Raw genomic sequence first — 288,358 nt, 5'->3', positions numbered from 1 at the left:
CTGGGACCTGGAATGATTTGATGTCCTGAGCAACCTTCCAGATCTCCACTGGGTGGGCTCTTCAGCTGATGCTGACTTTCTGTGCTTTCTTACTAGCTCAACACCCATACAGCAAACCCCCATCACCTTGGGCAACTGAGTAAATATTTGTTCTTAACAGTTTAGAAGAATCTCCCATAGTACACCAGACGTGAAATAGTTCTCGGTGCCTCTGTTTCCTTTTTGGAGACAGATTTAGTTCTCTCTGTCTTGCCACGTAACACATTAGTGAAATGCATAAATGCTTCTGGCTTTTCAGACTGTTTGGACAGTAAATGTCTTATGTTTCTTAGACCTGATTGCTTTCATCCTGGCCTTGGCATCTCATTACTTGATACCATCTTGTTTGAAAATTCTGGCTCAGCCCTTTCTTTCCTAATGGCCATATGTGAGCTTCTTAACCCAATAAGACTCCTTAAGACCATTATTTGAACTTTATAGATGAGGTAGCTGGGGCATAGATGATTGAAGTCTGGCAAGGGTGCTGTGGTTTAGAAGCAAGAATATAATTTATAATTCCTGAAATGCCTTAGCTATTATTCTCCCCTAGTCCCTATGTGATTAGACTGAAATGAATGAACATGAATTTTTTTAAAAAAAGGAAAAGAGAAGAAAAAAAAAACATCTAACATCTTCAAAAGTGGATAGTGACTGAAGCAGCAATTTAACAAAATGATTGACTTCCTCCTGGGAGACTTTCAAAACCTCCAGAAAAAATGATAGATTTCAACACTTACCTGAAGCATCAAGCTCTGTGGGCACAAGCAAAGATTTAATCTGATAATGCATGGATCTGAAGCCATTTGGCTGCCCTGCATTTTTCACCTCTGAATTTTACTTCATCAACAAATTTTCTCTTGCCAAATGCTTCTCTGTGTACTGTCAATAATGTAAGAGCCAAATTGGCAGAGACAGGTTTGTGCCCAAATAACTGAAAGCCCAGAATGGAACCAACTGTCAGGAAAGAGAATCCTCAGAACAAGCATAAGAGGTCAATCCTATCATCCTGATTTTTAAACTGAGTCTCAAAGACACTAAATAAGTTGTCACGACCACCCAAAAAATAGAAGACCAGAGCTTCGAATCCACATTATCTAACTCCTTATACCAAGGGTCCCCAAACCCCAGGCCTCAGACCAGTGCCGGTCTGCAGCCTGTTAGGAAGCGGGCCACACAGCAGGAGGTGAGTGGCAGGCAAGAGCGAAGCTTTATCGGCCTCTCCCCATCACTCTCATGACCACTTGAACCATCCCCACCCTACCCCCGTCCATGGAAAACTGCCTTCCACGAAACCGGTCCCTGGAGCCAAAAAGGTTGGGGACCGCTGCCTTATACCACCCTTTGTCTACCACTGCAAGATTCTGCCTTTTACATCCTGCTGTTTGGAGAAATTTGGATGTTGCCTACATTTCAGTTTTCAACCAGACATTTAAACTCTGAATATATAGCCTTGGCTAAAATTAATTAAAATAAAATAAAGAATTATTCAGAGTTCACATAGGCATTGTGATGTGCTGAGCTTGGTATAGTAATTTTTAAAATAATCAATTAGCCTCCAAATCAGACACTAGAGCTGCACATTACCCTTCAAATAAATATAACATCACACACCCAGAAGCAATCAAGACTGCATACTGAGATACTTAATTTGCCTGGAATGAGCAGCAATTGTTTTTTTGTTATCTCCCAGGCTCCCTTTTTTTCTCTTCTAGGTAATAAAACCAATCTTTCTTGACAGAAATCCATTCTGTTGTTGACCTTGAGCCTTCTCATCTGGCTAATCAAATCACTGCCTTCCTCTAGACACAATGACTGGTTCAGGCATAAACTTTGACTCAAGCAAAGCCAGTCAGAACTGTCTCTGAAATTTGTTATGTGGATATATTTATGGACTATTAGCCAGAAGGATGCAAGCTCCAGCCTTCCAGCAGCCATATTTTCAGAGCACAAATGGCCCATTTAAACAGATTATTATAGATAAGCAGGGCCAAGAGATGGAGAGAAAGAGAGAGCCAATAAATTACCCTCATTAAGTCAAATTTTGGCTACAAGCAATCAAAATGATCCTTCCAGATACAATACCAGATCCAGGATTTTTGTAAGAGCTGGCAAGTGGCTCAACTGTTTCTGACAGTGAAGAGAGTGACAATAAAAATGTGGGTTTTGCAGGTTCATATAGGGTGATGTCTAGAGTAACTTCATTCATTTCATGCAGAGCTTTTTTTTTTTGAGAAGGATTTAGTAATCAAATGAGAGAAACATAAAAAGACAGTAAAATTTTCTGAGGTAGTCATCATTAATATTTTGGTATGCATTTGAATTAATAGGATATAGCAGGGGCCTTCAAGCTTTTGCTATAAAGATCCAGACAGTGAATATTTTAAGTTTTGAGAGCCATATGGTCCCTATTGCACCCTGCCATTGTAGCCACAGACAACACCAAAATGAATGGGGATGGCTTTGTCCCAATAAAACTTTATTTATAAAAACAAGTGATGGGCCATATTTGACCTGCAAGCCATGGTTTCCTGACCCCTGAGATATAGGATCAGCTGCTCTAGCAAAATTCCAAAATTACAATAATAAAAATAAACTACAAATTCATTCTTCTCTCAGGAACAGTTTGGACATAAACAGTTCAGGGGCACAATGGCAACTGCAATGTGTCAGAGACCCAGACTCTTTCTGTCTTGTTGCTCTGCCACCACTAGGATGTTGCCCTCATATACATTGTCTGAGATGACCTACTATCATGTCCATGACCCAGCCAGTAGGAAAGGGAGAAGGGAAGAAAGGAAAAGGGAAAAGGAGAAGCACATTCTTTCCTTTTAAGGGTGCCAGGCAGAAATTGCATATATAACTCCCACTCATATCCCATTGGCCAGAACTTAGTCATATGACCACATCTAACTGCAAAGGAGGCTGGGAAATGTAGGCTATATTCTGGGCTGCATGTAGGTACCTAAACACTAGGGTTTGTTTGTTTGTCCTATAGAAAAGAAAGAGAACAGATATTAGGAGAAAAATAGCTGCCTCTGCCACAGTTTTCCTCCTTTCTCTTTAATGCACATACACATGTTAGGACAGTCTTCTCACCCCCCTGCCCCCATCCCACAGCCTGGGAAGAAACCCAGAAAAAAGGAGTGACTGGAACAGGTGGCTTCATTGTCAAATTAGTAAAATAGGTTTGTGATATAACCCAGAGTCGGAAGGTGGATAAATGCCCTTTAAGGATAGTAAATTAAAGTTATATTACCAGGAGTGACATGACTATCTTGTCTAAACTTGAGGTTTTTCAGCAAGAGACTAGTTTTAGTGGTGAAAGATATATATGTTTTTTATTTTGATGCTTGGAACAAAGTCAAGTGTCATTAGGATGGGAAACACTCCCAACCCTTCTTCTTGGGACTCTAAGTTCAAGTTTTTCCACCAGCACCAGAAATGATAACCTAGACTATGCCTTTGAATTGCAAGCAGGTTTTAGAAGCTAGACAACTACAAGACACAAAAGAGGATATGGGACTTGGTAAATAATACTGAGAGAAGCACAGAATGTCCCAGAAAATGGGGTTGGATAAGTAAGCCAGGACTTAGTTTGAGAGGGAAGAGTTAAGTAGAGAGAGAATAAAGGAAGATAGAAAAAGGACCATTAGGACAAGACAGAGCATCTGTAGGGTGGCACAATCTGGAGCCCCATGTGAGGAATCCTGAGATCTTGGCAATCAATGCCCCTCACCCACTTTGGTGGGAAGGGGATGGAGCCAGCCCGGGGGCACAGTGGTTGATTTTTCTACACCCACGGCTCAGGAAAGTTTTAATGTATCCCTGCAATCTCTGAATAAAATGCTATTTAAACTTTCCCTGGAAGACAGGTTTTCATGCGATTGTTTTGAAGAGGGCAGCCAAAGTTGTAACTGGAACAGAGAGAAAAATAATCCCTCTTCCTTCCTTACCAGCAAGCACCCTGTTGGTGGATTAAAGGGTGATTGAAGATTCCACCCAACACAACAACACAACTAGAGGAGCAAAATGACAGAAGTCCATGTGCCCTCGCCCAGTGCAAGGATAGAGAGATACCTGTTTGCTATGGTATGTCTCACACAGTATGTGTGTATATAGATAGATCACTGCCTGTAAGCTCCAATCCCGCTTCTAGGTTTTAAAGCCTGTAAAGAATCAGTGTTTTGTGTATCCATCTTTACATTCCCGAAGAAGCAAGCACCAGCCTTTCCATATGTGTTGGCTCTTTGAACAAAAGAGATCATCTAATGTGCAATTTCTTAAAAAACACCTATTAAACACCTATGAAGAGCCAGTCACTGGACATCTGAGATACAAAGATGGAAATTCAAAGTCCCTGTCATAAACACTTTTAGCCTAGGGAGGAGATGGATGCTGAAATGGACATCTGTTGTTTTTTGGCTTCCAGCCCCAGACCCCAACTTCCTCTTAGCATATCACTCCCTCTTTTGGGAAATCCCCAAAACTGTGTGTTTGGGATGGGCCGTACTTTCACACCACAGAAGCCAAAGTTGCTAGATGCTCTTTTCCTTCTCCCCTTTCCATTCTTGGTGCAGCCACGGGGTGGGCACATGAATTGGCCCAGCCAATCAGATGCTCTCCCAGGACATGGAATCTCGATAGTGTTGTAAGAACCTTGGTTATGGCAGGAGGTCATAGTGAACATGATGTTGGTGGCAGATTTTCTAGTTCTTGCCCATTTTCCAACCCTGGTCTTAGAGTCTTTCTTTGACTTTGAGAACCTCCAGTACCATTACAGTAAGTTTATTTCTTTCCCTTAAGATTTCCAGAGTTGGTTTCATGACCAAGAGTCAAACCCCTTGCTGATGTAGAAACGTTGATCTTTTGAATACAAAGATGAGAAACCTACCCAAACCATCTCAAAAAAGTGAAGAGTTTATTGTAAGAACACAGTGAGCAATATGGGAAATGGAGATGCTGAAATGTAAAGCCAGACATCATTACGGGAGAGTCTTCATGAAGCCTGAGTTTAAAGGATACTTCTGGGTTTAATCAATCATCAATCACCCTGGTCCAAGCTCTTAAGAAACTTATAGTCCAGTGAAAGAAATATATGATAGTAAACTGATAAGCAAAATATTGCAGTTTATGATAAAATTTATGAAAGAATGAAGAAGATGTATTTACTAGAGACTCAAGATGATTCTAGGACCCTCGGCCCAAGAGCTGCTACTGACATGACTACTATCTCCAGTATGTCAGCCTCTTTCAGCCACACCATCAAGTGAATTCTCGAGTCCCTATAACAACACATCATTTCTCTACCTTATAGCTTCTGCTCTTTCCGAGTTTCTGATGCCTCAAAATTTAAGGTTTTACATCATAGCTTCTCCAGTATCACAGGTTGGGTTCCCTGGGAAGCAGGCCGTGAGATGGAGATCAGCAGACCAGAGGTTTATTCAGGAGTGCTCCTGGCGTGCCCACCTGCGGAAGGGAAAAGAAGTGAATGGAACTGGATGAAGAGAGAAGTTGAACTGCAGTGCAGTCTTGACTTGTATGACCAACGTGTCCCAGTTTGCCAGGGACTTCCCAAGTTTTAGCCCTGAGAGGTCCATGTCCCTAGAACTCTCTCTATCCCAGGCAAACTAGCACAGTTGGTCACCCTAGTATTGACGAAGGCCTCAGCCAACTACACAGGTCACTCTGAAACTGAGATGGTACTTCAAAATTTTCCCAAGAGGTGGACCCTGATTCTGTGTCAACTAGACATCGGATATGGGCTTCCCTGGGAAGGGTGCAGGACCTTGGGTGGGGGACTCTACAAGAGAGACAATTCCCAAGAGAGCTGACACTTGAGAGCTGTCTGCTGGCAGGAATCCCAGCAACAGGAGGAATAAACCCCTCATTTCCGAATGGGATCTGAGCAGCACATCACAGCACCCACTCCATGAGGCTCTCTGTATGTCATGACCTTTCAGCTTCAGTTCCTACTTCTCATTGCTGGAATCTCTCCCAATTCAAATCCCTGGCAGAATGTGATCCCACCTGGCCCACATCACAGGTCACTAACCATCTGGAGACTGGCTCCCCTTGTCTACTTCACTATGATTGGAAGCAGGATCGTAAGGTAGAAATGTGCCCTTCTAGACTTGCCCCCCCCCTTTTTTTTTTTGCGGTACGTGGGCCTCTCACTGTTGTGGCCTCTCCCGTTGCAGAGCACAGGCTCCAGATGCGCAGCCTCAGCGGCCATGGCTCACGGGCCCAGCCGCTCCGCGGCATGTGGGATCTTCCCAGTCCGGGGCACGAACCTGTGTCCCCTGCATCGGCAGGCGGACTCTCAACCACTGCGCCACCAGGGAAGCCCTAGACTTGCCCCTTTGACAGGGTCTGTGGGCAGGACTGGAGTAAAGGCTGTTGGTGGCCATCCCAATGGCATGACCCTATACCAGCAGACAGTTGTAATGTGCTATAGTGGATGGAGCATGTAAATATATAAGATAAAGTATTTAAGTATCTAGTGGGTGGAAGATTATATATATATAAGTACAGTTCGTGTACTGCCCAAACACCGAGGTCTGCCTAGTGGAGGCCAGAAAGGTTCCCCACAGTTGAATTAGGACTTGAAGGATGAGCTAGGAGCAGGGTTTTGCCCAGCAGGTAGGTAGAGGAAGACATTCCAAGCAGAGAGAACCATAGGTACACAGGCACAGAAGTGTGAGAGAAATTTGAGTGGCCCTGAGGGGTTGCCTTTCATCAACCCCTGTACTCACAGCCTTTTAACCAGGTGACTGTGAGGCATTTGGGGCAGCTGCTGCCAGGGAAACATGCCACTCACTGAATCATCTGGGGCACCCCTTGCTCCCACCTTTCATGAGCTGGTGCCAGTGAGTTCCTGGGCCAAGTCATGCCCCACCCTGATCCTGTCTGACTTGTGTGCTCTGCCAGCATCCCCGCAAGGGGTGGCCTGGCCTGGGGCCCCTGCTGTCCTTTAGACAATGGCAGCAACCAGGTCGATGCAAATACCGGTCGACACAAATCTGCATACCGTGAGGCTTCCACTGATGGCAGCTGGGCCTTGGGAAGGGGGCCAACAGGTGGATTTAGTTGCCAGTTTGGCTCTGGAAGGCATCTGCTGCTCTTATTTCAGCACTAAGAATGGAAGGATTCCCAGGAGAGGTGTAAAGGTTCCATCTATGGTTTTCAGAAGCGCTAAGGTTTGATGATTTCTAATGCATCACACAAGTACAACAGTGAAGAAGACATTTACAACAATGAAAAAGATATCACCCTCAGCAAGTTGGCAAGATAATAATAATAGCTAACATTTATTGAGCACTTAAGTACCAAACAGTAGTTTATAGGAATTAATCCATATAGTCCCCGTAAAAACCCTATAAGCGGGGCTTCCCTGGTGGCACAGTGGTTGAGAGTCCACCTGCCGATGCAGGGGACACGGGTTCGTGCCCCGGTCTGGGAGGATCCCACATGCCGCAGGGTGGCTGGGCCCATGAGCCATGGCCACTGAGCCTGCGCATCCGGAGTCTGTGCTCCTCAACGGGAGAGGCCACAGCAGTGAGAGGCCCGCGTACCGCAAAAAAAAAAAAAAAAAAAAAAAAAACAACAACAAAAAACCTATAAGCTATATGCTACCATTGTCCCTATTTCTCATGAGGAAATAGAGGCACAGAAGGGATTAAGTAGCTCTGCCTGAAATTACCCATCTTGTAAGTGGATTAGAGCCCAAGTACACCCTCCATCTCAATCATACTGTTAGGCAGTGTTCTGGTGATTTAACTGGCATCTTATGGAGTGATGTCTGAAAATGCTCTACGATTTATTAACACAAAGTTCTCTCATGTGTATTGTCTCAATTCATCTTCATATTAGTCCAATGAGGGAGTCATCCCATTTTATAGATGAAGAAAGGGGGGCTCAGAGAAAATAAAGTGAATGCAAAACCAATGAGTGGCTGCATCAGGACCTCAAATAAGTGTCTTCCTTCCCAGTTTACCACGTTGTGAGTCATTTCAAAGGGGCCTAGGAATATTTGTATCCAAATATACATAATGAATGTATGTACCCTAAATGTACTTAGAATGACTACACATTGGTTTTGTGCTTGTATTTTACATAGTGGACATTTCCTAAAGGATAAGCATTAAGTAACATGGGAGTAAAGATTACATGCAAAGAGATCTGAGTTTGGGGTCAGAACTCCTGGGTTCTAGTCTTCTCCATAATGAATGCTGGTGACCTTGATTAACTTACCTTCTGGGGCTTCATTTTTCTCTTCTGAAAAACCAGCAGGTTGGGTTTTATGACCTCATGTTTCCTTCCATCTATTTCAGATATGCTGATGGCCTTGTAAGACTGGATTACCTAGAAATACTCAAATCAGCATAGTCTCGAAATGGAGCTGATGAGGAAACCAGCCTCTGTGTAGTGGCAACCTCCCCATTCACTCCCAGGTGTTCCCTACCTGGCCACAAGATGGTCTAATTGACATGGAGTGTTTCTACTTGGGCATCCCATGAATTTTTTTTTTCTTTAACAGCAGAGTCAGAAGAGCTCTTTTAAAAGAATCAAAGCAAATCTACAGGTTTAAAAGAATCAAAGTAAATCTACACTTCCACCTTCTTGAACAGGTAAGTTAGCCCCACGTATCTCACCTCATTAGATGAAAACAGGTGTTGTGTACTTGCTTCCTATCCTTCTTCCTAGGGAGTGGTTAAATCTTCTAACTATGAGTAATTGGAGGCAACATCTCCCTGTTGGTCTGTTCTTGTGTCATCCTCCTATTTGGACGACATACTTGTCCACCTAGATTTGTCATCTTCTGTTGGTAGGGTCATCTCTAGAGATTCTAGAAGGGTGCTGGCTGAAGCTGTTCCTCAAGTTTTCCCTGCCTTGATTCAATCCTGATTTTTCAAGCTTAAGGTCCTGCTGCTGTCCCTTTTCTTTTTTTCACCGTTTTTATCTCTGTACTTTCACATTCATGTCTCTCATTACATTTCCTGTAGTAGACTAGTATTTCTTAAACGTGTATGATGTGCTACTCAATTTATCAGAAGAAAAAAATTCCTGTGGCTTTCCCCACCACCACCACTCTCCTAAAATTGACTTAAATTGTGTTTCTTTTTATATCACCTGGACATGTGCAAATCTAAAAATGGGTTTTTTAAAATCCTTAGGTTTACAGCCTTCATATGATATATAAGACCAAAACAACCTTACAAATGAAGTACAGATAACACTACAGAATCTTAACTAACGGTATTAATTTACTGTGGCAGACAATGCTGTTTTCAACTGCTGAAATGAAATGTCTGCACAGGATGTGACTGTGGAATGGGCTGTCACAGCGTGGGCTCTTCAGCGTTTGGCGTGCCTGTGCCATTATGGGCCACTCAATCCTGCCATCTTTTTCTGCCATCCAGACTACTGGCAAGTCTTCATTTGTTCAACACACCAACTGGCCTTTGCTTATCATAAATGCATCATTTCCATACTTTTAAATAAAGCTGTAAGGTGTACAACACCTCATTCTGGAAGTCTCTGCTGGGGTTGGGGGGGGTGCCTTGCCCATGCCCCTGTGTGGGGGCCACAGGGAGCCGTGTGTAATGCGAACTGTGAAGAAGCCAGGACCCAACCTGGGCCGCCACTTCTACGTGTGTGCCAGGCCCCAGGGTCCTCCCACTGACTCTTCCTCCCGCTGCAGCTTCTTCCTCTGGAGCAGGCCCAGCTGAACCAACCCAGGCCCAGGGATGTCTGGCATGGTTAACCTTGTACATAGTCTGAGGCCAGCTTCCCCCTAAGTACCTCCTCCTTCCTCAAGACCTCCTTCCCACCTCCTCTTCCTCCTCCACCTTCCTCAGGGACCCTTCCCTTTCCTCTTTTTCTTCTTCCTCCAAGGCCTCCCTTTCTCTCTCTTCTTCCTGCCTAGCTCCTCCTCACTGGTGAGCTTCTTTTGCTTTAATACTGTGACCCAGTCCTCCACCCCATTTCCCACCTTCTTCTCAGAATTACAGAGGAACCAGTTGCCCCAGGAAGTTGTGATTTTAAACCCCGTCCTTCCTTGCTGGGAAATGTATCTGTGCCTAAATAAATTCCATGTCTTTGTTGTAGTGCAAAAAAAAAAAAAAAAAAAAAGGTGTTGTACACCTTAAGGTGTACAACATAGTGGTTTGATACACACACAGTGAAATGATTAAGTCAAGCTACTTAACATATCTTCTCACATAGTTACCTTGCTGTGTGTGTGATGAAAGTATCTGAAATCTACTGTCAGCAAATTTCCGGTATTCAATACAGTATTTTAGCGACAGTCATCACGCTGTACCTTAGACCTCTAGGCCTATTGATCCTACTTAACTCTAACCTTGTATCTTTAACCAGCACATCCTTATTTCCCACACCTGCCCACCCTTGGTAACCACCATTCTCCTCTCTGCTTCTATACATCCAACTTTTGTAAATTCCACATATAAGTGAGATCATGCCATTTTTTCTTCCTGTGTATGGCCTACCTGGCTTAGCATAATGTCTTCCAGGTTCATCCATGTTGTTGCAAATGGCAGGATCTCCTTTTTCAAGGCTGAATAATGTTCCATTGTGTATATATACACCATAATTTCTTTATTCATTCATCCATCAATGGATACTTAGGTTGTTTCCATATCTCGGCTATTGTGAATAATGATGCAATGAGTACAGGAGCACAGACATCTCTTTGAGGAGTACTGATTTTACTTCCTTTCAGTATATACTCAGAACACGAATTGTTGGATCATATGATAGTTCCATTCTGTTTTTCTGAGAACACTTCATCCTATTTTCCCTAATGTCAGTACCAATTTATATTCCTGTTAACAGTGTTCAAGGGCTCCCTTTTCTTCACATCCTCACCAATACTTATCTTTTTTTTTTTTAATAATAGCAATCCTAGGGCTTCCCTGGTGGCGCAGTGGTTGGGAGTCCGCCTGCCGATGCAGGGGACGTGGGTTTGTGCCCCGGTCCGGGAGGATCCCACATGACGCGGAGCAGCTGGGCCAGTGGGCCATGGCCGCTGGGCCTGCGCGTCCGGAGCCTGTGCTCCGTAACGGGAGAGGCCGTGGCGGTGAGAGGCCCGAGTACCGCAAAAAAATAAATAAATAAATAATAACAATCCTAACAGGTGAGGTGATACCTCACTGTAGTTTTAATTTGCATTTCTCTGATGATTAGTAATATTGAGCATCTTTTCATATAACTGCTGGCCATTTGTATGTCTTCTTTGGAAAAATATCAAGTCCTTTGCCCATTTCTTCATCACGTTACTTTGTTGTCTTTTGTTTGTTTGTTTGTTTTTGTGTTTGTTCTTGTTTTTGCTATTGAGCTGCATGAGTTCCTTATATATTTTGGATATTAACCCTTTTTCAGATATACAGTGTAAAAATATTTTCTCCCAATCCATAAGTTGCCTATTCATTTTGTTGATTCCTTCCTTTGCTGGGCAGAAGCTTTTTAGCTTGATGTAGTCCCACTTATTTATTTTTGCTTTTGTTGTCTGAACTTTTGGTGTCATATCCAAAAAATTATTGTGAAAGCCAATGTCAAGGAGATTTTACCCTATGTTTTCTTCTATCAGCTTTACAGTTTCAAGCCCAGTCTTTTTTAAAAATCTTTTTTAAAATTAATTTATTTTACTTTATTTTTGTCTGCATTGGGTCTTCGCTGCTGCACGTGGGCTTTCTCTAGTTGCAGCAAGCGGGGGCTACTCTTTGTTGTGGTGCTCAGGCAGCTCATTGTGGTGGCTTCTCTTGTTTCGGGGAACAGGCCCTAGGTACATGGGCTCAGTAGTTGTGGCTTGCGGGCTCTAGAGCACAGGCTCAGTAGTTGTGGCACGTGGGCTTAGTTGCTCTGTGGCATGTGGGATCTTCCTGGACCAGGGATCTAATCTGTGTCCCCTGCATTGGCAGGCAATTCTTAACCACTGTGCCACCAGGGAAGTCCCAAGTCCAGTCTTTAATCCCTTGTGAGTTGAGTTTTTGTGCCTGAAATCAAGCATTTGATTTTATTATTTTACATGTGGATATCCAGTTGTCCCAGCACAATTTATTAAATGATACTCTATCCAAGATTATCCTTTCCTTATTATGTATTCTTGGCACTCTTGTCAAAAATTCTACATCATTTACATATTAAAGTTCTCTCTATTCATTTCTCATTAGCCTACAAAAACTTGGGTTTAGTGCCATTGTCATAAAGACACAATTACAGGCAGTGGAAACCATGGCACTGTTAGGTTACTAGGTTATAAGATGGTTGCGATGCTTTTTAAACTAAATCACAACCTAATGGTCGTGAAATCAGTATAGTGGGTGCAACAAGCATTTTTTAAAAAATAATGTAGACAAAACCATAATGAGATATCACCTCACACATACCAGAATGGCTATTATCAAAAACACAATAAAAAACAAGTGTTGGTAAGGATGTGGAGAAAAGGAAACCCTCGTGCACTGTTGGTGGGAATGTAAATTGGTGCCACCACAGTCTGGAGTTTCCTCATAAAATTAAAAATAGGACTACAATATGATCCAGTAATTCTGATTCTGGGTATTTATCCAAAGAAAATGAAAACCCTAGCTCAAAAAGATATTTGCACCCCAGTGCTCAGTGCAGCATTATTTACAATAGCCAAAATATAAAAGCAACCTAAGTGCCCATCAATAGATTAATGGATAAAGAAGATGTATTTTACATGAATATTACTCAGCCATAAAAAAGAATGAAATCTTTATTTTTTTTTTTTTTTTTCAGTATGTGGGTCTCTCACTGTTGTGGCCTCTCCCATTGAGGATCACAGGCTCCGGACGCGCAGGCCCAGTGACCATGGCTCACGGGCCCAGCCGCTCCGCGGCACGCGGGATCCTCCCAGACCGGGGCACGAACCCGCGTCCCCTGCATTGGCAGGCGGACTCCCAAGCACTGCGCCACCAGGGAAGCCCCTAAAAGAATGAAATCTTGCCATTTGCATGACAACATGGATGAATCTAGAGGGTATTATGCTAAGTGAAATAAGTCAGACAGATAAAGACAAATACTGTATTATTTCACTGATTTGTAGAATCTAAAAACAAAGCAAATGAACAAGCAGAACTAGACACAGACTCCTAGATACAGAGAACCAACAGCTGGTGGCCGCAAGGGAGAGGGGTGCAGGGAAGAGAGAAATAGGTGAGGGCTATTAAGAGGTACAAACTTTCAGTTACAAAATAAATGAGTCACAGGTATGAAATGTACAGTGTGGGAAATATAGTGAATAATTACATAATATCTTGGTATGGTGACAGAAGATGACTAGATTTATCATGGTTATCATTTTGAAACATATAGAAATATTGAATCACTATTCTGTGTAACGTGAACTAACATAGTATTGTAGGTCAATTATACTTCAAAAACAAACAAACGGGGCTTCCCTGGTGGCACAGTGGTTAAGAATCCGGCTGCCAATGCAGGGGACACAGATTAGATCCCTGGTCCAGGAAGATCCCACATGCCACAGAGCAACTAAGCCCGTGCGCCACAACTACTGAGCCTGCGCTCTAGAGCCCACGAGCCACAACTACTGAAGCCCGTGTGCCTAGAGCCCGTGCTCCGCAACAAGAGAAGCCACCGCAATGAGAAGCCTACGCACCGCAACACCCGCGCACGGCAACAGAGTAGCGCCTGCTCACAGCAAATAGAGAAAGCCCACGCACAGCAACGAAGACCCAACACAGCCAAAAATAATAAGTAAATAAAAATAAAACAAACAAACTCCTAGATAGAGAGATCAGATTTGTGGTTGCTATAGGCAGGGGGTTCAGGGAGGTTACGAAGGCAGTCAAAAGATACAAACTTCCAGGCAGAAATAAATAAGTACTCGGAAGATAATGTACAACATGATAAATATAATGAACACCACTGTACGTTATATATGAAAGAGAGTAAATCCTCTCATGTGTGAGCTCTCATCACAAGGAAAATAATTTTTTCTGTTTCTTTAATTTTGCATCTATATGAGATGATGGACGTTCACTAAACTTACTGTGGTCATCATTTCATGATGTATGTAAGTCAGAGCATCGTGCTGTACAACGTAAACTTACACGGTGCTATATGTCAATTATATATCAATAAAACTGGAAGAAAATTAAATAAGTCAATAAAATTAGATTGATTAAAAACAGACTATTTTTTTAAATGATAGAAAAGAAAAAACATCAAAGTATATCACATGGTGTCAGAATAAGTATTGTATACAGGAAATTGTTTCAAACACACACACAAACAGGGGTTATTTGTTACAGCAGTAAGTAACAGGAAGCTACTACACTTGCCCTCTGCCCTCATCTCTGCTGGTTCCTGCATCCTGGGGTGGTTCGGGGCGATCCCAGAGGAGGCACCAAGACTATCAGGGAGGTGGGGATGGTGACACTTAGGAGACTCAGAGCTGTTTACCAATTGGCTTGCAGTATGTTCATATTTTTCACAAGTGGTGCAGCTGCCCTGGTCTGGATGGGCTGCTTGTCAGCCCTACTTATATGTGCGTGAATATCAGTGTATGCGAAACTGGGTCACCAGTAAAATGGATTCCTTCTGTGGGTGGATGTCAAAAAAAAAAAAGATTGAAGGCCAGTAATCCAGATGACCCAGAATATGCTTAGACTGAGTAACTTTTTTTTTCAGGTCGCCATCAATATGAAAATATGAAATTTATTTATTTAAAATCACTGAGATTTTAAAAAATATTTATGTATTCCTTTGGTTGCACTGGGTCTTAGTTGCGGCAGGCAGGCTCCTTAGTTGAGGCTCACCGGCTCCTTAGCTGAGGCACGTGGGCTCCCTAGTTGCAGCTCACAGGCTCCTTAGTTGTGGCATGCGAACTCTTAGTTGCAGTAGCATGTGGGATCTAGTTCCCTGACCAGGGATCGAACTCAAGGCCCCCGCATTGGGAGTGTGGAGTCCTATCCACTGCGCCACCAGGGAAGTTCCCAAAATACAAAATTTAAATATCCTCATAGAGAATCTGTGGACTCCCAAGATTCATCTGCAGGCTCTGAAAGACCCTCGGACCCCAGTTTGAGAAACTCAGTAAAATCAACTTCCCTGTAGCATCAGGCAAGCATTTACCTTTTTACCTCTCTTGAACCTTAAGCCTAATTTGTGTGGGCTCATCCACCCACAGGCTGTACCCACCTGCTCTCCCTTCTTAATCTGCTCCTGGCACCTGCACCTCAATGTGGCACTTTTACATGGACCAGCTGTCCACTAGGGCAGGTCTCAGGCCTCAGTGGACCTGCCCTTGGCTGTGCAGGCTGGGAACCACTCTGACCTTCTGACCTCACCTGTCCTCCACCTGCCTCAGCCTCAGGACCTCAGAGTCTTTTTGTTCCCATGAGCCCTGGGCTCTTTGCTGTCTGTAGTCTCAGAGCACTGACTTATCTTAGCCCCATGGTCTTAGAAGCAAAGATTTTAATAAATTCCTGCTTTAAAAGCAAAACAAAATAAAAACACTACCTCTGAGGTATAACAAACTTCTTTTTCTGGGGCTTGTTTTCTGCTTCTCCTTGACTCTCAAACCGCTATCCCTCATGCCTGGCTCTGACACAAGATTGGGGTCCTTACTAATCTTGGGAAGAGGTGGGGTCCTTACCTAACAAGCAAAAACTCTGCTTGCACCCCAAACACCCCCCAAACACCCCTATCTCAACTGAAGAGCCTGTTTCTGCACTCCTGAGTCCTCTCTGTCCTGCTCCATGATAGGGGGTTTTACTATTAGTAGTAGCAGTAGTAGTAGTAGTATTGGTAGTTCTGCTTTCCTTTGTAGCAGAAAAGTTTTGAGCAACCAGTATATGGAGTTCCCATCCCTGTGGCACCCGACCATCCCCCTCCCACCTCTTTCCCACCCCAGGTCACCTCAGACTCCAGTTCCACCTTAGGGACACCAGAGGTCCTGCCCTGAGGTGAAACCTCCCTCTGCATGACCCAGCTCTCCTTCTCTCTTGCCAAGCCCTTTCCTTATTCATGCACCAACCAACCCTATGAGTCTTGAATGTTACTAGAGCTTGTATCGACCTTAACATACTATTTTCATGTACATTTGGCCATCCGACCCTCACCACAAACTTGGATATTGGTTGTGTTTGCATCACTTCATTTTACAAATGAAAAAACTGGGACTTAAGTTCAAGAAACCCATTACTGTATGCTATTCATCTAGTAAGTGGCAGAGCTGGCCCATCTTTTGGCTCTTGCTCCTGTCTACTGCCCACTGCACCTCTTTGCCTTATCCTCTGTGTATAGTAAAGCTAAAATTAGGGAAAGGGAAGAGAGGAATTCTTCACCCTCTCCCTCCAACAGGGGCTGCCAGCCTGGAATTACACTGAATCTTCCCTACCTTGAAGTTGAATGAGTTTAAACATTGGTCTTACCCTTATAAGTCGTAGCACAGATGAAAACCTACCTGGTATAGTGTGAGATGCCTGGGGAAGGCCCTCCCCTCACCCTGAAACTTGACAACGTGGCTGAAATCGGAACTCCATTATTAGAGTCCACTCTTTTTGAGTCTCAAAGTCATGGGGTAGCAGAACTTTGGGGTCAGACACACTAGGATTCCAAACCCATTTCCACTCCTTAGTTGTGTGGCCTTGGGCAAGTCTATCCTTTCTGCAGTTCTCATCTGCATAGTGGACAGGACCCACTACATAATTTGTGAAGCCCAATGCAAATGAAAATTCAGGGCCTCCTCAGATTACAACAACAAGAGCATTAAACCAAAGGTGGGGCCCTTATAAGCATGGGAGTTTCCATCCATGAAGCCAGCCCTGAGAGTGGAGGATTGTTTTTTGGGAAGAGTGTTAGGAGAATTTAGTTCTTAATGAAGTGTTCCATTCCTTTCCGATCAGTCTATGGTTATCCAGCTATGGATGGAGCCCAACTGGGGGTGGGGGGTCCTCTGCAAATGCAGGTTCCCAGTGCTTTCCTAGTCTATTCTGATTCTGGGGTAGGGCCCAGACATGTGTGTTTTAACAAGGATCTCCAGAGATTCTAATGAAAATGCCAACCTCTCTCTGAAGAACTTAGACAGTTAGTGCTTTAACCAGCAGTTAACTCCCTGAAAATGTTGCTTTTATAAACCCCAGTATATAGCTGACCCAGTGGCCCTGGTCCCCTATGTGTACCCTGGAGGAAAGAGCCACTGGTCTGTGAACTGAAAGAGCCAGCCACCAGGAGATTTAACATTTGGGATCCCTGGTGTGCTATGGCGTGAAACATCCTCAGCTGAACAAAACTCCCTGTGAGGAACAGCAACCCAAACAGTGGCTGGCCTTGGGACAGCCTTTGTCTGCCTCGTTCCTCGCTGCCTTTCCACCTGAGATCCTCAGGCACTCCTCCTGCTTCTTGAATTCTGCCCCCAGGAGCCACACGGGTGCTGAAGAAGTGGCTGCTCTCCCCTCAGTACCCTCATTGTGTCCCACAGGTAGACCCCAGTTTACATCTAAGCCCCTCTCAATTCCCAAAGGAAAATGGGGCTTCTTCCCTAACATGGGGTATGAAAGCACCTTGGAGTTTAGACATCCTGATAGCCTCCTTGAGGTGAGGAATGTGTATCCCTCACTTCATTTAAGCCTTACCACAACCCTCTGAGGGAGGTCTGTAACCCCATTTTACAGATGAGGAAGCTGAGGACAATTTGTGGCCTTCCTTCATAGGAAGTGGTGGACATGGGATTTAAACACAACAACCCTGCAAGACAGATAACACATATATTAGCAATTCTTATTTTAGAGCTAAGGAAACCAAGGCCCAAATGGGTTAGGCAGTTCTCCAAACATAAATGCTATAAGCAGAAGAGCTGAGATTTGAATCCAGTTGACCTGACCTCAGGGCCCAGGCTCTTCCCAGCTCACTTTCTCTATGCTTTTCCAAATTTTCTTCCTTCCATCCTTGTCTTAGTCTGTTTGGACTGTTAGAATACCACAGATTGGGTGGATATGAGATGAGAAAGTTATTTCTCATTGTTCTGGAGTCTGGGAAGTCCAAGATCAAGGCGCCAACAGATATAGTGTCTAGTGAAGGCCTACTTTCTGGTTCATAGAGCCTTTCCCTGTGTCCTCACATGGCAGAAAGGGCAAGAGCGATCTCTAGGGTCTCTTTTAAAAGCGCACTAATCCAATTTGTGAGGGCTGCACCCTCATGCCCTAGTCACCTCTCAAAGGCCTCACCTCCAAACCATCACATTGGTGATTAGGTTTCAAGGTATGAATTTGGGGAAGGGGACACATTGAGTTAATAGCAGTCCTCTTTGTCAGAAACTTAAGAGGACCTGCTGCTTACTTAAGAAGGAGGCACTGAATTCAGCTGGAAGGAGGGAGCCTCAGCCTAGTGAGGGTCATGGCATCCTGACCTTGGCGGCCCACACACAAAGGTTGCATCAGCCTCTGTTGGAGAAGCACCTCTGGCAACAAATGGGACCTAAGGAGGTTGATCCCAGGTGTGGTGGGTGTCTGGCTTCCAGGGCCATACCTGTCAGCTCCATTTGGGGAGCAAGGTCAGATGTGGATCCAGCTTCACAATCTAGGAAGCTGAAAGGATCCCTTCTTTCCCAAGACACCATAACCAGGCCTCCTGCTCCTCCTCTCACCTCTACTCCTTCAGACCAACCACACTCCCTGCCACACAGGCTGTCCCACAAGTCCTTCCTTGTTGACTCCCATACCCCCAGCCTCCACGCCTGCTGCCATGGATAGGAAATTGGAGGGAAGTTCCCCTCGAGTGACCGAGAAGCAAAGAGCTGCAGGGGTAGTAATGGACCCAGATGGTGGCAGACATTGCAGGAAAACAGCCTGCTGTTGGAACCCCAGAGCACGCTTCCACCCTAGATTGCCACTGGCAGCATTCTGCGGTACTCAGGCCTGTTAAAAATTTAGATGACATAGACGGGGAAAAAAAAAATCCATCATAACGGGCACTTAGAAACATCATAATCATTGCCCTCATCATCATTATTGATAACTTTATTTTTATCCCCTATTTTTTGTGCCAGGCATTACTCTTTGCATAGTAATCTATTCACTGAGCATTTAGCATGTCTAATTTCTTCACTTGTCTTGTCCTAGTGACCCTAAGGGGCTGGGACTATTATTCACTCATTTTATAGATGAGAAAGTTCAAGCTTGGAAATCTAAAGTCATTTGCTCAGGGTCACACAGTAAGTGGTGGACCTCAAACTCAAATCCAAGTACTCCTGGTCCTGAAGCCAGTATTCATGATCTCCGTATTATGTAAATATCTTCCAGAGTCACTTCTAGAACTAGACAAAACAGATGAAACATGGCTTAAGCATACTGAAACTCTTAGAAGTAGTATAGCTTCCAAAAAAGGTAGCAGCGATTCAGTATAGGGGTCACCAAAAGAGGGATGCAGAGGTAATAAAGGGAAACAACAAGGTGGATGCAACTGCCAAAAGGGTGGCCCTAGAATCAGTAACTTGGCAGCTACCTCTCATACCTCGAAGGCCAAATCCATCCAATTTTTCCCTAATCTACACAAAGGTAGAATTAGACAAAACCCGAAAATGTGTCTTCAGTGGGGATTTGGGAGGCCATGGGTGGCTAATTAATGAACATGGATGACAGTTCTTTCCCCAAACTGTAGCTTGTCAAACCTTCAAGCAGACCCACCAAGGGACTAACTATGGGAGGGAAGCCCTATATAATTGGCTGGTTGAAAACATGGTGACCCTGGGAATGAAAAACATAAGTGGTTGGGTAGTTGAGACCTGCCCCGTATGCACAACAAATAACCCCAACACCAGACCCCCCAGAGGTCCCCAGATAAGGCCCATTCAGACCAGGGGACATATCCTGGAGAAAATTGGAAGACTGATTTCACCGTCATGCCAAGAGTACCAAGCAATTTTAGGGATCTCTTGGTGCTAATAGACACATTTTCTGGGTAGATAGAAGCATTCTCCACTAGAACTATAAGGGCAGCTGAAGTGGTTAAGGCACTACTAAAAGAAATAATCCCCAGGTTTGGGCCCCCAGGATCCTTACAAAACGATAACGGTCCAGCATTCACATCTCAAGTGACAGAAGGAATAACGAGTGCCCTGGGCATAAAACAGACCTTGCACTCAGCCTGGAGACCCCAAGGGGGGAAAGTAGAGAGATCCAATCAGACCTTGAAACAGCCTTAGCTAAGCTATGTCAGTCAACTCCAGTTGCCCTGCTCCGCAGGCAGTTAGCCCCAAGGGATAAGTTCAAGTTAAGTGCATTTGAATGCTTGTATGGTAGACCCATTCCCCAAGCCCCAGAGGAGGGACGCTTTAACCTCCTTGAAATGGAACAACTCAAGCGTGTCCTCCAGGTAGGAGAAACGATGGAAGCTCTCAGGAAATACGGTAACCACATGCTACCCCCGCCCAGCGACTGGCTCTCCACCCACTGCCGGTAAAGAAACCGGTGCGCCTAAAAACCTGGAGAATCGGCAGCTCACAAGATCAGCTCCCTCCTAAGTGGAACACACTCCGCCTGGTGATCCTAACCACTCATTCAGCCCAGAAGTTGCAGGGCATCACTCCATGGGCACATGGGCACACTCCAGTGAAAGACCCCCAGCCCAAACCTCTGGAGAGAAAACCTGGGGCAACAGACCCCCCTGACTACTCTTGTGAACCTCTCCCTAGATTACCAGGGAGGGCTCTGTGCTCTGGCCAATCCATTGTGTTGTTTTTATGTCATTGCAAGTGGCCCCATTGCAGAAGTGCAGACAGGCTACTGGAAAAAGCAGCTTGACTAACAGGAGGCCTTCAGCCTCATTGGGCCGAACAAATGCGGAGTGGGGTAAAACAGGCCTCCCCAGCATCTCTTGGTTTCTCCTTTCCTGGGCCCTTTCACAACCATTGTTCTCTTGCTGATATGTGGGCCACATATCTTAAATTGTCTGATGTCCTTTGCCTTCAAAGGTTAGAATCTATAAAACGTCAAATGCTGGTTGCTTAGAGCTACAAACAGTTAGGGCTGAGGCCTGGGGACAGCAAACAGATCTAAAGGCAGCAGTGAAGAAGTTCTGCTACGCTACGCTCCCTGGGCTTATGACAGTGATACCCAAACTCAGCAGGCCATCAGCATCCGTCAAAAATGAGAAGCAAACACCAGTCAGAATGGCCATCATCAAAAACTCTAGAAACAATCAATGCTGGAGAGGGTGTGGAGAAAAGGGAAACCTCTTGCCCCGTTGATGGGAACGTAAATTGATACAGCCACTATGGAGAACAATATGGAGGTTCCTTAAAAAACTAAAGATAGAATTACCATAGGACCCAGCAATCCCTCTACTGGGCATATACCCGGAGAAAACCATAATTCAAAAAGAGCCATGTACCATCATGTTCATTGCAGCTCTATTTACAATAACCAGGACATGGAAGCAACCTAAGGGTCCATCAACAGATGAATGGATAAAGAAGATGTGGCACATATATAAAATGGAATATTACTCAGCCATAAAAAGAAACGAAATTGAGTTATTTGTAGTGAGGTGGATGGACTTAGAGTCTGTCATACAGAGTGAAGTAAGTCAGAAAGAGAAAAACAAATACCATATGCTAACACATATATATGGAATCTAAAAAAAAAAAAAAAAAAAAAAGGTCATGAAGAACCTAGGGGCAGGACAGGAGTAAAGACGCAGACCTACTAGAGAATGGACTTGAGGACACAGGGAGGGGGAAGGGTAAGCTGGGACAAAGTGAGAGAGTGGCATGGACATATACACTACCAAATGTGAAATAGCTAGTGGGAAGCAGCCGCAGAGCACAGGGAGATCAGCTTGGTGCTTTGTGACCACCTAGAGGGGTGGGATAGGAAGGGTGGGAGGGAGAGAGGTGCAAGAGGGAAGAGATATGGGAACATATGTATATGTATAGCTGATTCACTTTGTTGTAAAGCAGCAACTAACACACCATTGTAAAGCAATTATACTCCAATAAAGATGTTAAAAAAATGAGAAGCAAGAAGAAAGACAGAGGAGGGATTTGTCACCAGCAAAACCCCCTGGGGTCCCCAGGGAAAAATAAGAGGGAATCCAGGTGATAAGATAAGGTCTAACCTCTTCCTTTGTGCTTAGTCTAGTTTCGTTTGCCTGCAGGGGGACGTGTGCCGAGGCGTTTCATTGGGTTAGATTTCCCAGTGCCGCGCTGACACACTGCAGCTCAGCCGGCCGTGTGCAGAAGCTCTGCACATGCACCTCAACCCAAGATGGCAGCAGCAGTAGGCTGCATGCAGAGAGGCTGTGCCCGCACTTAACTCTGGCCCCTCACCCCCAGCCCAGACCCCTATAAAGCGGGCCCGTCCACCGCCTGTCAGGGAAAGTGTGTCCTATAGAGTGTGAGCTCACAACTTTCCATTATCTGATCCAAGAATGAAGCTTTCCTTTGCTTCTGAACCAAACTGTGCTTCATTCTATTGGTGCAAGCAATACCGGGCAGGAGGACCCTTATTGGGGCCCAACTCAAAAGGGTCAGTAACAGGAACTAAAGAAGACATGATATCTTCCTTCAGAGAGTGTGAGGTCTGACACTTCATAGCTATTGCCTAGCATGAAGCAAGAGCCTGGAATGGCCAGGGGACCCCCAGGTGAAATCTAAGGATAGACTCCATGCTGTGGGATGCAGAAGGAGAGAAATGGAGTCCTGGTGCCCTCCATTGCTGGAGCAAACCTTACCTGATATCATCCAAACCACCAGACTTTTTATTCTTCTAACTAAATGAATGTCTTCCACTATTTAAGCCAGTTGGAGTTGGATTTTCTGTTAATTACATCAGAGTACTCTGCTATATTAGTCCTCTTGCTGTTCTCGTTCCTTGTCCATTGCTGGAGGCCTTTTTCTCACAGGGGAAAAGAGAGGAGAGAAGAAAAGAAGAAAGGATTTGAAAGCCAAGTCTGGAAATTTGACTTCTTGGTAGCTGCTCTGGAAAGAGGACCGACAGGGGACACTCAGAGCTGTTGGCCAGAATAAGTTCCAAAATTATTTGGAAATGTCAATGTCCATCCTCTCCCTTCTCCCACAGATAATCAAGAGTTGGCTAAGAGTGATAATCCCCACCAAGTACAGCCAAGGAAATATCACTGCTCTGGAATCCTGAGTCTTTCCAGAGGTACAAACTATCATGTTCAGAGTGAGTTCCAGGGCTGGGGGCAGAGGCCACCTCGTGTTAGTGACCCATCTGGGACACCTCAAGCCATTTCATAGACCCTGGCAGGGCTGCCTGTAAGCAGTCCTGCTGGCTCCTCCTCCTCTGCACTTCTATCCTGACCCAGAGGACAAGATGAGATGAGGCCTGAGGGCCAATCTCACGACCAGTTGAGAGTCAGTACAAGAACTCAAGGTCGCAACACAGCCCCTCCTGGTAGCAGGATTTGAGACAAGGCATGAGGCTTAGTGGTTCCCTGACGTGCCAAGCAAGAAGCTGGAGACAACTAGGACCACCTGAGATTGCTCTGCACGCAAGATGGGGGAGAGAGGTGGGCCTGGGGGACAACAGAGTAACAGTCCACAAGCCAGGACATCCGATGGGCTGGGCCAGCTCAGGGGCAAATCAGGTGACTGCCAGCACCTGAAGTTTCAAGAGAAGGGAACACATAACAGCAGCAGGGTTTTAGGGAGATGGTCCCTCCCCAAGGGGTGAGTCCACGAGGGGTAGAGTCCCAACCCCCAGTCTCTAGCTCCAACACATACTAGCTGTGTTCCCTCAAAGAATCTCTTAGAGGTTCACTTTCCTCACCTGGAAAACAGGAATAACAATAATTCCTCCCTTATAAGATTGTTGTGATGAACAAATGTATGTTAAATGCTTAGGACAATGCCTGGCACACAGTTGAACGCAACACAAGGCAGTTCCTTGGCTACTGGGGTGACGGGGAGCTAAGATCCAATGGGGAAGAGGCAGTGAGCAAACCAGGAGCCCAACGCTCACCCGTCTCTAATCACTCAACACTTTGCATCTATAGTGGGCCAGGCTCCCAGCTGCAGATGCAGAGGTGGACGAGAGCCAGAGCTCACCCTCCAGCTCCGAGAGCCCCAGGGAAGCCGAGTCCCCACAGGGGCTAGACCAAGGCCTTCCCTCCAGCCCTAAGTGAGGCCCCTCTGAAATGGGGATGGGCAGGCCTCACTGGGGAGCACTCAGTGGGCTGCCTCTGGGGTCTAGGAAGGGCAAAGCCTGGAGAAACAGTCAGGAACAGACAGAGGTAAATGGGGCCTGGAGAGCAGGGGCACTGCACAGAGCTGGCCACGTGGGTGCCTGTCCACGGCCCCCTGTTTCCTGTTCTCCTTGGTGTCATGGGTCGATCAGCAAGTCCGAGGGAAAACCAAAGGGATGAGAGTCTTTGTCTCTACTTGTGTGGTTCAGAATTTCCTTAACTAATGCCCTTGAATTTTCACCCATGTTTCTGTATTTCATTGTTAAAAGTTAAAGAAAATAATTCTTTTTTATTTTATTTATTTATTTTAATCTATTTATTTATTTTTGGCTGTGTTGGGTCTTTGTTTCTGTGCGAGGGCTTTCTCCAATTGCGGAGAGCCGGGGCCACTCTTCATCGCGGCCTCTCACCGTCGCGACCTCTCCCGTTGTGGAGCGCAGGCTCAGTAGTTGTGGCTCACGGGCTTAGTTGCTCCGCGGCATGTGGGATCCTCCCACACCAGGGCTCGAACCCGTGTCCCCTGCATTAGCAGGCAGATTCTCAACCACTGCGCCACCAGGGAGGCCCAATAATTCTTTTTTAAAAAGGCTATTCCACAAGGATATTCCTGTGTCCCGTGAATGCACTTGGAGCCGCCGCTCCCTCAGTGGAGGTCAGGAGAGGTGGTGGGGCAGAATGCAGAGGACACGCCCAGAGCAAGGTGGCTGCATTTGGAACCCAGCACCACTACACTCCCAATTTGAGAGCTGTGTGATCTTGGACATGTTCTCTAACCTCTGTGCCTTTGGTTTCCATCTTTTTAAAAAATGGTGATAATGGTAACTTAAATCGGTTAATATGTATAAAAGCACTCAAACACTACTTGGCACTTGGTAAAGTATTTGCTAATACTGCTCCCATGGCCCTAATCCATATTTCCGCCAAGCCCTACAGCTCTCCCCAAGCCTCTGAGCTCCCAGCTGAGACCCAGGGGCCTCTTTATTATTTTTGTAAATATTTTATTTATTTGGTTGCACTGGGTCTTAGTTGCTGCAGGTGGGCTCCTTAGTTGTGGCATGCAAACTCCCAGCTGCGGCATGCATGTGGGATCTAGATCCCTGACTAGGGATAGAACCCGGGCCCCCTGCATTGGGAATGTGCCACTGTGCCACCAGGGAAGTCTCCAAGGGCCTTTTTAATTGCCCAGTTACAGCCCAGAGTGTGGCACCAACCACACATTTACAAGGTTTAATGTAGCCACTGGGATTCCTTTGGTTACAAGTAGCAGTAAACCTGCCCCAAACTCAGATTTGGAGCACCAAATCTCACCAAAAATGAGATTTTATGAGTGCATATAACTGAAGAGTGCATGGCTTGGTTCAGATGCGCAAAGAGTGAGGTCAGGCCCTAGCATCACTCTGTCAACTTTCTCTGCTTGATGTGTTAACTCCATTCTCAGACTGATCTCTACTCATGCTCACAAAATGGCTGCCTATAGCAGCAGGAGCTGCCTCCTCCCTGGCTCAAAATTAGTGAGAAAAGAATGGAACTACTTCCCTACCAGCTCAAACAAAAGCCCTCAATCCAATCTCCTTGCTATGTACTAGTCACCAGTGTTTTGATTAGCAAGGTCTGGGTCAAGGGCCACCCCCAGAGGCAGAAATAGAGCCATGCAGAGAAATGGATGTCCAAACAGTTGTCCACTACTCCTCTCCACAAAAAAAAAAAAAAAGTTTGCAATATTTGAGGATGGCAGAAGAGGATGATCCTATAGGAAGGAAAATTTCTGCTTTCTTTTTCCTTAACATCTCTAAGCAGTTCATCGCCTTTTTCCATTCCATAAATGAGAGTCAGGGCAAGTTGTAGCTTGACAGCCAAGAATCCATGCTTGGGAATACAACTGCCTGAAGCAAATTCCGACTTTGTGCCTGACCGCCTCTGTGACCCAGGACAACTGACTGTTCCGCCTTGGGCCTCAGTCTGCTTGTCTATAAAACAAGAGCAATAATCCTACCGACGTCACAGGGTTGTTGTAGGAATTAAATAAAAGAATAATGCCTGTCTGGCCCACGGTAAATAATGAATTTGTACTTGTAGTTGTTATTAGTGCATGGGTGTTCCTACCCAACTCTGCTCTGTCTCACTCAGTGCTGGGCTCTGGGCCGACAGCCTTCAGGAGAGAGAAGGGTACAGGGAGGGCCCTCCTTGAGTGACCGGCTCCCCTCCGAGGGCAAGAAGTATAGGACCCAGGAAGGCCAGGCTGGAGCACAGGCCCGAGGGTGGGAACCGGCCAGCACCGAGGAATTCCTAGGGAGTGCTCCCTACCCCTGAGTTCAGAAGAAAAACACAGCATCTCTTTTTGCCTTCCTAGCCCTCTCTACTGAGGGAAGCAGTGAAAAACTCGATCCAAATAAGACCCAAAGCTATGCCAGCATTTGCATACAGAGTGTTTATATAGATTAGGACCTCTCTGTTGACTCTCAGCTTAAACCTTCCAGGCTTTGTAGTTCAGGAAAGTTTAATGTTCTGTTTCATGAAGTTCCTTGTCATCCTAAGTGGCTCTGTCAGCTCTTAGAAGGGAAACTTCCCCCTTCAGGGTACATTTCCCCTGCCCTGAGCCGGAGAGCCCCGTCGCTAAGGGCATCTGTTCTGTTTGCTTATGAGAAGTACAGATGTGAATAGTCTCCAAGTTGCATCTTTTGTTCTGCTCATTTGGCAGCGGGGGCAGCCGGCTGATGTAACAGCTGCAGAACACTGGGGGTCCCCGAAGGGGAAAAGAGAGGAAAGAAAAAAGGCCAACGTAGCCCAGGAGAATATGCCAGCGCTCAGAGGCTTCCAAGAATTGGATCTATTCTTAGGAATCTCACTCCACATCACTCCAACCTTCATGCAGGCTGATGGGAGGCAATTTTGTTCAACCCATTTCTGCTGAGCCCTCACGGGGCAGCTGTGAGGGGAAGACAGTGGCTCAAAAGGATCATGTAGATGTAGTTTCTGCCCACTGTGGGCATACACTCCTGGCTGGGGAAGAGCTGGCTTTACTGTGAAAGGGGTGAAATTACAAAGTGTTGATTAGTGTCACATCCCTACCAGAGGAGAGGACCAGTGGATTTATGAGCAGGTGCTCAAATATTATCAGAGCTAAGCTAATTGTCAAAACGACAGATACTTCTTGAGTAGCCAGTGGGTTTCCCACACTGTGAAAGCACAAGATGAAGACTAGACGGTCGAGAAATATTTGTCTAGTTGATGACTACCTCAAACTTCACCCAAATTAACTTCACATAGCGCAATAATTCCATGAAATAGGTAGGAGAAAGCATAGGTGATACTAATCCAAATCCAATCACATCTGATCACCTCCCCTTGCTGCCTCATTTGTCCAAGCCACCATGGTCTCTCACCTGGGTTATGGCAACTGCTTCCTAACTGGTCCCCCTTCTTCCACCTTTGCTAGCCCGCCCCTTTTTGAGTTTATTCTCAACACAGCAGCCAAGGTAATCCTGCGAACACTAAGTTATATCTTGTCACTCTTGTGCTCAAAAGGCTCCAGTTTTGGACTTCCCTGGTGGCACAGTGGTTAAGAAGCCGCCTGCCAATGCAGGGGACACGGGTTCGAGCCCCGGTCCAGGAAGATCCCACGTGCCGCGGAGCAACTAAGCCCGTGCACCACAACTACGGAAGCCCGCGCACCTAGAGCCCGTGCTCTGCAGCAAGAGAAGCCACTGCAATGACAAGCCCGCGCACCGCAACAAAGACCTAACGTGGACAAAAATAAACAAACAAATAAATAAATAAAATAATTGGAAACAGGACGTATGGTTCCCAGAGGTTAACTAGGGGATGGTTTAAAAAAAAAAAAAAAAGCCTCCAGTTTTTTCCCATCTCACAAAGGGCAAAAGCCAAAGTTCTTCCAATGAATGGCTTTCAGGGCCCTAGGTGGTGGGTGTCCCCACGTGAGTGGAGCCACCTTGAAAGTGGCTGCCAGAGACTCCATATCTGACATCACGTGCAGCAGAGACGAGTTTTTCCTTGCAGAGCCTCTAAAATGTGCAGAATCATGAAGGATAAACAATCGTAACTTTTGTGAGCCACTAAGTTTAAAATGCTTTGTTACGCAGCAATAGATAGTCATTAAGATTTCATGTTTTTTTTAAAGTTCACTGCTAAAAAGATTCAAAAACCAATATTATAGAAAAATATTTAATGAAAAGATAAACGCTTCATTATGCATTAAATTTCAAAAGGTTACAAAATAGTATGCGTAAAATTAAAAAACATTTTTAGTATACAAAGTATCTATAAAGTTCTCATGTAGCTTGAATTTTTAATAAATTCACTTCTATAATCAGTATAAACAACTTGCAAAATGCAACTCAAGATTTTAACAAAACTGCCAGTGATTCGTTTGCTCTAATTGCTTTATAGAGGGAAAGTGAGCAAGAGGGAAAGAAAACAAATTTTCATTTATTTCTAAACCCCTTACTGTCTAAACTAGACATTGTCCTCAAAATCCCAGGAAGGGAAAGGCAAAAAGAAATAGAATAAGTTAATTCTTAGGATGAACTACCAAGAACCCAGTTTCTGATGACTTGGCAAATTTGGACACGTTTTGGGTGTTTTTATTTTTTAAATGTATTTATTTATTTTTGGCTGCGTTGGGTCTTCGTTGCTGAGCGCGGGCTTTCTCTAGTTGCGGTGAGCGGGGGCTACTCTTCGTTGCGGTGCGTGAGCTTCTCGTTGAGATGGCTTCTCTTGTTGCGGAGCACGGGCTCTAGGCACACGAGCTTCAGTAGTTGTGGCTCGCAGGCTCTAGAACGCAGGCTCAGTAGTTGTGGTGCACGGGCTTAGTTGCTCCATGGCATGTGGGATCTTCCCGGACCAGGGTTCGAACCTGTGTCCCCTGCATTGGCAGGCGGGTTCTTAACCACTGTGCCACCAGGAAAGCCATCCCCGGGTGTTTTTAAATATGTTTTGTTTCATGTAGTTGTTGGCAGCAGCGGTAGCGGTGGTGCCTTTGACGCAGCGCCGAGCTAGATGCAATTCCATTGTATTGCTGGAGAGACTAGCCTGGCTACAGGGCAGGTGAAATTGATTCCCTGTGTTCCTTCCCTGTGATTCCTTAAGTCTTCCCTAATGTCTCTACTCCAGTGTGTGTCACTGCTCCTTGCAAATAGAATAGGCCTACAATAGGTCAATACAACCACACTGAGTTTTCAGGCGGCTAAAATTTTATTCTTTTTATGAAGCCTCCCTCACCCTGGCATTGATTTTTTTTTTTTTTTTTTTGAAACAAAGTACAGTCGTTTACATTTTTCAGAGTTTCATTTTATCTTCTTGTTTTCAACAGTGCTTCCAGCCTGTCAAGTCCAATTGAACCTTAGTTGGATCAATGCTTATACAAGCTGCTCCTCCCTGGGACTTCCCTGGTGGCGCAGTGGTTAAGAACCCGCCTGCCAATGCAGGGGACACGGGTTCGAGCCCTGGCTTGGGAAGATCCCACATGCCATGGAGCAACAAAGCCCGTGCACCACAACTACTGAGCCTGTGCTCTAGAGCCTGAGAGCCACAACTACTGAAGCCGTGCGCCTAGAGCCCGTGCTCCACAAGAGAAGCCACTGCAATGAGAAGCCCGCGCACCACAACGAAGAGTAGTCCCCCCTCGCCGCAACTAGAGGAAGACTGCACGCAGCAACGAAGACCCAACACTGCCAAAAATAAATAAATAAATTTATAAAACAAACAAACTGCTCCTCTCTGCCTTTGGTCTTTTGGAAATTTTACAAATGTGTTTTGGGTGTCTTCATTGAGAAAAATGAACTTTTAAACTTTGTTGGAGTGGGTGGAGTCTTCCTGCACAATTTCATAGTCATTTAGTGTTTAAAAATCTCACAAACACCACCAGAAGATTAAAATAGTGTCAGACACCATGTTTATCTCTAAACTGTGTTGTTTTTGAGGTCGTGCTGCTGTGCACAGAAGTGTGTCCAGCAAGGTCCTGCATATGATCCAGATGAAAAGCACGGTAGCCTTGCGAGTTAACTACTGCTCTGATTTACTGTCTACACAGGAAGTTTTTTTCTCCCCATGCAATGTAAGTCAAACAGTGTTTGTCACCAATAAATGGTAATACTAAAACAAAACAAAACAGAACAAAACCAGTGTCAGACAAAAAGGCGGGAACTATCCAAGCAGGGATTAGGTGACTTTAAGATGAAGAGTCCACAGCCCCAACCAAAGTAAACATGAAACTCCCCTGAGAATCCTTCATTTCAGTGGCTGTTCCACAAATATACTAACCTTTTTGAGGTCCAGTGCAAATATCTGTTCTGTGTTTATTATTCTAATATGTCAACGTCCTCTTCCTATTTGCCGATGTAAGTTCTTTTGAGGCAGGGACAATTGTTGTTATTTGGTTATACAGGATCAGGGGCTTCTCAAATGCTGGATGGGGAAAAAATGGGATGAGTCACAGTAACATGCAGGGTGTTTCTATAAAAATGCCTTTTAAACATTTAATAAACATAACAAATCAATGGAGAAGGAAAGGATTATTCAATAAACAATGGCAGGATATTCATTAGACATATTGAAGAGGAAGAAAAATTCTATTTCAGGCTTAAATTCATGCCATGAATCAAAATAAATTCTAGAAAGATTAAAGAGACATATGATGCAAAAGCAGATCACTAAATAGACATGTAAGATTGAGGGTCCAGAAATAAATTTTTATATTTATTGTTACATTTATGGTCAATTGATTTTCAACAAAGGTTCCAACACAATTCACTGGTGAAAGGATAGCCTTTGTAACAATTAGTGCTGGGACAACTGGATAATCAGAGGCAAAAAGACCTTTACCGCCATGTTATACACAAACTTTAACTCAAATTGGATTGTAGACTTACATATAAGAGCTAAAACAATAACACATTTAGAAGATAACATAGGAGAAAAATTTTCAAGACCTTGTGTTAGGCAAAGATTTCATCAATATGACACCATAAGTATGACCCATAAAAGAACAAATTGATAAATTGGACTTCATCAAACTTAACTTTTGTGCTTCACAAGACACCAATAAGAAAATGAAAAGACAAGCAGCAGTCTGGGAGAAAATCTTTGCAAACAGGACTCGTGCTCTGACAGAGTTTATCTTCTTTAGAGGGTACACAGAAACAAATTAACAAATAACAAAATATCAAATCATGAAATGCTCTGCAGAAGACAAAACGCCTGTTGATATGTTGGATATTGGCCATGTTAGATTGTCTACTTAGGAACTTGTTCTCTGCTGGGAAGTCATTTATACTGAGCAGTCTGAGCTCTGAGTAACAAGCAAAAAGTCAATCATGAGAAGAGCCAAAGGGAGTACGAGCAGGCAGAAGCCGCAACATGTGCAAAGGCCCTACGGTGGATACAAGATTGGCATGTCTGAGTCAGTGAATGATGGTAGGCGAGGCTCTGTCAATGTGGGCAAGGAGGAGAGTGATACCAGATGGGGTGGGAGACTTAGGAGGATGCCTGGTCCCAGAGGGCTTTGTGAACTAAGGTGAGAAGTGTGTGTGGGGGTGGGGGTCTGTCCTCAAATGTGATTGAATCAGATTAGAGTATGATCTCTACTCAACAGAGAATGGATTCCAAAAGTGTGTATCACTCAGAGTTCTTAGTTCCAAATAACAAAGCTGACTCTGGCTGGCTTAGCAAAAAGAAACTTATTTTAATTTTTTTTTTAAGGATTTTATTTTAAAAGAATATTGGGCAACTCAGATTTTTTTTGGAGGACCTGAAAAACAAGACTCAGGATCGAGCAACCAGGGACAATTCCTAAAGCCACAAGGGGGGAGCCCCCACTGCTGATGCCCCATTGGTGATACTTCTGTGTGTGGAACTTAACTTTGGCATCCTTGCTGCCCCCAAAGCTATCGCCTTTGCTGTTTCAAAAAAAACCAAAAAAAAGTTCTGCACAGACTTTCCTTTTTCAAGCTGCTCACTGCTGAATCAAAGTCTCTTATGCATGCTGATTGGCAGAGCCTGGTCACCATGTTACATCCTGGTGGGAAGCTAGGAATTTGAGGTTTCTAGGTTCTAAATTCAGGGATTAAAACTTGCAAGGTGGGAATTTTGCTAAATATAAGAAGGATGCTTTTAAAATTACTAGGAGGGGGCTTCTCTAGTGGCACAGTGGTTAAGAATCCGCCTGCCAATGCAGGGGACACGGTTCAAACCCTGGCCCAGGAAGACCCCACATGCCATGGAGCAACTAAGCCTGTGAGCCACAACTACAGAGCCTGAACACTAGACCCCGCGAGCCACAACTACTGAGCCCACGTGCCACAACTACTGAAGCCCATGCACCTAGAGTCCAAAACAAGAGAAGCCACCGCAATGAGAAGCCCACGCACCGCAACAAAGAGTAGCCCCCGCTCACTGCAACTAGAGAAAGCCCGCACACAGCAACGAAGACCAGCCAAAGATATAAATAAATGAATGTATTTTTAAAAAATTACTAGGAAGTCAGAAAACCATAAAATCCATTAAATGGACTGAGAATAAAAATATGCATCCAAATGAGGGGGCTGGTGCAGTATTTCCAGTGAGGAATAATGGGAGATGGGATTGGCTGATACTATATTATAGGACAGTGGTTCTCAAAGCAGGGCCCACGACCCGCCGTATCAGCATCTTCTGAAAACTTTGTTAGAAATGCACATTTCAGGCCCCACCCCAAACTTACTAAATCCGAAACTCTGAGGGTGAGTGAGGCTCAGCAATTTGGTTTTAAGAAGCCACCCAGATGATTATGATGCCTGCTAAAGTCTGAGAACCAAAAATTCCCATTGCGTTGGGGTTAGAGCTTCAGTGCATGAATTGGGGAGGGGGACATGATTCAGTCCACAGTAGCCATGTAATATTAAGAAGATACTTTTCTTTGCTCATGTGAGTGTAGGGTACATGAATCTGTGACCTTGCTACATTAGTACTTTCAAACCCCTCTCCTCAACTCCCATGCCTTCCACCCCTCCCCTCATCAGAGTCTCATCAAACAGACAAAGAGCACCCTCACCTGTCCCCAGACCTCCGATTTTGCCACCCTGCCTCCAATGTGCTTCCCACGCACCAGACTGATTTTATGAAAAGGCAATTCTCGCCTTGCCACTCCTTTGCCCCAAACCCCACAGCTCGGCACTGTTTCCAAAATGTTCCTGGTTCTAAGAATCATCAGGGTGCTTGTTAAATCAAGACCCTCCTTACAGTTCTGGAGTGAGTCTGGGGCATCCAAAATTTTATCGTGTCAATCAAGTGATACGTATCACCCAGTTTGAGAAACACTGCCCCTCACGATAAATGTCAAGATCCTTAGCAAGGGCTTCCCTGGTGGCGCAGTGGTTGAGAATCCTCCTGCCGATGCAGGGGACACGAGTTCGTGCCCCGGTCCGGGAAGATCCCACATGCCGCGGAGCGACTGAGCCCGTGAGCTATGGCCGCTGGGCCTGTGCGTCCGGAGCCTGTGCTCCGCAACGGGAGAGGCCACAACAGTGAGAGGCCCGCATACCGAAAAAAAAAAAAAAAAAGATCCTTAGCAAAACACAAATATGACTTGATAAACTGGCCCTGTCTTTTCTCTCCAGCTTCCTCCCACTCCCTCTCCTCCTGTGCCCCATTCCCCGCCCCCCCCCAGCACTCCAACTCCAGCCGTGGGGAATTATTTATGGCTCCTGAGTCCCCCATTCTCTCTTGTGCCCCCCTGACTTGGCATATGCCTCTCCATATGAAAGGATGCCCTCTCTTTTCCTGGGTCACCTGACCAACTCCGCATCTTTCACCTCCCAGCTCAAACCTCCTTCTTCCACGAAGGCCTCCCACCTCCTCACACCTGTCGACACTCTACGCTTCTGCTGCACGCTGTGTGTTTCCACGGCAATAACCATTTCAGTTTTATATTTGCTTATGTGCATGTTCGCCTCCCCACCAGATCCCCTTATGTCTGGCAGTGAGGCTGGAAAATGTGGAGCTTTCTATCTAAGACGTGGTTGGGTTTCTGGACATCTTCCCCTGACTGCGATCTTGGGGCAAACCATCTTCCAGAAGATGGGATGGAGCCTTAACCCCTGGTCTGCTTCCATAGGGAATTCGAGGAGGCCTGCTTCCAGAGGCCAGGCTGCTCTGAGGGAGAGTGGTGAGAAGACCCTTCCCCAATCTCACCAGCCAGAGAAAGTCACTTCTATTTCTAGGGGGGAGGAAAGAAGAGTGAAGAGAGGCAGATGGGCTTCCCCCTCGTACTTCTCTCCTGGGAGTGGAGGGAAAGTGGAAGCATGGGGAGTGGGGGACACACTCCCCTCACTGACCCCCATGAGGAAGTGGTTCAAGAAGGGCTGATATTTGTAGAGTCGGGTTTAAGAAGGAAGTGAGAAGCAGTTTTTCCAAAGTCAGAAGGGAAATGGAAAAGTTCATATCGCATGAATCTGTGGAAGGCTGAGAAGGATCCTGTATGAGACTCAGAATCCAAAGTTCAAATACTCCCCAACTTCGGCAAGGTTGTGAGAAGATGGGGAAGTGCTTAATCTCTCTAGACCTCCCTTCAGCCATCCATCAAACATCTGTCATGACCCTGGTAGCTTGAGAAGATGGCAGAAGGGCTGGGTGGACTCAATATTACCTATTGCCTTGCGTAACACTAATAACCACTGTCGCACTCAAAACATGGGTGACTGGGGAATCCACACCTCTGCCATCTGGTGGCTGGTCCTCCCTCATTGACTCCCTTCCCCACTTTCCTGCCACGTCTACCCACCTCACCAAATTCCTCCAGCATCAACGCTGCCCCAGGACCCCAAGAGACTGAACTTACGTTTCCTGGCCCCTCAAATGCCATTGCAGTTAACACTTAAGAATTCTCCCACACTAACCGTATGCTCTACGCCCTTCAATCATGCTTCTGATGCTATCACCGCCTCTGATTCTGAGGTTCTAGGAATTCGCATGTCTCAGAAATGAGCCCCCCCCTTTTAAAATTTTTATTGGAGTAGAGTTGATTTACAATGTTGTGTTAGTTTCAAGTGTACAACAGAGTGAATCAGTTATACATATACATAAAGCCACTCTTTTTTAGATTCTTTTCTCATATAGGTCATTACAGGGTATTGAGTACAGTTCCCTATGCTATACAGTAGGTCCTTATCAGTTATCTATTTTCTATATAGTACTGTGTATATGAGCCCCCTTTTTATCAGCTGTAGCTCTGAATTCAGCAGAGAAAAATCTCCCACAGCACAAGCAAGCCTGCAACCCCAGAGCTCTTCCTAAAAGTTAGATGTTGATGACAAATTCTCTAGCCATATTTTCTACAACCGCACTTACTGTCATGTGTTATGCAACCTGGACAAGGTCTGCCCAATCATCAGATGAATCCTACAGATGAGGACCACAAGTCCTGGAGGGGCTCACATGGCCAAGATCCCACTACAAGAGAGAGGCTAAGGAGGCGGCATCCTAGGAAGTTTCTTCCCACCTGCTGAGACTAGGGTAGGGAAAGCATGCCTCTGGCCCCCAGCTGGTGCAGATGTGTCAAGCCCCCTGAAGTCCGGCTCGGTCTCAGACTCTGCATATTTGCTTATAAACACTTGTAGAGCACCTTCTATGCACCAGGTACAGCATGAAACACTTTACAGACATTCCCTTATTTACTCTTCATAACAGCCTGAGGTGTGCAACCTGAGGGAATCTACTTAAACTCTCTGTGTCTCAATTTCTCCATTTGAAAAGGGGGATTCCAAAAATAGGGTTTGGTGTGACAGCCTCCTGAGTTAACACACTTCAAGCACTTAGAACAGTACCTGGCACAGAGCAATTGCTACTTGATTAAGTATTTGTGGTGTAAATAATGGTGGGACAAGGACAGTGATAGATGCAGGAACACAGAGGAGGAAGACGGACCCCTACCCCAGTCTTAGCAGGTGAGAGAAAATTTCCTAGGAAGCCACCTACTTGGCAAAGAGCTAAGACACCTTCATGCTAGGAGACTAGAGGGACATTTGCTCTAGTCCCCTCCAACGGTCAAATACGAAACGCAGCTTCGTATGAGAGTAAGTACTCCTTCCAAGACATAAAGATGATTTTGCTAGTCCTTATTTACAGGCGTACTAACACTGGACAACTCATGTGCCATCTGACCAACCCTGAGAACAATGCCAAAGGGTTCCTGTAATGAAAGGGACTAAAAATACTTTTTGATGATGGAGAGAGTGGAAGTTGAGCAACACCAACTGGGTGAAATACGGAAACGATACCAAATGGCCCAAAAGCAGCCAAGCAAGCAGCCCACCTGGCCTTTGATCTCTCAGTCTTGCCCCAAGACTTGGGATATCTTGCTTTGTTCCAGGAGGCCATGCTGTGTCTCTGTGTTTGCAAGCTCCACCTAATTTTCTAGAGAAAAAGTTAGTCAGCCGGGACTAATGCTGAATTAGAGAGTCAGATGATTGTCAGCAATTGAACACCTAAATAATATAACTTTCTCTTCTTTGCAACCCTTTGCAAGAGCTTTAAGAACTGGGAATTTGTTCGGTGCTTTTGCAACTCAACAACCACCTTCACGTTTATTACCAAATTATTGTTATAATCAGATATATTTCATACACGACCGTATTTGTTAAATTTAACTTTTTTGTTAAATTTAACGATTTTGTTAAACCATGGTGGAATGGTTTTTATAGTTTGTAAAACTCGTCATATATATTATTTCCTTTTCTTCTCATCCCCTCTCATCTCAATGAGAGATAGTCAGTATCCCCACCATAACCACCCCTTTTTACAGATGAAGAAACTGAGGCGCAAAGGAGTGAGGAGCTTGTCTGAGATCACACTGCTGGCAGATGACAGCCCTTCCTTCCACTCCTCCCTGCCGATCCCCTGGAATTCCATTTTACTCTCTGTTTGGGACGTCTTCATTGTTATAAATCTTCTCTGTTTATTATGGCCGAGCTCCAAAGCAGGCCTCAGCCCAGCCAAGAGGAACCTTCTCTTTCTCTTTGCAAGTCAATTTTTCCTCTTCTGTCTGGAAAAGGTGGCTCGGCGGCCAATTCAGTGAGCAATTCAGTGATTTAGGAACAAATATGTGGTACGGCTGAGTCTCTCCAGATGTTGAGCTAAATAAGGCACAACTGGACTTTTTGGGTCTGACACCTCTTTAAGCCAAACAGGGGGGAAAGGGAGCCCCAAGTGCACTTGGGAGAGTAGTGATAATATTCTTATTCAAGACTGCTTACTATGTGCAGACACTCGACAGAGAGCTGGGACTCAGGATGACTAGCTGGTAAACTACATGATTATATGATAAACAATTACAATTTTCTTCCTTTCAGTTTCCCCCCTTGCAGGAGAATTTTCCACCCTTGCACTGCTGAACTCAGGAGTGGCTATATGACTTGTGTTAGCCAACAAAAAAGAACACAGAGGCGACACACGTCTCCTAACTTGTGTTGGGCTTCTCCCTTCCACGTGCCACATAGACAGGCAATGTTCCAGATAGGGGCTGCCCTGGGTCCTAGAGAGAGGTGGAGAAGCCAAGCTTCAGCCCATCCATAACAGCCACGTAGTGTGACTAAGCCCTGTTTCTCTGCTGTGTGGTAAACCACTGATGTTTCCAGATTGTTGTTACAGCAGCAGGATCTAGTCTCTCCCAACTGGTAAATTTGCATGAGATCCCATAGCTAGTACATGATTGAGCCCAAATTATTCTCCAGCATTGAATGAATGCTTACTAAGTTGGATTAACCATGCTAAGTGCTTGCCATATATTATCGTAATTAATTCTTGCAATGACCCCATAACCTCTCTATATAGTTCTTATCCCAATATTTCAATCAGGACATTTTGGCTCACACAGCTTGTAAGGACTATATCTGGGACTTGAACCCAGATTGCTCTGAATTCATATTCCAGTTTCATAATTACTAATTCATGCTTTATCCTTGTTCACTTCTTCAGGACACAGAGCTTGAGAAATTGAAAAGAGTAGACTGAATGTGCTGACCACCGTCAGACCGTCAGATTGGTACTCGTGAACTTATTAAGTCAAGAGAGTAATGTGAACTGCCCCAACTTATGAACAATTACCGAAGAAACACCTTGTGGGTGAACAAAGGAGGTGGAAGTATTCAGCGCTTCCTTGACACTCCTCCATTCCTGCTTAACTCCTTCCTCAGTTCAGAAATCCTGCTCAGCTACTGACCCAGAATTCATACCTTCTCTCTTTTTAGTGCACAAAAAATATAAGAGCTACCTTCCACTCTGACAATAGATCAACCATGCATGGGGAACAGAAACAACAAAGACTTTGGAAGGAAACAGATCAGAGTTCAAGTTCTGACTTTGCTGCTTACCATATTTGGGACCTTAGGCAAGTTGTTTGGGTAAGTCTACACCTGTAAAATGAAATAAATGCGATAATTATGCCTACCTCACTGGACTATTGGGAGGAGAAAATGGGGTCACTTGACAAATACCTTGGGCGGGACCTGGCATATCACAGGTACTTGATGGATGTTAGTACCCTTAGGAATTTACCCAAAAAGCATTATAGTTCCCTTAGGAATTTACCCAAAAAGCATTGTGTGGACCCCCTGTTTTCCTGTCTGCCCTTTGCTCTTTGCCCCTAACCACACCCACAACACACCCCTTCCAGCTGAAGCCAAAGAAACTTCTGGTTCCCAGATGGGTATGTTTCCTGATTTGATTTGGACCTGAACACACGTCTTTGCCCTGAGAATGTGGTTTGGAAATGGAGCCTGGATGTCTTGAAAAGGGGGCTGAGCTTAAAGAACATTGAGATAAACCACAGAGAGGTTTAGAAACTAATTATTTTGTGGAATATCATTTACAGGGGAAAATACAAACCATGTTCCAAATACCTCCCAGCAAACATATGGATCATAATCCATTGGAAATGAGAGATAAATACATACGTGTGTATGTATTTGTACCAATCCTTTCCTCAAATGTATTTATTCCAATCATTAAACAAAAATTATACATTTTGACCATTTTCAACTAACTCCTACAGTTACCAAACAGTGACCAATAAAATGCCATTTCCAGGGCTTCCCTGGTGGCGCAGTGGTTGAGAATCCGCCTGCCGATGTAGGGGACACGGGTTCGTGCCTCGGTCTGGGAGGGTCCCACATGCCGCGGAGCGGCTGGGCCCATGAGCCATGGACGCTGAGCCTGCGCGTCCGGAGCCTGTGCCCCGCAATGGGAGAGTCCGCAGTGGTGAGAGGCCCGCGTACCACAAAAAATAAATAAATAAAATAAAATACCATTTCCATTTTTTCCTCAGCCCTTCAGCCCTCAAGGTGAGATGTGGAGCAGGAGACCCAAAAGTCAACCTGAGGCCCATGCCCTCTGAGTCATTGAGCTCCTCACCATTTTTTTAAGAGGGTCAGAGTAAGGAACACTTTTTAAGCATATAACTCTTTCCATAGTGAAAGTTGAAGGTCAGGGCTGGAAAGCCCAGAGGTTTCTTCAATGAAGGTGCAGAGGAAAGAAGTTCCACTTGACCTTTGGCACACTGACATTTTCTCTCCATTCACAAAATTTACCAAATTGAAAAGACAGCATGGTGGGTGTTTCTTCACCATGTCATCCATGTAATTCAGAGTCTCTCCTGGACACAGACAAATATTAATGAGAGGCCAAGAAGGGCAGAGACAGGTTCCAAGGATTCAGATAGACCTGAGTTCAAATCCCGTTTCTGATATGAACAACTTCTGTAATGGAAGCAGGAGGTAAGCCTGTGGGCTGCAGTTCCTCAGCCATAAAATGGGAATAAGAATTCCTACTTCACAGAGCATTGAGAGAATTAAAGATATTGTACAAAAGCATCTGTGCACAATAAGTATTCAAGGAATGACTACTGTCGTCTTTAATAGAATCTAAGGTCAAGTTGGAAATCTGGTGTTAGGAATATCAGGTGAAAAAGAATTGCTTTTCAAAACCGCATGAGAATGAGTTGCAAACATCAGACTAAGGATTTATCCAGTCTCTTTTACTATTCTCACATTTCAGATTTACTCAGAAAATTATGGAGCTGGGATTTCTGATCAAAACTAAATCTTCCTATAGATCAAATGTATTACTTTAAGAAGCCTATTTTACTTAAGTTAAAAAAATGAAAAGATTTTCTAACTTAATTATGCTGCTTTAGGGAATACATAGAGGTCAATATAAAGTGGAGTGGAGTACAAAAAGTGGCCATAAATGTCTGTAATCCCTGTATGCATTCTTCATTGTAATATGATTTTGCTCCTCCTCCCATCATGAGATAAGAATTTATTTCTTGACTCCTTTGCCTCTAGACTTAGCTGTGTGATTCACTTTGACCAATAGGTCAATAGCAAATGTGATGTAGACAGAGGCATACTGGGGTCTGCCCTCTCTTGCTTCCCTGAGACCACCAGGTGAAGCAGCTCAGAGTAGCCTACTAGACGATGAGAAGTCACATGGAATAACAGTAGGCTTTACCTGCTGGTAACAAACACTAACTTCCAGACATGTGAGTGAAGCCATTTTGGACCATCCAGCCTCAAGTAAGCTACCAGATACCTGCAGCCATGAGATTGACCGCAAGTGAAACCAACAGATGAACCACCCAGCTGAGCCCAGTCCAAATTGCTGACCCACGGAATGAAGGGCAAGTAAAATAGTTGTTGTTTTAAACAGTTTTGAGACAGTTTGTTATGCACAAAAGATAACGCACGCACAAAGTCTTTCAGAGGCAGTTCTGTGGGCAGCTGCAAGGTTCACAGTAAATCCTCAATCTCTAGGAACTATCCCCTAAGTCACATTGCCTTGGTCATAGTTTCTTGATCAAGAGTAAATCCTGTCTGAGATTGGACCTATCACATTCCCTCTCACATCACAGCAGTGCTTTAGATGGCTAGCCCCCCAGCTGTCACTGCTGAGGGTCTGGGGTTGCCTTGGTTCTGCTCTTTTCAAGGCCTGGTTGTTCTAGTTCCTTAGATTTGATGAGCTTCCCTTGTATCCTTCAGATAAATTCCATTTCTCCTCAACATAGCTAGCTTTGGTTTCTGTTGCCTGTACACCCTCCCCCAAATTCTTTTTTTTTTTTAAATAAATTTAATTATTTATTTTTGGCTGCATTTGGTCTTCGTTGCTCGGCACGGGCTTTCTCTAGCTGAGCGGGGGCTACTGTTTGTTGCGGTGCATGGGCTTCTCATTGTGGTGGCTTCTCTTGTTGAGGAGCACGGGCTCTAGGCTCGTGGGCTTCAGTGGTTGTGGCACACGGGCTCAGTAGCTGTGGCTCGCGGGCTCTAGAGCGCAGGCTCAGTAGTTGTGGCGAATGGGCTTAGTTGCTCCATGGCAAAGTGAGATCTTCCCAGACCAGGGCTCAAACTCCTGTCCCCTGCATTGGCAGGTGGCTTCTTAACCACTGTGCCACCAGGGAAGTCCCCTCCCCCAAATTAAAAAAAAAAAATTTATTGAAATATAGTTGATTTACAATAGCATATTAGTTTCAGGTATACAGCATAGTGATTCAATATTTTTACAGATTATAATCCATTAAAAGTTATTACAAGATAATGGGCATAATTCCCTGTGCTATACAGTATATCCTTGTTGCTTGTCTATTTTATACATAGTAGTTTGTATCTCTTAATCCCACAACCCCAAAATTCTTAAAATAAAAGTCCCCTTTGAAGAGTTTGACCCTCCATATTCCTGAGGAAAAGGTAGTCTGTGAGGATGTTTGAATGTTCCTTGTACACAGAACACTATGCTGACCTCTGCAGAGGAGGAAAGAGTGAGGGGAAGGCACCAACCTCACCCTCATGGAGTTTCCAATGTAAGAGTCCTCCTGGCTCAATTTGCTGCCTCCATTTTCCCTTGATTTGTAGACTGGTAACTAAAGAGAATTCTGCCAAGTCAATACACTTTGAATTATTCCTAATTAACTTGAATTCTAAGACCATGTGTCATCCTTGGCTTTACCCGGAAAACCCACGAGCAGATCTGATTCTTCACTACTTGCCTAAGGTCATTCATATCCTTGAAAGATAAGGACCTAAAAGTCACTTCTCTTTCTGAGTATCCTACAGCCCAAAAGGGATCTAATGCTTTTCCTTGTGACTTTTAAGACTTACTTATTCATTCTCTTTCTCTCTCTCTCTCTCTCTTTAACCCCTTTTAGAATTCAGGTAATATAAGAAAAAACATTCATCTTACAGATCGTGTCTTTCACTTTCACTTTTACTTTTACTTGGGAGGGGAGGGTTTACAGGAGACCTGAGAGTGAACTTCTTTTTTAGAAGGATTATGAGACCCTGAGATAAATTTCATGGTAAAGCAGAGGGGAATAGGAAGAGGGATAGAGACACTTGCATGTTAGGTGCTTTTAAATTCAAGATTCAAACAACCCTGTGAAGTAGACATAGGTATTCTCATTTTACAAATGAGGACACAGAGGCCTGGAGAGGTGAAGGAGGATGCCCAGGGTCACAGAGCCTTAATTCCAGTCCAGGCTTGTTGTCATTCACTCTCCTGCTTCTTCTACTACATGCCTGCTTTTCCAAGAAGAAAGCAATGGAAGCTGAGTTGAGGGGTTGGGGGTGGTTGGTGTCATGCCCCTTATTTACAGTCATTAGAAATGATAACTCCACGGTCTTCCATGGCTACCAAGATGAGCCAATTTCAACACTTCCCCCAAAGCAAATTTACTTTAAAGTTGTCTGTGTGATATTAATAAATGTTCCACAAAGAAAGAGGCATTCCCTCAATAAATAAGACTTGAACTAGTTTCTTTACTACTGGACATCTCTGAAGCTTTCATATATTTAAAATGAATCTCCAAGGGGAAGATATAGTGTGATATTAGTTATGGTCCACTGTAGGCTGCCATAACAAAGAGACTCTAAAATACAAGGGCCAAAATAGAAGTTAATTTCTCTTTGATTTATCAATACAGAGAGTGGCCCAAGTCTCTTCCAGTCTCAACACACGGCTTCCAAGATGGCACCAGTGGTTACCATTTCTCAGGCAGGGGAAATTGAAATAGAGAGTTTAGGGCAAGAGGTTTTCCCTTTAAGGAGATAACATGGAATTACACCATCATTTGTGTTTACATCCCACTGGCCCGAACTCAGCCATACAGACACAGAAATAAAGGAAGCTAAGAGATGCAGTCTCTGGTTAGGTACTCAAACATCAGGCCAAAACTCAGAGTGTTCTATCACCAAAATGCAGAAAGAGAATAAACACCAAAGGAAAATTAACAGTTTCTCATTGTCCCCAAATATATTTACTCACAAAACTCTTCTTTTATGCAATGTTCCTCAGGACTGGTACTTCATTAAATACTTCGTCTGTCAGGATAGGATAGTTAATGATGAGGGAAAAACCAACCTCAAACCTCAGGAGTTTCAAAGAACATCAGTGTATTTCTCACTCGACTATGTGTCCGTAGTGGGTTTAAGGATAGGAAGAGAGGGTCTATTCTTCTCTGTGAGAAGGTTCCTGGAGGAGCTGTCATCTAGAACAGTCCTGATTGCCAGGGCTGAAGGGCAAAGAGTGTGGATGAATCATACAACACCACATCTAAACCTGAGGAAATCGACGTAGCGCCTGATGGTATTTCATAGCGTTCCTCACATGCATCTCTCTCAAGCCAGGCCTTTACTCCTAGAATCGAGGAGGCTTAGACAGATCCACCTGGTTCCCCCTCAGTGTTCCTGAGTCTATGGAGGAGAAAGGGGTCCCCCTCTGTCTCCTTTGCCCTGATCTACCACCGTGCTGTGCCAGTTGGAGCACCAAATACAAGCTCTGGATGACTGTGGTAATTGGCAAAAGTGTCTCCATATCCTACTCTTCCTATATCTATACTCACACTCTCAAGAGGCAGAGACTATTTCTCCAGCCCTTGAATCTTGTCTGGGCTTGTGACTTGCTTTGACCAATGGAAGGAGGCAGAAGTGACACCATGCCAGTTCTGGGCCTCAGGAGCCCTTGTACACTTCCACTCCCTTTCCCTCAGAAGGCTGCCCTCACTACGGGATCCGTATGTGATCATTGTGTGATCAAGTCCCTGGAGGAGCCATCTGCTGGAGGATGACAGGTCCTATGGAGTAGAAACGAGCCATCCCAGCTGAGGTCACTCAAGATAGGCCCATTCCAGCCACCCCAGCAGCTGTCTGCAGATACATGGCTGAGCCCAGCTGAGCCAAGTCCAGATTGATGACCCACAGCTAGATAAATGGTTATTGTTTTACATCACTAAGTTTGGGGTAGCGTGGGGCATATGAAAGCTAACTGGCATAGTGATTTAAGCAGAAAAGGAATTGATCAAAAGGTTGGATCCCCTGAAAAACCAGGGCACTGTGAGGCTTAAAGGCTGTGCCCAGAATGACACAGTAGAACTGGGCTGGCACAGAACCACTGTACCTGCTGCTGTGGACACCAGCACTGAGACCATACCATGACCCAGGACTGGGGACCCTGGTAGCGGCCACTGAGACCACTGTCCTCGGGAAAGTGGATGGAGCTCTTATTGCTGCCACCCGTGCCCAGAATTAGCTCACATACAGGCGAGATATTCTATAAAATGTATAACACACAAAGGAAAGGGCAGTGAACCAACAAAGCAAGAGACCTGGAGCTAGAGTCCAGGAAGCCCTCAGTGCTGCTAGACATTAACCCTTTAGTAGCTGAAAGGGAGAGGTTTAGCACAGAAATCCTGGGACAGGAGCCAGGGCACTTGGGCAACATCTCTTTACCAACCATTACAAAGCATTTGAAGTTTTAACAACTAGTAATACCATACCAGTGCATACCATGTTCCCCTGCTAACTCAGTCTCTGACAAGGAGACTAGAATTGCATGCTTGCATTAGATTAATCAAGATCCACCCCCATCTTGGAGAACTGGGGTTATGGTCACCTTTTCTGGGCCACTCAGTAGGTGAACAAAAGAATAAAATCAGGACTCTGCCAACAAGGAAGGAGGTGAGAAGGGAAGATGAATTGGCAAAAACGATTATTAGCGTCTGTGACACGCCACAGTCCATTCCTCATTGATAAGGTGGAGTGATAGATGCAGGACAGGGGGCAGCTCAAGGCCCAAGAGTTGGATCATTAGTGTACCCTGGAACATAGCAAGGGTCACAGGGGCCCAGGGTAACCACTGTCCCAGTCTACCTGTATCAGGGGTTTCCCAAGATGCGGGACTGTCCGTGCTAAAGCCAACAAAGCCTGGGACAGGTTGGTCACCCTATGGCAAGGGCCATCGGTCCAAGATCTATCTGCATGATGTTACTCAAGCAGAGTTAGAAAGGACCAGAGAGTCGAGTGTCTTGACCAAGATCACACTGCTAATTCATTCATTCTTTTTCTTCAGTTAGTCACATATTCAATGTCAATTACGTTTTACAATTTTGTGATTGTTTTTCTTACAATTCTATGGTTAAGGCTCTGTCTAGGATTGGGGAATCCAATTCACCCAATGATTTCAATTCAACAGAAGGAACTGAGGTCAGGAATACCAAGGCAGCTCTGAAACATGAAAGAACATCAAATTAACCTAAAGCAGCTGTAGCATCACTTCTCTCCTTTTTCCCTTTGGTAATTTGTTTTGCAGGTTGCTTTTATATATAAAAATCAGGTTTCAGATTTCAGGATAAGCCCAGGAAAAACAAGAACTAAGAAAGATTATTTCTTGTTTGCCTTTACAGCGATCCTCTATAATCAAAGCACTTCCAAACCCTCCATCCCATCAAAAAAAAAAAAAAAAAAAAAAAAAGCTTGCGTCTGCATTTTTCCCCTCAGACAGAATGTTGACTCTTTTCTTTTTGTTTTGACACTTTCACTTCCTTTGCTGCAAGGTGAAGCGGGCACCAGATTCAGGGTGCACAAGGCTCTCTCTGCAGTGTTTCATTTCACTCAAGCCTCCAAGAAGAACCCTTATTAAGAGTTTCTCTTTAACATGATTGGTCTGCTCTATCCAGCGCTGTTGAGGTGAGTGAATCCTCTAATTAATTCTGATGTCACATTGGCCATAAAAATATGTAATATGGTTTAGTTCGTGATTTATGAATCAGTAAATTGCTTTTTGCCACTGCCACTTCAAGACGTGATAAACTAACCATCTCTTCTGCCAGTTCAGTCTCCACCCAGGAGTGTTCTAATCATATTGCCTCCTCTCTGATGCGGCCTTAAATTACTCAGCAGAGACTGAGGCAGGCTTCAAAGGATGAGGTTTCTATGCTTTTCCTGCCTTCAAGCCAACGGCACTGCTTCGTAGGCCCTGTCCCATCTCCTCGTGATTTTCTAACTCCATACTTTCTTTCACTTTCCTAGCAGAGAAACACAAGTTTTCTGGAATCAAAGACATCTCTATTGTCTCTAGGTAGTTTAAATTTTAGATGTGTCCTTTTTAATAAGGTCCTTCAGAAATGCATCTGTTGGTAGGTGATACTAATCAAGTTCCTGGTTTATTTGAAAGCAGGCAGCTTTCTCTCAGTACAATGTTGGGTTATGCTGACGATACAGAAGGGCCTGCAATGTACTTGCTATCCTCAAATTGTAATCTAATTAAGAGACAAGAGTAGCATTCATTCATACATACATTCAGGACACAACAATTGAGTGCCTACTGTATACTGGGTATTTGGGAAACCATTCAAGGGGTTTCCAAGCTCTGAGCTCTCCCCACAGGGCAGGGGTTGGGGGTAGAGTTATGACAAAAGAGTTACAAATCCACAGTTACCACAAGCATTGCCTGCACATTTTCATTCTCTTCTTATCTATGGCTTTATTTGACAAATATCTACTGAGTGCTCATATACATGCCTGGTGGAATAATGACTCAAATATGTCTGTGTATTTTCCAAAAGCATTTGGATGCAGTTGTAATCGATTAAATATAAACCCGTTTAAAGGGTTTTCTGAATTTGTAATATCCTTTTGTCATTGAGTATTTTCTCAGTCAATGGTTGCCAGGAGTTCATTATTATCGTGGAACTGCACAGAAAGAGTTAACATTTAAAAAATGTTTCCGTATATGAAAAAAGGTGGGGACTTCTGAAAGAGAAGGCTAACACAGGGTACATAGTAATACCAGGTGTGGGGTTTGTAGGAGATCAGCCAAGAGTCTACAGGCAAAAAACCAGGGAGATGTGGGGAGAAGCAGAGAAAACATCAATCCTCTGTTTAAGCAACCCTGAACCATGTCAGTGTATGGCCTAAAAAGGACAGTACTCTAAATAATGTATATAAAGTCTTTTTAAAATGATTTAATGACATACCAAATTATTTTATATAATTAGCATATATTACACATAACTAATAAATAAACCCAGAACATCCAAATCTTTGCCTCAGTGAACAGTCCTGATTATTTAGCTCCATTTCTATAGTTTGTTTTTCAAAAGCAAAATATACTGTAATTCTCTATGCCCATGGTTCTTTATACTTTTCCAAGTGCTTTCCCTACATATTGTTTGATGGAACATCATCAAGTCTATGAAATGTGGACAGGACCGAAATCATTATTCTCATTCCTTTGTTTTTCCTTCCAATTTTATTGAGATATAACTGACATGTAGCACTGTATGAGTTTACACTTTACAGCATGATAATTTGACTCACATACGTCATGAAATGATTATAACAATAAGTTTAGTGAACATCCGTCTTCTCATTCGGATGCCACGTTAAAGAAATAGAAAAAAATGCTTCTCCTTGTGATGAGATGTCTGAGGGTCTACTCTCTTAACAACTTTCATACCTCATGTACAGCAGTGTTGACTGTATTTATCATGTTGTACGTTACATCCCTAAGACTCATTTATCTTCTCACTGGAAGTTTGCAGCTTTTGACTGCCTTCATCCAGTTCCCCCTCCCCACCCCACTTCCCACCTTTAGTAACCACAAACCTAATCTCTTTTTCTATGAGCTTGCTCGTTTGTTTGTTTTTGAAGTTTAACTGACCTACAGCACTATGTTCGTTCCTACTGCACAACATAGTGATTCGATAATTCTATACATTTCAAAATGATCACCATAATTAGTCTAGTTACCATCTGTCACCATACAAGTATGTAACATAATTATTGGCCATATTCCCCACACTGTACACATTATCCCCATTTCATAGATGAAGTTAGAGTGTTTAAGAATAGGCAATGAGTTACGTAGATACAAAATGGGCAAGGGTTAGCTAGGTAAAATGTCAGGAAAATAGATTACGAATAAACTTAAAATGATCTTGGGACAAGGACTTCCCTGGTGGCGCAGTGGTTGAGAATCCACCTGCCAATGCAGGGGACACGGGTTCGAGCCCTGGTCCGGGAAGATCCCACGTGCCGCAGAGCAACTAAGACCGTGCACCACAACTACTGAGCCTGCGCTCTAGAGCCCGCGAGCCACAACTACTAAGCTCGTGTGCCACAACTACTGAAGCCCGCGAGCCTAGAGTCCGAGCTCTGCGACAAGAGAAAGCACAGCAATGAGAAGCCTGCACACTGCAGTGAAGAGCAGTCCCCCGTTGCCGCAACTAGAGAAAGCCCATGTGCAGCAACGAAGACCCAATGCAGCCAAAAATAAATAAATAAATGTATAAAAGACAAAAAAATGATCTTGGGACTTGTAATCCAGAATTTGGGAAGGAGGGAGTGAACTAAAATCTCATTCTTCTACTGGTCATCATCCAAGTTCTAACTAAGAATGCCACGCTCACTTTAAATGCCAATCTCTTAATATTAGAGACACTTTAAGAGGATGCAGAAAAAAAAGTAACAAAAACTATTTTTGAGGGCTTCCCTGGTGGCACAGTGGTTGAGAATCCGCCTGCTGATGCAGGGGACACGGGTTCGTGCCCCGGTCCGGGAAGATCCCACGTGCCGCGGAGCGACTGGGCCCGTGAGCCATGGCCGCTGAGCCTGCGCGTCCGGAGCCTGTGCTCCGCAACGGGAGAGTCCACAACAGTGAGAGGCCCGCGTACCGCAAAAAAAAAAAATTTGAAAAAATGGGAAAAACATCTAGAAAAGAAAGTCCAAGAAGCAGAGTGATGTACGACAGGAAAAATCAAGGGCAACTGAGTGAGATTCCAGCTGGTTGAATGGGATTCAATCAGTTTGTCATTTCTGTTAACTGTACTTTCAGGGAACCATAATTCATGTGGCCTTAAAAGAATCCTAAAGATTATGCTACATTGGGTCTCATTTTAGGCAACGCGTATTTAAGTGAAAGGAAACACTGTCAAAAGAATGAGTTTAGGCTTGAATTTTGCTTTCAGCGCACATTAGCCAGCAGGCAGTTACTTAATACTTAATATCTCTGCACTTCAATTTTTTTCATCTTTCGATGAGTGTGATAATACTTCAATTGCATAGCTGTTTCAAGGATTCGAGATGTTGTATGCAAAGCACCTAGTAGTGTAACCAGGACACAGCAGAAACTCAAGCAGGGGGAGCTGGTGTGTCGGCTGGTGGTGCTGCCTTAAATTAATATTAGTTCTCGTGGCCTGAGTACTAGACTCTGAGTAAAGACCTGTGTTTGGGTCCTGACTCTTTCACTTAGTAATTGTAAGATGAAATATTGTTCAAGGAATTTAGGTTTATTCATCCTGAATCTCTTCACTTATATTTAAATTTTTTTTTCCTTTTTAATATTTATTTATTTATTTGGCTGCTCCGGGTTTTAGTTGCAGCCCGCAGGACCTAGTTCCCTGACCAGGGATCGAACCCAGTCCCTCTGCATTGGGAGCACGCAGTCTTAACCACTGGACCACCAGGGAAGTCCCTCTTATAAACATGAGTAAAATTTCTCTTCTTATTTTTAGTTTGAGGTTCAAATGAAATGATACATGTGAAATAGTTTTTAAATATAAATGTCATATAAAAATGGAATTTCATTGCTATCAAGTCTTCGAAAACTCATCATCTAGGTTAAAACAGACATGTCACTGTAGGTATAACAAAGGTATCACCATAAAATAGGAATACAGGTAGAATTCTACCTATGTTTTTAGAAGTCCGAATAACAACGACAGCCAAAAAAAAAAAAAGAAAATGCTCAAATCACAAGAAATTTTTATTAGCATAAAGGGAAATTTCTCAGTTTTAAGGATAAGGAAACATTTGAACAGGCGTACATGGGTCCATGGACTGTCCACCCCTGGGGTGGCATCACAAAGGGTGAACAGCCATCTGTCCTGGGTAATTTATCAGAGAATCAGAGTCCTAAAGCTCAAGAGAGACCAGAGATAGCTCAGCCCACCCTCCTTATTTGACTGAAGAGGAAACTGAGACCCAGCGAAGTGAAGTTACTCAATCAACAGGACATCACTGAGGGGGCCCGAGGGGGTGAGCCTGCCACCTGCCTCTGACCTTAGCTTCTGCTCAGTGCTTTCCAGGACTGCTCTGTGGCTTCTGTTCAGATGCCTACCCCATTGGCTTTAAAATCTCTGCATCTGGTAAATGGGAAGGACCGGGAAGCAAATTTCAAGCTGTCTCCTAAGCTAGAGGAGAAAATCGCCCTAGGATGTCCCCATGTAGGGCAATGAGGGGCTGGAAATCAACATCTTGAAGTTCCTCCCATCCGTATGCATTCATGATATCATCCAGGAAACATCTAAACAACATAGATGGAACGAAATATCTTGCCAGGTGGTAGCTTGTGATATATACAGACAGCCCCTGACTCACAAAGAAAGACTACAGAGATCCCATACATACAAACAGCTGCTGCCACCCGCCTGGTCCCCACCACCTTGCAGCTGCCACGGGTTGTGTGAAAAAATTAAAAAAGAAAGAAAGGGGATAGAAAAAAACTTGGACCACTTGCAGATTCGGCACATTCAGAGGCAGAGGAAGGGAAGAAGCTGTGGATACAGGAACCACGTAAGGGAATGGACTCTCAGGATAAATTTTCAGCCATGGGTGATTTAGCAGCAGTCCCTGCTCCCTTTGCCTTGAAAAAAATCTCCTCCCGGGAATGACTGTCCTTTCCCATCCATGCTGTCAGAAATTTTATCAATGTAGCATTTTACCTCAAAGCCTTTTTGGAAGAAAGAAGGCAGGTAATAAATAATAATTAATTTACCATTAAATTCTCTTTCAAGAATCACTTGCCTTTATAACAGTTAATAATAAAAATATCTACCTCATGGGATTGCTGCAAAGATAAAGCCAATCAAGTCCTTAGCACTGTGACATAACACTAAATGTTTTTAAAGTATTAGGTCTCAGGAATTCCCTGGTGGTCCAGTGATTAGGACTCCACACTTTCACTGCGGAGGGCGCTGGTTCAATTCCTGGTTAGGGAGCTAAGAGTCCCACAAGCCACCTGGCCCGGCCAAAAAAAACAAAAGAAAACCAAACAAACAAAAAAAAACAGGGACTTCCCTGGTGGCCCAATGGTTAAGAATCCGCCTGCCAATGCAGGGGACACGGGTTCAAGCCCTGGTCCGGGAAGATTCCATGTGCCGAGGAGCAACTGATCCTGCGCGCCACAACTACTGAGCCTGTGCTCTAGAGCCCGCGAGCCACAACTACTGAAGCCCGTGCACCACAACTACTGAAGGCCGCACACCTAGAGCCTGTGCTCTGCAACAAGAGAAGCCACAGCAATGAGAAGCCTGCACACGGCAACGAAGAGTAGCCCCCTGCTCGCCACAACTAGAGAAGGCCTGTGCTCAGCAACGAAGACCCAACACACCAAAAATAAATAAATAAATAAATTCTTTTAAAATGTTTAAAAACAAAAAACAAGGTGTTAGCTCTCTTTTTTTTTTTTTTTTTTTTTTTTTTTTTGTGGTACGCGGGCCTCTCACCGTTGTGGCCTCTCCCGCTGCGGAGCACAGGCTCCGGACGCACAGGCCCAGCGGCCATGGCTCACGGGCCCAGCCGCTCCGCGGCACGTGGGATCTTCCCAGACCGGGGCACGAACCCGTGTCCCCTGCATTGGCAGGCGTACTCTCAACCACTGCGCCACCAGGGAAGCCCTAGCTCTCTTTATAACTACAGTTTTTCCCATTTTGCAGATGAGACAACTGAGGTTTAGAGAAGTTAAATTACTTTCCCTAGGCCACATAACTTAGAATTAGAATCAGTATTCAAACCTAGATCTGTCTCCAAATCCTACAATTTTAACTACTGTGCTATAAACTGTCACGTGCTTAGCACTGGGAGTGGGGGTGAGGTGGCGGTGGAGGAATATTAGAGGCTATCATTCACAGATTAGCAATAATTGAGTTAATTCTTGCTAATCTGTGAATTTCCTCCTGGACATCAACTGTGCTCTCCTGCTTTCAGGAAACACGAATTTTGATCAGCAAGGGGGTCAAGTAGGTTATTTGGGGAAAGAACAGGGAAGACTTGGGCAAGGGACCACATCTTGATATTGAGTAGGAAACCTGGAGACACTGATGACCATAGATGCGAGATATAGAAAAAAAGACCAGTTTGTGGGGAGTCAAAAAATAGCAGTTTCACATGTGACCCATGTGAAATTTCATCTGGGTCTGACCCAGGAAAGAGAGAGAAAGATTTCTATCTCTGCATCCACCTCTCGCCCCACCCACGGCCACGCATAAATTTTTAGTACTCTTGGTAGACTAGGAGAAAGGTTAAATAAACTCATGTGGGCTGGTTGGAAACACAAGGCTTCCACTCCCATTTGTAATGCATTTCTTTAGGGAAATGTGTGCTGAGTTCCAAACAAATGACTTGTAATTTAATACAACACGTGTACACTTCGGGTCTTCCCGGCTGGGCGCTGTGCTGGGTGCTGGGAGTACCAAAGGAAATACAAGGCAAGGCCCCTGGCTTTGAGTAGCCTGGAGCCCTGCAGGGGAGAGACATGTAAGCAACTAAGGGACAATGTGCTGAGTGTAATAGGAGAGGTGTGTACAAAGCGCCTTGGAGCACAGAGAAAGGCGATGGCGAAATTGCTTTTAAATCAACTTTTAGAATCCAACCCCTCTGCAAGTTGGGAACTGCATGCAATGCATTAGAAGTTATGGGAAGGACGCTCTTACCATTTCATTCTGAACGAACTCTTTCTTCAACAGAATTGTTGCCTGCTGTTTTCCTGGCAAGGGGTGGTATCAATACCTGTTGTCTTGTTTTGTTTTGTTTTTCCTAAGAGGTTAGAAAGGGGTATGGAGGGGGGGAGCTGCATGGACTCTGAACTCAGACTGCTCTGTTTTAAATCTGACTTTCACTTACCAGCGATATGACCTTGACTTTACCTCTCTCAGTCTCAGTTTCCTTATCTGTAAAACGGGGCCAATAATAACACCCTCGTTATAGAGTTCCTGGGAGGACTAATGAGCTAATACGTGCAAAGTGCGTGTCCCAGAATGGAGTAAACGTCTCACTAAATCTGCCTATTGTTAACTGGGTGAGAGATAGGAATTTGTGGCTTCAAATAACTTCATGAAGTTATTCAAGAACTGTGTTTCTGAAAGAGTTTTAAATGATACACAGATGAGCATTTTAAATTTTTAATAGCGTATGTTTATCTTCATATGTTAAGGGGGAGAAATATATAGCACATCAAATCCTACATTTAAAGATATTCTTTCTTAGGATGAATTTAAAATTTTAGAAAGTATATTAAATTAAAGAAAACTATTTAGTAAGTAATAGTCAATCGTTACATCGCCTCTTCCAAAATAAAAATAACAAGCTGACTGTGATCCTTAAGTAGAGACTGGAGATAGAGGTCTCCCTTCAAACTTTTTGTTTTCTTTTCCTTTTTTTTTTTTTTTCTTTTTGCACTGGGCATGGCTTGAATTAATTTTATTTTCCTTAACTTTAAATAATATATGTTAAAGTGTTGTCTAAATTTTAAAAGGAGGGATGGGGAAAATGTGGCAGAGATTAGGACCTCTCTTTGTGTGTTTTTTCACCATAATGAAATTCAAAACTTTCATCTGGGACTCTGGGTAAAGGCAGCCTTTTCTAGTGCCCAAACTAAAGAGAAAGCACATCTGAATAGTAGGAAGAAGGCCTTCTGCATGCCCACACTTTCTTGGCCCCGATTTCAATCCTGGTGGAAAAATTCCCTGAAGCCGACGACAGCTGAGCTCCTCACCCGGAATTCGGATGAGCAGAAAAGGAAAATGACACCCTGAGGTTCTGGGGGCACTGGAGCAGCACACAAAGGCCAGAGTGTGACCTGCCACCTGTCCATCTCCACCCAACGAGCAGGGGGGAGCTGAAGTCAGAGGGGATTCGAGTTTGGGGGAGGAGCCACAGAAAGGAGCAGAAAGGCGGGCCACTGTCAGCTCTACCCCGGGTTTCCCCCGAGTCACAGTAAGGCCCCTGGGGCACCCAGTCCCCTTTACCCCTTCTTTGTAAAAATCACCTCCAGGAAAGTCCCTCTGTCTAACACAACAGCTGGCCTTTGAAGCCTATGAATGGTCATGCCTAGCTGGGGTTTCCCTGGGGTCAGCATCCCCATCTGGGCGCCTCATGGCCCCAAGGTGTCACCTCCTCTGACAGGCTTGCAGAGAGCAAGCTGAGTGTGTTAAAGGCACACAGGACCAAGGGACACTATTTGCTAGAGGTTTAGCTCACGCCAGCCTTCGTGTCTTCCCTCTTCTCTTACTCTTCCCGTGGAGATGTCCCCCTCTGACTGAGCATCCTCACCTTGCTTCCACCAACCTGGTCACAGAGTCTTTATTTCCCCTGCCATGAAAATGGGAAGCAACTAATGCAGCCCTCCCTGGGAGAGGAAGGTACAGAGGAAAGAGTACTCACTGAGCCATGGTCAGGGGCTTTCAGATAAATCCCTCTATTTCGGCCTCAAGAATAGGGTTGGGGCTTCCCTGGTGGCACAGTGGTTGCGAGTCCGCCTGCCGATGCAGGGGACACGAGTTCGTTCCCCGGTCCGGGAAGATCCCACGTGCCACGGAGCGGCTGGGCCCGTGGGCCATGGCTGCTGAGACTGTGCTTCCGGAGCCTGTGCTCCGCAATGGGAGAGGCCGCAACAGTGAGAGGCCCGCGTAATGCAAAAAAAAAAAAAAAAAAAAAAAAAAAAAAAAAGAATAGGGTTGTCAAGTACAATGCAGGACACCCAGTTAATTGGAAGGTCAGATAATAAACAAATAATTTTTTAGCAATTAGTATGTCCTGTGCAATATTTAGGACATACTAATAATACTAAGAAAATATTTGTTGTTTGTCTGACGTTCCGATTTAACTGGGTGTCTATAGTTTCATTTGCTAAATTTAGCAACCCTACTCAAAAACAACCCCATGAGGCTGGCATTATTATTCTTATTTTAAATGTGGGGAAAATAAGCTTTCGAGAGACTAAGCAGCTTGCCCAAAGCCACAGCGCTTGCAAGGTGACAAGAGTAGAGATGAGATTTCAACCCAGACCCACCAATTTCAGGACCCTTACTGGTTGCACACCATGCAGGGATCCAGGCCTTAAACGAAAGGGATAGATGGGATGCTAATGGAGGAAACTGAGGCTTCTCTAAGGAGTCTGGGGGATTCTTGGATGCCTGGCTCAAAATGTAGACAATCACTCAATAAACAGTGGGTGGATATAATGAACTGAATTATTGCCACGCTTGGTAGCTAAAAGACTTGGCTCCTTTCCTAAAAATCCTCCTAAGACTTGTTCCTGAGTCCCAGCTCAAGTCCTTCAACATTACCCTTCAGCGCCTGGAGGGAGCACTTCTCCCCATGTGCACAGGCAGTGGTAGATGAGGTCATGGCACACAGCTCCAAGAGAAGCTCTGAGTCGTGTTACATCCATTTCACACATGGAGGAAACCCACAGGCCTGAAGGAATTGCCTGGCCCAAGGAATAAACCAGTCCCCTCTTGGCCGGACAACCTTGAAAGCTCAGCATGTGCAGTCCAGTAGCCTTGCTTGAACCCAGCTGCCTCACCCGAACTTGAAAATATCTGTCTGCGTGTCCCTCAGGGTTGTTTTAAGGAAGCAGAGGCTGTGGGGCTAAGAAGAGGGAAGGGGGGTCCTGCTAGAACTCTTTCTCACCCAAAGATGAGATCGATCAGCCTATTCAAAGTTCCTTCAGCCTCGTTTCTTTCTTAAATTAGTAAAGCTCTATGAATCTGCAGACAGGAATCCAGACAGAATGTATGTAGCTCATAGGTGCCCACAAACCTCTGGGTCGCCAGGGAAATTGCTGTGGCTCTGCGCACGGGGGCACGTCTCACCCTCCTCATCTTAAACCCTAGCCTTTTCCTCCAGATCCTCACTGGAGGAGCCTTAGGAGGACAGAGGGTAGTAAGGGCCAAAAAAAAAAAAAAAATGGTATTGAAAGAAAACTTGGACCCGAATCTGCAGCCACCAGGGAAGTTGACTACCTTATAAACATTTTATTTTCTGACAATCAAAGCAATAAATGCTCATCATGGAAACATTTGAAGATGCTGTAAAGGATAAATAAACAATAAAAACTACCCATAGGGCTTCCCTGGTGGTGCAGTGGTTGAGAATCCGCCTGCCAATGCAGGGGCCACGGGTTCGTGCCCCGGTCCGGGAAGATCCCACATGCCGTGGAGCGGCTAGGCCCGTGAGCCGTGGCCACTGAGCCTGCGCATCCGGAGCCTGTGCTCCGCAACGGGAGAGGCCACGGCAGTGAGAGGCCCGCGTACCACACACACACACACACACACACACACACACACACACACACACAAAAAAAAAAAAAAAAAAAAAAAAACTACCCATAATTCCATCATGCAGAGCTATAACCTGTCCTAAAATTATGGTGTATTTCCTAAGGATCTCTGTCCATATAATAAATGTAATTGGTCTCATACTTCATATATGACTTTATTTCCACTTTTTTTAACCTGACAAATCATAGACACTTCTCTCAACATTGTTAAAGGCTCTCCAAGGAATCTTTGTAACTTTTGATGAATCCTTAATGGACACATTGAAAATGGCCATAGGTAATTTAATTACTCTCCTCTTGCTAAACATTTAGAGTGTTTCTAGTGTTGTCCCTAATAGAAATAGCATAGCAGTCAACAACTTCACATACTTATTTTTTAAAATTTTTATTGGAGTATAGTTAATTTACAATGTTGTGTTAGTTTCTGGTGTACAGCAAAGCAATTCAGTTATATAGATATATGTATATATATATACTCTTTTTCAGATTCTTTTCCATTATAGGTTATTACACGATATTGAGTATAGTTCTCTGTTCTAGACAGTAGGTCCCTGTTGGTTTCACATACATTTTTATCAGACTCTTTGCACCTGTTCCCTCTTGTCTAGAATCTACTGTAAAATGGCATCCGATCTGACCCGAAGATGTGTGTCTTATCATGTTTTCTGCTTTACCATGCTCTACAAAGAGCACTATGTCTTCCAGAGGCCCCACCAGCTGAACTCGTTGGAGATCCACTGTGGTCAATTACAGAATAAGAATGACCTGGTCCCTTGTCAAATGAAAGGGGTTCCTACACAGCAGGGAGGCTCAGCTCTCCCCACCCCCGCCTCCCTTAAACTCAGGCCATGGTTTACAAGAGAGAGACAGAGAGACAGAAAGGGAGCAAGAGACAGACAGAGGAAGAGACAGAGAGAGAGAGGGAAAGAATCCCAAGGACAATTTTCAGACAAACTACCACACGATGTAATTCCACCAGGAACATGACGATAAAAGTCCTCAGAACTGTGCCACTTGGTGTTTTTACAGAACCGTTGCTTGCTGATTCAGTTAATGATAATGTTGTGTTCCAAATTTCCTCTAAAAGGGAGTCTTAAGTGTTCTCAACTTGGACAGGGCTGGCTTAAAAATAAACAAATAAGTTATATAAGTCCAAATGTTGGAGGATCAGGTTTTAGAAGTCAAGACTCTGGTGTAGGATTAAAGGGGCCCGCCTCACATCTTGTGGTTGGGCTTCACGTGCAGCCTGCAGGGTGGAGCAGCGAGGAAGCATTCCAGCTGTCCCCGAAATCCAGCTTCTAATCTGAGCACCAACACCCACAGAAACTCATGCAGAATGCGCCCTATGGCTCCTAAGAGACACTCACGGTGTTTAAAAGACAGTGAAGAGAGACAAAAAAGCAAGCACAACCGCTGGTAGATGACGACAAACTTCCTTTCCTTTACTCTCTTCCAGTGTTAGATGTTTTGAAAGGCTTCTTTGTGCTATTCAGGAGCTGTCATCTTCCGCTTGACAGTTGGCTGCTTATGGGCGGGAAGTGAAGTGGTTACCATGTATTGCCTTTTGAAAGTTTTTAAGGCTCCTCCTGGAGGAAAGATGTCAGATTCCCCGAAGTTACCAGTGTGGATGGAGCCCCGCTTTGAGTCCAGCTATGCGAGCCACTGCAAGGGACAAAAGAAACCCAATGCTCTGATGGGGTCCAGAATCCTCCTTGCACTCCTAGAGTGATGTGAATATGTGAGATGTCACAACTGAGTTCATTCATTCACATATTTATGTCACATAATTATTAAGAGCTAAGTAAGTGAGAGGCACTGAGAGTCTAAGGGTTAAAAGATAAAGTAGAATAGGTCCTACCCTCAAATTTCCTATTCTAGTTGAGGAGAACAAATGTGTTCACAAATAGCCAGAAAATGCTACATACCCATAACCAGTAATGATGGAGACCAGGGATCTAAGTGGGCCAGGAATACAATGTAAAAGCACTACTCAGTTCTAGCCAGTAACTGGCTTCCTGGAGCCCAGTCCCAGTGTGGCTGGAACTTCAGATTTTTCCAGAGCAGGAGAATGTGACTTTTCTGGAAAATATCCTGATTTTTTTTAAGTTGGCTAAATTTTTTAAACTATGCAAACTAAACAAAACATACCTATAAGCTAGATCAGGACAAGCCACCAAGGTGAACCTCTGATGCAGACTACATTTGCTAATATGGACATATACCTACCTTTATAGAAAAAAGTACTTTATGCAAGTAATATATTTAATATGAGCACATTTTTTGTTTTAAAACCATGCATTTACACATAGAAAAAAGATGGAAGGTGATATATTAAATGTTAAGAGTAGATATTCTGGATGGCAAGATTATAAGTGATTTTTCCCTTTGTTTTTCTGTGTTTAGTGAAATTTTTGCAATGAGCATGCCTGACTTCAATAATCAGAATTTTCAACAAAATTTTTAAAAATTTTTAAAGGCCCAAGCACTTTTAGATTCGTACAGATAAAATATTATGAAAGCTTTAAAAACTAAGAAAAAGAATTAAATAAGAATAAGAATTAATGAAAAATATTAAGAATAATAAAACCTGTGTAATAAAGTAATAAATTATGTACATTGGACATTTACAGTGCTGCAGGAGGAGGGATACTCACAATGGGCTTTACAGGCATTATCTTATTCTTCACAATTTCTATGGTACTATTGGTGTTCCCATGCACAGGGGAAAGGATGAGGCTTAGAGAGGTTACGTAACTTGCCCAAGGTCACAAAGCATCAGTAGCAGAGGGAGAATTCAAAACCCAGGTCATCTGCCTCCAGAGGCTGGGTTCACCGAACCTTAAGTAAGAGATCCCTAGAAGCAAGGTGGATGAGGAAGGCCAGGAAAATAGTATTATTTGGTCTGGGCTTTGAAGACCCAGAAATAGTTCAACCCCTAGGTATAGAAAGGAAACAAAATCACCAAAAAAGGAGAGATGATACCAGGGTGTAAAAGCTTTTAGTCCGGGCTTCCCTGGTGGCGCAGTGGTTGAGAGTCCACCTGCCAATGCAGGGGACACGGGTTCGTGCCCCGGTCCCGGATGATCCCACGTGTGGCGGAGCGGCTGGGCCCGTGAGTCATGGCCGCTGAGCCTGCGCATCCGGAGCCTGTGCTCCGCAACGGAAGAGGCCACAACAGTGAAAGGCCCGTGTACAAAAAGCTTTTAGTCCTAATCAAATGAGTTTAGTAGGCTAGAGACAGTCAGGAGAGTCCTAAGTATTATTCTAAATGCTGGGCTAAGGAATGAGGCCTTATTTATAGTCAGTGGGATCCACTGACATTTCTAGTACAGGAATAAGATAGGTGCCATGCTAGGGCTGCCATTAACAAAATTGCCACAGACTGGGTGGTTTATGCAACAGAAATTAAATTTCTCACAGTTCTGGAGGCTGAAGTCCAAGATCAAGATGTCAGCAGGTTTGGTTTCTCCTGAGGCCTCTCGCCTTGGTTTGCAGGTGGCCACCTTCTCACTGTGTCCTCATATGATCTTTCCTCTGGTGTCTCACCTTCCTCTTCTTACAAGGGCATCAGTCAGATTGGATTAGAGCCCACCCTAACAGCCTCATTTAAACTTATTTCCTCTGTAGAGGCCCTGTCTCCAAACAAAGTCACATTCTGAGGCACCAGAGGTTGGAACTTGAATTTGGCGAGGGTTGGGGGGCAGTGGGGGGTAGGACCCAATTCAGCCCATAACAGATGGTGTTGCAGAAAAAAGCACTGGACCTGGAGAGTCAGAAGCCCTGAGTCTGAATGCTGCCAACACCACTTATTAGGTGTGGGACCTTAGACAACACATTAAAGCACTTTGCCCCTCCTTCACCAAAAAAGCAGCTGATGTAGCTTATCTTCTCTACAGGGTTTTGGTAAGGTTCAAATGAAATAGTTAATGTATTTTTCATGTTTTCCACTGACCATTTTAAACATATAGGGCCCCTACTGAAACAAAAACGCATTTACATTTGAATTTTAATCTGTAATTCTGAATTAATGAACATTTGTTGAATATCTATAATGTGGAACATGCTGGAATGGATGTGTTTCCCAGATCTCATTTAATTCTCAAAACTCCACTGGTCTGGAAACAGACCACCTCCTAATACAATCACCCTGAGGGTTAGGTTGTAACATATGAATTGGAGCGGGGTGGGGCACAGGGGGGCTACATATTCAGATCATAGCAATGATGTCATCTATTTTCCCCCCATTTTCTTCAGAACAAAAACAGCCCAACATAAGCAGTAAACATCTCTGCTCTGGAACCCTAAAAACTTATCAGTGGAAAATGTGTTATTAATTGTTGCTGATTCCTCTCCTGATTTTCCTGCAGCTCTAACTCCATGTGGCCAATACAATATCAGCATAAGGACATATCCAAAGAAGCACAGTCAAAATAGCCATAGGACATTTTTTAAGTATATTTTTAGCCTCTGATTTGCATCTTTCAAAACGAAATTAAAGAGGATCCAATTCCTAACCCCCTAGCAACTCTGATAATTCCTAAATTCTCCCAAACCCAATGCTGCTGCTTCCATGTTTTTCTTTATACTCTTAGGCCACAAAGATGATCTTCTCTTCCGACACTTCTCCTCAGTCTCCCAATTTTTTTATTATTTAATTCCTTTTTACAGGACAGTGGACAAGGCAGAATGAGGGCACGGGGTCATATTAATAATGGTCTATCTCATCACACACAGATGTCTCTACAGCACTGCATATAGAGCCTGACCCTGGTATAGCTCTTTTTAAAGCAAAGCTAATTTTTCACTTCAGTTCTATCTCCTGATGCTCCCAACAACTCAGACAACTAGAAGGCAATTTAATCTTTGCAGGGAAAAAGTAAATGAGGTTTTGGGAAATTTTTCTAACAGATTTAAGGCCGGTCGGTGACGGTAGGCACTGGCTGATCCTGGCATCCTTCTTACCAGGACTCATAGCCCATGATGTTTTATCCCCATAACAAGCTGGAGTGGGGATTGGCTCACAGCTCTGCTGTGCCCTATATAATATTAAGGATATTAAAATGTCCCCGAGTTGCCCCAAAGTAATTTTTGCTTGCTGGGTATCTATTAGTAATAGATACCAATCTATCTCCAAATGCAGGACTTTTTTTTTTAAGATAGTTATATTGTCTGGGGGAGAGGAGGGATTGTTTTTTTTTTTCAGGAGAGGGTTGTATTTTTAAAGTGTGTTTTCCTTTTGCAAAGTGGCAAACTTCCTAAGGTGTTTTTCACCCTCAAAGTTCTGGCAATCTTTTTTGACCCCTCTGCCTATGTCAAGTGACAAGCCCAATGGAAGTCATTTGGAAGGCACAGGGAGATGGCAGAAAAGCGATTTCTCCCCTCAACTGCTCTGCCAGGGTAATTTTTTTTCCCCACTGATGTAAAGGAAACTGTAAGAGGGCTTTGCCCACTCCAAACCTCTGAAACTGGAGTTATGAGGTCATATGGAGGAGGTGAGGAAAAATAGTTTTGGGGGATGGTTTGATACTTTCTGAGGCCTTTTACTAGTGACCTGCAATACTAATTACCCAGCCTTTCTGTCTGAATAAGACATTTATGTGATGATTCACAGTTGTGGAAGCCAGCGTCATGAAGAGGCCATTGAAATGCAACTCTGTTGCATCTCAAAACTGGATTCTTTGGATCCTCACAGGCAAATCGAGCGTACCTGTAATCCAGACAAGTGTTGGGTATAGAAAAAAGAGCATGAAGTACCAGCCACGTTGGGGAGAAAGGAGTCTGACGGTAGTCCACCCTGGTACAGAGGATAGAATCATTTCTTTCTGCTCCCTTAAAAAAAAATCAATGTATAAGAAGTCCTGGCTCCACCATTCACTGGCTGTGTGACCTTTAGCAAGTTATTTAATCTCTCTGTGCCTCAGTTTCCTCATCAATAATATGGGGATAATCACAATACCTACCTAATAGGGTTTTTACAAGGCTGAAATGAGTTAGGCAATTAGACTAGTGCCTGGTACATAGTGAGTACTATCTATGTTTCATAAATACACTTGGAGAAAATTGTCGTATTTAACCAAATCAGGTGAAGTAATCTGAAGGGCGATGCCGGTTGACTGTGCCCTGCAGATCTGACCCTCTCTTTCCTGCTGAATGAGTCTGAGAGGGACACACTGAGGTCAGGGCTGAACAGCCCTTCCAAAGCAAACCAAGAAGTGGGCCATTGGGACACATGGGTCCAAGCATGGCCATTTGCTTTCACAGAGCTGCTAACGTCCACTCAGAAACTGTCAGCAGACTTCAATTTTTTTCACTCTAATACTCCCAAAAAATGAACTTTGAAAACTACACCTCTGCACACATTCTTAACTTACCTAATTTTAATTTATCATTTCAGTTTAAGATTAAATGATTGCCAAAAATCCCTATAGTATATTATAAAAATGGATGTCGGAAAAGAAAATAGTTGTATCACTTTGTTAAACGAATCCCTTGGAGTTATCACCCCAGTAATACCCTAGCAATTTGCTGTGCTATCACCCACTTAAAAAGGCACAAACAAGCTTTTCTTTCACACTCAGAAATTCTACATTGTTCTTTTACCTCCTTGAACTGCTATTTCTATTTCTCTTCCTTCTCATAATTTTATCTTAATGTATTTTTTATAAGTTATGCTGTGCATCTACAACACATATATGAATATTTTTTCCTCTAGCCACCAAGCTCTAAAAAAATTTTTTTAATCCTTCCAGATTTAAGCATTACAAGTTATTAGTAGTATACAATTGATCAAAACATCAGTAGATTTTAACTTTTGGTATATAATTATAATATTAAAAGTAATTTTTAATGCATCTCAGTGAGATGGGTGGAGATATTTTCCCCCACTAGCTCATATATTCAGGAATGATGATTACTTACAATTAGAGAGAGACAGAGTTTAGAATCATTTCTATTCCTGTTTTTCCGTTTCATAGATGTGACCACTGAGAACTTTTATTCACATAAAAAAGGAGATGGGAAGGGAAGGAAGTCTTCCCAAAGCACTGACATTCAGCTCTTTGAACTCCCTCTGAATTGCACACCCAAAACACCATATAATAATTCTTAAGCATCTATCACTTTGATTAGGTCCTCCTTCAATTTCATCGAAAGTAAATAATTGGAAACCATCTGACTTGAGAAAGGATTTATTATTCAGTCATTGGTGTTGTATACCAAAAAGGGCAAGACTTTTAAATTACTATTATTTTACCCGTTATCCTTTCCCTCAGAGGTACTTTGTTAAATTTGTCTCAGTAAGAGTTGAGAAAAGTAAAATATTTATTTCCATACACCTTTCAGAATAGAACCACTTTAATGCTTTTATCTTGCTGTGTGCCTGAGATAAAAGTTTGTCAAAATCTTGGAGCTCCAGATTTGGCTCATTCAATTGATGAAAAATGTTCCATCATAAAGCCTAATTGTCAAACCAATCAGCCAGATTAGATGTATTTCTTGTCTTTAAAAATGTGACTTTATTTTTCAACTAAACTGTCTTAATTTTCATTTTAGAGAATATTATAAAAACTACTGAGAAATAAATTATGGAATGCATCATATAAAATAGATTCCTGAAAAGCAGCCAAGTTTACATTGATGTAGGTTAGATATACTTAATTTTACAACAAGTGTAAAACAGGATAATAATGCTGTTTCTCATTACTTTATTTGCAATAAAATGACATACTATTTTGCTAAAATTATGTTATTTATGGAGCTAGAAATATGATAGAAGGTATAATATCCTTTCCTGAAGCAGTGTGAATGTGTACATCTGACTCTGATGTGTGGTTTGGGGAATAATTAAATAATAATTATGTTTAAAACTCAGAAGTAATTTCATTAATTTAATTAGCCCTCATGCTCAAACTTTTCTGTTTAATGAAGTTATTTAATAGGAAAACTATACATATCTGTATATTACTAAAACTAATCAGGTCAGCATGTATCACAATCCTAAGTATTCATATGAGGTAGGAAATTCATATATGATTTTATAAAATCAGTTCTATTTACCTCATGAAATAGCACACACAATATCTGAAAAACACAACCTAAAATTTCTATCTGCAGGTTTTATGCAATATATCATGGAAATCTTAGTAGTTCCAGAAAATATTCCAGTTACATCTATTAAGAGTTAAAATCATTAACTGGCCTGGACTGCTCAACTGTTGTGAGGCACTTTCTTTTCTTTTCCAGCTAATGACAAATCCTAGGGATGAGAAATCAGACTTTTCTTAAACATACGAATTCTCCCAACACACACACACACACACACACACACAGAGATGTTGACAATAATAATTAAATTCAACCACAGTAAAAAAAAAAAAAAAAAGGTTATAGAATACCCATCTGTCAGATAGTAATGGCCACTATTTTAATGAGCACTAACTATGTGCCAGTCACTATTCAAAGTTATTGACATACACTAGCACTTAATTGGTCCTTACAACAACTTTGTGAGTTGGGTCTGATTAACACTCCCATTACCAGATGAGGAAATGGACACTCAGAGCCCACAGGACTGGCAGTGGGGGGAGGCAGCGTGCAAACTCAGGATGCCTGTCCCTAGAGCTCAGGTTATCCATCACACACACACACTGCCTCTCTGGCACATGAGTCCATTTCTCACTACTTCCATTCCATAACTAACCGCAGTGGTAGGCAGAATAACAGCTCCCCAAAGATGTCCACGCCCTAGGCGCCAGAAGCCATGAATAAATGGCAGAAGGGACTCTGCAGATGTGATTAAGTGAAGGATCCTGAGATGACAAGAATACCCCAGATTATCCAGGTGGGCAAAACATCATCACAAGGGGCCTTATAAGTGAAAAGGAGAGACAGAAGAGAGTCAGAGGAGATGTGACGGTGGAATCAGAGGTCAGGGTGGTGTGACAGCTGGCTTTGAAAATGGAGGAGAGGGCCATGAGCCAAGGCATGCAGGTACTCCTTAGAAACTGGAAAAGGCAAGAAAGCATTCTCCCCTAGAGCGCTCAGAGAAGAGCACAGCCCTGGCAACATTTTGATTTTACCTACATGAGACCCAGCAGACTTCTGAACTCTTGAAAGGTAAAATTAAAACTTTGTGTTGTTCTAAGCCTCTAAGTTTGTGGTAAGTTATTACAGTAGCAATAGGAGACTGATACAGTCACCAATCCACTATTAAAAGGCACTGATAAGAGGAGAGTGTGAACATTCAAAAACCATTTTATACAAGCTGATTGCAGCAACATGCTTGCTGCCCAGATAAAACCAGGAAATACATTTGAGCAGCTAAGAAGCAACAAACAAGTTCTTGCTTCCGTACTGAAAATGAAGGTGCCCCTTACCTCAGTTTTGGAATAAGTGAAGATTATCCACGGAGAGGCTTTCTCATTTTTACTTTTACAAAATTGACTCGGGTAGTTCTTTGAAATTTTCCCCCTTTTCTTTGTTTCAGTGTCAATTTTTCACTTGAAGGTTTTTTTTTTAAACTTTCCCTTCCTGAGCATTTTTCCACTGGGTTTGAGCCCTAACTCTGCTATTTAAATCGCTCCAGAACACTGGCATTATTATAATTGCTAGTACAATCAATCATGTAACTATTACCCTGTGTTCAAAGTAAGCACCTTTTTAGCTCTTACATAATTGTTCTTTCTGCCGTCAGATGGTCCTCCTGGAGCTCGGCTCCACACAGCAGCCAAAGGGAGCTTTTTACTCCAGAAATCTGACAGTGTCATTCCTGTCCTCAAATTCTTTCCCTGATCCCTATAACGCTCAGAATGGAGAGCAGATTGCTAAGTCTGATACCCAGAGCCCCTTGCGATACACCCACCCCTCCCCGCCCCATTGCCCCACGACCTCACCTGGCATCTCTCTCCTAACACTCTCCTGTGCTCCAGCCCTACCAAGCTGTTCAGTGCTCTGAAACCTGGCAGGTTCTCTCAAGCCTCTGTACCCTGCACCTTCTGCTTCCTTTACCTATGTCGATAGTCACTCCCTTTTCCATCGGACTAATTCTGTCCTCTCCTTCTCCAGCTCAATGATACCTCCAATTGTCCCCACGTCACCTGCAAAGACACGGGTAGCAGCACTTGATAGACACACAGGTGTGGGTCCAGAACATCTTTCCTGCTTATTTTTGAGCTGTGGTTTCCTACGTCATCTATCTCGAATTTCCTGGCTGTGTACTGACCTACTAACCTGCTTTCTGGTTTTCTGAGCTTGGCCTTCCCCACTGGATAGCTGACACTATAATACTCACTCCCATGAACCAGCTACCATTTGCAGCCCCAGGTAAGAGATGCTCCCAGAGGTTTCAGCCTCAGCTTATAACCGTCCCCCACTATACACACACGCGCGCGCGCACACACACACACGTTTACTCCAGATGAGGAAACACTAAGGGAGACTGATATAATGACAATAAATGATACTACTGAGTACATCCAGCATACCTGGCATTATGCTAAGCACTTCGTTTCTTTAATTAACAAAAAAAAAAAAAATCAGGCTTCCCTGGTGGCGCAGTGGTTGCGAGTCCGCCTGCCGATGCAGGGGGCACGGGTTCGTGCCCCAGTCCGGGAAGATCCCACATGCCGCCGAGCAGCTGGGCCCGTGAGCCATGGCCACTGAGCCTGTGCGTCTGGAGCCTGTGCTCCGCAACGGGAGAGGCCACAACAGTGAGAGGCCCACGTACCGCAAAAAAAAAAAAAAAAAAAAAAAAAAAAAATCACCTGTAAAGCAGGTACTATTTTATCCCCATTGACAGATGAGGAAACTAAGTCCACTAAGATGAAACGACTTATCCAAAGCCAGACAGCCTTTTGGTGATGGAGCTGCTAGGGCACATGACTTCAAAGAACTCAGTCGACCCCAGGACATTTTTTCTGATCCTTCTGGACTCCCAGTCACCACTACCACACTTTAGAATACTTCTCTGAGTAACCAGATTTATCTTTGCACTTAGTTCACTGGATTCTAACTGTGTGGACCTATGTGTTTCCCTAAGAGACGTGAGGTCCTCAGAGTTGGGCGCATGTCTTTCAAACTTGAGAACACAAAGGAAGCACAACAAAAGGCCTAATGCTGCACTTCCTCCAAACCACATTTATGCATGCACCTACCAGGGAGCAAGGTACACTAAATTTCAGTCTCCTACTGACCTGCTCAATCCCGGTTCCTGTACAATTATCAGCTCTCTTTCTTTCTTTCTTTTTTAAAAATTTTTTTAACATCTTTATTGGAGTATAATTGCTTTACAGTCGTGTGTTAGTTTCTGCTTTATAACAAAGTGAATCAGTTATATGTATACATATATCCCCATATCACCTCCCTCTTGCGTCTCCCTCCCACCCTCCCCATCCCACACCTCTAGGTGGTCACAAAGCACCAAGCTGCTCTCCCTGTGCTATGCAGCTGCTTCCCACTAGCTATCCATTTTCCATTTGGTAGGGTATATATGTCCATGCCACTCTCTCACTTCGTCCCAGCTTACCCTTCCCCCTTCCAGTGTCCTCAAGTCCTTTCTCTACATCTGCGTCTTTATTCCTGTCCTGCCCCTATGTTCTTCAGAACCATTTTTTTTTAGATTCCATATATATGTGTTAGCATATGGTATTTGTTTTTCTCTTTCTGACTTCACTCTGTATGACAGACTCTAGGTCCATTGACCTCACTACAAATAACTCAATTTCATTTATTTCCATGGCTGAGTAATATTCCATTGTATATATGTACCACATCTTTTTCCATTCATCAGTCAATGGACACTTAGGTTGCTTCCATGTCCTGGCTATTGTAAATAAAGCTGCAATGAACATTGTGGTACATGACTCTTTTTGAATTATGGTTTTCTCAGGGTATAGGCCTAATAGTGCGATTGTGAGGTCGTATGGTAGTTCTATTTGTAGTTTTTTAAGGAACCTCCATACTGTTCTCCATAGTGGCTGTATCAATTTACATTCCCACCAGCAGTGCAAGAGGATTCCCTTTTCTCCACACCCTCTCCAGAATTTATTGTTTGTAGATTTTTTGATGATGGCCATTCTGACTGGTGTGAGATGATACCTCATTGTAGTTTTGATTTGCATTTCTCTAATGATTAGTTATGTTGAGCATCCTTTCATGTGTTTGTTGGCAATCTGTATATCTTCTTTGGAGAAATGTCTATTTAGGTCTTCTGCCCATTTTTGGATTGGGTTGTTTGTTTTTTTGATATTGAGCTGCACAAGCTGCTTGTAAATTTTGGAGATTAATCCTTTGTCGGTTGCTTCATTCGCAAATATTTTCTCCCACTCTGAGGGCTGTCTTTTCATCTTGTTTATGGTTTCCTTTGTTGTGCAAAAGCTCTTAAGTTTCATTAGGTCCCATTTGTTTACTTTTGTTTTTAGTTCCATTTCTCTAGGAGGTGGTTCAAAAAGGATCTTGCTGTGATTTATGTCATAGTGTGTTCTGCCTATGTTTTCCACTAAGAGTTTGATAGTGTCTGGCCTTACATTTAGGTCTTTAATCCATTTTGAGTTTATTTTTGTGTATGGTGTTAGGGAGTGTTCTAATTTCATTCTTTTACATGTAGCTGTCCAGTTTTCACAACACCACTTATTAAAGAGGTTGTCTTTTCTCCATTGTGTATTCTTGCCTCCGTTATCCAGGATAAGGTGACCATATGTGCGTGGGTTTATCTCTGGGCTTACTATCCTGTTCCATTGATCTATATTTCTGTTTTTGTCGCAGTACCATACTGTCTTGATTACTGTAGCTTTGTAGTATAGTCTGAAGTCTGGGAGCCTGATTCCTCCAGCTCCGTTTTTCTTTCTCAAGATTGCTTTGGCTATTCGGGGTCTTTTGTGTTTCCATACAAATTGTGAAATTTTTTGTTCTAGTTCTGTGAAAAATGCCATTGGCAGTTTGATAGGGATTGCATTGAATCTGTAGATGGCTTTGGGTAGTATAGTCATATTCACAAGGTTGACTCTTCCAATCCAAGAACATGGTATATCTCTCCATCTGTTTGTATCATCTTTAATTTCTTTCATCAGTGTCTTATAGTTTTCTGCATACACGTCTTTTGTCTCCTTAGGTAGGTTTTTATTCCTAGGTATTTTATTCTTTTTGTTGCAATGGTAAATGGGAGTGTTTCCTTAATTTCTCTTTCAGATTTTTCATCATTAGTGTATAGGAATACAAGAGATTTCTGTGCCTTAATTTTGTATCCTGCTACTTTACCAAATTCATTGACTAGCTCTAGTAGTTTTCTGGTAGCATCTTTAGGATCCTCTATGTATAGTATCATGTCATCTGCAAACAGTGGCAGTTTTACTTCTTTTCCAATTTGTATTCCTTTTATTTCTTTTTCTTCTCTGATTGCTCGGCTAAAACTTCCAAAACTATGTTGAATAATAGTGGTGAGAGTGGACAACCTTGTCTTGTTCCTGATCTTAGAGGAAATGGTTTGTTTCAGTTTTTCACCATTGAGAACAATACTGTCTGTGGGTTTGTCGTATATGGCCTTTATTATGTTGAGGTAAGTTCTCTCTATGCCTACTTTGTGGAGGGTTTTTATCATAAATGGGTGTTGAATTTTGCCAAAAATGAGCTCCTTCTGAACTGATTAACTGTCCTATCAGGTCAATATTGTAAGTCACCTCAAAATCTCTTTGAAATAGAAGTGGGTTTTATTTATAAATGAATGCATGTGTAGGTGAGAGTTTAACAAAATCCCAGAAAAGTAAAGTTTTCAAGCTAAAGGAGCTCATGGAGGTCAGCTGGTTCTCTTCTCCCTTTTTGCAGATAAAAGAAATAAGGTCTAACCAATCTTGAAACCTGGTCCCTTAATATGTTCTGTGTTTGGCCCACATTATTTTTTTAAGTTGAGTCAATATTTTTAAATTGTATGCTTACACACACACACACAGAGACACACAGAAAGGGTTCTGTTGGTTCTAGTTCTGTTGAAGTACTGAAATATCTGGCAGCCTCTAGGTACATACCAAGAGAAATGAAAACATCTGTCTATAGAAAAACTTGTACACAAATGGTCAGTAACGTTATTCATAATAGCCCCAAAGTAGAAACAGTCCAAAATTCCATCAACTAATGAATGAATAAATGAAATGTGGTAGATCTACACAATGGAATATTATTCAGCAATAAAAAGGAATGAAGTACTGATACAAGCTGCAACGTGGATGAACGTTGAAACATTATACTAAGTGAAAGAAGCAGGTCACGACAGACCCAATATTGTATGATTCTATTCATATGAAATGTCCAGAATAGGCAAATCTATAGAGACAGAAAGTAGATCAGTAGCTTCATAGGACAGGCGGAAAGCAGTAACGGGGAGTGGCTGCTAATGGGTATAAGGTTTCTTTTTAGAGTGATGAAAATGTTCTAGAACTGAGTGTGGCAATGGTTGGCACAACTCTGTGTAAAAACTATACTAAAAAACAACTCACAGAATTATTTAAAATATATGTAGACATATATGCACGTGTTGATAGAGATATAGATCTATAGCAATAGTGGATTTTATTGGCTTGCTCTAAGTAACAGATGCCCCTTTAATGAATCATGATTCCTCCAGTTCTCCACAATCTCCACCTCTCCCCATCTCCAACTCCAAGCTTGCCCAATTCCCTCAACGATGTTTTCTGCCTGGCCTGGGAATTTGAGTTTTCAGCTTCTGGTCAAGACCGTCATGGAATCTCCAAGTTGGAAAAGATGTCACCAGTCTGACCTCCCCACAAAACAGGACAAAAGGAGTCCTCATTCACACCCCAGGGGTCCTCTTCTTGACTGTCACCCTCCATTTGAACTCTTTCAGTGAGGAGCATTCACTACCTAGTAAGGCAACTCACTATTGTTGTTGCTATTGTCATGACCACTAATGACATTTATGACATGATTCAGAATTTACAAAATGCTTTATCTTGCCAAACCTAAGAATTACTTACTGTCATCCACATTTTACAGGTAAGCACATTGAGAAATTGGGGGACCTGTCCAAGGACATGGAATTTGAGCTCAGATTTTCTGACTTCAAATTCCATGCCTTTTTAGTATGAAATATTTCAAAATACATAAAAGTACTAAATCAAACAGCAGACATCCAGGTACCCACCCCTGAGATTCTGCACTGGCGTCAGAGCTCCCCATCTTTCTCCACTGTGTCACTGATGTCACAGTGTTCTCTATCCTGTACAAGGATCTACTATCCTGGAGAGGACAAGATCACCCCACTGAGGTGTGTAGAATTAAGTACAATCCCTCTATCATGGACAGCCCTTTTTCCTTCATTTTACATTAATGTTTATGGGGATTTCCTTGGTTCAAATTAATTGCTTGGAAGAGAAAGAGGACCCCAAGGGAAGAATGATATAGAAATATTTGATGAATGTTCTTACCTTAACATCTGCCATCAGTAACAGTCTCTCCCTCTCTCTGTTTTTCTAACAATTGGTAATCCTCCTTTCAAAAACTCCACGAAATTGATCCAATTGTTTAGCTACACTGCAGTACAGCTGTGTCAAATAAGGGGACTTAACCAAGGTGGGTATGGGCAAGGTTGTGATGAAACCAATGGTTTGGATGTGCTGGATTCTACTAACAGTTTGGGGAACAGCATGATGGGGGGGGCGAAGAATCAGGGGAAGCTTTCCTGACTCCACCGTCCATCAGCTGTCGCACATACAAGGGGTTGGCAACTCCGGGCCTCCTTTCCATCATCTGTAAAATGGAGACAGGAACACAGGCTGGACCGCTTTTACTCCTGCCCCAGCCTGGTCCGGGTGTGCTCCACCAGCCAAAACAGTTAAGGAAGAATCACCCCATGCCTGGAAATTCAACTCATTACGTGAGTTGAAAGCAATCAGAGGGCTAAGAAGCCAGCTCAAGATGAGTCATTTGGCTCAAGAGATGATCGTCAGTGGTCCTAGCAACACACTCCACTGCCAATAGCCGTTTCATTTGATCTCCGTGTTGATGCTCAAGCCACAGATTTCCTGGGCCTGCAGCCTCTGAGGAAATGGAAGCCAAACAGCAGATGATTCATATTTCCTCTGACGTAGCAAGAGAGAAACTACCTGGTGCAGAAATTGCTACCAACCTTTCAAGGCCCTGGCCTAAGCTGCTCCCTCCACTTTCTCGGCTGATGGGTCCAGAGGCTGCCTGGCTTTAAATGGCTTCTCTCCAAAGAGAAAGAGAGAGAAAGATGAGAGGAGAAGAGAGAGGAGTTAACATTTATTAAGTTCCCATCATAAGCCAGATCTTGCCCCATCAGCCACCTTACACATACAGTCTCATGTAATTGCACTCATACTGTGAGGCAGACATTAGATGCTCCCTGCTATACTATACATTTACTTATTCATTGTCTGTTTCCCTCACTAAATAATAAACTCCAGGAAGGCAAAGACTTGATTTGGTTCATGGCTATATGTCCAGTTTCAAGAACTAGGCCATAATAACATATAATAATTATAGGTAACACTTATACCAGATACTGTTCTAAGTGCTTTCACACAACTGAAGCAAATAGTAATAATAATAATAATAGTAATAACTACCACTTATCTTGTGCCAGACACTTCTATATTCCTACATTAACTCAATTATTTCTCATAACAACCCTGTGATGGAAAAACTACTCTCTCCACTTTCCAGATGATGAAACTGACAGAGGGAAAAAAAAATTGTCTTGCCTGTTTCCCTACAGCTAAAGAGCTATGGAACCAGAAATACATAAATAAATACATTTTTTAAATTAAAAACAAAAAGAGCTATGGAACCAGGATTCAAATCCAGGGCACCAGCCTTTGATTTCAACCATGATGCTATTCTGCCTCTCTCCTGATGGATATTCAATAAATATTTGTTGAATGAATGATCATACCCATTTTACAGATGCATGAACTCAGCTTCTTACTAAAGTCCCACATCTTGTAGGACCAGTTAGGTTTCAAACCGAGAACTGTCTGATCAGAAACTACTATAACCATAGCCTGTAAAATTCTTTTTTAAAAAAGTTATGGTAAAATATACATAACATAAACTTGCATTGTATTGTAATCACTTTTAAGTTATGGTTCTGTGGCATTAAGTATATTCACACTGTAGTGTGACCATCATCACTATCCATCTCCAGAACTTTTGCATCCTCCCCAACTGAAACTCTGTATCCATTAAACACGAACTCCCCTTTCCTATAAAATTCTTCACAAGGGAGGAATTCGGCCAGGATTAGACACTGGACTGGGAAATCAGCTGTGTGGAATGATTAGAGAGGAACAGAGAAGAATTCCTACCCTGGTGGCGCAGTGGTTGAGAGTCCGCCTGCCGATGCAGGGGACACGGGTTCGTGCCCCAGTCCGGGAAGATCCCACGTGCCGCGGAGCGGCTACGCCCGTGAGCCATGGCCGCTGAGCCTGCGTGTCCGGAGCCTGTGTTCCACAATGGGAGAGGCCACAACAGTGAGAGCCCCGCGTACCAAAAAAAAACCACAAAAACCCAAGAATTCCTACCCTTGAAATTTGCTTTCCTGTTAGCAATTATAAATTTGAACATTCTACCACTGAGGAGTCATTCGTTCTTACAGTTTTTAAAGATTTTGAGGCCTTTGAGAGCACAAAGAGGGGGTTAGGCCATCGAGCTGCTTTCAACAGAATAATGTGCAGGGATCCAGGGAAGGCTCAAAGGGAAGATTGGAAGACTGGCACCAAGAAACTGTCTTCCCCCCTAGCTTCTCCGGGCCTGGGAGCTGCCTTCTTTCATTCACTCATCAAGTATGGAGGAGTGCCCACCAGGTTCCAAGCACGCTGAAGCCCTGGGGATACGCCGGTGAGCATTATCGTGGGGGCCACTGAAGAGTAAGCAGTGTGACCCCCCCCCATGCTCTGGAAGAAGCGGTGCTCGAACTCTGGGAACACACAGGAGGCATTCAAGTCTTTCTAGGAGAAGCAACATCCAAGCAGAGACCTCAAGTCTGAGTAAGGCTTAGCTGGATGAAAGAGGCTGGGGAAAAGTGGAGAGAGGGCAGGGGGAGTGTTCCAGGGAAAAGGGAACAGTATGTGTAAGACCAGAATGCCAGATACCTATGTGAGGAAGTGCCCAGTGACGAAGGAGGGGGGGTGAGGTATGATGTGGGCAGAGCATAGAGAGAAAGAAGCTTCAGGTGGTGGGCAGGGCCTTGTAATCCCAATGAAGGAACATGGACTTTGTCTTGACAGCAACTTGGAGCTGCGGAAGGATTTTAAGCTGGAAGGTGTTGGCATAATCAGGTTTGCGTATCAGAAAATGTGGAAGATGGAAATGAAGGAGGGACAGAACTGAGAACAGGGAGACCCAGGTAGGAGGTGATTGTGTCAATCAGGCCAGAGATGAGTGTTCTCTGAACCAGGAGAGTAACCGTGGCAGAGATGCAGATGGTGGACAGGTTCAAGAGTAACTGTGGGGGCAGAATTATCAGGACTCAGCGATTGCAGAGAGATGGGGGGAGAGAGAGGTGTCACAAATGATGCCTGGGTTTCTAGTGTGGATAACTGAATGGGTGGTGGTTACATGCAGCCATTCACTGAGGTAAAGGGGCTGGTTTGGGGGGGAAGTTCATCAGTTCCATTTTGGACAAGTTCAACTGAGAGTCTTGTGAAACACTCAAGGGAAGATGTCAAGGAGTACCGGGGAAAGGAACCAAGAGGTCCTGCTGGTGTGATTTGCTCCTCCCATGTACACCAGGGTCAGACAGGGTGAGGAAGGATGCTAAAAGCACAGGTCAGCTGCTAACTAACAGGTAGCCACTCACACACACACACACACACACACACACACACACACACACACACATACACACACACATACACACACACACATACATACACGCATGCACACACTCCCTATATATATACATGTATATATAATATACACACAGTCAGAATGGAACCCCAGACAGTGTTGTTGTGAGACAATTCATCTAGGTCAGTTTGGAGGCCTAGACTGAATCTTCAGGGGATGAGGAGGCAGGATGCAAAAAATCCCTGGAATGAGCTCTATAGTTCCAATCTGCTGCTGTTTATACACTTGTTGATCACAGATACTTTATTTCTGCATCAGCAACTCTGGCACAGATTCGAACCATTCAAAAACCCAGCAAGTGGTTTCTCTTTGGGGTGATGAAAATGTTCTGGAATAAGATAGTGGTGATGATCACACAACCTTGGGAACATACTAAAAACCACTGAAATGTACACTTTTAGAGGTGTATTTTATGGCATATGAATGATATCTCAATAAAAAGAATTCTTCATATTAAAAAAAAAAAAAACAGGACTTCCCTGGTGGCGCAGTGGTTGAGAGTCCGCCTGCCGGGTTCGTGCCCTGGTCCGGGAAGATCCCACATGCCATGGAGCGGCTGGGCCTGTGAGCCATGGCCCCTGCGTCCGGAGCCTGTGCTCCGCAATGGGAGAGGCCACAACAGTGAGAGGCACGCGTACCGCAAAAAAAAAAAAAATCACAAATCCTGGCCAGTATCATTCAGTCACAGCGGCCGTGCTCTTTTCTTTTGTAAGTGTCTCTGGTCGGACTTGTGCCCTGTGATTTATTCTTTCAGTGACCGAGGGCGGTGCCAGCCACCCTCCAATAGCCTTTCCCCCTCAAGTCCTGATGGTTCTTATTTCCCCTCCTCCGCCTCGAGGACAGAGCCTGGAGACCTGGCAGTAGATGCATTTGCTACTGAGGAATTTAAAACATTGTAAGGAAACTAGGGTGTTGAACGAAGTTAGTAAAGCCCTTACAAATATATTTTTACATTCAAAGCTATGAAACAAGATTTCAAATGAAGAAGATATTTCTGACATTTTACTCAACTTATCTCCCTAGCTATTTTTAGGTGCTATACTTAACGCTTTACAGATGTACTGGAATCATCAAAGCAACTCCTTGAAATAGGTAGTATGGGGACTTCCCTGGCGGTCCAGTGGTTAGGACTCCGCGCTTCCACTGTAGGGGACACAGGTTCAATCCCTGGGTGGGGAACTAAGATCCTGCATGCTGCATGGCATGGCCAAAAGAAGTAAAATAAAATGTTTAAAAATAGGGCTTCCGGGCTTCCCTGGTGGCGCAGTGGTTGAGAGTCCGCCTGCCGATGCAGGGGACACGGGTTCGTGCCCTGGTCCGGGAAGATCCCACATGCCGCCGAGCGGCTGGGCCCGTGAGCCATGGCCGCTGAGCCTGCGCGTCCGGAGCCTGTGCTCCACAACGGGAGAGGCCACAACAGTAAGAGGCCCGTGTACCAAAAAAAAAAAAAAAAAAAAAAAAAAAAAGTTTAAAAATAAAGTTAAATTAAAAGAAAAAGGTAGTATATCATACCATGAGGAAACTGAGGCATAGACAAATGACTAGCTTCACCAAGCTCCACAGCTAATGGCAGAGCCCAGATTTGAACCTAAGCAATGGATTCCAGTGCCCACTGTACTGTTTCCTTTCATATGATAGGCACCCAGAAATCACTTCATTCTCCTCATCTTCGGGTCTCAGCTTAGACCTTGTTTCATCTCAGAAGGCTCCTTGACCCCTTGATTATGTGCCCCCCTCTATGGCTCTCTAGTGCCTGTATTTCTCCACTTGCATTACTGATCAGCCTAGGCCATAATTGCCTATTTCAGCTGTACCAATTGTATGTGGTGTGAGGACAGGAATCACATCCACCTTGTTCTCTGATCTATCCCCAGGACTTGGCATATGGATGGTTTTCCATAGTGAAATTGAATGAGTGAATGAATTCCATTTACCATCTTTTCCTCTTAAGAGACTTTTCAGGATCTCCCTACTCTGTAATTTCCAAAAACTTTGGAAATTCATTTTTATTTGTTATGGATAATGCACATAATGTAAAGTTCCTCTCCCCCAATGGGTTCTCTTTCCAAATGTTCGATGCTTTTTATATTTTATAACTCAGACTTGTTGACTATTTTTTGCCTCTGGGGTCTGTCCTCCTGGTTTTCATTGTGATCCCAAACTAGTGGTATAATTGGGATGTTGGAGGTGGAAAAAGGATGGTGTAACTTTTACTTAGCTGGGCGACATAGCTGAGTAGGTATTTCTTAATTCCTTCTTTGGTACTCAAGGTTAAAGAGCTTTAGCTCTGTTATGACAGCTTTGTGCCAAAAAACATGTCATGGACCCCCTCATTACAGGTGCCTCCATCCCCCTCCCCAAGACGGCATCAGTGTGACTCCAAGGACCACGTGGGCTTTGCCCTCATTTTCCATGTATCACTCCCACAGCTTCATTGCAGAAACCTCCACCCTTCCCTGCCTTTACGTCTGCCTCGCATTTCCACCCCCAACAGGCATGACTCACAATTCATGGTCTCTGGGAACAAAATGGACATTGAAGTAAATCTTAAAGCAACAGGTGTAGATGGTTCTGTGACAACCTGGAGTACAAAAAAATGCCACATTTCTTTAATGGTCTCAACCAAATTAAACCTTTATCATGCCCTGCATTCAAAAGGATCAAGAGGTGCCAAATCCCAGAAATTTTCCCTAATTTATCCTTGCCCCCTACACCACACAAGAAACTCGGAGCTTACTCAGAACAGAAATTGAGGGAAGGTCCCTGGTCCTCCATCCATCTCCTCAATGATAACAAGGAGCTGCTAGTACAAAATGTCATGGTAATTTTTTCAGTCTTCATCTAACAGCATTTGACGTGGTTTATTTCTGCCTCTTCCCAAAAAACTTTCTCTTTCCCCTTCTCTGGCAGTGACTTTGTTGGTTCCTCCTCCTCTCTCCTAACTCTAAAATTGGGGTACCAGCTTTAGACTCCTTCTGTCTCTTCACTCCTTTTCTAAATGAGCTCCTCTAGCCCTGTGGTTCTAAATATCATCAATCTGCACTGATCATTTCCAAAGTGACCTTCAACTCCAACTTGTCCCATCAACTCTAGACCCCTATAGCTGACTGCCTACTTGACATCTCCACTTAGTAGCCAATGGCCAAATTTAACATGGCCAAAACCTGATCATCCCCTCCCTGGCAATTCAGCTCCATCCTCATTCTTTCCTACCTCGGTAAAGATAACTTCATCATACTGTTTGCTCAGGCTAAAAACCTTGCAGTCATTCTTGACTCCCTCACCTCTAGATGATAGATAGATAGATGATAGATAGATAGATATAGATAGATAGATAGATAGACTGATTCAATCCCATCAGCAAATGTGATTGTCATATAGTTTCTCACCTCCTCCACTTCTACCATCCTAGTCTAAGTCACCAGCATACTTTTGCCTGGATTATTGCCATAAAGTGTCTACCTGCTTCACGCCCATCCTTATCGCCTAAATCTGTTCTTCACAGAGCAGCCAAAGTAATCTTTTAAAACAGGGGTCCCCAACCTTTTTGGCCCCAGGGACTGGTTTTGTGGAAGACAATTTTTCCACAGACTGGGGGTGGGGGGTGGATGGTTTCAGGATGATTCAAGCTTGTTACATTTATTGTGCACTTTATTTCTATTATTATTACATTGTAATATATAATGAAATAATTATACAACTCACCATAATGCAGAATCAGTGGGAGCCCTGATCTTGTTTTCACTTGCCACTCACTGATAGGGTTTTTTTGTGATTTTTTATTTTTATTTTTATTTTTTGCAGTAAGCGGGCCTCTCACTGTTGTGGCCTCTCCCGTTGCGGAGCACAGGCTCCGGACGCGCAGGCTCAGCAGCCATGGCTCACGGGCCCAGCCGCTCCGCGGCATGTGGGATCTTCCTGGACCGGGGCACCCCTGCATCGGCAGGTGGACTCTCAACCACTGCGCCACCAGGGAAGCCCACTGATAGGGTTTTGATATGAGTCTGCAAGCAATTGATTTATTATGGTCTCTATGCAGTCAAACCTCTCTGCTAATGATAATCTGTATTTGCAGCCACTCCCCAGCGCTAGCATCACTGCCTCAGCTCCACCACAGATCATCAGGCATTAGATTCTCATAAGGAATGCACAGTCTAGATCCCTCCCATGTGCAGTTCACAGTAGGGTTCGTGCTCCTATAAGAATCCAATGCCACCACTGATCTGACAGGAGGCGGAGCTTGGGCGGTAATGCGAGCCATGGGGAGCAATGCGAAGCAGAAGATGAAGCTTTGCTCGCCCGCCCGCCACTCACCTCCTGCTCTGCTGCCCGGTTCCTAAATGGCCACATACCGGTACCGGTCCATGGTCCAGGGGTTGGGGACCCCTGCTTTAAAGTTAAAAGTCAGATTATATCACTTCTATCCTCAAAACTTTCCAATAGTTTCTCATCACTATCAAAGGAAAATCCAAAGACTTTACAATGATCCTCAAATTCTTACATGATGTGGTTCTCTCTGCTGGGAATACCTTTTCCCAAATACTCACCCAGCTCATTCCCTCACCTCCTTTATGTCTGTATTCAAAAGCAACCTTCTAAGAGGAGCCTTCCCTGACCAGCCTGTATATGCATCCCCTACCCCTGTCTCTCTTTGTCCCCTTACCAGCTTTATTCTTCTTCATAGCCCTTAGCATGATTTGTCACAGATGTATTTAGCTCTGAATTGTCTTCCTCCGTCCTCTAAAATGTAAGCTCATTGAGAGAAAGGACTTTTGTCTGTTTTCTTCACCCCTCTGTGCTCCACTCTTGCACAGGATCTGGCTCAGACTAAAGGCTCAGTGTGTTGAGTAAATGATTGGCCACTGCTGTGGCCACCTGTGGAACCCTTGTGAAGATGGCTGCCAGCAGCTTCTCCCTCTCTGATCTTTGCCAAGGCTCCCACACTCACTGCCCTTCGTGCTCAGCCCTCAGAGCTCTCCAGACAGCCATATTCAGGTAACCTTGTGCCTTAGGGGTTCTGCATTGGTACAGGGCATAGTTCTCTGCCCCTCCACACCTCCTCCCTGTTTTGCAGACTCTAACTTCACCACCACCTTTCAAATACACACACAAACTGCTTACTTTTCTCTTGGAGAAAAGGAGAACCCCGAGAGGCAGTACATATCACATAATACTTAATAGACTTTGGAGACCAACTTCTTTTATCCAAATCCTGGTCACTTAACAGTTGTGTGGCTTGGGGCAAGTTTCTTAACCTCTCTGTGACTTACTTCCTTATCTGCAAAATCGAGATAATAATGAGTCTCTCCCTTGTAAGTTTGTTGTATGGATTAAATTAGTTAACTCATGTTAAGTGCTTGGAGTCATGATACGTGTTCACTACTATATTTGTAAAATGTTGGTCCCTTTCATAAGAGAGGTGAGCTATGGAGGAAGAGATGGATTTTTTCTTCCTTAGGGATTTTTTTGGCAGAAGAGGGGGGTAGAGGGAGGAAGGGGAAGAGAGCCCCTGTTATGCAGGTGGAGTAAAATGTCACATCAGAGGAATTCATGATTGGAGAGAGGTGGGCTGTACAAATCTTAGAGCTTCCGTCAGTTGCAGATGAGATAACGGTAGGATTGCTATGAGGAATAAATTCATTCCTTCATCAAACATTCACTAATGCTTGCCATGTGCCAGGACAGTAAACACGAAATAACACAAAGTTCACATGAGCAAGCACAATTTCAAGCTAGAAGTCCATGCTTAATGAGTGTTATCTATTACTCTTGATGTAAAGTCATTTTAGCCTGGGAAGGGTAGGGAGGGGACTAAAATCAATAGTATTCATTGAATTATTTCCCAAATACATGCCCATTCTAACCTGTCAAGATTTCTGCACACAATCCTACTTCTTCCAGCGACCTGCCCTACCAGAGGTTGGCTGGGTCCAGGCCTGAGGACGGTGGAGAAGCTGGCCCAGCCAGGCCAAGGGCTGCCTGATCCCTGTGGCCGAGGTGACTTTGAGAGCGCGCAGCCATCACTGGGGCTCCGCGGCACAGCTCCCTGGGGACTCCTGCTTGCCTTCGCCGCTAGCGCATCGCCCTGAGGGCCGCTGTGGCCTCCTGGAGGGCGCACAAAGCATCCGGGGCTCCAGCAGGGCGCGGGGCCAGACGGGCAAGGAGCCCTGCGGGGAGCGCTCCCGGGCTACGGCGAAAGGTTCCCCCCCGCCCCCCCCCGGGCGTGTTTGCGGACCGGCTAGTCTGGAGAGGCCACACGAGGGGGGCTCGGAGAGGGGCTGCGGGAGACCTGCGCCCAGATCAGGCCCGCGGCTGTGTGTCCGCGGGGTCCTGTGGGAAGACGCTTCACCCGACGGGGAAGACGCTTCACCCGACGGGGAAGACGCTTTGATGTATTATTACTCCTCTAAGGCACAGCCCGGGGTTATCTCTCCATCACAAGCATCGCTGACCGCGCGCCTGAGGAGTAGGTTGGAGTGAGGGAGGTGACATGCACCAGGGATGAGACCACTGAGGTTGACCTGCTGGTGATTGCTTCACGGCCCCTCTTCTCTTCCCCACGGTAGCTGAATAGGTCAATTCAGGTCAACCAGAGGACTTCTTGCGCGTGACAGTCAGGAACCAGAGGTTCTTCTGGTCCTGAGGTCGCCTCTCCTGCTGCGGGACCTCAGCCATGTTGTCGAACCTCACTGGGCCTCCATCCAGCTCCCTAAAATGACAGAACTGGGCAGGTGATTTCTCAGGATCCTTTCTAATCCTAAGAGTCAGTGATTTTTTTTTTTTTTTTTTTAATTTGGAAGAAATAGAAGACACGGTTCTTGCACTCAGGGAATACTGAATCTAGCTGAGCAAATTGTTCTCATGCCAGTGAAAGAAGCGATAATCTTTGAAGACAGGACAGAAGGAAGGGTTCCCTGAGTGCTCTGTTCAGTAAGGTTGTGAGTGTTCTGGAAATGCTTCACAGGCTGGCCGGGTCCTTGGGGCAAGTAGGTGCAGCTCCGCCATCGCCATCTGTGTGGTCACCCAATGTATTTATGAGTGAGGGCAACTGGTGGGGACCCTCAAAGATGTGGCTTTGCAAAGAGGTAACACAGGCAAAATGACCTGTGTGTTAGTCCAAGTTAGAAGTGCCATGGCTCCGCAAGGAGACAGCCCCAGCGGAAATCCCAGCACTGTTGCCAGCTGTGAGATGCCCAGCCTCAATCTTCTCATCTGGAAAATAGTGCTACTCTCATAAAATGGTTGTTACCGCTCAATAAAATAAAGTGTGCAAAGTGCTTAGCACAGTGTGTGGTAGACAGTGAGGGCTCCATAAACATTCACAGTAGCCTTGTTTTATGATTGTTAGTCTATGGCCAGCACAGCCTCCCTGAGTTGGGCTGAAAATAATCCCACCCACCCCCCCGCACTCATTTCAGCTGAGACACGGGTCAGAAAACTGTGAGAATCTGGCAAGTGCAGAGCTGGCCACCTTTCCAAAGGGACATGCCAAGGTCCCGGCCTTGGTGCCAGGGGCCACGTGGCTGAAAGGAGATGTCTCTGGTAGCAGAGTTACGTGGGGGGTGGGGCTTAGGAGGACCAAGGGTGCCCATTGGCCACTAGGAGCACAGGGCGGGCTCAGCCAGCAGGTCCTCAAGAGGGGGCACGCAGCTGCTCTTGGCTCAGTCTTTCCCAGGCAGTGGCAGGCTTGCACTCATCTTTCACTAGGAGCAGGGACACGGTGGCAGCTCCAGCCTTGTGCCATTTTTCATTGCCAACTTTTAGTGTAAAGGATACTGCCCCACGCTCTTCAGAGCGCAGGAGAACCAGAGCAGACCACGCAGGGCAAAAGAGGCTGGCAGACTCAGGAGTGATATGCAGGATTTCTTTTTAACTTTTCTTATTGCTCCCCCTTTCACAGTCAGGCATTGCTCTACTTATTACACTTAAAGTGAAAATCCAGACCAAAGTTACAAAGAATAAGGATAAATAACCCAAACCAGTCTGCTGAGTTGAGTAAAATCAATATATGCGTAATTTCTTTGTAAATATGTGCATAAGTAAACATGTGGCATAAAGTCTTATGCCCAAAATAAATTGATAATACAATAGTCTAAAATAAAACACTAAAACCTCTACTACTTCCCTCCTTAAACATCTCAGCCACCACCACTCTCCCCCTCAACCCAAAATGGAAAGATTTAAGACATTCTAAAGTAGACAGCTCCATCGTGTCTGCAATATGATTATTTTCTTTCAAAGCAATGGTTTTCACTTACCAACACTGATTTATTTTTGTTTAGTTTGGGGTTTTTCCCTTCTCAATGTGATGAGTCTAAGTGAAAAATTTAGCAGTGAGAGAGAATGAGGCCATCCTCTGGGAATTCAAAGCTGCCCTAGGTTATCTTCTTTCTCCAAAAGTTGAGATTTCTTCCTCTGTCCCTCCCAGAAGCTCACCGTGGTGGCTGCTTTCTGAGAGTTTATGTGTAACTTCCTTCACTGCTGAGGCCAGGCTCTAGGTTAACTTCTGGAAGTATCTTTGGAAACTAATGCTCAGGCAAACTCCAAGAAAAAGAGGCACATGGTGAGGAACTGACATAATTTTTTAACACCACAACCAGCATATTTCTGGAGGCAACTGCAGCCAAAAGGGGTTGCCAAGACCAATATTGATCTAGTCCTTCATCCAATCAACAAATGCCATTGTTTATAAGATATAATTTTTCTTGGCTACAGTTCAAAGTTAAACTCCAAGGATTTTCAAATCCATAAAAATGAGAGGCTTTCATACCCTCAAAAAAAAAATTCCTGGCCAGTTTTCCTCCTTCATGGGTTTTCACAGTCACTAAAAGAAAGATAGCCAAGAAAACATTTTTGGGTCTTTTTTTCTCTGAACTCTGGTAGCTTTTAAAAGGACAATAGTGCTAAATATCTACATAAAATCCCTTAAACCTTTGTACCTCTCCTGAAAATCATGGCATGTCAGCTGCACAGGTGACTAAGGTTTGCTTTTCTGCTCCAGGGCTACCCACCTGCAGAATTCCATAAATCAATTCAGCTTTTTCCAGGTTTAGATTCAAGCAGCCCTCTCCCTTCCCACCCATCTTTTTTAATGTGGAAATGACAGAGTCTTTTCTAAGCCCCTTGGAGAAGGCAAAGGGTTCTGTGGCTCACGTCTGATTCTGAAATGGAAAACCTTAGCGAGTAAATGGTAAGCAGATGGTGCTTTAGAAACCAGTTCCTCATGGTTATTCTAGATCCAGACGAGTGTCCATTTTTGGGAGCTGGTGTCAGCAACAAGCAGGTCAGCTTTAGGATGTGTAACTAGGGTGGGGTAATAGATCTGTGAGATCTCAAGTTGGGCATCTTCTTCATCTGAAAAAAGAGTTTTAACAGAGGCTGTACCTTCCCCTCCATGCCTGCCTTCCCCCAAAGGACGCAGCAGAGAGGCTTGTACACACATACAGCTGAAAATTAGCTGACTGATGGACTGAGTGATTCCTTTGTGGATGCCTACAGGATACTGATTCCTTTCTATGGAGACGCCTCTCAGTTCACTTTTCTGGTTTGGAGAAACGTGAGCTGAGAACAATGAACATCCATTCCTGCCACAAACGTGTATTGAGTGCCTATCACGTACCCAGACTCTTGTCCAGACTGTTGGGGTCCAGCCAGGAATAAAACAGACAAGAAAGCCCTGCCCTCAGGGAGCTGATGCTCTAATGGGAGGGGAGCATGTAGGTTATGAACAATGAACTAATCTTTTAGGGCAGACACTTTGTGTATATTTACATGATACTTTGACAAAACACAGGAAGAGGAAACAATTGAAAGCCAGCAAGCCATGACTCTGTGCTCTGGGACATGGCGATGGGATTCTGGAAACCTTGACAGCACACCAAACACACCAAGCCATCACGAGGCCGAGAACGCAGGGGCTAATTTTGAGCACAGATATCTCCCACCAGCCCCAACAGCTCATATTTATCTAGAACGTTCCAGTCTGCCAAGAGCTTATACATATACTACTTACTATAGTCCTCACAATACCCCTGCAGGGTGGACAGAAATGATCATTCCCGTCCTATAGATGAGGAAACCCCAGTTTCAAGACCAAGAGTGACTTGCACAAGGCACGAAACCCACATAGCAGGGCTGGGCTTCAAGCTCAGAAGAATAATATCGATAATAATAAATATAATGCTTACTACATGCTCAGCACTGTTCTAAGTTCTTTATATGAGTTAACCCATTTTGATTCTTAAATCACCTCAGTGAGATAAACGTGTGTGTGTATTTTCCCCATCTTACAGATGAGATCATTGAGGCACAGAGAGGTTGAATCATTTGCCTAAGGTCACACAGCTAAAAAGTGACAGAGGTTGGATTCAAACTCTGGTCATTCAAACTTAAGCAGCCTCCTCAAACGGTAGCTACAGCTCTGGGCCTAAGGACAGTGTACTCTCTCAAGTGCAGAAAAGAAGGTTGGCCCATTGACCAACTGACCAGGAATACATGAACAGCCATACACCAGAGATGTCACCATCTATTACAAAGCACAATAGTCTCTGTGTTAATAATATATTTCAAGAATGATCATTATATTAAGTAAGAGGAAAAAAAAAAAGTAAGAGGGAGAGAAACTCAAAGGATTTTTAAAAATTGTCTGAAGATCCCTTTGCTGCAAGGCAAACATCCCATTAGGATGAAGCTGGTTTATCTGTTACTGCTTTGAATTAACAGAGGACCATGATTTGCATGGTTTTTTTGCTTATTTTAACCACCCTGTGATCTTTCTCTTCTCTGAACTCTTGCAGCACCCAGTTTTTACAAGACAATATTACATGTAATTATACTTTGTGCTCTTACACAATTATTCCATGTATGTCTATCTTGTCTCCCCAAACAATTTAGAAGATACCCAGAGACTGAGATCTATACTGGATGCTTTCATTGTCCCTTCAGGATTAACCTAGGTACTCAATGTTTGCTGACTGCTTGAATGACTATCTTTAAGATGAATTCTAAGTTGCCTCTTCAGAAGTATTTGTGCTTGTTCCAAATGGTTGGCTAGAGGTATTTGTTTTTCTTTGTTTTCTTGCAGTTAAAATGGTAACTATTCAAGTATAAAGACAGTGTGCTGGTAAATGTTTAGCAGCCAGCTCTCCAAGAAAAAAAAGGCCTTGGTCTCTAACATTTCCCGTGACATAAATACTCTCACCGTGGCCTATTTCATGTTACCAGCATGATGTCAACTAGCTTGCAAAATTCCTGAATATTTAACAAGGGATTCTATTAAGCTGGTACAAGTGGCTCTCCCCGAAAATATGATCTTTGATGGATATGGTGACTTCGGTTTTCCATCCCAACAAAGGCTTTTGGTTCGAATATATGCTAATTTGAAATACCAGCCTTAGCAATGTAGCAATCACTCACCTAGTCATTCCAGAGTCAGGTTGTGGAAAAGGTTCTGTATTTAAATTGATGGACCTAAAAAATGAAAATCTGTTCTCTTAAGCCAACCAAACAACCAAGCTCCATTCTGTCTCCTGCCATCTTTCCTCCCTCCGTTCCTTCTTCCCTCCCTCCGTTCCTTCTTCCATCACTTCACCTCCCTAACTTCTCATGCCATTTTCATCTTGAGTGGTAGGTTTTGCTGTTGATTTAACAATGACATTGGTGGGATAGGAAAACACTTTTGAGGCCAGTGATCTTGCCAACCTAAACCCATGTGATAACCGCTGTAGAACTTAAAACAACTGTTGGATTGGTTTTCCTTCTGGCCAATTTTCCAGAAACTCTTTCTTCTAATTCAGCTTTTTATTTGGGGTTCCTAAAGTGTTCTTAATGAGATATGTACTGGCCACAGTCATTTCAGAGGCAAAGAGATAACCGTCAACACAGTTGGGAGAGTTTTACATTTTACAGTTGGGAATGTTGTCTTCTCTGAATGTATAAAGGTTCTAACTGACAGTTTTCTCCCCTCCTCCAGTAGCCCACCCCCTCCTCTTTATTAAACGTCTTGTTATGAGAATTTCTATTTGGCATGTGAGTGGAGGGAGGGCGAGTTAGGCGTATCCGTGTGGAGAAAGTGGCTCCGCGACAGCTTGGCTGATGGGCCTGTCCGGGTGCGAAGAGCCACAGAATGTGATTACATTGCTTCCCAATCATTCTCGTTGCATCAAAAAACATTGTTAACATCTTTTTTTAAAATAGATGCTATATGACAGTAACAGGTTTTTAAAGGAAAGTAAGAAAAATCCCTTTTATTTCAATTATCAATAAGACTTTTATTAAACTTATTGTGTCAACCCCATTTTTATTGGTGACACTGGTTCTCAAACCCTGAAGCAAGCTTTCATTCTCTTTCTTTTTTTCTACATATGCCTGGTTGTTTTGTCAGTGTGCCAAAGGAAAGCCTAGTCATGGGTGCTTTCAACCCAAGAGCCTGCATGAAACCTTTCTCCACATGGTTTTGGATTATATGGTTTTTTTTCCTCTCCAAGTTGACCATAAACTCCCTGAAAACAGTGGCAAAGTATTTTACTTTCTACCTAGAGCGTCTGTGCATTGCAGAGCACAGGTGTGTACAATCCCATAATTTTCAGAGCTAAAAGGGTCTTTGGTGAGAACCTCTAACCTAAGCATTGTTACTTCAGTCCACAGAAGCAGTCTTACTTAAGGTGTCCATGAACTCTCTCGAGTTATAAAGTATTGTACGCAGCAGCTGTCTGCAGATATACAGATATATGCATGTGCCTGTTGGCATTTTACTGGGGAGAAATGTTCATCAGATTCTCAAAAAGGTTAATGTCCTTAAACCTCCAAGGAATTAGGATGTATGACGGAGAGAGAACGTGAGTCCCAGAAAGAATAGATATTTATACAATGCATAATCATTTCACCTATACATTCATGAGGAAATTTTTTCTGAGATATATTTCACATACCGTAGATTCACCCCTTTAAAGTGTACAATCGGGCTTCCCTGGTGGCGCAGTGGTTGAGAGTCCGCCTGCCGATGCAGGGGACACAGGTTCGTGCCCCGGTCCGGGAAGATCCCACGCGCCGCGGAGCGGCTGGACCCGTGAGCCATGGCCGCTGAGCCTGCACGTCCGGAGCCTGTTCTCCGCAACGGGAGAGGCCACAACAGTGAGAGGCCCGTTTACCACAAAAAAAAAAAAAAAAAAAAAAAGAGGAAATTTGGAAACAGATACATCCACAGAGAGAACACCATGTGAAGCTGAAGGCAGAGATCAGGGTGATGGCAGCAGAAGCCAAGGAACACCAGCGATTGCCAGCAGACTACCAGAAGCTGGGGAGGGGCAAGGAACAGATTCTTTTCCACTGTCCTCAGAAGGAACCAACCCTGCCAACATCTTGATCTCATCTAGGCACCCAGTGTGTGGTACTGTGTTACAACAGCCCTAGCAAATGAATTCCATCGTTTAGCTTGTAGCCTGCCTACAGAGGAAATTATAAGGGTGCCATGGGATAGTTGCAGAAGGGGGCTACTTTTTACTTTGTACCGTGGGTCGTACTGGAAGCCCTCTTTGAGAAGAAGCCTGGCGTGGGAAAATGAGGAGCTACTCTTATGAAAATCGTGAAAGAGCGTTCCCAACAGAGGATACAGGAAATGCAAATGCCCTGAGGTAGGAAAGAGATTTAGACTGTTGGAAGAACAGAAGGATGATGGGTGAGGCTGTGGCATGGTGGTCCGAGGTGAGAGCTGTACCAGATGAGAACGGAAAGGTAGGCAGAGGCTAGATCCACAGTGGCTCAGGAGGCCATGGTAGTAAGTTTGGATTTCTTTCTAAATGCAATGAAAAGCAATTGAAAGATTTCAATCAGGGGATTGTGGAGATCAGATTTATGTTTGGAAAGATGACTCTAGCTACTGGATAGAGACTACATGGTAAGAGATGAAGCGAGCTGGCCGTGAATCCGTGGGGAGGCCGTTGTGGAAGTCCAGGAGTGAGAGGATGGTGGCTTGAACTAGAGGGGAGGTTTGGAGGAGGTGAGAGGCAGAGTACCAGGAGATGTGTTCTGAACATGGAGTTAACAGCTCTGGCTGGTGAAGGTGAGGGCAAGAGGGAAAATAAGGTGTTGCTCAAGTCTGGGGCATGCACAGCTAAGTGGAGGGTGGTGCCATTTACCAAGACAAGAGGCCTGAAAAGGTACAGATTTCAGGGGAAAAATCAAGAGTCTACTCAACTCACGTAAAGTTTGAAGAGACTCATAGCTACTCAAATATACTTGCTAATTAATTGAAATAAGTTTCAAATAAACAACTACCTATTCAAAGTGAATGAAACTCATTTTGCCGAGAGAACATTTCTGAGATTTTGCAGAGCCTCCTGAGATAACAGGAGGCACGTTGGAGTGTTGCGTAAATAAGACGGCAAACCGCACACTCCAGGGCCCCTCATCTAAGAGCAGAGTGACCCCTTGTATGGGAGGTGTATCCGGAAATTGCTACCTGTTAGCACCTCTCAGCACATCTCCCTGCCCTGACTCTCCCCAGACCCTCTCATCTCCCTGCCAGACTCCTGGACTTAGTTCATTCAAGAAATTGTTTGGGGCCCTCAGTGCTGGGCAGTGTGTTGAGTGTGAGTGGTACAGCCGGGTATGTGTTTCCTCGGACTGTCACAACAAATTACCACCGAGTGGCTTAAAACAACAGAAATTCATTCTCTGATACTTTAGGCCAGAAGTCTGAAACCAACCAGCAAGGCTGCATTCCCTCCTAAGGCCCTAGGGGAGCCTCCTTCCTTGCTGCTTCCAGCTTCTGGGGGCTCCAAGTGCTTCTTGCCTTGTGGCTGCATCACTCAGTCCCTGCCTCCATCTACACACGGTCTTCACTTCGTGGGTCTCCAATCTCTCTCTGCCTTTCTTTGATAAGGTCACTTATCATTGGATTTAAGTCCCACTCACATGATCCGAGACGATCTCATCTCCAGATCTTTAATTACATCTGCAAGGACCGTTTTTCCAAACAAAGTTACAGTCACAGGCACTAGATGGACATATCTTGGGAGGGCGGTATGGTGGGGAGGGCATATCATTCAACCAACTATAAGCAATGAATGAGAGACTTGCTCCACCCTCCCACAGGATATTAACTGAGACCTGAATGTGAACATGAACTAGCTGAGTGAAGGAGAGAGAGAAGGCATCCAGGCAGGGGACCTGGCAGGTTTGAAGACCTTGAAGAGAGAGCGTGGAGCATCTTGAGGACACGAACCAAGTTAGAAATGGTGCGGGATGAGGTCAGAGAAGTTAGGCAGGGCCAGATCATTAAGGGCCTGCTAAGCTCTGGGAAAATATTTGGACTTGGAGGCAACAGGGAATGGCTGAGATTTTAAGCAAGGGAGGGTCACGGCCAGGTGTGCATCTGAGGAAAATAAGTCTTGTGGCTCGTGGAGAATGGATGTGGGCTAGGAGAGAGGCAGAAGAATTTTAGGGTAGCAAGGGTAGGTCAGAACCACCAAATTTTACTGGACCCTGTCTCTCCCCACCAGAGCTTTGATTAGTCACATTGAGGAAGGCAATATGTAAAGACCGTGCCTTATTGTGGCCTGGCAAAACCGTTTAAAAAGGGAGTCAACCTTTATAAATTAATTTTCAAGGCTTGAGGAGGACATTCTTAGGAGGACAAATGAAAGCTTATAATGGTGCTGAACTCACCATTTTCACCCTGAAAACGTCCCTTCTTTTTCCATTCAGCTGTGCACTCTTGCGCCCTTGAAGAGCAATACTGGTGTAACTGGGAGATTTTATAGCCTCTTCCTGGAACATGTGGATGTGTGGTTTGCTACAAGTACTTTCATGCTGGTATTTTTATGGCCTGAGATATTTTAGCCAGCATCCCAGTGCCAAGAGGACCCAAGCAGACCCCAGAAGCCCAATTATTGTCTCCAGGAATCTGAGTGCCCTGTAACTCGAAAGGCTGTGAGAAGCAGCTGCCCCAGGATTCAGGGCTGTGTACCCTCCCTCCACTCAGAACCATGCAGTGGGCCTCCTGACTTGAAAGGAGAACATCCTTCCTCTCTTGGCAGCATCGCTTGCAATCCATGTAAAACCAAAAGTAGATGGAAAATTTGCCCAGTTGGAAAGAAAACAACAAAAATGCGAACCGGTATCTGGTATTTTCACCCAATTCCTTCCACTCTGACACAAAATCTCTAAATTCCCCCCTAAGACCCAGCCTACTCTGTAGCTGGGGCTGTTCTCAGAGTCGACTTGGGTTTGCACGGTCCTTGTCTCATGATTGGCTCTGTCTCTACAGTCCTCCATGGGGACAAAGCCCAAGTCTTTGGATCTTTGTGGCTCCTACAGGTCTCACAAGTGCTGGGCACATAGACGTGCTCAGGAGATCCTCACGGAAGGGTAGACCTGTGCTCTTGGAAAGGGGGAAGAATAAAACCGAAGAGAACAGGGCATTTCCACCTTATTAAAGCACAGTAAGATCATCTTGGTGGAAGCAGTGTTGATTTACCACCAGGTCTGCGCAGGGAATGAGAAGACTCAGGTCCACTCAGGGTCTTTCTAGTTGTATGGCCTTGAGCAATCCCAGAGCCCTGTGCGGGACTCAGTTCCTCCTTGGTTCCAGTGAGGAGTTGGGTTAGGAGACCCCAGGCAATGGTAATCCCGCCCCGCAGCGTCCCCCCAGCTGTGGCCTGTGGCCACGGGCATCCATGGCCTCTCTGCTGCTGAGAGGGAAGGGAGTGCAGACAACTTTTCAGTGACGTAACTGAGGCAACCAAGCAGATGGCTCTAATGACAGATGTGAAAGTCCATCCCAGAACCGTGGCCGCCTGAGGAAATTCCCCTTGAAGCACCCAGGCAGACCTGAGGGCAGAAATGTTTGGTTCTGCTCCCATCCAGTCCTCTCTCCCCACAGAAGGATGCTCCTTTCGAAAAGCACTGAAGTACAAGCACTCCTACCAGGGCGAGCTCATGGGTTCAAACAGGGCCACCACTTGGACCCGACAGCCTACTGGTTCACAGATGGCCCTCTGACCACGCTGCTGCTGTCTGTGCCAGAAGTGCAAACCCCTGAGAGCGGGCCCTCGCCTTTGGTTTCTGCCACGGCCCCTCCCCTTCCCCACGGGGGTCTCCAGCCCCATCTCTGCACACAGCAGGCACTCAATACCACTTGTTGATTAACCCTAAAAATAAGCCCTGTCAGGATGCTAAGAGGCTGAAAGAGTATGACTGGTGTGGGCGATGGGGGGAGGGCAGGAAGCTGCATGGAGCTGCGTGGAGTCGGAGCTCTAACGAGAAACAGGCCTTAGCACCGAGGAGAAATGGATTAGCCTGCCTCTCCCCTCCAGCCTCTCTCCAGAGCCAGCCACCAGAGAGCTTCAGACCCGGCACTGAAGCCAAGGCTGGGCCGAGGCCCCTTTCAGGGCCAACCCTCAACCCCTAGATGCCAAGGATTTTTTAAAAATGGAAATGATATCATTAATGAAGTAAAGTTAGAAGAAAACCAAGTCAAGGACAAATAAGAATAGGATTATCTAATGAAGAATTTCAGGTTTGGGGGTCAGGCTGAGAGAGGGCTGGTTTTTAAGAAGACCCTCCGGGACTTCCCTGGAAGTCCAGTGGTTAAGACTTCGCCTTCCAATGCAGGGGGTGTGGGTTCGATCCCTGGTCGGGAGGCTAAGATCCCACACGTCTCGTGGCCAAAAAAATCAAAACATAAAACAAATTCAGCAAAGACTTTAAATATGGTCCATATCAAAAAAAAAAAAAAAAAAAGAAGACCCTCCAGATACCCTGATATGTCACCAGTTGAGAGTCTGCCCATTCAGCCTGCAAGATTATTGAGGAAAGCAAGATTACCCAGAGCAGTTGATGTATGTGTTTTCTTGACCGCAGGCAGGGTGATTGTGACCAGAGTCAGAGCGGAGCACTTGGAAAATATGGATCGGGACAAGAACACTTTGTGAGTCAAGGAGTCTATGTTGGTACTGCCTGTGGTCGCTGGGGAGAGAGATGGGCAAGCCCGTGGGTGCTGGGGTGGGCCCAACAGAGTTCAAGTGCTGCTTCTGTGGCTGACTGGTGGCTCCTGGCCTTCGTTTTTAACTTTCCGAGACTTTGGCTATTAAAGGGCTGTGGTGAGCCTCCAAAATCCCCAGGAATAAAATGTGAGCACGTACTTTTGCAGAGCAGGTGCTACGCTACACATTTACACATCTGAATCCCTTTAATGCTCTGGAAAAACCCTATAACCCTATGCTGTTATCATCCATATTCTGCAGACAAGGATACAGAAGGCTAAGTAACCTGATGAAGGGCTCACTGGCTGGTATCTGGCAGAGCCAGGGTTTAAATCCAGGCACTATGCTTCAGAGTTTGTGCTCTCAGCCACTACTTTACACTCTTTACGTGCTCCATAAATGCTACATGCAGGCCTAGAAAATACGCAGATGAGTTGTGATAATATCTAATTGAATAACCAGAGAGTAGGTGTTTATATTCCACCTGCAAAGGTGTGCCTTTTAAACTTGGAAAGATTCCACCTCATTGCCCCTCGAAAGGCTGTACCAATAGTCACTCAGTAACAGTGTTTGAGACCTAGGTTTCAAAGGCACTGAAATACGTCTTCATATTGCTATAGGAACTTTTTTTAAAAATCAACCAATGTTTAGTAAGCTCTTACAATATTTAGTGAGTGTCCAGCCACTCTTGCAGACACTTAGGATAGATCAGTGAGCAAAAGAGACAAAAATTTCTGCCCTGACAGAGCTTATATGCTGGTGGGTTTCAATTATTTTGTTGTGACACAGACCTTGAACTCTGGTCCCAGTATTTTCTTCCTCTCACTGGGTCCCACACATAAAGAATTCAGAACCAAAGGGTTCAGATTGAACAACCATTCCCTGAGCTCCAAAGGACCAGTCATCTGTTATGTCCTAGAGCCCCTGAGTGCCTCAGAGAAGAGGATTGCTGGTATAAACAGCCCCATCTTAGAGACAACAAACTAGAGGATCAAAAGGAGTTAAGGTGCTTATTCCAGATGCCCCACCTCCTACCCATGCTAAGCGCCAGAGCCAGGAGCTGAAGTCTCCTGGCTCCAGGTCCAGGGTTGATTTCACTGCACTACAGTAGTTACATCACTCTGAGGAAATTCATCTGGGGCCCAAACACATATTTTGGCCCTTAATCCTATAGCATCTACTGACTGTATCATTCACTTGGAACTTAGAATATTTTTGCATGGATCCTTACTTTTTAATTTGTATATATACACATTAACCTGTAACAAGGACCAATATTACTAATGTATTACTTTTCTTTTTGTTCAATGTTGATGTTAAATATATTTGTTTATTTGCTTTTTATCGAAGTATAGTTGATTTACAATATTATATTAGTTACAGTTGTACAACATAGTAATTCAACATTTTTAGAGATTATACTCCATTTAAAATTATTGCAAAATAATGGATATAGTTTCCTGTGATATACTTTATATCCTTGTTGCTTATTTATTTTAGACATAGTAGCTTGTATCTCTTAATCCCCTACCCCTATCTTGCCCCTCCCTGCTTCCCTCTCCCCACTGGTAACCATCAGTTGGTTCTATACATCTGTTTTGTTATATACTTTCATTTGTTTGGTGTTTTATAATATAAGTGATAACAGAGAGTATTTGTCTTTCTCTGTCTGACTTATTTCAGTAAGCATAATACCGTCTAGGGCCATTCATGTTATTGCAATGGCAGGATTTCATTCTTTTTAATGGCTGAGTAATATTCCATTGTACATATAAATATACTACATCTTCTTTATACATTCACCTGTTGATGGATACTTAGGTGTATACATTCATATGTTGCGAGATACTTAGGTTGCTTCCATAACTCAGCTACTGTAAATAATGCTGCTATGAACATTGGGGTCCATGTATCTTTTTGAATTAGTCTTTTCATTTGCATTGGATATATACTCATGAGTGGAACTGCTGGATCATATGGTAGTTCTATTTTTTAGTTTTTTGAGGAACCTCCATACTGTTTTCCACAGTGTCTGCACCAATTTACATTCCCACCATCAATTTTCATAATCTTTCCCCTTCCTTTTAGATAGATTCTAAGGAGCAAGGATTCTAGTTTTCTGGGTCAGTTTCTAGGCTATGATTTATCAAGAGGAATCTTGTTAATGGACCAACAGAGAAAATAAAGAGGCCAGAAAGGTTTAGCTGATCTTCAGAATAAAGACAAGAAGGAGTATGAGAGGGAAGGGATAGCTAAGCCCTTGGATTAGATGTCTGGAGAGAATTTTGAGATTTGAAAAGTGAGAATAGAGGAGAGAGAGCATTTTGAAGGAAACAGTGCCAAGAAGAGTACGTGGCACCTAGTAGGTTCTCAATAAATGTTTCCTGATTGAATAGATGAACAAACAAGTGAATGAATGAATGAATGAGGAGCTGTCATGTCTATGGAGGCAACTGAAAGTGGCAGAGACAAGGAGGCAAGTTTTCTAAAGGCTTTACAGTGCATGAAACATACAATTCCAGCAAATAAGCCCATGTGCCGCAACTACTGAGCCTGCGCTCTAGAGCCCACAAGCCACAACTACTGAGCCCGCGTGCCACAAGTACTGATGCCTGCGCACCTAGAGCTCATGCTCCACAACAAGAGAAGCCACCGCAGTGAGAAGCCTGTGCACCACAACAAAGAGTGGCCCCCACTCGCCGCAGCAGCTAGAGAAAGCCTTCATGCAGCAACGAAGACCCAACACAGCCAAAAATTAATTAATTTATTAGAAAAAAAATCATTTGGCAAACTCGGTACCTAGGATCCAATCAAGGTCTTTAACCACGCAATCACGAGGTAGTTTCGTAAAGTAATTCAATTACCATTTCTGAACAAAATCTAAATGGCATAATGAATACCAGTGGCACATGTAATCAAGGACTCTATATGAAATCAGAATGTGAGATAAAAACTCTATTTTCAAGTAGTAGAAGGAACTTCAACTGAGAAAATAAAGGAAGTACTACTACTAAAATGAATATAACCAGCAATAAAAACAAAAATTCTTCTTATATGGAAAAATAAACATACAATCCTTGGAAGTTTCCTCAAGCAACTGAGTAAGAATTATAATACTTTCATTAATTGTTGATGGTAAACATGCTTCTTTGAAGGGCACTCCATGAGATGAGGGACCACAGCACTTGCTTGTTCTTATATGAGTTACACGTTGAGAGACAGCCATGTGATAGGTTCCATGAAAGGCTGAGCACACAGAGATGAATAAGACACATTCTCTGACACTGAGGAGGTCACAGACAAGTAAACAGATAGCAATGTACATCCCACTTTGCCATGGACTATAACAGAGATATGAGTAGATGTGTATGGATGCTTGGAGAATGGAATAACCAACTTTGCCTAGGAATCTGGGGAAAATCTTCACAAAGGAGGTTATGGCTGAGAGTGGTCTTGAGATATAAGTAGTAGGAGCTTTCCAGGTAATAAAGGAGAGGAAAGGCATTCCAGAAAGATAAGGAGCAGAGACAGAGTCCTAATATGGCAAGACAGAGGCAGAGAAGAGTGAAGACCCAGGGAGGCTGAAGTGAGGGCAAAAGAGGAGCCCGAACTAAAGGATGGTAAAGGGTCTTGGACCAGGTGGTAAAGGGCTTTGTGCTCCGAGCTTTGCCCCTAGAAAGCAAAGCCACCAGTAAAGAAGAGACAGGAGCAGAATTTTTCTTAGGGATATAGCAAGAGTAGCATCAGAGGACAGATTGGGGCCAGGAGAGACTCAGCCCTGAGAAACTCTCTTTAATCCCCCACTTTAGCCCAGTACTGGGGGCAATTGCCCAAGTTGAAATCCATGCTCTACAACTTACTAATTCTCTGACCTTTGGGCAGTTACTTGATTTCTCTGTGCTTTAGTTTCCTAAATGGGAATAATATTACCCACCTCATAGAGTTGTTATAAGAATTTAATGAGTCTAGGAGAATCTCTGCCATTCTCAATAGATATTAATCATTAATATTTTTGTATTAATATTGATTAATTATCTTGACTTGCTCTCCATTATTTTCTGACTCAGAGAGTATGTCTCGGACACCAAGTACCACCATCCTGTCCCTTCCCCCTGATGTTTCATCCACAGCAGTGAGGACAGAACATTCTTGACAACAGAATCCAAGCGACATATGCTTCTCCTGAAGCCCAGTGCTAGCATGTAGCAGTTGCTTAATACATGCTTGCTAAATTTATGCCAAGCAGGGCAGTCCAATTTCCCAGAGGCAGTCCAGGAGGGCTGGAGTTAGAAGACTAGCTACATCTCCAATGGAACTCCAACAGTCAAATGAGTTCCTGCCCTGCCTGATCTACCTCTGCTTACCCAGCCCCAAAGAGAGCCCTAGAAACTAGAGTCAAGACAAAGATCCAATAAAGTAAGAAGTAAAAAAACAGGGACACATAGAGTTAAGTCTAAACAATTGATGACAATGAAGTAGTGAGGCTTTGTACGTTAAGAAAAGATTTGTCCAATATAAGAGGTATAATATTAAAAAAATTTAATACCTATCTGGAACCAAAATTTCAACAAAACCTGTGTTGGAGGTAGCTGATATGAAGGAAAACAGAAGTAAGATTTTGCATTGCTTTGTGGTAGGAAAGCAGAGTAGATACTGATTCTTTATTTTGGCAGAAAAATATAGGTTTACATGTTTGTTAAAAAAAGAAAAATTGAAGGCAATGAAAAGACATGGAGAAAACTTAATTGCATACAGCTAAGTGAAAGAGGTCAGTATGAAAGGCTATAACTGCCTGGTTCCTGCTACATGACATGGAAAAGCCAGAACTATAGTGACAGTAAAAAGATCAGCGTTTGCCAGGGATTTAGAGGGGAGCACAGGGGATTTTTATAACAATGAAACTATTCTGTATGATGCTGGAATATTAGATACATGTCATTATACCTTGGTCAAAACCTATAGAACATACAGCAGCAAGAGGGAAACCAAATGCAAACTATGGACTTTAGTTAATAATAATGTATTGATTTTTGTTTATCGATTATAACAAATGTACAACACCAATGCAAAATGTTAATAACAGGAGAAACTGGGGATTGGGAAGAGGATATATGGGAACTCTGTAATTTCTTTTTTTTTTTTTTTTTCCCGGTATGCTGTAATTTCTGATCAACTTTTCTGTAAACCTAAAACAGCTGTAAAAAATAAACCTATTCTTTTTTTTTTTTAAATCAAGGGCAAACAGTAGTAAAATAGAAGTAGGATATATGCAACTGCCATGCCACTAAAGGAGGGGAAGAAAATAAAAATTGTGGTCAATCCAATGAAAATAGGGGATAGGGGAACAATTAAAAGAGCTAACCACCAAAGTTCTACAATTCTGAAATGGGGAAACTGAGGCTCTGATTAACTTCGTCTACCCTAGTGGGGTTAGACAGGACTCAATCTGACACTTCTAGGACCCTATGGGCATAGAATTCCTGAAATTGCCTTGAAAAGACTGCCAACATGCTCTGTCTGTGGTTAACTCCATTTTTCTGGAATGTCAGAGGCACAGAGTGGCCTGGTTAATTTCATATTCTGTTTAAGTGAAGGTTGCCATGGATACCATACATAGCCATCCAATTTTCTCAGAATTAGAATGCGTGCAATAAAACTGGTTTAAGGAGAAAACTAGGCCAAACAAAATTTAAATTTATTCAATGATGAGTCCTTAGTGATAAGGAAGGCACTCCAGAATCCAGCAGGGCCTCACTGTGTCATTCCAAATGTCACTTCTTTTTTCAGAACTGCAGAGACATAGGGGCTGGGAGAGGTGGGTGAATCCTCACTGACCATGAGGAAGAGCCCTGGAGGTAGCTCTTTTGCATAACTCCCAGATATTCCCCTGTGTCTCTGTCTCAGGAAAGCAGAGTAGAGAATGTTTATGCAGCAACATTAGAAGAATAAAAAAATCTCTCATTTGAGTCATCTGATGGTTGGAGTCTGCATGACTGGCAGCCATGTAATTAGATTTGAATCCTTTCCTGTAACCTTTGCCATTGTAAAGACCTGGGTAATTTCTCAACTGAGCTCAGGACCTCAATCCTACAAGCAGGGTGGTTAGCTGACTCTGGGGTGAGCAGGACCTGCTGTTTAGACCTCAGTTCTGCCTCATCCTGGCTATGGCGGCTTTGGCTAGTTACCCAACAACTACGTAAAATGCAGATGGATGTTAATGATGGCCACCTCGTAGGGTAGCTATGAAAAGTCAATAAGAAAATCCAAATAATAAGCTTGGCACAGTAAGCAATAATAAATATTAGCAATGACCATTATTAATATTCATCTAGTGCATGGAAAGGGCCCACGATGAGACTCTATACTGGGATCTAAGTGAATTAATACCATCCCTCCCACCCCCCGAGTGGAGTGGAGTTTTGCACCATCTTGTATTCATTTATTCTTTTTCACTTGGAGTTGCTGCCGTTTCAGAACATCCGAGGCAGCAGGCCCAGGGTGCATGACCATATGTCCACCTCATTCCAAGAACGCTCTCCCAGAATCTGCCACTTGTGATGTGGAAATCCAGAAACACACAGCAGCCTTCACTTTAGTCACGGATCGTCTGGGTGCTGCTGATAGATGTCAGATGTCAGCACATTTGCTCCACGTCTTTATGCTGGCCTATCCCTTTTCTTGCTGCTTCTACGTTCTCATTCCCAAAGCTTCTTAACATCTCTGCTTTCTGCGTTTCCTGAGCTGCTACTTGTCTCCAGGCCTCCCCAGCAGGTCTCACCCCTGTGTCGATCCCACGTGAGGAGCAGGCCACTGGGACCACTCAGGGCTTCCCCGATTCTGCAGCCAGCATCACCCCTCTTCCTCCCCTTAGCCCTCAGTCTCTCATCTGGAAGGAGGGATCTGGACATTGACTCACAGGTACCCTTGTGAAAGCGAATCTGCCACAGAGGTTTAGCCACGGGTTTATTTGTTCGAGCTTATTTGCTTTTTGCTTTTCAGAGGCAATCTGGTTGTAATTTCAGCAGCAGACTCTTGGTTTGGCTACTTTATCCATCCCTCCTCATTTTGCCGTTTTCCCCAGTTGCTGCTTTGCAGACCGTCTCTGTTTGGGTTATTCCTTCTAAAACATACACTCATACACACAATTACACGCATGCGCACACTCGAGCGCACGGCCACATGTAAGCATACTGTCTAGGGGAAGAATTCTAGTGAGGCGCCTGTCTAGATTTCATTGCCACAGGATTTGTCATTAATAGTGATGTTCTGTTCTGATAGCCATGATTTATATCTCTTTCAGCCCCCCTTCCAGTTCGTATTTTGTTCCATGTTTTGCATTTTGCAAGGTTCTTTAATTCGAGCCTATGTTTTCTGACTTGCACCTGCAAGTCTCTGCAATCCCCCTCTTTTGAAAAGCAGGGGAATAAAAACAACACCCAAAGAACACATGTGACTAATCAACAAAATTCTAGGTAAAACTCAAATTTTTCAATGAGGTTGGACAAAATGGAAGGAACTCTCCCATCAGGGAGAATCTCGAGCTGGCTAGGAGTGGAGGTAGTGAGTAATAGGTCTTTTCCCTCTTGCTGGGTCTCTATGAATAGTTCGACCAGTTGGATGTGGAACAGCCGCTCCCCTTTCATTCATATAGTACTTGGCCCTGCAGGGCTGGGTACAGAAACTCTCTGTTACCTTGATATTTTCAATACCCCATCTGAATGGTGCCTTGTTTTGGCTCTGACTTTTTTTTTTTTTCCCACCTCCATTAAGTCAGCTCCACAGGCAGAATCAACACTTAATAAAACAGCTATTGGCAGATGGTTCAAGTCACGGGAGGCTGTAGGGCTCTTCTTGGCTTTGTTTTTCTAAAAAGTACCCATGACTATAGCCAAGAAAATCAGCATATACCCATGGGCTTCCTTGGGAGAAATTAAAACAAGTTAGGCTGCGGGGTGGAGAATCAGGCAGGGAGCCTAAAAGAAATTTAATAAACCCTGTGCCTTTCTTCTCCTTTTTCGGGGGGTATGTTTTCCAGAATAGGGCGGAAAGTTCTATGGGTGTGGTGAACCAAATCACCTCTTCAGCTGAGTTGGGCTGCAGTTAAAAAACCAAAGGTTGTGACTTCCCTGGTGGACCAATGGTTAAGACTCCACGCTTCCAATGCAGGAGGCCTGGGTTCGATCCCTGGCTGGGGAACTAAGATCCCACATTTTAAAATTTTAAAAAACAAAACCAAAGATAGCTGAGGGAAATGAGAGGAACCCCTCAGGAGTGGATCAGTGTGCTTGGACCTCTAGGGCTGAACCCTGGCACAATTAAGGAATGAGTGACGAGTTCCAGAGCTGGCCTCCATTTCTGTGTCTTCTTCTTTCTGTTGGGCACTCAAGAGCACCCACTGGCCCAGACTGCTCTGAACTTGGCTCCTTGAAGAAATTGCACCCCATCCCCAGTGTCTCTTCCTATCTGGAAGTATTTGCCATCTTAACTTTTCCATCTCACTCCACTGCATCAAAAAGTTCCCCTCACTGGGAGCAGGATAAAGTAATCATGAAGGGCACAAGCTTAGGTGTAGCTAGATCTGGGTTCAGATCCTACCTCTGCCACTTACTAGCTGTATGTCCTTGTTCAGAGGGACCTCACCACTCTAAGCTTCCATTTCCTTCAACTATAAAATGTGGATTAATAATAGTTCCAATAATGTATGGATATTATTATAAGATAATAATAGGGCTTCCCTGGTGGCGCAGTGGTTGAGAGTCCGCCTGCCAATGCAGGGGACACGGGTTCGTGCCCCGGTGCGGGCAGATCCCACATGCCGCCGAGCGGCTGGGCCTGTGAGCCGTGGCCGCTGAGCCTGCGCGTCCGGAGCCTGTGCTCCGCAACGGGAGAGGCCACTACGGTGAGAGGCCCACGTACCGCAATAAATAAATAAATAAAAATAATAGTAGTATAAGACCAGTAGGATAATAGTAGCAAAAGAACAATAGGATAAAATGAGATAACACATGTAAACGACAGAGCCAGGATTAGAACGCTGGGTAGTCTGAGTGAAGAGACCACGTGTTTGATGACTGTTCCATATCACTACTTGTAAAATGGATTTTAAAAAGTCAGTGTGGTTCACGTTCATTGCAGCACTATTCACAGTAGCCAAAAGGTGGAAATAACCAGGTTGACTGGCTTTTTGCCTCTTTCTTACATTACTAGGTACCATAATTTAGGCAAACTTATGTTTTTATTATAACTCATACAAATGTACCAATAATAATAATAATAACAACAATAATAACATTTAACACTTATGCAGTATAAAGCAAGTAAGTGGCAGTCAGCATTTGAATCTGAAAGATTCATTCAGATAAGTCCTTGTTGTAACCTCTAGACCTACTCCCCACAAATAATTGGTCTGTTATAAAGGTTCTTTTGTTTCTCTAGATGCTCTTTGTTTCTGATGCAGCTGATGTTTTATTTTCATGTCCTTGCAAATAAGTTCAGTTCATTTCTCTTCTATTTGTTTTCGTCAGATAGTCATTAGCTTTCCACTTTTGTCCTAACATCAGAATGGCCCACAAAATATATTCATAATAAAATAAAAATGACAAGCATAGCTTTTGCATTCTGCCACCTTGTAATGAAGTCTGATAAAATATCGCCATTGATATATTTTGACACCTTGAGGAAAGCTTCCACCTGACTGTCATTTTTATCACCTCACTGAGATCGTGGCAAGAATAAATCCCTCCCCCAGGCTCTCCGACAACATCTAACAAAGAAACATGTAAGTGGGCTTTATACACATCAGCACAAGTGATGGATTCTGAACGTAAAAATGTGTAGGTGGCAAGACTGGCCACTTCAGTGATGTGACCTGTTTACAAATTAATTGATTGAAGGAATGAGATGGATATTTTAACTCCATTTTATACCCTCAAAGAACCACAAAACCATAGGAATAAGGCTGGAGCCTCACTGAACTGACAGGTTGATTATTTTAAATAAAATGAAACAATTTAGTCAAGCAATTAGCTTTAACTGCTATTTTCATTTAACTGAGCCTTTTTTTTTTTTTTTTTTTTTTTGGCTGAGGTGAGCAGTCAGTTCAGCCCAATTGTAAATCTATGACATGAGGTCCAAAAAGAAAAGTTGTACATGATCCAATTATTTTTAAAGTGTCTGCTTTTATCAGTTCCAATTTTCTTCTCACCTGAATGAGTTTGGGAGTCTCAGGAAAGCAATCACTTTGAATCTGCTTAGGTAAGAAATACTGTATCTTCTCCCTATGACAACAATAATAGCCATTTATTGAGCACTGACTATGTGCTTTACATCCATCATTAGAGAGATATTTCATTTTATTTATTTATTTATTTATTTATTTTGTGGTACGCGGGCCTCTTACTGTTGTGGCCTCTCCCATTGCGGAGCACAGGCTCCGGATGCGCAGGCTCAGCGGCCATGGCTCACGGGGCCAGCCGCTCCGCGGCATGTGGGATCTTCCCAGACCGGGGCACGAACCCGTGTCCCCTACATCGGCAGGCGGATGCGCCACCAGGGAAGCCCTAGAGAGATATTTCAGAGTGGCAGTTGAGTACGTGATCTCTGCAGCCAGTTTCACCATTGCATGGCTGCAAGCAAATGGCTTGGATCTTTCTGCACTTGGTTTTTGCATCCGTAAATCATGATACCTATGTCATAGGACTGTTTTTAGGATTAAATACATTCATACACGTAAAGTGTTTGAAAGCATGCCTGGAACCTTGTGTAAGTTGGCTATTGTTTTCATGTTCCTAAGCACCATCTAAGTTTTGTATTCTTATCCTTATATTACAGTTAAAGGAAGTGAAGTTCAGAATGGTAAATAATTTGCCCAAGGTCTCACATACAGAGCGAGCAGCTGTCTTTCCCTCTCCAGATGTGCAAGTAGTATCATATGCACTGTAGAAAGAATTAAGGCAGTCCCTTTTTTCTATATCTGACATCCTGAAATGATTAAGATTCGGGACAGTTGGTGCTTGATTGGATGTTTATTATCCCAGATGGTGAGTAAAGCATTACTAAATACATCTGAGGACTGACTGAAAGAATATGTGCTAGAAATTGAAACACTGGGAAAGTTCATTGCAGCACTATTTACAATAGCCAGGTCATGGAAGCAACCTAAATGCCCACCAACAGACGAACGGATAAAGAAGATGTGGTACATATATACAATGGAATACTACTCAGCCATAAAAAGGAACAATATTGGGTCATTTGTAGAGATGTGGATGGATCTAGAGACTGCTATACAGAGTGAAGTAAATCAGAAAGAGAAAAACAAATATCGTATATTAATGCATATATGTGGATAGAAAAATGGTACAGATGAACTAGTTTGCAGGGCAGAAATAAAGACACAGATGTAGAGAACAAACATATGTACACCAAGGGGGGAAAGTAGCAGGGGGTTGGGGTGGTGTGAGGAATTGGGAGATTGGGATTGACATGTATACACTAATATGTATAAAATGGATAACTAACAAGAACCTGCTGTATAAAAAAAATAAATTAAATTAAATTCAAAAAAAAGAAATCCTGGGAAAAAAACCCTGAATGATTACATCCATATTATCCTAATATTCTTCCTTAGAGTCATTTACATGACCACAGGGGTCAAAGTAGCAAGCTCTTCTTGACACATTTGACTTTCTTATTACCTACCACCATCTGATCTGTCTCTTACAATGAGTTTGTCTTCCCCATTTGGGTTTTTAACCAATTTATCCTTTAGAGAATTATACCCCCTGACTCCCCAGTCCCTTCAGCTTCGTTAGGATGTTCCCTTGTCTCCATTTCCTCTGTGTAATGTTAGCTCATTACTCAGCTGCTGACTCTGTCTTCTGACTTTGATTTTCTGTTAAATTTTCCCCAACACCATTATTGTTGGCATCATTGGGATCGTCAACATTGTTATAATTCTTTGCATTTTCAATTTGTCTTTTCAAAACAAAATCAAGAGCGAATAAAATAAGCACAGGTTATGTACCTTTTCAGAAAGCACTGAATCAAAGACATCAGGGTCTCATTGATATGAAAACTGAGAATCTTGTTCAAAAAGAAATTGGAAAGAGTTTCTGCGAAGTGTCTCTTTTTGCAAAAATCAAAGAGGAACACGTAAGTTACCAGCCATGTATGGTTCTGTCCTTATGAATTCAAGGTACCTTAATATTTAGGTGGCATAGAATATTATTAAGAATAACAGGATGTCTCTAGCTTAGGCAGGAAATCATTTTCAAAAAATGTCAGAGCTCATTTTACAAAAAGATTATAATTACAAAATAGTAATGGTGGATTCCAGTTTGGGGTTTGGAGGTGAATAAAGACAGTTTAGAGATTATAGAGGCTTCCTGTTTTGAATTTAGGAGAAGCCAAGATTTTCGCAAATCTTTTTAGATGTAATGTTTATGGAAGGCAAAGGATACCAACCCAGAATGTTGGACAGTGCAGTTAAATGTTGGTTTGGACATTGTAAGTAATTTAGACTGTTGGACAGAGTACTGAACTACTGTAGTTTTCCCTTCATTTCTTGCCTAAAAAGGGCAATAGTGAGAAAATGACTTTAACCAAGATATTCAACAAGCATTTATTAAAAGCCTGCGGTACAAATAACATTCTGCAGAAGGCACTTACATTGGACCCAAGGAAGCAGATGAAACACACGCTCCTGAGGATTTACTAGGGGACAGAAGAATAATAAAATGACAAGCATGAAGGAACCCAAGAGTAATTCCCTAGTAACATATAAATTAGTGGTATGCTCTTCCCCTAGATAGCCACATGGCTCACTTCCTTACCTCCTTCAAGTCTTGCCCAAATGTCACCTTTTCAGTAAGAACTTCCCTAACCAATCTCTATATAAATTGCACTACCCACCCCACAAGCCCTGTTTCTATTCCTTTTCCCTGTTTTATTTTTCTCAGTCACCTTTTAGCTTATCACATAATTTATCATCTATCCTACAATGTCCCAACCTCTAAGTGTAACCTTCATAACAGCATGAGGGGCTGAATTTTATTCATTGCCAAATCCCTAGCAGGTAATAGAATACCTGGCACAGAGTAAGTGTTCAAAAAACTTGCCTAATAAAGTGTTTAATAGTGTATGCCAGACTACATATTAGTGCTAAAATTTTTCAAAATAAGTGACCTTTGGCAGTGTTAATGAGGAGAGGTTTCTTGGAAGAAGTAATGTGTGCCCCTCAACCCAAAACAAATGGATTTAATTAAACATAGTGATTACAGCACAGGTTTTGGGGTTCTAGACCAAACTCTGTGACCTAAACCAAGGCACTAAATTTTGGTTTTTGTGGATCTCTGAAGATAAATATCTTCTACCTGGGGCCAAGGACTTCGAAACAAAACCAAACAAACAAAAAAACTTTGAAGACAGAATCACTGCATTCTTTTCCTAGCCTCTCCTGGCTGAAACTGAAGCAGCAGATATTCAAGTGATGCTTTGCACAACAATCGTCTTTATTGATTTGACTTGCCTAGGGCAGGCCTTAAGTCAATTTGTGAAGAAAAGTTCCCTCCCGTTTACAGTGGCTTCTCTGGGCTCTTCTGATGCCCCCTAGGTGTTCCAAAAGCCTTCTGGGGCACCCATCCAAGCTTGCCTGCTCCTGAAGTAAACCGTACTCAAAAATTACGTCTTCTTGTCCTCTGCTCTCCAAGCGAAAAGTCTGCCCCCTCCGTCTCCTGCCAGTTAGGACTGGATCCTGATGAGCTAATTCCCTCTAGGGTGGGAATGACAGATTGTTGGCTGGGCTAACCTTTTTTCCTCACCACCAAAGTGAGGCCTGATGCTAAAGGAGGAATTGGAAGGGAAGGAAACTTAAAATATCCAGCGCCTAGACTCTGCCTGAGCTTTCAGTATATTAAATTATTTCATCCGCAACCAGGTAAATGATATTACTCTCTGAGGACCTAAAGTTCATGAGAGGTAAAAGAATGGACAGAATCCAAAATTTTCTGTGTTATCACATCACTGCACTGAATAAGCAAGCCTAGTAATAGAATTTTGGATTCTGTAGCAGACTTCTGGGGCAATATTTTGGGGTGTGAGGGGAAGAGTCCTTTGCTCCATCCCACCTCAGCTACATAAACTCTGGCTGTGACCTTGAGTAAGTCCTGTGACCTTGAGTAAGTAACTTAACCTCTCTTATACTTTCCATTCTCCTCAGCTGAAAAATGGGGGACAGTAAAAGTACCTGTTATTAGTTATTTTCTGCTTATGACAAATCACTCCAAAACGTAGTTGCTTAAAACAACAATAGTCATCCCTATGGGTCAGAAATTTGGGAGTGGCTCAGGGTCTCTCATGAGGTTGCAGTCAGATGTCAGTCATCTGAAAGTCTGACTGGGGATGGAAAATTCATTTCCAAAAAGGCTTACTCACATAGCTGGCAAGTTGGTTCCTCTCCATATGGGCCTCTCCACAGTGTGGCTTGAGTATCGTCACAAAATGGCAGCTGGATTCACCCAGAGCAAGCAATCCAAGAGACCAAGATGGAAGTTGCAGTGACATTATACCTTTATGACTTGGAAGTCACATACCACAACCTCTGCCATGTTCTATTGGTCACCCAAGGCAGCCCCTAATTCAGTGTGGGAGGGGACCGTATATACAGGGCCATCTTGGAGGCTTCTACACCAGTATCTACCCCATAGGTTATGAGGAGGATTAAACCCGGTACATAATAAACACTGAATAAATGGAAGCTATTACTACAAAATGTCTAAATTGCTAAATGCCAACTTACAGTAAGCCTCATGCTGACTCTAAACTCTGCCCTGAGTTTAATGTTATTGGATTTTAACAAGAAGCTACCCTGTGAGATGTTTGATCCCACATTAGAACCCAGTGGGGAGAACTCAGAAAGCCACAGAACTCAGGCAAAACAGCAGCAACAACAAATATCACTTCAATGAACAAATAAAGCAAGTGGCACCTGGGTGCCAGGCTCCTGAGGACCAGGGGTAGCTGGTTAGCCCTGGCAGCCTCAACAGGCTGGGAAGCACTCGAAGTACCTTGTCATTACCACCTAAACAGCAAAAGCAACATCCTTATTTTGCAGGTGTTGTCTCTTAAATAGTGTAGTGCAGTGTTTTCCAAACTTGTATTCAGGGAAGCATTACTGCAAAAAAATGTTAAGAGGTACATCTCAAAAACAGCTTCATGGGGGCTTCCCTGGGGGCTTCCCTGCGGGCTTCCCTGGTGGCGCAGTGGTTGGGAGACCGCCTGCCGATGCGGGGGGCGCGGGTTCGTGCCCCGGTCCGGGAGGATCCCACATGCCGCAGAGCGGCTAGGCACGTGAGCCGTGGCCGCTGAGCCTGCATGTCCGGAGCCTGTGCTCCGTGGTGGGAGAGACCGCAACAGTGAGAGGCCCGCATACCGCAAAATAAATAAAATAAAGAGCACATACTATGTGCCACGCAAAAAAAAAAAAAAAAAAAAAAAAAAACAGCTTCATGGTCCAATACATTTGAAAAGGCTGCCTATGAAATCCATTTTTGGAGACTTAGAGTGTACATTTTGTGCAATGTTCAAAACCCTAGGAAGTCCTAGGGTTAAACAATTTAAACATTAAAAGGAAAAAAAACAAAAAACAAAAACCTTCTTAGTTAGATTTGACCCAGCATTTTGCAAACTCATTAGAGCAAAACACGCATTTTCTTTTTTTCCCCACTGCAGGTGTAAGCCTCCTATTTGGAAGCATTGCCTACTTCCTAGAGGCATGATCATGGATGAGCCACTAAAATTTTTTGCCTTCAGCTGCCCCATCAGTATAATGTGGATAATACACACTTCATAGGGCTATTGAGAAAATTAAATAATAAAGGTACCTCACCTGATATTTGGGTCCCAGTAAGGGCTTGACCCTTTGGGTTCCAAACCGAGCTCCACCATGAAGGCACTATTTGAACTGGACCAAGTTCTTATACTTCTCTATCAGCTTTCTGCGTGTGTAAGACAAGGTGAATTATTGCACCTAATTCATAGCTTTACAGGGGGAGAAAATAAAAGGGAGCATGTGACCTGCTGAGCTCTTGCCTGGCACACTGCGAGCTCACTAGCTGTCCAGGTATCATCATGACTGTGTGGCCGGAGGTCACAGAGCTGGCAAGGGACAAAAATCAGTTAATGAACCCTTGCCCACCTGTCTCAGAGTGCATGTGCTTTGCCCTCTGTTGGGGCATACAATCAACAGAAATGAGACATGGTCATTTTCAGGGTGGCTCTGGGAGAGGATTGTGTGGGCAGTTAGAAACAAGTGGGTGGCGATGATTCCAGAGAGCTTCCAGAAGCGGTGGGGCCGCAGGAAGATATTTAAAGGAGGCAGGTGGCTGGGCAGATGGGGATGGCAGGGTTTACACACTCAGGACAGCCGGGACAACGGCTCAGAGGAGTGAGAGTGGCAGCGGCTGCCAGACGCCAGCTTTGTCGGAACAAAGCAGCAGGTGAGGGCCACAGAGAGTCCACACTCCAGGCACCCAGGGAGGGCCGAGGCCAAATAAAACCCTTGGCAGGGAGACGGCAGCCCCATTTGCCTTTTTCAATCAATCAGCCAACAATTGAGGGACCATCCCTGAATCAAAGCCCCGTCTCCCTCCCTGCCCCCATGCAGGCCCCCAAGCACTGGCCGAACAGATCGTAGTTGAACTTCTGAGAGCTCCTCCTCCCTCCCGAAGCCACTATCAGTTGTACAGAAATTTATTTTTATTATTGAGCTCCGATTTCTGCTTTTGCCATCACGGCAGATCCGTTTGGGTTTTGTCTCCCAGCCAAGGGCTTTTCATATTTTCCAGATCACTCAAAAGTCTGTATGTGCTGCCTGGAGCAGGTTTAAGGAACAATCTGAGATTTCTTTCTGAATAAGCAGTTATTTGTACTTTGTTTTGCTTTTCTTGGTTACTGAAGAGAAACAGTGACATAAAGAAAGCACTGGTAACACTTCTCTTTGAGCAGCACAAATGTCAATGGTAGTGACTTTCAAATAAATAGTTACATTGTCAGGCGCACAAGAGTCTCGTTGAGGAAATCTGTGCAGTGACTGCTAACAGGGTTAACACTTTAGGCACAATGTAATCAAGGAAACAACTGTAAACTTTGCACAGAGTGACCTCAGAAGGTACTGAAAGGAAATGCCAACCCAAGATCCCAGGGTACGTTTCCAGACCAGGCACAGCGCGTTGCAGAGAGAGAGAGAGAGAGAGAGAGAGAGAGGAGCCTGATAGAATGAAAGTTTGTTTAGGGGGAAATGGGGAATGTTCCTTAATTACTTCAGTTATTACGGTAAATCCAGCTACACTCTATTTCATTCGCCATTTTAATCCTTTTAATCATGGTTCTACTCAAAGCCAAGAGATTTTTTTAACGGGATGTAAAATGCATTTTACCACTTTCCAATATTTTTCTTGTAAAGGATGTTATTATACAGAAAATAGAATCCTTTTAGGAGAAATTTAAGTTAACTAAATACTTAGGACTCCCAGCATCCCCTTCCCAGAGCCTTTGGCAGATGACAATGTGGGCAAAATTTGTCTGTCCTGCCTCCCTGTTTAGGGTTGCCAAATATAGCAAATAAAAATACAGGATGCCTAGTTAAATATTAATTTCAGATAAACTACGAACAATTTTTTAGTATAAGTATTTTCCAAACATTGCTCAGGACCTACTATAAAATTATTTGTTGTTTGTCCGACATTCAGATTTAACTGGGGATCCTGTATTTCATTTGACCACACCATTCCATTTGACTATAGATGTATGCCTTTACTTCTGGACTCTCAATTCCGTTCTCTTGACCTCTGTATCTATCTTCACACCCATACTACACAGTCCAGGGATTACTATAGCTTTGTAATAAGTTTTGAAATGGGCAAGTCTGAGTCTTCCAAATGTGTTGTTCTTGTTAAAGATTGTTTTGGCTATTCTGGGCCCTCTCTATTTCTTCATGAATTTTAGAACCGGCTTGTCAATTTCTACAGCAAAGTCAGTTGTCATATTCATAGAGATTGCATTGAATCTGTGGATCAACTCGAGGAGTACTGCCATCTTAATCGTATTAAATGTTCCAATTCATGAACATAGGCTTTTTATTAATTTAGGTCTTCATTTATGTCATGATTTGTAGTTTCCAGTGTACAAGTCTTATACTTATTTGTTAAACTTATTCCTAAGTATTTTATTCTTTTCAATGTTATTATAAATAGAATTTTTAAAATTTCATTTTCAGATTTTCATTTCTAGTATATAGAAATAAAATTGATTTTGGTATACTGATTGCTATAATATTTAAGAGTGTTTAAGTTTGAAAACCTACTGTTCTAGTGAGATGTAATTTGCATTCTGATTGCGTGCTACCAGGACATTAACTTTTCTGGGAATTACATTAGCATGGCTCTTTGGGAAAATGCTGCTGGCATTGGCTAAGGGACCATAAACATGCAACCTGTCAGACTGTGGGCTCAGGTACACCCATGGAAGTGGAAGAGGCAAGAACCCTACAGGCAGATACTTTGTCCTTCAGTATTGTAACTGCCAGGTTCTCTCACTGGACTTCAAACTCTCTGAGAACGGTAACAGGGTCTTCTGCACAATTTTCTCTCTAAAGCCCAGTCTGGTGCCTACTTTAAGTGTTTTGCCTGACTCACTGACTAAGTGGAGAGAGAAAAAATGGAACTACTCAGGGGACAGAGCTTAATGAGATATTATCTTGCTGAGGGGCCTCACAGCCTATTGTCAGATGTGGCTCATTTATAATCACCCTGTTCATAAAAAGAAATGTCTGTAGAGCTGTAAAAGTATTATCTATAGGACATACTGTAATATTTTTATGGCAGTCACTTTATAGTATCTTTTAAAAATATGTGGTATAGCAAACTGTCCTTTATTGTTCTTGTTCAAGATTCTCTTGACAATTTTTGAATTTTTATTTTTAATATCCTTTTCATTACTGGATCCTTAGTGGGAGTTTGACTGGATTCAATCAATAACATTTTTATATTAACTTGGAAAGGATTTTATTTTCATGATTTTTTTTCTAATCCAAGATTTTGGTATGTCTCTCCATTTATTTAAGACATGCTCTATTTCCTTCAATTAAATTTTAACACTTTATATAGGTTCTAGACTTACCTTATTAAATTTATTTATGGCACTATTTTTAAAGAATTTATTTTGTAATTTCTATATATAATTCATTATTACTAATATACAGAAAAGCTATTTGTTTTAATAATATTTATCCTAGCAGTCACTATGGAAAACAGTATGGAGATTCCTTAAAAAACTAAACTAGAGCTACTGTATGATCCAGCAATCCCACTCCTGGGTATGTATATGGAAAAAACAACAACTCTAATTCGAAAAGATACATGTACCCTAATGTTCATAGCAGCACTATTTACAATAGCCAAGACATGGAAACCACCCAAGTGCCCATTAACAGATGATTGGATTAAGAAGATGTGATATATATATATATATATATATATATATATATATATATATATATCCAATGGAATATTACTTGGTCTTAGAATAAAAAGAAATATTGTCATTTGCAGCAACATGGATGGACCTAGAGAATATTATGCTTAGTGAAGTAAGTCAGACACAGAAAGATAAAAACTACATGACAGCACTTAAATGTGGAATCTAAAAAATAATATAAATGAATCTATATACAAAACAGAAACAGATTCACAGACATAGAAAACAAACTTATGGTTACCAAAGTGGGGGGGGACAAATATGGAGTATGAGCTTAACAGATATAAGCTACTATACATAAAATGATAAGCAGCAAGGATTTACTGTATAGCACAGTGAGTTATATTCAATATCTTATAATAACCTATAATAGAATATAATCTGAAAAAAAATAACTAAATCACTATGTGGTACACCTGAAACTAACACAATATTGTAAATCAACTATACTACAATTTTTAAAAATTTATCTTATATGCAGTCACTATACCAATTATCTTATTGGTTTTAATATTTTTAAATGTGTCATTTGGGATTTCTAGGAATAAAAGTATATTACATGCAAACAGAAATACCTTTGCCTTTTCTTTTTCAATATATGAAATTCTCATTTGCTTTTCCTGTCTTATTACATAGTAGATCCTCCCAAATAATACTAAGTAATAGTGATGACATTTGTTAACCTATTACTGAAGTCAAGAGTATTTGCTTTTGAAAATTTCACAGCCAATATGAGCTTTAATACCAAACAGGAAAGTAAACTATATCATTTTGGGGATATAGCAACAACTATATATATAATGTAGGTATGAATATAATATATTAATATAATAATATATAAAAATATATAAGGATATATAATAGTGAATAATTCCCTGAATGCAGAGTAAGCTTGAGTCTCCATGGGATACATATAGAGACTTGGAGGAATTTTTCATCCCTTAAATTCTTAAAAGAATTGAGGGGAGAGAGGAGCCAGGAAGAATCTGATATATCCAAGATGGCAGGGTAAGAGTTCAAAGATTAGGAACAGGTGGGGAGAACAAGAGACCAGAGATCATAAAGCAGGATTTTCTTGGGTAAAAGCCAAAAACACCAGCTGGGAGGTGACCACTAAGTCAAAACAGTTTAATACAGAAGCCAAAGAGGAAATATGAAGCTCTGATTGGAAAGAATCTTGAAGATTAATAGAAAGTCTTGACAAGCAGCTTCTAGAACAGAGTTTTTCAAGCTTTCTAAATGTAACTTGTCATCTTCCTATTGGTGTAGTAGAGTTCTTTGCCTAGCACAGTGCCTTGTATACATTTGGTCATCAAAAAAATTTTTGTTGTTGTTGAATTAATAGACAAGAAGAGAGAAAAACAATAGCACTTCAAAAGCCAAAGAAAAAACGTCAATACCTAATACCAAGAGAGATGACCTTTTTTTGACGATGACTTTTGAAAGGTCTTTTTTAAGTAAGCATTTTATTAAACTATAGTATGCATAAAGAAAAGTGTACAAATTATATAGCTCAATAAATTATTACATCCAACTAACCATCAATTAAAACAAGAAATAGAGCATCACCAGTTCCTCAGAAGTTCCCTTAAGCCCCCTCCTCCTAGCCACTACCTACTCCAAGGGTAATCACAAAATGCATAGATTTATTTTAGCTGTTTTTAAACCTTGTATAAATAAAATCATACAGTATGTATTTGTGTGTGTGTGTGTGTGTGTGTGTGTACGTGTGTGTGAACATAAGTACTATGTACTTTTTTGTATCTGGCTTCTTTTGTTCAACATTGGGTTTTTTTTGTTTGTTTTGGTGTGTGTGTGTGTGTGTGTGTGTGTGTGTGTGTGTGTGTGTGTGTGTGTGTAGTACGCGGGCCTCTCACTGTTATGGCCTCTCCCGTTGCGAAGCACAGGCTCCGGACGCGCAGGCTCAGCGGCCATGGCTCACGGGCCCAGCCGCTCCGCGGCATGTGGGATCCTCCCGGACCGGGGCACAGACCCGTGTCCCCTGCATCGGCAGGCGCATTCTCAACCACTGCGCCACCAGGGAAGCCCCAACATTGTATTTTTAAGATCCCTCCATGTTATTGTGATATGTAGCAATAATTTCTTTATTCTCACTGCTGCATAATAATTCATTAGATGAATATATCACAGCTTATTTATCCAATTTGTTGTTGATGGGCATTTAGGATGTTTCCAGATTGGAAGTATTAAAAATAGTGCTGCTGCAAACACTTTACTGTATGTCTTTGGATGAACATATATGATTTTCTGTAGAGTGTTCCATCAGGGAATGGAATTGTCTGCTCACAGATAGTTATATTTTCAGCTTTAATAGATATTATTAAATAGTTTTCAAAGTGTTTATACCAATTTATATTCCTACTAACAATATAAAGGAGTTCCAGTTGCTCTATATCCTCACCAACCCTGGTTTGTCTCTTACATTTTAAACATTCTGGTGGATATGTAATGGTATTGCATTGTAGTTTTAATTTGCATTTTCCTATTAACCAATGAGGTTAAGAGATGAGTTTTTGGTTGTGAAATTAAATTATGTCCACAGTAAAATATCTAACAATACAATATAAAAGTATAAAAAATAAAGCTGGTGATATCGGTTTCCTAGTCTCATAAACTGAGACTGTAGAATGTAAACACAAGCTTTCTCAAAGTGGAGTTCGTGGAACCCTATGTTTCCACAGACATACTCTTCTAAGTCCACACATTTTATTTATAAAATGAAATTTTGTGCTTATATTTGTGAGATAAACTAAAATATACTTGTAAGCATTATTTGGATCATCTGAATGACCACTTTCTAGCCAAGTATTGCCAACCAATGTCAGTACCCTTGTTTACTATTATATTTATGATTGCCATGATGCTGAGTCAAGAACTAACAGAAAAAGAATAGAGGCAAACCTAATAAGTTGGCTCTACTTGCAGACTCAGTGACATCAGGTGCACTATAGGAATGAAAGTTTTTAAGTAGTTTGAATAGAGAAAAGTGGTGGAAGAACAGGATCATCACAATAGTGAGAAGCCAAATAAAAAGAATCTAATGAGGGAATTCCCTGGTGGTCCAGTGGTTAGGACACAGCACTTTCACTGCCGGGGCCAGGGTTCCATCCCTGGTCAGGGAACTAAGATCTCTCTAGCAGTGAGGGGAAAAAGGCTGCAAGGATGTAGATAACAAAATTTCTATAGATTTAATCAGTATTGTTTTAATATAATTTTTAAATTTGCCTTGGGTTCTATCATTGCATATGTAAAAACTACAAGTGCAAGGAGCTTATAACTAGTTTTCTGTTCGTACATTTTAAAGTCATATTCTTTGAAAACTAATTTAAATCAATAATAAATTTATATTCTCTATCAAAGAGTTGCATACATTGCTCAAGTCTGAAAAACACTAACCTAGCAGTTAACTTGTTGCAGAATGTGTAGGCCAGGGCCATCATGGTGGGAAAATATCAGCACAAACAACCAAACAGGCCTTTGGCTGGAGAACATCAGATTTTGAACCTGAATGTGGATTTAAGAATCAGTGTTTCTGTAATCCAAAGTCAGACTGAATGATTCATAAAATTGGGCAGATCAGAAAGACTAGGCTGGTTTTGCTTCCCTACCACATTTGAACTTGACTTGTCCCTTCTCTAAACTAGAGATTGATAATAATATGAAACTTGAATGTTTGCTATAAGGATTATATTTAACACATTTAAGGCATCTGAGGAATATTACTGGTGTTCAATGACAGCTACTGATATTATAGGCACATTTGACCTGTAGGTTTTGGGCATGTTCCATGAGCTTTATGTCATGCTTAAGTTCTTTCCACACTTTGGAAAATATTCTAAACTGAGTAACCCAATATAATACATATAGCCAAAGAAATATTTGCCAATGCTATTATAGGATACAAAACTACAAACAAAACAAAGTAAAAACTCTTAGATTAAAGTCTAATTAATTGAATTTTTATCAACTTCTCCTGGTTAGTTAAATTTTTTAAAGCAGGTATTTTAACCCTCAAAACTGAAAATATTTCCGAAGTCTGCCAATCCACTTTTTTTTTTTAAGTCTTTTATTGAATTTGTTACAATATTGCTTCTGTTTTATGTTTTGGTTTTTTGGCCACGAGGCATGTGGGATCTTAGCTCTGCGACCAGGGATCGAACCCTCACCCCCTGCATTGGAAGGCGAAGTCTTAACCACTGGACAGGCAGGGAAGTCCCTGCCAATCCACTTTTATACAGTAAAATTTTGTGGATTTGCCTCAGCATCGCTGGTCAGACTAAAATCATTGACATGTGAATGTCTATGTGGGTATAAATGTATAAGGCCTACATGAAATTGAGCAAAATCTACATTGACTTCAAATCATAAACTGGAAGTTTATTTCTCTATTTATGAAAATCTTGACACCTGTTTGTTCTCTTGTGATGGGTTATTTTTATTCTATAATTGGAATATAATGGGGGGGAAGATTCTTGTCCCTCTGAGTTTAGATATAGTAATCATATCTGAAATAGTTACATGGTCTAAAACAAGATTGGCGCAAAATGATGGTAATCTTGTTTAAAGGTTTTGGAATTTTGCTTTACTTATAAATTCCATTTTCCCCCTTATTAGTAAAAAGAACATTGAGTAACAAGGTTGGGAGACATGCCTAATTGTGTCTCCTCTGAGCATCAGAATCTGTCCACTTCTCTCCACTTCTACTGCAACCATCTTGGTGCACATCATATTGTACCCAGACAAGAGCAATAGCATCCTAGCTGGTTTCCTTGCTTCCACTCCAAGCCCCTTCCAATCCACTCTCCACACAATATGTCAGATTGGCCTTTCTTAACTACAAATCAAATCATGTCACTACCTGCTTAAGACTCTCCTGATCCGTCCCAGGCTTCCTTCTTTCACCTCTATTCATACCACTATTCTCCTTGCTCACTGTGCTGCAGCTTCATGGGCTTTCTTTCTTCAAATCCTCCAAATGCATTCCCACTTTAGGGTCCTAACACTCCCTGACTTTGGCACTACCTCATTTAAACTTCAGCTGTCCCTTCTTTACACTAGAGACTGATAATAATCCAGAACGTGCATGTTTGCTATAAAGATTATATTTAAAGTATTGAGGGGGGGTGAGAGAGAGAGAGAGAGAGAGGAAGAAGGAAGAGGAAGGAGGAGGAAGAGAGGTGGGGGAGAGGGAGAAGAGAGAAGAAAGGGAAGTTCTCTGCCTAGTCCTTTGCCTAGAATGCTCTGTTCCACAATCTTTGCATAGTTCCTTCCTTCTCTAACTCCTCAGAGAAGTCTTCCCTCCCCATGCATGCCATCACCCTGTGTCCAACGTCCTCTTTTGTTTTCTTTAAAGCACTCAACACTCTGATTTCATCTTTACCATTTATTGGGTAACTAGCTTATGCTATAGCATTTCTCCTGTAAGCTGCAGGATCACCTTGTTACTCAATGCCTAATATGACGTCTATACATAGAAGTCTTTCAATAATGTTGCTTGAATAAATGAATGAATGAATGAATGAATACCCAGCTTCAGAAATCACCAAGTTCTAGTCCTAGCTTCTGAGTAATGGAGTAACCTCTGGCAAGTACTGAACCTCTTTGAACCTCAGTTTCCCCTATGAATAATTAGTAAGCTGGACCAGATGATCATTAAGGGCACTTCTTGTTTTATATTTCCATGGTTCATATTCAAATATTATTTCCCCCTTCCCTTCCTTTTCTTCTCTCTCCTCCTCCTCCTTCTCCTTCTCTTTCCTCTTTCCTCTCTCCCTCCTTCCACCCCTCCCTCCCTCTGTCAGCAGCACTCCTTGGATTCATGGATAGTTCTAAACCAGTTGGAGATATTTTATGCATAAGCACCGACATCTCAAGGATGTATGGTCTCTAGACAGTGAATTGTCATCACAATTGTTGTAGTGTTCATTTTCCCTTGCCTAGCCAATCCCATCAAAACCACACCTCCACTGCCAAACCACAGCCCCACCCTGCCTTTGGAAATAAAAATGGAATTGAAGGATCCCCAACTTCTGAAAAAAACAAACAAAAAAAATGCTGCACAAATTTTAACTAGTATGGTGTTTCTGGAGAAATCAGGGTGCAAAGGACAGGACTGATTACAACTTTATAGATTTTTTAATGTAATAAACTTCATGAAGATAATAGGAGACTGATATCAAATTTTAGATATTGCCAGAGACAATTCCTAAATTACTTTTTCTAGGCCATATCTAATTACAGTGACTATCCTTGTACATGCTTAACTTTTAGCCACTTAGTTACAATATGCTAGAAATATACATTAAAAAACAATATAGTGATGATTAGATAGCAATGATATACACTAGAACTTATACCATTCCTTCTTTCAGATCCTGTGAAAAATGATCTCAGGAAATGAAAAAGCGAATTTCTTCCATGTCTAGAACTGAAGTCAATATCAGCTGCAAAGACAGATGTTCATATGCTTGTAAATGCATACCTACAAACCAAGTTTTTAAAATTTAAAACCACATGAAGGCTTAGAATCACAGCATTCAGGGCTTCCCTGGTGGCGCAGTGGTTGAGAGTCCGCCTGCCGATGCAGGGGACGCGAGTTTGTGCCCCGGTCCGGGAGGATCCCACATTCTGCGGAGCGGCTGGGCCCGTGGGCCATGGCCGCTGAGCCTGCACGTCCGGAGCCTGTGCTCCGTAACGGGAGAGGCCACAACAGTGAGAGGGCCGCGTACCGCCAAAAAAAAAAAAAAAAAAGAATCACAGCATTTATGAAACGGAAGAACATTGCGACCTTCATTTAACACATGAGGAGATTGAAACTCAGAGAGCTTAAATGACTAGGCCAAGGCCATAGACCCCATTAGGGCTGGAGCTGGAACAAAAAACCTCTAATCTCCTGGTTCCACACTTTTCTCATCACACCAAGCTGTAGTGACTTGCATAGTTCAATCATATGTGCCAACCCCTCACAGAACATGGTGGATTGGAATATAAAATTATCAGTCCATTAACTGAGAAACCAGTTGAGGAATTATAGTATTCATTGTTATACTGTTGTTATAGTACTTGCTGATATTCGTTTGAGTTTATGTGTCAGGTATTCTACTATGCTCTACGTGTATTATGCTTTTCTTTTTTTCTAAGTTTTTTTTAAAATTTATTTTTGGCTGCGTTGGATCCTCGTTGCTGCACGCAGGCTTTCTCTCTAGTTGTGGTGAGCGTGGGCTACTACTCTTCATTGTGGTGAGCAGGTTTCTCATTGCGGTGGATTCTCTTGCTGTGGAGCACAGGCTCTAGGTGCACAGGCTCAGTAGCTGCTGCACACAGGCTTAGCTGCTCCACGGCATGTGGGATCTTCCCGGGCCAGGGCTCAAACCTGTGTCCTCCGCATTAGCAGGCGGATTCTTAACCACTGCACCACCAGGGAAGTCCATGTATTATCTGATTTAATCCCCAACTAGCCCTATGGGTAAGGGTTTGGGGGGGAATAGTCATTTTTCTAGGCCTTTTACATCTAATAAATCATTTAATCCTCTAAATTATCTTATAAAGTAGTAGTATTACTCCTATTTTATAGGTGAAGAAACTGAGTCTTAAAGTGGTTGAGTCATGCTCATGTTCAAACATACCCTTAAACCAATACATATGCAACCTCTCTATGCTATACCACCTACTCATTAGTTTCTACTTTCCCATCACCAAACATTAGGAGAAATAACAAGTATTAGATTGGCCAAAAAAGTTCATTTGGGTTTTTCCATAAGATGTTACAGAAAAACCTGAATGAACTTTTTGACCAACCTAACAGCTTAACTTGAGCTGCTTCTCCCTGCATTCACCTAGCTTCTCAATATTAGCTGGTGGTAGAGACATTTAAAGATAGAGGAGCTAAAAAAGAGAGAAGACCATTTGCAACCTGAATAAGTTGGACAATCCAGGATTTTATTATGGTATCAGCAATGCTTAAACTTCAACAGGTATAGCTATGGCCCATGAAAGTATGTTTTCTGCACATGGTGGCCTGGTATAAAAACATAATTTGTAAATTACTAAGTGAGCTCCTAGCAAGAAGGAGCAGAGACAAGCTCTTGTTATGTCAGTTAGTGGGGAAGTTTGTGGTAAGAACACATAGAAAGGTGAGAAAGCACAGGAAACAGTCTCAGTGGCTGCAGTCAGGCCTCAGGGAACATCATTCAGTTTTCTTCAGGTTGCAGCAGTAGCTCTAGTCATTCAACAGCAGTTCTAGTTGTCCACAACATTCATGACTTACTTCACTTCTCTGCTGGTCTCCTGTCTCTCAACCTACTCACTACCAATTTACTTTTCTGTGTTCACCTCTCTTACCTCTCTCTCCTATCTCTCTCTACTCTGATCTCTCTTCTTTATTTATTTTTAATTATTACTTCTTTATTTATCACCCATTTTTTTTCCTGTAGGGCTCACAATCAAACACCATGAGAAAGAGAGAATCTGAGCGGGTACATGACTAGATCTACTGGTGCATCTAGGAGATGGTACTCCCATTGGGTAGAGTGCTCACATCAAGCCATCTCAAAGTCTATAGATGGCTGCCTTCCCACTCAACACCCCTCCTCCCCAAAGAAACATCTTTGTGTCCATTAGCTGCAGCCAAAGTAGCAGGATCATATAGAACAAAGCTTGACCTATACGTTTAGAAGGGAACTTTGAGCATGGCAAACAATTTGTATGGCTTGTCTGATACAAATACAAATCTTCTTTCATGTACTGATGGTGCTAATCAGTTCAAAAGCTTTTGCTGAAAAAAAATTATTATTAAACTTAAGGGTAGAAACCAAGAAATAAAGGGTCATTGTTAATAATTCTCTCATTGTAGACTTCAGCTATAGCTCCATTATTAGCTGTGGCATACTCAGAATTGGACACTATAAACTCTCTTAATGCTCTTGATTCTCAATCTCTTACCTGATGAATCTATAGTGAACAATTTTAGTTGACTCAGGATACAGAAAAGCAGCTGTTACCTGTCTTCTTTTGTAACCCAGAGGCTCTGATAAATCTGACATTTTTGAATGGCCAAATAATGGAGGTTTTTGAAGTTGTTTTGTTGATGGTGTTGACCTCCAAGGGGATGGAAATAATAGTACCTTGCAGTTGCAGACCATTTTGTATTTTTGAAGTGCTCCTCATTGAAATGCTACTCTTTAACTCCTTTGTACTTCCCTGGGGCCTTGACTTTGCCAAACGATAAAATGAAAATCCTTCACAGTCCCATTCAAGGATCCTCTCCTTTTCCATGAGCCCATCCTGGTTTCCTGAATCCACCTGATCCCTCATTTCTCTGACCTCACTAGTACTCGTTGGCTATGCTGTTCAGACATGACATATGTTGCTATAATTACTTTTAGAAAACCATAAATGTTTACTTTGTTATAGTAAATTCCTTGAAGGCAGAGAAAATGAGCCACCTAAAACAGTATCTTGCATATGCAAGGTATGTAAAACAGCAGAAACTAACACAACATTGTAAATCGACTATACTCCAATAAAAATTAATTTTTAAAAAGGTATCAAAAAATAAATGAGGGGAATACATGGGAAAGGCATGATTATGCCCACTTTATAGATGAGGAAGAAAAAACACACCATTTGGGAACTGAGGAAAATACTGCACTGACTCATGTTGGCCCTAAACCAAGGTGCAGAAGCAAAGAAAGAGACAATTTAAAAGTAGAAGTAAAGGAGACTGGCAAAGACTAAAATGAGGAAGAAGAGAAGGAATGAGAAAAGACAGGAAAGGAAGAGATGCATCACTAGAGGGCTGAGATGAATGGACAATCAGCAAAGAGGAGATTTTTTTTTTTTTAAGTGAAGAGGGAGATAAAGGCAGAAAAGCATTTTTATAATCTCCTTAGGAAAATGCTTTATGTCAACCAGAAGAGCTAATTTGGGCTTTGGGAAGTAGGAAAAAAATGAGGAAGCCTCTATCCCTTGGTCAAAGGTAAGAGAACTGAGAAAAGTAAATAGAGGATAAAGGGGAAGAAGAGAGGGAAGTGGTTGGTCCTTTTTTTGGTTATTAAAATTATTCCACACAAAATCAGTTTTTGACAACTTTGCAAAATCAAAGGGAAAAAAGAAAACCACAACGAAAGGAACTTAAGTCTAGATTATACTTTACTTGTTACACTGGAATATTTTACTATACTTTTAAAGTTACTTCCACCTTCTGCTTTAATCTGACGATGACGTAGACCCAAACAGCACCCTGAGATATTGAATGGTTTATCAGGACCATAAATGTGACCAAGTATGTGATGCTTTGAGTTAGAAATTCTGTACAGTTTGGATAACTGTAGGTAAAACTTCTAAAACATACGTTTAAATTCTTTGTCATCAAATAAGAACTTTTCAACCATTTTAAACCAGAACTTTCCAATGACTGTCTAATCTAGCATGTCTTATGACCATCCTAAGTTTGACACCAGAATCCTGCCCATTATGCAAAGTATCAGAGAAAACTTAGTTCTAATTTTGTTTAAATTAGAAACTAAAGATAGATATGTAATATCTTCTCTGTTGGCTTTTAGGATAACTTTTTCATCAGTTTTCCTCTTGCCACTCTGACCGCTGCTCCTGAGTTTTCATTGAAGCCTTCTCTTCTATTATAGATTCCTCCCTTATGTTGGCATTCCTTGAGAGTCTATCTTTGACTCTCTGCTTTTCTGACATTACACAATCTCCTTGGAACATCTGCTCTATTTCCATTGTTTCAATTATTATTCAGAAACAGATGACACCGCCAACATACTCTATCTGCCACCTAATCCCCCTCTACGAAGCTTCAGAACCATAATTCAAATAGTCTGGACGCCTCTAGTGTGGTCCTCAGGCACTGCAAACTTCACATGTCCAAAAATGATCTTATTTTCCCCCTCAAACATGTTCTTCCTGCGTGCTCTTATGCCAGCACAATCATCTGTCAAGTTTCCCAAAGCAAAATACTGGATGTTATCTTTAATTTCTCCTTCAGCTACTCATCCAGTTATCTGGTCCCATGGAGTCTACCTGTTGAGTATTTCTTGAACGGTCAGCTCCATCGATCTCAGTTAACTCCTACTCATCCTCAGAACTCTACAAAAATCTTCCTGACTTTCCTTTGCTAGATTATCAGGTCTTCCAATTTTACTCTTTCATTTTACTCTGTGCTTCTCTCTTACAATGATATTAGTTTATGGTAGACTAAGCTGATATACCAAATAGACCCAAATAAGTAATTGCTCAATCATCAGGAACTATTTTCCTACTCATGTAACACTCCTGGCCTAGTATTCAGGCTGTCAGTGGAACTTTCCTCCACACATTTTGTGGGCTGGCTCCTCTCTGTTAATTTCTCTACCACACTCCATCACTTCTGCTTAGATGTCATTGTCTAGACTTCAGTCACATGACCATACCCCACTGCAAGGGAGGCCGGGAAATGTAGTTAGCTGTCTACCTGGGCAAAGAAGCAAACAACAGATCTGGGGGGAAAGCAGTCTCTGCCACAATATCACCTATCACAGTTGCCATTTTATATTTATTTGTACAATTACACCATTAATGTCCATTTCTTCCACCAGATTTTTAACCTATGCTAGGGCAGATGCATTTTTGTTCACAACCTAGTCTCAATAAGCCTCTAAAAATATGTGTTGAATTAATCAGTAAATTCTTGCTAATCTAGATCTAGCACAGGGGTCCCCAACCCCCCACTGCTGACCGGTACCGGTCTGCAGCCTGTTAGGAACCGGACTGCACAGCACGAGGTGAGCTGTGGGCAAGGGAAGCTTCATCTGCCGCTCCCCATCCCTCCCCATCCCTCACCGTCCCTCCCCATCCCTCCCCGTCCCTCCCCGTCGCTCCCCATCGCTCCCTGTCCCTCCCCATCTCTCCCCATTGCTTTCCATCCCTCCCCATCCCTCCCCATCGCTCCCCATCCCTCCCCATCGCTCCCCATCGCTCCCCATCTCTCCCCGTCCCTCCCCGTCCCTCCCCGTCACTCCCCATCGCTCCCTGTCCCTCCCCATCTCTCCCCATCGCTCTCCATCCCTCCCCATCCCTCCCCATCGCTCCCCATCCCTTCCCATCGCTCCCCATCGCTCCCCGTCCCTCCCCGTCCCTCCCCATCCCTCCCCATCGCTCTCCATCCCTCCCCATCGCTCCCCGTCCCTCCCCGTCACTCCCTGTCGCTCCCCGTCGCTCCCCGTCCCTCCCCATCCCTTCCCAACGCTCCCCATTGCTCCCCATCCCTCCCCGTCCCTCCCCATCGCTCCCCATTGCTCGCATGACCGACTGAACCATCCCCTCTGCCATCCTGTCCATGTGTCTTCCATGAATCCGGTCCCAGGTGCCAAAAAGTTTGGGACCGCTGCTCTAGCATATTAGCCTGGAGCACTACAGCAGCCTCTTAACTGACCTCCCTGTCTCCCTTCCTAGCCCCTCCATAGCAGAGCCCCTCCATAGGGATCTTCCTAAACTGTACACTTGATCCTGCCATTTCCTCTACTTTAAAACTCTTCAATAGTCCTTCATTGCCCTCAGAACTCTTTATTTTGCCATGTAAATTCCCTTCCTGTTCATCTTCCCAGCCTTTCTTCTCACCATTGCTCTCTTTCCACATTCCTTCTCATCACAGATGCACACACCCTCACTCACACTCTCACACACATACTCACTCCCTTTCCAATCTAGCCACACTCAAACATTGACACTTCCCCCCAAAGCACTGTGCACCTCCCCTGGCTAACTGCTCATTGCCCTCAAGTCTCAGTTTAGTCTGCCACTTTGTTGAGGATATCCCTTAGCTCTCAAGATGGTGTTGGTGCCCTTACCCTGTGCTCCCATGGCCCTCTACCTACTGTAGGGGTTATTTTATGATTTGTCTGAAGTTACCAAGTGCTTCTCCCCCAGCAGACTGCCCTGCCACATCTTGTTCCCTGTGGTGCTCCCAGGACTTAACACATTGCTTAGCACATAGTCTACATCCTGGAAATAGAGGATGGATGGATAGATGGATGACATTTAGGAGGAGCCATTGAGCCACTGAGTTCAGCTTTAAACAAGATCAAGTAGGGACTTCCCTGGTGGCCCAGTGATTAAGACTCTGCCCTTCCACTGCAGGGGCCGCAGGTTTGATCCCTGGCCGGGGGAAACTAAGATCCTGCATGCTGCATGGCCAAAAAAAAAAAAAGAAAAACAAAAAAACCTTCAGTGGTGGAAACTCCACAATTCCTAGGTAAAATTGTATTAAAGGTAGAAACATTAATAATCAAAAATGTTTTCCAAATTTCTTTCCATAATCTGAACCTCTTAATCATCGTCTTATTGCAAAAGTTCCAAAGAGGTGTTTTTCTTCTCTTTCATACATTAACTTTTTTTTTTTTTTTTTTTTTGTGGTATGTGGGCCTCTCACTATTGTGGCCTCTCCTGCTGTGGAGCACAGGCTCCGGACGCGCAGGCCCAGCGGCCATGGCTCACGGGCCCAGCCGCTCCACGGCACGTGGGATCCTCCCGGACTGGGGCACGAACCCGTGTCCCCTACATCAGCAGGCGGACTCTCAACCACTGCACCACCAGGGAAGCCCTCATACATTAACTTTTAAAACCCAAATGGTCTTAAACTTGCACTTTCTGATGATGCAAATGATTAATAAGTTGTCTTTTCTCTTGATTTCAAGATAGAGTAGGACATGGGGTTACACAGAAACCTAACATTTACTCTACTTGTTTTTCCTGGGGCTCATGGAGCATGATGGATCTCTAAATAGGTAAATATAAGAGGACCTGAGGGACTTCCCTGGTGGCACAGTGGTTAAGAATCCACCTGACAATGCAGGGGACATGGGTTCTATCCCTGGTCTGGGAAGATCCCACATGCCACGGAGCAACCAAGCCCGTGCACCACAACTACTGAGCCTGCGCTCTAGAGCCCGAGAGCCACAACTACTGAGCCCATGTGTAACAACTACTGAAGCTGCATGCCTAGAGCCTGTGCTCCACAAGAGAAGTCACCGCAATGAGAAGCCTGTGCACCGCAACGAAGAGTAGCCCCTGCTCGCTACAACTAGAGAAAGCCCGTGCACAGCAACGAAGACCCAACGCAGCCAAAAATAAATAAATAAAATAAATTTATTTTTAAAAAATTATCTGTAGCTAAGTAATTTAAAAAAAAAAAAAAAAAAAAAAAAAAAAAAAGAGGACCCGATTTTCCCCAAGTATATTTGCTTGTGTGTGCTCCAGAGTCTTGGAGACTGGGGGGGTGGGGCTTGGAGATAGGACAAAGCTTGTCCTGGGTCCAGCCTCCCGGTGTATACCCAACTCAGCAGCCAGAATAACGAACTCCCAATTTAGGAATTTGCCATGGACACTGCCCAAAGATCATTCCTGGGTTCCTCTGAGTGTATTGGACTAACTTAAAAAAAAAAAAAAAAAAGAAAGAAAGAAACAACTTGTATTCGTATGTAAATATCAGCAGTCTATCATCACCTGAGTAAGAACAATAGATTTCATTTATTTTTTAAATAAATAGATTTATTTATTTATTTATGGCTAAGTTTGGTCTTTGTTGCTGCGCGGGCTTTCTCTAGTTGCAGAGAGCGGGGGCTACTCTTCGTTGCGGTGCGCGGGCTTCTCACTGCAGTGGCTTCAATTGTTGCGGAGCACGGGCTCTAGGCGCGCCGGCTTCAGTAGTTGTGGCTCGCGGGCTCTAGAGTGCAGACTCAGTAGTTGTGGTGCACTGGCTTAGTTACTCCCAAACACTGCGCCACAAGGGAAGCCCAAGGACAATACATTTCGAAATTCTGGTTATTGCTAGAGGCGAAGGAATGAATTTAATGAGGCACTCACAGGGCAGGAAACTTTACAATTTCATTTTAAGAGCAACAGCTACTTGCAGGAGGTGGAAAAAAAGATCTTCCTACTTAATTTATGTGCCCAATTACATCTGACATTCCTGTGAAAATAAAAAATGTGTGGAAAAAAAAATAAGAGTAAACTTCTAAACCAGTGCTTCTATTCCAAGAATTCTACTGATCTAAATTTCCTAAAACTTAGTTGAGTAAGTCTGTAAGCTGTTTTGATTTTTATACAGAGGGAAGAAGGAAAAGTACAGCACATGCTCTGACTTAACGTCAACTTCCCTCTGTTTTATTTTCAGCCCAGTCAGAAAACCATGCTCTTTGCTTGCCTCACTCCTTTGTTTTTCCAAAAAAGTATTCTCTTTTGTGTAAGGTTCTGGTCCAAAATAATCAGCATTGGAAGTTGCGCTGTTTTTGCTTCATGTCTGTGGCCTGAGTCATTCTCTCCAAAACCAGGATGCCCTTAGGGAAGATACAGAGGAAATGATGTAATTCTCTCTGGTCTCTTCCACACTTTGGGCTTTTTCTTTGGGCCTGAGCTTAATGAATCTGTTTTCTAATTAGCTAGCAAGGAGTACAGTGAAAAAAAAAAAAAAAAAAAAATGTGCCTCTTCTGTCTCTCCCGGTCTCCTCTCTAGAGGCACACACACTATTTGCTCCTTCAGGGAGCTCAGGTGGTTTGACAGAATTAGTGCATAAATCTTCTCAGTGTCATTGTCAAGCAGCTGGAAGGAAAGGTGTTTTGTTCTGCCTACTTTACGAGTTGGAAACCAAAAAACAGAAAGTGTCATATCCAACTTCAAGCATTGCCCGAAGGAGAGGGAAGGGCAGTGGAGCGTGTTGGGGGGAGGGGCGGGGGTAAACATAATCTCCCAATTCCTCTGCTTCATCCCCCAAGCAAAGCCCTTTCTATGCAAATGAAGAAAGCAAAAATCTAAATTTAGAAAACCTGTTTAGAACAGACTGCATATATTAACTCGATAAACGTGTGCTCAATTCCTGGGCACTTTGGATACCATATCATTTTCTAATTATAACTTTGAATTAATTTTGCTCTTTTTCTCTGATACTTGGCTTCTTGGGTTATTCGTCTGGTAAAAATTAGCAATTGACAAATTCATGTGCTTTAATTTGATGGGGGGAGGAACTGGGAAGCTTGGACCCGTACCCCGACTTCAGCTACAGGAAAACCATAGCACTTGGGGCCGTTCAAAGCATTTTCTCAAATACCCCTCCCTCTGAGCCCCAGGACTTGCTGTTATTATTATTATTTTTTTTTAGATACTGGGGGTAGGAGTTTATTAATTTATTTTTTTTTAATTTTTGCTGTGTTGGGTCTTCGTTTCTGTGCGAGGGCTTTCACTAGTTGTGGCGAGCAGGGGCCACTCTTCATTGAGGTGCGCGGGCCTCTCACTATCGCAGCCTCTCTTGTTGCGGAGCCAGGCTCAATAATTGTGGCTCACGGGCCTAGTTGCTCCGCGGCATGTGGAATCCTCCCAGACCAGGGCTCGAACACGTGTTCCCTGCATTAGCAGGCAGATTCTCAACCACTGAGCCACCAGGGAAGCCCAGACTTGCTGTTATTTTAACACGTGGCTCTCTCCCTGTGGAAATGATCTGTTCAATCTCTGTCTCCTCAACCAGACTTCAGCTTCTTAATTCATTCTGATAACCTCAGCACTTAAACTTTAGAGGAAACTCATGAAATGGCTTCTGGAACTAAACTAAGGAAAAGGAGGACTAGGTGAGGGGTGAGGAGAATTCAAGGGAGGGAAGTGAAGGGGGAGAGAAGGGAGGGGAACGCCTGAGGGAAAGAAGAGCAGAGAGTTGAAGCTGGCATCCCAAATTACTTTGAGGCAGCAAACATCTATTTTTAAGAAGGATCTAGGCCCTCAGAAGGAAGCAACACACTTACTAAAGAGTTAAGGGAAAGATTGCGTGGAAACAGACTCTGGCTCATAAAGTCAACGGGTGTTCCTCACCCAGTGAAATTGCTGGTCTGGTAGTTTAAAAGACCTATTCCTGGCTCCACCCTGGACTACAAACACAGAATTCTTGGGGGTGGGACCTTGGAGATTTTTTTAACAAGTACCCAGAGCACTAGAGTTTGAAAAGCATTGATGTGGTCTTTCCGGAAAGCATTTCATTCCCCTCCATCCCACTGAGGTCCAAATAGTGTGGAGTGTTTTTCAATGAAGACCTAACCTTCTATGGGAAAGCCAGGTTTGTCAATGTGGGGACACCAGGAGATTACAGAATATAAACTATGATGTCCTTTCATTCATTCTGCCCAGTGTCTCTATCTCTCTCTCCCTCTCTCTCTCTCTCTCTCTCACACACAGACATGCGTGCATGCAGTGTGCACACACGCTTCCGATAAATTCCAGATCTCTTCAGGGCCAGTGCCTGAGGTCACTTGCCTCATCCCTTTAAAGGCCTTCTGTCCAGGACAGCCCTAACTAAAAGTCTGAAAATTAGGTAGGGGAAAAAAGAGCTGTTTAGGGCAAAACCTCTTTGGACAAAGTTCCTCGTATTGCAGACCTTTGGCTTCTGCGTCTAGATAAAACCAAAAGATATTTGCAAGGAAAGAGAAAATGAAAAAAAAGGCTAATTCTGTTTTCTAAAACTCACTACAGATTTGGTGACAGATGAACTTGCATTTTGCCTTCATTTTTTCCAAAGTGATTCATTCTTCTTGGTTCCGGAACACCTGCTTAAAAACATGGCTTTCTTCTCTCTGTCCTTAGGAAATGCCAACCAGGTCTGAAACCATGAGGTAGGTCTAACACCGGGGAGGGGTAGTGGGGTGGAGGAAAGTCCGACTTGATCTACAAAGTGTATTCATTGTTTAAAATCATACATTGTGCAGAAAGCGTTGGTGAGATTTGTGGTGTGAAAGAGGGAACTTGGAGCAAGCTCTCGGAGCTAGAGTTTCCATGCCCAAGGTGAATGTTGACATTACCGAGGCTGGAATCCCTGTTAATGCCTTAGGTTTTCCTTCCACGAGGATGGCATTAAGTTTGGGGTTTTCTTTCGTCCCAGGTTTTCCAGAGCAACCCACAATAAAAAAGGAAGGTTTGCCCAGCAGAATTTACTTGCAATGACCACTACTGACCTGTGTTTCCCAAGTTTACTCATTTGTCCAACTTCCCTTCTTCTCTGTCGCCTGTCTCTTTATTTTCAGCTCCTTGTCAGTTAATTCACATTTCCTGATTTGGCAAACAGTTCTCCCCCCACCTCCTTTTTCTTGGGTAAAACTTCCTGAGTTGACCTTAAAGACAACTGTTACCTCAGCCGAGAGCTTTAGCAGGAAAATGGCATTTAGGTTTAATTACCTAAAGCCTCGCAGTAGTTACCACTTTATAAAATTCAAGTGACTTTTTTCCAAGCTCCCTGTTTTCCAAAGATGGCTGGCTGGCGACCCTCCGGGAGGGTGGGATACCACACCATTCCCCTGGCCTTGGCAGGCAACGAGGGTGAAAGCTTTTCCAGAGCTCGCCGGCTGAAAGGCTGGCAGCAGAGAGGGCTGTACACCTCCAGGGCTGTTCTGAAATCCAAGACAAGGGAAGAACCACTCCATTGACTCTTTTTTTAAATTTTTTTATTTTTTGTGGTACGCAGGCTTCTCACTGCCGCGGCCTCTCCCGTTGCGGAGCACAGGCTCTGGACGCGCAGGCTCAGCGGCCATGGCTCACGGGCCCAGCCTCTCCGCGGCATGTGGGATCTTCCCAGACCGGGGCACGTGTCCCCTGCATCGGCAGGCGGACTCTCAATCACTGCGCCACCAGGGAAGCCCTCCATTGTCTCTTTTTACTCAAAGATGCACCTCTTCCTTCAGAAAAGCCTAAAAGACCTGGGCCAGGGAGCTGGTCACGCAACTGCCTCTATCCCCTCGTCAGCTTTCAGGGGGAAGTGGGCTGTCGTTGTCATCCGCGGTGACCACAGCCTTCCCCGGGGCCCTTTGCAGCCACTCTTGCATGTCTGAGTCTCAGAGCTCAGGACTTCAGATGTTCTTCCCTTTTCTTAAAAGTTTGAACGGTCAAGACTCAGTCATCTCCATTGGCACCTTCCTGGGGATCTGTTCAGGACCATGTTTGCTTCTCCTGGTGGTATCTGTGTCATCTCTGGTTTGGGGGAAAAGAGCTTAATTTTGATCCACTCCCCTGCGGCTATGGGTCTTTGCTCAGATGTGGCCTTTCTAGACCACAGGTGTTGCCCCCCACCCTGAGGGAGCCTTTGCTGCCCTCTTCTCTGCTTTATTTTCCTACATCACACTTGTCACCTCCTAACATGCTTTGTCCATGCATTCCATTTTACTTCTTTTTTTAAAATTTATTATTTATTTATAAATTTATTTATTTTTGTCTGTGTTGGGTCTTCGTTGCTGGGCGCGGGCTTTCTCTAGTTGCGGCGAGCGGGGGCTACTATCCGTTGTGGTGCACGGGCTTCTCATTGCGGTGGCTTCTCTTGCTGCGGAGCGTGGGCTCTAGGCATGGGGGCTTCAGTAGTTGTGGCTCGCGGGCTCAGTAGTTGTGGCTCACGGGCTCTAGAGTGTGGGCTCAGTAGTTGTGGCACACAGACTTATTTGCTCCACAGCATGTGGGATCTTCCCAGACCAGGGCTCGAACCCGGGTCCCCTGCATTGGCAGGCGGATCCTTAACCACTGTGCCACCAGGGAAGCCCCATTTTACTTCATTTTATTTTTTTCTTATCTTCTGCCACCTGCTCCACCCCCCACCCCACCCTACCCGCTCCACCCTCAGCCTCTGGGATGGAAACTCTGGGGTGCAGGAATTTGGGCTATTTTGTTCACTGCCCCACCCCCAGCACCTAGAATAGTGCCAGGTACATAGTAGGTGCTTAATAAGTATTTATTGAAGAGTGAATGAATTTGAGGAATTTCTGAAACCAGAAAGAAGATACGGGAAGCTATACTTTTGCATCAGGGAGAATCTAAATTACCAAGGCAGGAGGGCCAGCATGAGGAGGCATGAGGAAGAGAGCATTGAGAGATGCCTGCTTTGTCCTTGATGTTTACAGTAACTACTAGTGGTTAGGTGTCACTGTTGATAAGACACAAATGAAGAAGTGGAGGCACAGAAAGTTTCCATGCTTACACAAGGTGACAGCAAGAGAAAGTGGCAGGGGTGTCTGACTCTATAGGGTGCTTTTTCCCATGTGCTGCCATTGGTTCTCTGACTCCAGTTCAGGACAAAGACTGGTAATTTGGCATCCTAAGCAGATTCAGTTAAAATGCACAGTGATGAGATTTCAAATCCCACCTCGGTAGCTTTAGGCAAAGCTCTGAATCTCTGTGTGTACCTGTTTCCCTAAAAAAAAAAAAAAAAAAAAAAAAAGAAAGTGGGACCTGGCATTTTATAATGCTGTTTACACCTCCCAAAAGCCCGGTGGGATAGGAAGAAGAAATTAAAAGCCAGGAACACTACGTGACTCACTGTGTGGTTAAGTAACATGTCAAGTCAGTGGTCTGAAGAAAAACCACCAGGGCAGGAGGTGTCTTGACAAGTCACAATTGTCGCCTCTTCTCCAAACCACATAGTTTTAATGGCTCAAGAGAGATTAAGAATGACATGCTAACTCTGAAGCTGTAGTGAATTTAAAGTCCTACTTGCAAAGCTCTTTCCATAAGGTGACTAAAGCAAAGCTTTGGAAACTGTAGCATGCTAGATGAGCTCTTGGGGCTGAGTGATCTTGGTTGGACGAGGAAGGCAGGATGTGAGCGTGGATGCTACATGTTCTGGTGAATCCACAGAAGTCAATTAACATGCAATCTATGGAGAAGCTAAAGTGGCCTCTGGGCTCCAGGCTTGTACTTGCTTTGTCCTTAACACATTGGAATGTTTGACTCTGTTGATTACTTTTCCATTTTCCTGGGTTTGCTGGTTAAATGCTGTATGTGAAACCCTTTGAATCATTTAAATGGGAGAGAAAAACTCAAGTCTTTACTTCACCAAGATACCAGACCTAGAGTAGTGGCTTTAATTGTTTGATGTTTGAGTACATACTGTGTTAAAGAAAAAACTTTAAACAGGCGAACATCAAGTGTTAGGTTTAGTGTCCCTGTATCTTTGGAGAAGACTGTTTAGCAAAGAAATCTTTCTGTGTCCCTTGCGGCAAGGGCAGGGTCAGATAATATTTTCCTTCTTCAACCTGTGAAGTCAGTTTTGAAAGTATTTTGGTTTTTTTTTGGCTAGATGGTATTCCATATCTTGGCTGGAACAGAATCATGGGGCCACATGATTTTCTCTAAGTAAAAAAGACAAACTTGTGAAAATTGGGCTCTGATCCCCCTCTGTAACACTAGCACTCATGAAAAATCCAGTGTTTATGGAATTCCTTAGTTAATGATTTAGGAATCTCCACTCAACCCCCTGCACCACCAGATAGCCTCTCTCCTTTCTTGGGTCTGGAACTAGGTTACAATCCCGAGGGCCATTGAGGATTGGATTCTCCAATGCATGGCCCTGGTGGGTTACCTTTGTAAGTCATGTAGGTGAGTGCCCGTCTGGCCGAGCTGTAGGTGTCCAAGGAAGCAGGGGCAGAACTACAGAAAATCTGATCCTTGAGAGACATGATGTGATGGGCACATAGCCTTACATGGGTGGAGGGTACCAGCTCATCTCTTCTGCAGGATTTAAAACTATCTAGGGTGGTAGTGACGGAGGAAAGGATGGCAAATGTTAGCAGAAGGGAGAGACTTGGCTTGTATGTGCGGGTTCACATTTTTCCCTGAGAGAAATGTTCTCTTGACCCTCTCTAGCCACAAAGGCCCAGAGGAAGCATTTTGCTGGCAGGATTAGGGTTTTTAAATGTATTACTTTTCCCCATAGGCTTCTGTCATGCTATTAAAAATTGGACTCAGCGTCCATGTCATCTTTACAAGTTATTTGTACGTGATAACTTCATGTTCTTTTTCCTAGTTGCTGCTTATTTCCTATACATATTTCATATACATATATATATATCTTATTTTCCAAGTTAGCTTCTTTGCTGACTATTTCTTGAGCACCTACTATGAACTAAGTGGTGTATATAGCATTGTGATCGAGAATGCCAAGATTTTGACATTCTGATTAGGACCTCTTCAATGATTTTGCCCCTTTATCCTCTGTTTGCTGCCTTTGCTTTCTAGTTACTTTATCCTATGTGCTTCATATTCATCTCCAATTTTTGTCTAAAGATAAGGTGCTAAAATATAATTTTCAAAAAGATAAAACCATGACTCCCATACAAATACAAAATGAATCCGTGCTAAAGACTTTAACTCATTAATTCATTCATGAGGGAACCAGAAAGATGTTAAAACCAGTTCAAAGGACAATCTGAAGAACAAATACATGTAGGTGATCTGGAATGCCAAGAGGAATTTACAGATAGATGCAAAATCTCCCGGCATTAAAATAAAAAAAAAAAATCTCCTGGCACACAGTAGGTACTCAATAAATGTTAACTCTTTGTGGTGAACGTCTGTCCTACCTGGTAGTTCTTAATAAACTTCACTAAATTAAACTTGATTGAATAGAAGGGCAGGTGGGGTAGAGGAGGATGGTGGTCTGAACCTAGCCATAAACAGAGGGGCCACTTACAGAAGACAAGTCTTGCACATCAGGCTGTTCTGCAAAAGATATTTGAAATGTTTATACCAATTCCTGGAGTTGCTTAGACTTGCTTTTAATTTAGGATGATTCTAAGACCAGCTGTGATGAATTTCAGTAAAACCTCCCAAGAAGATAGCAGGTTTTTGCAGGCCACAATTGAACTTCTCATTTTCAAGTAGAGAGAGGTGAAAGGCTTCTGAGGAATGGAGTTGTAATTGTCTTTCAAGGACTAGAATCATAAAGAGATTGTTGCTTCTCGGGATGGAAGGGTAGAAGAGAAAAATCAGCACAGTTGGGTAGCCAGGAGAGCACCATTCTTGCCCTGGTTTAACTGTTGATAGTGGCAAACCAGACCAGTCTGTCCAGACCCGTTCATCCTCTGTGCCTCAAACTGAGTGGACCATACTTTTTAAACTGTTCTTGTGAAGAAAGTGCTTTAGTAGCTTTGCAAACATTTGATTCAAATTTCAGTTTTCACTGTTTAAAAATTGGTTATTAAAAGCAAATGGTATGATTAATGCCAGACAAGGCATTTTCCCGAGGCCCAGCTCACTGCTTCAGCCTCCCTCTGGTCAGGAGAGTGCGGTCAGAATCACCCAGAAGTCCGGGTGGAGTCCCCCTGGAGGGTTCTGCTCTGGACCAGCTGTCATACACGGGTGGCGCAGGGAGGGGAGGGGGATGAAAAACCCATGCGAGGAGTTCCTGGTCTTATGGTCTTAATGTTTCCAATGCTCGGCAAACAGCTCTTTCCCATTAATGATGTGAATTAGATGACTGATAATTCACTCATCTTGCTAATGTGAATCTTCCTAAAAGAGGGCAACAGAATAAATTAATTTAAAAAGTGAACTGGAAAACCTTTACAAAAAACAAAAGCAAATGGTTTTAAATAATGAAAAAGTTCTGGAAATGGATAGTGGTAATGGTTGCAACAACTTGTGAATATTCTTAAAGCCACTGAATTATACACTTAATGATTAAAATGGTAAATTTTGTTATATATATTTTATTACAATTAAAGAAATTTTAAAACAAATGTACACTCAGATTAGTTATATACTAAATTTTCATAAAATATGGACTTCCCATATGCTCTCCAGTTTTTAGGTAGACTTTGAATAAAGACTTTCCTTCCATCTTTATTTGAAGAATATCCTGAGGTCAAAGGTAACTGTTTATTAAAACTGTTGGTTTGTAACTACATCTATATCCAAATTAGAATTTTTTTGATATTTATTGAGTAGCTAAGACTAAACACAGAAACACATTGGATGATGAGGCTGTAACAATTTTCCATTAGGTCCTATTTCTGTTTGTGTTAAACAAAAACAGCTTCTTGGAATGACATTATAATGAGGAGTTTTAATTTTAGCATATAAAAAGCAATTTATGCTAAAAATGCCATTTTAATCTATAGTATTTTAAAATACTGTTGAGAGTCCCATTGCTTAAAAAAAATTTTTGGGAACCACTCTACTGCATCATCTTTAAAATTCTCTCTGACTTGTTTATTGTTACAATTGTAAAACATTTAGTGTTTGAAAAAGACATACTCTGTGAGTTGCTTTTAGCAGGCAATGAAAACATAATGTAAGTAAGATGTATATTTACCTTTAGAACAGGCAAATCCCAAAGATGAAAATATCCAGTAAGTCTATTCCCATCTTCAACTGGCTACATGTAAATAAGAGACACTAGACTTCTAATTCCTTAAAGTCTGAACAGAAGAGTTATGCTAATTTAACAGTTCTTAGTCTTGGTCTTATAAAGTTATTTCTTAAAATCCTTTTGGTTTAATTTAATCCTCCTTTTCTGAGTTACAGAGCTCTTTCAAGGAAAGTGCTTCATCCTTTCCAAATTATTTAGATCGGGGAGGACCGTCCCCACCCGCAATTTTCATGCAAACGTGACATATACGTATGTGTATATATACGTGTTTATCTAGGGAGAAGTTCAAAGTTTTATCAAATTCTCAAGGGATTTATGAGATGTAAATAATTGCCTTCATCCTTAATCCTCCTTTTCTTTTTGCTAATGTAAATCTTGCCTATGAATCATCTAAAAAAGAACTCTGCTTTGGACAGTAGGTCCATATCCTGATGGTCACCAAGATAAATAAACCCTTGAAAAAAAACATGTTCATGCCCATGCGTTTCTTTCTTTGGGGATAAACTGCCAACACCATGTTAAAATCCCATGCTACTATGAGATTGTGCTTGAATTTTAATTTCCAGTTTCGAATTAAGTATGAAAACATGAACTGAAATCACCTGACAAAAATAAATAAATAAATAAACTGGTGCAAGAGAGTTGAATGATAGATTTCATATTCAAATAAGCATGTAAGAAATTTAAATGAAACATCTCAAACGAGCTTGATCTATTTCTTAATAGTTTGATATAATAAAAGGAACTATTTAGTTGAGACCACGAAAATGCCACCCCTTTGTTTTTTAAATGTAGACTCTGAGTTTTAAAATAAAGATATCTTATAGGATTTTCTAAAGCAAAAGGGGTCAGAAGCTATTTTCTCTTCTTTCCTACTGAATGCATGTAAATAAGCTTTTAAATACAGTGCTTTTTTTTTTTGGTGCACCTCCACTGCCCAGCAGGGTCCTGGGACACTGTACAAGACGGGGGAGGTACTTTTAAAATTTTTTTATAGAGGCAGTCACTGTCTTCCAGGAGCTTACAATCTAGCCGGGGAGACACAACTAATGCACACTTATACAATCATTACAGTTAGAGATTACCACAGTATTGACCGCAATGGCATGAGACCTGGGGGATGCAAGATCAGTGAGGGGCTGGGGGCTCGGAGAAGAAGTTTTGGTAAAGATGGGATTCGTTTTCTTGTTCAATAGGTCCAAATTGAGTGACACATTTCTTTGGGTGAGAGTTGGGGGAAAGAGGGATTGAGGGAGCAAAGGCAGCAAGGCTGGAATTGCACATGCTGTAGGCAAGGGGCAGTGAGGGGGCCCAGCTCAAATACAGTGATTTTTGTGGTTTGCTGAGATGTCCAGAAGATTCAAGTTAGAGGCGAATGATATTGAGCAGGTCACCTAACCCCAAGTCTTCATTTTCTCATAATATCCAAATTACAGGATTAAATATGGTAATAATTATTAAAAGCACCTCTCAAACTGGGAAGTTCTTTTTTTTTTTTTTTTTTTTTCGGTACGCGGGCCTCTCACTGTTGTGGCCTCTCCCGTTGCGGAGCACAGGTTCCGGACGCGCAGGCTCAGCGGCCATGGCTCACGAGCCCAATCGCTCTGCGGCACGTGGGATCTTGCCGGACCGGGGCACGAACCCGTGTCCCCTCCATCGGCAGGCGGACTCTCAACCACTCCGCCACCAGGGAAGCCTGGAAGTTCTTTTTAACAGTAATTATTTTACTGTGATATATTATGCTACCTACAAAATCCCAAAGTGAGAAACAAGGGTTGAAGAGAAAAAAGGTTACAAAACACAGGGCTACTGACTTCACACTCATTCATAATGAGTGTGACAAACCATAATGTATTCCTTAGTAGTTGTGTTGCTGGGTTTGTAAAGGTTGTCTTCCGCTTACTAACCCCTTACTGTAATTAAGGTTCTTCAGCCCTCAACTTCATACTTAGTGGAAATAAATTTCGGTTCTGCAACTGAGTAACAACTATTGGTTAGAAACTGACATTACCAAGTTGAGAGTATCCCAAAGCATCATATCTGGTTCATATCAACTCATTTTTTCTCTTTTGTTTGAGATGGCAAAGCCTATTGTGTGACCTTCATCCCTAGAACAAGTTAAGCTTAAATCTTCCTTCAAGCATGTATCTCAGTGACTAGAATCTAGCAAGGCATATCTGCATAGCATCCCCATCCCCAGGCAAGTGGGTTTTCTTTTGTTTTGTTTTAATTTTTTGAATATTTTTGGCCCCTCACAGCTTGAGGGATCTTTGTTCCCGGACTAAGGATCAAACCCGTGCCCCCTGCCGTGGAAGTTCAAAGTCCTAAACACTGGGCCACCATGGAATTCCCCCCAGACAGCTGTTCTAAACCCCCATACCTCCACCACTGCTATGGTGGTGCCCAGACCCTGGTGACCTAGAACTAATAGCATCTGCCACCTTCTTTCAGTTATCTACTGCAGCATAACAAGTTACTCCCAAGCTCAGCAGTTTAAAATGGTAAACATCTATTATCTCTACCACACTTCATTCTAGCCATACCCAGAATAGGAATCGCTGTACCTACATTCAGTAGATGTAGTAAAATCCACACTATCATTTCAGAGAGTCTGCTCCAAGATCTCTCTGCCTTGAAATTTTAGCAAATAGATATTACAGCCTGGTTCTTTCCACAATCTGCAATGAGAGAATGTGAGAGAAGGGAGAGAGATATGATTTGGTGCCAAAGACAAGCATTGTTATCTATAGTATATATACTACATACTGTATATAGTAGTGGCTCCCAGGGTCCTGACTGCCACCAACTCTGAATCCCTCTCTAAACCCCTATGCAAAAATAGCATTTTACCTAATGCAAATTCCAGAAAAATCCCCAGCACCATCTTCCAACCAGACCACTACCTCCTTAATATTCTCTTACATAGAAATTCTAGAGCCATCCCTGTCTGAATATAAAGTATTATGTGTATACCTGGAGCCTAGCACAGCACCTGATATTCAAGAGTAATTTGTTGAATACACAAAAAAATTACCCACTGAGAGTCCATTTAAGAATTTATTTATGCACCAAATATGTAAGTTGGTGCAGCCACTATGGAAAACAGTATGGAGGTTCTTCAAAAAACCAAAAATAAAGTTGTCATATGATCCAGCAATCCCATTCCTGGACATATATCTGCACAAAACTATAATTCAAAAAGATACATGCACCCCTATGTTCATAGCAGCACTATTCACAATAGCCAAGATGTGGAAACAACTGAAATGTCCATCAACAGATGAATGGATTAAGAAGATGTGGTACACACACACACACACACACACACACACACACACACACACCATGGAATACTATACAGCAATAAAAAAGGGTGAAATAATGCCATTTGCAGCAGCATGGATGGACCTAGAGATTATCATACTAAGTGAAGTAAGTCAGAAAGAGAAAACAAATACCATGATATCACTTATATGTGGAATCTAAAATATGATACAAATGAACCTATCTACACTACAGAAAAAGACAGAACAGACTTGTGGTTGACAAGGGGGAGGGGAATGGGGGAGAGATGGATTAGAAGTTTGGCATTCGCAGATGCAAACTCATATATAGTATGGATAAACAACAAGGTCCTGCTGTATAGCACAGAAAACTATATTCAATATCCTGTGATAAACCATAATGTAAAAGAATATAAAAAAGAACTTATACATACGTATAACTTACTTATTTTGCTGTACAACAGAAACTAATGCAACATTGTAAGTCAACTATACTTCAATTTTTAAAAAAAGTTAAAGAAGAGTTTATTCTAAGAAACCTTTAAGATTTTTTTTTTCATCCTAGCATAGGATTTTCAACGACTGACTTTATTTTTCTTTTTTTAAACATCTTTATTGGAGTATAATTGCTTTACAATGGTGTGTTAGTTTCTGCTTTATAACAAAGTGAATCAGCTATACATATACATATATCCCCATATCTCCTCCCTCTTGCATCTCCCTCCCACCCTCCCTATCCAACCCCTCTAGGTGGTCACAAAGCACTGAGCTGATCTCCCTGTGCTATGCAGCTTCTTCCCACTAGCTGTCTATTTTACATTTGATAGTATATATAAGTCCATGCCTCTCTCTCACTTCATCCCAGCTTACCCTTCCCCTTCCCCCTGTCCTCGAGTCCATTCTCTACATCTGTGTCTTTATTCCTGTCCTGCCCCTAGGTTCTTCATAACCATTTTTTTTTTAGATTCCATACATATGTGTTAGCATACAGTATTTGTTTTTCTCTTTCTGACTTACTTCACTCTGTATAACAGACTCTAAGTCCATCCACCTCACTACAAATAACTCAATTTCATTTCTTTTTATGGCTGAGTAATATTCCATTGTGTATATGTGCCACATCTTCTTTATCCATTCATCTGTCGATGGACACTTAGGTTGCTTCCATGTCCTGGCTATTGTAAATAGAGCTGCAATGAATATTGTGGTACATGACTCTTTTTGAATTATGGTTTTCTCAGGGTATATGCCCAGTAGTGAGATTGCTGGGTCATATGATAGTTCTATTTGTAGTTTTTTAAGGAACTTCCGTACTGTTCTCCATAGTGGCTGTATCAATTTACATTCCCGCCAACAGTGCAAGAGGGTTCCCTTTTCTCCACACCCTCTCCAGCATTTATTGTTTGTAGCTTTTTTGATGATGGCCATTCTGACTGGTGTGAGATGATACCTCATTGTAGTTTTGATTTCCATTTCTCTAATGATTAGTTATGTTGAGCATCCTTTCATGTGTTTGTTGGCAATCTGTATATCTTCTTTGGAGAAATGTCTATTTAGGTCTTCTGCCCATTTTTGGATTGGGTTGTTTGTTTTTTTGATATTGAGCTGCATGAGCTACTTGTAAATTTTGGAGATTAATCCTTTGTCGGTTGCTTCATTTGCAAATATTTTCTCCCATACTGAGAGTTGTCTTTTCATCTTGTTTATGGTTTCCTTTGCTGTGCAAGAGCTTTTAAGTTTCATTAGGTCCATTTGTTTATTTTTGTTTTTAGTTCCATTTCTTTAGGAGGTGGGTCAAAAAAGATCTTGCTGTGATTTATGTCATAGAGTGTTCTGCCTATGTTTTCCTCTAAGAGTTTGATAGTGTCTGGCCTTACATTTAGGCCTTTAATCCATTTTGAGTTTGTTTTTTATATGATGTTAGGGAGTGTTCTAATTTCATTCTTTTATATGTAGCGGTCCAGTTTTCCCAACACCACTTATTGAAGAGTCTGTCTTTTCTCCATTGTGTACTCTTACCTCCATTATCCAAGATAAGGTGACCATATGTGCGTGGGTTTATCTCTGGGCTTTCTATCCTGTTCCATTGATCTATATTTCTGTTTTTGTGGCAGTACCGTACTGTCTTGATTACTGTAGCTTTGTAGTATAGTCTGAAGTCCAGGAGCCTGATTCCTCCAGCTCCTTTCTTTCTCAAGATTGCTTTGGCTATTCAGGGTCTTTTGTGTTTCCATACAAATTGTGAAATTTTTTGTTCTAGTTCTATGAAAAATGCCATTGGTAGTTTGATAGGGATTGCCTTAAATCTGTAGATTGCTTTGGGTAGTATAGTCATTTTCACATTGCTGATCAAAGACTGACTTTAGACATCACTGTGGTAATGTGATTGTAGAATATGTACTGTGGGCTCCTGGTTAAATATATTTTTCTGTCTCACGTGTGATCTCTCTGTCCTCCAATATCCCATAATCCACTTTTCTGATTGTGCTTAGAACATCCCATTCTACCAAATTGTGAGGACCTTAAGGGCTGGAATTTGGGCTCAATCTTCTTTGATTCTGTACAGTATTTTACAAACAGCAAGTGTTCACACAGACATTTATTTGGTTTGCAATTTCCTTATCTGGGGGGGAACCCTTTCTTTTGTAAAATTATTTTATAAACTAAAAACTACTAGTTGGCATGTTTTTGGGTGAAAAAATGCAAAGGAAAGATAGCATGGTATATCAGGGGAAAAGTGAGTATCAATTTTGAACCATTCCATTGTTCTTAGATCTCTGCTCAAAAATGAAGGAGCTTTTCAGATCATTAAGAACAGAAAAGAGGGGCTTCCCTGTTGGTGCAGTGGTTAAGAATCTGCCTGCCAATCCCGAGGACATGGGTTCGATCCCTGGTCTGGGAAGATCCCATATGCCGTGGAGCAACTAAGCCCATGCGCCATGACTACTGAGCCTGCGCTCTAGAGCCCGGGTGCCATAACTACTGAAGCCCGTGCGCCTAGAGCCCATGCTCAGCAACAAGAGAAGCCACTGCAATGAGAAGTGTGCAACACAAAGAAGAGTAGCCCCATCTCGCCTCAACTAGAGAAAGCCTGCACGCAGCAACAAAGACCCAATGCAGCCAAAAACAAATAAAATAAAATAAAAAATAAACTTTAAAAATACTGTGAATTCAGAACACAGTGATTAAAAACAATTTATATATACAAAAAGAAGAACAAAAAAGAAAAGGACTTCCCTAGTGGCGCAGTGGTTAAGAATCCGCCTGCCAATGCAGGGAACACAGGTTTGATCCCTGGGAAGGGATCTGGTCTAGGAAGATCCCACATGCCGCAGAACAACTAAGCCCGTGAGCCACAACTACTGAGCCTGTGCTCTAGAGCCTGCGAGCCACAACTACTGAGCCCACCTGCTGCAACTACCGAAGCCCGTTATCCTAGAAGCCTGTGCTCCGCAGCAAGAGAAGCCACCACAACGCAAAGCCTGTGCACCACAATGAAGGGTAGCCCCCGCTCACCGCCACTAGAGAGGGCCTGCACGCAGCAATGAAGACCCAATGCAGCCATAAATAAATAAATAAATTTTTAAAAATGAGATTAAAAAAAGAAAAGACATAAAATAGAAGAAGAAAAGAGAAGGGTCTAGCCCCAATTTTGCCATTCATTTAAATGTCCTTGAACATCTCATTTTATCTCTCTGCTTCAATTTTCCCTCTGCAAAATGAGAGAACTGCACCACATGGCTTTGAGGTGATTTCCAATACAATGATCTAAGGTGTTGCGGCACTAAGAATTTCCTTGAATAAAAACATCTGGGAAGGGCTTCCCTGGTGGCGCAGTGATTGAGAGTCCGCCTGCCGATGCAGGGGACACGGGTTTATGCCCCGGTCCGGGAAGATCCCACATGCTGCGGAGCGGCTGGGCCCGTGAGCCATGGCCGCTGAGCCTGCGCGTCCGGAGCCTGTGCTCTGCAACAGGAGAGGTCCGCGTACTGCAATAAAACAAACAAACAAACAAAAAACCATCTGGGAAGAGCAAGGTCTCCTATTGGTCCTCAGCAGTGTTCTCCAATAGGATGGGTACATAACTGTGGACATTTTATTAGTTACCTGTTGTTGTATAACAAACTACCCACAAATTTAGGGACTTTAAGCAAGAATACATATTTATTCTCTTACTGATTTTCTGAGGGCCAGGAACCCAGGAGTGGCTTAGCTGTGTGGTCCTGACTTAGAATCCCTCAGGAGTTTGTAGTTAAGCTGTTTGGGGGTACAGTTTTCCGAAAACTTGACTGGGGCCAGAGAGTGTGTTCCCATGATGGAGCACTCAATTGGCTGTTGGCAAGAGACTTAATTTGCTCATCACATGGCCCTCCCCATCGGGGTGTTTGGCTTCACTCGTAATGAGTGATCTAAGCATGAGAGCAAGGAGAAGGCATTATGCTTTTAATGACCTGGTCTCAAAAGTCACACTGTCACATCTCTCTGCCGCATTCTATCAGCTAGAAACAAGTTACTAAATACAGTCCATGCTCTTAGGGGAGAGAAATGAGGCTCGACCTCTTAAAAGGAAGAGTATCAACAAATTTGAGAACTTGTTTATGACTTTGTGAACATCTCTTAAAACCCGCACGAACATCATGTGCTGGTTAAAGTAGAGTGGGTCAACACGCAAGACAGAGTATGGAAATTTCAACAACGAACGTTTCTACAGTGACTCACTGTTTGTAAAGCATCTCCCCATGTTTTCTCATTTGTTTGTCACAACGACCTAGTGGATTGACAACATTAATATCCCCATTTAAAAATGAGGACATGGAGGCTAGGTGACTTTTGTAAGGTTATTCAGCAAGTGAGTTATATAGCCAGGAATTAAAACCAGGTTTTCTGACACAAAACACAAAGATCTCTTCATTCCCTTTCAAATGGGAAAACTGGCAAAAAGACCTTTGCACAGACAACTCATTGGCAAGTTTGACTATTCCTTACTGCCTACTAATTTTTTTTACCCATCTTATTAATTTTGATATCTATTGTCAACTTACATACTTCTAAAATTACTTGAGGTGGTTTACAAATAAAATATTTAGGAAGAAAGCAGGAGGAGTAAATACCTCTAGGCACCAGAGTTGATCAGAGTACAACACTTGGCAATAAATTTGGTTCATATATTTCTGAGAGCGAAGGTGAAAGAGAAACATGATAGGCTACAGGGGTTTCACTTTCTGACAGGCGCAAGCATACAAGTTATCACTGCCTGAAACTAAATTCAAGAGGCAATTTTTTTTTTTTTTTTAAATTTTTGGCTGTGTTGGGTCTTCGTTTCTGTGCGAGGGCTTTCTCTAGTTGCGGTGAACAGGGGCCACTCTTCATCGCTGTGCGCAGGCCTCTCACTGTCGCGGCCTTTCTTGTTGTGGCGCACAGGCTCCAGACGCGCAGGCTCAGTAGTTGTGGCTCATGGGCCTAGTTGCTCCGCGGCATGTGGGATCTTCCCAGACCAGGGCTCGAACCTGTGTGCCCTGCATTAGCAGGCAGATTCTCAACCACTGCGCCACCAGGGAAACCCTCAAGGAGGAATTTATTACATGGATCTGCGTAGAGACAATGCCACTTGACACTGTGGTCAGTATCTCCAACTGTGCTTGTGCAGAAGATATTCTCATTTCAACCCTGTATATATTCACAGAGAACATACCTCACCTTTAATTTGGTGAATATATTTGAGCAGGAGGCTAAGGAAAATGTGGCGCAGGCTCATTGCCCTCTAATTACTTTATTAAATTAAGAAATGTAATGTGGAGAATATGCATAAATAGATGGTTAATCTGTCTGCTGGACTGTCTTAAGTATCCGGAATTCTAAGTGAGAGTGCTTGAATGACTTGCCTAATCTTATTTCTTTGTCCTGACATCCTCTACCAGGCACCTATAGTACAAATGTTCTGTATTGTCAATTAACTTAAGGGCTTCAGCTACCTGCTATAAGGGAGCAAGGAATGCTAACATAATGTTATAGAAAAATGTAAAATAAGTAAGTTGGACCACATGAACTCCAAAGTCACTTCTGGGGCCAAATTGCTATGATTCTGTGACTTTAAGGGTGAGATACTATTACGCATTTCTGTACCCATAGAGAGCCAGCCCACTTTGGCCTGGGTGTGAGAAGCAATGCTGCCAAAAGCCTTGGCCAATTTTTTTCCTCCAAAAGGAATTTCAAGTATATCCGAGCTCCTGTGTTAGTGACTGATTGAAACCAAAGCTTTATACCGCATGACATAGGATCCTGGAATAGATAACTTTATCCTGAAAAAAAAGTTAAGGCAGGTGCAAGCAGCTGTCCAGTCCTGCCACAAAAGAACTCAAGTTTAGCCTCAGTAATGTGCCTTCTTCCAAGTACTCTGGTTCTGTCAGGAACTCTCCAGTGAGCTGAAATATACACCCTAAATATTAACCCCAAAGTAAATGACTTAGTGTACTTTTGTTTAGATATTATAATACTTATAAATGTTTCTATTTATTAATGGGAATCCTCCTTCCAGAATAGAATTGTGAATGAAATACATAAAAATTAATAGCTTTTATTTCTGTTCTAAACCAGTTGGTCTTCCTTCAAGGAAGTAGATAGATAATAAGGTAAATAATCCTTCATTAAAAAAATAAAAAGCATTCTCCCTGAACACTGTTTATGTGCCCTGAGCAAAAAGATATTCACTTATAAGGTTTTGCTTTCTCTTCATTAACTATATTTCTATAATACTTGTTTGAGAAGTGTTGTAAAGAGAAAAAAATTAACGTACATGGGAAGAGTAGAGAGAAATGAGTGTTACTCTTTGTGTAATGATCCAGAGTCCAGAAAAGGAGGCAATCAGAGCAGAGAAGATACCTGTCAGGATGACTAGTATATTCAGATGCTCTTCTGGTCCATTGGTTAACATCTGCATTAGCCTTAACAATGCATCAGATGCATTGCCTTTCCAACACAATAGGCCATTGTTCAGCATAATCTTTTTTTCTTTTTAATCAAATAGAATTGTAAGTATTAATTTTCATGGCATGTAGAAAACTTCAAAAGTTGGAAAACTACTGGAAGATATTATTACAGAGTTGTCATTTAGAGTAAAAGAATAGGCTTAACAATTGTACAAACTTCAGAGCAAGGGGGAAAATTAAGATATTAAGATGAGGTGGGAGCTGGGACCTCCCTGGCGGTCCGGCAGTTAAGACTCCGTGCTTACACGGCAGAAGGTGAGGGTTCAATCCCTGGTCAGGGAACTAAGATCCTGCATGCTGCGCGGTGTGGCCAAAACATTAAAAAAAAAAAATTGTGGTGGGGGAAATCTATTGGTGAATTGTATGAACTGAATAGATATTTACCAAGAAGAAAAGCTAGTGAAAGTCCTTCTAAGTAGAGAAAAAGAATGGCAGGGCAAGTTTATATTCCTGCATTCAGGAAGGAAAGACATTTGAAAATAGCTGGGGGCTTCCCTGGTGGCGCAGTGCTTGAGAGTCCGCCTGCCGATGCAGGGGACATGGGTTCGTGCCCCGGTCCGGGAAGATCCCACATGCAGCAGAGCGGCTGGGCCCGTGAGCCATGGCTGCTGCGCCTGCGCGTCCAGAGCCTGTGCTCCGCAACGGGAGGGGCCACAGCAGTGAGAGGCCCGCGTACCGCAAAAAATAAAAAAGAAAATAGCTGGAACACAAGACTCAGGGAAGGGAGTGAGAGTGAGGGGAAAGGCTGGAGAGAGGGCAGAAGCCACACCCTATAGAGCCTCAGAGGCCAGTTAGGGGTCGGTTGCTCAGCCTAGACCCCTCCTCAAGCCCAAGTCAGCTCTCAGCAGCCTCCTTTCTTCCTTGACTGCAGGCCCCCAGGGCTCTGCTAGCTTTCCTCCCTTTGATGGTCATCACCACCCACCCTTTCTCCTGCCTCTGGAAGGTGGTGCCCTCAGTTCTCAGCTTCTTTGTTTCCTGTAAGACAGCACACAGTTTTGTTGTTCAAGGATTTTCAATGCTAATGATGATGACAAAATGCTTGAGGAATAACAAAAATGATAGACTTGTATATGGAAAGCTTTAAATTTGAAAGTAACATGATCCATGGTTTACATTTTTAAGAGATCACTCCAGATATCCTGCAGAGAATGGATTGTAGGGGATAGAGTAGAAGTAGAGAGAAGGTGGGAAGGTAATGCAGGTGCCTAGAGAGAGGTGATGGTACCCTGGACTAGGATGCAATGGGGAGATGGTAAAAATTATTAGCGTGGAGCATAGTTTGAGGATAGAACCAACAGGACTTGTCAATGGATTGGATAGGGTTGATGATGAAAATAGAGGAATCAAAGATGAATCATTGAGTACCTAGTTGAGTGTTGCCCTGTTTGGACCAAGTAGCTTTGGGCTTGGGGATGTAGCACTGTAAATAATTGAAAATATTTTTAAATATTAGGAAAATGACAAGATGGAATGCAGGACTAGAACACTGAGGAGATGGGAGTGAGAGGAAAATGCTGATAGCAGTAGGAGAGGTAAAAGAAGTATAGCGATTCCAAAGGCCCACTTTACCCTACTACACCCAATTCTCAGAATCAGTCCTGTGAAAAAGGCAAGTTTGCTGGAGGTCCCTTCCATCCTTGTTGGCCATGCTGCACCAAAGAATCAGTCACAGGGCTGATTTGGGGCTCAAAAGGAATGGCAATGGTGGTGAATCTTCACTACCTTGGTCCCTGCTCGCCCAGTAATTATTAATTCAAGGATCTCTGAAGGGAAAGGAACCTCCTAAGGAATTCCCTGCCTCCACAATCTGAGCCCTTCTGCTGGGTTCACATTCAGATTGTGATGCTGTCGAGTTACCCCTGGGGTAACATTAGAGGAATTGTGTAATTGTATAATCATAGTAAATCACTTCACTCCTGATGATCTTGTGGAGACAGCAGTAGGTGGTGGCTTGAAGGGAGATCTCAGTTCCCTGTCCAGGAACTGGACCTGGGTAGCCTGGATGAGAGCCAGAAATCCTAGCCACTAGACCAGCAAGGGCTAGAGCCTAGAAACAAAGTTCCCCTGGCTCTTGCCCTGTTTGAAAGCAAGAATATTTCAAGGAGGCAAAAACTGTAAAAACAGGTACAAAGTTTATTATTAGAGACACAGCACAACATGTGGGAGAGCACACAGAGAAAAAGTTTGTTTAGTTAAGACAGAAGCAAGGCAGAGATACACACCTGGAAAAAAAGGGTGTGGGCATCCTCCCTAATGAGGATGAGTGCGGTAAAGAGGCAGTTAAAGTTCCGGATCTTTGTTTACCTTTGGCCAATTAGCTCACTTCTTTTTCCACACCTGACCTGTCCTAGGTCCCTCCCCGACATGCGTGCGCATCTTTTAGCCAAGATGGATTCCACTGCAGAGGCCAATGGGAAGGTTGACAACACCCATTATGGGGTGGCACCCTCTCCCTTTTGACCCCTAAAGAGCCCTTCTGAGCATGTGTAGTTGGGGAGGTCTCCTTGACCTCAAGAATGAGAAATATGTGGTCTCTTTATCTTTTATCTGGACAGGACTCAGCTACTGTCTGCCCCTGCCTTTACTGTTACCTTAAAGTGTCCACCAGAGGCAAAGTCCAGCTTTTTACCCTGTTCCTGTTGTTATTTCTATCTGGAAGTGTAAACAGGAGGCTGTCTGTAAATGTCTAACCTGGAGCCCATCTATTTCTTGCCTCAAGAAATATAAAGGGAGGCTAGTTGTAAATGTCTAGCCTGGAGTTCATCTATCTCCTGCCTCACTGTGATGCTTATTTGATATCAGTAATTGCGAAAACAGATTCTTCCCATTTAGAACTGCTATGATAGCTCCTGAATTAATGACCCCAAACGAGTCCATCAGGGTGCAGTGGAGTGAAAGTGTTCTTTCTGCCTCCACTGAAGAGCCTTCCTTTCAATCTGTCTTAAGTGAATTTAGAGGAACTAATTTGACTCCCTGAAATGGCAGTTTCTGTCATCACTAGTAGTATCACTTCCTGATGTCATTGCTTCTGCAGAATAGAAAAGTTGCAAACATTTAGCACAGTGATCTCCCACTATTATTACAGGGACACAAGACTATAAGTCACATCCCTACTTACCCCACTTCTAACAGTGCCTACATAGCTGGGAGTAGAACTGGACCTAAAATTCTGCTGTTGAATGTAGGTGCTAAGTTTAACGTGGTGGATGGTGTCCCTGTGTTAGGGGCAATATTCATCAGGCTCAATATCAGTCTATCAGCTTAGGGAAGAAGGCAATACTTAGGGCATTTATTTACTCATTTATCCTTCACTCTATTTCATAAATGTTCTAAGGAAGCTGCTAAATATGAACGGTTGTTTTTTTTCTCTTTTTAATAAGTTTATTTATTTATTTTTGGCTGCGTTGGGTCCTCGTTGCTGGGTGCGGGCTTTCTCTAGTTACAGCGAGCGAGGGCTACTCTTCGTTGTGGTGCATGGGCTTCTCATTGTGATGGCTTCTCTTGTTGCAGAGCACGGGCTCTAGGTGCGTGGGCTTCAGTAGTTGTAGCACACAGGCTCAATAGTTGTGGCTTGCGGGCTTAGTTGCTCTGCGGCATGTGGGATCTTCCCGGACCGGGGCTCAAACTCTGGTCCCCTGCATTGGCAGGGAGATTCTTAACCACTGTGCCACCAGAGAAGCCCTGAACGGTTAATATCTTCTTCTTTACCTTGATGAACGACAAATGATTTTACTTTAGCCTGTGACTTAATGTTTCTATCCTATTTTCTCTTAAGTAGAATATTTTCCTTTGTATCTAATATAAGCTTTATACTTGCAGTTGGCTACCTACCTCACCCTTTGTGAAGATTAAGGTCAACAATGAAAGAGCTTAATACAGAGGCCATAATTCATTCTGCATTCTGTTAACAAGCAACATCCATCTAAAATAGCAACAGAGCTTTCAAGGTCCTGCTGTTATTCAGGCAGGGACTCCAAGTGATCACTTCATTGGATCACTTTCTTGGCATAGGCTGGAGCCCAAATGTAAGATGTGTTCTGTGGGCAACTGTCTGCTTATTTTCTTCTCTAGACAAGTGGTTAACCCATGTTGCATATCCTGTGTTTATAGAATTCCAGAAAGGCTATGTCATAGAAATCACTGGCGTGTGTGTGTGTGTGTGTGTGTGTGTGTGTGTGAAAGAGAGAGAGAAGGAGAGAGAGAGATTGATTTATAGAGAGAATGTAAACTTAAACATCTTGAGGAGAAATCCATCAGTGTATAGTGACTGAGAATGTTTAAAGAGGATGCTGGCCTTAACTTACAAGTGTTCCTTATTGTGGGCACTGTTTTCTGTTTTCTAAGCAGAGGAGTAAAAGGATATATTCAAGAGGCAACAGGCAAAAGAACCAGGGCACAAAACAACTAAAGTCAGACACACCGGTTTATTAAGTCTATCATTTGTAAAGTTAAAAAACTTCCTGAAGTCGTAATCAGATGCAAAAAGCCTTAATTTACATTTAAAAAAACAATTCATTTTGTCAAAAAATCTGTGAGGGTTCTTTACTGAGCATCAGCTTCTAAAATAAACAAAGAATATGAGGGGAAGAAACAGAATTTATTAGAAGGAAAAAGTCCCAGAGGACCTTTTATATTTTTAACATTGCCTTAAACTGAAAAAAAAAAAAAAAAAAGTGCTATTATACTGTTTATCCTGATGAATTTAACTACTTTTTTGGGGGAGGGGTGCTATTTTAAATTCAAGGTTTTGTTTCTGATTTTAAAATCACAATTAGCATAATCACTAAAGAAAATGTTTCTCCTGATGTACATAAAACAGCTTAATGTTTTAATTTACCTAAACCACCAACTGAATGGTATAGGCCACTTTGAAAACATTCCCTAATCCTTGGAAATACCATGGTTTCTTATATTCTTTCAAACACTAATCCTTGGAAAAAACATACCTTCTCTCATTTTCTATTCAATGTTTGCTATTGTTGTAATCTAAGTAAGGCCTCTTTGAAAAAAAAATGCAAAAATTAAGTTTAACCCACAATTGAGTCTTACATCCTATGGTCTTGGAATTTTAAAATTTCATTCAAAACACATATTATAAACAAAGTCTCCAATGACCATCTAGAGAGGAATGTGGCAAAAATCCAGAAACTATTGTAATATTTAGAACTAGGATAAGCACAAATAATCAGTGTATTTTTTCAAGAGGGGATTATGGGTTGCAGTTTTACAAACCCTACAGGGGATTTACACGAGATGGACAAAGCTGAATTCCAGACTAGTTGTGTGCCTCTAAAAGAAACCAAACACTTTAGAGTGAATGAAGAGGAAGAAGAGGCATTAAAAGCATCTTCTTAATAACTAATATTTGTTCAATATAACCATAATTTGAGGAGAGAGTCTGGCTTATAAATTCCTATAAAACTCAAGTTCAAAGCAGTATGCTTGACAGGCCTGTTCTTATTAGTTAGGTGATTATTAATAGTGGAGACTGATTCAGGGTGGGAGGGTATTGCGGGGAGAACACTGGGCAACACCAAGAATGATGTCACCAAGTCAGGAAAATCCACATTTTAGAGGCAGGAAGACCAGTGAAGTTATTGAAATACAAACTATAAACAGAAAGCACTTTTAAGAAGTAAATCTGTCAAGTGTATTTAACTAGAATTAAGTCTAACCATTTTAGAGGCATTTAAAATCTAGACTTCTAAGGGAAAAGGTAAGACAGAGAAAGCTGTATGATTATCTCAAAATATGCAACCTGTCCTTTAGAAACATCACATTTCCCTCCAGCTCAAAAAAAATGAAAGAAAAGAACTCCAACATAGGAATGAGGCTATGAAATAAATACTTTATACCTGGAAAGAGAAACTATTTAGGGACAGGGCAGGGAAAGGAGAGTCAATTAAGAAGCTGGAAACCAGTCACGTTACAAAATGATTCTTATCTTCTTAGCAAAGTTTAATATAACATCTTAAGTGTGTCTAATTTTGCACCTCAGTTAACTGTAAGAGTCTACTAATTTATCAACTTTTCTATAACTGTTTAGAAGAGTCCTTACCTAGAGGATTCACCCTAAATTTCATGCTATTTTCAACATCATTATTAACACATAGTATAGATCTGCAGATACTGATGGTATCTAATTTTTTTTTTGCTCATAGATAATTGCATGTGAGTAGATTTTACCACCTCCATAATATTTCAGTTTCAGTTTTAATACACCATTCTGAGAAATTTTGGTGAACTAATATAGCATTTTAGGCTGTTTTGCTTTTAGTCATCATGAAAAGGCATCATTTCACTAGATGGAACAAAGGAAAAAGGTTTTCTTCATATAAACCTTGCTAATTTTATAATACACAAACAGGACTTGTATTATCCTGGCAAACAACAAACTGCTTCTCAGAAAAGATAGTTAAGACAGCTTTTAAAATAGTGTAGTAATCACTCCCCTTACAAATGGATAATTATTTCTGAATATTAGCTCTGATAATATGTGACTTAACAGAAAAAATGAAATGGGAAGTTATATATTGTGATTTTTTTTTTTAACGATGTTGAAACACTTATGCCAAATCTCAATATACCCCAACTCCCTTCACAGTAATTTTAAAAAATGCAAACCTCTTAATGAAGTAGCAAGGTTTGGGAGGGAATGGCAAATTATAGGTTAGACCTGGTATAAGTAAAAGGGTTCTTGACTTGGAGGCAGAAAGACGGCATCAAATTTGGTCTGTCCACTTTTGATCTCGGTGTACTTGATCAAATCACTTGAACTATGGGAGCTTCACTTCCTGCACCTATAAAATAAACATAAAAACATCTAACTCCCAGCACTGGGTTGGAGGGTGGGATAGGGGTATGGGGAGGTGGATTGTAAACGTGAATAGCTGGTAAGAGGCTTCGTCCATTTATAATCGGCACTCAGAATTTGAATGCTAATCACTTTCCTTTCCTGTGTAAACTTTACCAAAGAAAGGTAGAAATATCCAAGTCTATACTTTTGAAAGACCTCGGTATCTACATCCTGCTAAAGTCTAAAGAGTGAACTTAAAATTGTAAAGGTTGCTGCTCTCCACTTGTATTTTTTGAAAATCTTTTTAAAAGAATTACACAATTAAAGTACTTCCGAGCAGTTTAAGCACAATGAAAGGAATTTACCATTAAGAGGGCAGTTGATCTAAATAAAATCAGCTTCCTTCTCCTCTTAGCATTTTTCACTCCTGTTTAATTTTTTGCCTAGCTTTCATCATTATTTAAAATGGTCTTACTTATTTGTTTATCCCTTTATTATCTATGTCTCTATCTTTGAACACAAGTCCCCTGAGGGCAGTGATCTTGTCTTACTGGCTCAGACCTGTCTCCCCTGTTCTTACAAGAGTGCCCGGCTCAGAGTGGGTGTTCAGTAAATACTTCTTTGTCAATCAACGGATGACAGAGGGATAGATTCAATAAGGTTAAAGTAGGATAGGATAAATTGAGTCATCAGGGCCCTGAATGGTATTTGATGGAGTAGAGGCTATAAGGAGGCAACTGAGTTAGTAACTTGATTGCAAATTTAGAAAGTTATACTGAGACACCCTCAGTTAATCTGGCCTGTATTTCCATTCAGGGGCTTTCAAGTTGAACTTCTTAAGAAAGTTACAGATGACTATCCCAAAACACCCAAACAGGGAGGGGACTCTGCTGATCTGACACCTACCTTGTTATGACAGGCATTTTGCATGTATGTTGTATGTATATTATTCAGTACAAACATACGAGGTGATTATTAATATTTACCTCCTTTTGTAAAGGATCCTAGAAGTTAAGGAACATACCCAGTTGGTATGAACTAAAATCCCTCCTCTGTGCATTGCATGGCCTCCATTAAGTTCCTTTAGTAACTGTTATGAGTCCAAATTAAAAATACAGACATCATTATATTGTTTAGATCCTTTTTTTTTCAGATTCTATTTTGTGCTGAGGCTTGATAAAGTGACTCCTGTAAAAGAAAGTTTATTATGGAATATCCCTGGAAGGATACTCAAGAAACTGGTGACAGGATTTTCTTTGGAGAGGGCAACTGGGTCCCTGGGACACCCCAGCCAAAGGGAGTCTTACATTTCTCTGCATTTAGTGTTGCCAGCTAAGATACAGGACACCCACTTACATTTGAATTTCAGATAAATAACAAATAATTTTTAGATAAGTATGTCTGAAATACTACATGGGACAAACTTATACTAAAATTTTGTTGCTGCTTTTTATCTGATATTCAGCTGTAATTGGGTGTCCTGTATTTTTTTTTTTTTTTTTGTCCAGTATTTTTATTTGCTAGATCTGGCAACCCTATGTGCATTCCTTTCTGTGAATTTAAAATTTTGTTTCATGTGTACATAAGACCCATTCGAAAAATAATAAAATAATTTTATTTAATAAGGCAGTTTTTGCTGTTTGTCACATATTTAAAGGCAATTTTAGCTAAGGACTGGAAGTGGACATCGTTATCGATTGAAATTAAATATGAGACTTAAGGATAATTTTTAAAAATAAGTATAAAAAGACTAAGTTTCCAAGATGATTTTGATGGCATGCCTTTTGCCAGAGTAGTACAGCTAAGGGGGAAAAAAGTCTGAGAACACACTTCCTGATGGGACTGTAAACATTGGAGCCCTAAGGGATAAGGGAAACACTTTCTCAATCATGGATCCTAGGATAAGACTAAGTCAGGAGAGGAAGAAATAGTTATCTGAATTCCAATTACCTTCAGCTCCACAAAGGTGGAATCTTAAATTGATTGAGCTTTAGAGCTGGAAGGAAACTTTGGGGTTTTCTTTTCAATTTCTTCATCACTTCCTCCACATTTGAAAATAAGGAATTTCCATTTCCAACTCCTCTACATCCCACCCCCACCCTCCAACTCCCCATCACCAGCTCTCAGAAGTAGCCTAGAGGTGGTGTCCCAATTCTTAGGTCTTCAAGGTAATATTAGCATACCTACTATGTAATTACCCTACAAGTCCCAGGACTTTGGGTTCTTAATTCATCAAAGGTAAGGAGGGAGAAAGTGACCCAGTAGGTCCAGCATAGGGCAAACGACAGAAAATGTTCATATTCTGCTATATCTGTAACTGTGAGCTAAGGAAATTAGTTAATTTCTCTGGGCCATAGCTTCCTTAGCTATTAAAAGGGGGAGGAGTACTATTCAGGGCTGTAAGAGCATCAGATGAGATCCTGGACATGAAGTCCCTTGGATTAAGTTGGTGCTCAAAAATTGCAGCTATTAATTTTATCTTAAAACAAGGTCAGTTCACTTCCGAAATGTTAAGAAATCTCATCCTTGCCAGAAATATAATCTCAAACTTACTATGATGCTAGAGGGTAAATCAATTGACATAGTGATGACGATTCTCTAATTTTCTATGGAGCTTATTATTTATTTGTCCACACATGAACATTTATATCAGCATATGGCTAAGGTAAAGGTTAAGATCATATTGACTTTCAAAGCAACTAAATGAATAAAGTTAAATTTTAATTTTTTTCTGCTTTTTTTGTTAACAGCTTTATTGGGATATATTTCACATACCATATAATTCACCCTTTAAAGTGTACATTCAATGGTTTTTAGTATATTCACGAAGTTGTGCAACAGTCACCACAATCAAGTTTGGAACATTTTCATCATGCCAAAAGAAGCCCTATACCTTTAGCGGTCACTCACAACATACCCCTCCCAATACTCCTTAGCCCTAGGCAACCATTAATTTACTTCCTATCTTTATAATTTTGTCTATTCTAGATATTTCATATACACAGAGGGCCTTTTGTGACTTGTTTCTTTCATATAGCATGTTTTCAAGGTTTATTCATGTTATAGTATATATCAGTACTTCATTTCTTTTTGTGGCCTAATAATATTTCATTTTATAGATATACTACATTTTATTTATCCATTCATCAGTTAATGGACATTTGGTTTGTTTCTACTTTTTAGCTGTTACAAATAATGCTTCCATGACCATTCACGTACAAGTTTTTGTTTGGACGTATGTTTTCATTTCTCTTTGGTATATACCTAGGAGAATTGCTGGGTCATATGGTAACTCTATTTTAACCTTTTGAGGAACTGTCAAACTGTCTTTCAAAATGGCTTCATCTTGTTACATCCCCACCAACAGTGTACAAATGTTTTAATTTTTCTACATCCTTGACAACGTGTCGTTATCTGTCTTCTTGATTGTTGTCATCATAGTGGGTATGAAATGGTATCTCATTGTGGTTTTGATCTGCATTTTCCTGATGCTTAATGATGTTGAATATTTTTCCAAGTGTTTATTGGCCATTTGCATGTCTTATTTGGAGAAATGTCTATTTAGCACCTTTACTCATTTTTAAATTGGATTATTTCCCTTTTTTTAATTTAGTTTTTTAAAAGTGAAGTATAGTTTGAATTATAATGTTGTGCCATCTCTGCTGTGCAGCAAAGTGACTCAGTTTTATACATATATACATTCTTTTTTAAAATATTCTTTTCCATTATGGTTTATCCTACTATTCAGTTTTAAGAATTCTTTATATATTTTAGATATTAGATCCTTATCAGATATACGATTTGCAAATATTTTCTCCCATTCTGTGGGTGTCTTTTTCACTTTCTTCAGAGTGTGCTTTGAAGCACAAAAGTTTAATTTTAATGAAGTCCAATTTATTTATTTTTTCTTTTGTTGCTTGGGCTTTTGGTGTCATATCTAAGAAACCATTGTTAATCCAAGTTCATGAAGATCTATGCTTTCCTCTAAGAGTTTTATGGTTTTAGTTTTTACATTTAGTTCTATGATCCATTTTAAGGTAATTTTAATATATGTTGTGAAGTTTGGGGCCCAAGTTCATTATTTTCCATGTGGATATCCAATTGTCCCAGCACCATTTATGAAGACTATTTTTTCCCTATTGATTTGTTTTTGCACACTTGATGGAAATCAATTGACCATAAACGTGATGGTTATGTCTGGACTCTCAATTCTACACCATTGAACTATATGTCTACCTCATGCATGCACCACACAGTCTTGATTACTGAAGGCTTGTAGTGAGTTTTGAAAAGGGGAAGTGTAACTGCTCCAGCTTTGTTTTTTCTTTTTCAAGATTGTTTTGGCTATTCTGGGTTCCTTAAATCTTCATATGAATTTTAGGAACAACTTGTCCATTTCTGCCAAGTGGACAGTTGAAATTTTGATAGTGATTGTATTGATTCTGTAGGTCAATTTGAGGAGCATTGCCATCTTATTAGTATTTTTTCAATCCATGAACATGAATGTCTTTCCATTTATTTATTCAGATCTTTTAAAGTTTCTTAAAATTTTTTATTTCAACAACGTTTCATAGTTTTCAGAGTATAAGAACTGCATTCCTTTTGTTAAATTTATTCTGAAGTATTTTATTCTTTTTGATGCTAATGGAATTGTTGTCTCAATTTTATTTTTGGATTGTCCCTTGCAAATATATAGAAATACAATTGATTTTTGAATATTGACCTTGTATCCTGCAAACTTGCTGAACTTGTGTATTAGTTCTAATACATTTTTAGTGGAGTCCTCAGAATTTTGTATATATAAAGTCCTATCATCTGAAAATAGAGACACGTTTTGTTCTTCTTTTCCAATCTGAATGCCTTTATTTAATTTTCTTGCCAAATTGCTTGGGTAGCACCTCCAGTGCAATGTTGAATAGAAATGGTCCAAATGGAAATCTTTGTCTTCTTCCTGATGTTAGTGGGAAAGCATCAGTCTTTTATGTTTAAAAATGACACTTATTCTGGATTTTTCATAGATGCTTTTATCAGGTTGAGGAAGTTCCCTTCCTAGTTTGTTCAGTGTTTGCTGGAATTTTGTTGAGAATTTTTGTGTTTATATTTATTGGTCTGTAGGTTTCTTTTCTTGTAATGTCTTTGGTGAATTATTTTTTAAAATAATAAACATGGGAAAAAATCCACAAGGGTATTAGGTCTTCTCCCTGTTTTGGCTACCCATCTTAGCCACTGTTACTAGTTCATACGATTGATTTATATATATAAAATATTACCTGCTATTTAAAAATAAATCTTTTGCTTTCTTATTTATATTTTTGTAAATAATTTTTAAAATTATAATCTGATACTTTGAGTATATGACACAAGATATTCTCTATCAGGTTGTAATAATAAAATAACTTAAATTTCTATAGCAAAAAAGTCCAAACAAACCTCACAAGTATAAATTCCACTTCCAGAACTATAACTTGTACAAGTCATGCTCTCTGAGCCTCAGCTACAACAGGAATAAAATTACCTACCTGCAGCTTTGTCCTGAGGACTGACTGAGATGATATTTGTGAGAAGGCTTGGGATGGTGTAGACTCGCTCATATTTATTGTCATTTCACAAATTGTATATCACAGTATCCCTTTAAATAGAAAGGGGTTCGGTTGCATGTTAGATTGGCATACAACTTTTAAAAAACCCTGTTTCATAAAACTGAATACTTCTGTATGTAATCTGTTTTTCAGAAGTTATCTTTCAGTTCTTAAGTCCTTTTCTTTGGCTTAGATTCTGTGATTTGTTGCCTATTTTGGAAACTTGGAAAGTACCATGCAAATACAGATATAGCTTTGCTGGTTAAAAATAAAATACTTAGTGTTTGCTGGTGAAGGAAACTATGATGCTATGTAGGTAAAACTGCATGATGAAAATCACATTCACATTTCATAAGAACATTTCGGGAGAACTTTAGACTGGAAATGTAGGAGACAGTTGTTTCTCCTAAACAATAGTTTATAACTCTCACTGAAGTCAGAAGTAATTCTGAGGGTAGAATTTAAGCCAAGTGCTTTGAAAGCTGGAAGAAAAAAAAAAAAAGAAGAAGCATGCATAAATTTCCAAATCTTCCCAAAGTACTTAAGTGGGAGAAGATTTGCAGTTAAGATCTTGAGAAATGTTTTTTCCGCTAATGGGATATTAGTAACACCTTAATACAATTTATTTTACCTTCTACAGAATGCTAATCATGATAGAATTTTGTTAAATAACGATTTAAGGAAAAAAAGTTCATGTAGAACAATACCAGTTATAATATGTAACACGGAGTCTTCAAAGATTCCTTTAAATAGAGTTTCTCTAATGCATTTTACAAATTAAGTACATCATTATGGGATTGAGATGAAACTTTTGTTTTTCCTGTTGCATTAAACTAAATCTGTACTCAGTATTTATTGATAGCTTACTTAGAAATTATCTTATATATTTTTTCCTGCAGTAATTTCACAAGATTTCATTTTTAAACTCCCCTTGACATGACAATTAAAAAAATTTTAATTAATGAAAATTAAAAATATTGACATACTGACATCATGGCTGTTTTAAAAGTGACAATGTACAATTTTGATTATGATGTTCAAGGGGATTCTCCATTGTCTTTGAGAGCTGTCTTTGACAGAGTTTGGTATTTCACAAGATAAGAATTGTTTGATATCTTTCACTATTTGTCAGTGGTTGAACAGACTGGTTCCAAAGTTGATCTTCTTAGTTCTTAGTCTATTTTGGACAAGAATGCTAGCCACAAAGGTCATATCTGCAAGTTGATGCTTATCATTACACTATCTCTGACACAAAACAACACAGATGCGAAGAGTAAAACCTTTCTGGCAGGCTTTCTTTGAAAAACTGATAAAGGTCATTTGCACCCCAGGTTAATAGTAACACAGGCCAGAGGAGAAAATTTAGGGATCTTTGTCATGTTCTATTGAACCATACTCAAATTTCTACAAATAAATGTGCCAAACAAAAATAAATACAATAAACTTATTTAAAGATAATTCTTGCCATTTAATTATCTACGTCATTATCTGATTTAATCTGTGTAACAAATCTCTAAGGTAGGGAGTCCTAGTCCATCTAATAGAAAAGAAAACTGAGAATTGGCATGGGTGTTATAATTTCCTAAAGCAGCAGCATTTATTGAGTACTTACTATGTACCTAGTTATTTAATGTAATATCTCAAATAATTTTCAAAATGACCATAAGTCATAGGTTTTACATTCCCCATTTGCACATGAGGAAATATTAGCTTGCCCAAAGTTAGCCAGCTGGCTAGTGGTGGATGTAAGACTCAATGGGAGAACTGGTCCAATGCTTTTTCCTTTATACCCCAGCTGTTTTGTTAATTATGAGTGTTCAACATTGACCAAACACAGAACCAAAAACCACAATATATGACACATGACAAAGGGGAACATTTAGAAAATCAAAACTCAAATATATTCTTTATAAACAGATAACTGGAATTTTACAACTCATACGGTGTTTTCATTTATTTCATAGATAGTGTTAACTGGCTTTATCTTGTTTATGTCATAGAAAGAACAAGATGTATCAATCACACATGAAAACATTTTCTTTCAATTACATGAGCAACAACTTTTGACAGATTATTCACCTTGTACACATTCTCACCAAAGGTACATTTGATTCCATTCACATTCCACATCATTAGAGTAAATGGCTTGTTCTTTTTGTTTCACCTTTTAAAAAAAATATTTTATGTTACGTTGCATATTTTAAAAATATTTTATTTTATTTTATTTATTTATTTGGTTGCGCTGGGTCTTAGTTGCAGCAGGCGGGCTCCTTAGCTGTGGCTCCAGGGCTCCTTAGTTGCAGCTTGCCAGCTGCTTGTTGCTGCACGCGGGCTCCTTAGTTGTGGCATGCGAACTCTTAGTTGTGGCATGCGAACTCTTAGTTGTGGCATGTATGTGGGATCTAGTTCCCTGACCACTGATCAAACCTGGGCCCCCTGCATTGGGAGCTCAGAGTCTTAGCCACTGCACCACCAGGGAAGTCCCTTGTTTCACCTTCTTGAACTGCTGCACATGTTAAGCTTTGCTTTACTTGGATCTAAAAAAAAAAAAAAGAATGAAAAAAAAGAAAATAAATCTAATTCCCAGGGCCAAAGAATCCTGTTTAAAATCAAATGTAATTGGAAAGCAAAGGGTGAATATTTATTTTTGTTTCTCAAGTTCTCCTAAAGCCTACTCTGTGACTTACTTTCAATGTTCTCTCTTTCTTTTAATCCTAGAATTAGAGCTTGTTTTCCTTATAGAATCACATAGTCTTTATGGAATCCTTCTTGACACTTTTTCAATTTTCTATACATTTTATTAACTTTAATTAACACACAGTAGAAAATGATAGGGATACTTTTATTTAAAAAGGGAGGTATTAGGATGAATGAAAATCATGAGCTAAGAGACTTCTGTGGAGTAAAAGGCTCCTAATTTCTAATGTGAGTTATCAGTAAGGTTTTCTTAGGCACACAACCACCTCACAATCTGATCACATCAAGACCTGCTCTTGTCGGCCATCTACAGCAGGTTTCCTAACCTTTTTGAACACGTGAACCTCTTAGAAATTAAATAATAATAATGATATTGCCATTTCTGAATGGGTATGATAAAGAAATGAATCAACATCAATCTGGATAAAATCATCACTATGTTTGGCTATTTTAACATTGATTGTTGAAGCATTAAAGACATTTTGACATGCTTTGCAAGAATTTTCATGGGATGAAGGCAACTTATGGATTTGTTAAATAAAAATAATAATGATAAAAATGAACACTACTATAGCAATTATGTTACAGGTATCATTCTATGTGCTTTAGACAGAATAAACACTTTGAATCCTCATGACAACCCTATGAATTAGCTGCTATTTTCTCCATTGTATATGTGATGAAACAGGCACTGACAGGTTAAATAACTGGTCTAAGGTCTTACAACTGGAACCATGCAATGTGGTGCTGGAACCTGTGTTCTCCATCATGGGACTTCCTAGTATTCAATAAACTTCTCAATATTTTAGTGTGTCTCATTAATATGAGTTGGTGTAACTTAACTTTAGAATGAAAGCAATGTTGAAACGTGCCGCTGTGTTTAAACCACCACAGCAAAACGTGATTCCCATCACAAATGTGCTGATCTCACTGCCACTATCTGCTCCACATGTCTATTGGATATACACGTAGGGGCCTCCAAACTTATTCCTCTTAATAATTAAATATTTCATTTATTGTTTTAAAAAAGAAACTATACACCATTGGTCCCTTTAATGTGAAACTCCTGAAGAAAGAGTATACCAAACTCCTACAACAAAGATTCAAAGCTTGGTTCATGGACAATTTGCATCAGAATCCCTGACCAGCCTGATAAAAAAGCCTATTCCTGGGCTTCAGCCCAGACTTACTCATTTAAAGTCTTAGGGAGTGGGTCCACCAACTTTTGAGGACCACCTTTCTACAAGGTCCTTCTTGTGACCCTGCCTACACTGCCTACCCCCGCTTCTACATGCACCACCTGGAGTTCCCCTGAATACAAGATGCTCTTTCACACCTCAGAGCCTGAACATGCTGTTTCCTGTGCTTCTTATGCTTCCTCCTCTTACTGTCTTCTGAACTCCCACTCCACTAAGATTTGGTTCTAAAGTCATCTCTGCAAGGTTTCCCTGGGCCCATTAGGCAAGAGTTAAGTGCTTTTTCCACTGTACCCCAATGCAATTAAACTCATGCCTCTACCCTAGAATTATCCTGCAACTGGTCTGTGTATTCTGCTGGCCGGGGGCAGGGGGGGTCCCCTGAGGTCTCTGCACTACCTATCCTTTGTAAACTACCAAAGATCATGCCTGACATAGAGTAGTAGGGACTCTGAACTTGCTGCTTGAATGGACTGAGTTCAGTGTTACCAAATGATTGGGGTGAAGTCCTGACAGTTCTGCAGTTCTCAATTCTATTGAGCTGGTACATCAAGTACATGACTTCTACTAGAAAATAATTTTTTAGCAGGTGGGAAAAAGGAAACACTTTGGTCATTTTTTTCTTCTTGCACATTTATTCCTTTTCTTTCTTTCCCCCTTTTAGTTAAAATGTTTTATATTTTGAACAGGCAGTACGTGTGCTTGGTAAAAAATTCAAAGGATCCAAGATAAGCCACCTCTTCACCTACATCCTCCAACAACTGAGTCCCTTACAGTGAACCAGTCACTGTTACAGTTTCTCCTGTGTACTTCCAGAACCCTTTTAGATACATATAGGCAAATAAGTATACATTTATCTATCACTATTTTGCACCTTTAAAAAAAATTATTTATTTATTTGGTTGCACCGGGTCTTAGTTGCAGCAGGCAGGCTCCTTAGTTGCAGCACGTGGGCTCCTTAGTTGTGGCTTGTGAACTCTTAGTTGCAGCATGCAGGTGGGATCTAGTTCTCTGACCAGGGATCAAACACAGGCCCCCTGCATTGGGAGTGTGGAGTCTTATCCACTGCACCACCAGGGAAGTCCCTTGCACCTTGTTTTTTTAAACTTTGTGAGCCTTCCACATAAGCACATATAAAGCAGCCTCTGCTTATTAACAGATGCATACTATTCGATTCTATGAATATATCAGGGTGGTTTTCTTTTTTAATTTAATTTAATTTATTTATTTTTGGCTGCATTGGGTCCTCATTGCTGCACGAGGGCTTTTCTCTAGTTGTGGTGAGCGAGGGCTACTCTTCGTTGTGCTGCATGGGCTTCTCACTGTGGTGGGTTCTCTTGTCGCAGATCACAAGCTCTAGGCGCGTGGGCTTCAGTAGTTGTGACACGTGGGCTCAGTAGCTGTGGCTCATGGGCTCTAGAGCGCAGGCTCAGTAATTGTGGTGCACAGGCTTAGTTGCTCCGTGGCATGTGGGATCTTCCCGGACTAGGGCTTGAACCCGTGTCCCCTGAATTGGCAGGTGGATTCTTAACCACTGAGCCACCAGGGAAGCCTGGTGGTTTTCTTTTAATAAGACATCTCTTCATCGACATTTAGGTTGTTACCAGTATTCTCTACTATTAATAATGCTACAATATATGTACAGGTAGTTTCACACACTATGAGTTTATTTGTAGGATAGATGTCTAGAAACGGAACTGTAGGATTAACAGGTAGTGATAAGTTTTATCACAATGGTTTTCATAAAGATTGTACACGTTTTCACTCCACTAGCAACACATGAGAATACCTGTTTCTTTATATTCTTCCAATAGTGTTTTGTTTCCTGAGGTTCTAGGATGGAGAGTAAAGGAAACCCTTCAAGTTAAGTATAGGCTCATCTACTGGTTTAACCCAGGAGTAAGAATATTTTTTGCAAAAAGTCAACACAGGTGTTTGCTTTGTAGGCTCATTTCTCTTCTCCAGGCAAGCTGGCATTGGGGTATTTATTACTGGTCTAACCTCGGTATTATTTTGAACCCTAGAAGGCTTAGTGAGTCTTCTGAATAATTTTTACTCTGTTCTAGAAGTGGACAACATCCCATTCATTCTACAAATACTTACTGAGTGTCTATCCTGCACCAGGCATTGTTCTGGTGGCTGAGGCATGAACAATGAAAAAAACAGAAGTCCCTGCCCTCATTAAGATTACATTATAATGGGGGGAGGCAGAGAGTAAACACAATACACAGATATGATATATGGTATGTTAGTTTACGATAAGTGCCATGGGAAAAATGAAGGAGGGAATGGGGGTATGAGGAGTTACTTTCGTGAAGAGTGGTCAGGGAGGGCCTTGCTGAGAAGGTGACATTTAAGCAAAGACCTGAAAGCAGTGAAGGAAGGATCTGTAAGGCATCTGGAGGAAAGAGCAAAGGTAGGAGTTGAGGGTGTGCCTGGTATGTCCTAGGAACAGTAAGGAAGGCTGCTGGTTAGGGCTCAGTGAGCAAGGGGGAAGAGGTGAGATCAAGGAGGTCAGGGGGTTTGTGTGGCAGGCCTCATAGGAAAATAGGAAAACCACTGGAGAGTTCTAGAAGGTTACTCTGAATGCTCTACTGAAAACAGACTGAGGGATGGCAATAATGGATGAAGGCAGAATGAGTTAGGAGACTTCCTGGAAACCAGGTGAGAGATGAGATGGGTTAGGCTGGGCTGGTTGCCATGGAGGTGTGGATGTGTTTGGACTGTGGGTCAGTTTTGATGGTGGACCCAGCAAGATTTTGTTAGATTGGATGTTGGATGTGAGATGGAAAGGAGGTGAGAATGATTCCAAGGTTCTTGGCTTAAATAAGTGGAAGAATGGAGTTATTTACTGGGATGGGGAAAGAACGCAGGTAGAGCAGGTATTAGAGTGAAGGTGAGTTGTGATTTGACTTGTGGTTACCATGGCTCTCTGTGGCTGGGGCTCTCAGATGGCCAAGGTTCCAGATACGATTAATGGCCTAGACAAGGCCATGACTGAAATGCCTTCTTGGGACTAAAGGTTCAAAGGAATGTGTGCCCATGGGCATCGTTCTCCTCCTTGTGCTAGCCTATTCCAAATCAGCCTTGCACTGAGATACTGCATTAAATGTTCTTGCATCTTTTTTTTCTTTGTGAAATACTTAATCAAAGGGATATGCAAATGCATGCACACACACACACAACTAACCTTGAAAACAACTAAAAAACTTGATTTCTTGTCCACTACATAACTAGCAGAACATGAACCCTTATTAAAGGACTCACTGTTCTCCGAAAATAAAAAACTCAATTCAACTCCACATTTGTGGGTCTACGATGTCATCAAGACACCAGTTACTACACAATGCCAGGCTAGGCTGGTTACAGAAACCACACCAAGGCAATCTGAAATGTGCCTGATTGAAGAAAGCAAACGGAATTCACTGTACAAATAAATAAACCAAGAAGGAATGTACTTAAAAGAGTTGTCACTAAAGCATCTGATGAAACAATACCTAAAATTTGGAATGAATATTTCAACACACACATAAAAAGGTGAAGGAAAGCAAAACCAGTATTTTAAGTTAAATTAGGGGAAAGGAAAAAAAAAACAAAACAGAAACTGATATATACGGATTACTTCAAAAGGCTAAAAAGAGATTAAGGAGGAGAAATTTTAAAAATGTGTCCCTGAGTGGGAGGCGGAATCTATGCAAGTCTACAACGCAAGAGCGCACAGAGTAGAATTTTTTCCCTACCCAACTCGCGAGACCAGCGGGTACCTCAGAAAGAAAACAACCATTCGCTAGAAGAGAGTAGCTAAGGGAATCCAAACTTGTTTTAAAGCAAGTAAAGTGGTGGCCAGACTGGGTGACTCAGAGGCATGACTCAAACCCGACCCTGGGGGCCGTCAGCTCCCGGAGGCCGGGGGCGCGGCGTCAAAAACAGTTTAGGAAAGTACCAGGCGCGTGGAGAGCGACAGGAAACCTCCCCGGGGAGCGGCCTGGGGCTCCTCATGCCCTAGAGTCTGACCTCTTACCATCCACACCAGGAGGAGTTTCTAATCTCCAGGATTCCCCTTCTTTCACAAGCTGCCTCGCCACCACCCCCATTTTCCTTCCACAAAGCGTCACGCAGCGTGTGTGTGCGAGACGTCGGGCCCCTCCCAGCCGCCCTCCGCCTCGCGCTCCCAGCCCCGCTCCGCTCCGCGCTCCCAGCCACGCGCACCCCCCAGCCCGCCCCCTCGCCTACTCCAAGAGCCGCTCCCGTCCCACCCCGCCCGCGCCCGCCGCCCGAGCACGCGCGGCACGAACAGCGCCGGGAGCTGCTGTAGACAAACACCTGTCCCTCCTGGGCTCCGCGAGATTTGGAGCGAAAGCATAGGCAACAGCAGGAGGGTTCTCGCGAGGTTTAAGAAATTTCCCACGGCCCGTGTTGTGTCTGAATCGAGTAGTGGAAGGCGGTGGGAAGGAGGTGTAGCGTGAGACTGGGCTGCCTGCATTGGGCACATGCGCAGTGCCGCTCGCTCGTGCCGCGCCAATCCTGCAGCGCCTTCAGCAGGTTTCGGGCTCTGGATTCCAGTTCTCCGGGTTTTGGGGCTCCCTGCGGGAGGCAGTGCTGGATCTGGGAATCTCTAGGAATTGAAAGGGCAAGAGTTGGGGGGAGAAAGGGGTGCTGCAGGTAGGGAGGAAGAGGTAGGGCTCGGGTCCTGCACCTTTCTAGTAAGTGCCCAGATGGGCCAAGTTTGCTTGGGGGCTTCCAGGTTTAGATTGTCTGAGATGCACCTCGGGCAACGAGCAGCGTCCTCGACTGTGCCAGGCCCACGGGAGGACCTTGTCAGTCTGTCCCCGTATACATTTGGGTTCACACAAGTCTGGGGGTTGCGATGAGGTCCTAAGGAGATTTACACAACAGGCAGCTCTCTGCCCAAGCAAAACCTTTGGCTTGAGTGCGGGGTGGGGGACTGGTGGCTTTCAATTACAACGCAGTTTTCACTTCTGGAGAAAGGTTAGCGGTGCTCTGGCGTGTGTATGCGAAGTGGACACAGTAGGGGTGTGTTTGCCAGAGGCCTTGGCCTGACCTCATTTCACACCCAAGGAGAAGAAAGCTAAGGCTCTAACAGAGCTCAACTGCAAAAGTTGTTCATTTACAGAGTTCTGGAGGGTCGGACCACGTTGTAATATTGTCTGTCTGTTAGCAAGGGGGTCGAATGAACTAAGATAGTTCTTGGTTTGTCACTCGTCCGAACTCCAGGCATTTTTGTAGCTCCAGCACCTAACGCTGACATTACCATAATGGAGGCGTCCAATGAACGTTTGAATGAATGAAAAGGGCTGGGAACTAGAGTGAGCGGGAAGCCACTTGGAAAACACCCATTTGAGGAGGTGTTTCATCTAGGCCTGTGAAACGGCGGCAGATTTTCCCAGGACCCCTCCGCTCTTTCCCTCGGCTCCGCCTCCTGACCCCTCCATTCTCCGTCCCCGTTGTAATCCCCTCCGGTTTTCCTCAGTCTCCACGTACGTCCCTCAGGGCGCGTCCCAAAACCCGGATAACCGGAGCGCTCCCCATGGACCAGATGGAGGGCTCGCCCGCGGAGGAGCCGCCTGCGCATGCTCCATCTCTTGGGTAGGTTTCCAGGGAAGGCAGTGAGCTGTATCCCTTACTCCGCTGGCGGCGCGAGGCGTCTGGCTCTTCGCGGCTGCTGCGAGGGAAAAGGGAGCGCGGGGGCTGGGTGGAATCGAGGAGTGAGGAAAAAGGGAAGGGGCGGGGAGAGGGACCAGGGAAGGAGTCGGGGGAATCTCGCGAGGGTTGGAGTTTTGGCGAGAGTTTGTGGAAGATGGCGCCTGTTGTGACAGGGTAAGTCTGCGGGAATCGGAGCGCTGGGAACCGGGAAAGTTGCGGGCGTCTCGCAGCCCGCGGCGGGCGGCGGGTTCGAGGGCCGCGGCACGCTTGGCGTCCGGGGACCGCGGGGTGATGTAGCGTGCGCCGAGCGCGGCGGCGGCGTGTGGCCGTGCGCTGCCCGCTCTGCGCTGCTGTGGCTCGGGCTCCGGCGCGTGAGGGCGGGCGGCGACGGCGGCGAGGCCGGCGGGTGCGGGCGTGAGTGCGGCCCGGCGCGCGGGGCCCGCGGGCTCCGTGCCCGCAGCGCGCCTTCCGCGCCGCCGCTTGCGGGCCCTGCTTCCCGGCCCCGCGCAGCTTTGTTCCTTGAGGCCGTCGTCGCCTTCTCGCCGGGCGGGTGCCCCCGGCCCCGGGCGCTTTGTCTCCCCGCTGCCCCCCGCGACTCTCTACCCCCGGCCCTTTGTTTCGCCGCCTTGGGCGCTTTGTCCGACCCGTCGCGCCCCGCATCCCTTCTCCATCTCCTCCCCTCAGCTGTCCTTCCTCCCGTGCCCCTTTGTTGTGCCCCTCTCTATTCGGTAGCTCAGTGACCTGCCACAGCCCAGGTACCAGATTTCTGTTTTTCTTCTAATTTTTCTCCCATTATTTCTCTCTTGCGTTTCCTTCTCACCTTTCTGCTTGGTCCTTGATCACCCCCGGAAGCTTTGTCTCCCCCGTCCAGTGGTTTATTCGCTTGGTACCCCCTTCACCTCCCAACATCGGTTGATTTATCCACTACCCACGGTGTTTGTCGGCTGAACTGTCTCAGCCCCGGGGACTCCATCTGGTGCTCCTAAGTACAGACCGACCCTAGGGTTTGTTGTTGTTTTTGTGCGTCTGAAAGATGCGTGGGGATACTTGGTTTCCTCCTCAGCGCTCCTCCTCTCCGCACCCTTTTCTCTCGGGATTGCGTGCACACCTCCCCACCACCCCTTTCTCTCGGGATTACAGTGTCTCCAATTTTCTTCGCGGTCTCTTTGGGCCGCTGGTTGTTTTGCTTGGCAACAGTAGCCCTGGAAAAAGGTCTTTTGGTTATTCCCCCCCCACCCCCAGTACCCGCCCTCCCGCCCCTTGGTTTCTGATGGCCTAGGCCAAGGGCAGCTGTCGTAGCTTTGCATCTGGGTTACCTGAAGGTGTTGTAGAGACGAAAGGTGTTTTTTTTCTGTTGGTGTGCGAGAATAGTTTCAGTTGTTACATTGGATATTCATTTGGTACGTGCATAGCAGTTGAGTATTTGGTGTTAAAAAACGTGTGAATGTTGGTTTGGGGTAGAGAATTTCAGCATTTTCAAGAGTTCAGCTATTTTACCAGTAACTGCTGCTTCGCAAGGAAAAAGTGAGGGTATCCTGCTTGGAAATTTGATATAAATATTTTACTTTTTCTTAATTTTTAGATAAGTTTACAGTTATGTGCTTTTGCTCTGTAGATTTATGACAGCTCTTCTGCCCCGTCTTCGAAGTTGAAACGAGGAAAGCGCTTAAGAGTGCAGTTTGGGTTGATGAATACTGCTTCTGGAATCTTTGTGGAATGCATTAATCAAATGCAATTAAAAGGCATTTAAGTAATAGTCTTTAAGGTAACGGCACTTCTAGTGTTAAAGGAGCTTTAATTTGTTCAGAGTGCTTATTGTTATGGAAATGTTAAAAGCTTGGAGTTTGCTGTGGGAGTTGGGGGAGGGTGGTATGTGTGTTTAAATGGCCTGGATGTTCTGGTGCTGGAATAAGAGGTATTAGATTTACCAGTATTACTAGGCTGAGTAGACTGTTAAGGAAGTACCCCCCCCCCCCCCGCCCCAACTAGCTGATCACTGCTTTTAGAAGATACGTTATCCATAAAATCACTTGGAGTGTCATTTCATTTTTAAACCACATGAAGTGCTACTAGTAGAGGATATACACGTGTGAGAAATGTTGGTGGAGAGGAAAGCATTTTTTTTAAGGCTGTGATTAGAATTAGTATGAATTAGTTTGAATTTTAATTAATGGAAAATCATCTTTCATGATTGATATGTGAGGCTTCTGTGAAAATTTGCAGTCTGGGTTCCGTGAGTGGATTCCACCGATAAACATTTGTCTTCCTTACTTGTTCCTAGGGCGTAATCATTCTTTTTTTTAAAAAAAATAAATTTATTTATTTATGGCTGTGTTGGGTCTTTGTTGTTGGCACAAGCTTTCTTTAGTTGTGGTGAGTGGGGGCTACTCTTTGTTGCAGTGCGCAGGCTTCTCATTGTCATGGCTTCTTGTTGTGGAGCACGGGCTCTAGGCGCCAGGCTTCAGTAGCTGTGGCACGTGGGCTCAGTAGTTGTGGCTTGCAGGCTCTAGAGCTCAGGCTCAGTAGTTGTAGCGCACGGGCTTACTTGCTCGGCAGCATGTGGGATCTTCCCAGGCCAGGGCTTGAACCCATGTCCTTTGCATTGGCAGGCAGATTCTTAACCACTGCGCCACCAGGGAAGCCCATCATTCTTTTTGAAGGTGAAATCTTGAGCACGCACTGTTGTTTCTGACTGTAAGCAAATACCTTGTAATAATGGAAGGTATTTTGCTCTGACGTGTGCAGATAAGAATGATCACACAAACCTCATAAAAGCAACTTTTAAAAATCAAGTTGTGTTTTTTTGTTTCTAAATCGTGTAAGACCTTTACTTCATGACCAAATAAAACTACCTTTATTAAATTATATTAAATAGCATATTTAGAAACATACAGCATTAGCTATAATTGGGAAACTTTCATTTTGAGTATCGACTATTAAAGTTTTAAATTTATTGTCCATGCGTATTGCAGATGGGTCTGCAGAGGGTATATTTTCAGGAAAAAAATATAAGAGGCTCACTTGGGGTATTTTCAATCCTATTCTAATATATGCTTCTTAAATAGGTTTGTTTAAAACTTACCTATTCTATACCCACAGATTTCTATCAGTGTCTTAAGTGGCTAAGATAAAAAAGGTTTTGGGGGTGGGAGGGAAGCTACTCTTGCCAGATGTTAATTAAATAATTAAATAATCTTTGGCGCTCTGGATGGATAAAGTATTAGGGAAAAAAATGGTGTGTTTGAAAGTTCTTACAAACTTAATTCTAGTATTTGATCTTTTTTTTTTAAATTAAAAAAAATTTTTTTTTTTTATTATTTGATCATTTTAAAAAATATATTTTAAAAACCCAGGACTTGGCTTTAAAACATTATTCACATTTTGTTTCCTCCTAATACTAAATTTCATGTTATTTCAACGAGGGGCAGTATTTTCTCATGGATTGGCTAAAAGTTGTTATTTTTGGCATCTGGCTTTGTGATTATTTCCAAGTTACTCTACTTCCCCTGGGCCAGTTTCCTAACTATGTAGTAAAATGGGAATTGTAGTAACTTGCCACATCTGCACAGGATTGCTGTGCCTTAGGATTTACAGAGAGCATCCTTGGATGAAAGGTGTGGTTAAAAAATCTAGGAATTGTGACTGAATTAAGCCAATGTGAAGTAGGTCATATTTTATAGGAAATCAAGTAGGAGGTTATGAACTAAGTTCTTGGCAAATCACAGTGGTGATAGTGGGATGAAAAATCCCCCAATACATATTATAGTTAGGGTAATAAAATTGATACTGTTTTTAGGAGGGAGAGGGATAAGTAAAACACATTACAGGGTGGTGTGTGTGTGTTTGTGTTGTGTAAGAGAGTGAAGATCTGTTAAACTCAAATGTAATAACATTTTAAAATTGTGGGATGCCTTTCCTCTGTTGATTTGTTTTCTGCATGTAGTACTCTTTTGTTTTAAATGGTAGCACAAAATGTTTTCACTAGACTCTAGGCCAAGTCTGTTAATAGTAGTGACTAATTTTCAATATACCTTATATTTTTTAATGCTTTGTCATTTACTCTCGATTTTCTAACAACCAGGACTATAATTTCAGACTTGACCTTTGGCCTAGAAAAGTGTTTTACATTTGGGAGACATTCTGTAGATATTTATTGAAAAAACAAAACCAGTTGTTTCTCTATTCCTGGTAGATTATGTGGTGTCCCAATAGTTCCCCTAGCCAGGTTTTCTCTCTCACACTAACTCTTTATGTTTAATCACTAAGAACTGATAATTTTCCCTCCTGAAAAACTCTTGAATCTTTCTCCTTCATCCTCACTGCCACAATTCATGCTGTCATCGTTTCTCACCTGGATTACTACAGACATTGGCAGCTTCCTCTTTCTGCTTCTAGACTCACCCCCTTTATCCAACTTCCACATAGTCTTTCTAAAGAGCAAATCTGATCACTTCACTCCTTATTTTAAAAACCTTTCTATGGCTCCCCCTAGCAGCCTTCATTAAGAGAGGCAGCGGAGTGGAGAGTTTATGAGCTCACTTTTAGGATTTAATCTGAACTGGGTTCCAGTTCTGTCTCTGCCACTTAAAACATCTATAAGATTGACAAACGATCGAACCTCTCCTTGCCTCCTCCATCAGTTGCAAGGTAATTATTCTTAGCTCAGTAGTTCTCTGTGAGGATTAAATGCAAGAAAACATTTTAGGATGCCTGGCATATAGCAAGTGCTCAAAAAATGTTAGCTAGCATGGCATATAGGGTCCTCTGTAACTATTTCATTTACCTTTTCTCCAGCTGAACTGTTTTGCCTTTCTCTCCCTTCATATTCAGTTCTCCAGCCATATTCAAGAACTTGGAATTCCTTGTGTGGACTCCACAGTTTAATGTATTCCTGTGCTTGAAAAGTGCTGGTGTTAGGTAGGTTATTATTCAAGATTTTGGTCTGAGGATATTCTACCCTAATCCACCAGGCTGGGTTCAGTACCCTTCCCGTGTGTTCTTAAAGGACTGGGTATAATTCACTTGGAAGTGTCATACTGAATTGTAATTGTCTGTCATACCCAAAGGCTGTTGGTCACTTGATGACAGATAACGTTAAAAAAAATTTATGTATTCTTAGAAGAGTGTCTAGAACATGATGGGGACTCAGTAAAAAGTTTTTTGAACAAAGGACTCAGAGAACTTTGAAACCATGATGCAACGTGGTTCGTGTAAGCAGAATTTGATGTGTACAGGGAATATATTGATTCTGTAGGGTATTTAATTGCTGAAGTACCCAAAGGAATTGATATTTTCAGTCAAAGACAGTCTTTTTTTTTTTTTTTTTTTTCAAAGACAGTCTTATAGCCCTTGACAACACTGTAGTAAAATTCTTAGGCAAAAGTTCCTTTGGATTTTTAGAAAATAGCATGTTGTTTGTACAAACTGACAAGCTTAAATATCATATTTTGTTTTTTGTATGGTTGACTATTCAGTGTTTTTCAAAAGGTTTCATTATTTTTAAGTGTTTTAAGTACTTCTTAGATGCATAGGGACATGCATTAAACCTTAAGACACTGTAGGCTGCTTTTTTGGGGGATCCACACAATTGAACCAAATAAGAAGTTTATAATCTTCAGGAAGGCTCAGGTTTTGTGGACAGATTACTTATAGATAATTTCTTTAAGCTTCAGGTTCTACCTCTATAAAATAAGGAATGATAATTTTGTTGTGTTTATCTGCTGGACATATTGTGACTATCAAATAAGGTAGAATGGGTGTCAAAACAATGGATGTGTAAGTGATTTGTAAATAGTAAAGCACTGTATACAAATACTTTAATTTTTTTTTTTTTTTTTTTGGTGGTACGCCGGCCTCTCACTACCGCGGCCTCTCCCGTTGCGGAGCACAGGCTCCGGACGTACTGGCTCAGCGGCCATGGCTCACGGGCCTAGCCGCTCTGCGGCATGTGGGATCCTCCCGGACCGGGGCACGAACCTGTGTTCCCTGCATCGGCAGGCGGACTCTCAACCACTGCACCACCAGGGAAGCCCCACAAATACTTTAATTTTAATAATCAGTTTCTTTTGGTAACCTTTCACAGGCAGAATTTAAGATGAACTTTCTTATATTGCAACCTCTGGTTTGTGGATCATGTCTTAGGAAGGCAGCAGTGTATTTAGTGCAAAGGACTGCAGCCCTTTGAATATATGCCTTGGCATTTTGAGCAGACATATTTGATACATTACTGCTTGACCACACATGTTGTCATTGAGTCACCCCGAACTTCTTGGGGTCTGCTTCTTGCTGCTTTCTTCTCTGCTTGGACAGCCATAATGATGTAGGAATGTTGAATGCCCAGCTGCTACCATCTCTCAGGACACCTTGCCCATAGTTCTGGATGCCCGTTAGGCCTGATACAACATCATGATGTCACTTACGTCTCATCAGGCCTGATTCTGCTTCAGGGAGTGAAATGATATTCTAATGGTGTGAAAAGGGTAATTCATTTCCTGAACACAACTTACTACTGGGGAAAAAGCAAGCATTGGAGGCACTCTGGCTTGGTTTGTATAATTGGTAGTAATTACTTATCTGTATAAATATTTGTGTAGGTTTGTTGTGTTGAGACAATGAAGAGTGATAAACGTGGCAGCTTTTCAGTCACATTGGTAAGTTCATGGCAGTTTTGGGAATATTTAAATTATTTAAATTTACAAAAATGAAAAGATAGAAACCACTCCATCTTGGGTATCCTAAGTTGCAAAAGCCTTGCAGTGAAAATGCTGTGCTGATTGGATGTGAGATGGAATACACTAGAAAATCAAGTTGACCCTTTTAAATTCCCCTCCTGTGCTTTCTTTTCTATATTCAGTATTTTAATTAATTAATGAATTGTGGCTGCACCAGGTCTTAGTCGCGGCAGGCTGGATCTGTAGTTGCAGCGTGTGGACTCTTAGTTGCGGCAAGCATGCGGGATCTAGTTGACCAGGGATCGAACCCTGGCCCCCTGCATTGGGAGCGCGGAGTCCTATCCACTGGACCACCAGGGAAGTCCCATCTATATTCCATATTTTTAATTTGGCCTTAGAACTAATGTTTTTTGTGCACTTGTTTAATTAGATGATAGAGTTGTAAATGAATAAGAATAGTTTCTCATAAAAAGTTTATATAACTAGGAAAAATGTTTATCACTTTATGAAACCCTGTTATTTTTTACTAGTTTGTAAAGATTGTGTTATATAACTGCAATATCAGTTGCCTTATAAAGTAGAGAATCAGTGTTATATATTTTTTCTTTAAACAACTTCTTTTGGAGCAGTGGTATTCCGTTTTTGGAAAACTGCAGATCCACTAAGATCTTGCTTTTTTATCCAGAATACTTTTTTTTTTGGCCGTGCCACACAGCTTGAAGGATCTTAGTTCTTCTGCCAGGGATCAAACCTGGGCCCCAGCAGTGAAAGCACCTAGTCCTAGCAACTGGACCGCCAGGGAATTCCTTTTTTTAAAAAAATTGGAACTTATTTTTTAGAGCAGTTTTAGTTTCACAGCAAAATTGAGGGGAAGGTACAGATATTTCCTGTGTACTCCTTGCCCCCCCACAAATAGCCTCCTGTATTACCAACATCCCCCAACAGAGTGGTACATTTGTTATAACTGATGAACTTACACTGATGCATTATTATCTCCCCAAGTCCATAGTTTACGTTAGGGTTCACTCTTGGTGTACATTCTGTGGGTTTGGACAAATGTATAACGTATCTACAAATGTATGTGCTGTTGTAGTATCAAACAGTGTAGTTTCATTGCTCTAGAAAGTCTTCTGTGCTCTGCCTGTACATTGCTCTCTCCTCCCTTATCCCATCCTGCAACCACTGAACTTTTTATTGCCTCCATTGTTTCCAGTATACTTTTTCAAATCATTTAACTTTTGGTTTGAGTATGAGGAACTTTTTCATGGAAAAAATTATGTAGTTCTGTACAGAACTCCTGATCCATATACCAAGTGGAAGAAGTAGAAACATTGAGATCCCCAGACATGAAGGAATGGTTAAGGGAAATGAAGAGTATTACCATGCTTTAGTGGTTCATTATAATTGTTTTAATAATGTATTTATTAAAGTTATTGAGCACTTAATAGGTATAAGACCACTGTATAAAACCTTTTAAAGATGGCTAAAAAATGGTCCAGTGAAGCTCATGATTTAGTGGAAAGTACACAGATAATAAGGGAGATTATATGTGTATAACAGATGTATAATGTTGGTGGGAACATGGGTGCAAATGATTAGGAGAGATCATAGGGAGTGGTAGAAAATAAAGCTAGAAAAGTGGTTGGGGCCTCTTAGAGGACCTTGAGTGCTAAGCCAAGGATTTGAATATCAAACAGGGATGGGGGGGCACTGACCGAGTTTTGAAGAGGTGAAGCTGGGTGTAGATACAGTTGACACTTGAATAACACAGGTGGGGGTTGGGTGGGTTGGGGTGAATAGCTTGTAGTAGGACCTTCAGGTACCTGAGATTCCTCTGTACCCATGGTTCCCCATCCTCAGATTCAACGAGCCTGAGTCACATGGTACTTAGTATTCATTACTGAAAAAAAATCTTCATATAAGTGGACCAGTGCTGCTCGAGGGTCAGTTGTAGTGTAAAGTAGATAGGAGTTGATGGAGAACATAAGAGAAATATATATGAGCAAAGTCTGATCTTGCAAAGCCTAGGAATGGAAGGAACAAAGCAGCACTTTGGGGGCAGGGTGGTATAGGGAGCTTTGGAATCGATGCAGTAGATAAAATCTGTGGCTGTGAGCATGTCACTTAATCTAAGTCTTGCCCTGTCTGAAAAGTGGGAGAAAATAATACTTCATGGTATCGATATGAGGATTAAATGAGATACAGGATATAAAATGCCTAACTCAGTTCTGGGAGTAGTAGGTGCTCAAAAAATAGGTTCTCCTCTTACCCCCTTTCTGGAATAGAATTGAAAGGATATTAGATGGGGGTGGGGAGAAGCATGGAAGAGAAGGTGGGACGGGGTGGTGGGAAACTGAATGATTGAAACCTGGGTGATGAAGTATTTACAGGTGGGAAAGTCTGAGTGAGGTGAACAGATGTAAGAGAACCTACATAACAGTGTTTGTTTCTTTTAGCTTTTAAATAAATACTGAATATTTTTGCATGCTTCTGCTATAACATTTAACATTTTTCTGCAATTATGTAAATATTCCTGTATTATCTTTTTTTTCCTTCTGTCTATATCCATTTATCTAATCTATCAGCGAGCTTCGTAAAGACTGGGCCAATATTTTACTTTTGTTGCATAATTGTAGAGCAACTGCTATTGGCCAGTTTGTACTTGCTGGATGAACATGACTTGAATGGACTTAATAAAATACAATACTTGCCACTAGGTGGCACTTAGTCTAAGTGATAAAGCTGAAATTCAAGCATAGATTGGCTTTTGTGTGTAGAGCCCACTGATAAACTGACCCCCTGGATTATTGTTTAGCTTTCTGCCAGTTCTGGACTATACTTTTTGAAGTGGGATATTAAACATATAGCAAATAGAAACCTCAGAGTGTTGAAAAAATAGAAAAGTGTAATGGCATTAGAATATGTCGTGTAAAAAGGAGCTGAAGTGAAGCTCAGTTAAAATTCACAGTGACTAAATTACCCATCTCAGTGTATTTAAAGTGAAGCCTGGTGCTTAGATTTTAGGCCTTGTTTTTTCTTAAGACTTTGTGGATTGCTTTAAAGGAGAAGATTGGAATTTGTTTGTTCCTGGATTTAATGAAAGATGATGATGAAGTGTGGTCTGTAGGGATACGGGACACGATTCTGTATTCCCTTATTTATATTCTGGTGTATTGTGCTCTCCCTGTTGTGGAGTAACAAACATACCATAGAAAGTAACTACATCCTGTGTGACAAATGTTACAGGTTGTTAAATCCGTTAGAGTCAGGAAACTTCAGACCTGGAAAAGACCTTGTTAATCATATGTTCTAAAGTAACCACTCATTTAAACATAGGCAGAGACAGCGTAAATAATTTACAATTAGCTAATGGCTGAGACACATTCAGTGCCTGAGCTGAGACTTGTTCTGGTTTGTTTTTTAAGAGGAGAGATTTATGCCGGTCTTTCACTCTTTTGTATTTATACCACTCAGCTGCCTTTTAATGTTACATGCACTTTGTTTTTTAAAATACTTTCTTCCCCCTATTTTGTGGGCTTAGACCAAGAATACAAATTTCTCAGCCCCAAGCCCAGGAGTGCTGCTGCCAGTGTTGCTTAATAAGCGGTCAGCTCTGAGCCTGCCTGTTCTTTCTTCCTTTGCTGTCTTTCTGTTCTTGATGCTGCTTGCGTTCTTTATCTTGTACTGTACTTGTGACTGACCAGGATGGCCACACACTTGTTCTCACTGCACACCTCCTCACCCAGTCTGCTTTAGTTGCCCCTATGCAAGAACTGCCTGGGTTCACTTACCCCTGGTTCACTCCAGTCTCTGCTTCTTGCCTCCTTAGCTTCTTAGTTTTGCCACCTGCACTAAATAGCAGCTGGCTATTTCCAAAGCTTCTGGAAGAGAAAATGGACAGGAGGGGAGATTGAGAAAAAAAGAGACTGTCATATAGGGAAGGAGGCCACAACTTGAAATCATATACTGAAAGATGGGCTTGTTTATGAACCTGATGATTTTCATACAGTGATGTTTTTCGTGTATTTATGTCAAAATAGTATGACACTCTTGACTATGGAATTCATTAAATCTGTTGTGTCTGTCATCTGTGCTTATCCAAATGTCAAGGAAGTGAATTAAATCCATTTCAGCATTCCAAAGATAGTAGTGGTAGTTTTGGTTTGGTACTTTACTTACAGCTTATAGTAATGAGTGTCATTATTTGATTAAATGGATTGTACTGAATTAGTAGGGGTTGTTCTTTCACTGTTGTAATGTTAAAAAACAAACCTGGAGAGCCATAGCTTTCAAAGGTGATTTCCAAATTATTGGTAACAAGTATTTTTCATCCTGGCCTTCCCCTATGCTATAGTGTGATGGGTACGTTTTAATATAGAATTTAGTGGCATGTTATTCATTTAATCCTAGTTTCTTAGCTGTAAGTCCTGGAAGTTGTCAGTTGGTACATTAAGTATCGTTTAAATTACATTACAATTTAAGTTCACATGATAGCTTAGGTGTGCAGTTGATTTATTTTTTCATTGTATTTTACTTTGTTTCTAAAATTATTTCAGGGAAGTGACTATCTTGAGTGGAAGTTTTCCTTAAGGGCCAGTTAGTGTCATCTGCAAACACTCATCTTGATTGTTTTTCTTGTTGGAAAAATAATGTTTGTTATAAGAAACTCAAAAGTTATTTAAATATGTCATGTAAAGTGAGCCACTGTAGTCTTCCACCAGGAAATTAACTACTGTTATCAATTTGGGAGTATATTCTTTAACTTTTTTTGTTTTAAATGGAAATGCTAACATTCTATTTTGTTGATATATTAAAGATGTCAGTAGTTTAGGAAACAGAATATTTAAGGGGCTTAGGGAACTGACATTTTGTTGAATATCTACTGAGTCCTCAACTACATTGTGAAGGGAGATAGTATCTCCACTTTATAGATGTCTGAGGGTCAGGGATTTAGTGATTTAACCCAAATTCACGCAGCTTCCCTTCTGCCTTTGTCATTGCACTACCATGTATTCAGAGAGCTTTTGTTTATCTCTCCACCTAAATGTTAATCATTTGAAATCTTCCAAGCTCTCTCCTAGGTGGCAAGACAGTCCCAGACATAGGTAAGCCTAACACAGGGCTTTAAGGAAAAGGAGATTATTATATTCTTCTCTATTACATTACTTTAAAAATAAATATATATTCTTGACTAGTGTTTGAACTCAGAAGGTTCTCTGAAGTAGCATCGTTATCTTTAAGTAAAATTTTGTATCATTTAAAAAATAATCTTGTCAGGTACTCCTGGGATGATGTTAAATCAGTTAATCCTCTTCTGTTTGTGTTTTTAGTTTTTATCTATCGTCTTATTCCTTTTCTGCCTAAAGACCAATTTTCAGGTCATTTAAATATTTTGTATACACATTGTTTGGCTTTGGACAAGTTACCTAATTGTGTTGTAACTTAAGTTTCTCCATTTGTAAAGTGGGGAGCATATCTCAGAATTCTTGTGAGGATCAAACGTGTGTATGCAAGGGGCTGCCAGACTAGGCTGTTCTGTAAGAATTGCTTACTGTTGATTTCCTTTCTTATTTCTCATTCAAGCCAGGGCCAGATCTTTTCTTTACCAGTTATCTTTTTTGTTAAATGTTAAAATTTGGTTTTTCATCCCAGGCCATCAATAAATAACCCTTCAAGTGGATCCCCAAACCTTGTTTAATTTTTCTGCCTCCTTTGTTTTTGTTGACCATGGTGTCTTTATTCATGACTAATAAGACACTATCTTTATCTCTTGGACATTCCATCTTTTCTACCTATTCCTCCTCTAGTCTTAAATATTGTGGTCTGCAATCTTTGTCTTTCTCTCTTTGTCTTATCTATTCTTTGACTTGATATGTGTATCATCACCTCAGATGTTTAGATCCACATTTCTAAAACTACTACTGGTTGTTCTATAGGCCCACCAAACTTGTTTTTTCCAAAATAACATGTTTTTTCCACCAACTACACCTGTTATACCATCTTATAAAATAGGCTTGATATCTGTTATTAATGCCATTGTTCATCCAGCAGGTAAAAATGAACTTCCATATTTTCCTCATTTCCTCCTACTCTTGTATTTTCTTATTTTGTTGATGACCAAATCATTCCCTTTCTGCTTCCAGATTACTTGTCTCATATTCTGGGCTCTCCTCTCCTTGCTCACTACCATTGCTTTATTCTCCAGGTCAGCTTCATCTCCTGGTTGGACCACTGTCATAGCCTTGTCAGTTCCTTCTTTAGTCTATGGCTGTTGGTGGTTTGCTAGTGTACAGTTGTTAGTATTTAGAGGTTTGGGGTTACTTGGCAACCTAATTTTATCTGTGGTGTCCATAGATTTTGATTTTGTTGTCTAGGTGCTCTTTTATGTGGAGAGATTGAAAAACTGCTGCTGCCATCACCATCCTAAAATCCTGTCTTGAGTTTTTTAAAAAGTAATTTAGACGAATACATGTTACTTGTAAACTGAAATCAGTATAAAATGAATACGATAGTTCCTCTTCACGCTTAAATCCCAACCCCCAGAGATAATGCACTGCTTACAGTGGGGCGAGTATACTTCCAAACTTTAGGGCAAACTCTCTACTTGTGCCCTGGATCCCTTCCCTTCTCAGCTACTCTAGGACATTGGTTAGCCCACTAGCCTTTCCTCTGGTCTCAATTTTTACCTTTCTAGTGAAGCATTCTTTTTTAAAAAAATAAATTTATTGATTTGTTATTTTTATTTTTGGCAGCATTGGGTCTTCACTGCTGCGCGCAGACTTTCTCTAGTTGCAGCGAGCGGGGGCTACTCTTCGTTGTGGTGCGCGGGCTTCTCGTTGCGGTGGCTTCTGTTGTTGCAGAGCATGGGCTCTAGATGCACGGGCTTCAGTAGTTGTGGCTCGCCGGCTCTAGAGCGCAGGCTCAGTAGTTGTGGTGTACGGCCTTAGTTGCTTGGAGGCATGTGGCGTCTTCCTGGACCAGGGCTCGAATCCGTGTCCCCTGCATTGGCAGGCGACTGCTGCCACTGCTGCCGCCAGGGAAGCCCTAGTGAAGCATTCTTGACAATATACAAACATGCTGTTATTTCTTCTCTGGATTCTGCACTCCCCTCTAGTTCCTATTTCTCTTCCTCTTTGCAACACTTCATATGAAGAGTTCTTTCTATCTCCAGTTACTCTTACTCCATTCCCCCTAAACCTTTTCTAGCCAGGCTTTTTGTCTGGACCACTTCAGCAAAACTGCTTTTCTCATGGTTACTAATTCCCTCCACACAGGTGAAATTAGTAGGTTTTTTTTTCCAAATGTTATTTGACTTGACTTGATCAGTGGCATTTGATGTCTTGTTCAAACATTTGTTTGCCTTCTAGGATAACCACACTTCTAGTTTCCCACCTCACTGGCACCTTTTTCTTGGTCTCCTTTCTAGTGCTTTCTGATTTTACTACATTTATCCTACTTTTTATCCCACATTATATGCTCCTTCCCTGTTTTATTTTTCTCACTGGCATGTGTCAGCTTCTAACAATATATGTTATTTGCCTTTTATTTATTTCTCTTCCCCACTAGAATATAGTGCTTGGCATGTAGTGGGTACTCAGTATGTATTTGTTGAATGAATGAACGAAGTGTTCTAACAGCATCACTTTTTGAATGGTCTGTTGTTTTCTCCTTGATTTGAAGTCCTACTTTTACTACTATGTGTTATACTTATAAAATTTTATAAGCCCCCTGGTATAAATACAGATTCATCTAATGTGTTTTAAATATAATCTATTACCTCAATATGGTGTTCAGTAGCCTTGAGGTCTGTTGTTGCATTTAGCCCTTGCCATCCTCTAGTGAGGAAGATAGTGTTCCTCTGTTTTACAGAAACTTAAGCAAGCTCCCCTGTTGGTTGGTGGGAGAGTTGAAATTCAAACTCATGTCTCTGGATTCTAATTCCATTGCCATGAACGTATTCTAGTGATTGTGCAGTCTAATATGTGATAATGCTTCCCCATATGTAGTTAATGCTTAGTCATCCATCAATATATGATTGGCTGTGCTCACTAACCAGAGGATCCCCTTCCCTCAGTCCAGGCAGAGAATAGATCTGAGGCAGGAGGGTAAAGTTGAATAGGGAATTGGTTTATGCAGGATTTTTTTTTAATAGACTTTTTTCAATAGATATTTTTTTAGAACAGTTTTATGTGGGTTTTTTTTTTTTTTTTTTTTTGGCGGTACGCGGGCCTCTCACTGTTGTGGCCTCTCCCGTTGCGGAGCGCAGGCTCCGGACGCGCAGGCTCAGTGGCCATGGCTCACGGGCCCAGCCGCTCCGTGGCATGTGGGATCTTCCCGGACCGGGGCACGAACCCGAGTCCCCTGCATCGGCAGGTGGACTCCCAACCACTGCACCACCAGGGAAGCCCTTATGTGGGATTTTTGCCTCTGAATTTTAGAATATGATTTTGGAAGGAAGGTTGTGGAAAGAACACAGGCTGGTGGTCATGAAATAGATTCTCTTCACCACTAACTAATTTGGTAATATCCCTGCTTTGCTTCTTTTCTGCATAAATGATATCTTTGATCTAGGCTTTAAGTTAGAAATGATAATATATGTGCCAGAGAGCTTAGAGAGTAATTCTCACAACATGTAAATGAAAGGTATCACTATGAAAAATGACTCAAGAGTCTCATATTTTTGGTACTCTAGATACATTCATTCTTTTTATTATACTGGAGTACTTTTAATTTTGTTTTATGTAAATCTGTTTTATTTTAAAGTTTCTGCTGTCAAATTTTGTTGTTTTTCTAAGACAGCAGCTGTGGATGTGGCTTAAAAACTGATGAACTTCTACAACGATGAGCCTTTATGGAGCAATGAAAGGCTGCTTACAAATTGTAGCCACAGTTGCAATGAATTCTGTGTTTGTTCCCTAAGGGTGAATGTGTTTTGAGGGGAGTGAGTTAGGATAGTACAAATTGGGAGAGTGTTTCTATTCTGGGAATCTTTGGAGCAGTCATTTCTGCTACTGCTCTTTATTTCTTATGACTTTGAAGGAATTTGGAATGTTTTGCTTGACTTTTTGATGATCTTTAAGTGTATTACTTGGATATGTGTAAAGGTAGATTGTAATTTTAGTTGTTTTATGGACATGGTTTCTGTCATCAAATATTTTTGCCCTCAGCAGTTACTGTGTGTAATAGCACTTATGGATGATGCTTTACCTATGTCTGCTGTTTAAATGTTGAATTGTTTGGAACTAAATATTTTCCATTTGGTATGATTAGCTCATACATATAGTTTTAGGCACAGTGCGTATACCTGTTTTCATTTCAAAAGTATATGGTTTTAATACGTTATTGAGCAGATCCAAATAGTTAACTATAAATTATTAAAAGTAGTTTTACTCTGAGATACGAAAGCTCACATCTGGAGCTGAGTTATGAGAAATAAGGTGAGCCTTGGTATTTTCTATCAAAATATCTAGAAGATAAATTTCTCCAATGAAAAGAATTCTAGAAAATATTTATTTCAAAAAAAGAAAAAAAAAAAAAGGAAGGGTGGTAGAGTGATAGTTGAAACAAATGTGGCTCCCTGATCAAAAAAAACAAAAGCAAAAAACCCCATAACTGTATATGTGAGATTATAGTCAGTATTTAGGAAGTTATTAGAGTATATAACCTATAAACTATTTATGTATTCATTTATTTTTATAAATTTATTTATTTTTGGATGCATTGGGTCTTCCTTGCCACTTGCAGGCTTTCTCTAGTTGCAGCAAGCGGGGGCTCCTCTTCATTGTGGTGCACGGGCTTCTCATTGCAGTGGCTTCTCTTGTTGCAGAGCATGGGCGCCGGCTCTAGGCATGCGGGCTCAGTAGTTGTGGCACGCAGGCTCTAGAGCACAGGCTCAGTAGTTGTGGCGTACGGGCTTAGTTGCTCCGTGGCATGTGGGATCCTCCCGGATCAGGGTTCGAACCCATGTCCCCTGCATTGGCAGGCGGGTTCTTAACCACTGTGCCACCAGGTAAGCCCAAATTGCTTAGTATTGAAGATATTCAAAAAGTACAGGTTGAATATGCTGTTACAATGAACTTTTTTGTTGTTAAATTTCCTCATTTTTCCTCATAGTTAAGAGAGTTTAAACCTTGACAGTAACTTATTTTATTGTGTGGGACAGGATTTTATACACATTAAAAATAACAGTTTTTGTGAGTTGTAGTTACTATCCACAATTACTTTTAGACATAAGAGCATTCCCAGCGCCTGAGGTGCACGTGGCTCCTGTGGGAGCAGAGGAGCATGTCTTTTCAAGGCGGAGGTCGTGCTGGAGGCAGAGGAGGATTTGGACGAGGGGCGGCTGCGGAGGTTTAAACAAAGGCCAGGACCAAGGACCTCCACAGCAAGTAGTTTTATTAGGAGAGTTCCTGCACCCCTGTGAAGATGACATAGTTTGTAATGTTCCACAGATGAGAATAAGGTGCCTTATTTCAGTGCTCCAGTTTATTTAGAAAACAAAGAAAAAATTGGAAAAGTGGATGAAATATTTGGACAGCTTAGAGGTTTTTTTTTCAGTTAAATTGTCAGAGAACATGAAGGCATCTTCCTTTAAAAAACTACAGAAGTTTTATATAGATCCATGTAAGCTGCTGCCGTTGCAGAGGTTTCTACTTCAACCTCAGGTGAGAAGGGATCTCCAGGGGGCCGTGGCCAGGGAGGTCAAGGAGGAGGAAGAAGAGGAGGTGGCAGAGGTGCGAGAGGCGAGAGGCGGTGGTGTCAGAAGTGGAAGAGGACATGAAGTATTAACAGTTGACAGAAACTTCGCCAGTTGATTTCTGCATTAACCTCATGATCTACTTCTGTGGATCAGAAACTTGTTTCTTGATCAAATCTTAAAGAACTGGTCATTTTATGACAGTGGAGCTAAAACGTCAATGTCAAGAAAAAATAAGTGTGGCAGAACAGGCAATTTTGCTCTAAAAGAGTATGAACAAGTGTTCTAATGTTTTGTACAAAGCTTGAAACTTGTGGGTGTTTAATAAAGGGGCAGCTTTCATTTGAAGCATATTCGAATTTTTAAAATAAAGTGTTTTATTCCTTTAAGTTAAAAAAAAAAAGCATTCCCAGTGAGTTACTTCTGATTCATAATCAGATTTTAGCAGAGCAGATGTGGGCTACCAAAGGAATAATTAGCCAAAAAATATTAGGGGGTTAGAGAGCCCTTTGTGTAACATTTAACTTTAGTTTCTTGGCTAGTTTATATGAATAATTAAAGTTTTGGGCAGTTAAATTTTCTTTTCTTCTCTTGGGATCTTACAGTTGTCACTGGTAGCTATAATCACTAGGGAAATGGAAGTATTATTTCCATAAACAGATGGCTTTTCCAGCACTGGTCCCTAACAGTGCTACTGAGGTTCCTGTTTATGTTGGATGATTTCCTAATCACACCAACTTGGTATACTTTTGAAAGATGACACCTGACAATAGAATATGATGTAGATATTAAAATGACTTAGTGAACTTGAGAATTTACAAAAGTTGAGAGTATATATAATTCCCACGTTCCTGGGGGAAGATAGTCTGTTCCTGTGAGAGGAATCACCTAGTAATGGATACTGATGCCTCAGCTATCCTCTCAGGGATTCCTTAGCTACCTCTTCCACTTTTTGACTTTCATTAGCTCTGACATCAGTGCTGTTTTCATTTCTGCTTGGTCAGATGACTAGCCCATCCAGTACTTTGAGGCATTGGTAGGTTTTTGTTAGGATTAAGGATAGGTTTCTGTTGTGTACAAGGAAGATTTTCAGAGAATACAGTGATATAGTTACTTAAAATGACAAAATCACATATTTTTTCTGCTCTAATGTGAGCTTTTATTTCCTATTAATAGGATTATATTCTCCCCTTTTAATGTGTCTGTTTTCCTTTTCCTGTTGGACATTTTGTTTTGTTTTGTTTTTGGCCCTGCCACGCTGCGTGGCTTGCGAGATCTTAGTTCCCTGACCAGTGATTGAACCTGTGCCCTTGACAGTGAAAGTACAGGGTCCTAACTACTGGACCGCCAGGGAATTCCCCTGTTGGACATTTTAAAACAAACGCATATTGGGGATCCACATGTATACTTATGCTCCTAAAATTTCAAAAACACGAGTCAACTATTAGGATTCTAAAAACTTTGCATTTGTAAGCTATATTTACTCTGTAGCAAGAATTATCTGTATTTTTGAAGTCATTTTTAAATGTATGAAAGGAATCTAGTGACAAAATTTGTGAAGACAGGTTGCCTTTTGAAAAGACAGGGTAGGGCTTTATTTCTTTAGTATAACTGGTTAGGGTAGGTTGTAAGAGTGAATAGAGTCTTGGCAGATATATCTAGATTTTGGAGCTATTAAAAATTTGTCAAGGGACTTCCCTGGTGGTCTAGTGGGTAAGACTCTGTTCCCAATGCAGGGTGCCCGGGTTCGATCCCTGGTTGGAGAACTAGATACCGCATGCATGCCACAACTAAGAAGTCCTCATGCTGCCACTAAGACCTGGTGCAGCTAAAATAAATAAATACTTAATAAATAAATAAATATTTTTAAAAATTGTTAAGGAAAAAAACTCTGGTGCTTTACACATTTTGTTGGGGTGGGGGATGGTGGTGCCATTTGTTAAGATTAGATGGCACTGTGATAAATGGCATAGTAGAAGAGTAGAGTTAGTGTTGGTGGGGAGTTTTTGGTGTTTTTTGTTGTTGTTTTTTTGCGGTACACAGGCCTCTCACTGCTGTGGTCTCCCCCGTTGCGGAGCACAGGCTCTGGACGCACAGGCTCAGCGGCCATGGCTCATGGGCCCAGCCGATCTGCGGCACGTGAGATCTTCCCTGACCAGGGTACAAACCCGTGTCCCCTGCATTGGCAGGCGGACTGTCAACCACTGAGCCACCAGGGAAGCCCAAGTTTTTGGTTTTGAACATGTTTTGTTTGAGGCCATTGTGAGAGAGTTAGATGAAGATATCCAGTGGCCAGTTACATATATAAATTATGTGTGTGGTTCCTGGAGCTCAAGAGAGAGAGGTCAAGGTTGTACACACATACTTGAAGACTGTTAGATGTTAATTAAAACCTTGGGAGTGGGCAGAATCTCCTCAGGGAGAGGTGGAGTTAAGCAGAGACAAACCACTGGTGAGCATCAATACTTCAGGAGTGTGTAGAAGTGTAAAAACTAGTAAAGGAAAACTAATAATAGAAGAGGTGGGACAAAAACCTAGACAGTGTAGTATCACAGAAATGAAGAGAGTACTTCTAGGAGGAGGAGAACTTGTCAGTTGTGTCACATGCTACGAAGAGGGCAAATGGGATAAACACATGCTCACTAGTTTAGCACTTTAGGACTTCAAGTTGGTAAGACTTTAGGACTTCAGATTGGTGAGAACTGGTGGGAGCTAAAATGTGGTTTGACACAGGTTGAGGAAGTGGAGACAGCTCTTTCAAGAGCAGTGGTTCAGAACTTGGTGGGAATGGAACCTAGGTGTTGTGATGGAGGAATAGGCTTGACTTGTTTAGATGCTTATTGGAAGGAACACAAAGAGGGAAGGGGATGAAATTTAAATTGAAACTCCTGTTGGTGCCTTTTCTGTAACATTGTGCAGCTTCTCATGTATTAATGGAAAGTCAACATTAAAGGGTGTTTTGTTGGGGACAGGGACACACATTCAGTAATGTTGTGACAATGAACACATTCATGAACTTGATTCTCTTAACTTTTCACAGTTTTTCCACATTGACTATCTCATTAAAAACATTTTTTTTTTTTGGTAACACTGTGGCATGTAGAACTTCCCTGACCAGGGATTGAACCCGTCTGCCCTGCAGTGGAAGCGTGGAGTCTTAACCACTGGACCACCAAGGAAGTCCTGACTATCTCATTTTAATGAGGGAAAATATTCTGTATTGTTTTTCTCCTCAAGGGTTGATGTTTATTCGTTGATTTTTTCATATTTTTTTGTTTGTTGTCCCTAGTGGCTGAGGTGGTGGATTTAATTAATTCATATGAAGCCAAAGAAGATTGCCAGTCTTCAGGGTCTTGATCCATATACTACAAGAGCTATGTGGCCTGTGCAGCACTTTGTTTTGCTTTGTACTATACTATACTCTCTAGACTGCTGGTTGTTTACCTATATCAGTAGAAAGTTAATGTGTACCCCAGTATATGTGATTGTGTATTAATAAATTATAATGAAGTGTTGTACTTCACTGATAAACACATTGAAGTATCTCTAGAAATTTCAAATGATAAAAAATTTTGTGATAAAAATGAGGTAAACAAAATTTTGAAGATACTTTTAATAGATTGGTAGAACCCCTTTTTATCTTCACAAGTGTTTTTTAAGAGCAGTGTATTTAAGTGTACTTTGTTATTTTTTTAATTGTATATATAATATGCATCATTATTTTTAAAAAATTTTGGTCAATACTTTGTGAGAGTCATTCAAAGGGCTAGTTTTAAGTTATTTCTATATAAATCAGGTGATTTTCATAGTTGAAAAGCCATTGTTTAAAATGCCATGCTTGGGCTTCCCTGGTGGCGCAGTGGTTAAGAATCCACCTGCCAATGCAGGGGATACGGGTTCGAGCCCTGGTCCAGGAAGATCCCATATGCCGCAGAGCAACTAAGCCTGTGTGCCACAACTACTGAGCCTGTGCTCTAGAGCCCGCAAGCCACAACTACTGAAGCCCGTGCGCCTAGAGCCTGTGCTCTGCAAAAGAGAAGCCACCACTATGAGAAGCCTGTGCCCCGCAACAAAGAGTAGCCCCCACTCACTGCAACTAAAGAAAGCCAGCATGCAGCAGCGAAGACCCAATGCAGCCAAATATTAAATAAATGAATTTTTTAAAAAAATGCCATGCTTACCTTAAGTGTTTTTAATTTTACAGAAGTAACTGCTAGATCACATACTACAGGAAGCTGCATGTCATCACAGGAAAAGCAATCAATTTGGGGACCTTTTTGTGTAAGAAAAATGAGTAACTCATCAAGTTTCAAAACCTTTTAAGTGCTTTGCCACAAGATGAAGAGCAAACCTCTGTGTGGTACAAAAGGTTTTCATGGTTACTCCCTGTTTCATGAAGATATAGTGTAACTAGCCATATCCATGACATCTGGTAGTACTTTGTGTCATTCTGTTGTCATTTTCTTTGCTTCCTAATTGAGAGATGAAATGAATGAGTTTCTTGTGTGATGGGATCTCAGTACGCTTTTTATAGAAATCTTGTTTTATTTTGCTTAAAGCAGCCACTCTCATAGCAGATAATACTTACTGATTTTCCATAAAAAACTTTAAAAGAGATCAAAGAAGCTCGCTCCTGAAGACATCATGTCGTTTTGTTCAGTTTTCTATCCCTTGTACCTATAAGAGTTCCTGTCATATAAAAGGCACTCAGTAAATATTTAACTGTAGAATGAATTTGCAGTGAATATGTTTTCCTATAGATATTTTCTTAGAAAACTTTGCATTTCATTAAGAAGCCAGCAAAGACTAAATAACCTGAGGCATATCAGAAAAAACATAACTACCTACTGTATGACAAATTTCCCACACTATGTAGTATTTTCTAATACCAATCCCCCCCCCCCATAATCTTCAACAGTCTTTTCTGTGCATATTTATATAGTAATTTATTGACAGAAAAATACATTTTGGTTTATGTTCATGTTGCTCCCCAAGTCATACTTCAGCCTTTTCTACCATGACAGGAAGAATAAGTCTTTCCCATGATACGTGGCTGCTTTTTTTTTGACTGCGGCACGCGGGATTTTAGTTCTCCAACCAGGGATCGAACCCGTGCCCTCTGAAGTGGAAGCGCGAAGTCTTAATCACTGGACCGCCAGGGAAGTCCCTGTGGCTTTTTATCTTACACTGTTTTATAAGAAGTCACAAAAGAGGCATGTAAACTCAATGACATTTTCCAAAGTACTGAATTGAAAATCATGACTTTAAACCTTGCCAGAGAGAAAAAACTCACAACCTATGGAGACCTGTTATGTTTTAAGTACTTAAAATTTTAAGTATTTTACTAATTGTGATTGCTTTGCACTGTCATTTGCTAATATTTTGAGGCAAAATTTATATATACGGTGAAGTTACTATTGATAATAGATGTAAATCTATATTTTAAAAAGTTATCTTGTTTATTTCTGTCTTCTTTTTGACTGTCTTGTTATATCTGATTAATCATTATTTTTACTTGGTAAAGAGGGAATACTAGGAGGAAGAGGTACCCTTCTGCCATTTATTTATTTAGTGTGTTTAAATTATTAGTACTATCTCCAATACCTCTTTTGTTGCAGAAATTATCTTAAGTCCCTCACCTGTTTTTTGAGGGCTCAGGTCATTAAACTAGGTAATTTGTGATGTGCTGAAACAGATCAGTCAGTGAGGGCACCATTATCAACCCTTCTCATTGTGGAACACCTTTTATTCCCTCACGTTGGGATCATCTGACATAGACTGAGCCCTAGTGATGTATCCAGAGGATTTTGAGTGCCAACTATGTCCCAGGCACTAGGATATACCAGTGGACAAAACAGACCAAAAAATATATATATAAATATGTATAATCTGCCGGTGTATAGAGGTTGCATTTTAGTGAGAGAGACAAAAACCAAATAAGTTAAATATTTATTGAGATAAGGGCTTCAGAAGAGAAAGAGTGTTGGAAATAGTATAGGGAGTCTCAGAAAGAGGTTGCAACAAGATAAAGTGGGTCTCTGAGGTGGTGACGCTTGAGCAAAGGACCTTAAGGATAAGGTGAGAATGTGAGGCATGTTGTATGTGGGGACAGAACATTCCAGCAAGCAGGAACAGCAAATGTAAAGACCCTGAGGCAAAGCGTGCCTAGATTAGATATGGTATGTGAAGTAAAGACAAGAATCAAAGCTAACCTCATGTTCTGGTCTGAGCAATGGTAATTACAGGGTTGCCATCGTTTGATATGGGAAACAGGTTTGGGGTGTGAGATTGGGAGATGAGGATATATGTACAGGAATAATTTGCTGGCATGGCTTCTAGATTTTGCATGGTGATGTATCAGAAAATGTCACTCAGGCAAGAAATGTGATTTTGAATAACTTTCACTCTAAATTGATGACACTTATAGAAGATAAACTAATTTATTTGCTCAAGCCAAAGGTAATTAATAAAGGAAGGGAACTTTCCTGGAGTAAATGAGTGTTTTACACACTAATTTTGGATTTCTTAAATGATTACTTGAAAGTTTCTTGCTTTATTCTATTAAAATGCGAAACGTCTCTCCCAACCCTGTTTTTTAAAAATTAATTAATTGATTTAATTTATTTTTGGTTGCATTGGGTCTTTGTTGCTGCATGTGGGCTTTTCTCTAGTTGCGGCGAGTGGGGGCTACTCTTGATTGTGGCGTGTGGGCTTATTGCTGTGGATTCTCTTGTTGCGGAGCATGGGCTCCAGGCGCGTGAGCTCAGTAGTTGTGGCTCAAGGGCTCTAGAGTGCAGGCTTAGTAGTTGTGGCGCATGGGCTTAGTTGCTCGGTGGCATGTGGGATCTTCCTGGACCAGGGCTCGAACCCCTGTCTCCTGCATTGGCAGGCGGGTTCTAACCACTGCGCCACCAGGGAAGCCCCCAACACTGTTGATTTAAACAATAAATGTGGTAATATTGTATAGATTAGTATGTAATCTCTGACATACGAGGATCATAATTCTGAGACTGTTTAGACAGAAACAGGGAAATAGGGAGGTGTAATATTAAGACTAATGGGAAGAAGAAACACATTTTTTACCACTGTGATGTTGTGGTTTATAAATCTGGTCATCAGATGACCAGAATATATTTTTCATACGTATTTGGTTTTGTCCACAGTTCCTGGCTCACAGTTCCTAAAACCCATGGAATTTCCTGAGTGATAAGGGTGTCTTTTGTTATGTTAATGAGGCAACACTTGGCCCTTTCCCCATACCTAGCCCTTTGCGTCTCTTCCAGTTGGCTATTCCTGAGTTATATCCTTTTATAAGAAACAGGTAATGTAGTAAGTGTCAGCCAGCCACTCTAGCAAATTAATCGAACCCAAGGAGGGGGTCATGGGAATCTGATCTATATAGCTGGCTGGTCAGAAACACACATAATAAGTTGGGCTTGAGACTGGCTTCTGAAACCCAGCTTGGAGGTCATTGGAACCTTGGAGATCTATTTCCGGGTAGATAGTGTCAGAATTGAGTTGAATTGTAGGATACCTTTCTGCTGTCCAGGGAACTGCTTGTTGGTATGAGAAGTCCTCTTTCCATGTTGGAATTAGTATCAGAACCTGAACCCACATTTAACCACATACTTCGGTCTCCAGGCATCACTTGAATTATTTTTTTCTGAGAATGCTTTATGTTATAAACAGTTAATTGTGGGCAACTGTGTATCAAAATATCTGCATTATATGGCCTGTTTTCTATACAAACTATGTTTATCTTTCTGTATGAGCTTTCTGTTTTGATGCTGTATTTATAAATTTGGAAATACATGCATGCTGGGTAGGCTCCATTGCCTTAGTTTATATAATAGATTATTCAGTAGATTCACTCCCCATAGGATCATCTTCTCTAGTTGTTATGTTAAGAAATGAAGTACATTAAGGGCTGCTTTGGGGTGTGTGTGTGGGGGGGGCGGGCATGTGCGTGCGCCACATGCCTACTTTGGGATCATGATTAGTTGACGTTGATCTTTGTTTTAAGATCAACAACAGGGACTTCCCTGGTGGTGCAGTGGTTAAGACTCCGTGCTCCCAATGTACGGGGCCTGGATTCGATCCCTGGTCAGGGAACTAGATCCCACCTGCATGCTGCAACTAAGAGTTTGAGTGCTGCAACTAAGAGTTTTGAGTGCCACAACTAAGGAACCCTCGAGCTGCAACTAAGGAGCCCACCTGCTGCAACTAAGACCCAGCAAAACCAAATAAATAAGTAAATAAATATTAAAAAAAAGATCAACACATCATCAAAATATCATTAATCTCTACTACTGCATTTTTGTCCTAATGGTAGCAGTTTTAACACATTTTTATTATTTTCTCTGAAGCGTTGGCGTTTATGTCACACTTTTAAAAGCCAGAACCAAAACCAAACAAAAAACTATCCATGGCATTTTGATAATTCCATGTACTAAAGATTCGTAGGGGTTGTTTTATCTAATGCATATGGGAGTTTCTGCCATGCCATATACAGTTGGTCCTTTGTATCCGTAGATTCTGCATCTGAGAAGTCAACCAACTGTGATTTGAAAGTATTTGGGGAGAAAAAAAATCCAGAAAGTTCCAAAAAGCAAAATTTGAATTTGCCACTTGCTGGCAACTATTTACATAGCATTTATGGAACATTTACATTGTATTAAGTATTATAAGTAATCTAGAGATGATTTAAAGTATATGGGGGGGGGACACTTCCCTGGTGGTCCAGTGGTAAAGAATCCGCCTTCCAATGCAGGGGATGTGAGTTCGATCCCTGGTCAGGGAACTAAGATCCCACATGCTGCGGGTCAACTAAACCCATGTGCCACAACTACTGAACCCATGTGCCTCAACTAGAGAGACTGCGTGCCATGAACTACAGAGCTCACATGCCACAACTAAAGAGAGAAAACCTGCACACCACAACTAGAGAGAAGCCTGTGTGCTGCAATGAAAGATCCTGAGTGCCACAACTAAGACCCAACGCAGCCGAAAAAGAAAAAAAAAAGAATAACAGTAATAAAACTATGTATATGGGAGGATGTGCATAGGTTATATGCAAATAATATGTGATTTTATATAAGGGACTTGGGCATCTGCAGATTTTGGTATCCAAGGGGGTCCTGGAACCAATCACCTGCAAATACTGAGGGGTGAATACGTAGCTTGACAGAACTTGAGATTTGCAAAATTGTGCAGTAAAAGTAATAAGACTCATGGGGAAAAAAGGTTTGGGACAGACTAGTGAAATTCCATGAAACTGTGATCTTGGATACTAACTAAAAACAATAGCAATCCTAAAAAAACAGAGGACTAGCATTTGTACCTTGTATTACCATCAGTCTTTGGAATCTTGAACCTTGGATTCAGCCCCTACTAGTTGTAGGTCCTGGAAGGGTATTGCTTCTAAGAGACTATTTTCATTAAAATTAAAAATCTAATCCTATGTGTAGCTTTCTTCATTAATCCATTAAAAAATATTTATTTATTTATTTGGTTGTTCTGGGTCTTAGTTGCGGCTCGCCGGCTTCTTAGTTGTGGTATGCAGGCTCCTTAGTTGTGGCATTTGAATTCTTAGTTGCGGCCTGCATGTGGGATCTAGTTCCCTGACCAGGGATTGAACCTGGGTCCCCTGCATTGGGCCATGGAGTCTTAACCACTGCACCAACAGGAAAGTCCCAATCCATTGTTTTAATACAGGGGGAATTTTTTGCAGCTTCTTCATCTGCACAGGCAGCTTTGTCAAGTAGGTTAACCCAGTTAGCTGAAAGAGTAGCAGTTCCTGAAGTCGCTAAACCAGCTACTACTCATAAGAAAGAATATTACTTTTGTAGATTTTCAGGGCTTTTTCCTTAAAATATTCATCTGTTACTAAGCTTTCATCTTTATCTGTGGAAAAGCTTTCCCCATTTGCCTCAAAACATTAACATGTTAGAAAAAATTGTGTATGAAGCAACATAACTTCCTTTTACACTAGCATCATTCCCCTATTGCTAGTTGCCTAAGAAGTAATTCTCAGCAAAGAACATACATTATAGCAGAACAGACTTTACACTTGTTTTGATTTGATTTGATTTGTTAAATGCATAGGGTGAGTGGCAGGTGCGTTCAACTGACACTTGAACAACTTGGCAGTTAGGGACATCAGACCCCTGTGCAGTGGAAAATCCTCATATAGCTTTACAGTCGGCCTTCTGTACCCACAGTTCTGCATCCTTGGATTCACCCAACCATGGATTGCATGGTATTATAGTATATATTTATTGGAAACAAAAAAAATCTGTGTGTAAGTGGACCTGCATAGTTTAAATCCATGTTGTTCAAGGATCAACTGTATTAATTTTGGAATCAGGAAGACCAGGCTTTGAATTCTGGCTCTATCACTTAAATGTCACTTTCTGCAAGTTACTTGACTTCTTGAAGCCTCAATTTGTGTATCTGTAAAATGGAATTAATTATACCTGTCCATAGAGTTTGGTAGTAAATAAAGGAGATAATTCCTGACAATTTTTTTTACACACTGAATTTACTAATAGTAAGTGTTAGCTCTTAATTTGCTGTTGTCATTTATAATTCCCAGTACTCTTCAGAGCATGGCATAACATATACCACTGTCAAGGAATATTTTCAGCAAGTTTAACATTTTTCAAATAATTTTTAGATGCTTATCAATTTTATTTAATATAAAATATGAGAGGGCAGGATTTTGTTTTTACTGTCAAATGTAGGTCACAAGGAAAACAGACACAATGTGGTAAATGAGATTTGTATTTTCATTTCTTTGGCAAAGTTTTATATAGGAAACTGGTAAAATAATCAGAAAATGAAGAAGCTGTAATTGTATTTAGGCTCGTGTGATGTAAGGGGATTCAAACAGGTATTTTCCTTTAGGTTGCAAAGGAGATGAACTTTTTTCTGTTTAAACGCTGTTAAAAGTTCTATACTGCTTTTGCCTATGACGTGTAGTGGTTTTTAAGGTTTATATTTTCTTTTCCAACTGAAAGCTTTCATTTAACCAAGTAAGTTGAACAGGAACTCCATTTAAAACTTCTCATTGATCCTTCTTATTTGATATGATATTTCCTATTGACGTTTTTATTCTTAGTACCATGCACTGAACTATTTTCAACAAATGCTATTGAGGAGTCATTTCTTGAAAACCTGTTACAGGCAAGATCTTTGAACACCTTAAGTTTTATAAAAGATGAGTTAAGACAGTTTGGTCTTTGGCTGTTTGTACCTTAGTGGGGAATCCAGCTATGCTCATAGCTTTTACTGTAATATAAAGATGAACATAGTGACTCCTATAATAGAGACATTTCACAAGTACAGAAGAAGAAGGAGTGATTAATTTGGACGGGGGATTTCAGTAAAGCCTTCATGAAGGATTTCTTATTCCTCTTCTTATTTTTAAACTTAAAAAAAATTTTTTTTTGTCTGCACTGTGTGGCTTGTGGGATCTTATCTCCCCGACCAGGGATTGAACCCAGGCCCTCAGTAGTGAAAGCACTGAGTCCTAACCACTGGACCACCAGGGAATTCCCCTTAAACTTTTAAATTATGTTAGAGGAAGGTGAGTTCTGGAAATCTGGAGACGAGATTTTGTTCGGGAATACCTGGGTATATGGAATCTTTTTTTAAAAAAAAAGTGGTTCTGAAGAACCTGGGGCAGGACAGGGATAAAGAAGCAGACATACAGAATGGACTTGAGGACACAGGGAGGGGAGGGTAAGCTGGGACAAAGAGAGTGGCATGGACATATATACACTACCAAATGTAAAATAGATAGCTAGCAGGAAGCAGCCACCTAGCACAGGGAGATCAGCTTGGTGCTTTGTGACCACCTAGAGGGGTGGGATAGGGAGGGTGGGAGGGAGACGCAAGAGGGAAGAGATATGGGGATGTATGTATATGTATAGCTGATTCACTTTGTTATAAAGTGGAAACTAATACACCCGTTGTAAAGCAATTATACTCCAATAAAGATGTTAAAAAAAAAAAAAAAAAGGAATACCTGGGTACTCTCTGTCCTCTGTCCTTCCCAGTCAGGGTGTGGTTCTTGTAGGAGACAGATGAATTAATGAAAAAACCATGAGTGCTCAGTTTGTAAACATTCCTTCAAATGGACGAACTAAGTCAGTCTAAGGGTAAGCCTGAGTAGTGGCCGAGTGAGAATGTGGCTGTTTTCTCCTTGGACCTGAGGCGCGTGTCACTGGCAGCTGTGAATGTCATTAGGGAGCCTGAGCCAAGATATCTGTGCCAAGATAGGCTGCTTTGTGCTTCTGCTCTGTGTAGCCAGTGCCATTCAGTTAAGTTCTATATCACTGGATAAATAGAGTAAGAGCCAGATCAGGCCAGATAGATCAGGAGTGAGAGAGATTGTCTGTATAAGCTCTCCTGCCTGTTTGAAATGTTATGCAGTTAATACAGGAATATATTCTTGTATCATTATTATGATAGTTTAGAAGCCTCCAGTTCTACTTCTTTCCCCAGAGGTAATCAGTTTTAAAATTTGGAGATATATTCTTCCAGACAATTTTCCATATACTTTGGGTTTTCTAGAGGGCAGATGGGCTCATATTATTGTATTTGTATATTATATATTATGTATGTTTACTTTAAAAAGTTAATCATTTTTGAGTTCTTAGCATACATTTAGAATTATTTTTCTTGGGAATTCCCTGGTGGTCCAGTGGTTAGGACTTGGTGCTTTCCCTGCCATGGGCCTGGGTTCCATCCCTGGTCGAGGAACTAAGATGCTGCAAGTTGCGTGGCGCGGTCCCCTGCCCACCCCCCACCGCCCCCACAAAAAAAATAATTTTCTTTAAAAAAATCTGTAGTATTCCATATCCATAATATAGATATAACAGAATTTATTAGCCAGTTTGCATTTGGCATACAACTACCTGTGTTTCTCTTTTAGGAACAACGCTGTATAGTAGCCACATATCTGTGAGTATTTTTGTAGGACATATACTTAGAAGTGGAATTGCTAGTTGCAGGGATATGTACATTTGTAGTTTTGATAGATACTGCCAGCTCCAGAACCTTATATTAACTCACACCCATATGTATAGCAGTGTGTGAAAGTAGATGACTGGATTTCAATAGGAATTGAGAAGAAGGGACTTCTGTACAGATGGAGAAGTGTGAGAAAAAGCATGGAGGCAGGACAGCCTAGTAAATACGGTGAGACAAAAGGGAGTAAAGAATCTGATGTGTAGAGTATAGGAAGCAAGAGGGGCTTGTGGACAAGTCTAAAGTAGGTTGGATCAAATAGCAAAGTATTTTTACTGTGTTGCTCAGAACTTTAAACTTGAATGGACAATGGGAGCCTTTGGAAAGGTTTTACACGTGAGCTTTATTTCAGAAGCAGTAACTGTGAAGGTAGGTTTTTGAGATGGGAAATTGGCTATGAGACTGTTATAGTAATCAAATGCTGTAATGAAAGCCGTGACGTTAGAAATTAAAGAATCAGATTCAAGTGGTGGTATAGAGTTAAAACCAGTTTGTAAGATTGGTGGCTTAGGATGAGAACAGAGAAACTGAATGTTATGGCTATCTGAGTGGGTAGGCGGCACCATTTACAAAAACAAAACTACAATGAGAAGTAGGTTTGGGGTAAAATAAGGAAAACTTTATTAAAATATAAGGAAGAAGGTAATTCACTATCTGCTGTTGATGTATTTCCATGATGTGTGTTCAGTTTTTTTATTGTAGCAAAATACATGTAATGTAAGATTTATTATTTTAACTTTTTCTTTCTTTCTTTCTTTTTTTTTTTTGTGGTACACGGGCCTGTCACTGCTGTGGTCTCTCCCGTTGCAGAGCATAGGCTCAGCGGCCATGACTCACAGGCCCAGCCGCTCCACAGCACGTGGGATCCTCTCGGACCGGGGCACGAACCCGTGTCCCCTGCATTGGCAGGCGGACTCAACCATTGTGCCACGAGGGAAGCCCTTATTTTAACCATTTTTAACTGTACTGTTCAGTGGTATTAGGTGCATTCATGTTGTTGTACAGCTATCACCATCATCCATCTCCAGAACTTTTTCCATCTTCCTAACCTGAAACTCTGAACTCATTAAACAATAACTCTATTCCCCCTTACCCTGAGCCCTTGGTAACCACCATTCCACTTTCTATCTCTATGAATTTGACTGTTTTAGGTACCTCATGAGTGGAGTCATACAGTATTGTCCTTTTGTGACTGGCTTATTTCACTTAGCATAATGTCTTCAAGGTTCATCCATGTTGTAGCATGTCAGAATTTCCTACCTTTTTAAGGTAGAATATTATTCCATTGTGTGCATGTACCACATTTAAAAAATCTGTCCATCTCCTGGTGGTCATCTGAGTTGCATTTGTTTGAGTTTTTTGTTTTTGTTTTTTTGGTGGGGGGAATCTTGGGCTTTTTGTTTGTTATTGGAGATTGCATATAATAAAATTGAGCTTGATAAAACTGTGCAAACCACTACAATCTTGTAGAAGACCCACTGTTCGAAAATAGTGTTTGCTGCCACAAGGATGGTTACAGAAGATAATATAAATACTTTGTACAACTCAAATATATTATGGCTTTTGGAAGAATGACCTAAAATGCTTATCCTACTAGTGGTAGACACCAGAATGGAGGTACAGTATAAAGTTAACCGGACTTAGAAGACTTGAGGTTTTTAATATAATCATTGGATTGTTGTGAGGATTAAGTAAAATGTACAAAATTATGTACACTTTGAAGTGCCCAAAACAGGGATGGTGCTGTAATACATGTTCTAGTCTGGTTGACTGAAGAACTGCTTGAAGAACTTGAACTATTAGATAGGTGAAATAAAACAGCATCTGCATCTGATGAAAAAAGTTAAGTGATAAGGTTATCCTAAATAGGGATGAGTTGTCAAGTAAGTGTTACCTGTTAATTTTGAAAGTGTCTTTAAAATCTTCATACTTTGTGGCAGTAATTTTCTAATTGAAGTTAAGATAAGAGCAGTGAGGTGAGAAGAAGTATATCAGAGAGGTTCCTTTCTCTTTTTATTCATTACTCCCTAGAAAACACATATTCACTTTCCAAGTTCTCTGCAGTTCATTTCTATTTAGCAGAGTTGTAATTCTAGGCCCACAGCCTGAAATTGTGACTTCTGTTAATACATTTCAACACAGTTCCATCTCAGGAACATGTGTTATGTTTTGGAACTCTTTAATATATCATTTTCCTTCATGTTCCTTTCCTGTCATTTGGCATTGGAAAATTGAAAAGCCTGAAGAGAACACAAAATCTAGATGAAGCATGGTGATGGAAAATTAAAGCAACAGATCAAAAGAAGTCCTTAGAGACTTTTAAACTAGTTATTTCCAGTATGGCTAAAATTATAGGACAGTTCTTTAACTTTATTAATTTCTTTCAGCCTCATTGTAATAGGTAAGCTAATAGAAGGTAGTTGGTAATTTAAATGAGATGTTTAGCATGTGGAAAGCACTTCATATGTGTTGTCTGTTAAATTTACTGTTTCTAATCTATGGGATTGAGACTGAGAAGCATTTTGGTGACTAGAGAGCATCAGATAATAGGTTCCTGTTCGTATCTAAGATTGCCTTTATTATTTTACCTGTACAGTGTTTGAATATGGACTGTCTCCCTTAAATTAGTCTCTGTAATTAGAGATTTTCTTAAATATTTTTACCACATTATCGTTTATTTAACACTGACAGTTATAGATGGCAGAGGATGCATAATTAAAATGTTAAGATTATTAGAACACTTGTTCAGTAAGTAATGCATGTACCTCATTTTAAAAAAATTCCAACTACAAGCGAGAACTAAATAGACGAACTTGTCATATCTCCCTACTCTGCAGAAAGTTCTGATAAACTATAATAAATTCTGTTAGAATATCTGAGCATATCCAATTTATTATATCCAAACTGAACTACTGAAACCCTCTCTTTTTTCCCTAATGTATTTTTTCTTCCAGTTGTATTGAGATATAATTGACATACAGCATTGTATGTTTATGGTGTATAGCATAATGATAGCTTACATACATCACAATAAGTTTGGTGAACAACCACGATCCCATATAGATACAAAATTAAAGAAATGAACTCTCCCTGCCCCAGATCTTCTCCTTAAGTTTTCCCCATCTCATTAAGTAACTTTATCCTTTGGGTTGCTTAGGCTAGAAACCTTGGAGTCACCATTGCTCTCTTCCTCTTTTTTCTTCAACTCCATGATCCAGAGTGTCATCACATATTGTTAGTTTTGTCTTTAAAATAATATGCCCATAGTTTCATCACCTGTGACACTTCCCATTGCTTCCACCCTGTGTGAGGCTTTGTCATCTTTAACCTACATAGTCACCATAGCCTCTAACTGGTCTCTACTGCTTTTTTCCTTAATGCCTTTTCTCTTTCTCTGCTCAGCAGCCAAATTCATGCTGATCTTCCTCTGCTTAGATCTTGATCTTCCTTGACTCAAAATTCGGAGTAAAAAGCTCAAGACCTTCGTGATCTGTGGTGTCCCTCGAACATGTCCATGCACACCACCACCCATACTCACATAACCTCTCGTCTCCTGATACGCCTCTCCTGTAGTCTCTGTTCCTGGCTGAAAGACTCCTGCTTTAGGTCTCTTGGACCTGCTGTTTGTTCACTTTGCATGAAATCTTCCTCCTTTCATCACCTCCTTCAGACCTTTGCTCAAATATTACCACCTCACTGAGGGCTTATTTAAAATCGCACCTCACCTCCTGTCTTCCTTATCCTTTCCTTCTCTGTTTCTCTCCGTAGCATTTACCACTATCTGACATTCTATTTACACCGTAAACTGTGCTGCCAAGGGTTTGGTCTTATCTGTACAGTGAGGTATCCTTAGTACTTAGAAAAGGGCTGATACATTGTAGATGTTCAAATATTTGTTGAACTAATGAATTTGTCAAGAGAAAGAATGCTTGAAGGCATGAATTAAGAGCTACAGATTGGATCATCATCCACGTAATTGAAATAAACGTAAGTGTGAAAAATTTAAAACTTAAACATAAGTATTTCTTGAACATTAAATTTAAAAAATTTTAGGAAAATGTTTTATTTTGGCTTTAGAATTGTGACATTAGCAGTAACTGATTATCAGATTGTGCCTTCAGAGTCAGTAAATGTTTATGCTTGCTCTGGTGGGCAGTGTTCTAGGTACTTTCACATTTAAGCAGTATTTAAGCATTAATATTGTAGTTTATTATTCTTATTATCTACAGAGAAGTTGTGACTTGTCAGAAGTTACATATCCAGTGCGTTTTTAACCTATGACTCCTAAGCCCAGAACTTGATCAGGACATTCTTTTTTTCTTTCTTTTTTTTTTTTTTTTTAAACTTTTATTTATTTATTTATTTTTTAAAACATCTTTATTGGAGTATAACTGTTTTACAATAGTGTGTTAGTTTTTCCTTTACAACAAAGTGAATCAGTTATACATATACATATGTTCCCATATCTCTTCCCTCTTGCGTCACCCTCTCTCCCACCCTCCCTATCCCACCCCTCTAGGTGGTCACAAAGCACAGAGGTGATCTCCCTATGCTATGCAGCAGCTTCCCACTAGCTATCTAATTTACATTTGGTAGTGTATATATGTCCCTGCCACTCTCTCAGGACATTCTTTATACTCATGACCACACTATTTTTCAAGCCACCAAAATTTACATTTTATTTTAAACAAAAAGAGACCTAAGCAGTGAAACCAAAGGAGAAAGAAAATGATATGGAGAAACTGAATTCACTCATAACCATTTTTATAAATATATACATAAAAAAGAAAGTAGAGGTAAATTTGATTCAGACTCTTTAGCATTTCTTCCTTAGTTTCCTCTCAAATCCTAGAAAGGAAAGAAGCTTCTGTTGATTTGCTTGTTTTGAATAAATGTTAATAGTTTTTATGAGCTGATTTACTGTATTACTTACTACTTTTCCTTCCTTAACATCCTTTACTCAGCACTTTTTTTTTTTTTTTTTTTGCGGTACGCGGGCCTCTCACTGTTGTGGCCTCTCCCGTTGCGGAGCACAGGCTCCGGACGCGCAGGCTCAGCGGCCATGGCTCACGGGCCCAGCCGCTCCGCGGCATGTGGGATCTTCCCGGACCGGGGCATGAACACGTGTCCCCTGCATCGGCAAGCAGACTCTCAACCACTGTGCCACCAGGGAAGCCCTATACTTTATACACACACACACACACACACACACACACACACACACACACACACACAACATGTAATGTGAGAAAACACTATCTATCTTATCTATCTAATCTATCTGGCTGTGCCAGGTTTTAGTCTCGGCACATGGGATCTTCATTGCCACGTGTGAGATCTTTTAGTTGCGGCTTGCGGGATCTAGTTCCCTGATCTGGGGTCGGACCCGGGCCCCTTGCATTGGGAGTACGGAGTCTTAACCACTAGACCACCAGGGAAGTCCCAACACTATATATAGTTAACTAACCATGTTTATAATTAGAATATTATCATGTTATAAATTTCAACATTACTGACTTACTACCATCATATGGATGTGCCATGATTTAATTATTTCTGTGTTGTTGGAAATTACCAGTCCTTGCTTGGTAATATTGCAGTGAGCCTTGGAATGCATTCATTGTCATTTCAGCTTACTATGTGAGGCTGTTTATAAAAGCATAGAAGTTAGAAGTTACTGGCATTTGTTTCTAATTACATTCCTGAAGCTTGTGTTTTAGCAGTAGTGCTGATCTTACACCTTAATAATCATTGTGTATTATAAATTCAGTAGTCAAAAACAAAACAAACAAAATTCAGTAGTCAAAAAATGGTGTCCATGTTAAATCATCTTCTTTCAAAGTCTCTGTTGTCCTTGATATTGTTGCAGCATGTATAAGCCATTTCTAAATAATTTCTTCAAATCACTCGAATATTTGTGTGCCTAACACATTTTAGAGCACGTGAGACAAGCACTCCATCACGAACGTTCTGTATTTAGCTGTCAATTGTGTGTCCCAAATGGGGTTTATAACATTTTCACATGCTTAAGTCATTAGTGCCAATTGTGTTCCAGGCTTTGGTGGTTAGATAATAGTTTTACAGAGATGAAAGACAAAAGATACCCCCTTTGGACATAGCATAGTGAAGGAGGCCGTAACAACTGTCATGAAAATGTATTTCTGTCTCTTCCAAAAGAAGTGAAATGTTTTGTAGGCAATTGCATAGGGTTTTAATACACATTTATTTTGCAATTAAAGTTATGTAGTTGGAGGACTTCCCTGGTGGCACAGTGGTTAAGACTCCTCCTGCCAGTCAGGGGACACAGGTTCCAGACCTGGTCCAGGAAGATCCCACATGCTGCAGAGCAACTAAGCCCTTGCACCACAACTGCTGAGCCTGTGCTCTAAAGCCTGCGAGCCACAACTACTGAACCCAGGCACCACAACTCCGACTGAAGCCCGTGCACCTGGAGCCCATGCACCGCAATAAGAGAAACCACTGCAGTGAGAAGCCTGCAAACCGCAACGAAGAGTAGTAGCCCCTGCTCGCCGCAACTAGAGAAAGCCCGTGCGCAGCAATGAAGACCCAATGCAGCCAAAAATAAGTAAATAAAAATAAATAAATTTATTTTTAAAAATGTATGTAGCTGGGCATCAGAATTTCTGGGGTTTTTTTTCAGCTGCATTGGGTCTTTGTTGCTACGCGTGGGCTTTCTCTAGTTGGAGCAAGCAGGGGCTACTCTTCGTTTTGGCACTCGGACCTCTCATTGCAGTGGCTTCTCTTGTGGCAGAGCATGGGCTCTAGGCACGGGGCTTCGGTAGTTGCAGCACGCGGGCTTCAGTAGTTGCAGTGTGTGGACTTCAGTAGTTGTGGTGCATGGGCTCAGTAGTTGTGGCTCGTGGGCTTTGGCGCTCAGGCTTAGTAGTTGTGCACGGGCTTAGTTGCTCCGCAGCATGTGGGATCTTCCCAGACCAGGGATCAAACCCATGTCCCCTGCATTGTCAGGCGGATTCTTAACCACTGCGCCACCAAGGAAGTCCCTGATGAAGATTTGTTAAATGACTATTTAATTTCTTCCTGTAACAGTTTTGAAGCCTTAAATATGGTAATTCTGCAAAATTTTGTTTCACCAATTTAAAAAATGGTTTCTTTGAGTCATCTAACTTGTTACCAAAAACACTGGTGTAGTAGTTCTGTTGATAACTTCTGCAGGCAGTTTTGGAATGCAACGTGAGTGCTGGTTTCTATTAAAATTTGAAGTTGCTTAGGAGTTTCCTGTCCTTAAGTTGGGGAATTTTTCCAGTGCTTTTTGTTGCTCTTAGTTTAATCATGGTTTGAAGCACTGTAGAGAGCTGACCATCTGCGCTCTCGCTCTCGCGCTCTCTCTCTCTCTCTCTCTCTCTCTCTCTTTTTTAATTACTGGTAATCTGACTGAATGGCCTCACCTCCCTCACCTAATAAATGGTTTGCTTCCCAACAGGCTAAGACTGCTGGTAGCAGTCCATGGGGAAACATGATAGTGCACCCTCTTAAGGAAAATAACTTTTACACATATTTTTGTTTTGTCAACTAAAATTTATATTGATAACTACCATGATTTACAAGTCAGCTTTAAAAGATCTTCAAGTGCATAACTTCATGAAAAAACTGGATCTCATTTGTAGGAATCAAATGAACTATCTGATTTGAGTTATTAAATAAGATTCTAAACCTTCTTAGTGGCTTTAGTGAATGTGCATATATAGTCTCTTGTTAAACCATAGCTAAAAAATCTGTTTATATACACTGACTACATTTTGAGTCAGCAGCATTTGTAAAATTAGATTATTGCTAGATCAGCCAGGTTGAAAAATAAAACTTAAGTTTGGACTTGATTTCTTCTGATTGCTTCTGGGAGATAGATTGGCATAGCAACGTGGGTGTGAGTTTTCGAGTTGGACATATGAGAGGGAATATCTGACCAACCTCTTTCAGTCTCAGATGCATTATGTTGAACAGATTAATGCTTAAATGTCCATGAGCCTCTATCTCCTCACCTGTAAAAGGAAGCAACTAGTCAGTCTTACGAGTGGTAAATCAGGGTGAAATCAAATACCATTAAGTCCCTAGCATGATTCTTGGCATATTGTCAACAAACGTTAGCCCCAGTACCACCTCCTTCCTCCAGCAATATTTTACAACAATGTTGCATAGAACAAGTGTTGAAATTCCGGCTAGAGGATCTAGATTGAAGTCCTAGTTCTGTTCTCATACTGTGTGTTTTCTTTGATCAGTCACTTGACTACAGAGTGTCAGTTTTCTCCTCTGTAAAATGGCGTTATAAAAAATTAAATGAGATAATGAGTAAGTGTTACAGACCTAGGCTTTTATTCTTTCCTTTATTATCTGATGTATTTATACCCTGCCTTGTTTCCCAGTGATTAGCATCATTCTTTATGTGCAAGGGAGGAACTGTACTTCAGGAACATTAACCTGATAGTCGAGAGTTTATTTGGAGGAACAGAGTGTAGGAAACAATGTGGGTTTCCTTACAGGAGGTTGTAACATATATAGAGTCTTTGAAAGGTTTTAAGCTGGAGGGGGATCGGGGGTTGCACTAAAGCAGTAAAATGATCAGTTTTAAAGATGGTTGTGGCTACAGTGATTTCATTGGACCAGGGCCCTTGTTTCTGTTCTTCATTAGTATTTTCCCAATTATGCCACCATTACCAGCTTTCTGAAGAGTGACCTACATTTTGTAATCTGTATTCCCTACAACCTGCAATAAATCTAAATCTCAGGAATATGTAATTTTTCTGACAGTGGACCTGAAAAGTTTTCATCAGTTGAATCTACCCTTTCAAACAGGAAATAATTTCTCTTTCTCTTTAGCACGTATTTAGCTCTAGCTGGGAAACTTTGTTGTCTGCCATTCCTTGTCTATTAACCTTTGCATGAGCTGTCCCACAAACCCAGAGTATAACAAACCTCTCCCAGCTACTTTCTTTCCTTGGAAGCCCCTTTTATGGCTTGCTGTTATTAAAAGTTTCCTATCAGTCATCCTAATAAAGTAATGTTAACTGCTTATGACATAAATGTATGTGTATTACTGATAATTTATCAGTTTTACTTCCTTTGTGTAGGTTGAGTATTCATTCTTTCTTGTAACTATAGAGTGCCAAACTTGAAGTAGAAGTAGAGTGAATTCTTAGATTTAAAATGTGATACATAGACTTCTTACTGTATCATTTAAATAATGAAGTGTTTTTAATGTTTTTATGTAAGAAAGGTGGAGTGGGGTGAGGAGGAAGGAGGAATCAGGTAACCTGTCAAGGCAATCACAGAGAAGCACTAAAACCTCATAGTTAGCCATGGATCTGTTCATTTATCTGCATGCTCTTCATAGAAGTAAACTTTAGAAACTGTAACTTTTTACAGTTTAATGACTTCCATGGAATTAAAATGATTCAGTAATATTAACACCAGAAGGGGCATTGTTTGAAGGAATCCCTGTTGTGTCTATTAATGAGTTCCCTTTTATGTAGGTGTGTGGGTGATTTCCAGCTCTCATTCAACACAGAATAGAATAGTTGGTCAGAGGTGAACCTGGCACCTACCAAGTATTCAGACCTGTCTTTTAGGTTATTTTCATTCCTTGAGAATAAAACTGAAGAATCAGTTGGGGTAAAGAGATTTGTGGGCTTTGGATAGATCTCTATAAAGCAAGGGCTCTCACTCTGACCAGTAAGCATGTACTCCTCCTCATTCACATGAGGGTCATGTTAAAAATGTTACGTGGTAGTAGCAGTAGCTGCTTTGTTTTTCTTAGCTGTGGCAGCAGTTAACACAGTGCACTCACTAGTGGCTTAACATACCAACACTTAAGTCCTTATTTTTTGTTTTTGTTTTTAAGTCATTGAAATTATGAAACTGTCATTCAAATGGAAGCATTATAGTTCTTCGGAACCATTATGATCTCAAAAGGAAAGGAGAATGATACAGATACACTGGCTGAGGTGTTTTGAGGTGCATCGAAGTGTTCCATCCTGTGGCTTACCTTAACATGTTCTTGAAGTACCATGGCGTGGATTAAAAGGTATGCTTTAGAAATCTTCCAGTGGCCCCAAGGTCATGTGTAGAGTGAAAACACTCATGAGTCTATATTTAGTTATTGCATATTTTACGATATTTTAATATTTAGATTGCAGATGTGGTTATGGATTTATGGCAACAGTATTTTTTGTTGTAAAAAAAACATGTATCACGAGCTTGTTGAGTGATTTTTCCCCCCTTTTTGAGATATGGTTATAGGAGACACTAGGGTAGATATTTTTGCTAGATTTTAATAGTACCGGGCTATAGTTTCTTTCACGAAATAGTTTAGGGATTATTCATATGTTAGTCTGTAATTATCTTTCTGGTTTATATCATAGACTAGTTTCTCTGTAGTGCTGTCATTTCATGGTAGCCTGAACAGGAAATAATTGGATATATTCTTCAGTTGGAGTATTAATTTGACCAAACGAAATAATTTTTACTTGGACCATTTATAGTTTGTGCTTGTTTTTGTCTTTTACAAAGAATTTTTACTGAGAGGAAAATGAGTGATTCTTTACTAATACTGTGATTGTTGTCTCTTCACCACCATATGTATACAGTTAATCTTTCATGTGTTTGTGGTATATAGTCCCACTGTTACTTGTGGTTGCTAGTAGTGGTAATTCTAGGCTTCATATTACCCACTTAACCATCAAAAATCTTTAAGGTTTTTATGTTCATAACATTTTATTTGAGTGATGTAGTCAAAACCATTTCTTAATTATTGGAAACCTTGGAAACCTCCTAATTTTGTACTGTTTGCTTGCTACTGAATGTTTTCTTGGGGTAGTGGAAGTGAATCAACCCAGGGAGAATGCTGAGTTCATAATGTTACATCAGGTTCAAAATTCTTTATCTTTTAGGTAATGAAGGAAAATATGTTGGGAAGATAGATGTTTAAATCATGGATATATAAATGTAATAGAAATACGTTGGTGCAGCCTGTAATTTTTATCATTTAGTCTACCTTATGTTAAGATCCTTTTGACATATCAGCAGTTAAATTATTAATGGAATTTAGTTATTAAACCTAAGACAAAACTGCTTTATATTAAATTCTGGTCTATAATGACAGTGAATCAAGTTTCAAGGTGAAGTCAGCTGCCTGTTAACCAAGTTCAACCAGGTATTTTATGTCCAATACAACAGTGTCTAGTCTCCAAAAAGATCTTTTCTTTGGTTGGAGGTGGTATTTGATACATTGTTTACAAAATATATTTCTCCATAATATTTGCCACTTCAACTTAAAAAAAAAAAATCTCTTTTTAGGGTAGTACTTGGGCATCTGTTTGTTTTGTTTTAATGCCACAGAGGATTCTTGATGCACAGCCAGATTTGGGAACTCCTTTCTCTTTGGAAGAGTTTATAGCTTAGTGGTTAAGAGCTTAGATTCTGCGGCCAGCTGATCTGTGTTTCAAATCTGGCACTACTTTTTTTGTTTTGACAGGTTGAAAGAATGATCTGGAAAAAAAATAAACTTGTGTATTAAAAATATAATACCGTAATTATATAATTATATATTGCATTATATATGTGTGTGTATATATACAGACACATATATATAAATAAATTCCATACACATTTAGTGTAGGATTGAGCATGCAAGAAGCCAGTGTTAGATAAACAGTGATGAGGATTATTTTTATTTATTTAAAAATTTATTTTATTTTATTTATTTTTGGTTGCGTTAGGTCTTTGTTGCTGCCTGCGGGCTTTCTCTAGTTGCGGTGAGTGACCCTTCGTTGTGGTGCATGGGCTTCTCATTGCGGTGGCTTCTCTTGTTGCAGAGCATGGATTCTAGGTGCCTGGGCTTCAGTAGTTGTGGCTCGCGGGCTCTAGAGCACAGGCTCAGTAGTTGTGGTGCATGGGCTTAGTTGCTCCACACCATGTGGGATCTTCCCATACCAGGGCTTGAACCCATGTCCCTTGCATTGGCAGGTGGATTCCCAACCACCGCGCCACCAAGGAAGCCCGATGATGATTATTAAATGCCAGATCAGGAACCTCTTTTTTGCGGGGTGAGATGCTATTACATTATTTCTTTTCCTGAATCTTATACTTTCTTCTGTGATCTTCCTAGAGTTAAATAAACAATCGCTCTTTGACTAATGTTTTCAATTCTTTGAGCTTTTTCTCATCAGTGAAAGAAGGTGGCCACTAGAGACTGGTAATTTATCTCTGGTCCTCTTATCCTACTAGGTCGATTTGTGTGTCCTCTAAAGCTGTGTTTTTCAAATTGCAGGTTTCAACCCATTCATTAGTGGGTCAAGAACTCAGTTTAGTTGGTTAAGAACTCAATTTAGTGGGGGTTATGATCAGCATTAAGACGTGTTGTAATAGAAAATAAAATCAGTGCAGTGAATGTAGAAAAAAAGCATCTTTTAAAAATTGTTTCTTTTTTTTTAAAAAGCTGAAATAAACAAGATATATGCACATTTATGTGTATGTTCCTTGGATTGTTTTGGTTCCACTAAGTGTATGCCTCCCATAGTCACAGATGTCCCTGAGATGTGGTGTTAGGTTTATATTGTTTTTCCTTGCTGAGAAAAAGTGACCAGGATAGGTTCCAGTCTGTGGCTTCTAATGGTATGCCATACTCTCTGTATCATCTTCAAGGATCTCCCTACCATGCTTTGCGTTTGAAGTGAAGTTTATTACAGGAGAATATCTAAGGAGCAGGGAGAAGAGAGGAACGTAATAGCAGCAGCTGTTGAGTGGCATTAATTAAGGATATTTTATCAAGTAGAGTAATCTAGTAAACTGTCCCTTGGCATGCATTCTGTTAATGTGTTAATCAACTCAGATCAGTGGTTTTCAAACTGCCAGTGGTAGCCCATTCTGGAGTCATTTCAATAAGTTGCTGCCCTCCCCCACCCCCCCCACACACACACCTTGCAAATTATATGAAGCAGAAAAGAACAGAATAGGAAATGTCATGAATGGATCATATGATATAGTTCTGTAAAACTCTTGTTTTGAGGGTATGTATGTGTACTGTATTGCAGACCTAAGTTCTGGTAATGATCAACTGGGAAACTATGGCACTCAGTCTTATAAATCTATATTGCCAAACTGACCTCAGCCAGAGAAGACTTCAGATATCTAAAACAGGATTGTTAGCTCAGTAGTTTTCTCTCTGACAGTAGGAAACAGCTATGAAACCTTGTTTTTGTTTTTTGTTGTGTTATTTGGGGTGTGTGTGTGTGTTTTCTTGCTTGCTTGCCCTCGTAAATATTTAAAGGCTCATAGGTAAGAAATTTATAATATTTCCCAGTTGTGAAGGAATTTACTTTCTTTGCATTGATGAAAATGACCCATGCAATTAAAAAGTACAAAAAAACTGATGATACATTCTAAAATCCACCCATTTCATTTTCCCATTCCTTATATCTTAAGACTTTTTCATATACCAGGTACTTCTTTACTTCAGAAGGTAAATATAAAAGTTTAATGTTGAAAAAAAATTAACCTTAAATTAGATATGTCACAAATATTTAAGGTAGTCAAATGTTAGAACTTCTGTTTTTGTGAGGATTTTGATAATATTTAAAATTTTATTTTTCTTGGATTAGTGCCTCTGCCTATTCCAGTGTCCTCATAACAGCAGATATTTGCTTTACAGGTATATTGAAAATGATCACAGAGTTTCTGGTGAATATTTTTTAAAAAATAAAGCTTCAGAGTAGGACAGTATCAGCATATTCATGTTTTAAGATTGTGTTTGAAATACAGTTTCCTCCTTCCTAGAAAACAATACGAGAATGAAGATTTCTGGTAAATTGTTTCACAACAATGGAATTTGTACATTAGTTTTCTACACTTGGGAGTTGAACAATGGATAAAATCTTTGCCAAAATAAGAGGCCAAAAGATAATAAGTACAATTCATGTTTCTCTGCAAGTTCTTGGAAATTGAGTCAAAAACATATCTAGTTCCTGCTCCGAATTGGATATGATGTATTAAACCTAGAAATTATCTTTTGGAATTACAGAAGGTAGGTAAAGAAATCCCACCTCCCTCCCGCCCTGTTTAACTGCCTTTATGATGGTGGCTTGTCTTTGCGTCAGTGCGTAAAGACATACTGTTGCTAGTGATGCAGGCAGGTAACAAGAGCCTGTGGATTCAGAGAATTGGGAGAGTTGAATCCCTTTTTTCTATTACTGTTTCCCAAAGTGCCCCCCGCTACCCCAACCTGGTCTTCTCTCAGACTGTCCAACCTTTTCTCCTCTTATCAGTAGCATTGCTTAGCTTTTCATCATTATTTCAGTCATATTTACGTCCAACGTCATCACTTTCTGCCTCATGCTGCTTATCCTGTTGAGTGCAAGGTTTCATGTTGTCACCTTGTGGCATTTGTTTGTGCATAACTGTGTTCCTTTTGCTTTGGTTACCATAACGCACAAGAGCAGATTGTCATCTTTTTCTTTCAAAGATTTTTCCTCCTAAAGCGTAGTTTATTTTTTTATTTTAAAAAATATTTATTGATTTATTTGGCTGAGCCGGGTCTTAGTTGTGGCAGGCGGGATCTTAGTTGTTGCGAGTGGGATCTTTTGTTAGTTGCAGCATGCGGGATCTTTAGTTGCGGCACGTCGGATCTATTTCCCAGACCAGGGATTGAACCTGGGCCCCCTGCACTGGGAGCACGGAGTCTTAGCCACTGGACCACCAGGGAAGTCCCTGAAGTGTAGTTTAGGAAGAAACTAAACTACCTTCTAACTTAGATGGCCAAGAACTGAGAGAACTGCCCGGAGGCAGCACCCCAACCGCACGTCTAGGATTAGAAGAAAGAGCATTTTATAAATTACTGGGTCAGCTGTTAGATATGGCTCCAGCATACTTTTGGTTACTGAAAACAAGTTCAAAAACACCCTCTAAGAATGAAGGTTAGATTCTTTGAGAGTATTTAAAAAGATGTTTTAGATTCTGAATATAACAAAGTTTAAAAAATCTTTTACGTAAATGGTAGTATTGTTAGAATTAGGCACTTTCTCTAACTAATTTATATTTCATTACTTTGAAAAATAATACTGTTTTGCATTTTTATGGGATCTGGGATATGTATTAAAAGAGTACGTTAGAACCCATCTCCAGTATGAACCTAATTGAAAAGTGGTATATGCTCTGTCAGTAATTGTCATGAAAATCAGGGAATCTCTTTCTTTTGAAAAATACAGTGAAGTCAGTTGATCTTGTTCTGTTGAATTGTTAGGGGCTTACGAAGAGTGTAAGTAGTTGAGCAGGAAAATGTGCATGCATTCTCTCTTTGAAATGCCAAACTTGTCACTTGAATGAGAAGTACCGCTTTCATTATGGAGACCCTATCTTCCGTAGCCAGGTTCCTACACCTCAGAATGAGTGAGCTCTGTGAGGCTCTGATAGCTGATGAAGAGGGAATGGCAATTAAAATCATGCAGCTTTAACAGACCTCCACAAGTTTTGGGGTGTTGCTTTAACAATTATCAGATCAACATACAATCTTGAAAGATAATGACTGAAAATGTGCTAGTTTAGCAGGTAGTGGTCAGGAAGGGCAACTGCCTCCTTCCCTCTGCCCCGTAATTATTTGTTATAAGGAATCCTGGGATGGGGAGATAGGACAGAAACAGATAGGACAGAAAACACTTTCAAAGCATTTACTTTGATTGAGTGCTTTTGTGTTTTATCACAACAATGGGTGGGTGAAGGTGATTAATAATGTAAGTACAAGTGCTAGTGATAGCAGCTAGAGTAATTAAGTGTGCATGAAATTTAACTTTATTAGAATTCCTTTATTGTTGAAACTCCTGTGGAAAAAGTACTCTGTGAGAAATTCTAGCCTAGGGGCAGGGATAGGGCAGAGGCAGGTAACATAAATATATAAAACAGGTGTGACTTGGAACAGGTAGAATCCACTGAAAGCATTCACTTTTGAAATAAAAGCTGTAGCTTCCTCTGCAGGGAGCCAGTTTCCAATCCTACCCCCCCCAACCCCCCACCCCTCTACATTACACAGATTTTTATTTTGTTGACTGCTGTATCCCCAGCCCCAGGACAGTGACTAGTCATAGCAGGCACTCAGTAGATATCTGTTGAATGAATGAACTTTTTGATAATACTAGATTTTTAAGACATGCATCTGTCCTGTCATGGCAGAACATGCCATTCTTTTTATTAACCTCTTAACTTACAAATAGAATGAGTGGATATATAAAGAGGTAGTCCTTTAAAAAATTTTTATTTATTTTATTAAAAAATTATTTATATACTTTTGGCTGCGTTGGATCTTCTTTGCTATGCGGGCTTTCTCTAGCCGTGGCGACGGGGGGCTTCTTTTGTTGTGGAGCACGGGCTCTAGGCACGTGGGCTTCCGTAGTTGTGGCTCACAGGCTCTAGAGCACAGGCTCCGTAGTTGTGGTGCATGGACTTAGTTGCTCCGTGGCATGTGAGATCTTTCTGGACCAGGGATCGAACCCGTGTCCCCTGCATTGGCAGGCGAACTCTTAACCACTGTGCCACCAGGGAAGTCCCTAGTTTTATCTTAATTGTACAATTTTGTCATCAGTTAGCTCTTTTGTGAGTTGGGGTTTGTAAGTCTAAAGGCCGAGAAAATCTGAGTGCATAATAGCTAACGTTTAGTGGGTACTGCACTTACAAAATGCCCCTTTTCAACTGTTTTACAGGTATTAACTTGATCTTCACACAGCTCTCCAAGTTGTTACAATTAACTTTACTATTTTACAGATGTGGAGACTGAAGAAACTCTAGAATAACTATGAAAGGGCTGGAGTGTTTTCTTTGTTAGAAAGTCCTGAACTTTGGGGGAGTAAAACTTGGAAATAGTTTACACAATAATTCAACATATTTTCCTCACAATGGTAGATATCCAAGTGTGAGATTTTTTTTATAGGGAAAGACGTTTGTGATCTGTGCTTATATCCCACAGAAGAAAAGCTTTGTATTTGAATGAATACATTTCCATATTTGGTATTGACCAGATTTGGTTTGTTAGGAGGTGGACAGTTGCCCATTTATGGCCCCTAGACACTCCATTGCTCTCTTTTTTGTCTCTTCAACTTGGTGGCCTCTGACACTTCCTCAAGCAATCTTTTCTTTCTCTTCCATCTTTTTTACTGCTCTCTTACACTGCAGTGTTCTCACTTCTTTCTTCCTTCCTATCTCTCAGCCCTCTCCCTCATTTACATGCAACCTAAATGAATAAGAATATTAGCTCTACATTCTTACTGTTTAGAGTAATATGTGAATGTGCTTTTTAAAAAACATCTTTATTGGAGTACAGTTGCTTTACAATGGTATGTTAGTTTCTGCTGTATAACAAAATGAAGCAGCTGTACATATACATATGTCCCCATATCTCCTCCCTCTTGCATCTCCCTCCCACACTCCTTATCCCACCCCTCTAGGTGGACACAAAGCACCGAGCTGATCTCCCTGTGCTATGTGGCTGCTTCCCACTAGCTATCTGTTTTACATTTGGTAGTGTATATATGTCCACGCTACTCTCTCACTTCGTCTTAGCTTACCCTTCCCCCTTCCCGTGTCCTCAAGTCCAGTGAATGTGCTTTTGAGTCCAAGAACCTGGCAAACCAAGTGAGAAATGAGGATGCTGTGAAAATAGCATAGAATGTAGGTCCTAGGAAGTTGTCCAAAAGTGAAGAGGCTGACTCAGGACAAAGTAATATTCCTCTTTCAGAATAAACAGTCGTTGAGTATAATGGCCAGACAAGTAGGATTAATTTCTTGAGAGGAATACTGGAAACAAACCAAGGCATTGATGGATATCCAGGAAAACAGGCAGCAGTTAGAATGACCCCCCTTTGACTTTGATTTTCATTCCAGAGTTCAAATTTATACGTAGAATTAAGGATTTAACTTCAGTCTTAAACTATCCTTCATACCTAAGAGCTACTACCATTTTAAAAGCCCAGGAAGTTAATTTGTTAATGGCATCATTATTATTGTCTTACACATAATGGATCTTGTATTAGTATTTGCTTATTGTTATTGTAGTAAAAAATTGCCTGCGTGAAATTGCTGAAGGACTTACACCTGGTGTATGCAAGTTTTCCTAGCAATTAGTTTTAGGCTCAACTAAATTACATGAAAGAACATAAACTTCTCAGGACCTCTTTTCAGCTGTATTGTTTGTAGCCCCATTAGATCTTGATACCACTTCCTAATAGAATCTGTCAACAACATGGATTATCACTTTTTTGAAGTGTCAGCATGCCACATTAAACTACATTGCTGTTGTAGAGCGAGTAACAGTAATTACCTATAGCATGGTGTCTTTGCAGGGCATTCTCTATGGGAAAAGTAGACAGTTTCATTAGGGTGAGGAAATTAATCATCATTTTAGCTCTTTGGACTTGGTAAAATAGTCAATTCCTTTTTCTTCTCTTATAAAATTTGTGAAGTTAGTATGAACTCGTTTGGTGGACCATTTATAATTTTTTCCTCCACTGTAGAAAATAACTTATTAGACATTTCAGATCAGTTTGTTCATAATCATTTGTTAATTCAAAATAGTTGGTCTAAATAATATTATAGTTTATGAGCTATGATTTCATGACAGTTTTTTGTTTTGTTATCCTTTTTTTAACAGGTGACTTGCTATTGTTATGGTTCATTCGTTTAGTGAGCACACACTGTGTACAGAATTGCATTTTTTTTTCCTTTTTTTTTTTGAGGTACGCGGGCCTCTCACTGTTGTGGCCTCTTCCGTTGCGGAGGACAGGCTCCGGACGCACAGGCTTAGCGGCCATGGCTCACGGGCCTAGCCGTTCCACGTCATGTGGGGTCTTCCCGGACCGGGGCATGAACCCGCGTCCCCTGCATCAGCAGGCAGACTCTCAACCACTGCGCCACCAGGGAAGCCCCAGAATTGCATTTGAAAACTTAATATTTTATGCAGTTGAGTCAACTTTAATTATGAACAATACATGCTTATAGCGTTGGGCATATTTCTCTAATGTACACTTCGGCCATTAAAAAAAAATTTGTCCAGCATAAAAGTTACAGCATCAGAAATCCCCTGTGTATCTTCAGTTTATTATGAAAACAGGTTGGCATTTTCTTCATTACTGGGATACTTATAATTCTTTAAAGGCTCTAGATTTGACTAATTCCCAGAGCTGTTAACACAGTCAGATTTTCCTGGTTTATTTAAAGGTGGCATCCTTCCGTATTCTCTAGTTGGATTACTACAGCGTTTCATCCTTGAGAATCAGCAGTTTTGGTTTGCTGAGAAATAGTTTACAGGTTAAGAAGTGATTTTTCTGAAACATTTAAATTTTTCATATGATAGGTGGTTTGTTTAATGGAAAAAAGCAAATAGAAATTAATTTATAAGTGAATTGGGGAAAAAACAGTTATTTTGTGAAGGCAAAGTAAAGTGGTTTAAAGACTAGACTATGGCTTCCTTATATATTTATATGTAATCTTCAACCTTAGTATGATCAGTGTGTAATCAGAAACAGGAAAGTCCTACCTTGTGACTTTTTGAACTTCAGTTTTCCCTTCTAAGTTTGAAATAATGCCTATCAGAATTGTTAATGAGAGTTAAAGAAGAGCATATATAAGCAGATGTATTGTTTGTTTTTATGTGCTTGTCTGTTTTACTGCATGAGGCCAGTTTAGGATGCTATGGATATAAAAGTTGTAATAAGAGCTTCATCTAACCCTATGGAATCAGGGAGTGGAGATGTAGAAGATAATTTGGGAATGCAGCTGATAGCATTTGTCAATGAATTGCTTGTGATGGAAGACAAGAATGAGGGGAAGAGGTCAATAATAATATTACTGTAGAGAAGAGAGACCACCATGTCTTTAGGGAACATGCATGTGTAGAAGTTGGTGAGAAAGGAATGTTAAGAATTAGCTGCTGCAATGGAGCAGCTCATCTTTAAAGAAAAACTGTGCGCTCCTATTTTCTAGTTAGACATCTGATGTTAGGGCAGCTGACTAGCCAGTTAACTAGTAAATTTATAACACAACAGCTTTGCAGTTTACATAATTTGAATTCATAGCACAGCAAAATACCAAGTAAATATATAGCATGAATGGCCCAAACTGTGACAGTTAAGTCTACACCTGCTAAGAGTATAGACTTGTTTTCCTCATTGCTGCTATCAAATCCCAAGGCTTTTGCCTCCTGTTCTAGTGTTTTACTGCTATAATTTACTCATGGTCTATACTTTTAATCACTTTATGGTGATTCTCAATTCAGAATCTTTCTTTTGCCTGTGCCAAGCCAAGGCTCCTTAGATGGTTGAAGTATAAGGCTGCCTGTTGTACCACCCAAGGCAAAGCAGTTTGCTGCCAGATTTTGTACCATCAACCTCCATGCCCGTGTTGTATATTCCCCTTGCAGAGCCCCATGGCCTCCTTGTGAGGCTTGCGTGAGCAGATGCTAGCTGCTGCGCCTGCCTTTTTGGTCCTAGCGGTGTATGAAAGAAAGCATGACAGGTTAATGGCTCAGATAAGGTTTGGCAGAAAAGCCATTCTTTAAGCTTTGAATTGTGGTTAAGACCACTTCTTCAGAGTGGTTTTTGGCTTTACCACAAATGTAGGTTTGATCATTATAACATGACGTGATAACAGAAAGTTAAGTTACGGTTCAAAAGAAATGTATTGTTTTGGGTATAAACACTCAAGCAGAAAGGCATTTCCTTATTCATGCAGTGGTGTTACAAAAAACGTTCTGGAAATCTTTTCTTCCCTATTATGAATATATGAATTTTAACCATCTTATTATTTTTGTTTATTGAATAGTCTCCCTTCACTGTCCTATTTTGCATGTTTTAAAATGATAATTGCTGTCTTTTATTTTTTTCCCTTAGGGACAGGCTTCTTTGAAAAGGTTTAACTCCTTGTAAACCCGAATCGTACGTAGCCTTTCCTTTATGAATTAGACCTTATTTTGGCTACACATCCATAAATGTTCTGGTCTGTGTTATTTAAAAAGGGAAATAAAAGGCAGATGCACTGCAGAATTCAAATACTTTAGAATACCAAACTGTATCCTAGAGGTTTGGCTGTTTAAGAAATTGGCCAAAAAATGGTTTGATAGAGGTTGGGCTGGTACTGTCTTTATAATTTTTAGAAAATTGAATTCGTCTATGTATTCTTGGTCCTTTTCAACTCAGAGAAAAATGTACTTTGCGAAATTATGATTGATAGGGTAGACACTATCACATGAACAATGTAATATATTGTCTTTGTGCAGGGAATGTGAAAGAGTAATCATCAAAAATTTGATGTACAGATATGCGTGAACATGCGTGTCTGTTTATGTAATAGCTAAGGTATGGCTCCCACAGCAGATGTCTTTAGACTTCCTGAATTTTATGCATTTATAGCTTTAGAAAAGATTTTTTCACTTTCTAGTAGTCAAAGAAAAAATTATCTTTTACACTTATAAAATTTAGTCAGTAGCAGAAGTATTAGGAGTGAAATGAAAGAAGGTTTCCTTTCAGGTTTTTTGTTGACCCCTCACTGAAGCAAAACGGGTCTGTACTATAGCATAGAAACTTTTAGTTTCAGTTAGTACATTTTACAATCTTTTCATAATTTTTATATTCATACCTCTTCATATGTTAGTATCCAGAATTGAACTGTAATTATATTCTCTCTTACTGCAGACTATATGGAAAATCATGGACATTATACTCTAGTTACATTTTTGTTGAATTTTATTATACAGTAGGTTCTTATTAGTCATCCATTTTATACACATCAGTGTATACATGTCAATCCCAATCTCCCAATTCATCACACCCCCACCTCCACCCCCACCCCCACCCCCGCTTCTTTCCCCCCTTGGTGTCCATACGTTTGTTCTCTACATCTGTGTCTCTGTTTCTGCCCTGCAAACCTGTTCATCTGTACCATTTTTCTAGGTTCCACATATATGCATTAATACATGATATTTGTTTTTCTCTTCCTGACTTACTTCACTCTGTATGACAGTCTCTAGATTCATCCAGGTCTCTACAAATGACCCAGTTTCGTTCCTTTTTATGGCTGAGTAATATTCCATTGTATATATGTACCAAATCTTCTTTACCCATTCATCTGTCGATGGGCATTTAGGTTGCTTCCATGACCTGGCTATTGTAAATAGTGTTGCAGTGAACATTGGGGTGCATGTGTCTTTTTGAATTATGGTTTTCTCTGGGTATATGCCCAGTAGTGGGATTGCTGGGTCATATGGTAATTCTATTTTTAGTTTTTTAAGGAACCTTCATTCTGTTCTCCATACTGGCTGTATCAATTTACATTTCCACCAACAGTTCAAGAGGGTTCCCTTTTCTCCACACTCTCTCCAACATTTGTTGTTTGTAGATTTTCTGATGATGCCCATTCTAACTGGTGTGAGGTGATACCTCATTGTAGTTTTGATTTGCATTTCTCTAATAATTAGTGATGTTGAGCAGCTTTTCATGTGCTTCTTGGCCATCTGTATGTCCTTTTTGCAGAAATGTCTATTTAGGTCTTCTGCACGTTTTTTTGATTGGGTTGTTTGTTTTTTTTAATATTGAGCTGCATGTGCTGTTTGTATATTTTGGAGATTAACCCTTTGCTGTTGATTCATTTGCAAATATTTTCTACCATTCTGAGGGTTGTCTTTTCGTCTTGTTTGTAGTTTCCTTTGCTTTGCAAAAGCTTTCAAGTTTCATTAGGTCCCATTTGTTTATTTTTTATTTTTATTTTTATTTTTTTTGCAGTACGCGGGCCTCTCACTGTTGTGGCCTCTCCCGTTGACAGAGCACAGGCTCTGGGCACAGGCTCAGCGGCCATGGCTCATGGGCCCAGCCGCTTCACGGCATGTGGGATCTTCCCAGACCAGGGCACGAACCCTCGTCCCCTGCATTGGCAGGCGAACTCTCAACCACTGTGCCACCAGGGAAGCCCCCATTTGTTTATTTTTGTTTTTATTTCCATTACTCTAGGAGGTGGATCAAAAAAGATCTTGCTGTTATTTATGTCAGAGTGTTCTTCCTATGTTTTCCTCTAAGAGTTTTATAGTCTCTGGTCTTACATTTAGGTCTCTAATCCATTTTGAGTATATTTTTGTGTATGGTGTTAGGGAGTGTTCTAATTTCATTCTTTCACGTGTAGCTGTCTAGTTTTCCCAGCACCACTTATTGAAGAGGCTGTCTTTTCTCTGTTGTATATCCTTGCCTCCTTTGTTATAGGTTAGTTGACCATAGGTGCATGGGTTTATCTCTGGGCTTTCTATCCTGTTCCATTGATCTATGTTTCTATTTTTGTGCCAGTACCATATTGTCTTGATTACTGTAGCTTTGTAGTATAGTCTGAAGTCAGGGAGTCTGATTCCTCCAGCTCCCTTTTTTTCCCTCAAGACTGCTTTGGCTATTCGGGGTCTTTGGTTTCTCCATACAAATTTTACGATTTTTTTGTTCTAGTTCTGTAAAAAATGCCATTGGTAATTTAATAAGGATTGCCTTGAATCTGTAGTTTGCTTAGAGTAGTATAGTCATTTTCAAAATATTGATTTTTCCAGTCCAAGAACATGGTATATCTCTTCATCTGTTGGTATCATCTTTAATTTCTTTCATCAGTGTCTTATAGTTTTCTGCCTACAGGTCTTTTGCCTCCCTAGGTAGGTTTATTCCTAGGTAGTTTATTCTTTTTGTTGCAATGGTTAATGGGAGTGTTTCCTTACTTTCTCTTTCAGATTTTTCATCATTAGTGTATAGGAATACAGGAGATCTGTGCATTAATTTTGTATCCTGCAACTTTACCAAATTCATTGATTAGCTCTAGTAGTTTTCTGGTGGCGTCTTTAGGATTCTCTATGTATAGTATCATGTCATCTGCAAACAGTGACAGTTTTACTTCTCCTTTTCCAATTTGTATTTCTTTTTCTTCTCTGATTGCCGTGACTAGGACTTCCAAAACGATGTTGAATAATAGTGGTGAAAGTGGACATCCTTGTCTTTTTCCTGATCTTAGAGGAAGTGCTTTCAGTTTTTCACCATTGAGAATGATGTTTACTGTGGGCTTGTCATATATGACCTTTATTATGTTGAGGTAGGTTCCCTCTTTGCCCACTTTCTGGAGAGTTTTTATCATAAATGGGTGTTGAATTTTGTCAGAAGCTTTGTCTGCATCTATTGAGATGATCATATGGTTTTTCTTCACTTTGTTAATATGGTGTATCACATTGATTGATTTGTGTATATTGAAGAATCCTTGCATCTCTGGGATAAATCGCACTTGATCATGGTGTATGATCCTTTTAATGTGTTGTTGGGTTCTGTTTGCTAGTATTTTGTTGAGGATTTTTGCATCTGTATTCATCAGTGATATTGGTCTGTAATTTTCTTTTGTAGTATCTTTGTCTGGTTTTGGTATCAGGGTGATGGTGGCCTGATAGAATGAGTTTGGGAGTTTTCCTTCCTCTGCCATTTTTTGGAAGAGTTTGAGAAGGATGGGTGTTAGCTCTTCTCTAAATGTTTGATAGAATTTACCTGTGAAGTCATCTGGTCCTGGACTTTAGTTTGTTGGAAGATTTTTTTTTTTTTTTAACATCTTTATTGGAGTATAATTGCTTTACAATGGTGTGTTAGTTTCTGCTTTATAACAAAGTGAATCAGTTATACATATACATATGTTCCCATATTTCTTCCCTCTTGTGTCTCCCTCCCTCCCGCCCTCCCTATCCCTCCCCTCTAGGTGGTCACAAAGCACCGAGATGATCTCCCTGTGCTATGTGGCTGCTTCCCACTAGCTATCTATTTTACATTTGGTAGGGTATATATGTCCATGCCACTCTCTCACTTTGTCACAGCTTACCCTTCTCCCTCCCCACATCCTCAAGTCCATTCTCTAGTAGGTCTGTGTCTTTATTCCCATCTTACCCCTAGGTTCTTCATGACATTTTTTTTCTCCTTAGATTCCATATATATGTGTTAGCATACGGTATTTGTTTTTGTCCTTCTGACTTACTTCACTCTGTATGACAGATTCCAGGTCTATCCACCTCATTACAAATAACTCAGTTTCATTTCTTTTTATGGCTGAGTAATATTCCATTGTATATATGTGCCACATCTTCCTTATCCATTCATCTGTTGATGGACACTTAGGTTGCTTCCATGTCCTGGCTATTGTAAATAGAGCTGCAATGAACATTTTGGTACATGACTCTTTTTGAATTATGGTTTTCTCGGGGTATATGTCTGGTAGTAGGATTGCTGGGTCATATGGTTGTTGGAAGATTTTTAATCACAGTTTCAATTTCATTATGTGTGATTCGTCTGTTCATATTTTCTGTTTGTTCTGGATCAGTCTTGGAAGGTTGTACCTTTCTAAGAATTTGTCAATTTCTTCCAGGTTGTCCATTTTATTGGCATATAGTTGTTTGTAGTAATCTCTTAAAATCTTTTGTATTTCTGCACTGTCAGTTGTGATTTCTCCTTTTTCATTTCTAATTTTATTGATTTGGGTCCTCTCCCTCTTTTTCTTGATGAGTCTGGCTAATGGTTTATCAATTTTATCTTCTCAAAGAACCAGCTTTTAGTTTTATTGATCTTTGCTATTGTTTTCTTTGTTTCTGTTTTATTTATTTCTGCTCTAATCTTTATGATTTCTTTCTTTCTGCTAACTTTGGGTTTTGTTTGTTCTTCTTTCTCTAGTTCCTTTAAGTGTAACGTTAGATTGTTCATTTGAGATTTTTCTTGTTTCTTGAGGTAGGCTTGTATAGCTGTATGCTTCCCTCTTAGAACTGCTTTTGCTGCATCCCATAGGTTTTGGATCGTCGTGTTTTCATTGTCATTTGTCTCTAGGTATTTTTTGATTTCCTCAGTTATTTAGTAACGTATTGTTTAGCTTCCTTGTGTTTGTGTTTTTTACATTTTTTTCCCCTGTAATTGATTTCTGATCTCATAGCGTTCTGGTCAAAAAAGATGCTTGATATGATTTCAGTTTTCTTAAATTTACTGAGGTTTGATTTGTGATCCAAGACGTGATCTGTCCTGGAGAATTCTCCGTGTGCACTTGAGACGAAAGTGTAATCTGCAGTTTTTGGATGGAATGTCCTATAAATATCAATTAAATCTATCTGGTCTGTTGTTGCAGTTAAAGCTTGTGTTTCCTTATTAATTTTCTGTTTGGATGATCTGTCCGTTGGTGTAAGTGAGGTGTTACAGTCCCCCACTATGGTGTTACTGTCCATTTCCTCTTTTAGAGCTGTTAGCAGTTGCCTTATGTGTTGAGGTGCTCCTATGCTGAGTGTGTATATATTTATACTTGTTATATCTTCTTCTTGGATTGATCCCTTGATCATCGTGTAGTGTCCTTCCTTGACTCTTGTAACATTCTTTATTTTAAAGTCTATTTTAGAGTATTGCTCTAAAATTGGAGTATTGCTACTCCACCTTTCTTTTGATTTCTTTTTGCATGGAATATATTTTTCCATCCTCTCACTTTCAGTCTGAATGTGTCCCTAGGTCTGAAATGGGTCTCTTGCAGACAGAATAGACAGCATATATATGGGTCTTGTTTTTGTATCCATTCAGCAAGTCTGTGTCTTTTGGTTGGAGCATTTAATCCATTCACGTTTAAGGTAGTTATCGATATGTATGTTCTTACTACCATTTTCTTAATTGTTTGGGGTTTGTTTTTGTAAGTCCTTTTCTTCTCTTATGTTTCCCACTTAGAGAAGTTCCTGTAGTGTTTGTTGTAGAGCTGGTTTGATGGTGCTGAATTCTCTTAGCTTTTGCTTGTCTGTAAAGCTTTTGATTTCTCCATTGAATGTGAATGAAATTCTTGCCAGATAGAGTAATCTTGGTTGTAGGTTCTTCCCTTTCATCATTTTAAGTATATCATGCCACTCTCTTCTGGCTTGTAGAGTGCCTGCTGAGAAATCAGCTGTTAGCCTTATGGGAGTTCCCTTGTATGTTATCATTTTTCCCTTGCTGCTTTCAGTAATTTTTCTTTGTCTTTAATTTTTGCCAGTTTGATTACTGTGTGTCTCGGCGTGTTTCTTCTTGGGTTTATCCTGTATGGGACTCTCTGCACTTCCTGGACTTGGGTGGCTGTTCCTTTCCCATGTTAGGGAAATTTTCGATTATAATCTCTTCAAATATTTTCTCGGGTCCTTTATCTCTCTTCTTCTCGTACCCCTATCATGTGAAAGTTGTTGTGTTTAATGTTGTCCCAGATGTCTCTTAGGCTGTCTTCATTTCTTTTCATTCTTTTTTCTTTATTCTGTTCTGCAGCAGTGAATTCCACCAGAATGGTGGAAACCATTCTGTTTTCCAGGTCATTTATCTGTTCTTCTGCTATTGATTCCTTCTAGTGTATTTTTCATTTCAGTTATTGTGTTGTTCATCTCTGTTTGTTTGTTCTTTAATTCTACTAGGTCTTTGTTAAACATTTCTTGCATCTTCTCGATCTTTGCCTCCATTCTTTTTCCAACGTCCTGGATCATCTTCATTATCATTATTCTGAATTCTTATTCTGGAAGGTTGCCTATCTCCACTTCATTTAGTTGTTTTTCTGGCGTTTTATCTTGTGTCTTCATCTGGTACATAGCCCTTTGCCTTTTCATCTTGTCTATCTTTCTGTGAATGTGGTTTTTGTTCCACAGGCTACAAGATTGTGGTTCTTCTTGCTTCTGCTGTCTGCCCTGTGGTGGATGAGGCTATCTCTCTAGTTACATTTTAAACCAAATGTATCATTGTGTCAATTTGGGCAAGATAGTTTCTAAGCTGATCTGTGTAATGAGGAATAGCACCTACCTTAATAAGATTGACATGTGTGTGTGAAGTGAGATATGCATTCACAGTCATAGCCTGATGCTGCTGTTGTAGTGTATTCTGTATGCGTAGGTACCATGTTTCTTATTTGCTGTTGTACATTCCAAGTGTCTCCTACAGTGCCTAACATACAATAGGCACTTTAATATGTGTTAAATGTTAATGAAAGAACAAAGGAATGAGACTGTAGGAAAACAATTATGCCACTCTCTTTATCCTTCTTCATCTTGGTTGTAGTTGAGGGAGGCATAGGAAGCCAGTTTAAAAATTAACAATAGGAAGATTCTAATTCTAGTACACATTCAGCCTTTTTCTGTGACACTGCATAATTAGTGATTTTAAAAGAAACGCATAGTCTGGATTAGATTTGCCCCAACAGAGGACCATAGTTGATCCTGATTTTTTGCCTACTAATTAGGAGAGGAGATTGTAAATTCTGATCTGCAGTTTGGATGGAGAGAAGAAGACCAATTTTGTCAGGACTTATACCCTTCTACTAACCTTTCTTGATATGAAATATATACATTCGGGAATGGTACAGCTGAGGACTAGAAATCACCGGCTTCTATATTTTGATGTTAAAATAAAATTTGAAGACAATAGGAATAAAGTCTAGGAAAGAACATTTTTTCAAAACCATTCATTCAAGAAACTTAGATATTTATATGTATAGAAATATATTTATCAATTAAAGTAATATACCTACAGAAAAGCAAAGCACACAAATCATAAATGTACAATAAAGTAAATTTTCACAAAGTGAATATACATGGGTGACCATCGCACAGATGAAGTTACAGAATATTACTAGCTCTTCAGGGACCCTTCTTATAGCTCCTCCTAGTGTCTGTACCTCCCTCTCAAAGGTAACCTGTATTCTTGTGAACACAGTAGATTACTTTTGCTTTTTTTTTTTTTTTTTGAATTTCATATAAATAGAATCATATAATTCTTGTACCTTTTTGAGCCTGACTTCTTTTGCTAGTAATCAACATTATTGCATATTTAATGATAATTTGTTCACTTTCATTACTGAATAGCACTCTGTTGTATGATTATTCTATAATTTATCTTATCCTTTGACAGTGGTCATTTGAGTTTCTGATTGGAGTTATTATGTCTGATGATGCTGTGGACATTGTTGTAGATGTCTTTTGGTACCCATGTATACACATTTGTAGAGGTATAGCATTCTTACTACTTTTGAACATGTGCAGTAATAATCTCAAGTCAACAAGCATGTATTTTAAACTGTTATCAATGGTTTATCAGTATCACTATATTCTCAGGTGTACTTTCATTAAGGAAAAGCCTTGGGCCTTCACGTACCACCTAATTGCATGATGTTGCTTCTGAGGCTATTCCATTCCACAGGCTGAATCAGAATTAATTGAGAGAGAGGTCCACTGGACCTAAGTTTTACAGGGAAATATTATTTTTTTCTACTCATACTTTCCATGTGATGGGAGCTAAGTATAAGTAGTACAATGCCTGGTTTCTCTCTACTAAGTTTAATTCTTTGCTTGCTCAACAGTTACTTGGAAATTTTTATTTCTAGGGTGTTAGGAATCAATATAGAGCCCAGCTTTAAAATTGCAGTCTTTTGGCTTAGTAGCTTTCTTTTTTAACTGAAAACCGCCTATATTTCCATAGGTTGTTTATTCCATGGAGGCAAGAGCTTAACTTTGAGAGGCCTCCTGAAATGTAACTTATTCATCTTCCTCATATCCTTCCCCACTAAAAATCTCTTTGGCCCTTTCTTCTATAGTCAATCTTGCCTACCAGAAACCATTGATGGTCACTTCTTGGGGATCTGATCTCTCAGTGCCAAACACCTGTCCTGAACAGTGGTTAGCATGTAGGTAACTGGACCCCTTCCTAGATAAATGAACTACACACTAAATGTTGCATACCTTTTCAAGAATAGGACCCAAGGAGAACAGGTGAAGAAATCTTATTATGGATAGTTATAATCTATGGCTTTCTAAATTTCATTTTAGATAAGGGGATAAGGGGGGAAAAGTCCCATTTACTTTTATTGGCTTGTTTTTTTCTTCCTCCTTTTTTAAAAAAGTCTCACTAGGATTGGAAAGAGTATTTCAAAAGATGGGAGAAAATTAATAACGTCTGATTAGTATCAGATTTCTTTCTTTCTGCAAAGAATTTTCAAATGACCTCAGAGAACTGACAACCTTAACATCTTTGGCAGAAGTTTTGTGGAGAAAAAAGATCTTCACTGCTTATAATTTGAGGTGGGGGTGAGAAGTAATGGGGGGGTGCAATGGCAAAAACTATGTGATTTCATCTCATGTACAAGCTGCTTTCCATGATCACTTGGCATTTTCCATGGGAGATGTTCAGCCCCAAACAGTCTTTGATGGATTGTTTGCATGCTTCCTGGGCTGCCCTACCTTGGGAGGTGTAGATTCTAGGACAGATTTCTCTTTCCTTTTGTATCTTTGCCTTGATGGTAGTAGGAACCATTTATATATATATATATATATATACATATGCTCCTCATGTTTTTCTTTTGTTTGTTGTGGCACCCACTTGTTAGTTTTTTCTAAGTTACTGGGCAGCTGCCGCCACCTAACCTGGCAGTAACATAGGATACCCCTCAAAGCTGAGCTATTATCCCTCACTAAGCCATAGTTTAAGCAAAACTAAATGTACCACATGAGGGGTAGAATATATATAAAACATAAAATTTACCATTTTAAACATTTTTAAGTGTACAGTTCAGTTGCATTAAGTACACTCATATTATTGCACAACCACCGTCACCATCCATCTCCAAACCTTTTTCATCTTCCCAAACTGTACCCATTAGACAATAACTCTCCATGCTCCCTTACCCTCACCCCTGGCATCAGTCCATGGCAACCACCATTCTACTGAATTTGAATACTCTAGGTCCCTCATATAAGTGGAATCATAGGATATTTGTCCTTTTGTGTCTATCTTATTTTATTTAGCACATTGTATTCAAGGTTCATCCATGTTGTACATAGTATATGTCAGAATTTTTTTTTAAGGTGGAATAATATTTAATTGTATGTGTATACCTCATCTTTCCATCCATCGGTGGGCATTTGGGTTATTTCCAGCTTTTGCCTATTGTGAATAATGCTGCTCTGAACATTGGTGTACAAGTATCTATTTGAAATTCTGCTTTTAATTCTTTTGGGTATATACCCAGAAGTGGAATTGGTAGATCATGTAGTAATTGTACATTTAATTTTGGAGGAGATATTGCCATACTGTTTTCCACAGTGGCTGTACCATTTTATATTTCCACCAGCAACATACAAGGGTTCAAATTTTCCCGCATCCTCACCAATGCTTGTTATTTTTTGTTTTTTTTTTTTGATAATAGGCATCCTGATGGGTGTGACGTGGTATCATTACGGTTTTGATTTGCATTTCCCTAATGATTAGTAACCTTGAGCTTCTTTTATATGCTTATTGGCTATTTGTATATCTTCTTGGAGATACATATCTTCTTATCTCTTCAAGTCCTTTGCCTATTTGTAAATCAGATGTTTTGTTGTTGAGTTATAGTTCTTTATGTATTCTGGATATTAATCTCTTTGTGAGATGTATGATTAATTATATATATTTTAAAGCAATATAAATATGTATTTGTTTTGAAGGGCCTATTTCAGTTTTACCATATTTGTTAGGGTAGATATTCAGCAATCCACTTTTGAAGCAGTAGTGGTGTTTTGTCTAGTGCTTACTCAGTGCCTAGAACTTTTTTGGTGCTGTACACTTATCAACTTTTAAAATTCTTGCAAGAATCTTATATGGACATACTTTCATCTGTGTTTTCAGTTGAGAAAAATGAGACACAGAGAGTTTAAGTAACTTCCACTAGTTTGCTTTAAAGGTGGAATGTGAGCTTAAGCAATCTAGCTCCTGAGTCCATGCCCTTACCACAATATGTGGCTACCTCTCCCATGACTTGCATTGGTGACAAACTGTGTGTGTGCTCTCATCAGAGAGCACTTTTCACCTCTTAAACATTGTCTTAAAAGGCAGTGCATAAGATCAAGTGATGTGTCTGAAGAAGTTCTTAGCAAAAATTAAACAGTTAAGATTGGAACCTCTTTAAAATTCTTTTTTTTTTTTCTTCTTGTGGTACACGGGCCTCTCACTGCTGTGGCCTCTCCCGTTGTGGAGCACAGGCTCCGGACGCGCAGGCTCAGCGGCCATGGCTCACGGGCCCAGCCGCTCCGCGGCATGTGGGATCTTCCCAGCCCAGGGCACGAACCTGTGTCCCCTGCATTGGCAGACTCTCAACCACTGCGCCACCAGGGAAGCCCTAAAATTCTTTAAGTTGCATTATGTTTTCCTTTTTGGAAGTATGTTTTCCATAAAGGTGTGTTCTTTATTTGGGTCTGGCATACTTTTTTCTAAAATGTTTCCCCTAGTGAAATTTGCTTATTACTGAAACCATTTTGGGGGTAAATTTTTTTTAACATCTTTATTGGAGTATAATAGCTTTACAGTGGTGTGTTAGTTTCTGCTTTATAACAAAGTGAATCAGTTATACATATACATATGTCCCCATGAGGGTAAATTTTTAACTTACATGTTTTTCTCTGTTTTTATTTTAAGCCACCTGTATTCTAGACTTGGTGTATGAGTGGCTTTAACTGATGTCTAGATACTGAAAATTTACTTTGCTGTTTACCTAAGCCAAACTTAATTAGTAATGAATAAAACATCTGTCAAATTGTATAATACTTTCTAGAGCAAAATGGAATTTTTGCTGCTGCCCACCATTATCACTAATACTGGGCGTATGGGGGTGTATGTATTCGTGTATTGTTTTATATATGCACTTGGGGAAAGGGGATGAAAATGTAGATCTCATTTCCTCATTCAAAATTAATGTTACTGGGAATTCCCTGGTGGTCCAGTGGTAAGGACTCCTTGCTTCTACTGCAGGTAGCACAGGTTCGATCCTTGGTGGGGGAACTAAGATCCCGCATGCCGTGCGGCATGGCCGGGGGGATGGGGGGAAGAAAAAGATTAATGCTACTAATTGGATAGCCTTTTTTCCCCTTTTCTTTCTCTCTTTTTTCTCTCCGTGTGTGTGTGTGTGTGTGTGTGTGTGTGCGCGCGCGCGCGCGCGCGCACGACTGGGAGGTGCTATCTGTAACCAGCAATCTATTCCTAATTGTACACATGGATTTAAAAATTATTTTGTTATTTATTTTATTTTATTTATTTTTGGCTGCTTTGGGTCTTCATTGCTGCGCACAGGCTTTCTCTAGTTGTGGTGAGCGGGGGCTACTCTTCCTTGCGGTGCAGGGGCTTCTCCTTGCGGTGGCTTCTCTTGTTGAGGAGCACGGGCTCTAGGAATGCGGGCTTCAGTAGTTGTGGCACATGGGCTTATTTGCACCGCAGCCTGTGGGATCTTCCCAGACCAGGGCTCGAACCCATGTCCCCTGCATTGGCAGGCGGATTCTTAACCACTGCGCAACCAGGGCAGCCCCAAATTATGTTTTATTGAATATCTTTGTATACAAATTTTTGCATAGTCACAGTTGTGTACTTATATAATAAATTTCCAGAATAGAATGGCTAGGAATTCAAAGAAATGCACATCTTGAATTATAATAGACACTGCCAATAGTCTTCCAAAAAGACTGCACAAATTTAAACTCCCAACGGTGCATGAGAATTCCTGTTTCTCTACTTGTAGGTCAACGATGGGTATTATCAAACTTTAAATCTACAGCAACGATTCTTTTTTTTTTCTTTTAGTATAAGTTTACTTATTTATTTACTTCTGGCTGCATTGGGTCTTTGTTGCTGCACGTGGGCTTTTTCTAGTTGCAGCAAGCGGGGGCTACTTTTTGTTTCAGTGTGCGGGCTTCTCATTGTGGTGGTTTCTCGCACAGGCTCTAGGCGTGTGGGCTTCAGTAGCTGTGGCTGGCACGTGGGCTCAGTAGTTGTGGTGCATGGCCTTAGTTGCTCCAAGGTGTGTGGGATCTCCCCAGCCCAGGGATTGAACCCGTGTCCCCTGCATGGGCAGGCGGACTCTTAACCACTGTGCCACCAGGGAAGTCCCAACAATTCTTAAATAATTGTCGTACGAGCATAAGAGCTATGCCAGGAAGCTGGTCATAGAGTGTCTTATGTGTCACCTTCATTGAATGTTTTTTGATAGGTTTGTCACACCAGGTTCTGTGGCAATTAGGGTCAGGCCAGCAACTTATCAGGAGATTAGTGCTTCTCTGATTATGGCCTTTTTTGTTTTGATATAATTTCAATTTACAGAAGAATTGCAAGAATATTACAAAGAAGTTCAGCCAGATACTTCAGTCATTAACATTTTACCACATTTGCATTATCCTTCTGTGTATCTACACATACGTGCACACGGACACACACACACACACACACACACACACATTTATACTTATTTTCCCTGAACCCTTTGAAGGCAATTAGGCATCATGCTCTTTTCTCCCTAAACGCTACAGTGAATGTTTCTAAAAAATAAGCACATTCTCCCGCCTGCCGATGCAGGGGACACGGGTTCATGCCCCCGTCCAGGAAGATCCCACATGCCACGGAGCGGCTAGGCCTGTGAGCCATGGACACTGAGCCTGCGCGTCTGGAGCCTGTGCTCCACAACGGGAGAGGCCACAATAGTGAGAGGCCCGCGTACTGCAAAAAAAAAAAAAAAAAAGGACATTCTCTTATTGAACCCCTGTACAGCTGTCAAAACCAGAAATTACAATTGATATCCTATTTTCTAATCTACCGTTTTATGCAGATTTTTTTTAGTTGTCTAAATAATGTTCTTTTGTATCAGAGTAAATTCTGGATAGTCTGTTGTATTCAGTGGTCATGTATCTTTAGTCCCTTCTAATCTGGGCCAGTTTCTCAGTTTTTTGCTTGTTTTTCACAATTTTGATGCTCTTAAAAGTACAGTCCACTTATTTTGTTGACTGTTCCACAATTTAGGTATGTTATGTTTCTTCATATTTAGATTCAAGTTCTGTGTTTTTTTGTCAGTGTTATCACAAGTGATACTGTGCTCTTATGCATCATGTTAAGAAGCGTTTGATGTCAGTTTGTCCTATTCAGTCTCTTGACATGAAATTGGAGTAGTTTGCTCAGTGTCTCATTGCTCCCTCTTGTTGAGCCATAGGTTTTAAGACATATACTTTTCATATAAGACCTTTATATGTGATGTTAATGGATGCCAGTGTTCTCATAACTCAGTTGTGCTAACTGGGTGGTGAGGCTTATGGCTGTTGCAGATTTAATTGGGGGAAATCCCTCCTCAGGTATGGATTTTAGGAAAGACATCTTTACCCTAACCTGGTAATAATAATATTGGAGATACCTAAAAAGCCAGATGCTGAGAGTAGCTGGAAATGATGGTTCCAGTCACTCATTCTTTGTATCTTTCCACTCTTCCTGCTTCTTTCCACAAACTGCTGACAGACTGTTACAGTGTTAAGTTTGTTGTTGTGGTTGTTTTTATTGAAAGAGAAAAGGTAGAATAAAGGGACTTTAAAAATTAAGGAAGCAGTTCTTTTCAAATGTTATACCCAGAATACTAGTAAGAAGGGGAGCATGTTTCTCCACCTGATGGGGTCAACTGCAAGTGTAGCATGTCTTTGAAGTCTACCCCATAGGATATTTGTTCTAATAGAAACATGCTTAATAAATGTGATGGTTCTGGAGACTACATCATGCCTTGATTGTCTTTGTTACAGTATCCAAGACCACTAGTTACACCCTGCCAGGTTTTGAGCATTATTGCCGTTAAATATGGTTCTTAAAGTAAGAGTAGTTTCAAAGCTAGAAATTGAAATGTGACAAAGGGTGACATGTCTTGCTCAAAGTTATGTGACTTAATATGTAGGCTGTTTTCTGGCATAGGTATAGAATGAATAAGCTTTTAGAAGTAAAAATAAGTTACATATTTACTTTAAATATATTTTTTTAGATTAGTCAAATATTCTTTTAAATCATTCAATAAGTACAATATTTGTTTCTTACATTTTTGTTTTTATAAACTATATAGATAATATCTTTGAACATATGCCATTGTCCGTTTGCCTTACTAGCATGTAAGTTCCATAAGGACATGTATTTTGTGTCTCTTTTGTTCACTGATGTATACCAAGTACCTATATTTGGTACATACTAGGTGAATGAATGAATCTAGAGACAAAGATGGTATGTTCTGTGTAGTCCTTTCTAATTAGCATCTTCTATTTTTGTGAGTAAATTACTAAACAGCTTCCTAGTACCACTTGCTTTGTTTTTCATATTACATTTTAGCATAGACTATGGTGTATATCACCTATTTGTTTCTCCTGGTGGAATGATCAGGTGTGGATTCTTGAGTGTATGAATCAGGTTTCCTAATTTTCCCATCAAATGTTTAATTTCAGTATCTTGAATCATGTTTCAAGAATTCTAGTACTTTTTTGAACTGTATACTGTTTACAGCAGATTTGGTACAAAGTTTGGTTTAATTATGAGTTTGAATTGTTCATGCTTTCTTTTCTACGTTTTTCCTGCAAATACCGCACCAGTGTTTCTTGAGTTAATTTATTGTAATCTCGTTTCTGCATGAAGCAAAAAATTTGTGAAATACAAAAAAATAGAGGAAATTACTTTTAGTTCTATATCCAAGGGCAGAATAGTTTCCCACGCTACTTGAGCTTGCTTTTCCATCTAGCTCTATGTTTTTAAACTCGGAAGTTCTAATATCGTAACTAGACAGTAGTCTAACAGTGTAATTACTAAGTTGTTCTATATTCAAAAAAATTTTTTCTTATCCTTCCATACCCGCCTTTTGCTTTTTGACTTGGTTTTTCTCATGTGAAGCATCTTAGCTAGAAAAGGTGTTTTTCCCACATGACTTGAGCTTGCTTTTCCATCCAGCTCTATGTTTTTAAACTTGGAAGTTCTAATATTGTTACTAGACAGTATTCTAGTAGTGTAATTACTAAGTTGTTCTCTATTCAAAAAAGTTTTTTCTTATCCTTCCACACCTGCCTTTTGATTTTTGACTTCGTTTTTCTCGCATGAATCATCTGTTAGATAGAAAAGGTGTTAAGATGGTGAAGTTCTGATATTGTTTGTCCTCAATACATTTGTGGTCATATACTTCCTTAATAGATTGGTTAATATAGAAGGAAATGTATCTGTTGTGGGGAAAACAATATTACATCTCCACCATGATTAAAAAAGAAGTGAAAGAAGTGTGTAAAGTGTATGCAGGTTTTTTACTTATTTGAAAATTCTAATGGATTGGAGGATATGTGGGAATCTCAATACTATTTATAGGTAGGAAGTGCTATGTTTAGTGATTGATGGCAACATTAAAATAATCCTCACACTGCCAGGTATATGAAAATAGATTTAGCTATAATAATATTTTCCCTGGCTCTCTCTATTTTGAATATAAGATCATTGTTATCTTAGAAAGGAAAAGCTAGTGAAGTTAAAGTAAAATGAGTTTGCTAGCCTAAAATTATACTTACAACATAGATACTTTGGACAATGTACGTTTTCTTGAGCCGTAGTATTATATGAGCATTACTAAGTAATGATGGCACATAGAGTTTTGGATTTTTTTTCCAATTTATGTTTGACTGCATTGTGTCTTTGTTGCTGCACACGGGCTTTCTCTAGTTGTGGTGAGTGGGGGCTACTCTTTGTTGCGGTGTGCGGGCTTTTCATTGCGGTGGCTTCTCTTGTTGTGGAGCATGGGCTCTAGGCACATGGGCTTCAGTAGTTGTGGCACGTGGGCTCAGTAGTTGTGGCTCGTGGGCTCTAGACCACAGGCTCAGTAGTTGTGGCACACTGGCTTAGTTGCTCCGCGGCATATGGGATCTTCCCGGGCCAGGGCTGGAACCCATGTCCACTGCATTGGCAGGCAGATTCTTAACCACTGCACCACCAGGGAAGTCCAGCACATCGGTTTTTGTGTTTTGTTCACCAATCCCAATCTGAGGGTAAAGCATACATAATAGAAGAAGAAAAGGGTGTAATCAATTTTATATAAGCTAACCTTTGCTTGTTACTTAAAAAAAGTCCAGAATTACAACTTTTTTCTTTTAAATATATAACAGGGTTGATTATCACATTTAATCAAAACTGCGCTTTATATAGTGTGCAAAAAATTTACGAAACCTACTCATGCAAATGAGATATTGACATCCTATTATATCAAAAAGATAAATTGGGGACTTACCTGGTGGCACAGTGGTTGAGAGTCCGCCTGTCCATGCAGGGGACACGGGTTCGTGCCCCCGTCCGGGAAGATCCCACATGCCGTGGGGCGGCTAGGCCCGTGAGCCGTGGCCCCTGAGCCTGCGTGTCTGGAGCCTGTGCTCTGCAATGGGAGAGGCCACGACAGTGAGAGGCCCGCATACCACACACACACACAAAAAGATAAATTGGATAACAATGATTATTTGTTGCAATGAGGAATTAAGTCAGTACTTCATAAAATCAAAGGTGTCCCTAGGGTACTTAAGGATTTAGATTTTTTTGTTTGTGCATTGTTAAATGTACCGTGCACCTATTATGAAAGTGTCCTATGGAAGAGTGGCCTAAACTTGGTTGATCCAATTTATTTATGGTTTTCAGTTGTCAACACGTCAATAGATACCTTTTTTAAAAAATAGATTACTAGGGGCTTCCCTGGTGGCACAGTGGTTGAGAGTCTGCCTGCCGGTGCAGGGGACAAGGGTTCGAGCCCTAGTCTGGGAGGATCCCACATGCCGCGGAGCAACTGGGCCCGTGAGCCACAGCTACTGAGCCTGCGCGTCTGGAGCCTGTGCTCCTCGACGAGAGGCGGCGACAGCGAGAGGCCCACGCATGGCGATGAGGAGTGGCCCTCGCTTGCCACAAGTGGAGAAAGCCCGCACTCAGCAACAAAGACCCAACACAGCCAAAGATAAATAGATAAATAAATTTAAAAAAAATAGATTACAAGTAAAGATAAAAAAATTGTACCAGCCTGTCTCACCATTCCCTACTGCAAAAGGGAGAGATAGAACTTAATCTTTAGATCATAATCAGTCTCTGAGTAATTGTTAGCTGACTTGTCATTTCTGCTGAAAACTGGTTATTTTGATTGCATAATATAAATATACATCATGAATATTCTTGAGTCACTCATGTTTAAAGATGGGCCTTCTTTCTGTAGTAGATAACTCCTGAAGTTTTGTATATTCTATCGATACACCAGATTCGTAGAGGAAAATGGATCTTGGTAAGTATAGGATGCATATAGTATCTTGGTATAACGACAGTTTTAAATATGTAGACCTATGAATTTTATTGAATAAATAGAATTTAGTTCAGTTGTGAGCTTCAGAAGTATGCATTGTGAACTTACTAAACACTTTTATGAATTTTCTAAGAAACCTCATTTTCTTATCCTTCCCCCATTCTAATAGATACAGTAACCATTAGGTTTTCTTTTTTTAAAATTTTTTATTGGCGTATAGTTGATTTACAGTGTTGTGTTAGTTTCAGGTGTACAGCAGAGTGAATCGGTTATACATATACATATATCCGCTCTTTTTTTGTTTTGTTTTTAAGATTCTTTTCCCATGTAGGCCATTACAGAGTATTGAGTAGAGTTCCTTGTACTATACAGCAGGTTCTTATTAGTTACCTATTTTATATATATATAGTAGTGTGTATATAGTAGTGTGTATATGTCAATCCCAATCTCCCAGTTTATCCCTCCCCCTTATCCCCTGGTAACCATAAGTTTGTTTTCTACATCTGTGACTGTACTTCTGTTTTGTAAATAAGTTTATTTGTACCCTTTTATTTTAGATTCCACATATGAGCAATATCATATTTGCAGTAACCATTAGTTTTTAATGGGATAGATAGGAATGTGATGGCGTATGCATTAAAGAGAGGATTGAGACTGCACACAATTGGAGATGCTTTATTATATACTGAAGAACCAGTTGAATTTTATAAGCGTTCTGGCCTTAGGATAGCACCTAGATAGAACACTGCATCATTTTGAAATGCTGTGTAGGCTCAGCAGGCAAATTGCTGAGTCCTCTTGCTTGTGTTTTCTATTGGGGCAGGAGTGATACTGCACAAGCATGCTATATGATTGTTGACTTCATCTAATGGGTAGCTCCAAAAAAAGAATGTAGACACATATTTTAATCAGCAGTCAGTTGTTAATCTAATTTTGTAAGCATTTCAGAGCACCAAGAAACAACATTTGTATTTGAATTTTGAATGCAGTGGATTTCTTACTAGCCATGTAATAAACTTTTGTTAAATTCTGTGTTAGATCCCAAAGGATGCTTGATGGTTGGAGTTATTAGCTAGTTTGAAGGGTTAGTTGGCATCGTGATTCTCACTGAAAAGTTTTATTTCATTTGTTAACTGTGTCTCTCTCTAAAATTTTCACCATTTTAAGCCCTTAGTTAGATTCTGGCCACACCTCACTTTGCTTCTCTTTATAAAGTATAACTGCTCTTAAATACATATGTGAAGAAGTAATTTAAAGGTTGTCTTAAACCTCCTGGTTTTTGTAAAATATTCTAGTGAGGCAGTTTTATTTTAATCATATGCTGCAGTGGTACATTTAGTCAATCTCAAAGGTTCAAAAAAAATCTTTCCTGTGGAAAAAGATTCAGGAGTAGAGTTTTGCCTTTAACTCCATAATTGGAGTTCACATCATAGATTAGCCAGTAGTTCAGTGTTTTAAAACCTACGGTCTTTAGCAGCCTTGCTGATATTACTACTAAATCATTGTGTTTAAAATTGAATATCCTATAGGATAATATCAATGAGAATTATTTTTTATTAATTATTCTGAAAAAACTTGGATTATTTGCTCATTTTCAGTGCTTATTTCAGTTAAAGTCACTTTTCAATATTTTAGAGTTAACTAAAATACTGAAATATTCAAAGTTACAGATGCCTATTGTTTATAAGTGGAGTTCATAAACAATGTCATATAGCATTAAATTACTCAACAAAAGGAAGTACATGGGATTCTAAGACTTGTCATCAAAGTTAATAATTATGTAAAATACCACAAATATAGTAGAGAAATCTTAAGTCAAATTAGGCTTCACAGACCTATAACTGTGATTATGAACAAGTCACTTAAACTATTTATAACTGCAATCTTGCTTTAAAAAGAAAACAAAATTCTATTGATCATTTTTCTTCAAGTGCTGTGTGCCTCCATGTCTTTCAGAAGACCTCATTTCTTATTTCAGAGGAAATAGGAGATCATCACATAGGGATTAGTTTCTTCCTCTTATACTTATTTGTCTTTATTAATATCACACTTAATATCTTTGGTTATTTTGGCTTAACCATTTATAACTAAAAAACAGTAATAATTACTAACATTTATTGGTCATTTACTGCATTCTAGGCATTGTTCTATGTGTCTTCTATATGTTAATTAGCACATTTGATCCCTTCGGCAACTCCTTGAGGTCAGTACAACCACTGTGTCCTTTTTACAGATAAGGAAGGAAACTGAGGTGTAGAGAGTCAAATCAGGGCTGCACAGGAAGTAAATATTGGGTTGGCCAAAAGGTTCGTTCAGTTTTTTCTGTAAGATGGCTCTAGTAGCACTTAATTGTCTAAAACTTCATTCGAGACAATTTTGTTAGATTGTATGTGACAGCTGTCATATCAGCATGCTTTTAAAAAAAGACTTATCAAAATTGGTGAATTTTTGTTTAGCCATTTTAATATTGAAGATGGAAGAAAAGCAACATTTTCAGCATATTATGCTTTATTATTTCAAGAAAGGCAAAAATGCAACTGAAATGCAAAAAAAAGGTTTGGGCAGTGTATGGAGAAGGTGTTGTGACTAATCGAACACATCAGAAATGGTTTGCATAGTTTTGTGCTGGAGATTTCTCGCTCGACGATGCTCCACAGTTGGGTAGACCAGTTGAAGTTGATAGCAATCAAATCGAGACATTAACTGAGAACAGTCAATGTTCTACCACGTGGGAGACAGCAAACATACTCAAAATATCTGAATCAAGCCCTGAAAATCGTTTGTACCAGCTTGGTTATGTTAATCGCTTTCATGTTTGGGTTCCACATGACACGATAAAAACCTTCTTGACTGTATTTCCGCGTGCGATTTTCTACTGAAATGTAATGAAAACGTTCCACTTTTAAAACAAATTATGATAGGCGATGAAAAGTGGATACTGTACAACAAAAGAACAGTGGAACGGAAGAGATCATGGGGCAAGTGAAATGAACCACCACCAAACCACACCAAAGGCCAGTCTTTATCCAAAGAAGGGGATGTCGTGTAATGGTGGGGTTGGAAGAGAGTCCTCTGTTATGAGCTCCTCCCGGAAAACCAAACGATTAATTCCAACAAGCACTGTTCCCAGTTAGACCAACTGATAGCAACACTCGACAAAAAGTGTCCAGAACTAGTCAACAGAAAACGCATAACCTTCCACCAGGATAACGCAAGGCTGCACGTTTCTCTGATGACCAGGCAAAAACTGTTACAGCTTGGCTGGAAAGTTCTGATTCATTCGAGTGTTCACCAGACATTGCACCTTTGGTTTTCCATTTATTTTGATCTTTACAAAATACTCTTAACTGAAAAACTTTCAATTCCCTGGAAGACTGTAAAAGGACCTGGAACAGTTCTTTGCTCAAAAAGATAAAAAGTTTTGGGAAGATGGAATTATGAAGTTGCCTGAAAAATGGCAGAAGGTAGTAGAACAAAACGGTGAATATGTTCAATAAAGTTCTTGGTGAAAATGAAAAATGTGTCTTTTATTTTTACTTAAAAAACAAAGGTACTGGGCTTCCCTGGTGGTGCAGTGGTTGAGAATCCGCCTGCCGATGCAGGGGACATGGGTTCGTGCCCCGATCCGGGAAGATCCCACATGCCGCGGAGTGGCTGGGCCCATGAGCCATGGCCTCTGAGCCTGCGCGTCCGGAGCCTGTGCTCCGCAATGGGAGAGGCCACAACAGTGAGAGGCCCGCGTACCACAAAAAAAAAAAAAACAAAGGTACTTTTTGGCCAACCCAGTACCAAATCATAGATTTGAAGTCAGCTAATCTCACTCTGAGTCTTTCTCTTAACCTGCATGGTGTATGTACTTCTAATTCCAACCTAAATTGTGCTTATCCTTGCTCATGCTTTTCTCTTTGCCCTCTCCCAAACAACTGAAATGCTTCTATGCTAGTACATTTAGCATATTTATTTTTGAAGGGCCATATGCTATAAACTAATTAAGTAGTCAACATCTTGGTTTGACTCTTAACTCTGTCTGTCACTTAATTTACTCTGTGACATTGGGCAGCTTGCTTTCTACATCTTTAAAATGGGCCAGTATGTACCTTCCAGAATTATTTTATAATGATTAAAAAGGGTAAAAAAATATATAGCATAGTGCCTGGCACATGGTGAACACTTGTGAGCTCTATACCACATCTTGGGCTGTGAGGATTTTTTTGAGTGCTCCAGACTATGTGAGACTGGGGCAGGGGGGTCTTTGGTTAGATGTTTTTTAGCAAGGTTTTTCTGGAAGGTACCTGTCATCCTCATCTAATCAGCATGGTACATGCTCAGAGTGGATGTGTCAGGCCTAGTTAGGGTGTGTTTTTTGTTAAGGAATGGTTTTAAAGAATGTATTTTGTTATAACTGGGTATAGGTGTATACTAGAGGATTTCTTTTTACACTAGACTTTAGTAGGGTTGAAGTATAAGTCATAAAGGAGATTTCATGGTGCCTAAAAAGCTTACTGTGGAGCGTGTCATACAGCCTATTTAATTTTTTTTTTCTTATTTTTTTCTCTAGAAAATTTGGTGAGCGGCCTCCACCTAAACGACTTACTAGGTAAGCATTATATTAGTCTTTCACCCAAACATTTCATAAAAGTGTTAGATCCTGTCATTTTGGAAGCTATATTAGGTGTTCTTTACAAGAAGTTGTTCACATAATGGTGTCTAGATCTTAAGGGTATTTCCATCCTCCCTTCCCCACATCTCCCCTTTTCTTACCCTTCAAAAAACAGGGTAAGAGGATACAGTTCAAGGGAAAAATGAAACCTTTCAAGAATTAATATTGAGTATTATATAGTTAATATAACAAGGGCTACAATGTAAAGATAGTTTCCTGTATCTAGCTTCATTAGCCAGTCACAATTTGTTGATCACAACTGGAACTTGAAAGATACTTAAATGCATTTAGAAAAGAATTTTAAAACAGAGATATTATCCACTTTTAATGAGACTATAAATATATTATGTAATTTTTTGCGGTATGCAGTTTAATTACACATGTTAAATTTAAAAGTGTTAGTCTTGAAAATGATTTTTAAAATTTCTAACAATCAGTGATTATAAAATAAAAATAAGACATTCAGTTCCACAGTTACTGTCCTAGAGTTAATGCTACCCTGTGTCGTTAGTATCTTTCAAGAAAATCGTATGCGTGTATAAACATATACCTGTCTTTTTTTCTTTTTAAAGTCTGGCATCATACTCTACCATTGTTCTGTTAACTGTAGATCTTCTACCTTGTTCTCCTTAGTGTCTCCATAGCTTTTCCTTGTCTTCCCACTGCTCCTTATTTAATTCACACTGATGACCATTTGGTTTATTTCCACATTATTACTATTATTAAAAAAGCTGTTTCACTCAAAGAATGACAGGGGCATGTCAGAAGTACACACAAAGGGAGATAGTTTGAAGAGGCTTCTTTTAGCAAAATCATGGACACTTTGGTCATCAAAATAAATGATAGTAATAGATTAAAACCCATAAAATAAAATGACAGTTTAGAAGTCTACACTGAATTAAATAAATAGTTTGATAAATGGAGGAGAGGAGATAGCTTTTCTTTACAGAAGAATTCCACCTAAGAAGTGTAGAAGGAATCATGGAACTAGGAAAGCACATTTTGGCAACCATTACAGTGATAATAATCGTTTCAGGACAACATCATCAGTGAATGCTTAAACTACTGGTTTAAAGTCTGATGAGAAACAGTGTTTTTATAGTGTCTAAGCATATCTTCACAAAGTATGGTTAATTATAAAGTGAAAAATAGTAACATGACAGTGAAGAAACCTGTCAGATGCCACCTTAATTAAGCGTTCTAAATTAACATCACTAATAATGGACAAATAAGTATCATATGCATCCTGAGGACATACTGTCACTTTTGTAGTGGTTCTTGCCAAAAATGTATAAGCTAAATCTAAGCATAAGGAAACATCAGACAGACACAGATGGAAGGACATTTCTATAAAATAAACAGCATCTACTCTTCAGAATTTTTAAAATCACGAAAAACAAAGACCTAGGAGTACCAGAGTAAAGGAGACCAAAAAGACATGACATCTAAGTTAGACATGACAAATTCAACTGAATCTGGACCAGGAACAAATTTTTCTTGTGCTCTAAAGCTGGAGTTGGCAAACGTTTTCTGTAATAGGCCAGATAATAAATGTATTAGGCTTTTTGGGGCACACTGAGTTTGTTTTGACTTTTCAGCACTGTTCTTGCATCCCCAAATCAGCCGTAGATAATATGTAAATGAATGGTGTGTCTGTGTTCCAGCTCAAATTAATTAAAAAAACAAGCAAACTGGAGGCTATTTTGATTTGGCCTGAGGACAGCTGTTTCTCAATACTGCTCCATACTCCCACCCCAATAAAGGACATTAGAGAGACAGTTGGAAACATCTGAATAAAATCTATAGTTAAAAGTATTGTATCAGTGATAATTGCATTGTGATTGTATAAGAGACTGTCTTTTTAGGAAATAAACACAAGTATCTTGGGTAAAGGGACTTTATGTCTATAATGTGCTCTTAAATGGGTTTTTTTGTTTGTTTGTTGTTTTTTTTTTGTGGTACGTGGTCCTCTCACTGTTGTGGCCTCTCCCGTTGTGGAGCACAGGCTCCGGACGCGCAGGCTCAGCGGCCATGGCTCACGGGCCTAGCTGCTCCGCGGTATGTGGGATCTTCCGGGACTGGGGCACGAACCTGTGTCCCCTGCATTGGCAGGCGGACTCTCAACCACTGCGCCACCAGGGAAGCCCCTTCTTAAATGGTTTTAAAAACATAATATACAAATATGGTAAAATATTAACATTCGAGAGTCTGGGGAAAATGGGGACTAGGAATTGTTTGTGCTTTCGTAACTTTTCTGTATGCCTGAAATTAAAAATAAAAAAAAATTTTTAAGGTGTATTTCAGATCAGGTGGGCTGGGAAAATATAACTTATCTCACAGGTCCATGTAAATGTATTTTCAATTACTTATTTTTATATATCTTGAAATTCTAACTGGAATTGCTTAATTCACATATATAGGCATTTTGAAATTTAAAATTTAATAAATATTTTAATTTCATTACCAGCAGCAATAGGTTCAAGTGACTCCTAACAATAAAATATTCATTCATTCATTCATTCATTCAGGCTGTGTCGGGTCTTAGTTGTGGCACGCGGGATCTTCGTTGAGGCATGCGAGATCTTTTGTTGTGGCTCACGGGCTTCTCTAGTTATGGCATGCAGGTCTTCTCTTTTCTAGTTGTGGCACATGGGCTCTGTAGTTGTGGCACACACGTTCTAGAGCACATGAGCTCTGTAGTTTGTGGCACACAGGCTCTCTGGTTGAGGCCCATGAGCTCAGTAGTTGTGGCACATGGGCTCAGTTGCCCTGCAGCATGTAGGATCCTAGTTCCCTGACCGGGGATTGAGCCCATGTCCCCTGCATTGGAAGGTAGATTCTTTTTTTTTTTTTTTGCTTTACAATGGTGTGTTAATTTCTGCTTTATAACAAAGTGAATCAGTTATACGTACACACATGTTCCCATATCTCTTCCCTCTTGCGTCTCCCACCCTCCCTACCCCACCCCTCTAGGTGGACACAAAGCACCGAGCTGATCTCCCTGTGCTATGCGGCTGCTTCCCACTAGCTATCTGTTTTACGTCTGGTAGTGTATATATGTTCATGACAGTCTCTCACTTTGTCACAGCTTACCCTTCCCCCTCCCCATATCCTCAAGTCCATTCTGTAATAGGTCTGTGTCTTTATTCCCGTCTTGCCCCTAGGTTCTTCATGAACTTTTTTTTTTTTCCTTAGATTCCATATATGTGTGTTAGCATACGGTATTTGTTTTTCTCTTTCTGACTTTCTTCACTCTGTATGACAGACTCTATGGAAGGTGGATTCTTTACCACCGGATCACCAGAAAGTCCCCGATAAAATATATTTTGATGAATAGTTACCTGCATATGTAAGGAAAATTTCCTTTCCTTTCTTTAAATATATACAATAATATAGTTAGGTCCCATCTACTTTATCATGATTTTCCATTTACCCTTTAAGCAATTTTCCCTGTTTGGAAAATTTTAGTAGCTTTTAGGACTTCTGCTTCCAGCCAAGATGGAGTAACAGGGACTGAAATTACTCTTTGGCCTAAAACAACTAAAAACCTGGACAAAATATATGAAACAGTGGTTTTCAAGATATTGAATGGCAGGCAAGAAAGGACAGTGATCCTTGAGAGACAGAAGACAAATGAGGTGAGCCCTACAGTTGCCTCAACTTAGTGCCCGGAGAAAGTTTCCAGTACATGATGTAGGGAAGGGGAATCCAGGTGGAGCCTAGTAAGCACCTTGAGTTGTGGAGGTAGAGCTGGGACTATAAGGAGGCTAAGGTGGCCAAAACTCTTAGGGCAGAGAACTGGAGAAGAAAGAGCTATGCAGAGTTCCAGAGATCTACAGAGGGTCCTCTATAGTCTTAAGCTGAGTATTGATTACCACCTGTGTGAGGAGACTACTCAAGGTTGGGAGGAGAAACAACCTAAACAATTAGAGGAAAGAATGGCTAGAGCTCCCTCAATACCATGAATTGTGCCTGTTCCCAATTGCCAAAGTGGAAAAAAAATCTCATAATTCACAGTGCATCAACAAGAGTACTCAGAAGGGTTTTGTTTCAGTAGTGGTACAAAATTAGGCTTAGACTAAATGCTGCTCTGGTTTCACCTAACAAAACTTAAAAGCAAGATTGAAAGGATAAAACTTTTTCTAAGTAACTGTGTCCTAAAACAAAGCTCAAATATATTTAAAGGAATAGAAAAATATGCAGCACTCAAAAAGGTGGTGAAATGCATTGTGTCTTAACATCTAATCAAAATCACCAGTCGTAAAAAGAAGTAGGGAAAATATAATTCATAATAAGAAAAATCAGTCAGTTAAAACCATCCCAGAAATGACACGGATAATAGAATTAGACAAAGACATTAAAACAGTTATTACATTTGTCTTCTTTATGTGTAAGGAGTTAAGATCACCTAGAGACGTCATGCAGAGTGAAGTAAGTCAGAGAGAGAAAAACAAATACAGTATGCTAACACATATATATGGAATTTTTTTAAAAAAGTGGTTCTGAAGAACGTAGAGGCAGGACAGGAATAAAGATGCAGACGTAGAGAATGGACTTGAGGACACGGGGAGGGGGAAGGGTAAGCTGGGACGAAGTGAGAGAGTGACATTGACATATATACACTACCAAAAGTAAAATAGATAGCTAGTGGGAAGCAGCCGCATAGTACAGGGAGATCAGCTCGGTGCTTTCTGTCCACCTAGAGGGGTGGTGGGGTAGGGAGGGTGGGAGGGAGACGCAAGAGGGAGGAGATATGGGGATATATGTATATGTATAGCTGATTCACTTTGTTATACAGCAGAAACTAACACACCATTGTCAAACAGTTATACTCAATAAAGATGTTTTAAAAAAAAGAAGCTAAGATCAGCAGTGTATAAAATTTTTATTAAAGGGTAAAGTGGTAGGTATTTTTGTTTTTGTGACCCAAACAGCCTCTTGTAACTACTCAACTCTGTTGTAGCTCAAAAGCAGCCTCAGACAATGTGTAAACCAATGGACATTTCTGTATACTGGAGTATAACTTTATTTCTAAAATAAGCAGTGGATTGCATTCGACGTGCAGGCTGTAATTGCAGATCCCTGAGCTGGAGGAGAGGTTGAACAACTTAAATAGAGGACCTGGAAGATAAAAAAGGGAAGATTCAAAGCAAATTCTAGAGATGAAAACTAAAAAATGAAAAAATACACTTGGTGGGATTAATCACAGGTATACACTGTTAAAGAAGAGATCAGCAAACTTGAAGGCATACCAATAGAAACTATCCAAAATGAAGCACACAGAGAAAATATCTGGAAAAAAAAGATCATTAATGAGCTGTGGTTTATTTTCAAATACACCAACGTACATGTAATTGGAGTCATTGAAGGGGAAGGTATGACTAAAAGAATATATGAAGACATAATGGCTGAAAAATTTCTAAATTTGGTGAAAATTATAAAACCACAGTTCCAAGAAACTCAGTGAACCCCAAGTGCAAAAACTATCATTTTTTAAAAGCACATCATCATCAAATTGCTTGAAGTCAGTGATAAAGAGAAAATGTTAAATGCAACAGAGAAAAAAGATAAATTATACACAGGAAAAAAGATACAGATAAGGATGACAGAGGTTTCATCTGAAACCTTGCTAGGGAGAAGACAGTGGAACAAGAGCTTTAAAGTACTCAAGGGGGAAAAATATGGCAACCTAGAATTCTATACCTAGCAAAGGCAAAATAAAGACATTTTTAGACATAAGAAAGTGAAAAGGAATTAATCATAAACAGGCCTGAGCTACAAAAAATGTTAAAGAAATCCTTCATGCAGAAGGATAGTCATATCAAATAGAAATCTGTTTCTGTATAAATTACTAGCATTAAGAATGAGAAAGGTAATATCGCTATAGATTCTACAGATATTTAAAGGATAACAAGCAAATATTAGAAATAACTTTCTGCCAATAAATTCAGCAACTTTTGAAGAGATACACAAATTCCTTGAAACTGGCAAGCTACCAAAGCTTACTCAGGAAGAAACAGATAGATAACCTGAATAACCCTATATCTAAAGAAATTGAACTTGTAATTCTAAACCTTCCACATAGAAAGTTCCAGGCTTAGATGATTTTGCTATTGAATTCTACCAGACATTTAAGAAATACATCATGCCAGTTCTATACATACTCTTCCAGAAAACTGGAAAGCAGGACATATTTCCCAGTTCATTCTGTTAGGACAGTGATGCCCTGTTACTAAAAGCAGGCAAAGACATTAAAATAAAATAAAATTGTGGACTGATATCCCTTATGAATGCAGATATAAAAAGTCTTAACAGTTTTTCAAAATGAATCCAACAGTGTTTTTTTTTTTAGATCTGTTTATTTCTTTTTAAAATTTTATTTTTATTTTTGTCTGCATTGCGTCTTCGTTGCTGTGCGCAGGCTTTCCCTAATTTTGGTGAGCAGGAGCTACTCTTCGTTGCAGTGCATGGGCTTCTCATTGCGGTGGCTTCTCTTGTTGTGGAGCAAGGGCTCTAGGCACGCGCAGGCTTCAGTAGTTGTGGCTCGCAGTCTCTAGAGCGCAGTTTCAGTAATTATGGCACATGGGCTTAGTTGCTTCGTGGCATATGGGATCTTCCTGGACCAGGACTCGAACCTGTGTCCCCTGCATTGGCAGGCGGATTCTTACTACTGCACCACCAGGGAAGTCCCCCAACAATATATTAAAAGGATAATACATCGTTATCTAATGAGATTTATCTCAGAAATGGAAATCAGTCAATGTCATTTTAATACATTAACAACAAAAAAGGAAAATCATTTGGTCATCTCATGGATTTAGAAAAAGCTTTTGACATTTCATTCTTCATCATAATTTTCATCAATCTAGGAATAGAAGGGAATTTCCTCATTCTGATAAAGGTTACCTATAAACAAACTACATTTAACCTCATACTTGTGAAAGACTGAATGTTTTCCCTCAAGATCAGGAACAATGCAGGGGTGTCCACTTTTAACCACTTCCATTTAGCATTGTACTTGAGGTTCTAATTAGTATGGGTAAGGCCAGAAGAAGAAAGGCATCTAAATTGGAAAGAAGTAAAACTGACTTTATTTGTAGACATCACTATTATCTCTATGGAATCTTCCAAAAAAAAAAGTTATTAGAACTAATAGGTGAGTTTTAACAAGGTGGTAGGTTACACAGTCAACGTATAAAGCATACAAAAATGAATTGCGTTTTTGATACTAGTAATGAACAGTGGGAAATTGAAATTTAAAAAACAATAGCATCAAAAAATTTGTGATTCTTAGGAGAAAAAATCTGACACATGATGTGCAAAAACCATATACTGAAAACTACAAAACATTGCTGAGAAGTCCTAAATAAATGTTCTTTGGGCAGAAGACTCAATAGTGTCAGTTCTTCCCAAATACATCTGTGGATTCAACATAATCCCAATCAAAATCCCAATGGGTTTTTTTAATAGCAGTTGACAAGCTGTTTCTAAAATTTATAATGCAAATGCAAACGTCTTAGACTAGCCAGAACAACCTTGAAAAAGGGCAGTAAGAACTTAACACTACCTGATTTCAAAACTTGTTAGATAGCTACAGTAATAAAGGATGGTATTGGTTTAAAGATAGCAAGTAGATCATTGCGACAGAATAGTGGCCAGAAATTGTTCTTGATATAAGTTTTTCAGTCAAGGTACAAAGGCTAGTCAGCTAAAGGGTTTTTTTTTTTTTTTTTTTTTTTTTTTGTGGTACGCGGGCCTCTCACTGTCGTGGCCTCTCCCGTTGTGGAGCACAGGCTCCAGACGCGCAGGCTCAGTGGCCACGGCTCACGAGCCCAGCCGCTCCACGGCATGTGGGATCTTCCTGGACCAGGGCACGAACCCGTGTCCCCTGCATTGGCAGGCGGATTCTCAACCACTGCGCCACCAGGGAAGCCCAGCTAAAGGGTTTTTAACAAAGGATTCTGGAACAATTGGATAACCGTATGCACCCACCACTTACATAACATAAAATAACTATGATTCATACCTCGAACCATATACAAAAATTATATCAAAATAGACCTAAATGTAAAATTTCAAATTATACAGCTTTTAGACAAAAACAAGCAAGACACACAAATTTTCTAGAGGCACCCTGTGGAGGCACATAGTCACATCAATGTAGAACTCAGTCTCCTTGGAAAGAAAAAGACTCCAGCTTCACAAATGGTGGGGAAATAGAAAGGAACTGGTGACTGTTTGCACTGTCTGTAGTCATACAGAACATGATCAAGGGTGTTACACTGGGCTTCTGTTATGAGGTCTGTATATGCTCAGTTCCCCATCAATGTTGATATTCAGGAGAATGGTTCTCTTGTTGAAATCCAAAATTTGGGGGGTGAAAAATACATCCACAGGGTTTGGATGAGGCCAGGCATTGCTTGTTCAGTATCTCAGGCCCAGAAAGATGAGTTGATTCTTGAAGGAAATGACATTGAACTTGTGTCAAATTTAGCTGCTTTGATTGAATTTGTGTCAAATTTAGCTGCTTTGATTCAGCAAGCCACAACAGTTAAAAACAAGGATATCAGAAAATTTTTGGATGGTGTCTACGTTTCTGAAAAAAGAAACAGTTCAGCAGGCTGATGAATAAGATTTGAGTGGTCTGGCTACAGTAACAGCAAGATGCCACATGATTCTTCGGACTCATTTGTGATATTTTAAAGATGCAATAAAAGCTCTTTTGATTTGGGGGAAAAAGTCACAATTTTTTTTGTTTTCTGTTGCATGTAAAAGTTATGTTTACGCTATAATGTAATAGCATTATGTCTGGGGAAAAAAAGTACTTACCTTAATTAAAAAATAATGCTGTCGGGAAAATGGTGCTGACAGACTTGCTTGATGCAGGGTTGCCACAGACCTCCAATTTGTTTAAAAAAAAAAAAAGGACAATATCTGAAGTGCAATAAAGTGAAGCGCAATAAAATGGTACTTAAGTTAAAACTCCCCTACCATATGGCCTAGCCATTTCATTCTTACATATTCAGTTATGAAGAATGGAAACGTGTTAATACAAAGACCTGAATGCAGATGTTTGTGGAAGTATTAGTTATAATAGCCATATAGGTATAACTCAAATACCCACCAACAGGTGAATGGACCAACTAATCGTGGTATATTCTCCAATGGCTTTCTATTTAGTAATGAAAAGGAATGAACTATTGATACATGCAACAACATAGATGAATCTTAGGATAATTATGTCCAATTTTCTAAAGAAGTCAGGAAAAAGTACAATTTTATATAAAATTGTAGAAAATGCAAACTAATCTATAATAACAGCAGATCAGTGGTTTCTTGGGGTTGGAGAGAAACAGAAACTTGGGAATGATGACTGTCTTTCTGGATTGTGCTGATGGTGTATACATATGCCAAAACCTAGCAAATTGTACACTTGAAAATAAATGCATTTTCCTGTATTTCAATTAAACCTCAGTAAAGCTATAAAAATTTTAGTAGCGTTTTACCCTTTAAAAATACCTTAAAAGAAATTAGTGTGTCTTCTAGGGGAGAATTTAGGTAAGCTTTATTTCTGTTTAAATCTCTTAAAGAGGGCAAACTTACAGATTTTTTACTCTTTATTTTCAAAGCTACTTATAAAGCAATTTAGTAAAACAGTTTGAATAAAACAGAAAATTGGAATGTAAAATCAATTCCCAATTCTGTGATAAAAATGTAACCTTAATCTCAAAAATCAGGACATTTTCCCTTCTGACAGTATAGCGAGTTTAGGTCCCATCTGGCTCTTTTTCACCATATTTTCTCATTTCTCCTTTAAAGAGTTTTCCGTTTTAGGAAAATTTTAGTGTCTTGTATTTGATCAAAAATAATTTAGGGCTTCCCTGGTGGCGCAGTGGTTAAGAATCCTTCTGCTAGTGCAGGAGACATGGGTTCGAGCCCTGGTCTGAGAAGATCCCACATGCTGCAGAGCGTCTAAGCCCGTGCGCCACAACTGCTGAGCCTGCGCTCCAGAGCCCACGAGCCACAACTCCTGAAGCCTGGGTGCCTAGAACCTGTGCTCTGCGACGGGAGAGGCCACCACGATGAGAGGCCCACACACCACAGTGGAGAGTGGCCCCCCCTGTCCGCAACTAGACAAAGCCTGCACACAGCAACAAAGACCCAGCGCAGCCATAAATGAATGAATGAATGAATAAATAAATAAATAAGGAATTTTATATCACTTTTCATTGGGATGTATGGAGGTTGGACACTTCAATTCAGAGAGGGTTTCTTTCCCTTAAAAAAAAATCTCTTAAACCTACCCTGTTCTATCCTAACCCCCATCTTCCAACTTAAACAACAGTGAAAAAGTGTGTTGTTATTTAGAGGATGATCTTTTAGATAGTATTCTAAAAGCACAGTTTTTCTGACACAGTTAAAAAAATTTTTTTTCAATAAATTTATTTATTTACTTTTGTCTGTTTTGGGTCTTCGTTGCTGTGCCTGGGCTTTCTGTAGTTGCGGCGAGCGGGGTTTACTGTTTGTTGTGGTGCGCAGACTTCTCATTGCGGTGGCTTCTCTTTGTTGTGGAGCATGGGCTCTAGGTGTGTGGGCTTCAGGAGTTGTGGCTCGCAGGCTCATTAGCTGTGGCACACGGGCTTAATTGCCCTGCAGCATGTGGGATCTTCCTGGACCAGGGATCAAACCTGTGTCCCCTGCATTGGCAGGCGGATTCTTAACCACTGCACCACCAGGGAAATTCCAGTTTTGCAACTTTTCTTTTAAAATCATTTTATTTTTTATTGCTTATGCCGGGGTCAGCGAATGTTTTCTGTAAAGAGCCAAATAGTACATATTTTAGGCTTTGAGGTCTGCATACTATCACTGTTGCATAGACTTCTGTTCTTTTTTACAACCTTTTAAAAATGTAAAAGGCATTCTTAGCTCCTAGAGAGTACAAAAACAGGCTGCTGGTGTGGTTTGCTGACCTGTGGCCTGTAGTAGTTATTTCTCAAAGTATACTCTGTAGCTCCCTAAAATGTTTGCAGGTACAGAGGTGTGTGTATGGAATTAGTTTTGGCACACTTGATACAACAAAACTAGGTTTCTTTACCAGAAGACAGTTCACATTGGAACCTTTATTATTTGGATTTTACAAGTGACATAAATCCAATCTGAGTAGTACAGGGACTGATCCTATTGGTAAGGATGGCTGTCTGGACTTTACAACTTTGTGGGTCACTTCATTCCTTGAGTAGTTGGGACTGGCTATGGTTAGCTCCCAGCTCAAATGCTTTCCCCCCAGCCCCCAGTGTGCACACACACATGTACATCTGGTTTAAATCACTTATGTGCCCCTTGGCCTAATCATGGCGGCGTATATGAAAGTGGTGAGGAAGTAAGTGTTCTGTTTTCAGAAGAATAGGGGTTAACACTGTTAAGGACGTTCTTTTTTGTGAATTTTGTTTGCGATATTTTTTTTAAAAAGTAGACATTTATAAAGGAAAAAAGAGCCAAAAGTTTGATGAAGATGGTGATAGTTTAAACATGTGAAACTAGAATGGCATTTGCCATGCTTTCATGTTAGTAAAAATACTGGTAAGAATTTCTGATTTTCTGAACGTTTAAGCTAATGTGTTTTAAGTGAGTAAACTCTTTAAAAAATAGTTGCTCGATGGTGTTCTTCAAATAACTGTTAATTGGCTTTCATTCAGAATGAATATTTTATAAGGAATTATTAAATGAAATAACAAAGAATACATAAGCTTCAAAACTTGTTAGATAGTAACTGTTACAACAAATTATGAGTTTTAGCTTTGTTACTGTTTTTTAACAATTCAGTAATACAAAGTAGTAATTCTACTGGTAATGTTCTTAACAGTACCTATATTTTCAAATGACAAAATTTCCCTCATTCTTTCTTAAAAAGACATTGAGTGATTTTCTCATCTTGTTGGAACATTTTTGGTTTTCTTTAATCCACTGGTTTTCAACCCAGGTGACCTCCCCCCTTACCCCCCTGACGTTTGGCAATATCTGGAGACATTTTTGGTTGTCACAACTGTAGGAAAGGTGCTATTGGCTTCTAATGGGTAGAAGTTAGAGATGTTGCTAAACACCTTCCAATGCACAGCACAGCTCCCTCACAACAAAGAATTGTTTAGCCCGGGATGTCAACAGTGCTGAAATTGAAACCCTATTCAATTATCCAAACCCTAGACTAAATGAAGAGCACATGGACTGTCATTCCATGGTTTTTACTTTTTAACTGTGTTTCTTTTGAGTATATTGCCTATATCTTTTTTTCTTTTGGTGGTGTGCGGGCCTCTCACTGTTGTGGTCTCTCCCGTTGCGGAGCACAGGCTCCGGACGCGTAGGCTCAGCGGCCATGGCTCACGGGCCTAGCCGCTCGGCGGCATGTGGGATCTTCCCGGACCGGGGCACGAACCCGTGTCCCCTGCATCGGCAGGCGGACTCCCAACCACTGCGCCACCAGGGAAGCCCTTGCCTATATCTTTTTTAACGGCTCCTTAAGGTGCACAACAAAACTGTCAACCTTTAACTGCCAGATAACATAATTTTAATGTTTGATATTCTGTTAACAAAGCAAAATTTTTTCTTGTTGAAAGAAGCTATTTGGCAAATTACTACTACAGGACAACTATTATTAATGGTTACTTAGGTTCTAATTGCTTTTTTCAAGAATTTGTATTATAAATATGAAGGGAAAAGACAAGGAAAACTAGAGCTGTCATCTTGCATTCATCATAAATACCTTGAGATCTGTAATCTTTTGTCGTAATCATTATTGTGAACAGTTCAGCTAGCACGATAACTAGTGCCTGGGATGTAATAGGTTCTTAATAAATCTTTAATGGGAAGATGGATAAAAGTGCAGCTTACCTATTATGCTTGCAAAAACTTGTGCCTTGCAAGTCAAGTGAGACACCTGATGATTTACCTCCAGGTCATTTTCAAGTTTGCCCTCAAACTTCAGTGTAAGTCTTCCAACCTCCATCTCCCCCTCCCTCCTGCCATTGTTCTCAGAAAATAATAATAATAGGTAGAGTTTACTGACACTGGATATTTGTCAGTTTGTGGGGGTACTTAATTTAAAATATTTTTCACAATATGAGCTATTACTGTCTTTTTTTTTTTAAACAGGTGAGAAAACTCAGGCTTAGTAATTGACAGGCGTCAGGCGTCAAGATTCAGACCCCTCCCTGTTTGTTTCATACCAAAGCTGTGCTCATAATACCAGTGCAAAAATATCTGATAGTATTAATTTTGTCCTCCAAAGCCAGACTGCCTAAATTTGAATCCTAGGACTTCAGTATCATCTTGGGAAAGTTACTTAACCCCTCCTCCATTTCTAAAATGTACCTAATACTGTGTCTTAAAGACTTTGCATACTATTTGGGAAGACAAGGAAAAAAGACATGAAATATGACAAACATATCAAGTAATTGCTAAATGATAAAATAAAGACTAAATGCGAGTAGAATTCAGCATGGGGAAGTATATTTAAAATGGTTTCTTAAAAATTTTTTTTTTTCAAGTATAGCAACTTTTCACTTTTTATGCCAGTGACTGGGCTTCTGTGCCAGTTTTGTCAAGATATTGACCTTCTCCTGGCTTAGCTTTTGTTTTCTTATCTACCTTGAACTCTATGGTCAGCCACGTGACTTAGTAACACCTCAAATCCCTTATTAATCGTTATCCTCTCCATGCTGCACCTCTTGTCCAGTACCCAGCAGGTTTGAGAATGTGCTGTCTCTATTCCCTTGGAATGTTAGTGGGATTTGACACTATCATTTATGGATTTCAACATTAGCCAGTCCTTCAACACCGATTTTCAATCATTTACTTGTACATAGTCAGCTTCTTCCTCCATTCCCTAGAGGGTATTTCCAGATAGTACCTATAGCTCTTTTCTTACGTATTAGGCATCACAGTGGCCTCTCGTTTTACAAACAACTTGTGAGGCTTTAGCTGGTGGCTGTTAGACTTCTTGCTAAAATTAAAGTGACCTTCACCTCTCCAGCATCTTACCTGTTGATTGTTCCCCTCTTTTGAGGTTGTCTCCTTCCATAGCATCTAATATACAGTTTCAGTTCTACCCCTACCAGTTCTTCATTTCCTTTTATACATTTTCTTCTTGACTCTCCTATCACTATGTCTTCTTTCTGGGAGACTTCATTGACTACCACGGCTTTATTTGTGAACTGTATACCAATGAACCCTACTTTTCCAGCCTAGATCCCTCTCTGGAACTATAGATGGTTGTTTCCAACAACCTATTAAATACTTTCAGCTTGGAGTTCTGGGGCACTTCAGAGTTGACATTTGTCCAGTAGAACCTATTAACACTTGCTTCTCCTGAAACAAAAGACTTAAAACCTGTGTTCTCCTGTATTGTCTTCTATTACCTCTTTCTTGGTGTGTCATCCTTTTTTCAAGTTTGTCTTTTCTCTGTGCTTTCTAAAACCCCTTCTCTATTTCACTACTAGAATTAACTAAAAAGGAAAATTAACTGTATGTTTAAAAGAAACCTCAAGATCTTGCATTGTCTTTTGTGTAGATTGAAAATCCACTTTCCACAGCATGGTGTTTTTGTATAATGGAGTGGAGATAAAATTAAATGATGATCTTTTCCTAACTCTCAAAGAGATGGATTTTTTTTTTTTAAGATTTTAAGTTTTTTTTAAGGTGTCTTAAAATTTTTATTACCCACTACCACTTTTATCACCATCTTATCATAGGTTGATATTTGAATTAGCTTAAACTTTTTTTTTTTTTTTTTTTTTTTTTTTGGTGGTACACGGGCCTCTCACCGTTGTGGCCTCTCCCGTTGTGGAGCACAGGCTCCGGACGAGCAGGCTCAGCAGCCATGGCTCACGGGCCTAGCTGCTCCGCGGCATGTGGGATCTTTCCAGACCGGGGCACGAACCCATGTCCCCTGCATCGGCAGGCGGATTCTCAACCACTGTGCCACCAGGGAAGCCCAGCTTAAACTTTTACACTTGGTATTTAAGTTTACAAATGTCAGATTTTCAAGGGATTTGATAGGCTTTTCACAATTTGACTCTACCCAACTTCTCAGTTTTATTCACTGCCATGGCTCCTTTAGAATTTTAGAGAATTTGTTTCAGTTTCCTGACTGCCATTTATTAATTGCAAGACATTCAGCATGGTATTAACAATACTTACCTTTTGGATTATGAGGATTAAGTGAAATAATGCATTTATTCAGGGCCTGGCACATAGTAAACACTCAAGAAATATTAGCTACTATTGTTTTCTGTGGCTGGTTTACTCCTCAGCCTGAATCTCTTACTGTACCCAAATTTGCAGGGTCATTCCTGCTCGTCCATACTTCTCTCCCTGGCCCTGGAATGCCTTACTCTTTCTTCCTCCCACTTACTGTGACTATTCCTTTTTCTTCAGAAGTTAGCTCTTCTAAGAAAATTTTCCTAGGAGTGGTCCTTTATCACCCTTCCCCTCCTTTACATAGGCCCTCCCTATTGGAGCTCTTTGGTCGTACCTCTACTTGGAACATGAATCTCATTACAATTTGTTTTCCAAACACTTTTTGCTGTCTTTACTGGACTTTGAGCTTTGTTTCAGTGGTAAGGAATAATTCACAATCTGTTGGATTCCAGTATTACCATTCCTGCCTTGAGCCAAAAGGTTTTCAGTCAGTAAACATAAATGCCATCATCTCATTTAATCCCCACAACCACTCTATGTTATGTCAGCATTATTGTTATTATCAGATACAGAAACCCGAAGCTAGATGAGGTTAAGAGATTTGCCCCAGGCCACTTAGTTTCAAAGTGCCAGAAGTCTAGAATTCCCCACGTTTAATAACTTACTACTATTCTGTAGCTATCCCCTTATACATTTGTCTTTTACTTATAAATAAGCATTCAATTTATTAAAAATGTTTCTTGATGATTGCCTTTGAAGCACTTTTGCTTTATTTTGTAATGTGTTCAACATCTCAAGAACTGGGATTCTGCTGATTCAGAAATGTAAAGTTTGATCTGTGTAGACCTTGTGTTCTTTATACTCTATTATATTGCTTAGCAAAATAATTGGGTGAATAAATATTTTTAAGATATTGAATTTTTTATATACTTGCATAATAAATAGTTGGAGTATTTTGTGCTGGAAATAACATTGTATTTTTTCCAAGATTTAATTGTTTTTTACCAATTTTCATTAGCTTTTATTAACTTTATGTGTTTAGTAACATCCTTGAGAGTAATTATGTATCTGTATATAAATGGTAGCCCTTTCTTAGTCCTTTTGTAGGGTTGTTACTTTAAGAACATGTAATAATAAATTTGTATGACCTAAGGATTTCTTATGGCTTTGTATTCAGTAAAAAAAATACTCATTCTAATAGCTGGAGGAGAGGGGCTAGTGGTGGTAGTGAATCAGATTATTAAATACAAAAGTATTGCATGTCATTAATTTTATAAAGGGTTTAAAGCCTAATTAGCAGTGTACATAGTAATTCTAGTTATTCTCAAGTTGTAATTGTGGTTTAATTGAGTTATATCATAAATTCCAAGAGTGAGGGACAGCTTCTTTCAAAGAACAAAGAACAGAGTTGAAGATGAGTAGTATATATTTCCCCATTGTATAATATTCTTTAAATTTAGTTCATGGGTTTGTTTTGCTTTATTGTTTTCATTTTTAGAGTTGCTTGTTTGAAACATATTCTTAAGTATTCTCATTACAGAGCATAGTAATACTCTAAATCTTACCCCTGTAATGGTGATATTTATATTTTATTTTAGGGAAGCTATGCGAAATTATTTAAAAGAGCGAGGGGATCAAACAGTACTTATTCTTCATGCAAAAGTTGCACAGAAGTCATATGGAAATGAAAAAAGGTAAGATTATTGTTTTTCTGGTAGATAGTTAATTAATGGCTAATAATAGCTATCATGAATTTGCAAGTGATACACTAATATACAAGTAAGAGTATGGTTTCTATTGGGTTAATTTGCAAGTACAAAATGAAAAGTAGGGGATTTGTCTCTATTGAAGAGGGAGAAACAAAGAAAATTGTGGCTTATTTAGTAAAGATCCTCTGGTTAAATCTGTTATTTCACAAAATGAAATAATCCATAGTTTTTATTTGGGGCTGCGTGGTGTTCCCTAAGTATTTCTGTGATACATTAGCTCATTCAAAAAGTAGCTTTCCTTTCAGTGGAAAATGTAGTTTTATAAAGAAATGTGACCTCAAAAGTACCATTTTAAAAAGAAAAAGGCTTAAACCCCCAAATTGAATTATGGAGTGATTGTGAAGAAAAGTACTCCTAGCCCTCTCCACCCTGACCCTGTGCCTATTCAGGTTAAAAAAAAACAGCAAAGCTGAGCTGGTACTCATACCACATGAATGTGGCACTACAGAAATGACCTATAAATCAGATTAGCCAAAATTAAATTATAATAGGGATTTTAATATTTAGTGTTTGTCTTAGTATTTTTTAAATTTCAGCATTTTTGGTGTATAATTGTGGATTTTTGTTATTTGTTTTTTCACTTGGTTCCTGGAATTTTCTTGCTAATAGTTTCTCAAGCCTTTGTCTTTCAGACAGCATTTTTGTGTTAAGCATTTTGTGGACAAAGGCTGCTTATGGGGGAAGATGAAAGATTTTTTTGGATTGGCTAGAAAGGCACCAAAACTGAATTGGGAGAAGGAATGAAAACTCAGGTTTGGGTGTTGGATTGAAAGGAATGAGCAGAATCTTAGAGTTTGTGAGATAAAGGAGATCTTAGCATATGCATAAGAGAAGGGAAAGGTAGTATATTAATTTACAGGCTGGAAAAATTTTAAATAGTCTCTTTCTCAAAGTCCTCTCTCTAAAGCTGAGCTGAAAAAAAGGTGAAACTATTTAGTTGATAATATTATCCTCAAAGAGGATAAACAGCTGAAAACAGCATTTAGGACTCATACTGCCAAGTGTTCTTTTTTAGTTATTCAAGTTTACTAAATTTCTGATTACTTTACTAATGAAACTTAAATCATCTGATTTAGAGTTAAATATGTGAAGAAGTTGGTACCTACAGTTTGGGACAAAGAAACCAAATCGAGATAGTGACCCCTTTTTGCATGAAGTTGGTACCGAAAATTCAAGTGTTCTGCCCGCTCCCCCCACCGCCCCCCACCACCACCAATAATGAAATCACGTGTATATAGGAGATTGTACCCCCCCCCCCACCAAGCAAAACAGCATAAGTCAGTACCCTCATTACTTGAGATGGGTCTAAAGGGTCAGCCTTGTATTTCATAGTGAATCTGAAGAAGGAACAGCTTCCCTTTATCCAGTCACAAGCTAGACATTGTTCTGGAAATGTCTTACAAATGTCTTTAAATTTTAATCCTCAGAATAATCTTGTAAAGTAAGCATACTTTAATCCCCATTCTGTGAGTGAGGAGACTAAAGATCAGAGACTTTAAATATGCCCAGATTCACTTTAGTTAGGAGTTGATAAGAGCCAGGATTGGAACTCCTGGGTCTGTAATTCCAAATTTCATATTTTTTTCATTTCCCTAATTTTCATAGCCTTGCATTTTGTGTTTGAGTGTTAATTATCTACAGCAAGACTTGAAGATGGAAAAGGCACCTGAAGAACCTAAAGATGTCTAAAAAACACAAACTTTGTAAACTTCACTTTGTCTGGGATTCTCTTTTTACCATTAGCAGAGTGAGATTGGTCTGAATCTAAATGAAGATAGGAAAACGTATGTTCATTTTATAAGCTGCCAACCTGGGCAGTGTTGCTCAGTTTAGTACAATTGGATTCATTTATTAACTCATTTATTCTTTATTTCTCACAACCTGTTAGGTTCCAGGTACTGTGCAAAAGCATCTTGGATGGGAATTTTAAAAGTCGCTAAGTCATTTAATACTTTGGTGGATAACTGAGGCCCAGTGCAGATAACAGAAGGAGAAGAGCTACTTAAAAAATTAGAGTCCAGATAAGGTTCCTATTTGTTAGTCACTGTTAAAAATACAAAGCTATAGTGGTTTATCAAGTTAAAATAGGTGATTTAATGGTTAACTGTTATTATGGTTGCCTTTATTTTCAATTTCTTTCTATTATTTGGGGTATAGCCTGGTGGGTCTAAAACCCCAGTCAAAGGAAAGCTCAAAGAATCTAAGCTTCTGACTCCAAAGAACGAAAAAAAAAAAAAAAAAAAAAGGTGAAAAAGCCAGAGTAATTACTTTCCTATGTTTATTGTATTATTAAAATTTCCAGAAGAGACATACACTAGTTTTACAGTGAAGGTAAAAACCTATTAAAATTACTTGATTTTAAAAAGGTATTAGTCGTCAGGGGCTGCTAACACAGGTCAGCCTCCTGGATGACTGGCAGAGCTTCTTACTGGAAGAGGTCTTGTCCCTTACTCCTTAGTGGAGTGCAGCGGAAAGAGGAAGATCTGCTTTCTTTCTTGCATTAGGCATGAGGTAACCTGGGGACATGACCACAGTCCTCTTGGCTTACAAAATAACTCCAGTGAATGACGCTAGAAATATATGGGTAGGAAGTTTTATCCTAAAATTTTAAATCATTCTCAGGATTCACTTTTGTGCCTAAGGATGAGTATGTATTTGCATAACATATTTGGTATCCCACTTAGTATGTTAGTGGCTAGTTTTACTTTTTCATTGAAGAAGTTCTTTTCAAATTGAAAAACAAACTTAAAGAAAAAATTATTTTGTCTAGAGACAAATTTCTATTAAAGATATGGAAATGCCATTAGACATATTAACATTTCTTCAACTTTGTGTTAGGGGAAGTATGAATAATCATCAAAGGGTAATGATTCTGCCAAAATAAAAAATGTAAATGATGTGTTTGGATTTTGTCTAATCTTATATATTGGGCTGAATAAAAAGGCTTCTTTGAATCAGTAAGGTATTTTCCAGACCTCATCTCAGGATATGAGGAAAAAGTTGTTGAATCATTCTCTGAAAATAAAGACTGACTGTTGAACTAGGAAATGAATGAAATCATAAATGTGTGCATATCGCCACCAAGTGGCAAATAAAAGCATTGTTTGTCATAGTTGCTTAGATTAGAAAATAAAAGCACATTGTTTCATAGAGTGTCCTTTTATAGCAGCTGTTAAACTCCAAAAGCTAGCCAATTGGTCAGACTTTTCACTGAATGTTTGGTACATATTGACTAGCTGTCCAAATTCAAAGAATCATCGATTCACATGCCATTATAAAGGTGTATGTTAATTTTTCTTTTGTTAATTAGGTGGCATTTTTTCCTTACCCTCCTCCCTTTAATTTCCTTTCATTTGTCTGTAAATTTTTTTGTATCGATGCTTATCTTCTGTTTGAGTATTATATTACTACTGAAGTTTCTGGAAATGAAGATTTGATTCATTAGCTAACTTTTAGGGAGTGACAATATTGGGATGTTTAAAATATGATTTCATCATCACATGGTAGAAATAATCTTAATGTTTATATTGGATTTGCTGTTTTCTTGGCATCACAGCTTTCTTGAATAGCTGTAGAGTTTATATAAAAGTAAGGCTAGTTCAGAGGCAGTTGAAGAATCTTCATTTTTCTTACATTTATTACATGATTGGAAAGCACTTTCAATATAGAACCTAGGTCAGTGTTTTGAGTGGTAAAGAATTTCTTGTCAACCTGTCTGATTTTTATGCCCTGTTGGTTTCATGCCATTTTATCACAGTACTCTTGAGAAAACCAGCACTACATTTGGTACACTATAGTAAAACACAGCTTTTTGAATTTTATAGCTGATATACCAACTTACTAAGGAGGCTTAACATCTGTCAATAAAATACTAGTAGTAGGGCTTCCCTGGTGGCGCAGTGGTTGAGAGTCCGCCTACCGATGCAGGGGACACGGGTTCGTGCCCCAGTCCGGGAAGATCCCACATGCCGCGGAGTGGCTGGGCCCGTGAGCCATGGCCGCTGAGCCTGCGCGTCCGGAGGCTGTGCTCTGCAACGGGAGAGGCCACAACAGTGAGGGGCCCACCTACCGCAAAAAATAAAATACTAAGAGTAGACAAGCTTCCAAAATTGATGCCTTCTCAACTTCCTGATAGTGTGTCAGCTAGATATTTGAATCTGTGCCATGGTAAGTATTGGGTGGTTCCCAGCATTAGAGGCTAGAAAGATCCGTGGTACAGACTTGAACTGAGCCAAGTCCTGAACTAGCCCAGCTAATCCAGGCATCCCTTCAAACTTGGAGTGACCTGGAACTGAGCCCACTGCCTCAGCTGTGACCTCTATGTCCATGGTGACAGAGAGTGTACAGGAACAAAGGCTGCTCTGAGTCCTTTCTATTGGTTTAGATACATATGAGAAGACCCCAGAAGATTTTCCTCCTAACTCAGCCTGACCCCTTCAACCTTCTATGTCTACTTCCCCATTACTCCGGCTTCATCTCCTGTTCTCGTCTCTACTCCAGCCACACTGGTCTGTTGTTTCTCCGCTGTACATTATAGTCCTTTCTGCTTTGGAGCCTTTGCACTTGCTATTCCCTCTTCTGAAATGCTCTTACCCTAGATACCCATGGCTTTAGGTCATGACTTAAGGTCATCTTCTTAAATAGGCTTTCTCTGGCCACCCAGGTCTTCTACATTTTTAAGTACTCCTTCCCTGCTTTATTTTTTTCCCTCAGTACTTACCGTCAGCTAACAGAGTATATATGTTATTTTAGTCATCTAGCTTTTTAAAATTGTCTTTCTTATTAGACTATGAGTTCCATTAGGACAAGAATTTTTGTTTGTTTTAACTACAGATATATTCCCAGTATCTAGTTATAGACTAGGGGTATAATAAATTTTTGTGAATTAATGAAAATTAAATAAACCCAGCTCACTTCCTGTAAATTGTATGTAGATTGCCTCTAAAGTAGCCTTTGGTAGAGTTGAGCAAAAAGTAGGTGCCATATATTTTGATTCAGTTCAGTCAGTATTGTAGTAGGTGCTGAGGGGGAAACAAACAAGTAGACACTACTCTACTACCTTTATTTTTTATTAATTTTTATTGGAGTATAGTTGCTTTACAGTGTTGTTAGTTTCTACTGTACAGCAAAATGAATCAGTTATACGTATACATATATCTACGCTTTCTTAGATTTCCTTCCCATTTAGGTAACCACAGGTCATGGAGTAGAGTTCCCTGTGCACACAGTAGGTTCTCATTAGTATACATAGTAGTGTATATATGTCAACCCCAACCTCCCAATCTACTACCTTTAGGGTGGCCTGAAAGCTAAATCCAGCATGATGGTATCTGTGTGTATGTACGTACACACACATGGCTGTGTTCAGTTCTTTAGTTTTTTATTTTTTTAAGTCTGTACATTGTTGGCCTAAAAAGTGTTAAAAAGCATAAATTATTTGCCAAATTTTAAAATTAGGAATTTCATGTAAAACTTGATTTCAGGCAACTATTGGGAAGTTGGAGGATGTGGCCAGCACTAGGCCTCCACGCCCATAGTTCAGCCCTGTGAGTGGGTGGGTGAGTGTATACTCATATGCTTGCTGTTCCCAATTGTTTCTTTGTCATCAGAGCCACACAGCATTGGCTGATGCTCTTTGCAGTTAAGCTCTTTTTTTTCTTACAGTGGGCTTAAAAGATTAAAAAAGAAAATTCTATGCTTATAGCTATACAAAAAGTGGGAATTACCATGAGGGCTGTGTGTTTCAAGAAAGAAGGGAGGGAACCTACTTCTTTGGGTAATTAAGGGATATTTCTACTTATTTATTGTACAGCTGGTCCACCCATTTATATTACTTACCTGGCTGCTATTTGAATTTACTTGGCTACTATTTGAGTAGGTATTTGAGTTTTCAGGCCCCTTGACAAGACATGACATAAATGTTTTTTAAACTTTTATTTACTTATTTTTAAAATTTTTAGCTGCATTGGTTCTTCATTGCTGTGCACGGGCTTTCCCTAGTTGCAGAGAGCGGGGGCTACTCTTCCTTATGGTGTGAGGGCTTCTCTTTGTTGTGGAGCACGGGCTCTAGGTGCACGAGCTTCGCACAGGCTTAATTGCTCCGTGGCATGTGGGATCTTCCTGGACCAGGGATCAAACCCGTGTCCCCTGCATTGGCAGGTGGATTATTAACCACTGCGCCACTAGGGAAATCCTGACATAAATGTTTTAAAGTATGTGTAAGTCAGTGTGTATGACTGAGCAAAGGGATTACACCCTACATAAGGACTGGATTGATGGTCTGAACTATGTAAAATGTGGGGCCTGAGCTAGGTTTTGAAATAGATATTTTGTAATTACTAAGAGAAGATTATAAGGAAATTATTCTAGGTGGGAAGAATTTATGAGGGCAGGTTTTTGCTAGCAAAACAAATCTCTTGGTTGTCTGTGAGTTGAACGGATACAGTATATTTTCTTTCAGTCATCCACATACAGCAGGTGTTCAGGATGTAAGATATATAGTAATCCAATGATCCATTTTGCTTTTAATTCTTTTATTAGTATTAGTATTTTGAAATTTTCTACTTTGGGCATTGCTCTGTTTTCCAGGTTAATTACCAAATGAAGTTAAGAGTAATATCCATACCAAGAATGTCATTAATTAATGATACATCATTTTGAGTAGACATTAATTAGTAACTGCAGATTCTGTGATGGTATACCATGTTTTGTATATGTTAGAGTACTTTGGATTTGTTGAACTGCAGTAGTTCAAAACTTGGAGCTATGTGAAAAGAGATGTTCCCTACTCTAAAAGTATCTAGGCTAAGTGAATGCGTAACATCAATATAGATAAACCTTACCTGAACAAATGGAAGTGGAAGTCTTGATTTCTGTGCTGTCGATATGATATTTGCATTACAAAAGACTTCACCAAAATGTTTCATTAGGAGCTAACTTTGTGCAGTTCAGCATGATTTTGTATTCATGTGTTTAAGAAAAGGAAATGCTTTCTTGAATGTAATTGCATTGTGTTTTTTTCCCCCTCATTGTTTCAGGTTTTTTTGCCCTCCTCCTTGTGTATATCTTATGGGCAGTGGATGGAAGAAAAAAAAAGAACAAATGGAACGCGATGGTTGTTCTGAACAAGAGTCTCAACCATGTGCATTTATTGGAATAGGAAATAGTGACCAAGAAATGCAGCAGCTGAACTTGGAAGGAAAGGTAAAGAGAACCCCATGGTACCAGAATGCAGTTTTCTTACTTGTTTTTGTAGTGGTGATTTTTTTTTTTCCTATCATGGCTATTGGTAGCACTATTTTGAATATATAAATCAGAACCAGAAATAAACTTCTCAAGTAGCTGTGGTTTATCATGATTCGTGGAGCTTGAGCTGTTGACATCTAAAGGTGGAGGTGGCACACAGTAAGGTTCCTCAGCTTGCTAGCAGTTTTAGCAGGTTGTGAATCAAATTTCTGTTGGGGGCCAGTATAGGAGGCTAATTGCTCATCTGACAGGGGCATGATAGTCAAACAACAGTGAAAATACATAGTTCAGTAATGTTTTATTCTACTCATTTAATCTTAGTCTTATACTAGAAACAAAGTATTATGGGTTATAAACATCATAAATGTTTTACTTAACCTTCAGTGTGGAACAGAAATAATGCTGTGTAGACAAGAACAGCCATGATTACCTTTACTCAAACTTTTAGGGATTTTCTTTGATTACTTTACTAGGGAATAAAATTTATGAGTTAGTTTTACTAATTGTATTTTATGGATTTAGAAAGCAGTTATTTCAGTCTGTACCTTTAGTTTTCAGAAGTAGTTCTTCAATGACTTAGAATGAACTATTACTTTGTTTTCTCTTGATATTAAAATTTGAAAAATGGTTATTTCTGATTTCAGTGACCACATGAATATCTTTTAAAGTACTGCATAAATAGCTGTTTTCTCATTAAGTAAGTCTTTGTTGAATGTCTTAGTGTTTGCTTTATTGTAGCCAACACTAAGGATGGGAGTTTGGAGGGCAAGGTTGACGGTGGTGAGCTAGCAGATTTGTACTCTCATTCAATTTTAGTCATTTTACAGATAATGATCACTGAGAATAAGGAACCTTAATATCAACCTCCTTCAAATTTGAGTATGTTTATGTCCTTTGCATCTTTATATTTTTATCATTAAGGCTTGTCAACTATGTATTTTAAATTAGGTTTGGGATAAAACTTAACTACAGTAAAGGTTGTTTCATCTTAGAATAGAGCAGTGTAAAATATTTCTGAATTATGACCCTTGAGCCAAGGTAAAAGATATATTTAAGTAGTGGGTTGAACAAATAGGCCTTAGTCATGTCTCATCTATTTTTCTATTATATAGAAAGTCTTAGTGATATGTCTCTGAGCTGTACATCTAGACATTTGGAACTGTGACTGGTAATTAGATCAGATAGGTAGTAAGAAGCCAGGGATTCTAGCTACCATTGTATATAATTGTGTTAATTGAACTTCATTGCTTGCTTTAACACTTCCAACAATTTTAAGGGAGGTAATAACAAACAAACAGCATCCCCACTTGCTTTTCTCAGCATAATGGCTTAGTACATCTTTCTTCAACTTCTGCCATTATATCCTTTCCCCAAGCCCTAGAAATTTGCAGAAGAGAATACCTGAGAGCTTGAGCATTAAATAGTGCTTAAAACACCTACTTACAGGGTAGTACAGTATCTGTATGCCAGAATTATGTGTTAATATTTAGTTATAATGAAAAATGCTATTAGAGAAGTCTATAGAGAATAAGACTGGTTGAGAGCCAGCAGAAGTCATTCAAGGCACAAAGAACAACATAATCATATGCTTGGACTTTGTACCATCTAGGTACAGGAACAAGGTAAGTTTGGGTCCAGGTAAGTAAAGATGTACCAAGCAGTGGGATAAATGCTGAGCTTCAGAAAGAGGCACTTTGGTCCTATCTCACTTAACCTCCATTCATTTAAGGTAATATTATTTTCTTTCAACAGTCTGTTCATTGAATGGTATAATTAGTCATTATTGAAAAAGGAGGAGGGATTTTATTTTGCATTATTGGGTATTTGTCCTTATTTTAATCTTCATTATGACAAAGTTCTAGTATATGCAGCCCTTATTTTTATGGTCATGACATTTAACTATATGTTGGTAATATTTTGGATCTGATGTTTTTAATTTGTTAACTATTCATTTCCTCAGTTTTTGTCTTACATAGCTGGAGCTATGTGAGCTATGCAACATGAATTATTTCCCTAATTAGCACACTTGTATTTTTATTGTAAAGAATTACATCCCCTACACCTACGTTGCTAGTACTATTTGTTTATATAATTCAAATTCTACAATTCAGATATTTCTATAAACTTTTGTAGCATTATATTTGGTATTTCTTTTTTATTTCAGGGCAGATTTTTTTTTCTTGCCTGAAGATCTTGTCTTCAGAAAGTTGTTTTTTAAGTTAAACTGTTCATTGTTTATAGACAGATTTATTATATGCCATTTTCTGTTTTAGAATTTCATTAGCTAATTTAGCCTTTTGGTATGATGAAGCAAATGTAACTTCAGTTTTTATTTACTTAGTGTCTTAAAGCCGTAATACTCTTTCTGAATCAGTGACTTGTCCTTTTTTTCTTGTGAAATTTGAGTAGTTTGTGGTCAGTAGCTTTATAGCTTTTAAAAAATAATAAATTGTATCTGAGATAGCTTTATTAGAATTTTTTTGTGGATTCAAACTACTCACTTTTGTAATTAGGGGTATATATCCTTTCCTTCCAAGGAGATATATGTATGTTTGCTTTTTGCAAACAAAGCCCTTTGAGTGTCTGTGTTATGACCCAATTTTCTCTGCTCTTTTTTCCTTTCCTGTTTACCTTATCATTTATGCAAGATTTCAGTATATTCTCTTTTCTGATATAGATCATATCCCCTAATGTTAACACTCAAATTAAGTGATCACATCATTTTTAAGTTTTGCCATTAGAATGTAATTGCTTTCATTTAGATACACATTTTATTTTTGTTCCATGCGAGTACTCTGCTTTAGTGTATCAATACACATTTTCCTAGACTTTGTCTTACGTTGTAGAATAATTCCATAGTTCAGGCTTTATTTGACTTTCAGAGCTTTTTAAAGTACAGCAGGGCCATGGTTCAGCATCCCTGAGCACTTAGAGATCCTTGAGTGAAAGGAGCTGAGTGCGTGCAAAGGTTCTTGTTTTAATTTTTCTTATTACTATTATGAGGTTTATCTTAACTTTGCCTTGTGCAGAACAAAACCTTTCAAAGCTTTTATCACCCTTTTGAATTTATAAAAACTTAATTGAGTAAGATATTCAAGACGGCACCTAAATTTTATATAACTTTGCTGTTGAGAAATGAAATAAAGTATGGCATGATTTTTGTTCTGGTACTAAAATTGGCTGTGAGTAATATTTTAAAGATTAAAAACCTAGAGCCCATTAGTTATTTTCTAAATGAGTGGCATTTGCACTACTTTTTAAGATGAATGTACAGCAGAGGTAGTCAAGAAACTTGTTTAGCCTAATTTTAAAGTAGAGCAATGATTTTTTTTAAAAATATATATATATTTCAGATTTTTAAATACTTAAGCTGTACTTGAGCATTATTTACCCAATCTGGAAAAGGAGATCAATAATTTAACCTCTTCTCTCTTTCACAAGGGTCAGGGGAATAGGAAAGATTTTAGAATTGTCATATATAATTGAAATAGTAGCATTTCAAAGTATCTTTGTTGTTTTTCAAGTGCTATAACTCTTTAATACTATCCTTTCAGTTACCAGAATTTAATTTCTGGTAAACTGACATAGTAGTTTGCTGCGTTTGTTTTCTCTAGTACCTTTAAATTCAGTTCTTTTGGTGATGCAATAGGAATTATCCCATTGGGCAAAGTTAGCTATTTCAAAAAATACTGTTTTCCTCAGACTCATGGGTGGTTTACTCTAGTGTTTGGCTATATAAGAAAAAACAACGTTGTATGTACTATTTTGAGAAGGATCAGTGCTAAAATCTTTTACATAATTGAGTTCTGATAGCCTTCTTTATATCTTATTTGCAGAAAGACAGTCATGGAATTTTTTAACTGTAAAATTTTATTTTAAAAAATTACTGCTATAACATTGGTAATTCTGTGAAATAGATGTAGAGCTGTATAAAACAACACTATTTTTTAAAAGCCTTTTTGAGAAGGGAAAACAGAACACAGTGTTAGTATTTCGTAGACTTGATAAGGAAGACTTTGCACTTTGTTTTCAGAGATAAGTACTTTTCACAGTTGGTTTTATCAGCTCTTCTGTGGAATTACTGCCTTTAACTCTGATCAAACTTAGATGTGGCCATACTGAGTTGTAGGTACATAACTGACAGGGTTTTGGTGCTATTAAAACTTGCCTTTTCTTTCACAGAACTATTGCACGGCCAAAACATTGTATATATCTGATTCAGACAAGAGAAAGCACTTCATGCTCTCTGTAAAGATGTTCTATGGCAATAGTGATGACATTGGTGTGTTCCTCAGCAAGCGGATAAAAGTCATCTCCAAACCTTCCAAAAAGAAGCAGTCATTGAAAAATGCTGACTGTATGTATACTTGTTTTCTTTTTTGTCCTCAACTCCCAACACGAACTGATAAGACAAATTCAACTATTTTTTAAATTAAAAATTGCTTTTCAGTAGCCAGTTCATTTTTTGAAAATATTTTTGTGGTCTTCACTTTATCTGAAAAAGTCATATTCAGTTATTACTGCTGCTTTATTGTCTTTTTCTTTAATTAAAAATGGGCAATACCTGGTGTAGGGAAGTGGTTTTTAAACAGAATTGATTCATCACTGCCACCCAGAGTCATTTGGAGAAATGGGAGTTTCCTTTTGCTGTCACAGTGACTGGAGGGAGTAATGTTAGCATTAGGGTGTCTAAATGTCCTGCAGTGCCCAAGAAGGTTCCCATTCCACAGAGAATTGATTCACTTAGAATATCAAAAGCACCCCTTTGAGAAACACTGTTATATCAAATGGGCTTTGGAAGGCTGTCCTGAGAACCTGAACAAAAATTTTAATGTAGTTGCACTGGCAGAGACTGCTGCCTCATCAGCACATTTTTAGACTATAGCAGATAAATGCTGTTTGAATTATACACTTCAACCTCTGTACCCAGTTTTCTTTAACTTTTTATTATGAAAACTTTCAAACTTACATAAAAGGGAGAAAGTAGAATAAGGTGACCACCTGGCCTCAACAGGTTTTACCAATTCTGTTTTATCATCTCTATCACCACCACCCCTTCCTGCTCCAACTGCTGGAATTTTTTAATGTAAATCTCAGACATCCTATCCTTTCAGCCATTTCTGCAGTAGTGATAACCGATAATTTTCTTTTAAACATCATTATTCCCAACAACAGTTGATGGTAGTTTGTTAATGCCATCTAATGGCCAGTCCGTGTGCAGATTTATCACAGAGTCTTAGAAATATCTTTTTACAGTTGTGGTGGTGTTGTTTTTAACAGTTGGCTTGTTCAAACTTGGATCCAAACAAGGTTCATACATTTTAATCTGTAATAGTTTCTTCTCTTTCCACCAGCCTGTTTTTCCTTCTGTGTTATTTATTTGTTGAAACTGGGTCATTTTTCCTGTGGAATTTCCATATTCTGGATCTGGCTGATTACGTGCTCCTCTGTCTCTCATATTTTCTACAAACTGTTGGTTAAACTTTTATTTTAGAATTAGCTGATCCTGTATATGTTCATTTCTATCAGATCAGAAGTCATGTAATATCTGGTTATCCCACTTCTTGTTACGTTAAGATTGGTTATAGAATTTGAGCTGTTGTTAGTCTAATCCACCAGTCATAAAGTTCCTCAGTGACCTTTAACCTAATGATTTTAGTAGCCCTTAATGATGGCTGCTTAAATCTAGTATTTCATTAAGGGCTGCAAAATGACGATTTTTCTAATTCTTTTATTCTTAACTTTTACATTTGTTAGCTGTTTGCTTTAAGTACAGTCTATGGAGAAAAGCCAGGATAAGTTCTTATTTACTAATTTGCAGAATAACAATAGTATTCTTTGAAGGTGACCAGTGAGGTTTTAGGATTTTGGTTTATTTGCTTGCTTTTATTTTGTTTTGTTTTATTATGAACTTAATGGGATAGTGGATGGTCTTTAGTCTGCTCAGTCATTATTATCATCGTCATTTACTTTATATTATGGAAATTTTCAAACATACTAAAGTAGACAGTTGCATAATGACATGAAACCTCTTGTGTTCATCCTCTAACTTGCAGCAGTGATCTTAACTTCAAGCCAGTCTTGATTTATCTTCATCTGTAACCCTATCCCACCCACACTTTCCTCCGCCCTCATTTTAGTTTGATGCAAATCCAAGACATTATATCATCTGTAAATATTTCTGTGTATCTCTGAAAGATAGAGTCTCTTGTTTTCTAATATAATTACAGTACCATGATCACATAAAAATAAACATAAAACAACCATAAAAGAAATAATTTCTTAGTATCATTACATAGCTAGCTAGTGCTCAAATTTAAAATTATCTAAAATGTGGGAGTTTTTTTTTTTTAGCCCTTTGGTTGAATCAAAATTCAAATAAAATCCACCAGATATTATTCTATATATTGTGTTGACATGTCCTTGAGTTTTTTTTAATCTGCGGATTTTCTCTCCATCTCTCTTTCTCTCTGTCTTCTTGTAGTTTATTTATTCAAGAGACTGAGTCAGTTGACCATGAGAGATTTCCACGTACTGGAATTTGCTAATTGTATTTCCTTGGTGTAGTTTACTGTATTTTCTGTAAATTGTAGTGTCAAAGAGAAACAGAGCTGGACACTTAAGGTGATTAGAAGCAGATTTTATTCACTACTGTTGCAGTAGGGAAAAGAGATTTCAGTAAAGAACCTGAGCTCAACTCCAAATACAACAAGGAGAAGTGGGAATTTATAGCCAAGGAACAGAGTTGAGGGGATCAGTGGATGGAAAGTTACTAAGAGGAGAGAGACATGAAGGGAAGGGGGATTCTTGACAAACTAGCTTACCAGAATTTTTATGAAGACAGGCCTAGATGATCAGATATCAAGGATGGGAGGTTGGTTTAGCAGGATTCTTGGCAATAACTGGGCTAGGCAGGCCAATGCCAGGGCCCAAGGAAGAGTCCCGGTGGAAAAAGGGCTCAGAGGAGCCTGTCTAAAGTTTGGTTAAGGAGAGAGTCTTTGTCAGTAAATTTAGAAACTTGATCAGATTTAAGGTGGTTGTTCTTTGGTTCTTTTTTGTTGTTTGTTACTGGAGGGCAAGCCTACTTCACAGCGATGTAGTGTTCTTGCATCAGGAGGTATAATGTCATGTATTTAGACTGTTTCCAATTCAAATTACAGGATTTTATTTAACCTCTTTAATTTTGTATTTCTACTGACTCTAAGTTACTTGATGGCAGAGAACATATTTCATTTTCAGAATATTTTCTTGCTTACATAGATGTGGTTGTTTTTTAAAGAAATTTCATGCAATGCTATACTTTAAGGTATTTAGAAGGAAACAAAATCTCTAAAATCACAGTATCCAGAGGCAGTTGCCATCAACTTTGGTAAACATCCTTCCACACCCCTCTCTATGAATGTATTCCATAGAAATAGATGTGAGCACATGGAGACACATGCTGTCACATAAAAATGTATATGTTTACCTAATGAAACCACAGTATAAAGAGTATGCTTTCCATTCAGTGATATGTCAGGGAGATATTTTCTTACCAGTGTGTTTAAATACACACTATTCAAATAGATGAATGATATGATAATTTATTTAATCAATTTCCTACTGTTGGACACTTATTATTTTAAAAGTAACTTCCTTTTAAAAAACAGCACCGCATTAAACATACTGTGTAACCCTCATTTAAAAAATATTTTTATGGATGTATTATATATCTTTAGCTTGACATTTTTGATGAAGAGTTACCTTGATTTTTGGGGGGTATCATCTGTATTTTCTTAGAGGGTTAAAAAAATTGTTAGCAGGATCCATTAATTATTAAATGATAGTCCTGATTCACCGGGTACTGGTCCCTTCTTGCTCTCCACTGTTGCCCCGCCCCCAAATCCCACTCACATAAATAGGAGCTGTGTTTTCTTTGCAGTATGCATTGCCTCAGGAACAAAGGTGGCTCTGTTTAATCGACTTCGATCCCAGACAGTTAGTACCAGATACTTGCATGTAGAAGGAGGTAATTTCCATGCCAGTTCTCAGCAGTGGGGAGCATTTTACATTCATCTCTGTGAGTATAAAAATATGCATTTGATTTTTTTCATATGAAATTGTTAAATTCTTTTTACTAATAAGACATACAGATATAGTAAGTTTTGTCATTTTTATAAGCAGATTAATAAGTTCTAAAAGATGATAATTTGATCTGTTTCCATTGCACTGCAGTGGATGACGATGAATCAGAAGGAGAAGAATTCACAGTCCGCGATGGATATATCCATTATGGACAAACAGTCAAACTTGTGTGTTCAGTTACTGGCATGGCACTCCCAAGATTGGTATGGCCTTAATGACTTCATGACTGTTTCTAATAAATGTTGGTGGCCTTTTCCCCTTTTGGTTGTATATCTGGATATGTTCAATAGAGGGCACTATAAAGTTACATTAGGATTTATTTTCTTAACTAATGTAGATACATTATTCATTCTTTGTGGTACCTGCTGCATCCCAACACAGGACCAAGTTTTCAAAAGCATAGAATTTTAAATTTCTTTAAAAATATAAGCATAATTTTTATTATTTTATTCTCCTAAAGGAAGATGGATTTAAAAATTAAATAAAATTGGTATTTCTTACTCTGGTAGAGAGGCATAGTGTTTGGGGCTTTTTTGAAACTGTAAAAAACTGCTTTTCTTAGCAGAATGAAGCAAAAGCCCCTCATATACCCTTTGTCATCTTCCCCCTCCTTTTCTGAAACAGAATGCAATTTAGTTATATTAAAGATGGAGGGGGTTTATGAGTAAGTTTGATTAAAGGTCAGGTTGGGGGAGGGGGTTAAGTGAATGGAAGAAGTTTTAGTATTACTTTCCTGAATATGCTTTGTATCTCTTTGATGAAGTATTTCATTGGCTGATATTTTCTGGGACTATTTCAGCAGGAGCTGGGTTGATCTATAACTATCTAAGTAAATGCATCATATTATTGTTTTAGTTTTGTTATATTTTTCTATGTCATGGTTGTACAAGGTGATTTTATTTCCCATTTCAACCTCGTAAGCCAAAATATGTGAAACATAGTAATATAGATTTACAAAACCTTGAACCTGAGGCAAATTATAAAAAGGGGAAAGGTAGGGAAAGAAGGGTGCATAAATTAGAAAGAAAGACACACCAAAAAACAAGCTTAATCAACATTTACTCAAGTTCTTCTCTTTTCATTCATTATGGGTCACTGTATTCCAAGGATAATGTTTATTTGCTTTGGTATTAAATGCTTGTACTATAGAATCGCTGTTCAGAGGCCTATGCCTCTGATCAGCAACAGCTTATATATGGGCCACTTAGAAGACAGACTCAAATCTTAAAATAGTGTTTTCACTTAGTTTCGTGTAAAGTACCGGTCTGCCTTGCATGAAGGTCATCTTTTTAAAAAAATAAAAAATAAATTTATTTATTTTATTTATTTATTTTTTGGCTGTGTTGGGTCTTGGCTTCTGCATGCGGTCTTTCTCTGGTTGCGGTGAGCGGGGGCTACTCTTTGTTGCAGTGAGCAGGCCTCTCATTGCAGTGGCTTCTCTCATAGTGGAGCACGGGCTCTAGGCATGCGGGCTTCAGTAGTTACAGCACATGGGCTCAGTAGTTGTGGCTCACGGGTTCTAGAGCACAGGTTCAGTAGTTGTGGCACACGGGTTTAGTTGCTTTGTGGCATGTGGGATCTTTCTGGACCAGGGATCGAACCCATGTCCCCTGCATTGGCAGGCAGATTCTCAGCCACTGCGCCACAAGGGAAGCCCCTTGAACATCATCTTTAATTGAATATTTTCAACATATAAAAGTATGAGGCTCTGATTATAAAAATGTTGCAGTAAAAAACCTGATCCAGAGAATGCCTTAGGAAAAGTTGCAGTACCACCGTTAACAATGTACTGATAAATACCTCTCTTTCTAGAGATTGTGACTGAGGAATTAGATTCCTCAGAGTCATAGCTAGGCTTTATATGGTCTGCACTACTTCCTGCCCTCCTTTACCTCCACTTACGTGCAGTTTTCAACAAAGGCACGTTTTTCAGAGGAGACTTTCATGGGCTTTCAAGAAGGATGACACTGTCTTAATATCTGAACATTACATGCTATGCTTCCTAGAATATTAGCCTTATTGGAGATCTTTGCTTGGAAAATACTCTCCCTCCAAGACCAAGTTACAATGGGATGAATGTCCTAGTGAGGAATCCTGTTTTTTAGGGTACTTTAAAAACAGTCACAGTCTATGTAGGTCTAGCCAACTAATGAGAAACACTGGTTAGTATTTATCCTACTTTCTCAAGGCTGTCAGATGCCCTAGAGGTTTGGGACATCTAAAATCTGTTAGGTAAACTAATCAGCGACATGAATTCAGCCTGGGCATTTACCAGGTATAGTCTAGAAATATGAATAAGATATGTTTTCTGTCCTTAAGAGCTATATCCTGTTTACCTCAGAAATATGGAAAATACTGTACCAGTAACCTACAAAGCCAGCATAGAAGAGAGAGAACTGGTTGGAGTAACCTCTGGTGTTTTATGAATGTAGAATTCACCACACATAGCTTGTTAGAACATTAGTACTATCTGGTTTCTCAGATTTCTTTCCTATTCTTAATAATTAGAAATGATCACGGCAAGTTTGATACCAAATAGTAGGGGACATCTTTGTTTTTTTTATTGGTGAGACTAGGTCATTCAGCAGTGTCTATGTCCAGAGAACTATTATGGGAAATAAAATTGAACCAAACATGGCCCGTGTTCTCAATATGCTTATTATTAGTTGGTAGTGGATAAACAGTGGATTATAGAAATGACACTGTCATAGGCAAGTTTTGACTCTTACGTGGTGAAGTCATAGGTGAGTGTGGTAGACTTACAGTAAGCTTTAAACTTACATCATTCAAAATTCACTTATTTCCCTAAAATCCAAACATCATTAAATTTAAATACACCTTTAAGACTAGCATTGAATGGAAACATTTTGCTTGAGTTTAATTAGTCTCACAGAATATCTTAGAACCTGTAATTGCTAAAAGTGTAGTGTCTCCCTTTAAACTAAAAAATTAGTGGTGATGTGAGTAGAATGACAAATATTCTGACTAATAAACTGCAGAGCTAAAAATGTGTAAATATGAAGAATGTTGACTTTAAAAGATTGGGATTTTTAATAGTTGTGGCTTAAGTAAAGAAATATCATCTTGGATAGGTCAGGTGTGAATCAAGTAATAAAAACCCAATAATATTGCATAATATTAATAGCACTGTTCTGAGCACTTTTACATATATTGATTCATTTAGTTCTCACGATATCCTGTGAGTAGCTACTGTTAAGGATGTTCATGGTGGAGCAAAGTATTACAGTCCTACATGTATACGTGCATTCTACAAATAGCCCTGAACCCATGGGCCAGGCACTGTCTAGATGCTGGAGATACATTGGTGAACAAGGTAGACTCTCTTTCCTTTTGGAGCTTACATTTTTTTTAAAAATTCATTTATTTTATTTTATTATTTATTTTTGGCCACATTGGGTCTTTGTTGCTACGTGTGGGCTTTCTCTAGTTGCGGCGAGCAGGCTTCTCATTGCGGTGGCTTCTCTTGTGGCAGAGCACAGGCTCTAGGCACATGGGCTTCAGTAGTTGTGGCATGCAGCCTCAGTAGTTGTGGCTTGCGGGCTCTAGAGCACAGGCTCAGTAGTTGTGATGCACGGGCTTAGTTGCTCCCTGGCATGCGGGATCTTCCCGGACCAGGGCTCAAACCTGTGTCCCCTGCGTTGGCAGGCGGATTCTTAACTACTGCGCCACCAGGGAAGCCCGGAGCTTACATTTTGGAAGGGAGGTCGACAAAAACCAGATAAAGAAATACCCATATGATGTATTAAAAGGTTAATGTAAGTGATAAGACATTAAAACAGGATAAAGGGATAGGGAGATGGGGGTGCTTAGAGTGGTCAGAGAAGTCTTTTTGAAGTGGGGCTATTTGAACAGAGACCAGAATGAAGTTGGGAAAGCAGAAACTGGGTGAGGAGCATTTCAGGCTGACAGAATGAGGGCAAAAAGAACTTAAGACAGGAATGTGTGAGGACTAGCAAGGAAGCCATTGTAGCTAGAGCCAAGTCGGGGTGGTGGGGGGCCAATGCCAGGAAATGATTCTGCAAGGTTAGCCATGGGCAACATCTTGTCAAGTCCCTCTCTCTATCTACAGTACAGACTTTCTGTAAGATAGGAGGCCACTGGAGGGTTTTGTGTGTTATGTTTTTTGTTTGTTTGTTTTTTTGGCTGCATTGGGTCTTTGTTGCTGTGCACGGGCTTTTCTCTAGTTGGAGCGAGTGGGGGCTACTCTTCATTGTGGTACCCAGGCTTCTCATTGTGGTGGCTTCTCTTGTTGTGGAGCACAGGCTCTAGGTGCGTGGGCTTCAGTAGTTGTGGCACGCTGGCTCAGTAGTTGAGGCACACAGGCCCTAGACTGCGTGGGCTTCAGTAGTTGCAGTGCATGGGCTCTGTAGTTGTGGTGTGTGGGCTTCAGTAGTTTTCACTCGTGGGCTCTAGAGCATAGGCTCAGTAGTTGTGGCACACGGGCTTAGTTGCTCTGTGGCATGTGGCGTCTTCCTGGGCTAGGGATCAAACCCATGTCCTCTGCGTTGGCAGGCGGATTCTTAACTACTGCACCAACAGGGAAGTCCCCACTGGAGAGTTTTAAACAGGGAATGATGGCTGGTTTATGTTTGAAAGAATAATTCTGGCTGCTTTGTGGATAAGAGAGCATAGGGACATAGCTGTGGAAACAAAGAGAAAGGTGGTTGGGCTTTTGTCAAAATTCGGGCAAGAAGTTGATGATGGTACCTTAGACTAGGATGGTACTGGTAAGGTGATGAGAGGTGACTGATTTGTTTGGAGGTAGACCTAACAATTTGTTGACAGCTTGGGTGTAAGAGAAAGCAAGGAGTCAAGGATGACTCCACAGTTTTAGGATTGAGTGAACGTGGTGTCATTTATTGAGATATGAGTTGAGGGAGGATCACATTTAGGAAGAAATAAAAAATTCTGTTTTTGATTAAGATTGGGATGCCTATTAATAGACATTTTCAGTGTAACTGTTGAATAGGTAGTTAAATATACACGTTGAGTGCCTGAGAAAGGCTGTGGCTGGAAATACAAATTTAGGAGTTGCCAACTTCTAAATAGTGTAGAAAGTATAGAGGAGAAGAGATTTGGGGACTCGGCTCTGGAGACTAAAGGCCGGTTAGAGCAGGTGTATCCCCAAAGGAAGAATGTGTGGGTCGGATGCCTCTGAGAAAGCTAACAAGATGAGGACAGAGAAGTGCTCATGGGATTCAACTGTCTTGAAGTCCTTAGTGGTCTCACCAAGAGCAATTTTGAGACAAAAGGCTGGAGAGATTTCAGGAGTTGGGGTGGTGAGGAAGAGGAGTTTTGCTGTAAAAGAGAGCAGAGAAACAGGATGGTGAGAGGGAAGGACAGGGATGTGTAGTCAAGGAAGAGGTTTCTTCTGATTTTAGATGAGAAGTAGTTCTAACATGTTTGTAATGCAGTTGGGAGTGATGTTCATAGTCCTCAAACACTTAGTGATAACCTTCCATGTGAAAAGTAACATCTAAGATTTGATAGGATTATCTTTCAGATATCTGTATGTGTTTTGTGGAATATTTGGATTATAAGGTCATAGTGTGTAATGGAAAGAGTTCAGGCTGGACAGGCAGCCTGCCTTGGGATCATATTCTGGTCCTTCAGCTACTAACCAAGTGATTTTGAGGAACTTAACCTGACCTCTGAGCCTGTTTCCTAATCTGCAAAATGATAACCTCTTTTAGGTTAAAATTAAAACAACATATAAGTATGATACTGGACTTAAGTACCTACTAGCACACCCATAGTGGCCTTTAGAGATAATGCCCCCTTTGATGTTGGAATATTTGTCATTGTATATTACTGGAAAGGTCAGGATTAACATCAGCTGAAAATTTGCTAGAATGCAGAATATCAGGCCCCGTATGTGATCTGTGGAATCAGAACAGATGTGTGTTTAACAGGAACCCCAGATGATTTGTATGGACATTAAAGTTTGAAAACCACTGATCTAGAAAACAGGTGCTAGTCTGCCCTATTTTTTTAGGAGTTCAAGGAAAAAAGTAACATCTCTACATTCTTAACATGCTTGCAATCTAAAAGTATTCTTATACCTAGCTTTATTGTTTGTAAATTCTTTTGTGTATGTAGGTATGTGACACATACCTGTGATGTATTATTATATAGCAGATTCTTTCTGTGTACTCTTGACAGTGTACGAAATGAAAACTCCGTATGTGATGATCTTTTCTTTTTTAATTGTTGAAATACAGATAATTAGGAAAGTTGATAAGCAGACCGCATTACTGGATGCAGATGATCCTGTGTCACAGCTCCATAAATGTGCATTTTACCTTAAGGATACAGAAAGAATGTACTTGTGCCTTTCTCAAGAAAGAATAATTCAGTTTCAGGTATGTTTTAAAATTACTGGTAAAATCTAAAATGTGCAAACTATTAGGTTAGCAGCATTTAGAAACATGAAACTCTCACTTAATGTTAATTGTATCCAAATACATGAAGCTGTGTGTTCAGATATTTATCTCAAGTTCAAGGGTCCTTAGCCCACATGTTCCTCAGATATAGCAGTCATCCTGCATCAAGGAAGAACTCAAAACTATGAAAATGTTCTAAGAGAAGCAGTTAACATCTAGTTCTGAGGAACAAAGAGCCCCTCAGATTATCCAAAAGTAGATGTTGGTATTCAGTAAATCACCTGAAATTATGTGCAGACAACATTGTATATGATGCATGCCTATTTTGGAGGAGTGTTCATAATTTTCATCAGATTTATATTAGGATCTTCTAAGATAGTAATGATGACACATTTCAAAAGCTAATTTTTAACCATATTTACTCAAGAAGGCTTTCATGAGGACATTTATGACATGAACAGATGATTTAATAGAATAGTTATACTTTCACATGAAACTCATTTCTGAACATCTGGAGACTTTGCAGAGAGATGGCCACACACAGCCAGTCTCCTCACCCCAGCACTGATGGTCTGGCCTAGGTGTTTCGAGGTCGGGGTAGGGGATTGTCAGTCAACATCTTGGTTCCTTCCAGCTGAAAGTATGTAAGTTTCTAGCTGTTCTCTGAGCAGGAGGGGGCTCCCATTCTCTCTCTCTCAAGGATCCCTAAAGAGTTTTAAACAGCTATTTACATCACAGATACTGATCTTTTATTAAAGAAATTATACAGGTACTGGTATACTCTTACTTAAATGGTTGTTCTGAAGGTATTATTAGTTTTTAGTATGTCCCTGAAATATTTTGTATTAAAATAAAACCTGCCATATGTGAGGTTTCCATGTTAATATTCTGTTTGTTTAGGGATTGGCAAAGCATCATGCTTGGGAAGTTTATAAATTTGTACTAAATTCTCTTCATGTTAATGCCAGTCTGAGTGTTACTTTGTTAAAGTGTCTTATACTGCAGTGTATATAAAACTCGATTTCTAACCATTTTTTTTCATAAGGCCACTCCATGCCCAAAAGAACCAAATAAAGAGATGATAAATGATGGCGCTTCCTGGACAATCATTAGTACGGATAAGGCAGAGTATACATTTTACGAGGGGATGGGCCCTGTCCTTGCCCCAGTCACACCGGTGCCTGTTGTAGAAAGTCTTCAGGTGAGACCACTTACAAGTTGACTTTTAGCTCTTTGCAACTGCTCTCAGCTATGACATGGCATAATTTTATTTCACAATAAATTTGATTTTTTCTCCATATCTTGTGATTTGGAGGTTTTGTTACACATCATTTGTTGATTTTAAAAAAAAAGAAAATGAGAGGAACATAATTTTATGCAAGAAAATTGAAATGTAAATCAGTTTGTATATTATCTTGAGATATTTTTAGTTCACTTTGTCTTTATAATCATGTCATTTAAAGGAAGCATTTTATTCATTTTTTTTGCACATGATAGTTGAATGAGAAACTGTACTTCAATGAAAAATGAAAAGTTTTCTCAACGTTGTTCTGATTTTCTGTGAATTGCAGTTGAATGGTGGTGGAGATGTAGCAATGCTTGAACTTACAGGACAGAATTTCACTCCAAATTTACGAGTGTGGTTTGGGGATGTAGAAGCTGAAACTATGTACAGGTACTTAATATAATTTTTTACATCATCCAGAGTTTTTGATGGGGGTGTGGGTATATGAGACTCTTTCCTGATATTGGTTGTCCTTTAAGCAACCTTGTTTTAAGTTTCAGTTCTAAAATTTTCTGTGCTTTTAAGTGATTCCTATTTCCTCCTCAGATGTGGAGAGAGTATGCTCTGTGTTGTCCCAGACATTTCTGCATTCCGAGAAGGTTGGAGATGGGTCCGGCAGCCAGTCCAGGTTCCAGTAACTTTGGTCCGTAATGATGGAATCATTTATTCCACCAGCCTTACCTTTACCTACACCCCAGAACCGGGGCCACGGCCACATTGCAGTGCGGCGGGAGCAATCCTTCGAGCCAACTCCAGCCAAGTGCCCCCTAATGAGTCAAACACAAACAGCGAGGGGAGTTACACAAACGTCAGCACAAATTCAACCAATGTCACATCATCTACAGCAACAGTTGTGTCCTAACTACCGTCTTTTTGCTAGGACTTACACTGACTTGAGTGCTGCAAAATGTTGACAAAAAAAAGAAAGAAAAAAATGAACAATCTTTTGTGGTTTCTTGGGAAAACTTTTCATACCCGGTGATACTATTCAAAAACCCCATTACCTGCAAGTGCTGATTTGAAGTGCAGAAGCCACAGTAAAACAAACAAAAAAACATCAAAATGTGCAAACTTTTGGAAATTTATTTTTTTCAGCTGTTATTTTTGTTTGGTTGGTTTTTGTTTGGTTTTGTTTAAATGGGCAAGAAATAGAGATGTGGCTGGAGTAAAAGGTAATCAAACTAGAAGATGAAAATCTAACATAGTTTTTATGGACCAAGGAACTTGTATAAGCTTTAGTAAAAGGTACATTTTCACCATACCTTTTTTATATCACAGTATATATAGTACACCTTTGTTACCAAATAGGTTGTTCTCCTCCCCACCCCCTTTGAGCTTTTGCTCTCTTAAGTACATTCAGGTTCCAAGCCTGACCATGCTTGTTTAATCTGATTACCATACTCCTCCAGGTCTTTTTGGTCTAAGGCTGGAACTGTTCTTTTTATTTTATTATTTTCTTTGAAAGCTGAAGTCTTACTACTTTTCATGAGTGGAAGGTTTTTTGATTTCAGCAAGTCAAATCTTGTAAAGGCCTGCATATTTCTTTTAAGATTATTTGAAGTCTGTGCAAAAGCTTTAAAAAAATGCCTCTGCCTTGCCTGCAATACATGCAACGTACGTTGACTTAGTCTCTATTCTCAGACACTGTTGATAGTTATTTCTGTGTTCCTTTTTTAAAAAAAATGTATTTATAGTTATAATCCAAGAGGTTCTAACATTTACCTGGAATTAAATGTGGCCGTTTAGTCATTAATGAGTTAATGGCGTGGAACATGTTGGTTTTTACAGTGTTCCCTTCCCTTTTCCTGTGCAGAAATGTATCTACATGGTCCAGGATTTGTTCAGGTTTTCCCTCCTCCTAATCTTGTACATAACTTGTATTATGTGTAAGTTAAACATTTTATTTTGAAGCTAGAATATTCCCAGTGATTTCATTCAGCAGGGTAAGTTTTTCTGCCTTGTTGGCATATGACAAAAAAATATCATCAGAAGTATTTGCTACCAGTTGGTAGGTGGTGCCCTTATTGTATAATGAGGAAAATCTCATCAAAAGCATGTTTTTACTTACTTTTTTTTGCGGGGGGTAGCCTAGGCCAAAACATCATTGTAACCTTGAAACAAGATGCTTTTACTAGATGACCAACTAAAATAGCTGGAAGACAGTACTTTAGGAACGGATAGCTGTAAGATTATAAAAATGCAAATGTACTTTATCTTTCCATTTCTCTCCCTGCCTTTTTTTGTTTTCTTTTCCTCAGTACTGAGCATCTTCACAAATGTCTCCTACTCGGAAAGCATTTCTTCTCCATTCAGTTAAGATTTGGCTGCATTCGGGGTTGTGTGCTGGCTGTGTGTGCTGGGCTCACCGGTTTCACGTTGGTTTTGTTCCTGCACTTTGGGCACACCTGTGTTCGGTGTCTTAGAAATTGCAGCAGACTCATTGGGCTACGTTTTCTACAGGAACTATGTGTGTGATGTTACAGGACATGGTCTAGTAATACAGTCATCATTCTTTGAGTAAAAACTACCTCTAGATTGTGGTAAGCTTTTACTGTCCCATAAAACAGGAGCCACAAGTACCTTAAGAATGCAAAACTGTAACTTCCTGCATTTTCCATACAGAAATTGTCTTTCTGGTGTCCTGGGCTATTTTGAAAAGTTTCCGTCAGTAGACTTTTTTAAACATCATTGTTAGTAGCTTCCCCCCACTCCCCTCCCCACCAGCTTTGATATCTTCATTACTCATTCTTTTGCTCAGACTCTGCCATTGTAAATACAATTCCTAACATCTTTACATCACTTTTTCCTCAGTTTTCAAGGGGGAAGTCATTTGTAAAACATGTTAGTGGTTAAATAAAAGTTATTGTGGTCTTCTCTTTACTGCAAGCCTTTTTAATTACTCACAGGCTGCATTATACCATATATATAGCCTTTCTCTCTAAGTCTGCTCCCGTCACTAGCTTCTCTTGTAAGCTAATCCTGCCTCACACTTTAAATCTGTTTCAGTGACCAAGGGCAGAATTCATTGTGGCCTTACCTTTCTTTGTTTTAACTGTTTACTGGCTTTTTCTTGCAAACTTGCTCATTTCTGAGTAGTATTTATTCTCCTTGTTGAGTCTGGAAGTAGTCTTTACACAGTGCTTTTTGTTCAGAGCGCCGAAATATTTTCAGTGCTGCCTTACTTTGAATGGGCCACAAGTTTCCTCCACTTCCCAGGTTTGGTACTTAGTTACCAAATTATATTAAATTAACTGATAACAGATGAGATGTTTTTGAAGAACAAACTATTCCTACCCAGCATTGCAACTCAAAATAATTTTTTCAAGTTTATGGCTTTATTAAAATGAACTTTTGCTTTTTTACTGTTTAACTATATCTGATTTTGGCTCTTTATTTTAATAAGATAATTGAAATATTAGACTGTAAACCCTTTTCCTCTTTTTTTTTTTTTTTTTGAAAAGTCCAAGAATATACTTATACAGGCATTCTCCCCCCACTATTTTATGACATTCTACATACCACAAACTAAAGACTGAAGTGATTTGTCTGTTGTGGCTTATTGTTTACTAGTAGTTCTTTTGTCAGCTGATTAAAAATTTTGTTGTGGATTATTTTCAGTGTTTAATTTACAGGAGTCTTGTCCTCTGGTTATGGTAGAACATGGCCCCTCCTCCAATGGTGGCATTGTTAAGAGATGCTGGTCATTTTCCCTTATAAAGACTCTCAGAATGGTAACCACTTCAGTTAAAGTATAGTACATTCAAGCCTTTTTTTTTTTAAGTTCTGTATTAGAAGTGTAGCCTGTGCTCTTATGATTCTATGCAGTTTCTGAAAATATGCATAGAAGCTGAGTCTGTTATCCAATATGTTTTTATTAGTTCTGTTGAATTTGATCACATAGATTGGGATGGCAAGCTAAAGGCTATAAATATAAAATGCCCTTTTTATTTTGAATGATTTCAGAGTTGAACACTAGTATAAAATTTACCCTGCTGCTGACTTTTCTTAAACTGTGGCAACTAAAGGCATCCTCATATATGTATTAATTAGTGAATTATTTGTCACTCGTACTGCACAGACTTATTTGCAGTTGTAACTGGTTAGTTTTTTTTTTTTTTTTTTTAAATGAAACTAGTACCATCTGTGCCCTCAATTTCCAACACAGTTTTTAAGAACTAAACTAACTAGTCATGTTTAATCAGATAATCCATGCAGGGGGTGGGGGGGGTTCCTTTTTGAAACAAAATGTTATTCAATTATTAACCAAGTTACTTATTTTTGATTTCAAAAGCAGCTGTGTTTCTGATGAGTACTGAACAAATGTGTGTAATTTTCTGTGCCAGACTTTCGACTTTGTTTTCAAGCACTGTAATGTGAGATGATGGTTAGAAACAATAATATATTAGGGTTTCTATTTAACCCTTTCAGGACTGAACTGTATTTCCTTTTATTAATTTTTCCATGTGTTGTGAT

At 40.7% G+C, this 288,358-nt stretch overlaps 1 protein-coding gene and 2 pseudogenes across 5 annotated transcripts; all 3 read left to right on the top strand.

The window, feature by feature from the left end:
* The first annotated feature begins 46,127 nt into the window (after positions 1 to 46,127).
* On the top strand, positions 46,128 to 284,827 carry LOC131758994 (recombining binding protein suppressor of hairless). 5 transcript variants are annotated; one of them, XM_067036320.1, is made up of 11 exons: positions 46,128 to 46,253; positions 243,765 to 243,803; positions 260,657 to 260,752; positions 267,865 to 268,030; positions 272,255 to 272,429; positions 275,994 to 276,131; positions 276,287 to 276,399; positions 282,439 to 282,579; positions 283,646 to 283,801; positions 284,172 to 284,275; positions 284,432 to 284,827. In XM_067036320.1, exons 1-11 carry the CDS (start codon positions 46,222 to 46,224, stop codon positions 284,745 to 284,747), a joined length of 1,476 nt encoding a protein of 491 aa, XP_066892421.1. In that variant the 5' UTR covers positions 46,128 to 46,221; the 3' UTR covers positions 284,748 to 284,827. The 5 variants fall into 5 exon arrangements, with proteins under 5 accessions (XP_066892421.1, XP_066892423.1, XP_058923722.1 ...); XM_067036322.1 differs by lacking the exon at positions 46,128 to 46,253 and adding an exon at positions 169,452 to 169,621; XM_059067739.2 differs by lacking the exon at positions 46,128 to 46,253 and adding an exon at positions 169,613 to 169,852.
* LOC136794436 (H/ACA ribonucleoprotein complex subunit 1 pseudogene) lies at positions 186,634 to 187,163 on the top strand (annotated as a pseudogene).
* Positions 248,286 to 252,498, top strand: LOC136794435 (large ribosomal subunit protein uL6 pseudogene; annotated as a pseudogene).
* Positions 284,828 to 288,358: the final 3,531 nt, after the last annotated feature.

This window comes from Kogia breviceps, chromosome 6 (assembly GCF_026419965.1).
Source record: "Kogia breviceps isolate mKogBre1 chromosome 6, mKogBre1 haplotype 1, whole genome shotgun sequence".
Classification (NCBI taxonomy): Eukaryota; Metazoa; Chordata; class Mammalia; order Artiodactyla; family Physeteridae; genus Kogia; species Kogia breviceps.
The sequence above is the reverse complement of the archived record's forward strand: the minus strand, read 5'-3'. Positions and strand labels throughout refer to the sequence as shown.

Excerpts from the sequence above, each read along its gene's own strand:
- LOC131758994 (XM_067036322.1), top strand. The coding sequence starts at position 169,563 with ATGGACCAGATGGAGGGCTCGCCCGCGGAGGAGCCGCCTGCGCATGCT. Across the intron at positions 268,031-272,254 it reads AGCTGAACTTGGAAGGAAAG|AACTATTGCACGGCCAAAAC; the intron begins GTAAAGAGAACC and ends TTTCTTTCACAG. Across the intron at positions 276,400-282,438 it reads GCATGGCACTCCCAAGATTG|ATAATTAGGAAAGTTGATAA; the intron begins GTATGGCCTTAA and ends GTTGAAATACAG.